Genomic DNA, 264,540 nt, shown 5'->3' on the forward strand with positions numbered 1-264,540 from the left:
ATCAGCTTTTTACATGAAGCTTGCATGGTGTGGTGTGAATATCAGCTTTTTACACCTGTGATAAAGTTTCTGGGATGATCAACTGAACCCTGTCTCTGTAGCTGCGACATAAGTCAGTGCCTCTGGGTAGGCCACCCAGGATCCCTGTGCATTAGGTTCATGGGGAATTGACTGGGAAATGGCCAAGCAGCAGTAACCTTGACCCACATGGACCATTCTGCTCCAACGTTCCCACCCACTGCTCTGGCCAGAGAAGATGTGATATATAACCCAGCCCGCAGCATCCCACCCCGACTATGACCTTGCTTTGAAGCTTCAAGCCCTATTTTTAACACTGACATCAATTTTACATTCTCTTCCATGATCCGTGCATGTTTATTTTACTATAAAGAATATTTCTCCCTCCTTTTCGGTCAAATTGCTGCTCCAGAAAGATGTTTATGTTTTCTTCAGTGACTTCCTCTCCCCCGGCCGTGACTGCAGCCTTAATTTGAAAACATGAGGATTATGAAAAAAAAATTGTATGAATGAGACAGAATTTTGACAAGAAATCTATAGTTTGTTCCCCTCTTGTGCATGCGTGTGGTGTGTGTGCACGCGTAGATACACGAGTTCTCATGTACGGGGATGGGGAAGCGTGTGCCTGTGGAGACCCGAGGTTCATGTTAGCAGTCTTCCGTCTCCACCTGGCTCCTTGAAGTAGCTTCTCTCAGCTGAACCCAGAGCTGGTCCATCAGGCAGTCTAGCCAGCAAGCTTGCTCTGGGGATCCCCAGAATTCACCTTTTGGCCACTGGAATTACAAGGTAGCCTGCAATGCCGATCCATCGTTTACAGGGGTTCTGGGTCCCAACTCTGGTCTTTACACCCGTGAGGCAAGCACTTCACCTGCTGAGCCATCTCCTCGGCCTGAGAAATGTGCATCTTTAAAAAATGTTTATTTTATTTATTTACTTTATTATTATTATTATTAGGTTTGTTTTCAAGACCAGGTTTCTCTGCATAGTCCTGACTGTACTAGAACTCGATCTATAAACCAGGCTGGCCTCGAACTCATAGAGAGTTGCCTGCCTCTGCCTCCCAAGTGCTGGGATTAAAGGCGTGTGCCTTATTTATTTTTATTTATGTGTGTCCACATGAGTTTGTCTGCATGATGCATGTGCTGGGTACTGGAGGAGGACAGAGGGCATTGTAACCCCTGAAACTGGAATGACGCGTGGTTGTGAGCAGCTTGACGTATCAGGCCCTGGAGATGAGGTGGCCCACCATGGCACATCTAATACTTGGGAAGGAGTGAGAGACCAAGCTGACTTTTACAAGTTCTAGGGCAGAAATGGCTTCAAGATATGTTCAGGGCAAGGACAAACACACATAATCCTTGCCAGGGAGACACAGGCATACATGATAAATTATGGAATGGGGTGTGCAGGGTGTGTCCCCAAGACTTTTCTTCCTTTGTCTCAGTGGATGCAGAGTTGGGCCCTCAGGAAACTGAGGAAGGAGGGGGTCAGAGTGTGGAGAGTGGGCCTCAAGGTTCACTCTAAGTGTGAGAGGAACCATCGAGTAACGGAGGCCCCTGAGAGCGGGACCTATGTCCAACACACACACACTATACCCCCCCCACAAACACACACCACACCACACCACATATACCCACCACACAATCCCCCCACATCCCATACACGCCCCATACACATCCCATACATATATCATACACACATACACACACACACATACAAAAAGAGAGAGAAATTGAGAATTCGGGGAGGGGTTGGGGGAGATTGAGAAGAGGTCTCATTATGTAGCCTCAGTTGGCCTGGAACTCTCCCTGTGGTCAGTTTAGCCTCAAACTCACAACACCAAGCCTGCCTTGAGAATTTGCAATTTTAAAAGATACTAAATACTGCAGGGATGTATAAGTTGAAGTAGCCACATTGTTTAAGAGTTACAGACTAAAATCTTCTATATTGGACATTTAGATGCTATGTATGTATGTAATATTTATACATTTATAATTATAAAGTCATCAGTGCCATTGGTACATTGCGGTATATATTTTTATTATACAGATTTTAATGCAGGTTACTTATAAAAACGTGGAAATGTACAAATGTAGATGGAAGTTTACAAAATAGGCCAGGCGGTGGTGGTGCATGCCTTTAATCCCAGCACTTGGGAAGGTGGATCTCTGTGAGTTCGAGGCTAGCCTGGTCTACAGAGTGAGTTCCAGTACAGTTTCCAAAGCTACAGAGAAACCCTGTCTCAACCTCTGCCCCCAAAAATGTAGGCTTGATTCCCAGGTGGAGACTATATTATATAAAGTGTGATTCTCACACAGAGAATGGCCCATGAGATGCCCTTGGCCATACACGGCTTTCTCTGGAAGGGGCTACCACGCTACCTGTGCACCCACTGGGGACCAGCTTGGCACTCTGTCTCCCCTTCTGTCTTGAAACCTGGGTGACTGATCCCTGTTTACAGTCAGGGAGCTGAGGATGTGGGCATATGTGGCCTTGAACCTGTTTTTGCAAACGCACCTCCTCCTGCCAGCATGGTTGTTCCTTACAGATGTCACGTATGTCTCCAGATGTCTGTGGATTTTATTCGCATTTCTTTTTTTTTTTATTCGCATTTCTAAGCCAAAGAGCCAGTTTGGACGTTGCTTTTCATTCTGGTTATCAGTGATAATGTTGTTCAGAACAGGCCTTCCCAGGGGGTATGGAAGTTGGTGGTTCCTCCTGCAGCCCTGGGTTGCTATGATATTATGAAGTGTGTGTTTGATTTCCCCCCTCCTTATGTATTGTTACACAACTTCTAAAACAAATCCTGGAAACCTGCTAATGAATAATGTCTTTTTGCATCTAATGAGTTGATTGATAGCTGCCCCGTCAGTAGATTCAGAAGTGAGGCTAGTCACTGGAAAGTCTAAGTGGGACCAGAGTTTTTCCAAAGCCTGGGCTGTGGCTGCCTCAGCAAACTAGAAGCCACCCAGCCCCGTTACACAGATTAAAAAGGAATGATGAGATGCGTTCAATGTGGCCACCCTGGGGAAAGGAATAGACTAAGGGGTTCTGGGACCCCAAGTTTCCCTTTAAGGCACCGATGTGCACTGTTTAAACAGGAAGGGTTGCCTGAAGAGACAGTGTGCATTGTAAGAAGTTGTGGCCCATGTTGCCTCAGCTCCTGTCCTGCAAGATGGTCCGAAAAGTCTTTATGGCTTGAGGGGACAAGATGGCTCTCAGGTGATGACTGCCCCTCCAGTGTCCCTCTCACGGTGACTGCCCTCATCAGGGGACTAGGCAGGGTATGAGGGGATCTGTCTGTGAGCTTTTGCTCCTCCTGGAATCCAAGGTGGCTTCAGCTTTACATTTCGCTGTCTTCAGCCAGAGTAAAAGAGGCATACAGGTAGGAAATGAGGCAGGCTAGCCAGGCTTTTCCTCCTGTCCTTAGTCAGCTCTTAAACAAAAGCATTTCAAAATGCAAGTTCCAGGCTAACTGATGATAGGTAGTAAGACCCTATGTTGAAAACCCAAAAGAACATAAACAAAAAACTAAAACCCTAAAGTTCAGTGTTTGCTTCATACAGCTGCACATGGACAGAGTCCTGGAGGGTGGCACCCAGCCCAGGTGTGACAGTCCACGTCCCTCTCACCTCTGTCCTTGCTGCAGCAAGCACTCCTCGGAGCCCTCAGCAGTGTCGCCTGCCATACGCTGAGGAACACAGGTTGTCATTTCCCCGAGCGCTGACACCACTCTAGGAGGGCTTCAAGTGAGGAAGGGTCATGGGAACCCCTCTTTACAGCATGAGTAAATCAAGCCAGGGTATTGCAATTGTCCCTGGAAGTGGAGCAGTGGTCTCGTGTGACATCTCCAGCTAGACATTGTCATAGTTGAACCAGACAGTGATCATCGGCTGCTTGGTGTGAGGGTAAACTCATCACACCTCCCAAGTCGGCTGGGTGTAGAGTGCGTGAGACGGTCTGTTCGCCCCTTCAAACTCAGTCCACCTTGAAGTGGGTTACGCCATCCAACAGAGGCTGAGAGAGCCATTGGCTTCCCTTGGGTGATCCACCTAAGACTGTCTGGAGGGGAGGCTAACATCTCACTAAAATGGACATATATCATGCTTTCAAACTAGCACTTTGGACCTTGCTGAAGCTTTGGCAGTTGAGTTTTATGTTTTGATTATTTATTATAGTTTTGATTTATTTATTTTATGTGCATGTGTGTATACCTGAGTGTATATCTGTGCACCATGTGTGTGCAGATGCCCACACAGGCCAGAAGAGGGCATTAGATCCCCTGAAACTAGGGTTACAGGCAGTTATGAGCCACTGTGTGTGAGAGGGAAGAGGGAGGAAAGAGAAGGTATTTAGATTATACCACCAGGCTAGTGACCTGGCTTTATACCCCAGGGCCTCTGTGTCTGGTATCTGGCATTTAACACAGGCCAACTTACTGCCATTACTTTGTGGCTTGGGAAACTTGCCTGCTCGCTAAGGACAACTTTGTGGCTGTGTTTAGCAAATGCTGCCAGGTTCATTGTCTTAAACTTATCTTCTCACTTAGTCCCCACAACACATCTATAAGGTAATTCTAGAAAATCAGGGCCAGAAACCCACCCGACCCCGGAACCTTTCATGAGGAACTCAGCATCCTATCTTCTCCCTCAGGAAGTATTCACAGTGGGTCTTTTCCACAAACAGAGCGTTTCTTTCCATTCACAGACAACACAAAGGACTCAGGTTCACAGGCCCTCGCCGGGAACCCGAGACTCCCAGAAACTGACAGATACTGCTCTGTGAGTACTTAGACGCTGCCAGTGTGTGCTATCTGTCTGACTGATCCTTGCTTCTGAGTCAAGGTCACCCCTGTGTGTGCTGGTTTTCCTGCCATAGACCAGGCAGTGGGTCGTTAGCAGGCCTCTCCAAAGCCAAGAATGTTCCAGAACTTTGTTCCTGGAAACACTCATGCATTTTTGGTAGACACATGAAAGATGAACAACACCAAATCAAGCATGGCTTTCTTCGGCCTACCCACCCTTTTCCATGCCCTAAGTCACAAACTCTGGGAGCTTCTGCTAAGCTAGACATGTAGTCAGAGTTTAGGGAATTGACCACAGAGGAGATGGAAGCTTCAGGTCCTAATTAACTTGGCTTTTTAACTACAGTTGAGTGACTTTTTTCATTAACTGGAGGATGAGAATTGAAAGATTAATGAAAACATGTAAAGACGGCAGGAGAGAGAGAGGGCTCTTGTAATTAGGCTCCCCAGAAAAGTATCAAAAGAACAGACCAGCAGAAGGACAAGCATGTATCTCTCTAGTCCCAGCTACCTAGGGAGCTGCGGCAGCAGGACCGCAGGCACTGAGAAGCTAGAAGCCAGCCTGGACAGTGCAGCAAAGACCCTGTTTCTGATCAAAACAGAACAGTATACCAAGGGGACAAAGCAATAGTGGACTATGTAAATAAATATGGAATCTTATCCCTTTCAGGGGATAATCCTGCATTGCCCTCCTATTTTCCAATTAGAATTTAACATCCGCATTTAATGTATTTTATTGTTGGTTGTATCTGACCCCCACCCCGACTTTAGTCTCCATTTTACTTTTTGTTCTGTGACTGTGAGAAACACCGTGACCCATGCGGTGGTTGGAATAAGAACGCCCCATAGGCTCCTAGATGTGGGTGCTTGGTCACCAGGGAGTGGCATTATTAGGAGGTGTGTTAGTCATGGTTCTTTAGATTAACAGAATTTGTAGAACAAATCTCTCTATACATAAAGGGAAATTATGAAAATGACTTACAGGCGGCAGTCCAGCTAATCCAGCAAGGGCTGGCTGTGAACGGAAAGTCCAAGCATCTGGTAGTTGCTCAGTCCGCAAGGCTTCAGTACAGGCCGGAATCCCGAAGGTGTCGATTGACTCTAATTCCAGTCATGGATGCGCTAGCAAGGTGAGGGCCACAGGCAAAGAGCAAACGCCTTCCTTCTTCCGTGTCCTTATATAGGCTGCCAGCAGCTGGTGTGGCCCAGACTAAAGATGTCTCTTCCCACCTCAGAGCTGGATTCAAGGCGTGTCTTCCTAACTCAAGAGATCCAGACTGGAAGTTGACTCTTCCTGCTTCAAATAAGAAAATAAATCCCTCACAGGTGTGCATTCCATCTTGGGGCTTTGGGTCCATAGGAGTCAAGTTGACAACCAAGGATATCCAATAGTCCATCACTGGGAGAAGTCAAGGCAGGCACTCAAGGGAACCATGGGAAATGCTGCTTGCAGGGTTTTCCTCTCCAGTTTGCTTACGGACAGGCTTGTGCTTAGCTGGTGTTCTTATGTAGCCAAGGGCCACCTGCCCAGGGAATGGTGCCAGCCAGAGTGGGCTGGGGATCTAGACAATCCATCATACACATACCTATTCCCTTCTCGGATGACCCTGAACTATACCACGTTGGCAAAGCTAGGAATGCTGGTGCCACTTGGAGAAGGAAGCCGCAAGCGGGGTTCCCGAAGGGAAGTCATTGGGGTAGGCAGGCAGCTGAACGAGGTGGGATTGCAACACAGTGGGGTGACCTGGAAGTGTCAGGACAGGAGAGAGGGGTGATGGCAGCAAATACACGTCTTGAGTGGAACAAGGGCTCCTGTGAGTGGGAGTATTTGGTTTCCTGTTCTTAGGCTAGAGTACTTAACAGAGAATTGGCTCCTTTTGGCAGCTGCAAACAGGGGCGGAAATTTCTCTATTTACTCTTGAGTTTTGACAGTAGTGAAACTCCTAAGTGTATATCTGTGTGTGTGTGTGGGGGGGGGGGGTGCGTGTGGAGGTCAGAGGTCAACAATGGGCATCTTTCTCGTCTTTCAAGTTTTACAGGCATGCACCTCCAAGCCTGGCTTCTCTCCAAATAGTTTTTAAAACTTTCTGGTATTATTACTGTTGGGGGTGGGACACATGCCATTGTGCATGTGTGGAGGACGGGGAATCGCTTTGTGTCCTTTCTCCTACTTTTACAAGGGTTCTGGGGCAAACCAGGTTGTCAGGCCTGCATGGCTAAAATTTCTACCCATTGGGCCATTTCTCTGGACTTCCCAATGTTTTAATGATTTCTATCTTTTCCGTATTTGCCAGTACAGTTCTGGCATATTTTTAAGATACAGACATGTCCCCATTTTGTGGATTTTGCCATTTCAAAGAAATCCTGTTTCTTCCACCTGGACTCCAAGAGAAATTAGTACCTGACTGTTCACTTTGCACCCCAAGCTGGGCACTGGGGTTCATTGTTTTTTTTTTTTTTTTTTTTTTTTTTTTTTTTTTTTTTTTTTGGTTTTTCGAGACAGGGTTTCTCTGTGGTTTTTTTGGAGCCTGTCCTGGAACTAGCTCTTGTAGACCAGGCTGGTCTCGAACTCACTGAGATCCGCCTGCCTCTGCCTCCCGAGTGCTGGGATTAAAGGCGTGCGCCACCACCGCCCGGCCTGGGGTTCATTGTTAATGGGGATCTTGTCTTTGAGTCTAGAATTCACTCAAACCTATGCTATCAGAAAAAAGTGAAATTGGGGGGGGAAGGGTAGCACCATGCATGGCTCCCGTGGGGCGAGGGGAGCCCCCACACATGGAGAAGTGGGTAGAGGACCTTGGAGTTTTTCTGCTTTGAAAAATCTCGTTGGTGGCTGACACTCATTAACTGTGGGACTTGCTAACCTGTGAGAGTTCTCTCTCCTCTGCACCCAGGCTGCTGTCTGAATTCCTCCCCTCTCCATCTCCTCGTTCAAGAGAGAGCCATGACTTTTTTTGGACTCTGGGGTCTGTGTAGCCTAGGAGACCCAGGCTTCACTGAGCCTTGGAGAATTTAGGTGGGCTCAGGATCTCCAGGTTGCTCACCGAGGATGGCTCTACTCCCAGACTCACTTACAAGCCTAGAGGGCTCCAAGGGGCAGGACCCTGGGGCGGTCCCCATACTATCATCAGGCTGACCACCCAGTGGCCCTGGTTCCGTCTGCTGCAGAGATCAGCTTGTGAGCGACACTTGCTCCTTGCGTCCTTGGGGCAAACACAGCAAGTGTTTACATTAATAGTACCTGGGGAGATACCTTGCTTTTATCTTGTTGTTTTGAGACAGGGTCTCATTCTGTAGCCCTGACTGACCTGGAACTCCCTTTATAGACTAGGCTGGTCTTGAACTCTCAGAGATCTGCCTGCCTCTGCCTCCTGAGTGCTAGGATTAAAGCACAATCATGGCCAGCTAGTGATGTTGTCTTTAAGACATCTAGACATGGAAGCTAAGATGTATGGGACATCCAGAAATGGTGCTGGGAATGAATTACATCCTGCCGTCTCTAGCTCTCCTCCTAGGGTGTTCCTGCACCAAGGCCTAGGCAGGGATGCTGGGGCCGTGGGAAGCTCCTGGCCTGGGCTTTTTAAGTCTTGCCTGGGGACCTCCCACATCCTGGCCATCTCAGCAGCCTAGTCCTCCCATGCTGGGCTCCGCAGTCCCTGGGAACTTCTGGCCCAACTTTTGGCTTTTAATTCTTCACTAACTCAGGGACCTTTCTAGGACTCTGTTTGTTTGTTTCTTTGAAACAGGGTTTTCCTAGGTAGCCTTGGCTGTCTTGGAACTTAGACCAGGTTGGCCTTGAACTCACAGAGATCCACTTGCCTCTGCCTCCAGAGTATTGGGATTAAAGGTATGTGCCACCACTGCCCAGCCATTCCTAGGACTCACAGTGACAACCGGTGATGAGCCTGGCCTTATCTGGGGCAGTTGTGGGCCTGGAACCCCTTTCTCCTCTGAGCTCCACTTTCCACAAAGGATGAAGTCTCAGAACATAAGAAGACAGGGTAAAACAAGAGGTTCATGGGTCCAGTGCAAAACCAAACGGGTTCCATGCTACTTCTACTGTGTGAACTGGGCCTGTAGCTGCTGAGGAAACTGAGGCTGGAGAGTTCAAGCCTGTCTGGGTGACTTAGTGAATCTGTCTCAAAACTTGGGAGGCAGTGGAAGCAGATTTCTGTGAGTTCGAGGTTAGCCTAATGAGTCCCAGGGCAGCCGGGGCTACACAGTGAGACCTTGTGGGGACATAAGGAATGATACTACTGCTGGCTCAGCACACCCACGGCTCTAAATGCAAAATCCCTGCACTAAAATGAAGCACAACAGAAAGGCTGTGAGGATGGTGTGTGCACGGGAGGGTACCCTGGGTTTCCTCATTTACTGTCCCAGGGAGAACAGTAGACCTACCATATAGGTTCCTAGATGGAACCCCAGCCCTAGGACGGCGTAGCTGTTGTAAGGAACTCAGATGTGGAGAGAAAGTCTTGGATAAATCACTTGTTTCTAATTCCATGTGGTGTGGGATTTCGCACTGACAGACACAACCAGAGTCCAGACTCACGGAATCCTGGGGGCCCAGCAACTCCAGGGCTGACACAGGTCTGAATGTTCTGCCCTTCCCGGGGATGCCCTCAGAACCAAGGGGGCAGAGTCCTGGTAGTTGGGGGGTTTTGTGGTGGTTGTTTTGTTTTGCCAACTTGATATAACCCAGAGTTATCTGGGTAGAAGGACATCAATTGAGAAAACACCTCCTACATAGTAGGTAAGGGGGGGGGCGGTATTTTCTTGACTAATGGTTGATGGGGCCCAGCTCACTGGGGGCAGTGCCACACTTGGGTAGGTGGTTCCCAGTGATCCTTAGAAAGCAGGTTGAACAAGACATAGGGAGTAAGCCTATAAGTAGCATTCCTCCATGGCTTCTGCTTCAGTTCCTGCTTCGGTTTCTCTCAGTAGACTGTGACTAGGGATATGTAAGCCAAATAAACCCTTTCCTCCCCAAGTTGCTTTTGTCACGCTGTTTTATCACAGCAATAGAAAACAAACTAAGACAGAAAGAGGCTGGGTGGATCTCACTTTATAAACAGCGCCGTCTATCCGCTAATTGTAAAAGACCCTAGGTAGGATTGCCTATGCTTGCCATCCGAGATCACTCTGTTGTTCTGGGGCTCTGTGATGGGGAGATGGGGAGAACCCTGAAGACCCCTGCTTTAGCCCCTGACCTCCTGCAAGAGTAACCAAGGAGTCTCCACTTCACCGCGCCCGGTAGCTATTTCTCCTCCCCAGACCTGGGGTATTATTGCTTGCTAACTGCACAGTGGCACAACGGGCTCTGGTCCCGCCCCATCTCCGGGATGTTCCGCCTCCGACCGCGCCCCACCCCGCCCGTCGCCCTCTCCAGCTCGTTGTTCAGCCCCGCCCCGGGCCGCGCCCCTCCGCTGATGCCCGGCTCGCTCGTTCACCGCCACCCCTGCGGGCTGCACACGGGCCAGGAGGCTGGCGCCCTCCGGTCACTCCGGGACCCTCCCGCCGTATCCCCTGGGCAACTGTCTCCAGGGAGACGGAGCCCGCCCCTGCCACCGACACCGGGTACGAAACCCACCTATGCGGGCGTCTGTGGGGTCCTTGTACTTCCCTCACCACCACTGGCCAGATGCTCTGCCCCGCCTAGCACTGGGCTTTGTTGGCCTGGGTTTGGGTGGGCAGGGTAAGAGGTCATCAGGAGTCCAGGGTGGAGGGGCTTAGGAGAGGCAGGAGCGTGGAGGCAACAGCACCCCACTGGAGAGGCCGACCCATACAGCGCCTGCCTAGGATTCCCTGGTCTGTGTGTGTGTATGTGTGTGTGTGTGTGTGTGTGTGTGTGTGTGTGTGTTGGTGGTGGTGGAGGGGAGAGTGCTGAGTTGCGCCTTTTTGTGACTCTCTGAGGATGGAATCCTGGGTGTGTCTTCAGTCGCCCTTGACGGGACAAGCCGGACCCTCAGCCGGCTTGGGCTCCCAGGACAAGGACGCGCTTGCTTAGGGCGAGCTGAGCTGTTTACTTCTCAGGAACCAAAGCAGTTTGGTGCACGCTCCCCCGTCCCCCCTCCCCCTGTCCCCGATTCCCAGCCCAGCAGTCAGCAAGCTTGGTCCCTCCCTAACTTTGCCCTTGAAACAAGAGGGGCTGACAGAAGTCATACCCAGACCTGGAGGTCCTGTCCTCCTTCCACCGTGGGACTTAACTCATTCCTAGGAACCCCCAGTGCATTTTTTCCTGGCTCCTTATCTCCCGTCCTGAATTCCTGAGGATGCAATCCTCTGAGTTCCATCATGCTTTCTGCTTTGTCTTTCCCGTTTTTCAAAGCGCCTTCTTTCCACACTTACTTCAGGTTTCCTTGGGTCTGTCTTACTACTGTTTGCTGTTTTCGGGGGTCAGCATGTAAGCTATTTCTTCTTCTAGTCTTTGGCTAAAGCCTCTGGTGGCTCTGCTCAGAGTTTCTTGGAAAGCCCAGTGGTCCTCCCTGGATGCTGAACTGGGGTATCCACACCCACCTGCCCAGGCTCACAGCAGCGTTGCTGAGCACGGGTTGTGTTGGCACGCTAGAGGACTTCAGCTCGGACCCTGGGAAATGTGTGTCTATAGAACACACTGTTTCTAGTAGACTTCCGAGGGCTTTGCTTTTGTCTTATGGAGAAGCCAGTAGTTTCTGAGTTTGTTTTGTGCCACTCTGCCTAATGGGATGGAGGCTCAGGGAGCCCCGCTGCACAGATGCTCGGGACCAGGGCGTAAGTTATCCCTCTCTTAGGGGCCAGGTTCTTAGTAGGAGTGCTCCCCTCTTCTCACAGCCCCCCTTTTTAGCCTCTAGCCCAACAGGGATAACTTTTCCTTTAGACCTGACTTTGAAAACAGATCCTCATGGGGGGTCAAGGTCTAAAGTTCAGAAACCTACTTTTTTTTCAGCCGTGAGATGAAATTCAAACTCAAACATGGCTCAGATCTATTAACTTTGCTTTCAAAAACAAAAACAAACCAACAAACAGCTCTGAAAGACAGTGGAGTTACCTGTGTGTACACTCCTGCTTCAGGCCTGGAAATGATTCTGTGCCACCGAAGGGAGCTGGGGTGGCATTGACCCAGGTAGCGAGCAAGAAAGACCCAGCCAAATGAGATTGGCTTAGGAGATGGGAAACTGAGATGGAATGGCTCCCTGCAGAGCTGGGGACTTTTGCATGTTAGCCAAGCACTCTGGCTGAGCCGTGTCCACTGCCCTGAGATATATCCCCTACCAGAATGTACTGGTTTCAGAAATTCTGTGTTTTAAATGTTCTTCCTCCTCTCATTCTTTTCAGACATATGAGGAGCTGAGCAGCCAGCAAAAGTGGGATGAAGTTCGCTGATGGCAAAGCACTTTTAATCTCCCAGGCAGAAGGGCCTTGGCTGGTCGTCCTTACTGGCCTGTCCTGGAAAGGTAGGTTGGGGGAAGGAGCTGGTTTATAGAGTATGGAAGAGATACTGTTACAGATAAGAATGTTGAAGAAAACTTGACCCTCTCTGACTTGTCCCTAAGACAAGCATTCTCAAAGGAAGAGAAGGGGGGGGAGAGGGGGGGCAGACAGATGGACGGATGGACGGACTGACGGACAGACTGGGAGTGTAGCTGGGTAACAGGATCAAGTAGGGGCCTCTGTGTCTACAGAGTCTTGGGTGGTCACAAGATCAAGGAAGGATTCTCTTTCGAGTTGACTTGGAAGAAGAATGTTGCATGTTTGAATGCTTGGTCCCCAGTGTGTGGACCTGTTGGGGAAGGATTAGGAGATGTGGCCTCGCTGGAGGAATGTGTCACTGGGAGCAGGGGTGGAAGTTTCAGGCCATTCCCAGTGTCTCTGCCTCATGGTTGTGCTTGAAGACGAGTGCCCCCCACTTCTCCAGCAGTGTGCCTGCTGCCGTGCTCCCCACCATCATGATCACGGACCCTCTGAAACCGTCAGCTCCAAATAAGCTCTCCTGTAACTCGCCTTGGTTGCGGTGTCTTGCCGCATCCCCAGAAGAGTAACTAAGACGTCCCCATCCAGTCAATAGGCAGCCGGGTGTGGGTACTGAGCTCTGTGATGGGGAAGTCTGGGGATTCCTTGTAGTCTCTTTGGGTACATGATTAGTCTTTGTGCGCAGAGAACATTCTGGCTGATTCGCTGCTGTCCTTTAGATCAGGCGGGGCCAGTGTCATTGAAGCTTCCCCCAGCCTCTACCTCATCATCTCTAGGTCTTTTCCGTGTTGTTTGTGAAACCTCTTTGTTGGTTGTAGAGCTCTTTCAAAATTAAAATATTAAGCAAAATTTTGAAGTTGGAAGTAAGCAGAAACAAAACTTAGTTTCCAAAATGCCTTGGTGGTGTGTGTACAGAGGTCAGAGGACAATTTTTCATTTTATTAATTATATATAAAGTATTCTACCTGCATGTCTGCCTGCAAGTCAGAAGAGGACACTAGATCTCATTCTAGATGGTTCTGAGCCACCATGTGGTTGCTGGGAATTGAACTCAGGACCTCTGGAAGAACAGTCAGTGCTCTTAACCTCTGAGCCATTTCTCCAGCCCCCTTTATTTTATCTTTATGTGGGTTGAGAGGAGTGAACTCAGGCGACTAACCTTGTACAGCAAATACCTTTATCCTTCATCTCCATGGCTCAGGAAATACCTTTGGTAATAATTTCAGTGGTACACGCCTTTAACCCCAGTACTTGGAAGGCAGAGGCAGGTGGATCTCTGTAAGTTCGAGGCCAGCCTGGTCTACAGAGTGAGTTCCAGGACAGCAATGGCTACACAGAGAAACCTTGTCTCAAAAAAACAAAAATAACAAAAAAAATTATTTTTACTTTATGTGTATGACTGTTCTGTTGTAAATAGGAGTGGCGGGGCTGCGTCCCCAGCACCCCGGCCACCTGGCTAGCTTATACCCCGAAATAATTACACGGACACTGTATTCTTTCAATCACTGTTTGGCCCATTTCTATCTAGCCTCTTCTAGGCTAATTCTCGCACCTGGACTAGCCCATTTCTAATAAGGTGTGTAGCATCCCAAGGTGCGCTTACCGGGAAGATTCTAGCCTACGTCCATCCTGGGTTGGAGCTTCATTGCGTGTGCCTCAGAGAGCAGAGCTATCGTATCTTCCCGGGAGAGGGGAGCATGGCGTCTCTCTGAGGCGTCTGCCCCCGAGAGGAGAGCTGTCGAGTCTGAGCTCACTTCCTCTTCCTCCCAGCATTCTGTTCTGTTTATTCCTCCCACCTATGTTTTAACCTATGAGGGCCAGCCAAGCAGTTTCTTTATTACTTAACCAATGACCTTCCTCCATCATTTCCCCTTTTTCTGTTTAAACAAAAAAAAAAAAAAAAGGAATGATCCAAAATGTAATGGCGTAAACGAATGCAGACAGATTGTAAAAATATATATACAGCTTTAATGGAGAAATAGACTTACAGAACCACCGTTCCTGCGGAGACCAGGAAAGCAGAAGCAGCGGCTGGGAGCACGCTCGCCAAATTTATAGGCAATCATTAGCCCGAGGCAAACACGCCCCCTTAGGGGCGGGACTTATCCCTACATGACTGTTTGCCTGCATGTATGTATGTGCACCATGTGCTTGCAGTGGACCTGGGGGGCAGAAGAGGGCGCTGGATTTCCTGAATCTAGAGTTACACATCTTCTGGGAACCATACTGCCATCACAGTATGAACTCTCACAGCGGTTGTGGTTACCCACAGGAATGAGGCTGTCTAGTCAGGCATGACTGGAGGGCTTTACCTATCACTGTGAACTATTTGCTACTGGTAGATCCAGGGGAAGGGGGAGTCGTTGCCTCCAGCTGTGTGTTCACTAGAGACTACCAGGTTCCAATGAGTAGTATTGTCCTAGTTAAATTAAATGGAGCAGAAAACAAAACCAAAGGTCATGAGTCAGGGAAAAGGGCTGGCAGGGAGGAAGGGAGTTGATAAAAATTGGAGGGAGATTAGAAAAAAAAAAAGTTGGGGCTGGAGAGATGGTTCAGTGGTTAAGAGCACTGACTGTTCTTCCAGAGGTCCTGAGTTCAATTCCTAGCAACCTCATGGGGGCTCACAATCATCTGTAATGAGATCTAATTCCCTCTGCTGGTGTGCATGAAGACAGGTCACTCAAATACATAAATAAATATATATAAAAAAAAGTTGAATGGCCCAGGCTCTTGACACAGGATGGTGGAAACATGGCTGCACGGCTTTTACCGAGTGGCCAGGCAGGGTCTTACAAATCCTCTCTCTGGTCTCGCAAGGCCATGACCATCACATCCTGACACTAATCGCTGGTTCGTGAAGCCCTTTGCACAGGGAACCCTATCAGTGTTCAAGTGGGGTTAGTGACTTGCGGTGGTGTGGTTCTGAGAAGTCACACTCAGCATCATGTTTCAGTTGTGTGTCCCTCACTGGTGGCCCTCTTCTGGAACATTGTGGATGCTTTCAGAAGTAAGGCATGGCTAGCAGAAATAGGTCACTAGGAATGAGAGTAGGACCTGCCCCAGGTTTTGCTGTGCTGTTTGTTTCTTGGTCTGCCATGATGTGGACAGCCTCTGCCACAGGCTCCTGCAGTCATGAACTAGCGGCTCCACCGTGCCTACCGAGCAGTGATGGACTGAGACCCCCTAGAACTGTGAGCCAACATAAGTTGTCTTCTTAAGTCATATCTGCAAGGTATTAGTAGCTGGCACAGAGCTCTTACATGTAACCTGGCAGCCCTGGATGGTCCTACTCAGCTAAGTCCTTAGCAGGGACCCAGAGAGTCAGAAAAAGGAAACCAAATGGTACCACACGGTTGTTTTAAAAGAAGAGGCAAAATGAGATTGTGGATTAAACTAAGGTAGCCGGGCTGCTGTGATGTAGCTCAGTTGGCAGAGTACCTGACCAGGATGGGATGCACAAAAACCTCCTTTAGTCCACAGACAGCATAAACGAGGTGTGGTGGGTGCGTTTGTCAGCCCAGCACTTGGGAGGCAGGGGGGGTGGTCAGAAGTTCAAGGTCATTCTTGGCTACAGAGTGAGTTCTAGGCTACCTTGTGAGTCTGTCTCAAACAAACAAACTCTTATGACATCAGAAATGATGATTTTTTTTTTTTTGGTTTTTCGAGCCAGGGTTTCTCTGTGGCTTTGGAGCCTGTCCTGGAATTAGCTCTGTAGACCAGGCTGGTCTCGAACTCACAGAGATCTGCCTGCCTCTGCCTCCCGAGTGCTGGGATTAAAGGCGTGCGCCACCATCGCCCGGCTTGATGATTGATTTAAAAAAAAAAAAAGATTATTACTTTTATCTTATTTTGAGATGGGACTCTCTATGTGATCTAAGCTGGCCTCAAACTTAAGACATTCACCTACCATTGTCTCCCCAGTGATGGGATTAAAGGTGTGAACCACTGCAGCCAGCTTTATTATTACTCTGTGTGTGTGTGTGTGTGTGTGTGTGTGTGTGTGTGTGTGTATTTGAGGGGGTGGGTGTGTATACATGAGTGTAATGCCCTTGGATCCAGGTCAGAGACTTCAGGTCACCTGTAGTTGGAGTTACAGGTGGTTGTGAGCCACCCAGTGTGAGTTCTGGGAACCAAACTCTGGTCCCCTGGAAGAGCAGCAAGTACTCTTAACCATTGAGCCATGAATTGTGTGTGTTTTTTTTTTTCAAAGAAGTTCTCACTATATAGCTTTGGCTGGTCTATGTATACCAACTGGCCACAAACTTGGGACAATCCTCCTGCCTCTGCTTCCTGAGCGCTATAATTACAGCCATGCATCTCTGTGCCTAAGTTTTGTTCATTTTAGAGATAGGGTCTCACTAAATAGCCAGGCTTGCCTTGAACTCATGACCCTCCTATTTTCTGCCTCTTTAGTGCTAGGACTATAGGTGTAGGCCATTGTGTCTGGTTCACTTAAGACAGTTTTTAAATGTAACTTTTCTAAAAAGGTCTTTTTTTTATGTCTTTTTGAGGAATTGATGGAAGAAATCTGCTACTAATGTAGGAAAAAACCAAAGACTGTGAGCCAGGTGTCTTATCTGTATTTCAGTACTTGGGAGGCTGAGACTAAAGGTCAACCTGGGCTGAAAAGCAAGAGAAACCCTGAAAGCGGATGGCAACATTGTGCAACTGTGTCTATATCTCATTTGACTTGGCTGCCCAGCGGCTTTCAGTGCTTCCAATGCTGTCTTTGAGTCTTGGGAATGCCTGGAAAACGCTGCTCTTCTGTTGAGTTTTGTTTTCAGTTACTATAACTAAATACCCGTGCCGGATACTTACAAAGAAAATATGTTTTTTAGTCTATAGTCCTGGGGGCTGACAGGGGATGGTCCAGTCCCTCAATTGTTGGTTCAGCCTCCAAACCTCGTGCTGAAGACTTTGCAGCAGGAACAAGATCTGAAGGGAGAGATCTGAGCACCACTCTGGATGCCAGAGCGAGGGGCAGGGCTAAGCTCTCCTCTCCTGGCCATTTCCCTGAGGATCTAGGACTGTCCCCTGCTTGTTCCTATCATGTCCCTAACTGCCTAGTCCCTGTTTCACCCATCATGCTGGCTCCTTCACACACTGGAGCCCTCCCTTTAATGTGCCTCCCCCAGGGATCATTCCACCCCACCCCTCCTTCCACTGGACACCTCCCTCCAAGTTCCTCTTTGTTCCAGTCCAGCTCCTTGGCTCTAGGAAATCATCCTGTTCATTCTATTTCCTTTGGATTTACTGTCTCCTCCTTCCATTAGACTAAAATTTCCCTGAGATCCTGGGTGATGCCTATAGCTGCCTGCTGGACACTTAGTGTAAATGAGCCAATGAGGGTGACTCTTCACAGTGCCTTCCTGAGGCCTCCAAGGATGGATGTTTTGGGATCTTTGGGCTTTCCTTGGCATCTACGGCAGGATAACTGTCTCAGGATTGTTCCTTCTTAGTGTCCTTGAAGACTTGCTGTGAGGTGACCCTTTGGGTGAAAGAGTCCACACTTTTGGGCTCTGCCCCGATATGCCCACCTGTACTGGTTTTCCTATAGGTTGATCGTTGCTGAGAAATGGGCACTGTGATTGAAGGGCTCCCTGAGGTTGAGGGGCTCCTGCAAATGGGCCCCTTGCCAGCGCTGCTGGGTCCAGCATCCACCACAGGTCACTGTTCCCCTACCACACAAGTCTTTGCTTGGTGCCTTCTCTATGCATGGTTGAGGCGGATGCCAGTGTTGATACTTAGCTTATGCATAGTCACATTCTAGAAGATTCTGTGGCTCAGACTCTTAGGTTAATTAAACTGTCGTTTTGACTCTGAAATCCAGGCTTTGGACAGATGGCTTATCTGTGGGCTCAGAAGATGAGTGTTCTGTCTCTCCTAGACATGTAGGGACGGCTCCCAGGGGAGCCTTTACACTCTTGTTCCAGGGTGACTCTGAATTCCCTTTGCACCAGCACTGAAAGAGCATGACATTGCTTTCCAAGGGTCCCTGCCTCTGGGAGAAAGATGGTTATCACATAGAGAAGCAGGAGCAAGTTCCCTTTTTGCCTTGTTGCCTGTCCCCAGTGTGGCCTGCCATAATGACTCATGTGTTCCTGTAGAAAGCCATTCCCCAGGATTTATGATTACAGGACCCCAAAGACTGACTTTATGACAAAACTGGGGAAAATCAGCCATATTTGCCATGGACCCTGGTAAGACATGGAGTTTACTAGTCCAGAGATTCGGACCCCTGAGAGTCCCAGGAGAGGTTCAGAAAAACTGCAGAGAGCTGAGTTCTAGGACAGCCAAGGCTGTTATGCAGAAAAACCCTGTCTTGAATCTCCCCCCAAAAGGCAAAGAATTCCCCAAGAGCCCCAAGTTTGGACCAAGACTCCAGCTAGCAGGGCTCCCAGCCCAGGGCATTCCCTGCTCCCAGGCCTCTCCGGCGTGTCCTAGGGCCCCTGAAGCATTCCTGGGTTGCCAACAGTAGCCCAGGTATATCTGCTAAAGTCTTTGGAGAAAATTCCCCCTAGGTCTATACATGTGTCCACACACATGTTCACACGTACACAGATGTGTGTGGAAGTCAGAAGACAATTTCGGGTGTTGTTCCCTAGGAAGGCTTCCACCAACAGCTTCGCCATGTAGACTTCACCAGCTGACCAGTGAGTTCCGGATCTCACATCTCACTGTCTCCTCTTCCTGTCCTATGTTGCCAGCTCTGGTATTACAAGTTTTTGCTGTGCCCAGCTTTTTTTTTTTTTTTTTTTTTTTTTTTTTAGGGGTCTGAGGAGGCCTCAGGTTCTCAGGTTTGCAAGGCAAATGCATTATTGGCTGAGCCTCTCCGCAGACCCCATCTCTGTTGGACCTTGAAGACTCAGAGGCCAGATCCTATATGTCCATCTCTCGGGCTAGAGAAAACGGATTGGGGACGTCAAGAAAAGTTGGTAGGAGACAGTGTTGTCCCACAGCTGATTCTGTGGCTCATGTGGCCCGAGTTGGAGAGGTTGAAGGAACTGAGCCAGGCCCTGTGCAGCTTTCCCAGACACTTCTTGAATGATTTATGTGTGGACAGAGAAGCCAGGGCGAATGTCTGAGGTTTGGGTGTTGCTCTTGCTCTCTTGCATTGACACTCCCCCAGTGACTGGTGACCCCCGCTGACCCTTTGCCTGAGCTGTTTCGCCTGCCCTCCTGGCTCATTACCGGATGGTAGCCCAGGGGCCAGAAATTCTCTGTCGGAGGCAACCAGCGTGCAAGGCAGGAGCTTTCTAAACAGGAAGGAGTGAAAGGGGAAGGTATCATTGCACTCGTGGGAAAAGACACTTTCTGGGGGAGGCACCAGAGAAGCCAACTGATGCGCCTCGGGGTGGTCCAGTGAGTAAGAGCGAGAGCGCTGTGCGAGCCGACAGCTTGAGTCCGGGTCCCTGGATGCCATGTGAAAAACTGCACGCAGCCGGGCGGTGGTGGCGCACGCCTTTAATCCCAGCACTCGGGAGGCAGAGGCAAGGGGATCTCGGTGAGTTTGGGACCAGCCTGGTCTACAGAGCGAGTTCCAGGACTATTACACAGAGAAACCTTGTCTCAAAACAAAACAAAACAAGTCACGTGCAGTGGAAACTGGATAGATGGGAAGGAAAAACAGAACGGGCTGCAAGCTCCGTGGCCAGATAGGCGTGGAGTAACACAGCACCACAGAAACAAGAGGCCAAGTAAATAAAGAAGCAAGTGTCGTTCACTGTTTTAAAGACAGACTTTCCCTGTGTCTACCTGGCTGGCCTAGAACTCGCTATGTAGACCAGGCTGGCTTTGACTGCTCCTTAGAGATGCCTTCTGGATAATTAAAAATAAAAGAAAAATCAAATCCAATTCAAATGCTGTAAATTAAAATAAAACCCCTGAAAGGAATAGAACTGGCTGCTTGTGTGGCTGAATACAGGGGCTCAAAGGTGTCCTGGGGTGGGGTGGGACTTGGTGCTTGGGGGGTGGGGACAGAGAGCTGACTCAGTGGTTAAGAGTAAGTAGTGTATCACAGCAGGCCAGGTTCAGTTTCCAGCACCCACTTCGGATGGTTCACAGCTGCCTGTAGCTCCCGGTCTAGGAAATCAGGTAACTCTGCCTTCTAAGGCATTGGCACTCATATGTTCATATCCACCACAGCCATCACACATACCCATACTTTAAAAATGAGAGAGAGAGAGAGAGAGAGAGAGAGAGAGAGAGAGAGAGAACCGTCAGTTCCCTCCCCGCAGTTCCAGAAACAGGGAATGATGGTGCATGTCTCCAGACCCTGGCCTCTGGAGATAGAGATGGAGGACAGATCTCCACGAGAGGACAAGCCTGGGTCATGAGAATGTCTCTTCTTTTGAGACAGTGTCGCCTGTGTCCCAAGCTGGCCTTGCACATGTGTGTATTTGTTTTCATTCCCAGCATCTATTGCTCAGCTTTCTGTTCTTGAGAGTCACTGTCCTCATTGTATCTGGAGGTTCTTCATTCATCCTCATTGTCACCTTGTCAACTGGTAGGCGACAGCTCGCATTCTGCCACGGATCTGTACTGATAAGTGTCCTGAGACTGTACAGTGACACTTTAGACTCTCTTATGTGTGCCTTTGGTAATGCCTGCACTCAAGTTCTGTTGGTGTATGCCTGGGCGTAGACTGTGATCGTCTTGGTCCCAGGGCACAGGCGCGTCCCGCTTGAGTGGAGCCTGACAGTTTGCCTCAATGACTGTACTAGTGTGTGTTCTTGGGGTAGTTCTCAAGTCCCTGCACCTGCTTCTCTTTTCTGTTGCATCCTAATGGAAAGGGAAGGTTCTAGACTCCCAGTGAATCTCATTGGGCAGAAAGCTGAGCAATCTCTATCTACCGAGTCCTGAGTGTAGAGGCATGCCCCATCCTCCCCTTTCTCCTATCTCAGTGACAGGCCACCCACAGCATGGGGTTTTCCCCATGGTCGAATGAGGTTGTTTATAGCTTAATCCTCTGCCACCGGCTGGGTCAGTGCATCTGACAAGATAAAGTGTTTGCGTTCCTTAGACCCAGACCTTTAGATAAGGTCCTCAGATATGCAGTCCGCTGTGTTCAGGTGACCAAAAGCACCCCAATTTCCCAAGCTTGGAAAGAATGCTTAGCATTATAGATGAAACCTGCCTTCCAGATTCCTAACTTCACCCCCTCCCCTGTTTTAAATAAAGAAGGAAGACTTTGGCCTCAGAAAGAGGAACCCCAAGTAGGACGTGGTGGTTTCACACTCAGAGGAAGTGGCTACCAGCGGCAGCGGGGGTGGCACAGGAGGCAGCGTGATGCTGGAAGCTGCTTACTGCTGTCCAGTGAGTTAGGCCCAGCCTCGGTGCCACCATCTAAAGGAGAGCTCTCATAAACCAAACATAGCATTAACCCCAGAAGAAAGTGATCCTGTGGTAGGCATAGAAATGTTCCAGGTTTTTGGTTGTTTTTATTGGGCTGCAGTTCATGGCCTCAAGCATGCTAAGCATGCTTTCCTTCAGCCACACGTGACTCCCAAGTCAGAAGTCTTTCTTTGTTTGTTTTGAGGTAGGGTCTCCTGTAGTCCAGGCTGGCCTTGAACTTGCAATTTATTAGTTGAACTCTGCTCTTCCTGCCTCTGTCTGCCAAGTGCTAGGATTACAGATGTGCACAACCAAACCCAAGCTGTTCATGTGCTGCTGGGAATTGAACATGGGGCTTTATGGACGCTAGGCAGGTACTCTGCCAGCTGAACCCGAACCACACCCTCAGCCTAGAATCTCTTTTTTTTTTCTGTTTTAAGAATAAAAATTGGAGCCGGGTGGTGGTGGCGCACACCTTTAATCCCAGCACTTGGGAGGCAGAGGTAGGTGGCTCTCCATGAGTTCAAGGCCAGCCTGGAATACAGAGCAAGTTCCAGGACAACTAGGGCTGTTACAAAGAGAAACCCTGTCTCGAAAAACCAAAAAGAAGAATAAAAGTTGGCTGGGAACACTAGTGCATTCCTTTAATCCCGGGACTTGGGAGGCAGAGGCAGAGGCAGAGGCAGACAGATCTCTGTGAGTTTGAAGCCAACCTGGTCTACACAGTGAGACCCTGTCTCAAAAAACAAAACAATAAAAAATATAAAGAACATAAAATGTTGACCAAAATTGATTGTATAAACATTAGTCCTTCTGCTTACTGCTCAGCCGGAAACTGGAGATGGATCACATCCCCCACCCCAACCCCGGGCTGTGGGGGGGGGGGGGGCAGAAAGAGCGTGAAAACCCGAGGGTGGTGAGGAGTTGCTGTGAGAAGATGTTTTCTTGATCTGACGTGGCTGTTGCATCCATGAACTCACAGAGGCAGCAGGTTACTTGAATAAGACCTGCACAAGACTGGGCCTGCCAGCATCCCGTGGTGCTGGGCAGCCAGAGGCCAGGCCATGAGACTCACTAGCCTGGAAGTTTAAACTCCTAGGAAGTGCTCGTGGATACACACTTGGAATAAGTGTATAGGTTGTGGTGACCTAGAACCGGAGAAAGCTGGTGGCGGTGGGGAGGGATTTGGTGACTTGGAGTGTGGGTGGCACACATATACCCTGTGTCCGTCATGTGATCTGTAGTGTTTTGTTATTACTGTGGTACTGTGGCGGGAGCAGGGGATGATGGAGGGAGGGGTTGGCATGACCAAGTAGGCTCTGAACTTACTATATAGCTGAGGCTGGCCTTGACCTCCACCTGATCAGCCCCCGTTCATCCCAAGTGTCGGAACTGTGAGCGAGTGCCACTGTGCCTGGCGAGTCAAAGCTGTTTCAAGCTGATTGGTTTCTGGCTAGAAGTTTCTAAGAACTGCAGACTTTAGTCTTCAATTCTTAGATATCAGGCCATTCTTCCTGTCTCTCTCTGGGTCATCTGTTGGTCATAATGCGAGTTCACCTGCAACGAGAGGTACCAGAGCCCAGAGGGTGGCCTAAGGTGATGGCACAAAACCACCTAGGCAGTATTGGACCTCGTGTGTGTGTGTGTGTGTGTGTGTGTGTGTGTGTGTGTGTGTGGCTTTGTGTATCCCCCTGTGGCCCAGAAGATCTGGCCAATCCCACTTGTCTGTCCAGCACGGCAGAGCCATCTCATTGTGTCTCTGCCTTTCCCTCAGGAGAACGGGCCTCGGAGCAGTAAGGCAACAGAATGCCCCCTGGGGTGGACTGCCCCATGGAGTTCTGGACCAAAGAGGAGAGTCAGAACGTGGCTGTTGACTTCCTGCTGCCCACAGGGGTCTACCTGAACTTTGCGGTGCCCCGAAATGCCAACCTCAGCTCCATCAAACAGGTACAACCTCCATCTTAAGGCCAGTTCTCACACCCTGACACTCAAACATAGAATCCCTGAGTATCCACTGTGCACGTGTGTGTCAGCCAGAGGATAGCCTGGGCTATCATTTCTTAGGGTCCGTATACCTTATTTTTGTTTCCTTTTGGTTTTTTCTTACAGGATCTTATTGGAGTAGGCTAGGCCAGCTGGCCAGCAAGTCAAAAGGATCCGCTTTTCTCAGTCTCTTGAGCATTGGGTTTATAGAAGATACGGTCATACCCAGCTGTCTGTTTTATTCTGCTTTAAGATTTATTTATTCTGCTGGGTGGTAGTGTTGCATTCCTTTAATCCCAGCCCTCAGGAGGCAGAGGCAGGCGGATCTCTGTGAATTCAAGGCCAGCCTAGTCTATGGAACAAGTTCCAGGTCAGCCTGGGCTGTTACACAGAGAAACCCTGTCTTGAAAATCAGAAAAAAAGCAAGATTTAATTATTCTTATTTCGTGTGTATGGGTATCCCTCGTGTGTGTGCCTGGTGCCCATGAGGAGCCAGAACTGGAGTTAACAGATGTTTGTGAGCCACCATGTGGATGTTGAGACTTGAACTCTGGAAGAGCAGCCAGTGTCCTAACTGCTGAGTCATCTCTCCAGCAAGCCCCACTCCCTCTGCTTGTGGGTTCTGAGGGATCGGCTAGGCCAGCACTTTGCCAACTGAGCTCTCTCCCTCAGCCCTTAGATGTGAGTTCTACCAGATAGAATTTCTAAGAATTGTTTAAAAACCTGTGGTTAAACTCCACTTATCATTCCAAAGTCAGCTTCCCCTTTGAGAGCATGCGTTTCCTTTCACTAGATTACTAGATGGCGAGCCAGTTTAGAGGCCGTCGCTGGCTGGGTTCGCATGCCACACATGACTGTGTGGTCATTTTTGGAACGACTCTCTGTACCGTGCTTAGAGCTGTCGGCACGACAGTAAACGCTGTTGTTAGAAAGGGGCTTGGGTTTTGCTGGATCCTTTTCGGGCTGATCTACTGAATCGAAGCCTTACATCCGAATGGCATTTGGTAGTTGCTGTCTGTGACTTTGAAACGGCCCGTGTGACCCACTAAGTATGGCATTTACTGGGCTAGGTTTTGAGCTACCAAAGGTTGATACCTCGCCTGTTTTGGTTTTTAGACAGGGTTTCTCTGTGTAACAGAACCCTGGCTGTCCTGGAGCTTGCTCTATAGACCAGGTTGGTCTCGAACTCACAGAAATCCGAATGACTGCCTCTGCCTCTGCCTCCTGATTGCTGGGATTAAAGGCATGCACTACCACGCCCAGATCTTACCTGAGAATTTTAAGTCATAAATAGGAAGCAGGAAAACCAACTGTAGAGTAGGAAGCGTCTCTGTGGTCCCCTGTTTTCCTGAGAGATTTGATTTAATATTGATTCTCCCCCCCCCCTATGAAAACAATAGAGACACATTAAAATTTAGGAAAATAAGAAAAAGGACATCAGGGATGTAGTTCTGTTGGTTACGGGGCTTGCCTAAAATGCACATTGTCCCGGGTTCAATTCCCATCACATTGTAAACCAGGTGCGTTCATACATGCCTGTAATCCCAGCACTGGGAGACTGGCGGTTCAGAAGTTCTGGGTTACCCCCAGCCACACAGTGAGTTCAAGGACATTCTGGCCTCCTGTCTCAACAAAGAAAAGGCAGGCAGGCTGGCTGGCTGGTGAGATAAGGCTCAGCAGGTAAGGGTGCTGGCTTCTCACATCAACACCTGGACTAGTTCCTGGTTTTGTTTTTTCATTAAAATTTTTACATTTTTGTTGTGTCTCCATCTTGCATGTGTGTGGGTGGATGTATGTCTGCCTTGCGTGGGAAGATCAGAGAACAGCTTGCAGGACTCTGCCATCTCCTTCTATCACGTGTGTTCTGGGGATCAAGCTTGTGTTGTCAGGCTTGGTGACAGAGAATCTACCTGCTGTGCCATCTTGCCAGCCCCCAACTCATTTTGTACTGTGCTCTGAGTCTTGGGACAATTCTGATGATGAACTTTTATATCTTTCTCTTTTTATTTAAAAAGTTTTTTGAATATGTATGATTTATTTTGCATGCAAACGTATGTGTACCATGTGTGTGCTTAGTGCCCGCACAGGCAAGTACATGGTTGTTGGGTTTCCCGGAACTGGAGTTACAGGGGGTTGTGAGCTGCCATGTGAGTGCTGGGAACTGAACCCAGGTCCTCTGCAGGAGCAGTGCTCTTAACCTTGGAGCCACCCCTCCAGCCCCTTGTATCTTGTTTTTTGTTTTTTTCTGAATGGACACTGTGACACCTTGATGCTGACTACAAACTTTATATAAATGCTCTCCAGTTTGACAGTTCATGCCTGTGACCCCAGCACTTGGGAAGCAGAGGCAGAGGACTGAGTTTGATGAGTAGCCAGGTCTACAGAGTGAGTGATCATAGTGATGTCCATAACAATCATCGTGTTCAAAAGTCACACCTGGTTGTCCCTCTGGGTGGTCAAAGATCATCCATGAGCCCCAGCCCCCAGTCTCAGCAAACCCTGACACCCAGCACAGAGGACAGAGACAGGAAGTTTATTAGCATGTGGCCAGTCCGCAGGGGTGTGAACTTTCGTCGTCTTGGGGTCTCCCTCTGCCCTCTGTGGGTGTCTTGTAGGGGCTGACTGTGATCCCCCCTCTCTCTCCCAGGTGCTGTGGCGCAATGCGCAGTATGAGCCGTTCTTCCACATGCTCAGTGACCCTGAGGCTTACGTGTTCACCTGCGTGAACCAGACAGCAGAGCAGCAGGAGCTGGAGGATGAGCAGCGCAGGCTGTGTGACATCCAGCCCTTCCTGCCCGTGTTGCGCCTGGTGGCGCGAGAGGGCGACCGTGTGAAGAAGCTCATCAACTCCCAGATTAGCCTCCTCATCGGCAAAGGTATTTTTTGCTGGGGGTAGGAGCTGCCCAGGCTGAGCCCACGTGGCCTGGCGTTGTGCTGACCTCCCCCCACCCCGTACCCCCAAAGGTCTCCATGAGTTTGATTCCCTGAGGGACCCAGAAGTGAACGACTTCCGCACTAAGATGCGCCAGTTCTGCGAAGAGGTCGCTGCTCGCCGCCAACAGCTGGGCTGGGAGGACTGGCTGCAGTATAGCTTCCCCCTGCAGCTGGAGCCCTCAGCAATGAGTTGGCGGGCTGGCATCCTCCGCGTCACCAGCAGAGCCCTGCTGGTCAATGTGAAGTTTGAGGGCAGTGAGGTGAGCTGTGCCTTCAAAACCCCAGGGATGCAGGCCTGAGCTCTTCATCCAACCTGCTGTGCCCATGAGGGACCTCTCTACTGTGAAATTCTCCAGCATTTCCATTCCTTCTCCCAGTAGCATGAGATGGCATTCACCGGATTCCCCACGCCTGCCAGAGGGCTCAGCTGGTTGTCTAGCCAGGAAATCTGGGGTTATTTTATTTTGCTTTATTTTATGGGTATGAATGTTTGCCTCGTGTATATAAGTGCATGCGTGTCTAGTGACTACAGGGGTCAGGAGACAGCATCAGAGTCCCCTGCAGTTAGAGATGGTTGTGAGCCACCATGTGGGTGCTGGGAATGCTGGGAACCAAACCCAGGTCTTCTGCAAGACCAACAAATGCTCATCAAGAACTGTCACATACCAAGCAGATGTGACAATGCAGTGTAGTGTTAGCCCACCCCACCCCCACCAGTGTTTCCTGGGATGCCTTGATCAGCGAACACCTAGGCTGTCTGACAGGCAGCCCTGCCTCTGCCCCAGAAGCCCCCAGGCCTGCAGAGCAGAAGGCTGACATCCTTCTCCCCACAGGAGAGCTTCACCTTCCAGGTGTCCACCAAGGACATGCCCCTGGCACTGATGGCCTGTGCCCTCCGGAAGAAGGCCACAGTGTTCCGGCAGCTTCTGGCGGAGCAGCCTGAAGACTATACCCTTCAGGTGAACGGGAGGCATGAATACCTCTATGGCAGCTACCCGCTCTGCCAGTTTCAGGTGAGCCCTCCCTGCCACCTGCGTGTGGCCCTGGGAGCATCAAGGGACTTGGATTTAGCCTCTCTTGAGTCTGATGAGGCAGACCTTTTTAGTTACCATGAGAGCATCCCCTTGCTGAACTGGTCCTCTGTAAGCACGAGGAGGGACCCCATCTTTACGGGAACCAACATGAAGGCCCCTCCTGAAGTTTGGGATAGGTAGTATCAGCTTGGCGAGTTCTTGGTAGCCAGTTGTCCAGGAAAGGAGTGGGGGACCACCCATCATCACCTCACCCTGCACCTCCATCCCAGTACATCTGCAGCTGCCTGCACAGCGGACTGACTCCCCACCTGACCATGGTCCACAAATCCTCCATCCTCGCCATGCGGGATGAGCAGAGCAACCCTGCCCCCCAAGTCCAGAAACCACGCACCAAACCTCCCCCAATCCCTGCTAAGAAGGTGAGACAATGTACTTCCTTCCCTGCATCCCCCAGTCAGCTGGGAGGCACACCAGGAGGGCCTGGGTTCAGGGGCTCTTGGTGGGTGACCCGTGTCCGGTTAGAATCTGTGTGAACCGCAGGGCAGCCTCCATTGTCCTCTTGTGGATCTTAGGGGTATTGGGGGCCCTGGTGCATTTGCACAACAGGCTTTCTGGTAAAAGACAGACGGCGTTGGGGACAGGTGTCTGGGCCTTGCCCCCAACCCTGCCTCCCTTCTTCCCCAGCCCTCCTCTGTGTCCTTGTGGTCCCTGGAGCAACCTTTCTGCATTGAGTTGATTGAGGGCAGCAAAGTGAATGCGGATGAGCGGATGAAGGTAGGGGCTCCTGGGCCAGGTGAGGGAGCCACTGTTTGCTATACAAACAAGGTGGCTGTGGCCAGGACGGGTGGCGGCGGAAGAAGAGTGGGAAGATGTCACACGAAAGCCACCTGACCACATTACCCAGCGTCCCTGACTGGAGTGGTTGTGAGCAGCTTCAAAACAGGAAGAGGGGAGTGGGGTGAGCCAGCCAGCCGGAGACTGATTCGTGGAAACCAGGCAGGGCCCATTTCTGTGTATTTGACTTCGGTGGAGGTTGTGGGGATGAAAGCGGTGTCTGGGGAGGTGTGAGGAGCAAGGAAGAGTGGCTGCATCTGGTCAGGGTACGCCTGCAGCATGGACGGGTAGCTGCCTCATCCCCTGGGGTCTGAGCTCCCTTTGGGCTGTGAAGATAGCGTAGGGGCTCTGTGCTCTTTGGTTTTTAAAAAGCACATCCACAAGCCTCACATCCTCTTTTCTCGCCGCTGCCGTCCAGGTGGAGGGATTATTATTCCATCTGTGGAATGGGAAGCCCACAGAGTCTGGGTTTCCTTCCCAGCACCGTAGTTTTACCAGCTTGGAGGGCTGGGTGCCTGTGCCTGGGATGATCAGCTGGTGGCACTCCTGGATAGGAGCCCATACGGTTCAAAAAGGCAGGCAGGCTGAGGATGTTAGAGCCAGCGAGCCCTGGAATTACCATCTCCTGTTGAAGAAGCTGAGGCCTGAAGTAGGAAGGAACATGCCTTGAGTGATGTGCATAGTCTATGTGGCCTCACATGCCCCATGACTTCTTGTCCTGCTTGGCCAGTGGCTTTCTCTCTGAGGGACAGCCCCCTCCCCATGAGGAAGTAAATTCAGACCTACTTAAGAGTGAGGACATTTGAGGAGGACATTGGTGGGAGAAGCTGGCGAGGGAAGGGATGGCCCAGGGTCCCCCTGATTCACTTGTTCTGTTTCTGGTACCCACCCTACCCCCAGCTGGTTGTACAGGCCGGGCTCTTCCATGGCAACGAGATGCTCTGCAAGACGGTGTCCAGCTCAGAGGTGAATGTGTGCTCAGAGCCCGTGTGGAAGCAGCGGCTGGAGTTCGACATCAACGTCTGTGACCTGCCGCGCATGGCTCGGCTCTGCTTCGCGCTCTATGCTGTAGTGGAGAAGGCGAAAAAGGCGCGCTCTACAAAGAAGAAGTCCAAGAAGGCGGTGGGTAACGCTGGCTGGGAGGAATCTGGACCCCTCCCTACAGTGCCCCTCAGGCAGGCAGGCTAAGGACAGGGGTCCTGGGGGGCCTGGAACCCTAAGCCTCTGCACCATCATAGGCTGGACCCCTCCGCACTCTAGGGATAGCTTGTGAACGGCCTGCTTGGGAATATCCACTGTGAACCTGTAGTCCAGGGGGCTTTTGCAGGTAGCTTCCTGGTTAAAAAGTGTCCTTGGTGGCCTGGGGTAGCTGTTGCCTTGAGTGGCTGGGCCCCCAGTCACACTTCCAGCATGTCAATTGGCCCTTGTCCTGCTGGTGTGCCCTGGAGCCCAGCCAAGTGCTGGGACAGGCTCCTATTTCTCTGGAAGCCAGGATCAGGAATACAGGCCTTGCTGGTTTGTCACTAGGACAAAGCAGTTGGTCCTCCCTTGAGTCTTCCTGGGAATCCTCCCTTTTCCCACTGGGCTTCCAGGGTTGTCCTGATCAGCAAAGGGGGCTTGGGAGCTTTGTGAGTGGCCCTAACCCACTGGCATCCCTCCATAGGACTGCCCCATCGCCTGGGCCAACCTCATGCTATTTGACTACAAAGACCAGCTCAAGACTGGGGAACGCCGTCTCTACATGTGGCCCTCTGTCCCAGGTGGGCCTAGCCCCAGGGGAGCAGCTAGCAGGGGTGGAAGTCCCAAAGCGAGTGACTTTACAAATATAACTCCATCTGTCCCCGTGTTCAGATGAGAAAGGAGAGCTGTTGAACCCAGCCGGTACAGTGCATAGTAACCCCAACACGGAGAGCGCTGCGGCCCTGGTCATCTGCCTGCCTGAGGTGGCCCCCCATCCTGTGTACTTCCCTGCTCTGGAGAAGGTCAGTGAGGACCCTGTCCTGCTAGACCAGTGCTTGTCAGCCTTCCTAACACTGCAATGTCTTAATACAGTTCCTCTATTGTGGTGGCCCCTACAACCATACATTGTTTCCTTTGCTTCTTCATGACTGTAATTTTACTGTTATGAATTGTACACAAATATTATCTGTGTTTTCTGATGGTCTTAGATGACCCCTGCAAAAGGGTCATTCGACTCCCAAAGACGTTGGAACCCATGGGTAGAAAACCATTGTTCTAGACCTTCCTTACTCCGGTTCTACAGTTCTTAAAGAGTAGATCCTGGCCGCCCTGGGATTTGCCCATTGCTAGGCTGTATGTTGTTAGGCCAATTCAGGGGTTTCCAAGAGCCATTTGGGCCGCCACTGGGTAACATCTGTGTGGGAAAGATGTTCCTGGCATGTCATAGGCACGAGCTCGGACGCCGGTCAAAACTGTGCAGCGTACAACACGGTTTCCACAAGTGAGAAGGACAAATGCTAGGTCTGAGGTGTAGATGCCCTGCTTTGGGGCCCTGCAGGGGCTGCCCCAAGCCCAGGGTGTTGAGAGCTGGACGCTTGTTGCAGATTCTGGAGCTGGGGCGTCATGGTGAGCGTGGGCGCATCACAGAGGAGGAGGTGAGTTCAGATCCTGGGAGCGGGGAGCTGGGGTCAGGTGCAGAGCTGAAGGCCTCACCCTGTCTGTGTCCTTCAGCAGCTGCAGCTGAGGGAGATCCTGGAGCGGCGGGGGTCTGGGGAGCTGTACGAACACGAGAAGGACCTGGTGTGGAAGATGCGACATGAAGTCCAGGAGCACTTCCCAGAGGCCCTGGCCCGCCTGCTACTGGTCACCAAGTGGAATAAGCATGAGGATGTGGCCCAGGTGAGTGGAGAGGGGATTCTGGGGAAGGAGCTCAGGCAGATAGACAGCTGCCACCTACCCCTCACCTGACCACCAAGCTGTCCCAGATGGTCTATCTGCTGTGCTCCTGGCCGGAACTTCCTGTGCTGAGTGCCCTGGAACTGCTGGACTTCAGCTTCCCTGACTGCTACGTGGGCTCCTTCGCCATCAAGTCCCTGAGGAAGCTGACGTGAGTTCCTGCTGGGTACTACCTCTGGGGACACAGACTCCCGTCTTTTCCAGAAGGGTCCTGGGTTGGGATGAACCTGGCCTCTGCCTCCTACAGCCCTCTTTCTCCGCAGGGATGATGAGCTTTTCCAGTACCTTCTGCAGCTTGTGCAGGTGCTCAAATACGAGTCCTACCTGGACTGCGAGTTGACCAAATTCTTGCTGGACCGAGCCCTGGCGAACCGCAAGATCGGCCACTTCCTCTTCTGGCACCTCCGGTAGTGAATGCACCCCAGCCTGAGGGCCACAGGGAAGGGGGACCTCAGGCTTGCTGACCTTAGGTTTCTAGCAGGCCCAGATGTTCTGGGTGCCCTGGGCCCCACCCAGGCTGGGGGGTGTGTGTAGTAAGGTCCTAGGCAAGACTCAGTACCATTTTTTTTTTTCAGCTCTGAGATGCATGTGCCGTCAGTGGCGCTGCGTTTTGGCCTCATCATGGAGGCCTACTGCAGAGGCAGCACCCACCACATGAAGGTGCTGATGAAGCAGGTAAGGCTTGGCCGGACTCTCCTTCCGGCTGTGTGTGCCTTTCCCCCCAACCCCACCAACTGCACTGTCCTCCCTCCTGAGGCTGGCACCCACCGCTGCCTTTCCGCTGTCACCACCAGGGGGAAGCACTGAGCAAGCTAAAGGCGCTGAATGATTTCGTGAAGGTGAGCTCGCAGAAGACCACCAAGCCCCAAACCAAGGAGATGATGCATATGTGCATGCGCCAGGAGACCTACATGGAGGCCCTGTCCCACCTGCAGTCTCCGCTCGATCCCAGCACCCTGCTGGAGGAAGTCTGGTGAGCCCCACGCCCGGCCCCACCGGGGCTCCTCCCACCCCTCGGGCCTGCGGAGGAGCACCTGTGGACCCCACTCTCTGGCCAGCAGTGTGGAGCAGTGCACCTTCATGGACTCCAAGATGAAGCCACTGTGGATCATGTACAGCAGCGAGGAGGCGGGCAGTGCTGGCACCGTGGGCATCATCTTTAAGAACGGGGATGGTGAGCAGGCGGGCTGGGAAACCCGTCTCTGGGCTATCCCGACGGGTGATCCTGGAGACATGAATTGGAAGCCTAATCCTGGGACCTAAGGGAATGCAGAGCCTAGCAGACACTGTGGTCTCCTTCCCACGCTGCAGACCTCCGCCAGGACATGCTGACTCTGCAGATGATCCAGCTCATGGATGTCCTGTGGAAGCAGGAAGGCCTGGACCTGAGGTGGGGGCCCATCCCAAAGGGCATCAAAGCTATCGTTACCACGGCGGCCGGGAAAGGGATGCTCTCAGTGCAGGGAGACAACGGAAAGCTAGGAGAGGCCAGGGAAGGCCGTCCAGGCGTCCACCTTGCTCCCTCTGCACTTCCTGGCCTCCTGCCCACCTAGAAAGCAGAAACCTTTTCCCAAGCCCTCATCATATTGCCAGAGCCTCCCGAGTCCTCCCCTCCTCAGCAACCTGAGTGTTGCATCCCCTGTGGCTGTTTTGAATGTCTCTCCAGGACAGCCTTTGGTCATGGCAGTCTCCTCCCCTTCACACAGGATGACTCCCTACGGCTGCCTCCCCACTGGAGACCGCACAGGCCTCATTGAGGTGGTCCTCCACTCGGACACGATTGCCAACATCCAGCTGAACAAGAGCAACATGGCAGCCACAGCTGCCTTCAACAAGGATGCCCTGCTTAACTGGCTCAAGTCCAAGAACCCTGGGTAGGTTTCAGGCCTTCTTCCTGGGAGGCGTGATGTGGGAAGGGTGGGCCTATCAGAGAGAGACAAAGTAAGAGGGAAGGGCTGTGACTTTCTCTGACTGTGGCCAGCCTGAGTCTGAGTCAGCAGGGCTGTTCTCACGTGCCGTGCCAGTGGCTGTGTGATGCCACTAAAGGCTTCGGGACATCCGCCATTCTGAGTGGGCTCGAGTGGGCTCACCTGGGATATTCTACATGTATTGCTTAGGACACCTCAAACCATCTGGGGCTTTTGCCAAGCCTGGAGGGTCTAAGCAGGATTCCACTGAATGCCTGGAGGCTTGGTACCTCCTGTGGGCTGCCTCTCTCCCCCTGGCCTCTGCTCAGCCCCAGCTTCTCCCCATGGTGTTCATGGACAGTGGGGAACAGGTTCAAAATCAGGGAGGCAGCCGGGCGGTGGTGGCGCACGCCTTTAATCCCAGCACTCGGGAGGCAGAGGCAGGCGGATCTCTGTGAGTTCGAGGCCAGCCTGGTCTACAAGAGCTAGTGCCAGGACAGGCTCCAAAGCTACAGAGAAACCCTGTCTCGAAAAACTAAAAAAAAAAAAAAAAAAAAAAAAAAAATCAGGGAGGCAGCCTAGGCTGTGGAACAGTGCATTCTGCATCTGTTGAGTATAGCAAGCTGAAAGGCTAGACTCTAGAGGGAGAGGCAGCTTCTACCTATGGTGTGGCCGTGACTTTCCATCTTCCCCACCCAGGGAGGCCCTGGATCGAGCTATCGAGGAATTCACCCTCTCCTGTGCGGGCTACTGTGTGGCCACGTATGTGCTGGGCATTGGTGACCGACATAGTGACAACATCATGATCCGAGAGAGTGGACAGGTAGGGAGGGGTGGTGGGCGGCCTAACCTCCAGTCTCGGCCTGTTGGCCCCCCTGGGTCCCTGAGGTTCGAATCCAGCTCACACCAGCCCAGAGCTACTCCTGAGACACACGCCCTGTCCCTCTTTTCTGACTTCCCATTCTGTACCTTTCCCTCCCCGTCAGCTCTTCCACATCGATTTTGGACACTTTCTGGGGAACTTTAAGACCAAGTTTGGAATCAACCGTGAGCGAGTTCCCTTCATTCTCACCTATGACTTCGTCCACGTGATCCAACAGGGGAAAACTAATAACAGTGAGAAATTCGAAAGGTGAGGGCATTGCCACTGCATCTGCCCTGGACCACAGGGACCCCGGGTGAAGGGCCACAGATGGAGACACTGTCTCCCAGTCCCTCCCGTGGTGGGTAGTCTGTAAGAGACAGGGTGAGGAGGTCAGCCTGAGGAACTAGGGGCTTTGGTACAGCCATCACCAGAGCAGCGGCTCAGGGAAAAGTGCAGACACTGGCCTTGGCCCAGAGTGATGGTGAGAACCCAGGACCTCACCTGCTCCCTGCTGTGCCTCCCTCACCCGCAGATTCCGCGGCTACTGTGAACGTGCCTACACCATCCTGCGGCGCCATGGGCTGCTCTTCCTCCATCTCTTCGCCCTCATGCGTGCCGCAGGTCTGCCCGAGCTTAGCTGCTCCAAAGATATCCAGTATCTCAAGGTAAGTGCTGCATGGGGTTCCTGTGGCTGTGATCAAGACCGTGACCGCAAGCAACATGGGGAGGAAAGGGGTTTACTTTGGCTTCCAGCTGTAGTTCATCAGGAGTGGGCCCCTCGAGTGAGTCCCTTCCCATGGCTTGCTCAGCCTGCCTTCTTACACAACCCAGGACTGCATGCCCAGAGGTGGTGGTACCATTCACAGTGGGCTGGGGCCTCCACATCAGTCACTGACCAAGGAAAATGCCTCCCAGGGCTACCTACAGGCAGTTCCTCAGTTCAGGGCTACCTACAGGCAGTTCCTCAGTTGAAGTCTCTCCTCCCAGATGTCTCTAGTTTGTCAGGTGGACAAAAACCTAAGCAGCAACTCAAGCCGAGGCTGAGATGGGACCTACTCCAGGGCTCTCTGCTTCCCAAGGCTGGCTGGGGCAGGCTGGGTCCTAGAAGGGCCCCATTGGTAGATGTCTTGAGAGTAGTGATGCCCGTGGGGGGGCATGCCATCCCTGACCTAGCAGTGGGGTCTGCTGGGAAGTGGCCAGATAGCTCCAGTTTGCTGGGCTTCATCATGCTGGTATGAGATGTGGTGATCTTTCTTAGTCCCCGTCTCTCACAGGCGTCTCACACACCACACACACACACTCACGTGTGAGCTAAGGTCTCTTCTACATCTTATAAACTGCTTCCGTCCCACATGCTCAGTTTGTAGTCAGTGGAGCAGAGCTGGCCAGGGCATTCCCTGAAGGCCACCTAGCACTCCAAGGCTTCTGGCTCCGGACACCTGAGCAGTGGGTGGGCTGGGTGGGCCATCTGGGCTTGCTTGCGGGTCTGAGTAAAGCGCTTTCCCTTCTAGAGGGAATTTAACCTCCCTTAGGCTTCAGGACAGATAGGGTAACAGAGAACAGGGCCCCTCAGTGTCCCCCCACTGTGTGTTTGTCTAGGACTCTCTGGCACTAGGGAAGACAGAGGAAGAGGCGCTTAAGCACTTCCGGGTGAAGTTCAATGAAGCCCTACGGGAGAGCTGGAAAACCAAAGTCAACTGGCTGGCACACAATGTGTCCAAGGATAACAGGCAATAAGGGGCCCTCCCCTGGCTGTCAGCCCCAGAGGTAAACTGTCGGACCTGGGGACTAAGCACGCTCAGTGGTCATCAAAGAGGCCACGACACCTGCCGTTCCTCAGGGGGAGGAACCACACAATCGCCTCTTGTTTACACTGGTTATTTATTTATGACTCAAATGTTTAAGGAACAGAACAGCCATAAATGGAACTGTCTTTGTGGAGGGGGGGTGATGTCCTCGTGGGACACCCCTCATCCCACCCCCGTCAGCACTGTAAGCAACGCCTTGAGGATCGCACCCCGAGTCTTCCAACCTGTGGATCTTGACCCAGCAAAGAGTTCTTGGGGCCTTCTTCAGGTTCCCCGCTAGGCTGCCTGGGGCAAGCCTGGCAGTGACCTGGTGCCTCCCATCCAGACAGACGACACCTCAATCCTCAGCTCACCTCCACCACCTTTGTGTGGCCCACCTTTGGCGACCTCCACCAACCAAGCCTCTGGCAGCTCCCGAGGAAGTCAGGGCACCCTCTAGACTCAGGCACGTTTGCTCTGCCCTGCTGAAGTGACCTCTTGGATATGGGGACACCCATACCTTTTATTTTTGGGTAAGAAAAGGATAGCCAAACTATGTACAGAACTCAACGGCTAGGAGAAGGGCCTGGCCCCCCACTATGAATAGTATGTGCCAGTCTTCAAAACACTCAAAACTGGCGATTGGTTCAGGGCAGTGTGGTCACGAATGGAGACAAAGGCAAGAACAGAGTCCACTGTGCAGAGTGTGAAAGAGTGTGAGCCACACCCAAAGGCAGCTTTAGGGACAGGCAGGCTCTCTCCCAGAGCTATCCCCTGAAAGGCAGCCGGAGAGCCAGGTTCTGAAGGGAGAACAAGAGTGAGGGCCAAATTCAAAGCAGCCTGGGCTTTCATCCTTGAAAAGGAACAGATCACAACGACTCTAGAGATGCAGGTCTGAGCCTCCTCCTGGGCTTCCCAAAGCCACTCTAGCGATGGTGCAAGGTACCTGGACTTTTAGCTCAATGATCTGGGGACACAGCTCAGTGATACAGCATGCGCTCCATGCAACGTCATGAGCACATCTCCATGTATCGGCTGCCACCTCAGGACCTGGATCTCTCGGTATCATTCTGAGACCTGCAGACCCTTCGCGGCTGTGTCGCCAGCAGCCCAGAACATGGCTCAAGGAGGCCAGGTGCCAGTGCCCCCTGTTGATGAGCTGAGGGTCCAGCAGCAGTTTGTACCTCCACGAAGAACCTGCTTAGCCCACAGTAGCTGCTGAAACCCTCAGTCTGCCCCCCACCAATGCTGAGACAGGAAATGTGCTCGTGTGTGTGTGAGAGAGAGAGAGACAGTGTGTGTGTGTGTGTGTGTGTGTGCGCGTGCGTGCGTGCCTGCCAAGTTATTTATTGAAACGAGTCTGGGTGCTCCCTGGTGTGGCGCAGACTGCACATGCTCAGCCTTTGAGCTGGTGTATGGTCTGTGCACCTGGCTGTAAGAATATTTTCTATTTTTTTTAAGTCATTTCATGTTTGTGTGTGGGAAGGGGACTTCCACTGATGTGGGCCGAGACATCTGTGCCACCTTGACATGACAGGTAAAGACAGGTGGAAAGAAATAAAAGGCTTTCTATGTTCTTACGTTCTCGGCTCCAAAAGCAGCAAGGGCGGGCTGGGGACCCGGCGCAGGGGTGGAACACGTACCTGGAATGTGCGAGGCCCGATGCCTTCCTCCATAACAACCGAAACAAATCCTGGCACGGGTGTGGTGGGCACCTGCAATCCCAGCACTGTGCACGCAGAGGCAGAAGGATTGCTCTAAGTTCGTGAGCAGCCCTGGTCTAGACAGGAAGTTCCAGGTCAGCCTGCCAGGGCTCCACAGCAGATCCTGTCTCAACCACCCCATCCCCCCCAAATAAGGAAGCAACAGAAGAGACCCCCACTCAGGCTGGAGTTAGAACCAGAACTTTATTATAATGCATACACTTCCTGACCTAGCGTCAATATACACAGATTAAAGGGGACAGACGCTGCAGCTACCAACACATGAACATGTCCCCCTCCCCATCAGCATCTGTCCACCTAATAAGACAGCTACAGGGACTGAACATGGGAGGGTGGCCTCAGACAGCACAGCCGTCGGCATCCTTAAAACTAGCAGCGAGGGCCAGAGACCCCCAGCTGGAGAAGTCTGATTGTATGTGGCGAGCTGAGTGCTGTGGGCTTAGACACTGTCTCCTACCTTGCCACCAAGCAACGAGACTCCTAGCTATGGGGGCTTGGGTCTTATCCCACACCCTGACAGCAAGGGGGCATCCCATGGGGCCTCTAGGGAGGAGAGGAAACGGACTGTTTTGGAACATTCTAGCACTTTGTCTTTGGGCCTCAGTATCTCCTTTTGGATGTTGCAGTGTAGACTTACTCAGGCCTGTTGTCTTCAGATCAAGGAGCCCGAGTGTCTTGCAGAATTAGCTGTCAGTTCTCATGAGCTACACATTTTCACCAACAGGGAGACATATTTAGTAAAGAGAAACCACGAGGCCGCAAGTGAGGTGGCTGCCGGTCACTGGAGTGTACGAGTGTACAGTAGTGGCAACTACCTGGCTGTTGCAGCCTCTAAATGTGGTTGGGGTGCTCGGGTCTGGTCCTCCAAGCAGCATTGGAAGCCTGTGGCCTCTGCCACGTGACTGTAGAAACCCCAGCAAGGGCCAAGTGACCTGGACCTTTCTAACCTGGTCTCTTGTGAGGGAGGAGAGTTCCTCCTGGGCCTGTGTCTGACTTCACTTTACACTCCTGTGCTGGGCTATACTAGCACAGGAGAACACAAAGAATCCCGGTTTATTTACAAAATATTAAAAAGCCAGTTGGTCATCTACATATTAACCCCCATTCTCCCACTTTATACATGCACTAGTTGAAAAAAAAATAAAAACTTTTAAAAATAAAGAAAAATGATGACTGGGCGGGAGCAGTGTTTTTACCCTTTGTCAGCAAGTCCAATCACTGCAGCGTCTCTGGAGGTGCGAGGTGCCGAGGCCCTCTCCCGGACCGACGGAGGAGCTGTGGGGCCACTGCACCCAGCCATGGCCAGGGAGGAAGTGCCAGCTCCTAGCAAAACTGCAAGTGTGATGGGCAGGGAGGGCGGAGGGCGGAGCCGAGGGCCTCACACACTGCGCACAGGCAGATTTCAGCGATGGGGGAGGGGTCTGCAGACCTGCTGGCCGAAATGATTTTGTACATCGTGGACCCGTGGGACGGGAGATGGCTAGAGAGTTCTGGAGAGCAGGTGTCGAGGCAGGCGTTCAGTAGCTGAGCGTGGAGTCGTCCCATTCCAGCTGCTGCTGCCGAGTAGCGTTCTGGCCATCCCCGGGGCCGCCCTCCTCCTCCTCACTGCTCTCTGACTCGGCACTGGTGATCTCCTCCTCCTCCTCCCCATCTTCGCTCTCCTCTTCCTCCTCCTCTTCCTCCTCCTCCTCGCTACTGTGCTGGTCCTCATACGTCTGGGAAAGAGAAGATGGTGGAAGGCTAGCTGGTGGCTCCTCCACCCAATGTCCACCTGCTGGAAGCCGCAGAGGGAGAAACCAACCCTACAGTGACAGGGGCTGAGCAGCACTGGTGCAAAGTGCATAGGGGCAGCAAAGCGCGCACCAGCAACCCGGTATCCGTGCCCTAGGGAGGGGGTGCTCGATGCTGAGGGATGAGATTCGTCCTGTTACACCAGAAACATCTTGGGGTAAAGAAGCAGAGAGCACCAGTTGCCTACCTATGCTAATCAGTGTGACCTTCAGCAAGGTCTCTGGGCCCGGGTTTCCTCAACTGAAGACTCCCTAAGCGCACAGACCCGATGTGCAGAGTACACGACACATACAAAGACACAAGGGGCCACGGTTGCACAGGTCTCTGGTGCTCTGAAGTCTGGGGATGCCTCTGCGCCTACCTCCATGGGGTTCACGGTGATGGTCAAGGCCGAGTCATCCCAGTCCATCTCGTTCTCCTTCCCGGTGTCCTGGTCCCGCATGGTTCGCTGATGGGCAGCTCGGATCCGAAACACCCCCAGGATAATCATGAAAACCAGGAAGCTGACACACACCACAATCACAACGGTCGCCGTGCTGGGGACAACTGCCAGGAGATTTGAAGACTGGATTCAGCTTTTGTGACACTGCTTACCCGGATAGCCGTCCCACCCTGGGCTTCCTAAACTAGCTGAAGTCAAAACGAATGTGTCACAGTGCTTACCTGATCCTCAGAGACTAGGGGGAAACACTAAGGCAGCCAGGCCTCGCTCACCTTCCACTCTGCGGCTGTGGTAAGCTGCCTTCTGTATGTGACAGTACGGGGGAACTGTGCTTATAGCCAGGTTTAGTGGGGGACCCATGTGGACCCTACTTGGATGCCATGGACTTCTCAGGAGCCCTACCTGCAAATGGGTGAGGATTGGCCAGGTTGTGACCAGACAGGTCAACAAAGGAACGATGTTCAGGGTGGACAAACTGTGGCTGGGCAGCCATGTGATTGGCGTGTTCCACAGGGTTAGCTGTGTGGATCACATTCACCTGCAGAGGACAAAGAGATCACTGAAGCCGTGTCCCACGTGTACCTGACTGGCGACCATGGAGTCCATCAGGCGAAGATGTGCTGTTCCAAGGCCTCCAGGCTGGGAACAAACAGGCTTACTCCAGTGACCAGAAAAAAAAAATCAAAAGGAAAACCTGTCAACTGATGTGTGACACTGTCACACATCCCAGAAACAGTGCTTGTCTAACATTTATTTATAGTGTAGCTTAGAAAAGAAAACATTTGCATCAGCGAAGAAAACAAGCCCAGATCACCTGGGACCTGCTCGGCACAGACCACTTTCCCCGCTACCCCGGATGTAGGAGAGGCAGACCAATCACCATTTGCCCTCTGGCTCAGGTAAAACGCTTGCCAGCATTCTAAATTGAGCCTTGGCATGCCACTTAGGTCATGGCGGAGACAGTGAACTGCTCAGAACAACTGAGTCCATTTCCCCAGACCGCAGGGGCCCTGGTCGATGAAGTCGGCTGCAGCAGAGGGTAAATGTCTGCCAGCTACTGTGACCTCAGGGTGACCACGGCCTAGTGTCGGCACACCCAGCCAGTGGTGATCCAACACAGCTGCAAGACCATTTGCTTCCCTGGGGATATTCCCATGTGGACCCCCAAGGAGCAACCTTACCCCTCCTAAAGACACTCACCCTTTACCTCTAGCCAAGGTCTCCAAGCCTGCATGTGAACCCTACCAGCAGCCCACAGTGTGAACAAAGCCACCTTGGGACCAAGAGTCAGGACACTTGAGTACCTTCTACCGTTGGCCCTTCATGGGTGGGGCTGGACTCACCTCCACCTTGAATTCGTTGCTGAGGTAGCGACCATTTAGTTCTGAGCAAATGAGCTTGAACTTCCGGTCAAGCAGGGACCTGGTGTGCCAATTCCGATAGCGCAGGAGGTGCAAGACCTCCTCATAGCTTGCCATGGTGTCCACACCTGGGGGGTGTCAAAGGCAAGTGGCTTTTAAGTCTGGAGCGTGGGTGGGCCCAGGTACCTGAAGTCACGCACTTGGGTCAGCTGAGCCAATGGCTGCACCCTTGTGGCTTTCTGAGGCAAGTAAGAGCATTTCTCCATCCAGGGGCCTGTGCTGTTATGTGCCCAGCTCACCCTGCATACGGCACTGCCTATGTCCCATTCTCCACCCTCCAAGTTCCCCCATTCACTGCCCCCCCCACCGTGTGCAGACGGGCAGCGGTGTGAAGCGAATGTGTCAGTCCACTCTGCAGGCAGCAAGAGTCTCCCTTTCCATCTTACCCTCTGCTCAGCTCCAGCCCCTCACCTGTAAAGACCACACCCAGGTCTGAGTGGCTCACTTCGATGCCCTTCTGCTGGAGGCGGGCTGCATCCACCTCCAGACTTTCCTGCTCTGGGTTCAGCTCCTCCCCTTCCACTGTGACCTCGCAGGTGTCCAGGTCATGCACAATTTCCTCTGACACGAGGGACTCTTGAACTGCAGAAATGGCCAACCAGAAATAGCAGAGGCTATGGGGCGGGCAACGCCAGTCAACCCCAATCCCCAGCCACATCTCAGGCTCACATCAGAGTCTAGGGACTGAGACTGAAGCGAGGAGGAGTCACTGTCAAGACGTGGGGCGCTGGGATTATTGGCAATGGTGGAACATAAGGCCAGCATGTTGAAGGCCCGGGTCCCAGGCCCAGAAACAGCTCAGTGGATAAACAGAACTTGGTGAGTCCCCAATAAGAATGGGGGGGACACTGTCTTCCTGTGGGCTGGCCCTCAAGCTATGTCTTAAAGTCTGATGTCCAACCAAAAAGCGATGTAAAGACTCCCTCCACCCGCAGCCAGGATTCAGAAGCAGACTCAAGTACAAAAACATTAAACCCCAGAACCGCACAGAAAAAGGACCCGTGAGGGGGCTGGCAGGCCCAGGTGCAGCTGTTACCTGTGGGGTCCTCGGCCCCATCCCCCTCAGGCTCCACTTCTCTGGTGATGGTGCTGATGATTCGGAGCTCGGGGAAGAGCGAAATGCCCTCTGGGCTCTCAAACTCCGAAGCTGCCCGGGCAAAGTGGTGGACCCCACTCAGGCTGATCTTGGGCTCCTCTGGCTGCAAAACCATCACGTAGCCTTCAACTGGGGGCACCTCGATGCAAGCCGCCTCATTAAAACACCTGCAGGGAAGCAGGGAGGGGGAGAAAGGAGGCTGAGGGCTTTGAGAGCTGTGAGGCTGTCACCCATCAAAGATTTGTGAGGCTTGGAGGAGACAGAGGATGGCCACTCCAGGAATGCACTTCCCATTGTGGTCGGGAGAAATTTAATTCCTCCAGGCTTTGCAAGATGAAGTCATGACTCCCCCTCCCTTAGAGGGGAAGGCAAGTCTAAGGGCACACACACACACTCCGCCAACAGGTCAGTGAAGTGGGAACACACTCCCTGCTTCCGGTCAGGACATACTTGACCGTGCTGGTGATTCTGAGTCTGCGGATGCCAGGCGTGGGGAACTGCCTTGAGTTCAGATAGGAAACATGCTGCAAGGCTTTATCCAGCTCGCCAACGTCGTCTCCCTCCAAGGTCAACACAGCCTGACTGGAGCTCGCGTGGATCTGAAACCATCACACTAGAGTTGGGAACAAGGTCGCAGCCGAGAGGAGCCGAAGCCGTGAGAGATGGTGGAGCGATCAGCCCGACTGAATCGCTGAGCTCTTTAGTCCCCAGAGTAAAATCCCTCACCCCCAGCCAGATGAAGGCACCCAGTAGGCAGAGGCAGGTGATCTCTGAGGCCAATCTGGTCTACAGCATGAGTTCCAGGACAGCCAAGGCTATACAGAGAAACCCTGCCTCGAATAACAAAACCAAAACTAAAAAAAATCCCTTCACCCACCTCTGCCTTACCCTGGCGGCCCCACTCCTAGCAGGCTAGGCTAAGGGTGAGTTGAGGTGACACTTACCTGCACCCCTCTGCTGCCATCCTCGGGGACCTGCAAGTCCAGCCCTTCTTTGCAGGTATACAGACAGTCAATCACTTTCTTATCCGCCAGCTTCCCAGAACGGATTGTGAGGCCGGCCAGGTTACCTCGGAAAAACTGTGTCATGTGCAGGTCGCCACCTGGGGGACAGGAGGGGCGGGATGTTAGGCTTGCAGCTCGCAGCTCCTGGTTACCGCTCAGGCTATGACCAGTGGTGGCAGCTCGATGGATGGACATGCAAGTTAGTTCAGACCAAACCGTTAGCCTTGCAATCTACATGGAAGCGCAATGAAAAAATTAAATTGTTTATGATCATGCACATGGCCTGGAGAAGAGAGAAGCTTGGGGTGGGGGCCCCTTCTTCCATATCTGGCTACTCCCTGATGATGGTGGCCAACCTAGAACTATGACCAAGGTGCACAGGGACACTGCCTCCTTAGCACTAGCTGTTCATCTAACACCGACTTGGCTGAGCACACTGCGGGATGCTTTTCCTGACTCTGAAGACACAGGAGTAGGGGTGGGGGAGGCAGGAACTCTGGGATACTCAGAGTCCACACATAAAAGCATTTAAGGCCTTCTAGGGAGATTTGTGTGTACATGCGCAAGTGTACAGTATTCACATGTATATGCATATACATGTACAGTATGCATGCTCATATATGTTTGGGTACACGTGTGTGCATATGTGTGGGGTAGACCTGAGGCTGATGCTGGCTCTTCCTTCGCTGCTCTCTACCTTTTCCTTGAGGCACAGCTCGCCTAAAGAGCGAGTCTAACTAGCTAGTTTGCTCAGGCAATCCCTTCTAATCAACAGAATTACAAGTTGGTGCCAGGCTCACGCGGCATTCACACGGGTGCTAGCACTCTGAACTCTCATCTCCATGCTTGCATAGCAAGGGCTTCACATATGGAGCCATCTTTGCCCTCAGGAAGCTCTTTTGTTGACTTCTGTCTCTGAGGACGACGGGGAAGACGTAAAGAAGAAAACTAAACCCCAGAGGAGACCTTGGCAGTCCACAACAAAGCGCCACGAACTACAGCTGGCATTTACACTAACAAAGAACAGGGCCCTGGCCTGGCAAGTCATCCCTAGGGACCGCTATTTCTGTTTAGAATTCAGTATCAATCGTGACAGACAACGGAAAAACTCTTCCTGTCCTGTGGCTTAGCCACGCGATCACCATAAAGTGCCCCCTGAAACCCAGCTTGAGGAATTGTAATAGGTGCCTCATGCAGTGGCCGTGGGGAACTGGAGGCACTAATACCCCCCCAAAGTGCAGCCATTGGGGGGGGGTGCAGGGTCGACAGGGGCAGGTAGGGAAGTCCCAGGAGCAATGAGGAAGCTCGATGCGGGCAAGCAGCTGAAATGGTGTATAGGATCAAAATGCAATTTGCTCGTCTCATGCGACAGGTGAAATGAATCAATGTCCCATCTTTAAAGGAAACACTATAATGAACGGGGGTGGGGTAGGGGTTCCAGCAACCTGTGGAGGCCATAGTCACAGGCTCAGTCTCATTGCCGCTCTCGACTCCTGCATACTCTGCAAAGGCAAGACAGAGACAGCAGACAAGACCGAGAGGTTAGGCCTTCACACGGGACCTCAGGCGCCAGCCGCCAAACACGAGCCCCAGAAAACAAAGTCCCTCTTGACATCCGGGATGTATTTCACCTGGATGACATTTCCCCAGAAGCGACCCCTCCAATGCTTAATGTGAGGCCTTTCCTTTTTTTTAAAAAAAATATTTATTTATCTATTATGTATATAATATTCTGTCTATGTGTATGTCTGCAGGCCAGAAGAGGGCACCAGACCTCATTACAGATGGTTGTGAGCCACCATGTGGTTGCTGGGAATTGAACTCAGGACCTTTGGAAGAGCAGGCGATGCTCTTAACCTCTGAGCCATCTCTCCAGCCCAGGCCTTTCCTTTTATACACCATCGCCTCTTCTCCTCGCCAGAACACAAACCAGATTCAAGTTAAGGCAAAAAAGCAGGCACACCAAATTCACTATCTGCGTAGAACAAACAATGCGTTCCCAGGAGGTCTGGCCGGCAGTGGCGCTGGCTCCTGAACCATTAGCTTCTTTCCTCCACACAGGGAAGCGGAACACACGGACAAAATGGGAGGGCTCGCACCAGGGTCAAGAGTGTAGCACATAAAAACACGTGTGTCTGTACTTTCTGGATTTTAGATGACAGAGAAAAGAGGACATTAAGAGGGAGGCTGGCTAAGGGTCTCACCCAGATAGACGACCTGCAGCAGGCCTGGGCACTCACCAGCCACAGTCTCTACAGCTGCAGATCGGGGCACAAAACCTAAAGCCCTGCTGGTGGACACACACCCATGGCTGGGCACAGAACCCACACACTCTTAAAAAAAAAAAAAGATTTATTTACTATGTATACAGTGTTTTGCCTGCATGGGTGCCTGCAGGCCAGAAGAGGGCGCCAGATCTCATTATAGATAGCTATGAGCCACCTCGTGGCTGCTGGGAATTGAACTCAGGACCTCTGGAAGGACAGCCAGTGCTCTTAACCACTGAACCATCTCTCCAGCCCCAGAACCCACACATTCTGTACTGCACTGTGGAGGAAATGCCTCCACAATGGCCACTAGAGTCTGCCTAGGTATCCTCCCATGCACCAAGTGGAGATGAGTCTTGGGGTGACGCCAGACCTGGGAAGCCATTTTGCTCCTTCATGGCCACCCACTGTGATCTCTCTATGACAGAGGTGACGCTGCTGCCGCCTATGGCCCACCCTTCCCATATTGTGTTCGCAGGGAGTGGGCTTCCACGTTCACTGAAAGGCAGAGGGGGCACCTTCCTGCGTGTGAACTGAATTTTAAACAACTTGTGTTGGTAGGGGCTAGAGTACGGTTCAGTGGTTAAGGGCACTGGCTGCTCTTCCAGAGGTCCTGAGTTCAATTCCCAGCACCCCCGCAGTGGCTCACAACCACCTGCTGCACTGATTCGAGGGGACCTGGACCTCTTCTGGCTTCCACAGGCACCAGGCACGTACCTGGCGCACAGGCATACATACAGATCAAAACATCCATGATACATAAAATGTTAAAAATTAGATGAAAGAAAAAAATGTGTTGCTTGATACAGAAATGGCTGTCAGGTTGGAAAAGCTGTGACAGTTGAAGTCAAAAGAAAGAAAAGATGAAAATCATTTGCTACTTCACAGCAGTGCCACCGTGACCAGGGGAGGCCAGACAGTGCAGGGCGGCCCATTTAACCAAAACAGTGAAACCACCAGAAGAGAAAGTTTCGTTCCGGCTTGTGCTTGTGTTTTGATTCTTACACCACATTTGAATTTAAACTTAAACCATCTGCGTGCCTTGCAACCCAGCCTTTGGCTTCACACCCCATTTTCTCCCAGGCACGTGTGTAAAGCAGCAGTAACCCTGGTAGTAACTGAAGTAACTGAAGAGGGTCACCTCAACATGCTAGCTTATTCCTCTGTGTCTGAAAGAATTTACAGAGAAACTTAAGAAATTCAAGTTCTCCTAAAATAAACAAATTTGGGAATTAGATGCACTTATACCTTTTTTTTTTTTAGCTTTATTTATTATGTACACAGTGTTCTGTCTGTCTGTATGCTTGCTGGCCAGAAGAGGGCACCAGATCTCATTACAGATGGCTGTGAGCCACCATGTGGGCACTGGGAATTGAACTCAGGACCTCTGGAAGAGTAGTCAGTGTTCTTAACCTCTGAGCCATCTCTCCAGCCCCACTTATACCTTTCTAACCAAAGTCAAAGTTCTATCTTCCCACGGGGAGAAAAATCTGTCTTAGGTCTGGTCATCTAGCACTCAGTGATGGTGCAGTACCCTGAAATGATGTGGGGTCCAAGGGTCACAGGAGGGCACACTGATGCTCCATGAACTTGGACAGCTAACGTTCATTCCCACTAACTTATTTCCTTTGGCTATAAATATAGGCTACAACCACAGCAGTGGGCAGTGACTGTGACCCTGTCACCAGCAGAATCATGGGTCTCTTCTCACCACTGCACAGCAGAGCAGGGATCCGCATACTGTCCCCAATGCCCTTTCAAATTCCGGTCTTTCTGGCCCTGCCGTTAAAGCTTTGTCTCGCCCATTAACAGGGCATCATGGGTTATCACTGCACAAGTTCGGAGTCTTCAGTGTGCTGGCCACTATTTCAACTTAACTGGATGCCTGAGATTCTGCACATACATATTGTTCAAGGCAGTGGTTTGCAACCAGGCCTCTCCAAATGCTCCCTCACTCAACCAGGTTCCTGCTGAGCTACCAAGGGCTAAGTACTATAGAAGCCTACAGCGCAGACTCTTCTGTATCCTCCACATTTCTGCGTCACTTCACAGACATCAATAATTAATGATCAGATTGATTTATAGGCTAGTTCCCTGATCATGCCTTCCCTGTCTGTCATTCAGGTTCAAGAACGGTGACATCAACCACCCCTGACAGCGGTCGTGTCCTCTAAAAGGCTGCACACAGACACAAGGACACGTGGGTAAAGAGGAGAGCTACTAAGAATCTGACCCCGACATAGTCACAACACAGCAAGGAGGTGTTAGTTCCCAGGGCCGGGGGATGGGAGGCCAGCAACTGTTACCTTGCCAGCAAGCTCCAACCACGAGCTGAGTCTCTATCCCAGTTGGATGAAGTGGGTAGTCCTCTGTGACAGAGAAAGGCTCGTGAGACACACCGTCCACATAGAGAGTCACGCTTGGGAATTCCACGTTAAGGACAAAGTGGTGCCAGTCCTCATCGCAGACCTAGCCAAGGCAAAGAAAGCGTGACATGTCAGCCAGCTGTGCGGCCGAAGACGCAACCCTGAGCAGCAGCATGATGTGGGAAATGGGTCACGTGTCAGGAACGACTTCCTGAAAGAAAAGGATTTAAAAATCTAGCAGGAAAGTGTTTAGCACACACATCCCACCAGAAAGGGGCAGGTCAACTTCATCATCACTAGGGCATTTCAAATCGCCACAGGCCAGGGACGCTAACAAGGGCTGAGCAATTCTCTACCCTTAGCGGCATCCACAAGTCTCCCTAGCAGCAAGCTGGACACTTACCTCCTAAACACTGGGTCAGGCTATCCCCCCCTTTTTGTGGCAGGGTTTCACTATGTAGCCCAGGCTGTTCTAGAACTAGACTGGGACTCGATGGCACTGCCTCTGCTCCCGAGTGCCAGCCATTCGCTTCTGAGCCAAGATAATAATCATCGGTCACAGAAAAGGGCGCACGACAGTGAGTGCATGTTCTCTGTCAACTGCTCAACCCCACAGACAGGCAGGCTGAGGGAAGGGCCACACACAGGGCCCTGGCAGAGGTAGCAATCCCCAGAACCACATACAACCACACGGTGGCGCCTGCTCACACAGTGACCAGGAAGTTAAACAGGAGGGTTTCAGTGCCATTCCCGCACTCAATACAACATAACTGTATTGTCAGCTTAAATCACATATTCTTTTTCACATTTAACTCTGGTAATGAGTATGTGCATGTACACATCAGGAGGTAACTTGTGGGAAGCAGTCCTCTCCCTCCATCGTGTACATGCGTTCTGGGAACCAAAATCAGGTGGTCAGGCCTGGTGGCAAGTCCTTTACCTAGGGAGTCATCTTCCTGGTCTACAAAGAAGATAATATTTACGCTATTATTTTGCCGTAAAATGCACACAAGGGAAAAGGTGGGCTTTGGCAGGAAGGAGTTAAGGGGATCTGATCTGCTGTCCTTTGACCCACAGATACACAAACCATGATGTCCTGCAGACGGTCACATCCCGAGAGGTTGACACCTGGCAAGGTTTCTATTTACTCACCTGGTTCAACTTCCAGTGGAACTCCGCAGGCCTGTATTTCTTCTCCTCCGACGGGTCCTGACGGAGGAGGAAAATCAGTCTGCACCCGTGGACATACAGCGAGTAATGGTGTCGGTTCATGTCTGAAAAGACAGCGTCTATAGGTGAACTGCCACCTCCAGGTCCCAGGGGGAGTAAGGACAGTTTCTTTTTTTAAAAAAAATATGTATTTATTTATTTATTAAGCATACAATATTCTGTCTGCGTGTATGCCTGCAGGCCAGAAGAGGGCACCAGATCTCATGACAGATGGTTGTTAGCCACCATGTGGTTGCTGGGAATTGAACTCAGGACCTTTGGAAGAACAGGCAGTACTCTTAACCTCTGAGCCATCTCTCAGCCCCCAGGACAGTTTCTTTTTTTTTTTTTATTTATTATGTATACAATATTCTGTCTGTATGCCTGAAGGCCAGAAGAGGACACCAGACCTCTTTACAGATGGTTGTGAGCCACCATGTGGTTGCTGGGAATTGAACTCAGGACCTTTGGAAGAGCAGGCAATGCTCTTAACCTCTGAGCCATCGCTCCAGCCCCCCAGGACAGTTTCTTGAGTAGATTTAAAGACATGGGGTTTTTTTTTTGTTTTTTGTTTTTTTTTTTTTTTTTCGAGACAGGGTTTCTCTGTGGCTTTGGAGCCTGTCCTGGAACTAGCTCTTGTAGACTAGGCTGGTCTCAAACTCACAGAGATCCGCCTGCCTCTGCCTCCCGAGTACTGGGATTAAAGGCATGCGCCACCACCGCCTGGCCTTAAAGACATGTTTTATCTGCATAAATGAACCTCTAGCTGAGCCAAGACAGGGGATAGGAACACACACAGGGTTCTACTGAGAACTCAGGATAAACCCCCAGGCTGGTGCTGTGTCTCTAAGGACAAAGTGTCCCCAGCATAAAATAGAGAGCCTCATCTGTGGAGGAACTAGTCCCTGTGAGGGAGCACGGAAGAATACCAGCCGACACAGGGATGCAACCAACCTGTTTTGTCTGAACTGCAGAGAATTGTCTCCTTCTTCCGGCCGAAAGGTCCATGCCGCATCCACACAGAAATCGTAAAGGGCTCTTTGGGGTCAAGGGACACAACGCCATCCGGGATTCTCACTGCCTGAGTGCCATTGAACTCAAAGACCTGGTCGCTGTCATGGCCGTTGTCGGTGGGAAGGCCAGCAGTCCAGTTCAAAGAGCTGCTCGGGGAAGGGAGCAGCTCTGAGGTGCCAGCTGCAGCCCCTGAAACCAAAGAGACATGAGAGTCAGTTCCATGGAGAACGGAACGCTTGAGAGTGGCTCAGGACCACACTAAGGGTGTCTCTCACCCTTAGAATGGCTGCTGGTTTGATTTTGCCTTCCCTAAAAAATAAGGATTTTTTTTTTCTTAACAAAAATGTAATATACACATCAGTAATCCTAGCACAAGGGAGGCAGAGGCAGGAGACTGCCAAATTCAAAGCCTGCCTGGGCTACAGAATAAGACAAAACAAAAACAAAAACCACAGATACAAACACAGTCTGTGGCTTTTTGTTTTAAGGATGAAGGATGAAGAAGATAAAACACAGTTAGGCATGGTGCACACGCCTCTAATCCCAGCACCAGCAGAGGCAGACCTTTGTGAGTTCAAAGTTAGCCTATTCCCATATTGAGTTTCAGGCTAGCCAGAGTTATGAGGAAAGACCCTGCCTCAAAACAAACACAATAACAATGTAACTTTTTATGTTCCCACCCAAATAGACACCATTTTGTGTATAAACACTTCTAGTCCTTTTTAAATGAACATATAAAAGTTTCTTCTTCATTGTCATGTTAGTGGTATGTGCCTTTGTGTGCATGTATGTCTGCATGTGTTTGGACAATCGTGTACAGGTGTGCACACATGTGAAGGAATCACCCTCAGTTACCTTTACCTTATTCAGTGAGGCAGGTCTCTCGATCAAACACAGAGCTACCAACATGACTGGGTGGGCCGCTCTACCTCTCTGGATTGAGTGGGTTCTGGGGATCTACACCTGATCCTCACACTGCACAGCAAGTGCCTTACCCACTGAACTCTCTCTAGCCCAGAAGATTGTTTGTTTATTTTGATTTTATGTGCACAAGTGTTTTTTCTGCATGTATGTCTATACACCTCTTGCATGCCTTATGTCCAAGGAGATCAGAAGAGGACACCAAAGCTCCTGGGACTGGAGTTACAGACTGTTGTGAGCTGCCATGTGGGTGCTGGGCCCCACACCCCGAACAGCCAGTGTTCTTAACCACTGAGTCCTTGTCTGCTCACAAAGTGCTTCTTACTTAACTGGAGGCCTGCTGAGTCTGCAATGCCACACATTCTCCTCACTCTGTAGCAGCATCTATGAGTGGCTGTGTAGCGTTTCGCTGTGCAGATACAACGGGATTCATTAGTCCTCCCACTGGTGGACACTGACTGTTACCCCAAACTCCTTTGTTACACACCTGTCCTCAACGAGCATGTATGTGTGCGGTGATTCTGCTCTTAGGATAAACATCTAGAACTGGAATTACTGAGTCAAAGAGCAGGGAGAGGGAGGCAGTAAGACAGCTCAGCACTAGCAAAGGCACCTGCCACCAAACCTGGAACCACGTAGGGGAGAGAAAAGCGATTACCTCACTACCTACCCTCTGACTTCCGCAGACCACTGTGGCACACACTCACCCACATATATAAAATAAATAAAAGTAATTTTAAAAAAAGAGTAGAGAAAAGATTTTACAGCTGTCAGGTTAAGGTTTCTACTCTTTCTTCCTGGTGCTGGGGAGCGAACTCAGAGCCTCATGCATTAGGAAAAGCATGGGCCTCTGAAACAGTGTACCCTCTATTTCCCAGGCTGGACCAGAACTCCTGGGTTCAAACGACCCCCTGCCTCAACCTCTGAATAAATGAACTCCAGAGCACATTCCGAAGCCCGGCTCCTTATTCTTACATCATCTGCACTTGGATGATTCTCAATGGGTTAAATTCTTCAAATTATGAGCTCTTCAGTGCACACACATGCAGCACTCTGGACAGAGTCTACAGGGTTTGTGCTTTCCCGAGAACCTGTCCGAATGAAAAGCAGCCAGCAAGGCAGCAAAGGCCACCTCACAACATCGTGTCTGTTCTGCTTATTTAACAGCCCAGACACAGGCTAGGGTCCGACGGGGTCCTGTCTTCCCTGAAGACTGAGGGCTCCAGACACCAGACCTCCTTACCACAGAGCCGGTGAAGGGACTTCTCAGAGTAGGTGTCTCGGTCGCAGCCTTTCCCAATGTGGCTGGTCTCCAGCTCCACTGTGACCTGCACTGAGGCGACGGGCTCGTCACAGGTCTCCAAGTGGATGCTTGGGAAGACAGCCAACGCCCCCGTGCCGGGCTCGTATTCAATCCTGTTGCTCCAGCCTGCATTGATCCATGGATGGGTGCGGGAGAGAAAAAAGAAAGCTCACGTTTATGTGGTTCTACGGCACGTACATTTTCAGAATGGGTGCAGAAGCAGAGAGATTGGAGCTCACCCTGCCACCCGGGGCTGCAGGTGGGCTTAACACTGATCTTCACCAGAACGTCTTCCGTGGCTCTTTTCTTCCCACAGTCGTAGGCCGTGACTGTGAGCTTATACTGGTGCTCTTTGCCATAGTTCAGCTTCTCTGTGTTTTTAATGTAGCCTGGCGGAGAAGGAAAGCGGCGATGAGAACCATCTTTACTTGTGCTGTGCAAGACTGACAAGACCTGAAATAAACTCAGTCCCGAGGTCACACACTCTTCCATCCCCCCTTGACCGCAGAACTCGCCGAGGCCATGCTCCAGTGTCTGAGCGCAGTGTGAGCACACAGTCAGCCCTCCTGTGTACTGAGTACTCCGCCCCATCCCTGCAGTTTCTATACTGGTTTTAAAAATTCTTTTTTATTTTTTTTTTTTTTTGAGACATGGTCTTACTATGTAACCTTGGCTGTCCTGGGACTCACATGTAGGCCAGGCTAGCCTGGAATTCAGAGAGATCTGTCTACCTCTGCCTCCCCAGTGCTGGGATTAAGGGCATGCGCCACCACGGCCAGCTTTTTAGAAACATTTTAATTGGGTGTATGTGTATGCCATGTGTATGCCTCCTCACATGTGCGGAGGTCAAAGGACATCTTTCAGGAGTGAGTTCTCTCCTCCTACCATGGCTCTGGGGACTGAAGTCAGGTCATCAGGCTATGTGATAAGTGCTTTTTCCCTGAGCCACCTCGCCTGCCCTGATTTTATATCAACATTTAGTACTTTGCATGTAAGAATAAAAAAGGGCAAATAGTTTAAATACCTTAAATGCTAACAATGAGGTCAAGCTTCATTAAATACTTATGATGAAAGATTAATTTTGTTAAAGAAAACAAAGTTGAGGGCTGGGGACACAATTCTGCTCTGATGTCCAGCACTCCTTACCAAGAGTAAGCCCAGCACGTGGGAGGTAGAGGCAGGAGGATTAAAAGTTCAGGGCTGTCCTGAGCTACATGCCAAGTTCAAAGCTAACCTGGACTGCAAGAAATTCTCTCTTCCCTCAACAAACAAACAAACCAAAATTAACTGAGGTTCGGCCGGGGTATGACTCAGTGGGACCCATAGTTACCACCTGCGAGGTGCGACTTCAGATGCTACCCTAGCACCAAAGGGAAGGGAGGAAGGGAGGGAGGGAGGGAGGGAGGGGGGAGGAAAAGAGGGAGAGGGAAGAAAATCCTCCCCCCTTCGTCCTCTTGCTTAGAAAGAGGTATCCTTTTGTTCAAATGTGAGTGAAAATGTCTTTTTTTTTTTTAAGATTCGCTTTTATTTTGTGTATATGTGTGAGTACCTGTAGTATGTATGTAAACCACTTGCATACCTGGTTCCCTTAGATGCCAGAAGAGGGTGTTGGAGCCCTTGGACCTAGAGTTATAGGCAGTTGTAAGCAGCCTGATGTGAGTGCTGAGAACTGAACAAGGGCCCTCTGCAGGAGCAGCCAGTGCTGTAACCACACCGCCATCTCTCCAGACCCTACAAAGTTTCACACAACCACAATTCCATCAAAGACTGCAGTGTGCACTAATTTACAATGTTATTACCGTGGCTGGGCAGGGGTGGTGCACGCCTTTAATCCTAGCACTAGGAAGGCAGGGACAGGGGGAATCTCTTGAGTTCGAAGCCAGCCTGGTCTATAGAGTTAGTTCCAGGACAGCCAGGGCTACACAGAGAAACCCTGTCTCTCAAAACAACAACAAAGAAGCAGTCCCAGTAGAAAGGGGTTGAGCTCTCACATTGCTTCTGTCAGCTCCTCAGGAGAAAGGTTCTGGCAGAAGCAGTGCGAATCCTCATCTTAGCTATAATCCCCACAATCAGAAGGCCAAGGCAGGAGGACAAGAGGCGAGACGCTAGCCGAGGCTGCATGGGAAGAGCCTGGCTCAGAAATAAAGGAGCGCGAGAGACAGCTCAGCAGTTAGGAGCACACACTGCTCTTCCAGGGGATCAGAACCCACAGCAAGGGGCTCACAAGCACCTGTGACTCCAGCTCCAGGGGATCCAAAACCTCTGGTTCCCGTGTGCAACTGCTTTCACGTGCACACACCCACACAGAGACACATAACCAAAAATGATTCCTTAAAGAATGAATCAATCAGTGCTCACCCTAAAGATGGGGCAGAAGGGGCCAGAAGTGTAGCCCAGTGGGAGGACATTTGCTTAACACGTACAAAGCCTGGACTGGATCCCCAGCACCACCAAAAGTGGGGAGTGATGGGGAGGGGGTGTAAAAGATTCCAATCAAATGGAGAACAAAAAATAAGTACCTAAAGGGACCACACACTCAGGTGCACACGGGTGAAAGTGAGAAGGTTCATGTCAAACAAGGCCGTCACTTGATTTGGGTAGGAAAGGGGAAAGAGAGTCCCAAAGAGTCCAAATTTCCAGAGTTAAGTCAAACATGAGTCACAGGCACGAGGCAGGGCTCCGGGCAGCCTGCAGGCTCACTGATGCTCGGCCGGCACTGGGAAGCCCAGGTCACCACCCGCCGTCACCGACTCACCAGGCTCCCCTGTTCTTACCGTCTTTGTCCACGGTGAACGGCACATCCGGGGTGAGGATCTCATAGCTGCAGATCTGGCTGAACTGCGGGGAGCAGTCTGCATCCACAGCCTCCACCCTGAGGACATTGCCCTGCTGCTTCCCCTCCACCACGGCCGCCTTGTAGGACTTCTCCTTGAACACAGGCGCATACTCGTTCACGTCATTCACCTGGATGTGGACGGTTGCCCTAGACAAGGGGGAGAAGGCTGGTGTGGGGCTCTGTTCTGTCTTTTACCCAAAAGGCAACAATTCTGCTGATTTCTACATTCTCCTTTCCTGATGCTGCTTCATGAGCTTCCTACAGTGAAGCCAAAATGTAACCAAATTCAATTTCTTTTATTTGGCATGGAGGCACGGGGAAGTTAAATTTGAACTTGGGCTGATTTTTCTGTCCCCTAAAATTGAGGCAATAGGCTTAGAAAATCCATGATGCAGCAGAGAAGACTGAATTTTCCTCTAAAGTGGGGGCAGGACGTGAGGAAGGGAGAGGAATCCAAACACTACTTAGTCTCTGGTCATAATGTCAAGACGCATTATCACAGAATTTTAAAGACTTACAGCCAAAGGAAGAGGGGTTAGAAATAGAGAAATGGTCTCACTGTGTGAGTTAAAACAAATGAGGTAGAGAGATGGCTCAGTGGATGAAGCACTTGCCACACGAGTCTGAGTGCTGAGCCCCGGCACCCACGGAAATGTGAGGCCCATGTGGTGGTTCCTCTGGGAGGCTGGACAGGAACGCAGGGCAAGCTGGCTAGCCAGACTCCCTGAGATGGGAGAGACCTGCACGTGTACATCAAGTGGAACCCAGGACATCCACACGCAGGCATACACATCTGTGAACACACACGCACGCAGTCTGTCTGCCTGCCTGCCTCTCTCTCTCTCTCTCTCTCACACACACACACACACACACACGCACACACGTGTAGAAACAAGTTCTGTCCTACTGTCACAGAGCAGGAAGAGGTCACCACGAGGACCCCTTTCATTCAGTCCTGGTTCCACAAATGAAGATGTACAGGAGGAGCACTCCTAACTGCCACTTTCCAAGTTCATAGCTGGGCGCCAGTGAGCCAGTCTCCAAATAATGACACTTATGTAGACTTCAAGGGCTACCTACTGATCAGGTTTTTTGGTCAAAATATAAACTTTTGGAAATATAGGCCTGTTGCAAAGTGTTTATCTGACATACACAAGGCCCAGGCTTCGTCCTCAGCACAAACACAATCTTCTAAATGAACAAAGGGATGTCACGTTGTGTGAAAATGAGAAGTTTTCCACTAGTTCATCATACCCTGTTTTCAGAGCATCCCGATCCAGGCTCATCCATGTGGCGCCCATGCTGCCCACACATCCCTTTTCCTTAGCAATGTACCGAGGAACTAAGGCTGAGCAACATTCAATTGGCCTGGTGTTGAGGGGATAAAAGTCTAGACTTCTACGCCCATTCTTCTACAGCCCTCTCTGTTATAGTGACCTCCGGTCATGTCAACTTCCTCCACAAGTTAGCTAGCTTACGCGTTTAGAGTTTACAAGAAAAGATAAGAATAACAAAATCAGCCAGGCAGTGATGGTGATTTAATCCCAGGACTCAGAGACAAAGGCAGGTGGATATCTCTGAGTTCGAGGCCAGCTTGGTCTACCAAGTGAGTTCCAGGACAGCCAGGGCTACACAGAGAACCCTGTCTCGAAAAAAACCAAAAAGAATAACAAAATCATTTTCCTCAGGAAAAAGTTCAATATGGGGCTGTGTGTGAGTGTGAGTATCTGTGTCTGTCTGTCTATCTCTGTCCCTGCTCCCAGCCCCCTCCAGAGACAAAGTCTTACTATGTTACCCAGGCAGTCCTTGCCTTTGTGATCCTCCTCCCTCAGCCTTCCGAGTGCCTCAGTAGCAGGCACATGTCACTCACTGTTCCTGTAAGGCTTTAGTTTCTTTACCAAGAATACTCGGTGGCATAAAACCACTCATTCCTTTTTGAAAACCTGTTACCCATCAGGCTCTTCCTAGAAGTTAAACACAAAAGAGGACACCCAGGCTGGAGTCCACCCTTAAAGACCTTTCCAACCCGTCTGTGACCCTGCAGGACTCTTCCTGCTCCATCTCACACCTCGGAGCACTGGGGACCAAGTCCCACTGCCGCTCCCCACGCATGCGCACTACTGGGCGGCTCTCCTGGCTCTCGACTTACTTGTGAGATTTCTTCACGCCAGTGCCATCAGGTCCCTTTCCGCAGTCGTAGGCCTGGATGGTGAACGTGTAGTCTTTTTGCAGCTCACAGTCCAATTTCTCCTTAGAGCGGATTAGTCCCTCCCCCGTGGACTTATCCACCACCACGGCATCAAAGGGGACATTCTGCCCGTGAATTTTAAAGCCACAAATCTCACCTGGGGAGTAAAGTAGAGCAGATTAGTGTGCCTTGCCCCATGAACCTTCTGCGCGCTGCCCCCGCCCCCAAAGAAAATAGACGACAACAACTTAGCAGCCAGGGGGGTTGTAGGGTCCGTGGACAAAGCGGGGGTGGGGGCACTGTGCTTTAACACGGGTGAGTTCTGGGACTTTAGTAGAAGCGGATTCTGGCTTTCCAAGCAACTGGTTTACTTTGCATCCATTCATGCAGGGATACAAGAGAGAGAGCATAGACAGGCATTCCACAGGAGCACTTCCAGGGCTCGAGGGTCAAGGACATCATAAGCAACAGCCAAGGCCTGAGCACACCAGGCTCCCAGGCGGTCTGAGCACTGGGCGGTTCTTTGGGTTTGCACCAGAGAGAGGATAAAATGGAGAGTTAAGCGTTGAGAGAAGAAGTGTGACATGTGGGACCAGCATCATAATTACAGAAATTCTGTCGAGGAAAAAAAAAGATCAAGTCTTCCTGTGCAATGAGCCTGGCTAAATTAGGGAATCAAAACAAACTGCTAAAGAAGAGGGGTAGAAATACCAAGTTTTCAGGCATCCATTTCAACAGCTGACATCCACTGCCACAGGGAGGGATCCGCTAGGATTCCCCAGTTCTGGCTTCCCCTGAGAGGAACACCAGCCGACAAAATCACTACGGCTAAACTCTCTGGGTTGGAAAGCTCCCTGGTTCCACGCACACCCATGGGAGGACAAGGTTAACGCTCTGATGCAATATGAAGCTGCAAAGCCATTTCTCGTAAAAAGAAGCCTGCACACTTCCACGGGTTCAGTGACTAGAAAACTGTCCCAAGCAAGTCCTGTCCACGCAGTTCAAACGGATGTCTGAGTTCTAGATATTTCTAACCAAGGGTCTGGTTACATACAATTTCCATAAATACACTTAAAAAAATGAAACAAAACTAGGAGAATAAATAAGGGGACGGCATGGCAGTTGCTCCGTTTAATGGCTGATTCCCAATTTTATAACAAGTTAGTGGGTTAATATTCATGAGAGGGAGACAAAGAACCCTTCATCACCTTCTTTGGTGACTGTCACCTCAAAACTCTCTAAAGGGAGAAAAGATAAACCCATGTCAGTAATTCAAGAAAGGATGAAGACGGAACAACAAGGATATCGTCAAAGGTGCAACACATTTCTTATAAGAACTGGACATGTCGCCAACACACTCAGTAGACAGCTGCACACCTGTTACGTCACTAACACACTCAGTAGACAGCTGCACACCTGTTACGTCACTAACACTCTCAGTAGACAGCTGCACAACTGTTACGTCACTAACACACTCAGTAGACAGCTGCACACCTGTTACGTCACTAACACACTCAGTAGACAACTGCACACCTGTTACGTCACTAACACACTCAGTAGACAGCTGCACAACTGTTACGTCACTAACACACTCAGTAGACAGCTGCACACCTGTTACGTCACTAACACACTCAGTAGACAACTGCACACCTGTTACGTCACTAACACACTCAGTAGACAGCTGCACACCTGTTACGTCACTAACACACTCAGTAGACAGCTGCACACCTGTTACGTCACTAACACACTCAGTAGACAACTGCACACCTGTTACGTCACTAACACATGCTTAGTAGACAGCTGCACAACTGTTACATCACTAACACACGCTCGGTAGACAGCTACCAGAGCTGTTAAGGAGGAAACACCCGGTCCTCACACCCACACCACTTTGAACCCTGCTTACCTAAGCTATTAGGTAACTGCACCTGAACTCACTCTGGGGTGGAATGCTGCTAGGGTTTCCCGGCACCCCACGTGTCATAGGACTTTTCTTCTGATGACAATAAGTAAACCTAAGTATTTTCATTTGTTTGGAGACATTGTCTTACTCTGTAGACCAGGCTGGCCTCAAACTCACAGAGATCCGCCTGCCTCTGCCTCCCGAGTACTGGGATTAAAATGTGCGCCACCACCACTGTCTGGCGGATCGTGTTTTTTTGTGCCTTGAATTTCACATAACCTTATAACCCAACGCTCACTTGTCTCAACTGACATATGAGACTGTGGCTTATCCGTTTTTTTGACTGACAGTAAGAATCTAGGGAGCTGAAACATGTAAGGTGCTTAAAACCTTGCTTGGCACAGCAAACACTCAGCACACATCTGCGGTCACTAAAGCCACATGGCAACTTCAGGCCATTTCCTGCCAGTGAACGTGCAGCAGGAAGCTGTCCATCCATGTCTCCTCCTCCATCATGAGGCCTGCCCAACATGGTAGAGGCTGGCCACGGGGAATGTCAAATTTAAACTAAAATCCATTTAAATGAATTAACACCAAATCTTCAGTTTCTTAGCCACACATGCCACCCAGGGCTCACAACACTGCATAGAGAACGCAGCCCAGACACCACCATAGCAGGGTCTCCTGCATGGCTACAAGGCCGGGGTGCCATGGGGCCAGACTCTGCAGACCATGGAATCAGGGCCGGATTCCGGTTGCCCCTCTTTTTGAAAGGCCCGTGTACTAAAAGAATGATTTTACCTTTTTGAAAGTACTTCATCAAGCTGAGATAGGATCTTACTATGAGCCCCAGGCTAGCCTGAAATTTACTCTGTAGCCCAGGCCAGCCCACGATCCTCCTGCTTTAGGCTCCTGGGTACTTGGATTATAGCAGCACCCCACCACACCTAGCAGACAGTTACCATTTTAAACAGTATTTCAGAGCATTAGAAAATTACACTAAAATTCACACATCTGTCTTCATCGATGTTTGCCTGGACCACAGACAGGCTCTCATTTGCGTACTGTGATGGCTAAGTTCACTGTCGATTTACACCATTGCCATAGGCTCTATGGACTACAGAACCTAAATATTCCCTGTGGAGGTCTTCAAGAAAACTTTATTGATCCCTATTACAGAGACACACCCTGAGTTAGAACCTAGGTGGCAGTGATACCAACCAGCATCCTAGGACGGGCTAATAAACTGGAGTATGAAAATGCTTTGGTTATTAGTATTATTTTATAAAGCTCTATCTTCACTACTTTTACTTATGTTTATATGCAGATGAGTAATGGTGCCCTGGGAGCCAGAGCCATCAGATCCCAGGGGAGCTGGTGTTACCAGTGACTGTGAGTCACCCAAAATAGGTCCTGGGAATTGTGTGCGCTCTTAACCGATGAGCCCTCTCTCCCGCACTAAAAGACATGTTGTGAGATGATCCCAACTGCCAATCTTTGATTCAGTGTAAATGCTCCAATTTCTGACTGGAGTTCACTTTGCTGCAGAGCACAGGGCAAATGCGGCAGGCAGCTCCGTATCATGTGAGCCTGTGTTCCCGGCAAGGCCCCTAGGCCTGCAGTCAATACAGACAGGACCCTGGCATGAAATGCTGATCGCTGACACTGAGGCGACATTCAAATAACAGGCCGAGGACACCCTATACTCAAGCAATGGGAAAAAATGGAGGCAGGGCTTTGCTCTGTTGCTCAAGCTGGTCTTGAACACCTAGGCTCAAGCTATCCTCCTGCCTCAGCCTCCACAGAAGGCTCAGAAGCATTGCTAAGCCATCCTCTCAGAGTGATGCAAGAATTTCTATCAAGAGGGAAGGAGGGGCTGGAGAGATGGCTCAGTGGTTAAGAGCACTGGCTGCTTTTCCAAAGGTCCTGAGTTCAATTCCCAGCAACCACATGGTGGCTCACAACCATCTGTAATGAGGTCTGGCGCCCTCTTCTGGCCTGCAGGCATACAGACAGAACATTGTATACATAATAAATAAATAAACAAATATTTAAAAAAAAAAGAGGGAAGGAAATGAACAGCTGCTTGGATAAATGGGTGTTGTCTGAAGTTTCTGTCCTGCCTAGTTCCCAGTCTTCATCTGGGTGATAACTGCAGACGGTAACTTCCCTCTTCCCAGAATTCTCATTATCCCGCCCATACTTCCTGCCTGACTACTGGCCAATCAGCATTTATTTAAAATACAAGTGACAGGGTACAGACCATTGTCCCACAGCAAATGGGACTTCAAGATTATGAAGGTTTGAAAGGGACCTCCCTCGGCTCTGCTAAAACAAGATTGCCCGGGCAAACATGGTACCTGGATCACTTCAGCAACAGATGCTGGGGACCAGACCTGATGGCAAGAAATGGTCAAGTTCATGTTTGGGAGGCCACTCTTGTCTTGTTGCTTGATCTTTTTATGTACATGCATATTTGCCTGCAAGAGTTTATGTGTGCCACATATGTGCAGTCCTGTGGAGGCTAGAGTGGGTGCTGGAACCCCAGAACTGGAGTTACAGGAGGTTGTGAGCCATATGGGTGCTAGGAACTTAACCCAGGTCCTCTGCAAGAACAGCCAAGTGCTCTTAACCTGAGCCATCTTCTCCAGCCCCTCTGGGGGTATTTTAGATGAGATCAGGTATATTCGAGGTGCAACAGCCCTAGATATGGGAGGAACTTTAAAGGCAGGGTCAATGGGGTCAGAGCATAACTGAGAAACTAAGCCTGATGTTGCCTCCTCCTGCCCAGGGAAAGAATACAGAAGGGAGGTCTGTCTGGAAGACTGGGAATTAGTATGTCAGTTTTAAACATGACCTTGTTCTGCAGTGTGATTGGCGGTGGGGCTAGCCTGTAAGAGTGCCTTCAAAGACACAGCTGATGAACACAGGAACATGTATGACTTGTAAGCACATTGTGCTGCCCTCCAAATGAGACCAGCAGATGTGTGTAACTCTTTCTCATTGAGCCCCACTGACTGTGAGTACTGCAGCTGGCTACTGTCGCGGGCTCTGCCAAGGGGCTTCAGAAACCCTCCAGGGCTTATTTAAAGCCCCTCTACTGGGTCCTTTGCCTACAGTGACCTGAAGCCTCAGCAGCTGGCTGGCTGCTACAGCAGGGAAGGGGTTTACCCTTGCACAAGCTGGGTTCCCAGGGGGCTTCAGCAGAGGCAGCCAGCAAACGGCCTCACGTGTTATCTGTTCATCTAGCCCATAGCTGTGATTTTAATGAGGCAGCTGGGTCCAGCTGTGGACACAAGGTGGGACAAGTGGTCAGTAAGAGATTCTGCAGCACCAGAGGGGGGAGGGAAGACGGCCTAATGAAGGCAGAGTCAGCAGGAAGTGCGGAGGGACATTCAGGGAAAAACCAACAGAGAAAAGAAGTGGAGTTAAGTCTGGGGTGAGAACCTTGGCTTTAGCTAATGGGGCTTTCTATGGCACTACGGCCTGTGTGTGTGTGTGGTGTTTCTGTCTCTGTGTCGTGTGTGTGTGTGTGTGTGTGTTGAGTGTTTGTTGTGGGTGTATGGTGTGTCTGTGTATTGTGTGTGTGTCACTCTCTGTTGTGGGTGTATGGTGTGTCTGTGTATTGTGTGTGTGTCACTCTCTGTTGTGGGTGTATGGTGTGTCTGTGTATTGTGTGTGTGTCTCTCTCTGTTGTGGGTGTATGGTGTGTCTGTGTATTGTGTGTGTGTCTCTGTGTCATGTGTCTGTATGTGTGTCACTGTTTGTGTCTGTGTCTGTGAAGTGTGTCTCTGTCTCTGTGTTGTGTGTATGTCTCTCTGTTGTGTGCGTTGTGTATATATGTCTCTCGGTATGGTGTGTCTGTGTGCGTGTCTGTTATGTTTGTGTCTGTGTAGTGTGTCTGTCTCTCTGTGTTGTGTATGTGTGTCTCTATTGTGTATATGTGTTGTGTCTGTGTGTGTCTCTGTTTGTGTGGTGTATATGTGTGTGTCTCTGTGTTGTGTACGTGTGTGTGTCTGTTGTGTCTGTGTGTGTCTCTGTGTGTGGTGTATATGTGTGTGTCTCTGTGTTGTGTACGTGTGTGTGTCTGTTGTATGTGTGTATCTCTGTGTTTGTGTGGTGTATATGTGTGTGTGCATGGTTTGGCTAACATCATTTATCCTTACCATCTTCAGGCTTGCATGGGGAATTTTTCAGCAAGTCCCAGGCATGACTCAGTTTCCCCCACAACACTTCCTATCTGTCCCTGTTTAGCACAGCAAGGAGTCTCTCACTGCCAACTGAGCGATGGGGAACCTTCCCACAGAGCTTCCTGACCCGTCCCTCCTTAACTTGTATTTATGTCACTCACGTTCCACTCTCGCAGGAGCTAAAGCTTGTTTGTTTCAGGGGTTCTCAGACTTCCTAATGCTGTGACCCCTCAATACAGCTACTCATGTTGTGGTGACCCCCAACCATAAAATTGGGGGGGTTATTGTTGTTGATGATGTTTGTTTTTAATTTTTTGAGACAGGGTTTCTCTGTGTAGCTTTGGAGCCTGTCCTGGAAACTCACTCTGTAGACCAGGCTGACCTCGAACTCACAGATCCACCTGCCTCTGCCTCCCAAGTGCTGGGATTAAAGGTGTGAGCCACTACCACTCAGCTTCATAAAATTATTTTGTTGCTACTTCATACCTATAAATATTTGTGCTTTTCAACGGTCCTTTGATCCCTAAAGGGGTGGCGACCCACAAGTTGAAAACCACTGATTTATTTGCTTATTTATTGATTGATTTATTTATTTGTCTGGTTGGCACTGACCCCCCCCCCCATTCTTCTTCCATTTTATGCACAATTCACAGACATCGCCAGCATCATATGGAGTCACATTGGCATCACGACCCTCGGCTGTCCCCTGGACCTCACACACTACAGTGAAGAACTTCTCAGAATCGCCTCCGGTGCCACTTCCTCCCGGCCCTGGCCCCTCCTATTCCATGCAGACTCCACATAACTGCACTGCAGAGGACCTCCTAAAACCCTGTCTTCCTGTGGAGAATCAGAGTCCCAGCCATGCCAGCCAGAACCCAGCAAGGCCTGTGCCCCACCATCACTCACCAATCTCTCTCTCTCTCTCCTTTTATTCCACTCTAAGATTTTCTAATATTGCCAAGGGAAATTTTCTTCCCTAAAGAATTCTTGAATGACAAGTGTCTGTGAGTTCCAGGGGATCTGATGCCCCCTTCTGACCTCTGCAGGCACCAGGCACTAAGTGGTGCTTATACACACACGTAGGCAAAACACTCATACTTGACTGTAGGCCAGAGAAAAAGACTTGAGAATAGCCAGAAGCAAACATAAAAATAATAAACCTTTAAAAAGAAAAGAAGAAGACTGGCAAAGAGAGGGAGTCACCACCGTCGTCTAAGAAGATGACGCCCACAGCAGGGTCCTCAGCAAACTGATGCATTTCCTCCTTCGAACCAACTTAGGTCACCCCAAGGAAACAACCTGGACCTGGCCGTGTATGCACACGTGTCTGATACTGACAACACATACCAGAGGTGTCAGGGATAAGATGATCCGTATCACACATGTGTCTGCTTCAGAGCGCTGTCACGTGAGCTCAGCGCTTACTTACACACACCCCAGAAGGGGCTAGGACCACAAACCAGAACGTTCTCGGAGAGCCAGCACAGCAAACCCAGGCTGTCTGGCAACTCTAATACCAGTGATGTGTAGCTTAAACTCATTTGTTCTCTCCCTACACGCATGGGGTGCCAGTGTGTCCCAAGCACTGACCTAGCGAGGGTGCTAAGGACAAAAGTGGACAAGGTCATCATCTCTGCTGTCGTGAGTGACAGACCTTGAGTCAGTTTCCCCACCCGGGAAATGGCACCTGACTTCCGGAAGCAGTAAGGACAAGTGGCCCACAAAGAGCCCCATGACAAGCTGGGAACTGTCAGTTCCCTGACAATGAGCTCACAGCCATCTCCAGTCATGTTGAGACAGCAAACTCATTGCCAAAACGATCCCAGAATAAGTCTCCATGTCTGGCCTTGCTCCAACACAAAAATAATTTGAAGGAACTGTGAGGAAATCGGACACCGAAGACTTATATAAAGAGACAGAAGCCTATTTCCCACATAATACTAAATTGGAGACTATACATTAACATCTTTAAAAATTACATTTATTGCTGGGTGTGGGAGCGCACACCTTTAATCCCAGCCCTCGGGAGGCAAAGGTAAGCAGATCTCTGTGAGTTTGAGGCCAGCTTGCTCTACAGAGTGAGTTTCAGGACAGCCAAGGCTAAGAAGTAAGACCAAAACAATACAAAATTACATTTATCTATTTCTCTCTGTGTGTGTGCACATGTGCATACATGTGTGCATGTCAGAGGACAGCATAGGAGTCCATTTTTTTCCTTCCACCACAGATGAGGGACCCAGACTGGTGGCAAGTGCCTTTACTCGCTAAACCATTTTGCTGGCCTGAAGATGTATTTTTTTGAATGTTAAATAGGATTCCACTGTTAACACGGAAGCAGCAGACGTCCCATCTCACACTCTGGACCAGGCAAGGCTCCACTGCTTTAGACAGGTTTGTTCTATTGTTATCTCTGGTGTGAGGGGGTCGGGGTCGACCTACACCATGCTACACAAGTGCTCTACCCTAGCTACCACCCAGTCCACAGCTGTGAATTTAAGCTCTCAGACACATGTACACAAACGAATATTCCCCAAGCCGAAGGGTGTTAAAATTTTGGGGGTTTTCCCTGTTTTTTTGAGACAGGGTTACCCCCTGCCCCCAGGTGTTAAACTACTCTATGTTCACAGAGGATGAAACTGTGGGGTAAGTAACTGGCTGAAGGCTGCATGGCCAGGGTTCAAGCGCTACCCGCTGGCTCATAAGCCTGTCTGCTCAGCCTCACCAGGGAGACATTCTGAGATATGATGGCCAGGCACGGCAGGTGCTCCCTTCCACATCCCATACACCTGTTCAGGCCCCAGGCAAAAGGTCAAAACCCCTGCTGCCGTCAGGAGTACACATCCACAAAACAGCCAAAGTGGAAAAATGTGAACGTCTACCTATGGATGGGGGAAAACCAGAATGTGGCCTGTCCACACAAGGGACTGCTACCCAGAAATTAAGAGGACCAAGGTCTGGCGGATGTCACCACAGAACCCTGAAATCAACAGCAGTTACTAAACACCGGAGGTAATCTTATGGGAAAGCAGCCAGAACAGGCAAACCTATGGCAGTTGCCAGGGGCTGAGAGGACACTGTGGAGGGCCGTGAACTGAGGCACTGTGGAGGGCAGTGAACTGGGGTGGGGGTTGCTTCCTGGAGTGCTCAAATGCTTTAAAGGGAGAGGGGTTGATGGGTGAACAGTCTTGTGAACACGATTTTTTTTTAAATTCAGTGGATTACAAAGGCTGACTTTTCTGGTTCATGAATTGCATATTTTAAAAAAGAAAAAGAAAAAAGATCAGGTATAGAACACACACCTTTAATCCCAGCACTCAAGAGGCAGAGGCAGGCGGATCTCTGTGAGTTAGAGGCCAGACTGGTCTACATAAAGTGAGTTCCAGGACCGATGTGGGATTCCCCTCTGTGTGCTGTGCATATTTTATTACCATTGGTTAATAAAGAAGCTGCTCTGGCCTATGGCAGGGCAGAGTAAAGCCAGGTAGAAAATCTGAACAGAGATACAGAGAGAGCAGGCGGAGTCAGAGACGCCATGTAGCTGCCCAAGGACACTGGAACTTTACCAGTAAATCTCATGGCGATACATGGATTAATAAAAATGGATTAATTTAAGATGTTAAGCGCTAACTAGAAATATGCACGAGCCACTGGTGAAACAGTGTTGTGATTAATATAGGGGCCGGGAAACGAACAAGCAGTCTGGGTTTACACAGGACAACCGGAGCTGCACAGTGAGACCCTCTCGCCCTCTCAAAACGAAAAAGGAATATGTGAGTGGTTAAGGGCGACTCGGGTCGACTGCAGGTCAGTCCAATTACACCATAGTTTGGTTCTACACTGCGTCTCTGACTAGTTTATCTCATTTATATGTCAATAAAAAAGAACTGAGGACTCCTAAAACCATGAAATATTATAGGTATTGCTTCATTCCAAATACATTTGATAAATGGTATAAAAATATTAAATTTTTTTTTTCAGGACAGGGTCTCTCTGTATAGCTCTGGCTGTCCTAGAACTCACTCTGTAGACCTGTCTCTGCCTCCCTTCTGAATGCTGGGATTAAAGGCATGCACCACCACCGCTGGGCAGCAAAATGAAATCTTATTGGGGGTGGCACACACTTATAATCCCAGCAGAGGCAGGGAGATCTCTGAGTTCGCAGCCAGCCTGGTCTACATTGAGAGTTCCAGGACATCCAGGGCTACACAAAGAAAAACAAACAAAAAGCAAACAAACACTCACCCAAACAATAATAATAAATGAAAGAAGACGTCTTACATCATCGGGGACAGAAAAGTAAACTCAGTCTCATGAGAAGAGGGAAAGTGCTCCCTCCATGGCTGTTAGGACGTGAGGTCCAGTCTGTCCCCTTCCCTTCCTGACTTCCTGCAGCTATAAAGAACACCATGACAGAGTGTCCCCTGTCCAGCCTGAGCTAGAATCTCACCTCTAAGGCCGAGTGGAAAGCTCAACAGCTCTGGGCCTCAACTCCCCCCCCTCCTTCTCTCTTTAAAAACACTTCTATATGTTTATCTTTTGTGTGTGAGTATTGTCTTTCATAGATGTCTAGGCACCACCCGTGTACCTGATACCCACAGAGAGCACCAAATCTCTGGAAACTTGAGTTACAGACAGTGGTCATGAGCCACCACGTAGGTGCTGGGAACAAACCCGGGTCCTCTGGAAGAGCAGCCTGTGCTCTTAGCCCCTGAGTCAGCTCTCCAGCCCCTGAGCTTCCTCTCTTTAAAATGAGGCTGGCAGAAAACATTCTTACTTCAAGTGGCAGAGAATTAAATACAAATTTTTATTTATAAAGCACTTGGAGAGGTGCCTGGAATCTAATTCTTGATGCTTAGGCGCAAAGGTATTCTTAGCTGTGTAGTAGGACTGAGCCCCACAAACAGGCCACACACAGCTGGCTTGGTAAATCGAGGCCGGAGGCAATGAACGCAGAACCCAGGGCTTCAGTCATTTCTTTGCTATGTTTTGAGGAAGGGTCTCATGTAGCTCAGGCTGGCCTTCCTCAAACTTACTATGTATCAGAGGATGACCCTGACAGTTTAATCCTCCTGCCTCCACCTCATGAATGATGAGGGGATTAAAAGCATGCACCACCATATGTCACATGGTTCTGGGCTCTGGCTAAGCAAGTTCATTCCCAGTTTATTTTTTTTAAACATTTTGTTTTTGTTTTACATATATTATGTTTGCCTCATGTGTCAGTGCACCTGGTGCCCTCAGAGGCCAGAAGAGGGGGTTGTATTCCCTGGACCTGGAGGTCCAGCTGTGAGCCCCTAGGTGGGTGCTAGGAATTGAACCACTCCATCAATTTAAAAGTCCCTGGGCTTTTAAATCACTTAAAATGCAGGAATGTATATAAATCCACTCAAAACACATTCTAGGCAACCACACTAGAACTGTGATATAGCTCTAAATGTCACATACAGAAGAAGCAACTGTGATTACTTAAAAAACACAGTGGAGCTGGGTACCTAGAACTCTGGCTTCAAAATCCAACACTCTCTCCTGGCCTCTGTAGGAACCTGCATTCATGTGCGAAAGGTTGTTTGGGGCTGGGGAATGGTTCAGTGGGGAAAGAGCTTGATGAAGCCTGACCACCCACACTAAAGGTTGACACAGGCTGGAGAAGATGGCTCAGTGGCTAAGAGCTCTTGTGGAGGACTTGGTTCTGATTCCTAGCACCCACATGGTGGCTCACAATCATTTCTAACTACAGTTCCAGGAGATCTGATATCCTCTTCCAGCCTAACACACCTGCACACATGTGCAGACAAAACACTCATATATATATATGGTTTTAAAAAACTGAAAAGAGGGCTGGAGAGATGGCTCAGTGGTTAAGAGCACTGGCTGCTTTTCCAGAGGTCCTGAGTTCAATTCCCAGCAACCACATGGTGGCTCACAACCATCTGTAATGAGATCTGGCGCCCTCTTCTAGCTGCAGGCACACATGCAGAGAGAATACTACATACATAACAAACACACAAACACCCTCTTCTCCTTGCTAATGTATCAAAAAAAAAAAAAAAGGAAGGAAGGAAAGAAGGAAGGAAGGAAGGAAAAAAAGAGAAAACTTTAAAACCTGACACAGCCACACATGTGCATGTGTAATCCCAGCATGGATCTGACTCTGGGACTGAGAAAGGACAGCCCTCCACCAGCCAAGGCTGACACGATGCAAGAATAGACCTGACTGGAAAATACCACTAAATGTCAGCAATGTAGGAAAATTACCACACGACCAAAACCTCTGATGTTATCCTACAAATTTTTTTCTGTGAGGACACAGGATACAGTCTTATAAAATAACTCAACTTAAACATTTATTAACTTTAGTAAGTGGGGTGTTATGCTTGCCATCTCAGCCCTCAGAAAGTTGAGGCAGGAGGACAACAAGTTTGATGCAAGCTTGCATTAATATATAGCAAAACCTGTCTCAAAATGTAATAAAAACAAGCCAGAAAGTGGGACTGGAGAGATGGCTCTTCCACAGGACCTGAGTTTGGTTCCCAGCACCCACACTGCAGCTCACTCACAACCATCTCTAACTCCAGTTCCAGAGGCTCTGATGCCCTCTTCTGGTCTCCTTGGGTACTGCATGCACATGGTGTTCAGGCAGAACATCCACACACACAAAAGTAAAAGAGAAAAAAATGAACCCACTAAGCTGGGCATGGCAGTACATGCCTGTAAAAAACAAATACTGGGGCGTGGTGGCACACACAATCCCTGCGCTCCGGAGGCAGAGGCAGGAGGAGCTCTGTGAGTTTGAAGCCAGCCTGGTCTACAGAGCGAGTTCCAGGACGACAAGGTCTGTTACACAGAGAAACCCTGTCTTGAAAACAACCAAAGCAAAAGAAACAAATAGAGAATGTGCTCAGAATGCAATGTATGTTCCTTAAATAGCACAACAGCATTCACAATTTTAAACCACAGAGAGAGGGGCTGGCGGAGGCCTCGGTGGCTAAGGGAACCTGCTGCTTCTGTAGACCTGGGTTTGATTCCCAGCATGCACAGCTCCAGTCCTAGTGGCTGTGATGCCCTCTTCTGACCACTGTGGGCACCACGCATTCACACGGTACACACACACATATGCAGGCAAAACATTCGAACACATAAATAAATCTATAGGAAATCCTTTAATTAAATAAAATTTAAAGACTGAAAAAAGAAAGTAATCTAGGCTAAAAGAATTTCCCGACAAAGATGGCTCAAAGTTCCTTAAGTCTGTGTAGACGAAAGGAACAAGACCACGTGCCGTGAAGTGACGCTGGCATTTGAGCACCCAGATGCAGGTGAAAGCCAGGGTTGCGTCCAGGTCCCCGGGCCCCCACATCGATGCTATACTGAACAGTGCTCACGTGGTCTGTGTGCTCCGTCTGGCTGTGCTTGTCTAGACGGTATCTGCCTATCTGCACAAAGCAGAGCACATAACGATGCAATTATGCTAAGTATTTCCCCCTTCGACCGGCAGAACAGCTCTGCTCAGCTACCCGACTGTTAGAGAGCATGTGTTGCCTGGAGCCACAAGCAGCTCTCAGCTACCGAAACCCTTCCTGAAAGGTCCAGTCATCCAGGCAGATGGAAGCTGCTTCCTACCCAGGACAAGCTTGCCACAGAGAACAGCTGGCCACCGTACCTGCAAAACGCAGCGGTGAATCTTTATCCAGGGCGATGAGGGGAGGGTCCAGCAGCACTGTGTTGTCGTTCTCGGTGACTATCCCGTGGTAGGTGGGCTCGAGCCATGGCTTGTGCTTATTAACTGCATCGGGAGAAAAGGAGAAATCAGGTAAGAATAGGGCCGCAGCTCTAACCCTCAGCCGCCTTTGAGGACAAATGCCGGCTGGCTACACACGCGTGTGCACACATGAGGAAAGGCCACCGGCACACAAATCAACAAGGTCAAAGGAGATGGAGCCTCTGGAAAAAACAGGATGTCATTACTGGAAGAGGCCACATGAAATCTAGCCCAGATCACAGAGACAAAAATGGACTCCTTCGCGCCACAGGCTACTCCTGGGGCAGGAGCTCTGACGACGAGGACGACTCAGACAGGTCAGCATCGCCACCCTCCTCCCCATGCAGCAGCAGGGATGGCTGCCGGCGCTGACAGAATCAGGAAAAGCTCACAATCTGCACGGGTCGGCCTTCTATCAAAGGGTTCATTAGACGGAGGGCAACTCTGCTGCGCAATGAGCTGGGCAGTTCACCCACTGGGAGACCCCAGGCTCTTCCCAGAAGCTTTTCACATAAACTGCACTGGGAAGGAAGCTGGGACACACCTGGGGGAGGTAAATGGCACTGAAAACCACTCACAAACTCCAACACTCTGTCACGTCTCAACACCCTCTAATCTTAGTGCCCCCCACTCCCCCAGGGCCATGGTATGTAGTCCAGGCTGGCCTCAAATTCAATCCTCCTACTTCTGCCTCCCAAATCGCTGGGCTCACAGCTGCACACCACCGAATCACATGCCAGTCTTTCATTCTACAATGCAAGTGGTTAGCTTGGCTTGCAGTTAATAGTAACATTTGATACAAACAAGTATTAACACTCTGTTTTACTAATAAAATTATAGGCATAATAAAAATAAAATTGAATTTTTATTCCAGTATTTGAGTCCATAAAACTCTTAGGATATCACCTTGGTTTTTTCCAACACAACATGAACATAAAATTATTAAGCAAAGCAAAATGCAGGGTGCCCGTCACATCCCAGCAGAGTGGCCTGGTGCCCATCACGTCCCAGCGGAGTAGACGGGCTGCCACCTTAATGGACAGGCTGCAGCTGAAAATGGTTAACAAGTTTCAGAGTAGAAAATAACTCTGTGGGGGGCTGGAGAGATGGCTCAGTGGTTAAGAGCATTGCCTGCTCTTCCAAAGGTCCTGAGTTCAATTCCCGGCAACCACATGGTGGCTCACAACCATCTGTAATGAGATCTGGTGCCCTCTTCTGGCCTGCAGGCATACACACGGACAGAATATTGTATACATAATAAATAAATATTTAAAAAAAAAAAAAAAAGAAAATAACTCTGTGGAGATTAATTCCACCACCATCCCAGCATTCTAGCTTGATAATTCCAAACTTCTCAATTGCTCCTTTAAGCTGGCAGTATAATGAGAGATGGCCATTTCTAGAGACTGAACTTTTCAATAATTAATGAATGATATTTTTAATATTTCATCACATTCAATTTGCATTATGAAACATTTATAGAAACAAGTGACTGATGTTTCTGTAATCACCCTCTCTCCAAAACCACCAGAAGATTATGGGCTGTAAGTCCAGAACACATCAGCCACAACGCAGTCCTATACACTATGGGCCGTACGTCCAGGAACATGTCAGCCATGACAGTCCTACACACTACAGGCTGTACGTCCAGGAACACGTCAGCCATGACAGTCCTACACACTACAGGCTGTACGTCCAAGAACACGTCAGCCATGACACAGTCCTACACACTACAGGCTATACGTCCAGGAACACGTCAGCCATGACACAGTCCTACACACTGTGGGCCGTACGTCCAGGAACACGTCAGCCATGACACAGTCCTACACACTACAGGCTGTACGTCCAGGAACACGTCAGCCATGACAGTCCTACACACTACAGGCTGTACGTCCAGGAACACGTCAGCCATGTCAATCCTACACCTCGCTCACTTCATTGCACTCCAGATCAGACCCAGCGACATCTCAAACAGCAAAACTGGCAATCAAAGCTGCAGGTGAGTGGAGGGGCTTTCTGGAGTTACTCTCAGATGAAAATGATTTGTGACTTCAGATTAAACCATTAGAAACTTGATTTAAAAGTCACTATAAGGAGGCTGGAGAGATGATTCAGTTAAGGGCACTGGCTGCTCTTCCAGAAGATCTGGGTTCAATTCCCAGCACTCACATGGCAGCTAGCAACTATCTGTAACTCCAAGATCTGACACCCTCACAGAGACAGACATGCAGGCAAAACACCAATGCACATAAAATAAAAATAAATCAATATGAGCAGTGAACCTCTAGGTTAACTTCAAGTATGAAAGTTTTGTTCCAGGCACATCCCAATTCTGTGGGCTAAAGAAGGCTGTTCTCCTGCCTCAATCGCAGAAGCAAGAGACGCTGGCAGGTTGGTTTCGGATTCATGGTGTGCTCGCTACGTCAACGACACACTGCACAGCTTTCTCGTCTACTTTCTATCCTTTATAAGTAGAAACTCTGATGTATGCTTCCTGCTTCCAAATACCTAGGCTGGTCACACTGTACACTTCAATCCAAGACAAACTGAATTATGGTCCATCAAAAGACGCCGCAACCCTGGGATACTGCCACCAGGTGGCAGCAGGTGCTTGGGTGTTATGCTTGATTTTAAAAAATAAACTTTACATGAGAAAGCCACGAAGAATAAATAAAAGTTAAAACAAATAAACACCCTCTGGCCCATCCCCTGGTCACTAAAGGAGAATCAGCAGCCCCCATGAAGACGACAGAGCTGGCAAGACCAGCAAGACTTCGAGTCCCTAAAAGCTAGTGGTACAGGCCCACTTCTGCAAACTCAGGAGGCAGGGACAGCAAGTTCAAGGTCAGTCAGCCTGGACTACACCGTGAGTTCCAGGCCAGCAAGGGCTACATAGTGAGATTTGTCAAAAATAAATAACAAATATTCATTTTTTTTTTTTTTGATTTTTCGAGACAGGGTTTCTCCGTAGCTTTTGGTTCCTGTCCTGGAACTAGCTCTTGTAGACCAGGCTGGCCTCGAACTCACAGAGATCCGCCTGCCTCTGCCTTCCGAGTGCTGGGATTAAAGGCGTGCGCCACCACCGCCCGGCAACAAATATTCATAATAAACAATGAAGTAAATTCTCTGATTCTCGTTCTCTCGAAAACACTGGGGTGGGAGAGGCTGGAGAGACCACTCAGCAGTTAGGAGAATTTCTCACTCTTGCAGAGGACATGGTGGCTCACAGCCATCCATAACTCCAGCTCCAGGGGACCGGACACCCTTTTCTGCCCCCTGTGTGGGCACCAGCACACACTTGGTGTGCAGAATACATGCAAGCGACACTCACAGAGTGTGAAATAGGATTCAGAACAGTGAACAGGTTGGTGCAGTTTGGATAGTGAGTGACCCCAAAGGTCCAGACGCTCTAACTTGCTCCCCCAGCCTGAGGTGCTATTGGAAGGTGGTGGAACCTTTAGGAGATGGGACCAGATGGAAGGAAGGTAGGTCATTTGGGAGTGTGGCCAGGATGGTGGCCCCTCCCTCTCTCCCCTGCTCACTATTTTCTCTGGTTCCCATCCACTAAGTGATCAGCCTCCACTACACACTCCATGCAGTGGTGTACAGGTCTCCACAGGCCCAGGATGAGGAGCCAACTGATCACAGGCTGCGGGCTGACCACCACCACACCCTTCTTCGTGTACGGGGATTTTCTCCTGCATTTTTCACAGCAACAGAAAGCTGACGGGAGGGCATTTGCATGGTTGCAAACTGGAAATGCAGAAGATGCATTCTCAGGGCTGGAGACTCACTATAACTCTCCAGTAAGAGCAGGGACTGCTCTTGCAGACCTGAGTTTGGCTCCCAACACTCTGTCAGGCAGCTTACAACAGACCGAATTCCAGGTCCAGGGTGATCCTCTACCAGGGGCACCTGTGCTCATATGTGCATAGCCACACACAAACACACACATACACACAATTTAAATTAATAAAAATAAGCTGGGTGGTGGTGGTGCACACATTTCCCCAGCACTCAGGAGGCAGAAGCAGGTGGATCTCTGAGTTCAAGGCCAGCCTGGTCTACAGAGTGAGTTCCAGGACAGTCAGAGCCACACAGGAAAAACCCTGTCTCAAGAAAAAAAGAAATAAAGGAAGAAAGGAAGGGAGGGAGAGAGGGAGGGAGGGAGGGAGGAAGGAAGGAAGAAATCCTCTGGTTGCCATGTTGTCCTCCGACCTCCACATGTACATTATGGTACGTGCGCGCGCACACACACACACGCCAATAATAATAAAATGTAAAAACAAAAGACACACTCTCAGACTGAGTCCTGTCTCCAATCATAATTCTGCTCAGCTCAGACCATCTGTGGTCCTTCTAACCAGCTGAATGTCACAGGCCTTCAGCTTCTCAGAGCTATGTGTTTCCAGCAGTCTTCCATCTCTGTGCAGAAGGCAGGCTGCAGGGTACTGGGCTCTTGGGACACTTGGGCAGAGCACAAACATGGAAATGCGTCTGCCTTCCAAAACTCTTCGGCCCTGCTGACAGTGCCCTCGCAGTGCTGGTGAGCCAGCGCTGGGTGAGGGCAGCTTCACAATGAGGACCACATGCCAAGGCAGCTGCCGACGCCTACTCCCCTGCCAAAGGTCAAGTGAGAGCAAGCAAGATCTTCCCCTCCCGAGATACACAAGCCATTGCTTCTCAGAACTTATGAGCCAGAACCAGTCAAGAGTCAATCAAAAGCCTGAGGAACTGTAATTCCACCATGTAAGCTAGACATATAGACATGGAGATGCACACCTTTAATCCCAGCACTCGGGAGGCAGAGGCAAAGGCAGATGGATCTCCGTGGGTTTGAGGCCAGCCTGGTCTACAGAGGGAGTTCCTGCACAGTGAACTCTGGGATTAAAGGCACGTGCCCCATGTCTGGCCAGCAGTTTAAAAAGAACAGGAGGGCAGAAAAGGCGGGAGGCCTGAACAGGAATCAGTGAGGTTACTGTGCAAATTCTGCTCTGCCTGGCAGAACTGCACGGGGTGGGGTGCGGGGCCTCACACATGCTAGGCAGGCGCTGGCAGGGGATGAATGGACCACCTCACTTAGGTAACCGCCATAAACCTCTGAAGGCTATAAGCATGATTCATGTCTCAGAAGAAGCAGTGAAGGCAGGACCAAACTTCTTAGGCCTCCTCCCAGGCTGGGGGACAAGTCCAGGACCATCCCCCGTCAAACTAGCAATTCCTCAAACTCCCATTAGCATAACTCATGCTAAAGAGAACCCCCAGATGCAAACCTTTAGTACAGTGGTTCTCAACCCCACAGTGGTCGCGACCCCACAGCAGCCTCAGATTAGATGTTTATGTTACAATTTGTAACAGCAGCAAAACTGTATACAGTTAAGAGGTGGAAAAGGAAAGAACTTTATGGTGGGGGGGGGGGGGTCCCACAACATGAGGAGCTGCATTAGAGGAAGGTTGGGAACCGCAGCTCTAGATTTATTCTTTCTACTCAACAAAGGAAGAGCGTGCCACACAGCGACGGTGCTAAGGGAAAGCTGAAGAACCTGGCACTGCTCCTCCTCAATCTACCCCCAGCTCTGGGCTCTGTAGATGCAGCCGCTCTCTTGGATTTCGTAAAATGCTTTCAAATTATTCAGTGATTCCCCCCCCCCCACTAAAACTAAACTAAAGCAGCTTGGTGCTTCCCACTCTTGGCCTCTGTGGGTGCCACACATACCTGGTGCACTTACACACACACAGGCAAAACATCCATAAAGTGAAAATAAATAAATGTGAAGGAGAAACAAGCTAGCTAATTAAATGTGCAGAGCTGGGCCTCCAGAATCTTCCCTGGGTAAGTCAGCCAGGGTTTGTCTCCAGCCAGTGTCAGAAGTCCTCTAGGGCAAATCCCAGTCCTCTTCCCTAGAGAGGCGACTTGGATCCACCTCATTAAGAAGAACAACATTTTCCACATTAAAACCACTGCACACTCTAAAACATCCAACCACGTCATTTATGTGTGTTAAGCCGGTGTGAAATATAAAAATACACAGTGTTCCATGAATTCTGAAATCACACACATCAGCACTTGGTTTTCTTAGCAAATAGCACAGAGAAAGGGCTGGGAGGCGACTCCGTGAACAAAGCACTTGTCACACAGGCATGGGGGATGGAGTTCAGGTCCCCAGCACCCACCTGCAACCCCAGCCCCAGAGGTACAGACAAGGGATCCTTGGAGACTGTAGAATCCTGAGACTAGCGATCAGCGAGCTCCAGGTTCAGCGAGAGACGCACGTTGCCTCAATATACAGAGACGTGATTAAAGCCGGCAGCTGCTGCCAACCTCCGGCGCACGCACGAACACACACAGAGGCTCCTACCACAGTAGCACCTGGAGTTAGAGGTGGAAGGATCAGGAATTCAAGGTCATTTCCAGCTCCTTGAAGCATTCAAGGGGAGGGGCGAGAAACACAGTTGTAATTTCTCAGTCTGTCTGTGAAAAGCACTAGCTTGTGACACGGCGTCGAAGAGGCCGGATTCTCTAGGAGGGTGATAGTGGATTTAAACACAGCACAGTCAGATCCGGCCCTGCAGGGGCTCATGGGCTTGAAAGCTGTCAACAGGGGTAGGATGACTATGACAGACTGGCTCGCGAGAAAGGACAAGGCAAGGGAGAGTGGGGAGCCTGGAGAGTAAGCGAGGCTAGCAGGAGAGGAGGTCCCAGGGCTTCTCCCACATAAACTGCAAAGGAGGGAGATGAGGGGAGAAGCCAGAAGCGCTCTGCCTGGCCCTGCAGGCGAGGGAAGGCAATCCGCCAGGGCTGAGGGACTTGAGACTGGAAGCAGAGACACCGAAGATGAGACACAAGGAGCTACTTAAGCTGTGATGTCAAAGTCTCGGCTTCTGCAACACACAGCAGTGAGGGGCTGGGGAGATGGCTCAGTTGCCAAAGCACTTGCCTTACAAACGTGCAGACCCAAGTCCACTATGTAGACTAGGCTAGCCTAGAACACACAGAGTTCTGCCTGCTTCTACCTCCCAGATGCTGGGGTTAAAATCTTGTGCTACCACATCCGGCTTAACAAGTTTTCTTTTAATGCTTACAGTGTGGTGAGGATGTGGCTTTGGGCAAAGCATGAATCTATCCCAGGTGGTGGCAGCAGCGGCAGCAGTAGCAGCAGCAGCAGCAGCAGCAGCAGCAGCAGCGGCTGCCCATTAGCTCAATTTTCTACCACTGGGCCCTCCATAAAAGGTTATGTTTCACTTTCCAGTGCCTTCCTATGACATTCACACTGTTCTAGAACAAAAGCCATTGCAGTGACATTAACTGAAGATGTTATGTTTCCAATTTAACTATTTTTCTCAATATTAAATTCGTCCTAAAGCAGGGCAGGCAGCCACCCAAACCATCTGATTGAAGGTCTGTGTGGCTGTCTCCTGAGCATCCTACAAGGCTTGCAGTGTCCGGAGGGCTCGTCGGTCCCATCAACGTGCTCCAGCAGGTGAGCCAGCACCCGGAGGCCAGCTGCAGCAGGCAGGGCATCTCTTCCGCTGCTCCAGCGGGAGCTGGACCCAAGCGCTGCAAACAAGACAAAGGTCCAGTGTGCTCCTCTCTAGAAGCTGCCAAAGGTAACAGGAAGGAGTGCAGGGAAGGCCAACCTGAAGTGTTGAGGAAATCAGAAATCTCCCTTTGGATTTTGCTGTAGGCTGGGAAGGTCCAGGTAAAGGCGCCCCCCTGGGGTCACAGAAGTCCTTGTGTCCTGGACTGGGGACAGACTCGAGCAGAGATGCCGATGCCACATCCTAAGCTTCAGCATTTCTGGGAACAGAACAGACTCTCACCTGAGTATGGAATACATAAAGGTATATAACTTGGCGCCTAATGTTTGCAGCTCACCTCCTAGCTGCCTGACTCAGGTGGGTGGGGCCAGTTTCCTCTGAGATTCCACAGTGACTGCTGACTTTGTCTACTGATAACTGGTTTTGGGGGACTAAGCACAAGGATAGGAAAAAGAGTCAAGGGGGTTGGGGTTGAGGCAAAAACACCCCTCTCAGGTGTTGCCTCTGGAGCCAGCAAAGGAGGGAAACTGGGAAACTCATTCCTGAAGCTGAGGGTAGAAGAGACCAAACCTCGGACAGCAAAGAGCCACACTGCTGTGAACCCCAGAGTGGCAGGAAAGGAGGCTGACTCCTGACTGCAGCTTTGGCCAGACCTGGAGGAGGCTGAGGCCCTCAGACTGACCAGCTTTGGGGTTGGCTGGGCCCTTCTCCCCAGCAGAGAACCCATCACAATTGCTATCAGAGGAAGCTCAGGATCGGAGGTTACGTAGGGGAGAGTGGAAAGGTTCCTCGGCCTGAGTGGGTGGTTGTGCCTAGAAGCTCCCTCTGAGCACCCCCACCTTGGCAGGACCAACTGCTGCTTCCTCTCCATCACTGGCAGCAGTCGGGGCCATCAGCTCCTTGTGTTGCTTTGGCCTCTCACCCTCAAGCATCTCGGGGATGACTGTTAATTCTGAGATATGATGCAGAAGCTCCCACAGGCAGAGCCATGCGGGGCTGCAGCCGTCATCACGCTGCGGCTTTCTGCGCTTGCTGCTCCTGTGTGCTTTCCAGTGCAGACTACGACCAGTCCGTGTTTCCAAATCTCCCGACTGCGTCCTCGGAACACACTTCTCTGTCCCACCTTTCCATCTCCTCCTACCTCACGCACAAGCCAGCCGGTCACATACTAATTTGACCAGATGCTAATGATGCTGATGAATTAAGGGATCTATCTGCAGAGAACTTCAAGTTCACACGAAAACACAAACCACAGCAAGGAATGTGTACTCCACAACCGGGTGGAGGAGCAGGGCCCTTCGAAAACCAGTTCATCTTGCATGTGTCTGGCCACTTTCATCAGACAGCCACACATATGAATTATTCAGACTATGTATGTCTATGCAGTTTTCTGTTGGGGACTGCAGACCACCAGACCCTGAATTTCCCGTAAACAACTTGTTTTCCTCTGCTCTGAGCATGAGACCCTGATGACAGGGGAGTGGGTGCTGATGGGTCAGCAGCTGAAAGATCCTGAGAGATGGGGCATGGCCAGAGCACTATATAAGCTGCCCCTGAACACAATAAAGGGGGCATTCTTGGGGATTCAAGGATGACCCATGACTCTGTCTCTCTCTGTATGTGTGTTTCAATATTGAGCCCCCTGCCCCGTAGTGCAGGAGGAACACCTCAGGCATTGGACACGTAGTACAGGTGCTACAGGACCATAGTACACGTAGTAGCACAGATGTTACAGTTTTCTTTTTTTCTTTTTGAGGACAGGATCTCACTATGTAGCCTGATCTGGCCTGGAACTTACTCTGTAGACCAGGCTGGCTTCAAATTCACAGAGATCCTCCTGTCTCTGCCTCCCAAATGCTGGGATCAATGTTGTATGCCACTATGAGCAGCTTTCTTTTTAAGACTTTTTTTTTTTTGTATGAGTGTCTTATCTGCACATATGTATGTGTACCATGGGCATGCCTGGTGCCCTCGAAGGTCAGAAAAGAGCATCAGCACCCCTGGAACTGGAGTTCTAGAAGATGGTGGTGAGCCACCTTGTGGGTACTGGAAACCCAATTCAGATCCTCTGCAAAAGCAGCTCGTAAGTGCTGAGCCGTCTCTCTAGCACCTACAGACGGTGTCCTACAGAACCAAATGCAGAACGCACAAGGAGCAGATTCCCAACGGTGACCACCCAGGAGCAGCTCGGTGTGCAAGGCTCTTATCAGTGAGCGCTTGCTGTGCGGACTACAAACCCAGTCATTCCAAACCTGGAGCACTGGCAAGGAGTTCCTCCAATTTCCTCTTTTTAATGCTATCAGAAAGTACAGGCCAAGCTTGCCCTTTCCCACCTCTTTTACCATCGCCACATTTGTCTTGGATTTAAATAGGGCAGGGCCCTGTCTTGAGTGGGTAACTCACAGTCCAGCGGCATTTCCAGGTCCTGTGTTTTGAGTCTCCTGACCTTCATGCACAATGGGAAACTTTATCACACGCGGTTCCAAAAAGGCCACGCGGTATTGAAAACCTGCTGACATTCATTATCAATGCAAAATCCTTCCCAGCTGCTTCGTTAAGTACTGTCAAAGGCTGGTTACAATCACCTCTAAATCCATAAATCCTGGCCAGAACACCAGGGTTCTGTGCTCGCTCCTGGTTTCTTCTCCTTTGCTATTTACGTTCCTGTGCTGCAAATGACAGCAAGACTGACGCCCTGACAATCCTGGATGATTTACAAAATAAATGCTGAGGCTCTGAAGATAAACAGAAAAGGAAGCTGCCTACTTATTCAGCCACCGGGTCTCCCAGGAAGCTTGTTTATTTTTACCCGAAAGAACAGAATGTAACAATGAGACACTTGACTCCCAGGTAGGGGACCCTGAAGAAGAAAAGAACTCGTTTTGCCTGAGTTGTTCTGGCTGTTCTAAATCCCAGGACACCAAGCTATGCCATCGCTCTCTTGAAGGGAATTACGGTGCTCACAAAGATGGATTTGTACTAGACAGAGATGGGCCTACTTGATAGGTATTGCTGCGAAGGAACCACGTCCTAGGTTGGTTTCTGCGCCTTTAGAGGAGACCAGGAACTGTAGGAGCCAGCGACATGATTCACATGCACAGGCTCTCTGGATGCTTCTCTTCTGAGGGTCTCAGGAAGTCAGGCCAGCAGCAGCAGCTACAACAGGCTTAGGACAAGCACAGCCGAGCTCGGACCTGAGCCCCTGAACGTGCAATGAGGCTGTCCCTTATATGCCAGCACTAAGAACAGGATGGGAGCTGGGGACTGGCCAAAGAGAGGCCGGTAGGACTTGCCACGAGTTAGTAGCCTCCTGGAAAGGGCACCGAATCAGGAGAATCAGACCACCTCCAGCCACCTTTCAAAGGCTCTGTCCTCACTGGGCTCTCTCTCTAACCCATTTGTCAAATGGGAGCCAGAATGAATGGATGCAATGTGCGGTGATTAATCAGCCAATCAGAGGGAGGGTCACAGGCAGCAAGATGAATGAAATGGAGGAAGGACAAAGGCTTGCACCAGAACAAAGCATCACACTGAGAAGCTGAGCCAGGCAAGGGCTAGCGGGTCACACCAGCACTGTCCTTGTGTAGGGACCTCCACTGAGCCCTCAGCCTGAAAGACAACATCTACACCACTGGAGGCAGCCAGAGAGAAAGAAACCAGGCTAGTTGATGGAAACCTGAGAATCCAAGTCACATGAAGAACAGCTGAGAGAACAGAGGATGCTTGGCTTGGAGATGTCAAAAGCTGACCTGCTGGGGAAGTGAAGGGCAAGGGCTCCCTTTGCGGCATCTGCCAGAGCTGGAGATGGCTCAGCGGCACTTGATGCTCTTGCAGAGGACCTGAGTTCAGTATCCAATAGCCACATAAGGCAGCTTACAACTGCCTGTAACTTTAGCTCTTTAGGATCCAATGCCTTCTTCTGGACTCTTCCAGCACCCTAATGTACATGGTACACACACACACAGACATTAACAAAGATTAAAAAATAAGGGTTGGACTGGGCTGGAGAGATGGCTCAGTGGTTAAGAGCATTGCCTGCTCTTCCAAAGGTCCTGAGTTCAATTCCCAGCAACCACATGGTGGCTCAAAACCATCTGGAATGAGGTCTGGTGCCCTCTTCTGGCCTTCAGGCATGCACACAGACAGAACATTGTATACATAATAAATAAATAACTATTTAAAAAAATAAGGGCTGCACTCGGGAGGCAGAGGCAGGTGGATCTCTGTGAGTTCGAGACCAGCCTGGTCTACAGAGCTAGTTCCAGGACAGGCTCCAAAACCACAGAGAAACCCTCTTTCAAAAAAAAACAAACAAACAAACAAACAAAAAGGGCTGGAGAGATGGTTCAGTGATTAAGGGCACTGACTGCTCTTCCAAAGGTCTTGAGTTCAAGTCCCAGCAACCACATAGTGACTCACAGCCACCTATAATAAGATCTGGTGCTCTCTTCTGGCTGTAGGCAGACATGCAGGTAGAACACTATAAATAACAAATAAATTACTTAATTTAAAAAAAAAACAAAGAAAACTGTTTATGTCACTGTTGGGACTTTCTCAGTAAGCCAACAGCACCGTTCCCACTGCTGAAGAACTGGAAAAGAATGGAGTCAAATAAACATGAATACTCACAGCAGCCGATGAATGGACGAGACGGGCATACTGTTTGCTATTTTAGAATGTCCCCCTTCCTATCATCTGTAGGAGCCAGTCGGCAAGCAGGACCCAAGATTGGGTCCAACCATCAGTGCTTATGAAGGGGGAAATGTAGGAGCCAGCCATGATAAGCTAGATATAAACAGATGACCCAAAGGAGGTTTTTTACTTCCAACCATTAACACCTGCCAGAGTAGGACTCAGACATTGATAAATTTCACAGAGGCCTGAGTCTCAGTGGTTTACCTGGTTGCAGGAGGAACCACAAACTGAGATTACCCGAGCACCACCCAAGAACAGACCATCCAAAGGAAATGTCTAACATTCCAACTGCTGTAGATAGGATCACCTGCAGCACACTCACCAGGACAACCCTAGACAAATGTCAATCAGGGGTCCTGAACCTCAGAAACCTCTCACCCCCATCTTTACTACTATAAAACCCTATTCTGAGCTCAGGACTCTCCGTTTATTCCAATACATTGGACATGCGGAGAGACTGAGTTTGCAAACTTGCATAAAATAAAGGATCTTTGCTTTTACATACGGGACTCGGTCTCCTTGTTGGCTTTTTGGGGGACTTTGTGGATTTGGGCATAACATCATCATTAGGTAATGTGGAAGCCAGTGTCTGCCCTAAAGGCCTAAGGAATGAGATGCAGAGATGGAAAAAACATATCAGCCATCTCAACCCTATGTAGATACAGGCTAATGTGCATTTCAGAGTCCCAGCTACTAATTAAATAAAGTTACAAAAAAAAAAAACACAACCTAAAGGTAAAAGCAGGCTTTAACACATAGTACAGGTATATGGTGGGCTGTACCATCCAGGCTCGTGTAAGCACACCCTATGCTTACAGAGCAATCCGGTCGCCCAGCACACATGGCTGGTGTAAGCACACCCTATGCTTACAGAGCAGTCCAATCACCCAGTCACACATGGCTGGTGTAAGCACACCCTATGCTTACAGAGCAGTCCAATCACCCAGTCACACATGGCTGGTGTAAGCACACCCTATGCTTACAGAGGGATCCAGTCGCCGAGCACACATTCCTCATGATATCTCTCTCAACGAAGCAACATGTGACAAGATTAGAAAAGAAAAAAATCTAAGCCAGGGCCAGTAACACAAGCCTACAGTTCCTACAGCTCAGAAGTCAGCATCTGGAGGATCACCTTAGATTAAAGAATCCAAGACCAGCCTCGTGAATACCCCAAACAAAACACAGAGGGGCCCGAAAGAAGTGGTTCTCAAACTGTGGGTCACCATCGCACAATGGTTGCCTATTAGATATTTGTATTATAGTTCATAACAGTGGCAAAATTACAGTTATAAAGTAGCAACTAAATAATTCTACAGTTGGGGTCACCACAACATGAGGAACTGTATTAAAGGGTCACAGCATTAGGAACATTGAGAACCACTGCCCTAATCAAAGCAATAATGATATAAAAGAAGTTATTAAGCAGGGTAGTAGTGGCACAAGCCTTTAATCCCCAGCATTTGGAAGGCAGAGGCAGGCAGGATCTCTGTGAGTTCAAGGCCAGCCTAGTCTACAGAGTGAGTTCTAGGACAGTCAGAGATACACAGAGAAACCCTATCTCAAAAAAAAAAAAAAGAAGAAGAAGAAGAAAAAAAAGAAAAGAAAACAAAGAAAAGAAAAAAACAAGAACAAACAAAAAGTGGTTATTTAAGAAATCAAAACAAAAGTTAGGGCTATATCAGGAAATTAATAGAAAAATCAACAAAATCAAAGTTGGTTCTTTGAAAAGATGGAAAAAGATAAACTTGTAGCTAGGCTAAGATAAAGATTCCTGATATCAGAAATGATGACTCAGTGGTTAAGAGCACTGGCTGTTCTTCCAGAAGACCCGGGTTCAATTCCGAGCACCCACATAGCAGCTCACAATTGTAATACCAGTTCCAGAAGATCCAATGCCTTCTGACCTCCATGGGCACTGCATGGATGTGGTACACAGACATGCAAAATAAATATTAAAAATAAAGCTAAAATATTTTAAGAAATGAAGAGAAGACATCACTAGAGATTTGTGGACTTTAGATAGAACAAAGGAATAATATGGGGGCTGGAGCTATGGCTCAGAGGTTAAGAGAGCACTTATTGCTCTTCCAGAGGACCTGGGTTCAATTCCCAGCACCCACACGGTAGCTCACAGCTGTCTGTAATTCCTGTTACAGATAGGATCCAACGCCCTCACACAAACATACATGCAGGCAGAACAGCAATGCACATAAAATAATTTTTAAAAAAGAATAAAGAATACAAACAATTCTATGCACACAATTTAGTAAACTAAATAAAACAGATCAATTCCTTGAAAGGCAAAGTCTGCCAAAACACACAAGGAATACACAAGCCAAACAGATGACAAAGGAGAAAAAGCCAGATGGCTCTGTACATGGCGATAAGCTGTTAAAACTCCTAATTCTGCTCTACAACAAGCCACAGGCCAGCAGAGCACATCTGTGACGGATGTGCTCCACACAAGAGACACAAAGGACTCGAGTCTCAGTGAAGAGCCAAGTGCAGTCGGCCATAGTGCACACCTTCAATCCCAGCACTTGGGAGGCAGAGGAAGGAGGATCTCTGTGAGTTTGAGGCCAGCCTGGTCTACAGAGCTAGTTCCAGGACAGCCAGAGCTACTTAGTGAGACCCTGTGTTTAGATGACTGGATGGATGGATGGATGGATGGATGGATGGATGGACGGACAGACAGACAAGCCAGGTGCACCTGTCGCCAGAGCCCCTTGAGAGACTGAGGCAAGAGGATCATCGAGCTCGTAAGAGACCAGCCTGGGTGACAGAATAAAGGCCTCGCCTCAAAGGGAAATACAGGTGAGAACATGAGGGTGAGAGGCAACTCCGCGAGAAAATGAACAATCTTACCACAGGCTAAAGACCTGACCCACCAGAATCTTCCACAGACGGCAAGGTGAGTGAGTGTGTTAACGGATGCCCGCACGCAGTCTTCAGGAAACTGCCCATCTGGATGACAGTGAGACTCCACTAAACACACCAACGATTAGAACAGTCAACACGCGGCACACTGAAAGCATCGAATGTCGGGACAGACACAAGCACACAGTCACCCAGAAAGACACGAGCAGCTTGAGACAAGAGATATCCTCCATCTACTGTTCTGGTACTTGCCCGTGTGAACTAAAAATGTAGGGCCACAACACATCTGGGCTGGCAGGTAAACACACCTGCTACCAAGCCTGAAGATCTCGGCCCAATCCCCAGAGACCCACACAATGGAAAGAGGGAACCAACGCCTCAAGCTGTCTTCTGATCTCTGCAGTTATGACATGGCTCATGTGAGTACACACACACGTAGAAGTGAACTTAAAATATTTTTAATTTTATTTTTCAATTGTGCATATTATGACATGTAATTTCACCACAATTTTAAAGAGGTAAGGGGGATTTACAGGGAATTAATAAAGCAACACACACACTCATCCAATTGGTCAGAACACAGCACGTCATTAGTTCACCCACCAACAACCCTAGCTATTGTTACTATATCATTTCACAGACAGAAAATCTGGGTCACAGAGAAAATTAAATAACCGTGCTAGAGCTCACAGAAAGGGGTAACCACACCCAGATCCACCCTGTGGGGACTCTGAGGCAGAACAGCCAAGGAAGGCTGCCTTCCTACAGCAGGGCCAGAATCAGCCTTCCAAGGCAAAGCTAGCTCCCTGGTGAGCAGGGCTCCTCCAGAGACAGGCGAGCGGAAGACAGCCCCCAGAGCAGCATTTTGTCAAGCCACAGCAATCCTTTCTAAGGTGCCTACTCGAGCGCAGTGCAAGCTTCTGAGGTGTTTACACATGTAAATGTCATACAAGGTACAAGCCTGGCGTGGTGGTGCACGCCTTTAATCCCAGCACTAGGGAGGTGGAGGAAGGCAGATCTCTGTGAGTTCGAGGCCAGCTTGGTCTACAGAGTGAGTCTACACAGGGAAACCCTGTCTTTGAAAAATATATACATAATACATAAATATAAATACAATGTAGTATTTATCAAACATATTTCGGGATTGTGCTGGGGTTTGTGGTGCACCACGCCCTTCTGCACTCTGTGTGCTGCCATACAGTTCGTGGACCCGGCTGGAGACTGAAACACACAGACACGGGTCATCCTTGAAACCAGAATGCCCCTTTACTGTGTACCAGAGCCGCTTATACAGAGATTCTTAACTGATAGCCACGCCCCAGCCAAACGCACCAGAAACCACTCTCCTGCCATCAGGAACTTCTGAGGGTCTCGTGCTCAGAGCAGCTGAAGGCTGTCTCAGAGCAGAGGAAAACAAGTTGTTTACCAGAAATTCAGGATCTGAGGAGTTCACAGCTCCCAACAGGGTTGAACCCAGGGCTTTGCATCTGAAAGCACATGCTCTAACAGGGCGCTACTACACTCCCAATTGCACCAGAACTTTCTGCTTATTTTTAAGTTTTTTTTCTATTTACATGTATGTTTATGTGTACCATATACATGCAGGAGTCAGTGGAGACCAGGTGTCAGAGCTCCTGAAATTGGAGTTACATGTAGATGGAAATTTCTGTCCCGCCTGGTCCTACAGCTGTTCAGTCCCAAAGAAACATAGAGGCTTATATTAATTATAAACTGTTTGGCCTGTTAGCTCAGGCTTATTAACTAGGTCTTTCAACTTAACTCATAATTCTTATTTTTGTTTAGCCACGTGGCTTGGTACCTTTTCTCAGTAAAGCATTCTCATCTTGCTTCCTCTGTGTCTGGCTAGCGAATGCATCCCTGCCTTTTCTCTTCCCAGAATTCTTAGTCTGGTTGTCCCACCTATACTTCCTGCCTGACTACTGGCCAATCACCATTTTATTAAACCAGTATGAGTGACAAATCTTTACAGTGTACAAGAGCATTATCCCACAGCAGTTACAGATGGCTGTGAGCCACCGTGTGGGTGTGAGAAACTGAACCCCAGGTCTACAGCAAGAGCAGTAAGTGCTCTTAACCTCTGAGCCATCCCTCCAGCCACCTCCGTGTTCATTCTTAAGTCTGCTGGTCCTGAGCTACAAAATCACTGATAAGAGGTGACTTCTGCTCTGGTAAAATGTGTGAGCAACAGGGTTTCTGAAGTTCCTTTTACTTCTAGAACTCCAGCAACCGTGAGTCAGATGCTGGGGGGGGGGGGGGGGGGGGATGGATTTTGTTATTTAGATAACAGTAACTTTTTTTTTTAATTTAAGGGTCGTAAGTCCCTAATGTCCTAATGCAATATTATCCAAGGTACCAGAGCCTGTGTAAGTGGGCAGGCAAGTGTCAGCTTTACAACCAAGGGCTGTCACACACAAAGGGTAGGACTGGAGTAGAGCACAGTGAGGCAAAGCCAGAAGCAAAAACAAGGCATTGGCCTTGTCGAGGGCAACACCAAAACAAAATGCCCAGAGCTACCAGTTCACAGCCCTTCCCATGAGCACCCAGGCAGGCTTCTGAGGGTAGATCTGTCCCGGGGGAAAACCAGATGCCGAGAAATCTCAGAGGATTTCTCAGAAAATAAAGCCAAGAGCAAACACAGACTCCATTCTTTATGAAGCACTTTACAGTGAAAGCACCCACTTAAAGGCTTGCAGGGCCTGCTGAGGCCTGATAGACAAAGGTGAGGATTTGTTATTGTTGATCCTTGTCCCACTGCCACCACCTCCCAAGAGAAAGGGAGGTGCATTGGGGAGAAGCCTGCAGTGATCAAGAACGCTGGCTGCTGTTGCAGAGGACCCAGGTTTGGTTCTCAGCACCCACATGGTGGTCACAACCTTCTGTAACTCCATTTCCAGAGGGCCCTCCAATGTCCTCTTCTGGCTTCCGTAGGCATTGCATGTATGTGCTGCACGTATATACATACAAACATACAGGCAAAACTCCTACATATATAAAATAGAAATTAATGAAATACCAGGATGGTAGTGAACATCAGTAACCGCAGTACTTGGGTGGTCATGAGTTCGAGGTCAGCACTGGCTGCATGAGATCTATAATCCAGCTCACAAGCAATGCCAGGCCTAAGGGCCAGAAAGCCACTCTCTCCTGCACTCAGGGGGCCCCTTGTGGTTAATGAGGAGCACAGTAAGAAGCAGCAAATGAACCCCTGTTCCGCAGAAAGGCCTCTGCAGACTGTGCTCTGCACTGTCACCCAGCAGTCAGAAGCAAACTACAGGTGACTTACCCCAGAGGGACAGCGGCTGGAGTACGCCCTGGGCTGGAGTACACTCTGGACGGTATGCTCCAGTCTCTTGGGGGGGGGGTGTCTTTTCAGGAGGTTTACACCTTTGCTTAGGTGGCTCCCGTCTCTTGGGGGGGCTCTTTCTGGGAAGTCTACACCTTTGCTTAGGTGGCTCCAGTCTCTTGGGGGGGCTCTTTCTGGGAAGTCTACACCTTTGCTTAGGTGGCTCCCGTCTCTTGGGGGGGGCTCTTTTTGGGAAGTCTACACCTTTGCTTAAGTGGCTCCCGTCTCTTGGGGGGGCTCTTTCTGGGAAGTCTACACCTTTGCTTAGGTGGCTCCCGTCTCTTGGGGGGGCTCTTTCTGGGAAATCTACACCTTTGCTTAGGTGGCTCCCGTCTCTTCGGGGGCTCTTTTTGGGAGGTCTACACCTTTGCCACGGTGTGAGGCTGAACTTTCCTCAGCTATTTCAAACAGAACAGACTGGATAGAGAATTCAGCTCACTTCATAATCAGAGACTAGAAAACAAATCAGGGCCACTCTTCTGACTAAATGTTAACTACTTGTTTTTTGGGGTGCTGGCATCAAACCCAAGGACACCTGCAAGTGTTTTTTTCTACAACTGAGTCACATTCCAGCTCTCTAAACTCTCTGTTTTAGGGAAAAGAAATGAATGTGTTAAATGACCATGTGGTGGCGTTATTACTACTGTCACTATTAATTTGCTCAACTGGTCTTACTTTTGATTCTTTTTATTTTGTTTGTTTCTTGGCTTTTTAGTCCTGGCTGTCTTAGAACTCACTGTTTACCAGGTTGGCTTGGAACTCACAGAGATTCTCCTTCCTCTGCCTCCAGAGTGCTGGGACTAAGGGCATGCGCCACCACCAGCCTTCTAATACAGTAAATATGCACAGAAACAAAACCATGTTAACATAAGTTCCTTAAAATCTTTAATTAAGTCCGAGAATGGCCTAGAGTGTAATCCTAGTACTCGGGAGATGGAGGACTGGGTTAATGGTCACCGTAGGCTACACTTGAGACCAATTTGTCTCAAAACAGGCACACCAAGTTCTGAGTGGAGGGGGATATGAGATCACAATACAGGAACCCGGAAAATTGGTAGTGCAGGCTCTGCTTCTCCCCCGAGTGATTATCACACATGTGGCTTGGTCTGGTCTCAAACTCCTGGGCTAAAATGATCCTCCTGCTTCGGTCTCTGGAGTGCCAGAACTATAGGTGTGTGCCACCAAACAAACAGCAAATGAGCTGCCTGCCTCTGCCTGCCTCTGCCTCCCAAGTGCTGGATTAGAGAGTGAGCCACCACGTCCGGCACTGCAGCGTGTTTTCAGTGAATGGCTTCCAGGAAAGATAACAAAGAACATGTACACCCCATTAAGAATATCTCAGCCAGGCAGTGGTGGTGCATGCCTTTAATCCCAGCACTTGGGAGGCAGAGGCAGGCAGATCTCTGTAAGTCCAAGGTCTACAAATTGAGTTCCAGGACATTCAGAGCTGTGTATCAGCTCTGTAAAAGCTTGTGCTAAAATCTAGATTATTTTTATTTTATGTCCATTGGTGTTTTGCCTGCATGTATGTCTATGTGAGGGTGAGAGATCCTCTGGAAATGGAGTTACAGACAGCTATGAGTTGCTATGTGTGCTGGGAATTGAACCTGCGTCCTCTGGAAGAGCAGCCAGTGCTCTTAACCCCTGAGCCATCTCTCCAGATCACACTTTAAATGTCTTTTGCATTTATTTATTTTTATTTACTATGCACGTGCCTTGTCTGCATGTATCTCTGTGCGTGTGGGCATGCATTGCTGCAGAGGGTGTTGGATCCTGCCTGAGTCTGGATTTATACACAGTTCTTAGTCAGTGCGGGTGCTGGGAACTGAGCTCAGGTACTTCTGCAAGAGCATCGCTCCAGCCCCCTTCCGAGATTTATTATCAGGTGTGTGTGTAAGTGTGCACGGGGTGCTGCGTCTGAGCATGGGCATGTGAGTGCCATAGCCCATGTGTGGAGCTGGAGCTGGTCTCCCCTTCCACTGTCACGTGGAAGGGCCAGGGTCGCCCAGGCCCCAGACTCCGGTCGACAGGCTTCTGCACAAGTGTTTTCACCTGCTGAGCTATCTGGCTGACTCTAAAACACACTTTTTATCTTTACGCTGGTGAAATACTTCTACAAGAGCAAATCTGATTCTTATAGATTAAATAATTTGGAAAACCCAAGAGACAGTTTCAAACAGCCACTCAAGTTGAATTCTTTAGTACAAACAATTAGGCACGTTTGATCAGTCACTAGTTTATATAATATTAATAAACAGTTCCTGAAAGACATGTGAAGTGGCCCATGCCTATGGTCCTAGCCTGGGCTATATACAGCAAGACCGAGGGTCAGAAAGGGTCAGACAGTCCCCATGGTGGACACAACACTTGCCCTGATCAAGAGCTGCAGCAGGAGGCTCGTGCACTATCTCTCGTCTCTGCCTCCATTCACACTAGCAGGCTGCTGTCCACCCTTGACCCATCCTCCATAAGCAGGACTCTCCCTCCCATCTCGTCAGCACACGTGATGCGCAAGTTTCTGGCTCCAATGAGGTGCTGCTGTGTGTGACTGAGCCGGTTTCCTACAAATCTCCACTCACGCTCACTACAGGCTGAGGAAATGTCAGTGGTCAGTTGGCAAACTCCAAGGATTTTGAAACGTTAGAAATATAAAGAAATAAAATGAAATGTGAGTTTCAAGTTGCTGTCTTCGCGGATCAACAAACGGCTGGACAAGTGACCTTCTGGGTCATCTTAGAATCACCCCTAACTGTGGTCCGCATGTGCCACCACACGGCTTAAAAGAGGTTTAAATATATCCAATTCATCTAGGAAAAGCGTTCATTCTTTCCCTAATATCTGTGTGTGCACAGGAGTTTGGGGGCATCCACCTCAGCAAGATGTGGGGTCAGGGAACAACTTTCAGAACTCGAGTCTCTCCTTCCACCACAGGAGTTTGGGGGCATCCACCTCAGCAAGATGTGGAGGTCAGGGAACAACTCTCAGAACTCGAGTCTCTCCTTCCACCACGTTTCTTTCTTCTTTTTTTGATTTCAAATAAACATTGAATGTAAAAAACAAATGTTTCTTTTTAAACTGAATTTTTTACATCTATTGCCCCATTCAAATGTTCTATCATCTTATATGACATCTTCAAAATCTGTTATCAAGGATACATATAGAAAAGTTTTTTTTAAATAAATAGAAACAAAGGTATTTTTCAGCTTTTATTATAAGTTGACATAAAAAGTTTACTCAACAGAAGTAATTTTATTACTAATTCAGGGGAGGGAAGTCACCAAATTTTTTGTGCAGACAATGCTAGCCTTCTTTTAAGCATTAAGAGCATAACTGCTTAAGAAATGACATAAGCAACAATTCTACAACTACATATTCCCTAAAATAATCTACTTTTTTCTTTTTTTACATATGTGCACAGCTTTAGCAAATTAAAGCCCAAGAGAAATGCTCAGAACCCAGACCCAGCGGCCAACCCTGCAGTGAAGTCAGGAGAGCTTCCCAGCCAGGGCACCAGCAGCCAACACTGCAGCTCCCTCTTCCCTATATTCTAAACACAAAAACCAGAAACTAAGAACTTAATACACAAATCACAGCCACACTATTTAAACAGCCTCACAGTTAAACACATCATAAAGACCGTGAGACTCCAGCTCGGCTCTCCAGGCTTGTGGGGCAGGCACCTTTACCTGCTGAGCAGTCCTGCTCGCCCAACAGTTAAGGTTTTTCTTGTTGCATTCTATCTTAATATTATTTTACATGTATGAATGTTTCGCCTGTATGAATGTATGCATACCAAGTACATGTAGTGCCCCCACAGATTCCCCTGGAACTGGAATTATGGATGGTCATGAGCTGCCTGAGCACTGGGAACCGAACCTGGGTCCTCTGCAAGAACAGTCAGTGCTCTTAGTCCCTGAGCCATCTCTTCAGCCCCCGAATTGTCTTGCTTTTGCAATACTGAGGATCTAGGACCTTACACACACAGTGTGTGCTCTAGCACAAAGCCACACTTGAGCCATAATACTTATCATTTTTTTTTAATATTTATTTATTTATTTATCATGTATACAATATTCTGTCTGTGTTTATGCCTGCAGGCCAGAAGAGGGCACCAGACCCCATTACAGATGGTTCTGAGCCACCATGTGGTTGCTGGGAATTGAACTCAGGACCTTTGGAAGAGCAGGCAATGCTCTTAACCTCTGAGCCATCTCTCCAGCCCAATACTTATCATTTTTATTTATGTGTATGTCACACGTGTGCCTGTGCCTGTGCCTGAGGGAGGTCAGGAGAGGGCACGGGATCCCCTGATATGTGTATGTATATGCCACACGTGTGCCTGTACGTGAAGGAGGTCAGGAGAGGGCATCGGATCCCCGGAAGCTAGAGTGACAGGCAGTCGTGAGCTGCCTGGCTAAGATTGCTGGGAACCAAACTCAGCAGGTTCTCTGGAGTAACAGCAGCGATGCGACTTCACTGCAGCCCGGGGTGTTTGTTTTCTGTCTGAGACTTTGAAGTACTAGTTACTCCTGGGTTAACCAAGCACAGGCACTCACACACCTGGGCACAGCCTTTTAAACCCTTGCCAAGCTTTGCTTGGGAATCACACACAGGTGTCAACAGCTATTTAGAGAATCTCAGATCAGCCCTCACCAACGCAGGGCTTATAATCCACCCTCAGGATTTGTGAGATACCCTGGGGGCTCAGGCACAAAGCCGCCAGTCCCCACTGCCAGTTCCCGCCCCACTGTTCTTCCACACACTTTACCCAGAGGAGACCAGAGAAAAATTAGAGACACGTCAGCGCACACTGTTCTATTTCTTTGATAAATGTTTGAAATGCATGGCAGGGAAAAAAAAAAAGATGAGGGATTAGCTGGGAATTTTAATTACTGTCATTCTAGGCACTAATCCTGTATGCAATTTGAAACTGGCAGGAATTAGCCAACGTACTTAAAGGTAAACACAATCTGTTTGACCCAGGGTTTTAATACCCCCAAATCACGCATCAACCCCACCTGCTCTCACTGTCTCTGGTGAACTAAGAATAACATGGCTCTGACAAGGTGCTGTGCACACAAAGAAGGGGCAGCCTGCATCCTGAGGCTACTGAGAAATAAAAGGCCAGAGTCTCCCCATGAGGCAGGAGGCGGGCATCAGCTGGGAGCATCAGCCAGGAGACTGCGCCCTGGCCAGTCCATCTGAAAGGCTGAGGCAGGAGGACTGCTAAAAGCTAAAGGCCAGCCTGAGTGAGAGTGTGAGCTCTAAGACAGTCTGGGATGCATAGCAAGACTCTGTGTCAAAAAAAAAAAAAATGTGTGCAAGCCGGGCGGTGGTGGCGCACGCCTTTAATCCCAGCACTCGGGAGGCAGAGGCAGGCGGATCTCTGTGAGTTCGAGACCAGCCTGGTCTACAAGAGCTAGTTCCAGGACAGGCTCCAAAGCCACAGAGAAACCCTGTCTCGAAAAACCAAAATAAAATAAAATAAAATAAAAAAATAAAAATAAAATAAAAAAATGTGTGCAGTATACACACACAGGTGCGGTTTGAGCTGTAGAGTACTTGCCTAGCAAGCACAAAGTCTCACTCGAGTGTGAGGGGTGTGTGTCTGTGATCCCCAACACCCTTACACTGGGCATGATTAACTAGCACGTGCCTGGTCCCAGCACATGGGGGCACAGGCAGAAGGATCAGAAGTTCAAGGGTTATTCTCAGCTTCTTCGTATGGAGCTGGAGGCTAGTCTAGGCTACCTGAGACCCTGTCTCAAAAAATTTTTAAGTACTGGGAAGAACTTAGAATATTTTTGCTTCTTTCATTTTAAAGAGGTATTAAAGATGGCATTTATTCTTACTAAGTTTCAAAGTACATTTGATTCTAAAAGCATCTCTCTAAATGTTTGTACTAGGGTTAAGATTGGGTAAATAAGGAACATTAATTAAAGAATAAAATCAACGAACCAGACAAAACAATTTTCTTTTCAAACCCAGTCTTCAATTAGCATGACAAAAATATAATGAATGAGCAATTGTCATTGTCTAAGCTACCTGTAGCCTAGGAATTCATGTGGCATTTCCAGCCCCTTCATGAAGTTCGGCCCTTCATGAAGTCTGCATGTGTCCCCAACATAAGCTGGCTCCATCTCAGATCACCAAACATGAGAACCTGGGAGATACTGGGCCACAAAATGTTGTGGGTCAGAGCGACAAGTGACAAAGAGTCTCAGGCTGAGATGACGCCAAGATAGGAAAGATAGGACTGGGTCCAAAGGAAAGCAGAGCATGAGAGAGGCTTTGTATCCCGAGTCCCATAGGTGCACACAGGCTGTCTGTCCGAGGGGGTGGGGGACCGGCTGCGCTAACAGAAGACAATGCCTTCAAAGTTCCTTCCAGCTCAGTTCAAAACCTGGGGCACAAACGTGAAGGAAGGAATTGGTTAGGTGAAATGTTTCTTTGCCCCATTAAGAAAAAAACCAGCAACCTCCAGCTGAAGAACAGACGACTGGGAATGTCTGAGCAGAAAACCGCTCCCTTGAGCCACTGTGGAGGTCACAGGACGCCGCAGCCTCTGAGAAAGTCTGAGGTTAAACAGTTAAACATAAGGAGATTAAGCAGGAGGATAAGGCTGGGCAGTGGTGGCGCACACCTATAATCCCAGCACTGGGGGTGGCAAGTGACAGCAGGATCACAACTGCAAGGTCACACACGCAGTCAGAAGCCAGCTCAGGAGACTGTGTGCCATGGCCGGGCGGCTCAGCCTGTGATTACCATGCCTGCTGCCTGCTGCACTAGCGGGAGGTTCCGAGTTCAGACCGCAAGCCCCATGGAAGAGCTAGGTGTGCTCAAGAAAGTCTGTGACCCTACTCCTGGGGTGGAGAGAAATGGAGACACTTGGATTCGCTGACTAGCCAGTCTAGCCGACTGGTGAGCTCTGGTTCAGTCAGAGCCCCTGGATGAAAGTATAAGGACAACGGAGGAGGACACCTGATGTCAGCCTCTGACACAGATAGAAACAAACACACACGCGGAGTTTATGGCACATGCATCTCCACAGCACTGTTTCAAAGGGAGTTCTGGGATGTCGCTCAGCGCACAGCACTCGCCTAGCAGGCACAAGGTTCCATCTGCAGTGTGATTACTTAGTACTTAATTAATTTTTAAATGGTTATAGGAAACAGAGGTCTTCTTTCGACCTCAACTCTGCTCAGAGGCTGAGTGGTGACCTAGCATGAGCATGCATGAGGCCCTGGGTTCGGTTCCCAGACCCAAAAGCAAAAGATGAAGAAAAGAAACGCGTTAAACAGAGAATCTGAGCACAGACTCAATGGGCGTTCTTTGGACCGAGAAGCAGCCTGATCTGAAACAGGAGACTGAGACAATGCCCACCCAACCAAAGAGGCACAGAGGCAAACACGAGCCTTCTTTTGGTACGCTGCCTGCCACCAGCTTCCTGCTGGGGTCCGGCATGGAAGAAAGTTGACCTTCAATGCATTTTTACAGGCTTTTAAGACACTTCATATCCAGTTACTTTGAAATAACTGAATCTTTGCTGAGAACCTTTAAAAAAAAAAAAAAACACTCAGCAAGGCGCCCTGTGAAATTGCCCAGTCTAATAATATCATCCTAAAGCTAAATGATCAAATGAGCGGAGCCATACCTAACACGCTGCAGACAAAGGGCCAGTGAAGTCTCTTCAGGTAACCTGTCCAGGACGGGAATGTCACAGCATGAGGCTCCCACCGAGGACCTTTTGGGAGCCTCTGTTTGTGTCTAAGGACCCCGTGGGGTCTGGGTTTTTTAACAATGAAAAACATGACTCTGCAGAAATCACCTCCGCCAGACAAGAGAGCATATTCCTCACCTACATAAGCTGTATTTTATTTTAAATTTCCATTTGCAAACATGGATTTTGTTTGAGAAACTCTGCTTCTCCCAAATCAAGAAAAGCAAGGTAGAATGTTCTGAAGCCTCAACTAGAATAGCCTGGAACTCACTACATGGCCCAGGCTTGCTTCAAACTCGTGGCAATCCTCCTGCTTCACCCTCCTGAACTTTATGATGACAGGTATAAGTCATCATGCCTGGTTTGTTTCCATTTTTAAAAAAGATTTATTTACCTTTATTTTTTATGTGTGTTTTGCATGCATGTATGTCTGTGCCCCCATGTGTGTGCAGTGCCCCTGGAGACCAGATGAGGGCACAAGATCCACTGGAACTGGAATTAGATAGTAGTGAGCCACCAGGTGGGTGCTAGGAACCAGACTTAGGTCTCTGCAAGATCAATAAGCCCTCATAACCACTGAGCCATCTCTCCAGCCCTGCTTCTATTTTTAAGGGTTTTTCTATTATATTTCTTTATTGGGTGGGAGAGCTTGTACGTGTCATGACACAAGTATGGCGATCAGAGGACTACTTGCAGGAGATCAGAGAACTACTTGCAGGAGGTCAGAGAACTACTTGCAGGAGGTCAGAGAACTACTTGCAGGAGGTCAGAGAACTACTTGCAGGAAGTCAGAGGACTACTTGCAGGAGATGGAGGACTACTTGCAGGAGGTCAGAGAACTACTTGCAGGAGGTCAGAGGACTACTTGCAGGAGGTCAGAGGACTACTTGCAGGAGGTCAGAGAACTACTTGCAGGAGGTCAGAGAACTACTTGCAGGAGGTCAGAGAACTACTTGCAGGAGGTCAGAGAACTACTTGCAGGAGGTCAGAGAACTACTTGCAGGAAGTCAGAGGACTACTTGCAGGAGATGGAGGACTACTTGCAGGAGGTCAGAGAACTACTTGCAGGAGGTCAGAGGACTACTTGCAGGAGGTCAGAGAACTACTTGCAGGAGGTCAGAGAACTACTTGCAGGAGGTCAGAGGACTACTTGCAGGAGGTCAGAGAACTACTTGCAGGAGGTCAGAGGACTACTTGCAGGAGGTCAGAGGACTACTTGCAGGAGGTCAGAGGACTACTTGCAGGAGGTCAGAGGACTACTTGCAGGAGGTCAGAGGACTACTTGCAGGAGGTCAGAGGACTACTTGCAGGAGGTCAGAGAACTACTTGCAGGAGATGGAGGAACTTTAATCAGTCTCAGTGATCTCACCAGCTCACCAGCTCTGTTTCAATTCTTTTACGTGAAATAAAATTCTATCAAAAAATCACATTTTTCTCTCTTAATAATGAAAATAATGGAATTAGTTTATCGTTTGCAACAGGGTCTCATATGGCCCAAGCTAACCTCTACCTGTCTCTGCAGCCAAGAACGCCCTCAAAGCTCTGACTCTCCTGCTTCTACCTCCAAGTGCTAGGATTATAGATGCGCATGATGGCACCTGAGTTGCAATAATTTAGTGCTGTGAAATTTCACTTATCTCAGGTATATCATTTTAAATATTCAGACTTGTTTTTAATAAGTTTACCCCATTATCGAAACATGTTACAATTATAGCATTTTCTGATTTCAATATAAAAATGCTGCATTTCACAATAATGTCATTTTAGGCCATATTCTTCATATCTAAAATACGAGTTTTTGTTTTGTTTTGTTTTTGAGACAGGGTTTCTCTGTGTAGCTCTGGCCATCCTGAAACTCACTCTGTAGACCAGGATGATCTCGAACTCACAGAGATCCACCTGCCTCTGCCTCCTGAGTGTTAGAATTAAAGGCGTGTGCCACCATGCCCAGCCTCGAAATGAACTTGTAATCATCCTATAGAAAAGCAATTTCTATGAAACTGTTTGGTTTTGTCTCTCTCCTAAAGTATATGGTCAAAGAATGAATTACCCCTAATCCAGTACTCCAATTAATCAAGCTAAAGACTGAAATATGACCCACTAAGAATTAGTAATGTTTTCTTAATTCTTCTACATCTACAGATCCAAATAAATAAACGTGTTAGATTAAGAACAATAATTCGATATTGAAATGGCTCCTTTGCTTCAAAGTTATTTCTGAAAACCTATTTAACAAGAGCTAGCAAGATGGCTAAAAGGTATGCCTCCTTCTCCCAAAATAATAAACAAATAATGTAAAAAAAATTAATGAGGTAAATGCTATGCAAAACTGAACAAGTGAAATAGAGAAAGGAAGACTCAGGGAGAGAGGGAGAGGGAGAGGGAGAGGGAGAGGGAGAGAGAGAGAGAGAGAGAGAGAGAGACAGAGAGACAGAGAGACAGAGAGACAGAGAGACAGAGAATGTATCTCAAGGGAAAATTCAGCTGTCAAACGGGACAGTGAAGAAGGGTTAGGCGTTCCTATCACATGCTTTACTCTTGGTATTTGATTTTGAAACAAAAAACAACAACAACTAATATTTCAGTTTTAGGCTGTGAGAAGTCTGTGTGAAAATTCTGCTGAGCAGTGGTGGTGCACGCCTTTAATCCCAACACTCCAGAGACAGAGGCAGGCAGATCTCTGAGACTGAGGCCAGCCTGATACACAAAACTATTTCTAGGACAGCCAGGGCTGCAGAGAGAAACCCTGCTTAAAAAAAAAAAAAAAGAAAAAAGAAAAGAGAAAGTTACTTGTTTTGTTTTGGGAGACAGTGTTTCTCTGTGCACCTTTGGAGCCTGTCCCGGATTAAAGGTGTGTGCTGCCGCCACCTGGCTACTTGATTTTTTTTAATTAAAGTGAAATTCTATAGTACTCTAAAACAAAACAACTAATTAGCTAGACAGGAGGTACAGACCTGTAACCTCAGCAGTAGGAAAGAGCCGGAGGGAAGCCCCATGAGTTCAAGGCCATCCTGGTCTACACAGCAAGCTCCAGGCTACAGAGTGAGACTACCTCAAAGATGGAAAAAGAAAAAGAATAAAAGAGTCTCAAGACAATTAATAATCCAATGCAATTTATATTAGGACAGCTATCATTTTTCCCTCTAAGTTTGCATGTGAGCTCAATTCCATTAATAATTTTTCAAGGCATATGGAATATGAATAGTAGCTTACGCCATTCTGCCTGGCAACATGAAATGAACTGGAAATGTGGTCCAGTAAGTAGCAGGGTACCAGCCCAGCCCAGGCAAGGCCCTGGGCTCTGTCTCCAACACCAGCATTGCTGGGAGGACTCAGATGTTAACTGAAATAATGAATCTACAGAAAACACTGCCACAACTTGGCTATTTACATATAAAACTCATTTGTAACATTTCGAACTGAAATTTTATTAGCATGTCATGGAATATTCATGAATGGGCAAGCGGAAAAAAATAAGAAACAACAAATGCAAAAGAAAAACTGATGTTCAAATGTTTTTATTTTGAAGACTAAGAACCCCAGTTCTTAGTAACTGCACCAGGGAAAAGCTAGAGAAATCAGATTACAAATGACTCACTCAACCCAGTGGAAGCTTCCCCTTCCTCACAGCCGGTCTGCCGTATGGCGGACAATCAGCTGAGATGATACCATAGTTCAACCAAAGCCATTAAATGGACAGAGGACGTAGGTATAGGAACAAACTTAAAAATCACGGATTCAAAAAGGCAGGGTTACTGACAACTAAACCAAATATGACTTGAACTGTTTCTAAAATACCCAACCTAAGCACTTTTTTTTTAATGTATGGCGTTTTTCCCAAAACTGACTTTTTCCCCATCATATATATATATATATATATATATATATATATATATATAAAATCAGGCTTCAAACATCATTTCAAACTTGGCTTGATGTAACTTTTAAAAAATCCAATGCAGCCTAATTAGATACTTAGTGTCGAGAGGGAGCTGACTTTGACAAGAATGGACAGAATGTTCTAAATGAAATAAAAGCAGTTTTCACAGTTTATCGCCCTCTGGGTGGCACACTGGAACAAAGGATGCCTTGGCCTCTTCTGCCCTTTAATTTGTGAACACGACTTTCCAAAGTCAGGCTAAGGAGAAAAAGCAATCTTTATTTTAAAGCTTGCAAAGTTATAATGTGACCATCTCATCCAGATTTCTATTAATCCACTTCTCCCAAAGTTCTCTTCATCACCAAAACACACACTCGAAGAAAACAGATTCGAGCATCCTATAGACTATTTACCAAGAATACTTGAAGATCAGGGCCAGTGTTTACAATTTCAAGTTCCACTCAAAAGCCTTTATCTGCAATGCGTAAGTTTCTTGGTGGCAAGTTCAGTCAATATCCGAAGGCAGGTAAAATGTTTAGCTAAGTGGATGAATAATTACAATCGGTTAACAAAGAAAGACTATTTGCCACCTACAATCCTAAGGAATTAACTAACGGTGTTTCTGGTTTCTGTGGTGGTCATACAAGCCTTGCACATTGCCGTGAGTAAAGCTCAAGCGATGAATAGTTGGCTCACACCTGGTGGGTGAGAAGTGGTCACAAACACCTTCTCGATTTCGCCTTTGGGTAAAAGGGTGGGAAGGAAGCCGAGTTTTCGCCTCTGCTACTTCGGAAATCACGTTTAAAGGACTTGGAGAGGAGGCGGAGAGGGGCGAAGTCGTGGTGTCCACCTAGCCGCAGCAGAGAACCGGGATCTTGGGAAAGGGGTGCGGAGGAGTGGATTCTTATGTAAGCACACACCAAAATCCGTGCGTGCATCCCCAGGCTGATGCACTTCTGAGCACCCAACACACGTACACTGCATCCCACCCAGGGGCGCACCCCCCAGGCTGAGTTCACTACCAGAAAGTGGGCTGACCCCCCCCCCCCCCCGTGCGTCCCCTGATTTCTCAGATCCACACCTCCACTACCCTGGGGCTGCAACCGGCACGGTCCAAGGCCCAGGTGCCGCGCCTGGGCATAAAACTGGCTTCCTCAGGCAACTGCAGCGCGCGCCTACGTTCTCCGCAGCTCAGTGGCCGGCTCTGCAAGCCTGAACCTGACCCTCCGGAGCGAGCCGGCTCCGTGCTCTGCACTCAGCCCGGAGCCCCGCACCCAAGCAGTCAGTCCCACACTCGGGCCAGAACTCTGCGCCCCAATAACACCACGTCGCTCGGCACCGATCCCTGGGCGCTGACACCATTCCCGCAGTGGGTCCTGCACCTGTGCACCTGATAACGATCTCCGCGCTGGGTCCCGAACCTTGCCGGATACGACTAGCGCATTCGAATCCGTACATCGCCTGTGCACTCGGACCTGGCACCGGACCTGGGCCCTGGCACCATTCCCATTCTCGGACCCAAATCCTGCAGCCCTACACGACTCCTGCACTCTGTCCCCACCTTGCACCCGGTCACTACTCACGAACTCGGACCCAAACCCTGCTCAATACGATTCGCGTACTCGGATCCGAACCCTGGGCCTTGGCAGCATTCCTACACTCGGACCCGAACCTTGCCTGATACACTGCGCGCACTAGGACCCGAACCCCGGGCTCTGGCACGATTCCCGCACCCGGCCCAGAACCCAGAGGCCCTGCACGACTTCAGCGCTGTACCCACCTTGCCCACAACCCAGCAGCCCCGCATGACTCCCGCCCTCGGGCCCCACCTTGAACCGGGGACACGGTTCCAGTACTCGGCCCCGACCCGAACCCCGCGGCCCTGCATGACTCCCGCGCTCCGCCCAACCGTGCACCCGGCTATGGTACCCGCACCCGGCTCACCGCGCCCCGCCGCTTACCTCGCGCGGCCCAGACCCCGCCACCGCACAGCAGCCCGGCCAGCAGCAGCCGGACGGCCGGGGCCAGCGCGGACGCAGGGCGGCGCAGCATCGCTCGGGCTCCGGGCGCCGCGGCCGGCCCGACGCGGAAGCGGCAGGGAGGCGCGCGGGACGCTAAGAGGGGAGCAGACAGCGGGGGGCCCGGCTGCTGGGCGGCGCGGCGAGCACCGGGATGGGAGCAGCAGCCGCCGTGCTGCTGGGCCGCGCGCGCCCTCCCCTAATCGGCTGCGCTGCGCTGGAGGCGGCGGCTAAGATGGCGGCGGCGCTCTCTCTCGGGTCCGGCGAGGGTACCCGGCCGGGGGCGGGGTGGCGGCGGGCGGGCGGGGCGGGGAGGGAGGGAGCGAGGAAGGGAGGGCGCGCGCGCACGCTCCCCGCTCCGCGGGAGCGCGAGCCCACAGGCTGAGCCCGCGGTGCGCGCCCGCGGGGACGCGCCTAAGAGGATGGGCCCGGGAGCAGCCCAGAGGGACCCGCGGGGACTTGCAGGACGCGCCCCCTGCCCGCGGCCGCCCCAGAGCATCCACTCCTCCTCCTCCCCGCGGCGTCTCTGGACGCTACACCTGGAAACCCCCCCTAAGGCTCCTAGCTACCCGCGCCTCGGTTCTCGAACCCAAGGACTTGCCCTTTCACCCTCTAGGTTTGCAGATACCAGGACCTCGGAACTCCAGCACCCGGTCACTTGAGCCGAGCAGTGTCTCCTCCAAACACCTCGGTGACCTCCTCTGCCGAGCGGAGGCAATGAGCGGAGCTTGTGGGGTCGGGAAAAGGTTTCAGGGACACAGCTCCCCCCGCCCCCCAGTGCATTTGGTAAACAGCCTAGGGTGACTGCTGGACTTGTTCTCCGGCTCCAGTCTGGAGGTTTGGAAAGGGGCTGTCTCCAGGGAGTCCTGATTTACCGAAAAAACCTTTTGTGGCTTATGAGCTTGTAGCGCACTGAGTACGATGTTAAGGAGCCTTTAGGAATATATTGGTCCAAAAGAAGGGCCCCTTCTGTGCGCCTCTACGGGTTCTCTGGGGTCCTCCCCCTTTCCTTGTGTCCTTATCTGCCTCCTGTAATCTGGACACACACGCACACAAACTGTCCCACAGTAAAGAACAGGGCTGACGGAGTCATAGGGGGCTTCAGTAGGCATTGTAGGCTTTGGGAGACTTAATTTGTTCCATTTTACTGACAGGAAAGTGAGATGCCTTCAGAAGAAGAGTCAGCCCTCAGCCCTCGAGGGCAGGGTGGCCTCCTTAGGGAAACACCTACAACACAAAACCCCAATAGCAGCCAAACAATTATTCAACCCAAGCTGGAAGAGTCACCAGCAATGTCAAGGGCCGGGTTTGGTAGAGGATAGGTACTGGCGAGCTGTGCAGACCAGCTTGGGGTGAGGGTGGGGAAGGAGGGCAGTGATGAGGCTGCGCAGAGTGGGTGGCCTGTGGAGAGAGAGGGCTGTTTCGGACAGTTTGGGCGAGAAGCCCATTAGGGTAGACTGAGGTGCCTGGACATGACAGGATGGGAGATGCTACAGGAAGACCTTCAACTGCTGTGGAGAGACGCACCATGACCCGAGAGAGTGTCAAAGCAAACTGTAATGGAAATTCTCCTCTCTCTCCTTTGTTTCCCCACAAAGCCTAAGATTCCATACTGGTAACGTCTGACAGGTTCCTGTGGCTGGATCCCTCCCAAGGTTCCTGCTGCCCATCCCCACCTCTAGACCACACCCAGCGCTCCTTTCTGCCAAAGATGTCATCCTCTGACCACGGCTGGCTGCGACTGTCAGCATTGTTGTTGACTCTGGGAGACTTCCTAGTTGAGATTACCACCTCAGCTGCTCTAGGACGTTCTGGGAAGGCTTCCCACCCCTCAGCCACAGCCAGACACAGCTATGACTAGGCTGTCTGTCTGTCTTCACTCAAACACAGGGTCAGCATCCCGACACAGCCTCTCTCAGTCCTGCCCAGGGTGTGTCAGAGCTGCCTCCCTCCGGAAATGCACCTAGCAGACCCTACCTCACCTGCTGTGGCCATAAAGTCCCAGTCATGATGACGGCTGCCACCAGCTCATCAGTCACTAATCCAACTGAGTCCTTTACCCACCCCACCCCCTGCCCCCGGCCCTGTAACCTAGTGGGAAAGACCAAAACAGTTTCAGCAGACAGGACTGGAATTCTGCTCTCACTCTGCAAGTGGTTGTGAGCAAATCATGAAACTTTCCAAATCTTTTTCCTCGCCCGTGAAATGCAATAGCGATACCCACATCTTTAGAGTCAGGAGATTTATGCCGGATGGTGCAATTAAAGTGTCTCGCAGGAGATTGGGGGTGCGGCTCAGTCAGCAGGGTGCTTGCCTAGCATTCCCGAGACCCTGGGTTCTCTCTCCAGCACTCTGTAAACCGGCTGGATGGCACATACTTTACTCCTAATATCCACGAGGTAGAAGCCAGGAGATCAGAAATTTAGATCATCCTCTGCTACGTAGGGAATTTGAGGCCAGCCTGGGCTACATGCGATCCTGTCTTAAACCACGGCTGGAGAGACAGCTCAGTAGACAAAGGCTGTAAAGCCTCTTGCACCAGGCCTGATGGGTCCCCAGGCCCCATATGCTAGGAGAGAACCAGCTCCTGCAACTTGTCTTCTGATCTCTGGATGTGTGTTGTGTCACACACACACACACACACACACACACACACAATAGTAAAATGTAAGTTAAATTTTTGGTTTGGGGGGGTTTGCTGTTGTTTGTTTGGGTTTTTATTGCTGTTGTTGAGTTTGGTTTTTTGTTTCATTTTGTTTTGTTTTTGTTTGTGAAACAGGGTTTTTCTGTGTAATCCTGGCTGCCTTGGAACTCACTTTGTAGACCAGGCTGACCTCAAACTCAGAGATCCAACTGCCTCTACCTCCCAAGTGCTTGGACTAAAGGTGTACCCCACCACTGCCTGGCTTCTTCTTAAACTAATTTATTAATGTACATGGGTGTTTGCCTGCATGCATTTTCATGCACCATGAGAAGGGGCCCAGGAAGGCCAGGAGGAGGCGTTGGATCCCCTGGAACTGAAATTACAGAGGGTTGTAAGCAACCATGTGGGCACTGGGAATCGAACCCAGGTCCCCCGCAAGAGCAGCCAGTGCTCTTAACCATCGATCTAGGCCCTAAAAAAATTAACATGTGTCATAGAGCCCGGCACACATGCATGTAAATAGATGATAGCATGCATTTTCCCTTGGGAGTAGGCGGCTTCTGCGCTCCTGACACACAGATGAGCACATAGTAGGTACTCAGTAAATAGCCCAGTGGTGAATTGAATGAATTTCTGTGTCCATTTTGTTATTAGTAGTGTTAATATGTAACTCAACATTCAGGTTTTTGTTTTGTTTTTTTAAAGAAATAAAAGTACTCTGTAGGTTTCTCGGGGACCTTTGAGATTTTCAGAACATGAAATCAAGGTCTCATCTCAGAACTGGTTGGTGTCGACAGACTGGTGCCACAAGGGACATTCAATGTATTCAGGTCTGTGAAAACCAGAAACAAAGCTCTTCCCTGTCTGGAATCCTGGGCCTCTTATCGCTCATCCTCACTGTCCCTTAGAGAAACAAAGAGGCTGACGGAAAAGGCCGGCACCAGGTGGTGTACGCTGGCGAGCGTGGGCAAGCTGCCCATGCTGAGACTCTGCCCATGGAAGAGTCTGTCCAGCTACAAAGGTCAATTTGAGAATCTTGGGAGCCAGTAAACTTGATTTCTAGTCTGCCTGACCAGAGCCTCAGCCACAGTGGCTCTTTCCAAAGGGACTGTTAGCTGTCCAAACAGCTCAGGAACAGGGCTCAGTCTGGATTGGGATAGCGGAGAGAGTCTGCCAACAGAGTCTGGGGTTCCGGGAGGAACTGAGGAACAGTAGGAGTGAGCCGTCTCCCAGGCCTGCCTTTAGGATCGAGAATACATAGGTGCTTTGTTAGTTGGTCAAGGAAAACTGGAACCCCATATGTGAGGCAGGGAGGGATGAGGACAGGGTTCTGGAGACACTGAGTCCTGGGAAAATGCTCTTGATAACAAGAGCCTCTGTTCCCAGCTCTCACCTGCCAATGACGCTTACGTCATGTCTCCAGTAACCCTTTCCAGAAGGTGCTCTTGTTCCTGTTTCACAGAGGAGGAAAATGTCAAATTTCCTTGAAGGTTCATTGCTACAGAGTAGGACTACTGGGAACCAATTTTATGAGTGAGCCTGAAACAGAAGCCTATATATGAACTACACACACACACACACACACACCCTCCAGGATCCCACAGTTGGCTCCATCACCTCAGAAGGTAGCTCAACAGAGATGGCACGGTGGCGCACACCTTTAATCCCAACATTTGGGAAGCAGAAGCAGAGGCAGGTGAATCTCTGGGTTTAGGCCAGCCTGGTCTACAGAGTGAGTTCCAGGACAGGAAGGGTCACACAGAGAAACTCTGTCTCAAAAAACAAAACCAAACAAACAAACAAACAAAAAAGGAAGACAGCACTTTAGAGCCAGAGGCAAGAAGATCTTTATGAGTTCAAGGCCAGAGGCCAGCCAGGTCTACAGATCAAATTCTAGGTCTGCCATAGTTACATGGTAATACCCTGTCTCGAAAAATAAGAAAGAAAGAAAGAAAGAAAGAAAGAAAGAAAGAAAGAAAGAAAGAAAGAGCCGGGCAGTGGTGGCGCACGCCTTTAATCCCAGCACTTGGGAGGCAGAGGCAGGCGGATCTCTGTGAGTTCGAGGCCAGCCTGGTCTACAAGAGCTAGTTCCAGGACAGGCTCCAAAACCACAGTGAAACCCTGTCTCGAAAAACTAAAAAAAAAAAAAAGAGAGAGAGAGAGAGAGAGAGAAGAGAAGAGAAGAGAAGAGAAGAAGGGAGGGAGGGAGGGAGGGAGGAAGGAAGGAAGGAAGGAAGGAAGGAAGGAGAGAAAAGATAAAGAGGAGAAGGGAAGCCCCTAGCTGTGGAGCCCCATCCTTTGTCTGTAGAAGGCACTGAAGGGCAGATATCTCAGAGCTTGGGCTTCCTGGCTGGGGTGGGAGCCTAAGTCCAGAATTGCAGCAAGGATGAAATGAGGTTGTCTGCAAGAAGGCCCTCGGCCAGCAACGCAGAGCCGCTCACAGGTCGGCGCGTTATTACTAGTTTGCACAGACCGTGCTTGGCTAGGGTCTGCAGCAGGGAGTCAAGGGCAGTTATTATGGGCACTCACCTAACGATATGCCGGGGAAACAACCACTCGGGCTGCAAACAGAGGTTAGAAGAGTCTCCATGCTGACTCTAACTGCCAAGAAACCACCAGCACCCCTTAGGACCTCGAGTACATAGTCTAGCCTGATCTCTTGACCAGGTCACTCTCCGGATGTTAAAAGACTCCCCCCATTTAACATAAGGTCTCTATGTGTTTCTCATGCTGGCTTTGAACTTTCTTTCTACCAGCTACATTGTATGTGTTTGTGTGTGTGTGTGTGTGTGTGTGTGTGTATGCACACACATGTGCATAAGAAGGCCAGAAGAGGGTGATGGATCCCCTGTAATTGGAGTTACAAGTGGTCGCAAGTCACATGACATGGGCGCTGGGAACTGAATCCAAGTCCTTTGGAAGGGCAGCAGCTGAACCGTCTCTCGAGCTCCTGGCCTCGAAGTATTGCCCCTCCTGTCTTATCCTCCCATGTATTAGTACTTCAGGTATATGTCAGCAAGCCCTGATGAAAAGTCTTTTGATGTTGTTTTAGCCTTTTTTTTCTCCTATTTGTTTGTTGGCAGTGCCAGGAATAGAACTCAAGGCCTTGTGCATCCTTGTCAAGCATTCTACCTCGGAGCTACAGACCCAGATACCATGTAGAATGAAGGTTTCTAGCGGGGCACACTAGGGTTGAACACACTCCTACTCACTTCTACCTGCTGTAAAAGTTCAGATCAGTTGTTCTATAATTATATTAAATATCTGCCAGGCTCTGAAGTAATACCTAGAAAGCAATTGGGGGGCGCTTTTCAAGACAGGGTTTCTCTGTGTAGCTTTGGCTGTCCTGAAACTCTGTAGACTAGGCTGGCCTCGAACTCAGCAATCTGCCCGTCTCTGCCTCCCAAGTGTGGGGATTAAAGGCGAGTGCCACCACCGCCTGGCTCACTACTGCTCCTTTCCACTTCCTCTCTCCTGTCTTTACCATTTTTGTCTACTTTTGGTTATCTTTCTACTTTGCGGATATTTGGAGGTTTCGTCTGTCTTTTGTTGTCCGAGATAGAGGTTCCTGTAGCTCTGCCTGACCTCAAACTTGCTCCACATCAGAGAGTGACCTTGAACTCCCCATCCTCCTCCTTCTCCTCAGCGCTGGGATTCCGCCCCCGCGCCCAGCCTGGTTTCTATTTTGATTTTTGGTATTTCTCTCCTCTTTCTGAGATGAAAGGCAACGGATCGCACCTGCTGCGCTGCAGTTTGCTTTTTTTTTTCCACTTAAGAAAATATCCCAGGGTGGGGTGTAGCTCAGGGAGGAGCAGTTGCACAGCGTGTGTAAGACCCCCAGGAAGGAGAGAGATGGACACACTCATTCCTTTTCACGGCTGTGTAGTACTCGCTTGGGTGACCACATGAGCAATAGGAACTTACCAGTGGTCCTTAGGGGATACCTCCCCCTGTTAGAAGATCGCGTCCAGTCTTCTGTGTTTGTGAAGGGCGTTTTGGTGACCTTGGGTATGGGCCTTAGTTAGCACCCGTACTGGGTGACACAAACAGCACCGGGCCCAATGCTGTCGTCTGCAGCTACAAGCGCGAGACAGCAATGATTGGTACTGTTGCCATTAATTAAGTGTTCATGACTTTGACTTTTGTTTTGCTTTTGAGATCAACCTGTCTCTGCCTCCTGAGTGCTGAGTGTGGGGAGTGTGGCACCACTGGCTTTTTTTTTTTTTTCTTCTGAGACAAGGTCTCAAGTTTCCTAGGCTGGCCTGCATGCAGCTCAAAACAAAAGATGAACTTGAACTTCTTTTTTTTTGGGGGGGGGGTTCTTTTTATTTATTTATTTATTATGTGTACAGCATTCCTTCCATGTGTGCCCGCATTTCCGGAAGGGGGCGCCAGGTCTCATTATAGATGGCTGTGAGCCACCATGTGGTTGCTGGGAATTGAACTCAGGACCTCTAGAAGGTCAGTGCTCTTAACCACTGAGCCATCTCTCCAGCCCCTTTTTGGGGGGGTTTTCGAGACAGGGTTTCTCTGTAGTTTTGGAACTTACCCTGGAACTAGCTCTGTAGGCCAGGCTGGCCTTGAAGTCACAGAGATCCGCCTGCCTCTGCCTCCCGAGTGCTGGGATTAAAGGCATGCGCCACCACCACCCCGTGAACTTGAACTTCTAATCTTGTGTCTGCCTCCAGAGTTCTGTTGCACCTGTCCTGAGGACTTGAACCCAGGAGGCCTCATGCACACTAGACAAGCACTCTATCACCTGGTCTACACCTTTTCTTCTTTTCTCTCCGCCCCCCACAGTCGTGCTCACCTGGGCTCAGGCTGGCCTTGGCTTTGGTGCGGTAGAGGATGACCTTGAGTCTCTGACCCTTGGAGTTTTACCTCAGCACTAGAATTACTGGCCTGTGCCACCACATCTTGCTTTATGTTTCTGACTCTTTCTAGGACTTTCTATGGCTCTGCATTTGTATGGGATAAGAAAATCTCCAGTACGGAGAAGCAGCTATCACTTCAGGGATTAAGAGTGCCAGAAAGGAAAACCTCACGTTCTTACCGTCCCTTCTCCCTCTCAACACAAACCACAGGCCATGGGCAGCAGAGCCCCCTCCCGCCCTCGGATAGACAGCTGGGGGAGGCACAGACACACTTCCTACTGGTGTAAAAGCCTTCAGATCTGGACTCAAGTTGTCAGCTTGCTCATCAAGTGCATTTTCCCACTGAGCTAAGTCCCCAGCTCCTCTTTGGTCTTTTTGTCCCTGTAATGATTCTTTTTTCTTGGCCTTGAAGCTCAACCATCAATTTCCAGGCACTGGAGGAGGAGGGGGAAAAAAAGCCAAACCCTGGCCTTTCTAAGCCTCCTGCTCACTCTGTTGCTTGGGGCTACCTCCTCCCTCCTTCCACCTCTGTGTAGAGGGGAATTAATGGCCCCTGTAGAGACCTAACCAGCTCAGCTCCCACGTTCTTTGTGATGGGCCAGCCTTTCCACAAAGGCTGCTGCTTACCTTGTCTGAGTCCATGCTGGCAGTAATCCCACACAATTAAAATAATTATAATCCCTCTCATACAGAGGAGGACACTGGCCTTCGGAGGAGCGAAGTGGTCTGCCCAAAATCACACAGTGGAGTCTGACAGCGTGCCCCTGAGGCCACAGAGCGTCAAAGCAAGTGCTGAGAGGGCCAGAGAACGAACGGAAGGACCAGAATCTGATCTATGCCTCAGACGGGGGCTTGTAGTAATACTATGTTATGCTCTTAGACCAGAATCTGATCTATGCCTCAGACGGGGGCTTGTAGTAATACTATGTTATGCTCTTAGGGCTCTTCTGGGAGACCTGCCACCCAGCTCCCAAGTAAACACACATGGAGCCATCTTCTTATTTATAAACACCTGGCCTCAGCTTGGCTTGTTTCTTGCCCACTTTTCTTAACTTATATTATCCCATCTACCCTTTGGCCTCTGTGCTTTTCACGTTCCCTTAGTTCTTTAAATCTTACTCTTACTCCGTGGATTGCTGTGTAGCTGGGTGGCTGGCTCCTGATGTCCTCCTCCTTCTGGGGCTACTACTCTGAACCTCATCTATATATTGTCTCTGCCTGCCAGCCCGGCCTCTTTTCTCCTGCCTCGCTATTGGCCGTTCAGACCTTTATTAGACCAGCAGGCGTTCGAGAGAGGCAAAGTATCACAGCTTCACAGAGTTGAACAAATGCAACATAAACAAAAGTAACACACCTTAAAATAATATTCCCAACAAGGGCTTGCCACCTCTCTTCACCAGTCAGCCACCTGTCCCTAGATGCCAACCCTAGGGCGAACATGGCTATCTCATCACGACTATGCTAGCATTGGAAGCCTGCAAGGCCATGAAGATCTGTCTGCCCCCTACAGTCCAGCTCATCGCTTCCCACACCAGCTCTGAGAGCTCACGGCGTCACGGGGTCAGGGTGGCACCAAGTGCTGGGCGAGAGCTGTAGGAGAGGTCTCCCTGTGCCCTTCCAGACTGCAGACAGCCTCCTAGTCGGCACAGGGTGCCTGACAAGTGTCCAAACACTTCCTGGGTCCCTTCGTGCAACCCTGGCTCTCCCACCTCCCTCAGTCCTGGGCTGTCCACACCCCATATTTGTCTGCACAAGGAGGGTGATAACGATGTGTGCTGTTCAAGGGATGGCGCGGAAGCGTGGCCCTTGCGAGGGCTCCATAACGGATGCTTGTCGTCCAGGCAGGGATACGATCCTTCATCTCACACCCACAGCTGTGAGCAGGCTGGGAATACCTCCACCCCCATCCTCCGGCTGACTTGATTACTGTGTAGCCTAGACTGACCTAAACTCATGATTTCCCCTTAGTCTCCTGAAGGCTGGAATCATAGACACATTTGACCATATCTTCATCTGCTGGTTTCTGAAGAGTCCCTTAAGTTCTAAGCATGGTGATACTTGGCTTTAATCTCAGCACTTAAGAAGATGCAGAGGGGGGCTGGAGAGGTGGCTCAGTGGTTAAGAGCATTGCCTGCTCTTCTAGAGGACCCGGGTTCAATTCCCAGCACCCACATGGCAGCTCACAACTGTCTGAAGATCCAGTTCCAGGGGATCTGACACTTCACACCAATGCACATAAAAAATAAAAAGTTTGGGGGGCTGGAGAGATGGCTCAGTGGTTAAGAGCATTGCCTGCTCTTCCAAAGGTTCTGAGTTCAACTCCCAGCAACCACATGGTGGCTCACAACCATCTGTAATGAGGTCTGGTGCTTTCTTCTGGCCTGCAGACATACACACAGACAGAATAATGTATACATAATAAATAAATATTTAAAAAAAATAAATAAATAAAAAAAAAATAAAAAGTTTAAGCCGGGCGGTGGTGGCGCACGCCTTTAATCCCAGCACTTGGGAGGCAGAGGCAGGCGGATCTCTGTGAGTTCGAGGCCAGCCTGGTCTACAAGAGCTAGTTCCAGGACAGGCTCCAAAACCACAGAGAAACCCTGTCTCGAAAAACCAAAAAAAAATAAATAAATAAAAAGTTTAAAAAACCATAAAAAATAAATAAATTAAAAAAAAAAAAAGATGCAGAGGCAGAGCCGGGCAGTGATGGCACACACCTTTAATCCTAGTTCTTAGGAGGCAGAGGCAGGCGAATCTCTGTGAGTTAGAGGCCAGCCTGGTCTACAGAAGGAGTTCCAGGACAGCCAGGGCGACACATCCATGCGCATGTGTGCAGACACACACACACACACACACACACACACACACACACAAAGATGCAGTGGCAGATCTCTGTGAGCTCAAGACTAGCCTGGTTAACATAGTAATTTCAGGCCAATCAAGACTAAATATATAGTGAGACGCAGTCTGAAAAAAAAATAAATCCACAAAAATGGGTGGAGTCTAAGTCAAGGCACTTGACTTAGTACTGACATCTTTGGTACCGGAGTCAGGAGTCTAGAATATCCTGGCAAGCCTTGTCCCTAGGGCCCAGCACTATGAGTAAAACCAAGGAAAGGGAGCACCTGTGGTGGCAGGAAGGATGGATGGGACTTCTCTGCTCCTGCTCCTTTGTGCTCACACCCCAGAAGGAGGGCTGCTCCTGTTCCTTTCCCCTGTCCTGCCACCCATGTTCCCTCAGGGCCTCATTCACCTCGGTCAGGTTGCAGTGCCGGGCCGCAGATGAGCAGGCTGCCTGTCTGGGGATGACAGTCGCCTCCACAGCCAGCTACAGAGCTCAAGGAATACTCAATGAGTACTGATGAGCAGGAGCCAGGAGAAGGCCAGAGAGACCTGAGAATGGACAAGGACAGCTAGCGAAACAGACCCTCACCGCCTTTAAGGATGGAGATGGAGAAAGACAAACTAGGGACCCACAAAGGAGAGGAGGGCCCCTGAGGAGTCAGTGAGGATGGATGCCTCCTGACAGCCAGCCGGCAGAGGCCCAGCTCGGAGCTGGGATGGGTGGGAGCATAAAGACTAAACCATAGGCTAGTGGCAGTTCTTCCCTGGCGTGTTTTGGTGAGGCCAGGGAGTTAGAGCAAGAGGCAGATGGGAGGCCAGAGAAGAGTTCCAGCTATGTTAAGAGAGAGGTTTGAGGCTCTGACAGGCCTCGGCACTGTGTAGCTGGTGCCTCTTGTCAAAGCTGACAAGCCTTCCAGCCTCTAGGCCTGAAGAGGGCACCTTCCTGTGTGTGTTTGGGAGGAGGAGCTAGGTGAGCAGGACTGTCTCCTGACGGTCTGTCCCTGAGGTCTTGCAGACACAAAGCACAAGGCTGTGCTGAGAGGGGAAAAGGAGTAAGAAACGGGAGTCCTGAACTGTGTCTGGGGTCGTGGGGGGTTTGGCACCCCCTTCACCAGTCAGTCACCTGCCTCTGGACTTGACCTCTACTCCAGAAGTGACCTCTACTGAGAGACTGCAGCTCCGAGCTTCAGATTTCCCAGTGCCACACAGACCTGTCTCAGGGCCCCAGCTGCCCTCACCCTGTGTGTGAATTCCTCCACTATAACAGAGACTAAAGCACACTTTCCCAACCACCTGACTCCAGCCCTCGGTGCCAGCTCCACGCCACGCCCCTGAACCCCCCCCCCCCCAACATGGGGAAAGGGGAAACAGATGTTAATTTGTTCATCTTTGCTAATCCGGAGAGGAGCATAAACAGCGGAGCTCGGCAGCAAAGCTCGGCCGAGGGTGTCGCTGAGGGCTAATTATGCACCATTAGAGCGTTTACTCTTTGTTCCACGGGCGTATTAATTGCAGACGTGGCTTTGTGGCAATTAACACGATTATGGGCTCGCTGTCTCTTCCAGCAGGCCACAAGCCATGAACTTTTGGCTAAGGTGTTGTGCACTCTCGAGGTAGAGAGCGGGGATACCCTTTGCAGAGTACGCCCACTATTGTGGGCTGAACTGTGTCTCCCCAAATGTGTCTGTTGAGCTCCTCATCTCCAGGTTGTCAGAACGTGACCTTAACTAGGTCTGTACTAAGGTCATCAAGTTAAAATGAGGCCATCAGGGTGAGACCTTACCTAGTTCAGTTATGTCCAAAGTCTAAAGAGTAAATGAGAATTCAAGGCCTAAGCAAGTGACACAGTGAGGTCAAAGCCTGCCTAAGCTTCTTAGCAAGATTCTGTTCTGTCTCTAAACTAAAAGGCAAAAAGGAAAAAAAAGAAAGAAAGGCAGCCGGCAGGCAGTGATGGCACACATCTTTAATCCCAGCCCTCAGGGAGCAGAGGCAGGCAGATCTCTGAGTTCTGAGACCAGCCTGGTCTACAAGAGCTAGTTCCAGGACAGGCTCCAAAGCTATACAGAGAAATCCTATCTCGATAAAAAAAAAAAACATAGATAGATAGATAGATAGATAGCTGGATCAATAGATAGATAGATCAATAAATAAGTAAATGAAAGGCAGAGGAGGGGTAGTGGCTGGGTTCAAACCATGCGTGGCAGTGTATACCTGTAATCACAGGTAAGACAATGACAGGAGGATCAGGGGTCCAAGGCCAGCAGCAGCTACAGAGTGAGTTTGAGGCCATCTTGGGCTACACGCAAATAAACGTGATGTGAGAAGCCCCTCTGTGTGCTGTGAATGTTTTATTACCATTGGTTAATAAAGAAGCTGCTTTGACCTATGAAAAGGCAGAATAGAGCTAGGCAGGGAAACTAAACTGAACACAGGGAGAAAGAAGACAGGGTCAGGCAGACACAATGTGACTGCCCAAGGAGAAAAACACCAGAATCTTACTGGTAAACCACAGCCTCGTGGCGATACACAGATTAATAGGAATGGATTAATTTAAGATAGAAGAGTTAGCTAGAAATATGTCTGAGCCGTTGACCAAACAGTGTTGTAAATTAATATAGTTTTGTGTGATTATTCGGATCTGGGCAGGCAGGAAACGAAAGTGCAGTCTCCTTTAAAAAAAAAACAAATAAACAAATCCGTGTTAAACAAAACAAAATAAAACAAAAACAAGAGTTCTGTGGCCAGGTAGGCAGGAAAGGCTGTCTTTACAGTTGTCTGGCTTTTGTGTCTACTTTAGATGTCTTTGCTGTGGGCTTCTCAAGGCCCTTACAGCACAGTATGTATGCATCACAGTCCCTAGTCACTCACTTGCTAGGTGCCCAGCACAGCAAGCAAGGTCACATGGTACCACAGTACCACTCCGATGGCACAAGCAGATCTACGTGTAAAAGGTGGCATTTTTTTTCTTTACGATGCTCCCTGAGCTTTGGAGGTGATAGTGTAGAGATCCTACTTAGAGCTGAGCACTCGATAATCACTGATTCTCAGCAGTTTGATGGTCAGGAGTCTGCGCTAACTGCTGCTCACCGCAGTAGAAGCCTCTCTGGGCAAGGCTGGGAGCAGCACAACCTGTGGGGAGACACATAAACCTCAGAAGACAGTTCAAAAGCATGAAGGACTTAGGTCTTACTTTCAGGGGTCCTCATCCATGTGGCAGGCTGACTGAGCCATGCGGGTTGATGTTACAGCAGAATTTCTCACCCTGAGGGTTCAGCCAGCATCAGAGATCTGTAGTAGACATCCTAATCTAAGCATGTAGCATCCTTCTTAGGAATCATCAGGGTCTCTGTGTGCCTCTCGTGGTGAGATGTCCCTTTCAATAGGATGCTACACCCGCTTCACGTAGTCAGTGGAACTATAACTAAGCCGTCTTAATGACAATCTCCAGCCATCGTGAGAGGTCCAGCAGGTTGCACACCTTGGGGTTTCTTTGGGACCTGGAGGAAACGGCTTTCTTTCCACCAGCATCGCTGGGAGTTGGCAGGGAGAGAGGTCCAATCTGTGTGAGAACAAAAGTTGAGGTCACACAGCAGCGAGAAGCAGAGAGTCCCAAAGGAGCAGAGGGTCCTAAAGGAGCATTCAGGAGGCAGCACTGAGGCTCCAGGCCCAGGCCCCAAGGCTGTGGTTCCAACAACCGTCTTAGCCCTCTGAGCTGTGTTTTGGTGAAGAGAAAGGCCCTGACCATGCTCCAACCCCTACCACTGCAGCAGACCCAAACTCATCAACAAGACAGACTCAATGTGACAGGAGGGCCTGGGGAGCCACTGCGGGCCAAGGCCAGCACGCCTAGATGTCCACACAGTAGTGATGGATCCAAGTCCCTTTCCCAGACAGCTTCCTTTCGATATGGAAGGAATAAGCAACAACAACAAAAAACTCCACAAATTTAAAAAGTCAAAGGCGTCAGTATTTGTAGACTGAAAAATCAGACAATCAGGGAACCCTAATGTGAGGGGGGAAATCACTGAAGCTGGCATCAGAAAAAAGAAATTCTGTTTTGTTTTGTTTTGTTTTTTGAGACAGATTTCTCTGGCTGTCCTAGAACTAGCTCTTTAGACCAGGCTGGCCTTGAATTTACAAAGATCCACCTGCCTCTGCCTCCCAAGTGCTGAGATTAAAGGTGTGCACCACCACCACTAGAGAGAGAGAGAGAGAGAGAGAGAGAGAGAGAGAGAGAGAGAGAACAAAAGCAAACTCTAAAATAAGAGCTGTTGGGGATATTCTTTTCAGGTGTATGATTTTTGTTTCCGCTGCATTTGTTTAACTCTGTGAAGCTATTACTGTGCCTGTCTAAAACGCCTGATGATCTAATAAAGAGATGAACAGCCAATACCGAGGCAGGAGCAAGGATAGGTGGGACTGGCCGGCAGCGAGAATAAACAGAAAGAGAGTGGAGCGGAGTGGAGAACAAGGAGAAGGGGAAGATAGGGGCCAACCAGCCAGCAAGCCACTGAGTATGAAGGAAAATAAGCCATCCAGAAGTGAGAAAGATAAAAGACCAGAAGCAAAAGGTAGTGGAGATAATTTAAGATAAAAGCTGGCAGCCGGGCGATGGTGGCGCACGCCTTTAATCCCAGCACTCGGGAGGCAGAGGCAGGCGGATCTCTGTGAGTTCGAGACCAGCCTGGTCTACAGAGCTAGTTCCAGGAGAGGCTCCAAAGCCACAGAGAAACCGTCTCGAAAAACCAAAAAAAAAAAAGAAAAAAAAAAAAAGCTGGCTAGAAACCAGCTTACTTATGGCCAGGCATTTGTTACCAAGAATAAGCCTTCGTGTGTGATTTATTTGGGAACTGGGTGGTGGGCCCCCCAAAAAGCCAAAAGAGCAAAACATCACACAACAAAGAGCAAGCTCAGGGTGTCTGGAGAACAGAGAGCAAAACCCCAGTGGCTGGAGGGAACAAGCAGGGGTCATGGGAAGAGGGTCAGAGGGCCAAGGGCATGGGACAGGAAGGGAACGCTGACTTCTAATGACTTCCAGGATGGCTCTGCATTCCTGTGCTGCCACAAGCACCAGAGAAAGCAAACGGCTGTCATGCAGCCTGGGAAATCTTAGGATTCAGAGACTAGATTACCTTTGGGTCTATCAAGATTTCAGTGGCTTGAGAGATGAGGCCACACAACCCAAATGGCCAGGAGAGGCCTTGTTGTGCCTCAGAACCAGACAAGGCCAAGACTCCCGAGCCTGAACCACCATGGCTCCTTCCTCATACATGGAGAAGAAGGCGACTCTGCCAGGACTTAGGCTGAGGGGACAGTCACCTCTGCAATGCTACAGAGTGGTTCCAAAGCTGCCACCCAGCATGACCCTTTACTGGACCGCATCCATTTCATTAACCACACTTCCAGGGAGCAAAGGAACAGAAATATGAGCATCTGGAAGGTACTTAAATGGGCATGCCTAGGAATCCATGCCCAGCAGTGGTGGCGCATGCTTTTAATCCCAGCACTTGGGAGGCAGAGGCAGCTGGGACTCAGTGAGTTCAAGATCAGCCTGGTCTACAAAGTGAGTTCCAGGACAGCCAGGGCTACACAGAGAAACCCTGTCTCAAAAAAGGGGGGAAAATGAACCAACAATGAGACCCACAGGCTCCCTGAGGCTCAGACATAAGGAACAGAGTTACCTAAGGGGGGGGCGGGTGGAGGGGAAGTGGGCAAATCCAGCCCTGGCTGCAGGTGAGTCTATTGCTCTCCTTGGTACTCTACCCTTCCCCATGTGGCCCCCTGGTGACCTCCAGACAGTAATCCCCTAAACCTCTCTGCCTCCTCAAGTCTCAGCTCCTGGAAGGTAGGGCTGGATAAATCCCCTGTGCCAGCAGGACAGCTGAGTGGGACAGCCCTTCTCCTCCTCCCCCTCCCTAGATATCCTGAGGAAGCAATACAGCTTAGAGAGGGGTGGATAAATCCAGTCAGAACTGGTGCTGGCTGCCGCTCTCCAACATATTGGGGAACCCCCACCCAGGACTGGGGTGCTGACGGAACAGAGCTGGCTCTCTAGCAAAGCTTCTGGGCTAGTCCAGACAAATCAGCCCTGGGTTTTCCATACCTGAAGCTTTCTGGATCAGGGACCGGCAGACCTGCAGGCCTCTGTACCTTCCCTGACTTTCCCATCAGCTACATGACAAAGCAGAAAGTCCCCATGGGCCTGTGCAGGAGTTCCAAAGGGACAGTATTCCTCCCTGCTGGCAAGCCTGGGTCTGCCTGTTGTGACTTGTCCTCCTCTGGGTGATGAGAATTTTTCCAAGTCCGTCTCCAGCAACCTCAGCAACTCAAGGGCAGGGCTGGGTTCCACGTCTCTGCCTGCCCGGCCTACTCCGGCCGGTCCTGACTAGTTGGGATCTAGCAGAAGCACTGTTGGCTCAGGGTGGGTTGGTGGATTGGACTAACTCTACAGGAGCCTGGAGGAGTCTTGGGGCTCACCTCGGTAGGCAGCCGTATGCTTTGGGGGATCTCTGAAAGAGCTAGAGAAAGGTTCTAGACAGATTCCAGGTTGTCCATACCAGGTGGCTGCCTCTCAGAAGAAAGCTTCAGCACTTCCGGTGGGCAGGTGGGTCAGCATGAGGAGAGTTCAAAGACCACTATGGCCAGAGTCTCCCAGGATGATGCAATGTCCTGGGAACAAACTCCTGCCTAGCTAAGAATGGAGAAAATAAAAAGCAGCCAGGCCCCACTGGGCCCCACGGACTCCAGGGCTGGGATGGGGAGCAAGGCCTTTCTAAGGGGCCACAGCAATAACCACACAAAAGGACCCAGCTATCAAGATAACATGGGAGGTTACGTGGGATCCTCTCCCACAGGGGTGGATGCTCCCAGTCCTGTCCAGCCAGGACCTTCTGCACTGGAGGCTGAACTCCTCCATCATGGTTCACCCTGCATCTTGCTGCTGTGGTTTCTGTTTCATGCAAGGACACACAAGGATGTGTGCTACGTAAACAAAGGGCTATTTTTACCACCTCATTGTTTTCTCACTCGGCTTCCTAGATCCTCAGCCAAGGTACACCCCTGGAGCACACCATATATATTCACAGATCTTCCGGCACAGCAGGCTCTGCCCTGCCAGGTTACAGCGATACCAGCCATCACCGCCAGGCGCTGCCTCCGGTTGGGGTCGACCGTGATCCACAGTGAGAGGATGAGGTCTCTGCCTGATGCCAGTTTTGAGGCTGGGAGGGGAAGACAGAGAGGTACCTGACCTTGGGGCATTGCCCACCATGGAGGGAAATTTCACCCAGTTGTCCTTAGCCCCAGCCCACCTAGACCCTTGGAGGAGCGCTGCGTGGACAGAGCCAGCAGACAGGGTTGGCTCCCTAAAGGGGAGAAGGGGAGGCAAAGGTTGAGAGACAGAGCAGCCCCTGCATGGAGGGGAGTGTGGGGCGGAGGTGTAGGGGAGAAAGAAGGAGCAGGCCTTCACTTGGTCTTACCATTTTGAAGTTCTCTCCAGTCAGCATAGGCCCCTGTCTGAGCCCCAGGCAGGCTGTTCCACACACCACACGATCCCACCCTTGGCACACCACGGCTGGTGATTGCGGGCAGTTGTCGATGAGGTAAGTGCCATTGTTCTTACATTCCAGATGAAGAAACAAGGACTCAGAGACCTCCTGTGACTCCCACAATACACGGCTAGTAACTGGCAGTCTGAATTTGAACCCTGACCTACAGTACTGGACACTCCCCACCCCAAGCTCAGGACCTGTCTTCTTGGATAAAGTGTTGGATGTCCCCTGGGGCAGCTACCCTTAGTGTGAGTTCCCAGCCCCAGTAAGGCCAGGGCAGCCCATCTAGGAACAGGGTGGCAGCCTGGGCCCTGGGTCCCCATGGGTGTTGGGCACACAGGGTGCCTCTCTCTTCTTTCTCCTCCTCCTCCTCCTCCTGCCTGCTGAGAACAGAGCTGGCGCAGTGGGAGGGAGCCTCTGGCTGCGATGGCTTATTTTAACCACTTGATCATGATCGAGGATTTAATTTTATCCCCTTCCCTGCCTGGCTGGAATTGCGTTTGGAGTTTGAACACAAGAGGCCCCCGGAAGGCAGAGATGCTGTGCCCAGGCTCTGCTTGCTTTGCCATCTGGGGGACCCCCTCTCTGCACCAGCTGGAGAAGGCCAAGGGACACCACTCCAGTTAACACCCTTCCCCCATGGGCAGCAAAGCCTCTTAAGGGAGGCAGAGGCTCTGCGGTGATGGGGAAGAAACCTCGGCCTTGGCTTGCCTAGCCTCATCAGAAAGCAATTAATAGGCAAGTAATTGGACCTGGCGCTGGGCTTCTCCCCAAGTACTGTAGATAAGACTGTCTTCTGTATGACTTCTGAGCAGGTGGGGGCAAAGGGACACCCGCCAGGGTGACCTCATGGTGACCATATGTCCTGACCACCCACGGTGCATGGGTCACACTGCTGAGCAAGTCCTACATGTTGTCATTACTCCTCTGTAGCAGCCTCGTGGGACGGGTGCTCCTCTGTCACACGGCTTTCAGGCCTGTCGGCCTCCAGAGCTCTCGCTCTAAACCATCTTTCCCCAGACCCTGGCCATGTGGACATTGTTAGGTCTCAAACCCTGGGACAAATGGAGGTGCCTATTTAACATGTTGAAGTGGACGCTGCTGCCAGCCAGCTTCTCCAGCATCCCCCAGTCCCTACCTGTTACAGGCATACCTGCCCTCTCCCCTGAACTCTCCGGCCCAGGGGCTGGGCTGCCCAGAGACTCTTCATTTTGGTTACCCTCCCCTTTTACCTTTGGCCCACTTGGTTGCTACACCTGGCTTTCCTCTCTGCCCTCCCCTTCCCTCACAGGGCTCAGGGTCATGTCCACTCTGGACTCGCCCAGATGTCTCTGCCTCTAGCTATGTTAGCTCTTTAATCTACAGCAAACTGTCTTCCACCATACCTAGGAGCAGTGATGTTCTTCCTTTTTGTATTTGTTTACTTTTCATCCAGACATAAAGATGTACTCTGTGGGAGCAAACAATGTTCTAAGTCCAAGAGTGGAAGAGAAGTTTCTAGAAAAACCAGCTTAGCTTAGCAGTGAATTGCCATGTCTGCATGGTATGGTAGGAAAGAAAGCAGAGAGAAGATGGCAGACCGGGGGCAGACCAGGAATACGATGACGTCACCCACTCCTCGGGCTGGCACTTGCAGAGCGCTATACACCGCCCATTAGCATCTAATAGTTATCAGCTGTGCTATCAAGACTGGGACGTGGGAGACGCCCGATGTCTTGGACAGTTTTCTGTTGCTGCATCAAAATGTCTGGGACTAGGCAAGCCGTAAAGAAGCTTATTTGGCTCCTGGCTTTGGAGGCTGTGAAGTACAAAGGCGTGGGCGTCTAGTGGAGGCTTTGGTGCTGCGCTGTGGCACGGTGGACAGCGGCACTTGGGGATGCAGAGTAAGCCCGCGCAGGTCTCTTCCTCCAGTAAAGGCACCAGTGTCACCACAGGGTCCCACCCTGTGACATCATCCGACCCCAATGACTTCTGCCCAGACACCATGGAAATAGGAATTTAGGGATTAAGGGCCACACTTAAATAAATTACAGCATGTGTACAAAGGAATGAACGATATTTGTAAATGTTCACCTTCTTCCGCTGGATGCAAGGTCAGGAAGTGGAAATTCTAGAAGGCCGTGGGTCTGATGTTACCTCCCAGGGCTGTGCAGGGTGGGTGGGGCTGGTGGGGCTCCCACAGGTGTGTAAACAGAAATGTCTTCCCCAGAGCCTTAGGAAGAGGCCCAGAGGCAGGAAAGGTGAAGCTGGCTTTCTGGAAAGTATCCAGGTTGTCCAGGTGGAGACAAGACCCTAGCTGATATTAAAGACACTTGTGAGGGCTGAGAATGTAGTTTAACTGGCAGAGTGGTCATCTAGCATGCATGACACTGGTTTTATAACCAGAACTGCATAAACCTGGCCCACACTTGCAAGCCCAATACTCAGGAAGTTGAGGCTGGAGGATCGGAAATTCAAGGCCATATTGTGAGGCTAGCCTGGGATATATGAAACCCTGTTTTTTTTTTGTTGTTTGTTTGTTTTTTTTTGGTTTTTGTTTTCTTGACAGGGTTTCTCTGTGTAGCTCTGGCTGTCCTAGAACTCATCTGTAGACTAGGCTGGCCTCTAACTCAGATCCACCTGCCTCTGCCTCCCAAGTACTGGGATTAAAGGTGTGCACCACTACACCCAGCTTTGTTTTTTTTCTTTTTTGAGACAGGGTTTCTCTGTGTAATAGGCTGTCCTGAAACTCATTTTGTAGACTAGGCTGGTCTCGAACTCACAGAGATCCACCTGTCTCTGCCTCCCCAGGGCTGGGATTAAAGGTGTGCGCCACCACTGCCCAGCGACTTTTTTTTAAATCTAATTTAATTTAATTAATTAATTTATTAATTAATTTATTTATTTATTTTGGTTTTTCAAGACAGGATTTCTCTGTGGTTTTGGAGCCTGTCCTGGAACTAGCTCTTGTAGACCAGGCTGGTCTCGAACTCACGGAGATCCGCCTGCCTCTGCCTCCCGAGTGCTGGGATTAAAGGCCTGCACCACCACCACCCGGCTGCCCAGCGACTTTTTTAAAGTACAATTATATCACTGGCTTCACTTCCTAACCCACCCAGCTGTCTCCCAGAATATCACATTATTTCAAAGGACCTCAGAGAGGGTAAATGGTTTCTAAATGGGGCTCCCCTGGCTAGTCTGAGCCTAGTTCATCTTGTGGGAAAGGTGTAGGGCAGTGCTGAGGTCCCTTGGGGTCCAGGAAGTTGGCTCCTGCCTCCCTCAGCTGGACCAGCTGCCACAGAAGGGAAAGATTTCTCTCAGACAAAGGATCCTGTTTAAAGGCTGAGAGGAGCCTGGATGCTACAGCTGCTTACTCACCTAAGGGAACAGAGAAACACTTCATTCTCTGCAGTCTCCTACCCTGGGAATGGGAAACACTTGCCCTCCAGCTCCCGAGCCCCGCCCCCAGGCTGTATTTGCACACCCCACTGCATCTTTATCCCAGCCCCGCCCTCCAAGCTCATTATCAGCGGCAAGCACCTGCGGCCAGGAAGGCAGATCCCTGAGGGTCCTGCTGTGTGCGGCCAGGTGGCTCCGGGGGACCCTTTCTCTTCACTGCTGAGCGTCCGTCATTTTAGTGACCTACTTCCTTCTACAGACTCAGTGTGCTCAGACAGCGCAAGTTGAATGACTCCCAGCTCCACCCCTGCTCAGCTAAGAGGCTGGACCTGAGTCAGCCAGCCCCTTCCTTGGAGCAATTAACTAGATAGAGTACAAGTTTGCCCTGGGGCTTAGAACTGCAGGGAGAGGGTAGATTCTACACGCGTCTTTCTTTTGCCTGACCCTTTGAATAGGCTTTTCGTGTAAGTTTGGCTAACTCAGTGTGCCGTACAGATAAGGAATTGTGTACAGACGTGGAATCACAGAGGACAGACCAAGTTGATGTGAGCATAACCACAAGTCCCTTCCAGAGGTTCTCCTCCACCTCCATCAGAGGCCCAAGTGCTGGGATTATGTGAGCATAACCACAAGTCACTTCCAGAGGTTCTCCTCCACCTCCATCAGAGGCCCAAGTGCTGGGATTGTGCATACGTGCTACCACACCTGCCTTACATGGTGCTGGGTGGGAATCAAACCCAGGGGTTCTATGCTGTGCTACACAAACACAGTATCAGTAGAGCTACATGTCCAGCACTCTCCTCCCACTCCCCCTTTTGAGACCGGGTTTCCCTATGTGCTTTGGCTGTCTTGAAACTGTCTCTGTAGAGCAGTCTGGCCTCAGAGACCTACCACCTGTCTCCTGAGTGCTGGGATTAAATGTGCCAGAGCACCATGCCCCATCCCTTTCTGAGGTGAGGTCTCATGCAGTCCAGACTGCCCAGGACTAACTATACAGCCACAGCTGACTGTGAACTCCTAGTTCTGCTCCCCCCTCACTAGAGCTGAGAATGAGAGTTGTGGGAATATGCCCAGCTCGGTTTTTTTCCCTTTTCTTGAGACAGAGCATCATTGTAGCCCAGGCTGAACCGGAACCCACCTCAATCCTCCTGCCTCAGCCTCATGATTCCTGGGATTACAGGTCTGTGACACACAACCCGTCTGTATGATGCTAAGGATCAACCCGGGGCTTCCCGCACGATCAGCTGTTGACTGAGTTACATTCCCAGCCCAGGCTATAAACATAGGAAACTTCACACTGCCCTCCCTCCTCCCCACGCTCCTGAGAAGCGCCCCAGCAATGGCAGCTTTGAGAGAGAAACCAGCTCATCTCACCCATCGGGCTATGAAAATCTTTATTGTTCTGTTTTTCTCCATTAGACAGACTTTCCATTGGAGTAAGAAGCCACAGGACACTTGCACTTCCTCAGCAGGGGAGCCCATCAGTGCTGGAAGAGTGAGCACACGCCACCGCCTACCACCAGGGCTCGGCTCCGAGGGAGTCGCAGGAGCCAACTGAAGGTGGCAGCACCCTACTTTACACACTCTCCTGAGTGAGTGGGACTGAAGAACCCCATCTCTGCCCAGGGGCTCAGTCGCATCTCCAGGCCGGCTGAACTGGCACAGTGTGAGTGTCTGCCTGTGCGTGAACTCTCACTGCGCCTGCGCACACGGCTCCTCTCCAGGAGCGATACCCTCAGACCTTGCTGGTCAGGCTGGCATGGGCATAGCTGATTCTCCACTGGCCTTGCTCCCTGGAACTCAATGGCCGTGGCATGCTACTGTCAGTGACAGGGACCATGTGCTGGAGGATATGGGCCTTAGCTATGACATTTGAATTCTCCTCCTGGAACTAGGCTGATCAGTGCAAACTATCCACCAACAGTGAGGTCCCCCACGGCTTTGGTCTCAAGACGTGTTGGCTCCTGTACACTCCCTGGCGCCAAGATGTCCCAGGCACTTACCATTCCTCTACTTCCCAGAAAAGGTGGGGTAGGGGTAAGGGTGGGTGGGATGATGACCCAGACCCTCCTCAGGAGCTGCTGTAAAATGTGTCCCAGAGGGCTAGCCTGTGGGGCCCACTTACTGGCGGCCTAGCTGGTCTTCCTCGTGGGCATCTCATAAACAAGCCACGTTACGATCCCTTTGAGGCTGACATGGACAGGTACTGTGCAGTGGGGGCTTGGGTCAGCCAGAGCACACCTGCTACCTCAGACCTACCTTCCACCCCTGCAAGGGACCCTGGGAAGCCGAGTTAGGTTGGTGCTTGGAGTGAAGGTCTATGGGGGTCTGAGAGTGAAACTGGGGTATCTGCTCGGGTAAAGACCCCTCTTCTTCAGGATCTGGTGATGCTAAGTCCCAAGGAAGTGAGACACAGGAGGCAGCAAAGAGGAAGGCGCTGCTGGTCAGTGTTACGTGCTTGGTTAGCATGGGCTGATGGTGGGGGGAGGTCTGCAGGATCCCCCCCCCCCCCCCCGGGAAACTGGCTGCCTGCCAGCTCTTAGAACTGAGTACATAAATCCTGCCTCCTGGTAAGCCCTGAGCTCTGGGCTTCTTCCAGCTGTGGACCCGGCTCATGGTCCCTGGAGTCCTTTTGCTAGGGGAGGCATGTGTGGTCAATAAAGCACACAATCTCCAGGTGTGCCCTCAGGCCTCCAATAACCAGCAGAGTGGAAGTAAGCCCATGGCAACGGGAGTCAGGGGTGAGCCAATGGGAAACCAAATCCACAAATTGACTGCCAATCAAATTCAAATATGGACCCAATACATGAAGGCAGCAGCAAGACCTTTGTGTAATAAACATTGCGAAGCTCATTTGGTTTCTTTCTTTTCTTTTTTCAAGTCAAATATAACATTATCCCCAAACCCTGTTTTCTGCATTCAGAAGAGAGGAAGTTGGTAATACGAGCAGAACACCTGCAGCCAATCAAAGAAAAGACCATTTCCCACAAGACAGCCAATCACAATCTTTTTCCAGTTTAAGCAGCCAATTGGGCCTCTTCACAATCCTAAAAAAATGACCTAAATAAAGCACCAGAGCTCGGAGAGCTTCCGGGGAAGCCAGATACCGAGGCGCAAATTTTTAAAAAAATAAAGAGTCAGAAATAAAAATAAAAGGTTTCCGTTGGTCAAGATTTAAAAATAAAAAGGTTTCTTCCTGCAGCCAATCACAGTCCATCCCTTCAAGCCAATCACAAACCACCGCTGGCATCTCCCTGAAGCCAGCCCTGCCGAGTGGCTAGGGTGGGGAAGGTGAGGGGTAGGGTGGGGAGGGGAGCAGAGGGATGGAAGCGGAAGGTGGTTTGCTACCACTCAACTGGGAAAGGAGCCCCACAGATCTTGTGGCCCTCGGTGGCTTTCAGGGTATCCCAAGGGGCTTTCAGCTACTGCCTCCGGTCTTCCGTCTCTGACCTGGAAAACGCCATCACCACGTCCTCCGCACCTGCAAACCAAGGAAGAAGAGTTGCCCATCGATGACTTCTGGTGTCAGGACAGGGCAGAAGGCTGTGCTCACCGTGGAGCATCCCTCCTCTATCTTCCCAGGCCTGGCAAAGCAGTGCAGAGGGCCGCAAAGCGCTGGGGACATGCTTCAGTTGGCAGGGAGCTTGTCTTGTATACAAAGCCCCTGGGTTTAGTCCCCAGCACCACATGAACTGGGTGATGTTATTGATCCCAGTACTCAGGAGGTGAAGGCAAGGGCATCAGAAGTTCACGGTCCTCCTTGGCTACACAGTTAGTTTAGGGCCAGCCTGGGGTACAAGACAACCTAAATAAAAGAGGGAAAGAGAGGAGAAGTGCTTCTAATGAAATCCAGCCCTTTCCTGTCTCCTGTAGCCAAGCTGGGGACCTGCCAGTGATCCCACCCTGCTGTGAGGCTATGGGGTGTGGTCCAGAGGCTTGTTCAAGGCCACATGGCTAAGTCAGGAGACAGGTCGTTGGCCCTGGACCATTAGGGTGGGAGGTAAGATTTTCTTGGGAAACTTTTCTACCTTTCAGGTTTAGATCTTGGAGCTGGAGAGATAGCTCCGAGGTTGAGAGCACTTGTTGCCCTTGCAGAGGACCCAAGATCAGTGGCTAGCACGTGCACCCTGGCTCACAACTATCTGTAATTCCAGTTCCAGGGGATCTAATATTCTCTTCTGACCTCCATGAGCACCATATACATATACACAGGCAAAATGCTCTTAGACATAAAACAAAATGCACACACACACACACACACACTGGTTTTCTGAGACAAGGTTTTTCTGTGTTAACAGTCCTGACTGTCCTAGAACTCACTTTGTAGACTAGACTGGCCTTGAACTCACAAAGTTCTGCCAGTCTCTGCTTCCTGAGTGCTGGGATTAAAGCTATGTACCACCACTTCCTTTGTCTTGTTTTCCCTAAGACAGGCTCTGACACTTGGCCAAAAGAGGCAAGAGGAGGAGGGAAGGAGCTGGACAAGCTAACCTGCGAGCTGCCTGTGCCTCTCTGTCCTTGCATCCCACACTACCTGTCTGCCTTTTCTAACCGGTAGTCCAGCATGTTGCTCTAAACTGTGACTGTCAGGCCGCCGGTGGTCTTTCATACTTCCCTGCTGCGATATTGGAGGCAATCTCCCTGGAAGAGGCAGATGGGAACAGCAGGGACAGGAAAGGCCTCCGAGGATTGGGTTGGATGGGGGTGGGGTGCAATAGGGTCTCTGTCACTTGGACTAGAGTCAACGTAGAGATGGCTCTCCTTGTCCACAGGACGGGGGAGTGCTTCCTGCACACATTGCTGCCGGGAGGAGCCAGGAGGCACCTCAGGTGCTGCTGCAGAAGGGCAGCCCATAAGAACACATGACATCCGGAAGGCCCGCCTTCACATCAGCAGAGGCGCTAAAGCAACTTAATCTGTCATCCACCCACCATTTCTGCCTCTGGGAGTCTGTACTTAGCAGCATTCCTGAGAAGACAAGCTCCCAGAAAGGAGCAGATATCTGGCTTCTTGGGAAGAGACACCTTTGCTTGAGATGCCCTATGAATCCTTTCTGTTTTCTCGGAAACATTCTGTTCTCGCTCCAGTCCTGGGACCACGCACTGTCACTGCAGGCAGGATTGTCCTAGCAACCACAGACTCCGGGATTACATCATACTCGGCATGGCAGCTGAGCTGGGCACCTACAGAAGCTGGTTTTTCCGAGGGCATGAGGGGGTGGGAGCAAGACTGCCAGTGTCGGCAGAAGATGCTTCTGTGGCAGTGAATGCGCTCTCTTTCTCATCTGTCTCGTAAGCTTTCTTGAAGGGACCCTGGGCCTCTGCAGTGAGCTGCAGGCACAAAACCAGCACTGGGTCCCCAGGAGGGAATGGTGGGTGTGCAGAGGGAGTGGGCCACCAGCTCCTCAGAGAAGCTCAAATCCTTATCACTGAACTCTGCAGACTGCTCGCTGGGTATACGTCCTGTGCTATGAAGACAGTAACTGTACTGGCTGTTTTATGTCCACCTGATACAAGCTGAAGTCATTGGAGAGGAAGGGACCTCAATTAAGAAAATACCTCCATAAGATATGGCTGTAAGACATTTCCTTAAAGTGATTGATGGGGAGGACATAGCCCATTGTGGGTGGGGCCATCCCTGGGCTGGTGGTCCTGGGTTCTATAAGAAAGCAGGCTGAGCAAGCCACAGGGAGCAAGTTAGCGAGCAGCACCCGTTCATGGCCTCTGCATCAGCTCTGCCCTCACTGCCTGGCAATGGGTCAACAGTGGCATGGAACTGTGAGTGAGGTCAACCCCCTTCCTCCCCGAGACGCTTTGGTTATGGTGTTTAAATGACAACAGCAGAAACTCTAGCTAGGACAATGACCTTCTTAAGGTCACATAGTCACTCTGGTGAGTATGCAAGAAGACACCCAGAGCAAGCTTTGTAAGAGTTTTACCCTCCCACATGCCAGCTGGCCATGTCCTCCCTGACTGAGAATCCACAGGCCTCATTCCGAGCCTCTGCTCTGTGGCTGGGGCTGCGGCAGCCCAGAGGTGCTGCCCATCCCACACTATCTCCTGTCTTTGAAGCACTGGCTGACCACCAGGACCTCCTTCCTCTGGAGCCAAAGAGAGGGCAGCTGAAGTTCTTCCGGAGCATCCTTCAGCCTCTCTGTTACAGTGGATCATTCAGTTTGTCATCATGGCTTGAGCCTTAAAACTCAGTTCCTGAGCCAGAAGAGGAACACAGCCCCCGGGTACCCTCTTCGCTGCCCTGTCAGTGCCATCCTCTACCCCCAGGCCAGCAATCTATTTTACTGGCATAAAAATCTTTCCCATCTTTCCCACTGATACCCAAAGTCAGAACTTGGGCTCAGACCTTCTGTTCATTGCTTCCCACCAGATACAGGTAAGCCCAGGCAGGGGGAGCTACACTCCTGAATGTCTTCTTTAACAAATTAAATAAGAATACCAAGACTGGACAGTACATCACACACACACACACACACGAACCACAGATGTGGACCTCCTATGAATATGGAAAAACTGCTTAATAAACACTAGCAAAATGTATAGAACAACACATAAAAATAGATCATATAGCCATACCAAATTATTCTAGGAAAGCAGGGCTGGTTTAACATCTGAAACTCGCGTGATGTAACATGGTCTACCAACAGACTAAAGGGCACAACCCACACCATCACCTTTACACAGAAAATGAACCTAACAGAATCCAGCATCCTTCCATGACAAAGATGCATTGAACAGGAAACATGGGACTTCTCTACCCAGATAAAGGGCACCCACAAGAACCGCAACTGTCACCATACTGCATGGCTAAAACTCACCCCAGAAAGACGGGAAGAAGAAAAAGCCTGTCTGTTCTCAAAATTTTTACTCAAATTGATTTTTATTTGTTTTGGATATTTGGGAGCAGGTCTCATATAGCCCAGACTTGCGGCTGACTGACAAGCCTCTTGCTTCAGCCTCCCCAGTGCTGACATTTCCGGCATTTGCCACCTCACCTGGCTTCTCTAGGTAGTTCTGAAGGTTCGTTCCTGGGCAGTTAGGCAAAAACAAATAACTAAATAAATAGCATACACATTAGAAAAAGGGAGGAAACTTTCTATTTGCGGATATCATAATCTTATAAGTAGAAAATGCTCTGTAAGTTCTACTTACTGAAAAGCTACAAACTAGCAGGGTGGGGCATACTTTTAATCCCAGCACTGGGGAGGCAGAGGCAGGAGGGTCTCTGTGAGTTTGAGACCAGGCTGATGTACAGAGCAAATTCCAGGACAGCCTGAGCTGCACACAAAAACCTGGTCTCAAAAAACAAAATCAAACAAACAGGTAAATTCTATTTGCATACACTAGCAATGAGTAATCTGAAAATGAAACTAAGAAAATAATTCTGGGGGTTGGAGAGGTGGCTCAGTGGTTAAGAGCACTGACTGCTCTTGCAGAGGTCCCAGGTTTAATTCCCACAGGGCAGCTCACAATTGTCTGCAACACCATTTACAGGGAACCCAGTACCCTCACGCAGATCTACATGCAAGCAAAACAACAATGCATATGAAATAAAAAATAAATAAAATTATTAAAAAAGAAAATAATTTCACTGATAGTATCATTTATCAACAATACTACAACACTTAGGGGCAATTTTTATTACATGTCCTCATTTTCTGTGTGGGTGAGGATGTGTGTGTGATATAGGGCACACGGAGGTTGGAGGACACCGCAGGAGTCTGTTCTCTCCTTCCACTATGTGGGGCCTGGGGACAGAACTGCCTTATACTCTAACTACTCAAAATTTAAAAAAAGTTGAAGTCACCTGACAGTGGTGGCACAAGCCTTTAACCCCAGCACTAGAGGCAGAGGCAGGCAGATCTCTGTCAGTTCGAGGCCAGAATAGTCTACAGACAGAATTCCGTGACAGCCAGGGCTACACAGAGAAAGCCTGTCTTGGTAAAAACAAAACAACAAGAAGTTGAAATCTATTACTTACATCACTTACCCCGCCCCTTTTCAGCGATGGATTAAACAAATCCAGGGCACAAGAAGCAGGATCATCACCGAGCTACATCTCCAGTTGAACTCAGTCTTCTAGGAGACAGGGCCTTACTAGGTAGCTAGCCCAGGCTGGCCTCAGACTGACACTAGTATCCCTTCTGAGTGCTGGGTTACAGGCATGGCCAGCAAGCTCCTGAGAGCAGCTCTGCACCACTCTGGAAACACACGCCACAGTTCCCAGGAGGTGCTGCCCCACACATGTGGACAGGATAGGCAGGATGAGAGACAGACACTAGCAAGTGATAGCAGAGGCCTTGGAGCCCCCCACACAACCTCACACCCTTTCTGAGGGCCATTCTGAAACAGTGCCCAGGGTCTTATTGCCCAGGCAGCTGTGGTCATCTTCAGCATTCTCAGCACCATAGCAGTGTGTGTGTGTGTGTGTGAGAGAGAGAGAGAGAGATGAAACATGTTCTCATGAAGCCCAGGATAACCTTGAACTCACTGTGTAGGCAAGGATAAGGTTCACCTTCTGACCCTCCTACTAGTTCCTGAGTGCTGAGATGACAGGTGATATCTCACATCCAGTTTTGTGAGGTACAGGGATCAAGACAAGGCCTCAGGAATGCTAGGCAAGCAGTCTACAACTGGGGTATGCCTCCAATGCCATTAATCTGTTCCCCATGGTGGACACACTGTATTCTTGGAGACTAGCCATGGTGTATATGCTGTGTGACCAGAGACTAGCCATGGTGTACATGCTGTGTGACCAGGGACTAGCCATGGTGGACATGCTGTGTGACCAGGGACTAGCCATGGTGGACACAGAGACTAGCTATGGTGGACACGCTGTGTGACCAGGGACTAGCCATGGTGGACATGCTGTGTGACCAGGGACTAGCCATGGTGGACATGCTGTGTGACCAGGGACTAGCTATGGTGGACACGCTGTATTCTCGGGGACTAGCCATGGTGTACATGCTGTGAACTAGCCTTGTTCTCAGTCACAGTCCGATCACCTGGGAAAGCCCCTTGTTCAGAGACATGAAGCAGCTGGGTGAATCTGAGGCCTAGGGTCTGGAGTCCTTGCCTTTTCTACACAGAGCACCTTGTTATTTCTCTAGGAGAAGCGAAACAACTGTCTCTAGTTGTCCAGAGCACTGAGGAATGCCAAGCCTCAGACAAAGCCTGGACCAATCTGTCTGTGTTACTATGAGAAGGGAACCAAGACCCAGGGTTAGAAAACACCAACAAAGCTTTAGGGGAACTCAACATGGAACTCAAGTGTCAACCATCCTCTGATGGCCTCTACTCCTGTGGCTCATCCATCTAGAAAGCAGGGCTAAGGCTCAGCTCTCTGCATAGGGTGGGGCAGGCACCCGCTGGTCCAACCCACGTCCAATGCCAGCTCTGGCCTTTTAATGGAGCTAGTCAAGTGACTGGGGAGGGAAAAATGGCAAGTATGCAGAAGCACAGAAACAGGGAAGCTGGCCCTAGTCTGGGGGCGGGGCCAGACAATGGGGTCACTGCTGTTTGTGAGCTGGGAATGAAATCACACCAGCCGTGTTGAAAGCAAGGCTCTGTCTCAAGCCAGCACTCACACCCAAAACAGATGACCACAGGGACAGTGTGGTTTGGGGAGAAGGGCTCCTGAAGGTGGACAAGCATCATCCTTGCTGTCCTTCTGTTGTAATTTAAGATCGGGTCTTGATATGTTGCCCAGGCTGACCTTGAACTTATAAGTCTCCTGCAAGCCCCAAGAACCTCACAGCCCAGGATGGGCAGGGCACTGGGAAAGGGGGACTCATACGAGCAGCACCAGCCACAGCTGGATACCATATGACCTAATCTTGAGCTCCTCAAAGCCCAACTTTCATGACAGCTTGAGCCCTGGGGATAGGGACCTTGGCTCTGCCATCTTTAAGGTCACTGAAACTACAGCACCCCTTACTGGCATAGGTGTCCCAGGACTACTCCAGCTACAGGCATCTGGGGCCAGGTACCCATTATCTCCTGTGTTTCTATGGAACCCTACACCTACCTAGCCCAAGTACAGATTAGAGACCTCGGGGCTGAGGGAGGGCATGGTTCAGTTGGATATACATAAGAATATGTATATGTATATTCTTTGTATGTATTTGTACATGTGTATATACATATACATATTCTTTTTTTTTTTTTTTTTTTTTGGTTTTTCGAGACAGGGTTTCTCTGTGGTTTTGGAGCCTGTCCTGGAACTAGCTCTTGTAGACCAGGCTGGTCTCGAACTCACAGAGATCTGCCTGCCTCTGCCTCCCGAGTGCTGGGATTAAAGGCGTGCGCCACCACCGCCCGGCTACATATACATATTCTATGCATGTCCGAAACCTTCATGCTAGGTTATACAGAGACATGAGGATCCTTGGAGCTCATTAGCCTGCAAGTCTAGCCAATTGGTAAACTCAGAGACTCTGACAAAAAAAAAAGGTGGAAACTGACAACATGCCAACTTAAATTAAATCCCTAGAGTCTTGTGAAGGCTCAGAATGTACGCTTCTGTAATCCCAGCATGCCTATGGGAGACAAGCCAGGAAAACTGCCCAGAAGCTCAGGGACCAGGCTGCCTAGAGTATGAAGCACAGCAGAAACAACCAGAGAACCCCTGCCTAAACAATGTGGAGCAGAACAACCCTGAAAGCTCTCCTCTGACCTACACGCACACACGCACACAGCCTGTTGGGGCTGGAGAGATGGCTCAGTGGTTAACACTCGCTGCCCTTGCAGAGGACTCAGGTTTGGCTCCCAGCATTTGGCGGGTCACAGCTGTTTGTAATTCTAGTTCCAGGAGATCCAATGCCCTCTTCTGACCTCTGTAGATACCACGTATCCATATGGCACACAGATATAGATGCAGGCAAAACGTTCATACATATAAAATAAAAAATCATTTTTTTAAATCAGCTGTTTGAAAACCTAAAAAATTGCAACCCTATGGCTGCAGAGACTCCAAATTCCCAAAGCTAATAGAGGGAACCCCCTTTGTGAGTCATCATCAATGTAGAGCACTTTGATGAGTACCTCTAAATTCCCAAGGAGCACCCCTGCCGAGCCTTGTGAACTCCAGGCTCAGTGAGACATTTTCAGCACACACAACACCCATTCATGACAGAGCAAGCGACCCCAGGAACATGGTGTGATTCCCGCTCTGAATGCTCTAGCCCCTTCCCTGACTGCCTGGGTTGGGTGCAACACCTCCTCAGGCCATGAGTTCATTATCTGGAATGTCAGCAAGTATCCAAGACTGCAAGGCCTCAGCTACTAGTTCTGGGGAATTGCTATCTGGAAAAACTGGCCCCAAAGGGAAGAAGTTCTGAGGGGAGCAAAGCTGGTGCTCCTCCTGCATGGGGCTTCCTCCCACATAAACCAACACCCACTGGGCAGCATGTGCTGTTTTTAGCATCCCAAGGCTATGAGCCAGGTGTTCTATACACCTCCGCTTTGATAGCCCAAAGCTCCCAGGGGAGGCTTTTTACCCAAGGTAGTGCCACACTTGGGTTGCTATGGGAACAGGGGGTTCTGATTCACCAATGGCTTAGCAGCAGGAGCAGCACTAGGCTCTGTGGTGCCTACTGGGTTCCAAAGCCAGAGATGTCATGGGTGGCTTCCTAAAACAGGCCAATAAAGAGTACAGGAGACAACAACTACAGGCCCTTTCCAGCTTCCACTGTTTCCTGGGACCTGGGCCCGACCTTAACTCTGACTACCTGTGGAGGTCAGGGAGGTCCCTGTGCAGTCAAGCTCAGTTTATTCATCTGTGAAGTAAGGTAAATGGCACCTGTGTCCTCACTAACACACCGGGAATAATGTCCAAGGACATCGGTGGTGACAAATTCCAGCTGCGTCCCCTGGGGCCCTGCACCCACAACTACCCTCCCACCCCACCGAGCCTGCAACACACACACACACACACACACACGACCTTTAAAGTTTCCAGGCGAGGTGTTTCTTCTCCCCATATAAATTTTTCCAGTATCTCCCCCAAACATAGGTTCTTCCAGACCAGAAAATGTGACTATGTCCCAGAGGTGTCCTAGTTGGCTTCAAGGTCAACCCAGAAGGGAGTCTCAAACAAGGATTGCTCAGGTCAGAGCAGCCTGTGGGCAGGCCTCTGGGAGACTTTTATTGTTAACTGATCTAGAAGAGCCCAGCCCTCTGTGTGAGGCAGCATACCCTAGGCATGAGCTGTAGAAGGAAGCGTGGCGTCTGCTGTGCCTCCGTGGCTATGAGGGAGGTCCTTGGTTAGAAGAAACGCTGTGTGCCTTGAGTTCCTGCTTGACATCCCTCAACAGTGGACTGGTCTGTAAGGTGAAATAGATCCTTTCCTCTCCTAGGATGCTTTCGGTCAGAGTGTCCACAGCAACAGAATGAAAGGACACATGGGCCTTGTCCCCAGGGCTCAGGGATGACCAGGTTCTCACTATAGAACTTGCATATTCTCAGATTAGACGCTGCAGCAGAGCGTCAGAATCACCTTGGAGCCATTTCCTTGTTGCTGCTTGCTCTGTTCCTTCAACCTCATCCTCCATCCCCAGACAGTTTTGATACTTTGCCCCAAGCTATTCTGGAATTCTTGAGTTCAGGTGACACTACTACCTCAGCTTCCATTGTAGCCAGGCAATAAATAGCCCAACTTCATCATATCTAGCTTTGTTTAAAAGGCGGCATCCAGTCAGGCGGTGGTGGCCACACCTTTAATCCCAGCACTCGGGAGGCCGAGGCAGGGGGATCTCTGTAAATTCGAGGCCAGCCTGGTCTACAGAGCAAGTTCCAGGACAGGCTTTAAAGCTAGGCACATCTAGCTGTCATACGATTCCCTGAATCTAGGGAAGGGCACAGGTTCCTTCTCTGGAGCACAGGCTGGCATCAACTCCTGAGTGCTAGGATTGCAGATATACAACACCACGCCACACTTTGCTAAAAATGCAGATTACCAGGCTCTCTGGCAAAGTACTGTGATTGACTGGGGCTGAGCCTGCGTTCTAGCTTCCTGAGTGGGCTTCCGTACTCAAAGCTCTTAGGCATTTGTACACGTACCCTATTGTCCTTCATGGGGGACAGCTGTCATCAGATACCGTGCTGAGCTTACAGTAAAGAGAGGCCCATGTGACTGGAACTGTCCAAATGCTGGACAGAGTGGCCCCCATGCCCCGCCCAAGACAGGGACCCACCGCTTAGCAGGGTGTTGGGAAGTCACGCCAGGGGTTTTAAGGCCTTTCAAGCATTTGTTCTCGGCTTTGCTAAAGGGCTGCATCGCAGCACATTCTCCACTCCTGTCTGGGGTTCCTTTTCTGTCAATACCAGTGTTACAAACCAGATCCCGGTGGATTTCTGTACAATGCATGTGACTTCTGCCTCAACCCTGTTACTGGGTTACAGGTAATTCTCACACAAGTGTTAATTAAAGTCAAGAGGCTGAGCTTCCTGTCCCAGATGAACCTTCCCTGGGCTGACTCTAATTTCAGCACTGACAGTTTTCACCTGGGGCTTCTAGAAGGCGCCTGGAAGGAGCTGGCCTGGGGGAGAGAGCCAAAAATCACAGTGGGGGGGGGGGGTCAGCACACTCAGAGCTGCTCAGCCTCCATGGGGCTTGGTCTGAATGTGTGACGTAAACTAAGCACAGACCCTCTCTCCACAGAGTCCTGCTACTGTGGGACAAAGACTGGCATGGGGAGTGGGAGCCAGAGCCGGGTACCAGCTGGGCATGGGAGGGCTGTGAGAGGGCACATGAAGGAAGAGAGAAGACAGAGGCTGAATGGTGGGGGCGGGGGATCCCAGAGAAAATTCCAGAGAAAAATGGAGATGCTCAAGCTGACATCCTTGGCCTCGGGGCACTTTAAGGGTCAAGTGCAGAGACTGCAGAACTGGGCCACTCCCAAAGTGCCTAATTCCTGCTGTTTTCCCCGTAACATTGCTATCAGAAGCTCTCAGTTTAACCATAAGACCAAGAAACTATTTTAGGCTCTCTGGTAGCATCCTGAACCAGGTGCCTCTGTTTCTGCAGGGGAAAGCCAGCAGGCCTGAAAAAGCCCACAGCCCTTTCCTGAAAATGCCTCCGAGAAAGCAGACTCAGACAGAAGCTATAACAGGCCCAGGGAGCCAATATGACAAACAATAGCTCTCAAAGGCAGACCAGGAGTGTCCCCCGGAATTCCCTTGGCAGAGAAAGAACAAGGAGGTTCCTTGTCAAAATGAGTCATGTCAGCCCTGGGACACTGGACAAGAGCCCACCCAAGGCACAGCACAAGAGTCACAATTCTGCCAGGTATGGTGGCACTCAGTGAGTTCAAGGCCAATATATTAAAAAACCAAACCAAGTCGTATAAAAACATCCCTAGGGGGCTGGAGAGATGGCTCAGTGGTTAGGCTGCTCTTCTATAGGGCCTGGGTTCAAGTCCCACACTGGCTGACTCTATGGTCTTGAGCTACCTCTCTCAGCCAGAGAGAACCCATGTGACAGGGTTCTAACGACACTCACTGGGGGAGCCCTTGTGTATTTCTTTGCAAGGAACTTGGCACGGAAAACCAGCCTAATGAATGCTTGCCATCATGATGATTAATAGCAGAAATGAGATCCAACAGGAAGAGACTGGTCAATAACTTATGATAGACAGATGCTGCATATTATGCAACGACCAAAACGTTTTCTTGGAAATTGTTGAAGAGCTCAATGAAATTGCCTGAAGTAAAAAAAAAAATCTTACAAATATACATATATGTATGTATGTATGCTCAGACGAGTATCAAAGCAGTATACTCTGAAGCCAACGCTGACAGAAGTGACTGCCTAGCTGGTAAAAGGCTATGAGAGGCTAAGAAGAACATGAAGAAAAGGAAACAGAGTCTGTGCAAAGTCTAAGCTCATCTGCATCTCCTCTCTCATTTCCACAGTGATCACGCATCCCTTCAGAGCCAGGAAAGACAATCGATGCACACTGTGTGCTAACACCGACGCCACAGGGAAGCTCAGCATTCTGTGGCTTCAAGAGTGGCAGCTCCAACCCCACATCCCCCACCCTCTACCATGTCTGCAGCTGGACCTTTGCGGAGGACCAGCTGCCTAGTGAAGCACTGATTTCCTTTGGTTCAAAGCAGAGTCATGCCTGGCTGTCACGTCTGCTAGGCCATCCTTGGGGACCAGGAGATAGTACCCACAAAATTCACTGCCTCTCTGACTCCTAGAACCTGCTCGATCACTGTGCTCAACCTTAGTTACCAAGAGCCTGGTGAGGTCGACACAGCCACACAGATGCACACTTAGAAGGAAGCCTCAATCCCAAGCTCAAGGAACTCAGCATCTGGTCAGCGGAGGGTCTGGGCCAAGCCGCAGGAGGCAGGGGTTAAGGGCTGAGTTCTTGGGCGTGCCAGTGCAGAGGCAGAGAGGTGAGCACAGCAGTCTAGGATGCCAGTCAATCACTGTGACTGTAGGTATGGGTGAGGGTACCGTGCAAGTGTAAGACTGTACCTCCTCAGTACTGTTCCTTCTAAGCCTTCAAAAGTCACTCTGGCCATAGGAATAGAGAGTGGACCAGGGGACTAAGATTAATCAAGATGCCAGTTACGAGTCAGGCAGTGGTGGTGCACGCATTTAATCCCAGTACTCAAGAGACAGAGACAGGCAGATGTCTATGAATTTGAGGCCAGCCCGATCTACAAAGTGGGTTCCAGGATAGTCAGGGCTAGTACACAGAGAAACCCTGTCTTGAAAAACCAAAAAGATGCCACTGAGAACCTCTCTAGAAGCTCAGTTGGAAAGGGGCTGGAGAAATGGCTCAGTGGCTATCATTTGCCATTTTTTTAAAGATTTATTTATTTATTATGTATGTAACATTCTGCCTCCACGTATGCCTGCCTGCCAGAAGAGGACATCAGATCTCATTATGAGATGGCTCTAAGCCACCATATGGTTGCCGGGAATTGAATTCAGGACCTCTGCAAGAGCAGCCAGTACTCTTAACCTTTGAGCCATCTCTCCAGTCCTCATTTGCCATTCTTGTAGAGGATGCCTAGATTTGATTCTCAACACTCTCATGGCAACTTACAACTATCCATAACTCCAGCTCCATATGATGTAGCATCTGCAGGCACCAAGCACACATATGCAGACAAAGAAAACATACACACAAAAGTAAATTAAGCTGGGGCTGGAAAGTTGGCTCATAGGTTAAGGGCATTAACTGTTCTTCCTGAGTTCAATTCCCAGCAACCATATGGTAGCTCACAATCATCTATAATGAGATCTGGTGCCCTCTTCTGGTCTCCAGGCATACATGCAGGCAGAACACTGTAAATGTAATAGATAAACAAATCTTCAAATAAAATAAAATAAGCTGTTGCTTAATTTAAAAATAATTGAGCTAGCAGGGATAGGAAATGGCTCAATTGGTAGGGTATTTGCCTAGCATGCATAAATCTCTGGGTTTGGTCCTCAACACAGCATGCCAATAATCCTAGCACTAAAAATGGTCAAAAGTTCAAGACAGGGTGGGCATAATGGTTCATCAGGGAAAGGCACCTGCAGTTAAGCTTGATAACCTGAGTTCAATCTCTGGATCCCACATAATAGGAGGAGAAAACTGACGCCTGAAAATTGTTTTCTGATCTCCACTTGTGTGTCATGGCAGGCACACACACACATAAATAAATGAAAAATATTTTTGAAAGTTTAAGATCATTCTCAGCAACAAAGCAAGTTCAACACCAGCCTATTCCATACAAGACCCTATCTGGAAACACACAAAAAGCCTGAGACAACTGGGGCTGGAGAGATGGCTCAGAGATTAAGAGCACGGGCTGCTCCTGCAGAAGACCTGCATTCGGTTCCCAGCATACATGGCAGCTCACAATCATCTATAACTGCAGTTCAGGGTATCCAGTGCCCTCTCTGGTCTCTATGGGTACTGCAGGCATATGGTGTGTGTGTGTGTGTGTGTGTGTGTGTGTGTGTGTGTGTGTGTAATACACACACATAAAAATAAAAATAAATTAATCTTAAAAAACCAAAACAAAACAACAGCAACAGCAACAAAAACATAAGACAAGAAGTCAAACAAGAAGGAGAGGCTGAGGCCCATCTGGGAAGCATTAAGGCAGGAGAAACAACCACAGTGCTAGAAATAAGCCAAGCCCATGTTCTGCTCCGGCACCTGGTGATAACACAGGTGGAGAAGTGGGTCTGGAAAGGAGGGCCCAGTTGGGCCTGCTGAGCATGCAGGGAAGGAGCTGTGTAAGGACAGTCAGACGACGCTCTGGGGATTTGGAGAGGGGGCTGGGCTAAGGGAATATTTGGAAGGTATTGACCTGAGGTCTGTGGAAGTCATGGGAAATAGGGTAGAGAGAGAAAGGGTTAAGGCAAAGGACTGAATCTAAAGACACCAATGCACTGGAGAGGACAGGAAGGGGGAGCATTGAGGATGAAGGAGAGGAAGGAGGCAGTCATAGTAATCTTTGCTTAATAGGGATCAGGCAGGCTGAGAACTGGGGGAGGCAGGGAGACACTGTTTAGTACTGGGAGGCCACTACTGAGACCATTTGATCAGCCCTTAGGTGCAGTCTTCTGGCTCAGGGTCTTTTCCAGCATTTGCCCGTTCTCTACAAACACAGCTAGACTGTGTGTGGTGGGTAGAGAACCAACTACTCAGGTACCAACCCCCCACCCACCACCCCAGTGGGCAAGAGTGTATGAGCCTAGATGGTAGCTGGGTTCCCAGGGGTGAGGCTGAGTGCTGTCCTTTGGGTGGGTCTGCCTCAAGACCTCGGTGTAGAGGAACAGTCCAAACGAGTTTTCTCAAGTTCAGGGAACCTTAGGGTGGAGCCCTGCCATCTGGCTGAGAAACAGAGCCACCTAGTGGACAGAAGATGCCAGACTCCTCCTAGTCCCAGGTCCAGGCTTTGGCACCCCCCAGACAAAGAGACAGCAGGACACCTTGGTGCATGAGCAGAGGTTGGCTCTGACAACGGAGAAGTAGGTAGGTTAGAATTTTACTGGAAATCCGCTCAGCCTCACAGGACTGACAAACACAAGCTCCTGACCTAGACTATAGACTAGATTGGGTTCTATTAATAGGTGTTTGTATGTGGTTTATTTATAACAGAGAAAATAAAAGAAGGCTTGAGACTTCCATGTTTGGGTTCCTCCTGATCTCCTGATATCCCTAGGGCCTCCCGGAGTAGCATTTGTTCCCGGTGAGGTGACTTGCAGAGGTAAGGGGCAGTCTACAGCGGCATCAGCAGCACAGATCCTCTACATCCTTTGTCTGATACGATTTCCCTCAATCTGAAACTCATACCATGGCAAAGAAAGGATCTACGGCTGCCACACACCCAAGAGGCCCCAGATTCCAGAGTGTCTATGGATGGTCACACCCACCTGCCTGGTGCTTATGGCCGAGTCAGCAGCTTTGCACCCAGGGCAACAGTGAGCAGTGAGCTCACTGTGATCCAAGGCCAACCTCAAACTCACTGTGTGATCAACAACTTTTAACTGATTCTTCTGCCTTTGCCTCCCAAGTGCTGGATTTACAGGGGGTGCCACTCATTTACTTGGTGCTGGGGACTGAACCTAAGGATTCATGGATGCTAGGCAAGCACTCTACCATTGGGCTAAGTCCGCAACCTTAACTGTGACCTCCTTAAACAACACAGCAGGCTGCACTGTATCCCCAACTGTTGGTTCAGCAAAGTGAGCTTTCATATATATGTATATATATGGTTTATTAAAATAGTCTCATATATCCCAGGCTGGCCTTGAACTCTGGCCAGGATTAAAGTGTACAACATGTCAGGCTAAATAATGTAACTTTAAAAAGTATTTGTCTTATTATTAATTATGTGTATGTGTGGGTCTGTGCATGTGAGTGCAGGTGCCTATGGAGGCCAGAGACATTAGATTACACTGGAGCTACAGGCAGTTGTGAGTTATCTGATATGGGTGCTGGGAATTAAACTCAGGTACTTGTTCTAACTGCTGAGCCATCTCTCTGGGCCAATGTGGCTTCTTAAGAGCAAGTGGCTAGAACTCAATAGTTTAGTCCTTATCCAGCATGTGCAAGGCCCTGGGTTTGATCCCTGGTACCACAAAATATATCCTTCACTTCTTACTACATATGGATTCATGCAAAACATACAAAAATATTTTAGAAAATTTGCTAACTTGGAAAGTGAAAATCCGTTATGAAAACCTATATCCAGTCAGTATGTTCTATCAAGTGGGTGCAGGCCAGGGGTACGGCACAGTTTAGTACGCATGAGGCCCCAGGGCTGCTCCTCAATACCATATAAACCATTTTTTCCTACTAACAGCTCAGGATGTATCCCAATGTCTTTTCCATATGCATACATGATTGGATGTGTGTGGCAGGGTACATGTGCTGGGCGCTGCCTATTCTGACACGGTCCCACAGCTTCTTTACTTTTTCGTGCCTCCACCTCTTGTCACCCAGCCCTGTCTCACCGTCCTAGTTTTCTGAGCATCTGCTTATTGTCTCTTCCCAACTAGGGACATTTGTACAGAGACTCAGAGACTCAGGAGCATATGGGAGGAAAGGAAGACCCTGGGAACTCAGACGACTGAAGTTTTCTGGGGGACCTGGTTTTGGAGCTAGGAGAGGAAAACACAGACCAGCGATGGCAAAGCAAAGGACTCCTCCAAGAGACAGTGGAAAGGTAGGACAGACTACATACACACTTGGTCTTGGTGCTGGTCAGCACGCAGCACACTTGAGCAGGCGGGCACACCTGGGCAGGCTGACTATGAGACACGCATAGTCCTACACCACTCTGAGTCAGCAGAGGTCCCCTGGAGATTTCTGGCGAGCTGACTGGGCTACATACAGCACCAGCACTAGGGAAGCAGACCCTGTATCAGGGCTGAGCCCACAACATGTAGGATAGATAGTCAGGCAGCCCAATGTGCTAGACCTGCTCCCCCTGCAAGCAGCCTCAACACAGCAAGCACACTCTGCTCTGGTGGCTGCCCCTGCCTGGACTTGCCATGGGTCACTCAGGTATCCTGTAGCCGAAATCCCAAGGAAGCGTGAGAACGACAGAGAAGGAGTGCAAGATGCTGCTCAGAACGCTATGCTACAGTCAGGCCGAGCTTTCAGACAGGGAAAGCCTCCAGAAGCAGCCAAGGGAGCTGCCCAGCAGCCTTGTCAGCGAGGAGCGGGTTTGACTCCTGGCACCTCTGTGTGGTCAATGGCAATGAGTTCTGCTTCCAAACCACTGCCTGCCAAATGGAAGTCACACGAGCAACAGCTGGCAACTGTCAAATGATGTGTACCGGTCCCTGGGCATAGCCCCTGCTGCTCAATAAACACTTGTGGGACTTTGGACCATGAGGATCCTCAGAACTCCCTTGGTTATATGAAGACATCAGGCCCCTTGAGCTATCCCTTCCTGCTAGTGCCAGGCTGGCCAGTCACTGCACAGTGGTGCCACACGGGGACAGTGCTGTCAAGAATACACAGAGCAGCTCCCTGCCCCTGAATGAGAGGACAGGGCTCAGACCCTCTGAGGTTGCACAGGCTCCCAGACATGACTATCTCCTTCCTCCACGCTTGGGAAGGGATCTACCATGATTCCCACCTGAGGATGGGGATGGGACAGAGGGGAGGCTGTCTGTGGATGAGGAAGAACAAAGGCCTCGTTTCTCTTGCCTAGACTCCCACATCACCCATTCAGCTCTGTGAAGAGCCTCTGCTGAGTGCGCTGGGGAGGGCTTGGCTGGCGCCTGGCCCTTGACTCACCCTGGTCGATGGAGTGCTGTGGCAGCCGGCTGAGCTGGCTGCTCACGACCCCCGCGTAGGTGCGCAGGAATTCTTCCTCGCTGGCGGTCAGCTGCAGGGTGAGAGTGCTGTGGTGAGGGGAGCACATACCTGGTCCCCAAAAGGCACCCTACCTGATCCCACTAGTACCTCCCTTCGTGCTTCTTACCCTCTATTCCTGGGGTGGCTGCTAGTCTCCCAGCAATCCCTCCCTGCTTCCACCCTGAAAACCAGGTCCCTGAAGTTCACATGTCCTACCACTTTGACTCTAGATCTCTCCTCTTCTGGTAGAGAGCAGGTATGAAAGCCAGGCCCTGGCCAGACACCAGCAGCCAACCAGCCATTCCAAATCCCTCCACTTCTTTTCAAAAGATGTCCCTGCGCATGTTTGTCTACTACTCTCCTCCGTGGCCACCCTGCCCAGGTGCCCCTCACTTGTTCCCAGGAGAGAAGCCTCTCAGGTCACTGAGGGTCAGAAAGGAAGATTAAAACCCCCATAGTCCCTGGCTGAAAATCAACAATGAAGTGGAAAGGTTCTCTCTTAGCAATGTCCCCCAACACTGGACATGCAGGGCTCTGTGTAGGGGGAGCCTGAATTGGCCCTGCTGCCTTGTCCCTCCTTCAGGGCGGCAGGTACCCAGATGCTTGACACCCTACAGGCACTCACATTTGACCCCATCTTCCTCAGCATGAGCAGCACGCGGACCTTCTGTTGAATGTACATCTCCTCCGGGCTCTTACCGGGTGCTCCCTCACGGTTCATCCCCCTGGTCCAGCTCTGGGGACTCCTGCAAGAAGAGGGGCAGCGTCACAGAGAAAATGCCAGGATGAGATCATTCTAATACTGACACCTTTCTTCAGTAGTCCCTCCCCAGTAGGGGCCCCATCCTGACAGCACAGAAGTCACAGAAGAGGTGGGGAGGGGGTCCAGACTACCTCCTGTCTGAGGCCCAGGAAGCACGGCTGAGGAGCACTCATTCTAGAGAATAGGCTGCAGGGGACAGCCACGGTTTCTGTTATGAGCCACAGGGGAAATGAGGCATGAAGTCCCAAGACTTCTAGGTTTTCAACACAGACAACATGAGTGAGAAGTAAAAGGAATTGGTCAGAGGTGACTAGCCGGGGCCTTTGGCACAGGAAACCGTAAGATCAGTGACAGCACCCATGGCAGCGACGGCACCCTGTGCAAAAGCCCCTACCAAACTCAAGAGGCCAACTCCTGGGCAAGGCACCGAGAACTCCCTCTACGGGGGTGGCTGGTCCAGGGCTATGGAGCAGAGGCACTGATAGGGCTGCTACTGCCACCCCACAAACCCACCCACCTGTTAGAGGGTAGCTCCTGAAGACAGCTGTAAAGGCCAACGGCTGTGTCCAGGTGTCTCTGGCCTGAGCTACAGCCAGCCCCAGAAAGAGAAGCCCGGAGCCTCCTCCTGCAGAAGGAGCTGGGGGAGAGGAGACAGGATCTAGGGGTTTGGGTTACACACTTGAACTCCTGGACAAGTCAGAAATAACGCAGCAGCTGGTGGGGTGGAGCCTCAGCAGCCCTGCTACCAAGGAGCTGCACTCGGGGAACAGGGAACCCGGCTGGCAGGCTAAGGACACTCCTTACACCATCTATTCCCAGTGGCCCATGAATCTTAGACAGGGACATGCTGGACAAGGCAATACTCCATGCCAAGGGCGCACCCGGGAATGTGCCAGAGCCTGGGCAACAGCTCCTGAGTATCTACTCATCAGCTGCTCAAAAGCCTAATGGGGCCCTCGCCCTGCAAGCCCACACAACAGGTTAAAAACCTGGCCAGCTGGGGCTGACATCATGTCTGCATATCCAACACAGCACAGGATCCTTCCAGAGTCTTTGTATCCACCCTTGGAGCCCTAGAACCCAGACTCCTTACTTCCAACTCACCCTGGGCTCAGAAAGGGGTCAAATAACAAGCAGGGATTGGGGAGAGGCACAGTGGCTTTGAGCACAGTCTCCAGGGCACACACCATCCTATGGATGGCCCTCACTTCTGGCAGAGCCCAGCAGGAAGCAAGGCTTTCCGCCCCTCTAGCTCATGCACCAGCACTGCGGCTCTGGGGATGAACTGCACAGGGCTGATCCTTGCCTGGACCTTGAGTATCAATGTTTTGGCTCCATCTGGGCTACTATGGCCTTGGCCTCATAGCCCACTGACATCTTCCATTGTCCTTTCCCCTACAGAGTCGCTGTGTGTGTGTGTGTGTGTGTGTGTGGTGTCAAGAGAAATCCGTCACGGGATTTTCTGACATGGCACCACTTCATACACGGCTTGTGGTTTACCACCACATGATACAAACCCACCTCTCTCCTCCTCATTTGCATGTTGACGCTGCCTGTTGTTTCTTTCCATTTTCCTTTTCAGTTCTCTGACTCCTGAGAAATCTTCTTAGCTCTACCTGAAAGTACATTTCCTAGCCCTGGCCAGTTGCCTGCGAGGCCAAGTGTGATCTTTGCCCCCCTGTAGCCCAGCTCTCCCTGCTCCTCTGCTGGTCAGCCTCTGCACTGGGTATCCATCCCCTGGGCCCAGAACTGTCCTCATGTTGGCTTCAAGGTAACTCTCCAGGGGTCAGTTCTGTGCCTCCACCTCTTGTCACACAGCCCTGTCTCACCGTCCTAGTTTTCTGAGCATCTTGTTGGACCATCTGTTTATTGTCTTTTCCCTTCCCTGCTGTCTGCTCTGCCTGCCCTGTCCTCCTAGAGCCTGGATCCCAGCAGGCTCTTAGTAAGTACTGCCCATCTGGCTGAATGGAACAGGGGAGCAGTCTTTAGTGTCTCAGATACCCCCTTTCTACTGTATATATACCAATTTGGAACTAATGTCATTGTATTAAGAGACTTAAGTACTAACCCAGAGTCCTGCAACCAAATTTTACTTTCCCAAAGGACTCCCCCTCCCAAAGTACATAATATGGCCTGAGCCACTGTGACCTCCAGCAAATATCATAAGTATTTTATGGAGTCTTCACACTGGGAGTCAGAGCTAGTTTTCAGAAGGCCATCCCCTATGAAGGATGCATGGCATTCAAGGAACCGGCCACAAGGTGCCGCCATACACCAAGGTTTCTGGGTGTCTTGGCAACACAGGGGAATTCCTAACAGTCACTCCGGTGGGAAGTGCTTACATACCACACTCTAGTCATGGTGGGCTGCTCCTACAGGACAGGGTCTGGCTAGTGCTGCCACGTTGGTGCTCACTGGAGGACCGCCATTGTGCAGTTGTTTCACACAGCGTCTGCCCTACAGACTCTGTCCCACAGCTTTACCCCTCCACACCCGGAGATGGGCAGATCCCATCCTCCTTGCTGCTGCAGTCCTGCTGTGAGCCTTAGGGTCTGCAGCAGCAGGGCTCAACGGGGTCTTTGGAGTCAGGTCATTCTTATTTTAACACACTTGCCTGGAACAAGCTGCTTCCTAAACTTCAGGAGAATCCGACTTAGCGTTTTGAAAATTTTTTTTTAATCTAGTATTCTGCTTATACCTACTGATTGATTGATTTGCATGTCTGTGTGCTCACCATGGCACACATGTGGAGGACAGAAGGGGTAACCTTCAGGACTCAGTTCTCTCCGAGGGACTGAACTCTGGTGCAAGGATTGGGTGACAAGGACTTCTACCCACTGGTGCTGCTAAAGCTCTGCTTTGCTGACCCTGTCCTGCTGCCTGCCAGGAAGGAACGCCCAGGGCTGGCTCTGGGATAGAAAGTGGAGCACAGGTCCCTGCCCTTCACATTCCAGGCCAAACGCTCCAGAAAGCGTCCTAACTGATGTAATTCTGTCCTAATTCCCTGTAAGGGTGTCGATGTGAGGAAAATTAATAATTGAAGAGAATAAGTCATAATCATCCCAGACAAATGGCTGCTGGTGTGCCGTAAGCGTATTACAGTGTACTTGGATTTGCTGCCTATCCAGGCGAATATGTTATTAAATTTTCATCACAAGTCTGTCAAGTACATTAATGTCACTGGAGGATTCCTTTTTCCCCTGTAGGGATCAAGAACTGGTCTCCATTAAACTGTGCTTAAATTACATAAGCTCAAACTGCAATTAATTTAGATACTAATTATTTATCCAAGCTCAGACCTAAGAATCAAAAATAACGATGCATCGTAGGAGTGGTTTCAGCTATTCCTACACATCCCAGCCCTAAAAATAGGGCAGTGCTTCCCTTGCACTAAGAAGATTTCTCAGGAGTCAGAGAACTGAAAAGGAAAATGGAAAGAAACAACAGGCAGCGTCAACATGCAAATGAGGAGGAGAGAGGTGGGTTTGTATCATGTGGTGGTAAACCACAAGCCGTGTATGAAGTGGTGCCATGTCAGAAAATCCCGTGACGGAATAAACACAAATACTAAGGGTCACCACGCACAGGCAGACACTGCACACGTGGACAGCTGGTGGTTCTGAGACTGCCCCCTGCTGCAGGAAGCATGGCTGGTTCCCAACTACTGTGCAAGACCCACACGGGGAGAAAACTGAGGTCACGAGCTGAGATGGGCACCGAGGTGTAGGAGACATCAAGGACAGTGATGTCACTTCCCACCAGATCTCTGTAGACTTACATGGACCAACTGATGGCACTTCAGAAGTAGGAGTCGGCGCAGGAGAGGCCAAGAATGTGACACGCAGCGGCAGGAGGCTGGGAGGCTAGCGCTGCCCACGTGGGTTTCTTTTTTTTTTTTTTTTTTTTTTTTTTTTTTTTTTTTTAATATTTATTTTATTTATTTATTATGTATACAATATTCTGTCTGTGTGTATGACTGCAGGCCGGAGGAGGGCACCAGACCTCTTTACAGATGGTTGTGAGCCACCATGTGGTTGCCGGAAATTGAACTCAGGACCTTTGGAAGAGCAGGCAATGCTCTTAACCACTGAGCCATCTCTCCAGCCCACCCCACGTGGGTTTCTATCAGAGCTGATAAGAGCCTGACAATTGACTTCCCTTTGACCTGCTTGAGTGGCCCTGAGTACATTTTTATTTATAAACCTGAAGCTAATGCTGTTTGCACACTCGCACTTAGAACAATGGGGGTCTCGCATCTGCTTAGAAAACTCAAACTCAAGCTGTGCCAGACCACAGCATGGGTCCTGCTGGGTCTCAAGGGTCGCTGCCCTGTGGACTGCAGTATTTGCCTTTCATTTTGTCCATGTTAAAATATCCTAGGAAAGCCAGGTGTGGTGCCTCTCACCTATAATCTCAGCATGGAAAGCAAGAGGATGTCACAGCCTAGTCTACACACTGAGTCCCAGGACGCACACACATGCATGAGAGCTGGGCATGGACACTGAGCAGGAATCCCACTACTCGGGAGGCTGAGGCATGGAGCTTGCCCTCGGGCTTAGAGCTACTTTGGGCTATGCAGTGAGTTTCAAGTCAGCCTAGGCTATAAAATGAGAACACATGTCAAAAATTGTTTTCTTTTGTTTTATTTTTTGAGACAGGGTCTCTCTCTCTCTCTCTCTCTCTCTCTCTCTCTCTCTCCATAGCTCTATCCCGGAACTCACTATTTAAACCAGGCTGGCCTTGAACTCCCAGAAATCTGCCTGCCTCTGCCTTCCAACTGCTGGAATTAAAAGCCTATGTCTGCTACTATGCCCGTGTTAAATTTTCTTTTGTTTTATTCTTTTTTGTTTTTCAAGACAGAGTTTCTCTGTACAAAGCCTGTCCTGGAACTCACTCTGTAGACCAGGCTGGCTTTGAACTTACAGAGATCCGCCTGTCTCTCCTAAGAGCTGAGATTAAAGGTATATGCCATTACTGTCCAGCCTGGGTCAAAATTTTTAAAGCATAGGAACAATTTTTTTTAAAGGAGCTATGCATAGTGGCACATGCCTACGATCCCATTGCTTGGGATGTAGAAGTTGAAGGATCAGGACTTCCAAAGTCATCCTCAGCTACTCAGTGAGTTTGAAGCCAGCCTGGGCTACAGCAAACCCTGTTTCCAAAACACAAACAGGCAACACAGACGGACACACGGAGAGGGGAGTTGGGATGCGGCTCAGTGGTAGCATGCACAAGGCCTGAGTGCCACCCACAATGTACCACAGTAAGGAAACACCTCTGCGACTTTTAAATGCATCCATGTTTTCATAGGGTTTATATCAGATAAAAAAACACAGCATGTAGCTTATAGAGTTTACAGAAAATATTAACCCAGGGCAATCAAGATAGCTCAGCAGGTAAACACACTTGCTACACAGTCTATTCCTAGAACTCATGCATAGGTGAACAGAAAACCAACCTCACATGGGCATTGGTATTGCCCTCCGCCTTTGCCCCCCATATGGGACACAATAATAAAATATTTAAATCCAGAGTCTGCTCAATCTTAGCCTGATAAATCAGCAGCATGGTGACACTGGCTGTAAGAATCCACACATCAAGTAGGGCATCTCAGCAGTGCAGCACGGTTACTATACACAAGGCCCGGGTTCAATGCCCAGCAGTGCAAGGAAAAAAAAAAACAGGAAAGAAAAAGAACCCTCATATTGGAAGAAACAAGTATCGTATAGGACCATGGAGGAAGGCAGAAGGATGGGTGAATCTGGTGTGTCAAGGCTTCCCCCATCTCCCTCCACAACAGCACTGTCCCATGGCCACACAACAGAGCCTTCCCCCCAGGTCCTTACCTGCTTCTGGAAATGAACTTCAGGCAAACTGATGCTCAACTCTAAGGGGAGGGCTGCGACTGAGAAGAAATAAGAAGGTGCCGCCCTGTGGAAACATAGAACACGGTCATGGGAGGAGCCAGAAGGGCCCAGAGGCTGCTGCAGCAGGACCTGGTGCACACCCCCACGCGGAGGGAACAGAAGTGCTGGCACGTGGCCATGGGCTCTGTCATAGTCCAGAAATACCTGTGTGTCAGGCAAGCCCAGGGAGCCTGCTCCAGCACCTAAGACAGGGTGCTGAGTGTGCACCAGGCTTGTCATTTCCGGCTCAGACCGGTCTGCCCGCTAACACAACACACACCTCCTTCTCTGGGCCAGTCACCCTGTCTAGAGACATGGGACCAGAGTGACTCACTGTGACAGTGATGGGCAAGTCCTTGCATCTGCACAAGATGACCTCCCACCCACCAAACACCTCAGACAACAAGGCCAGGTCCTCATCTTCTGCCTCCTGTGTGTTCCAGCTGTGTCCACCTGTGTGTGTAGCTGGTATCTGCAGCTGTGCACTGGTACAGATGCATGTCACATATATAAAAGGCACGACCGAGGCTTATACTCTGACTGGCCTAGCTGCAAGTCTATGCCCCAGGAACATCTCTTCCAAGAACCAAAGAACATGGCTTCTCTGGACTTTCCCCACCAATCTCATCACCTGGCTAATATGTGCTAACTAACCTGGTGGCAGTGTGGCCTACTGAAAGGACCTGTGACAACCACTTCAGGGCATTGAGGGCTTGTGAGCTTCTGTATCTCACCAAGCCTTGAGTAGCCTCCAAGTCTCAGCCCTGCTCAGCCCTGCCAAGCCTGAGGGCAATGGCTTCTGAGGCTGATGCAGGAGGGACCAAGGCAGCCTGGGAATATCTCCTTATCCCCTTTCTGTAGTCAAAGCTGCCAAGAGGCTAAGGGCGGCAAGCTTCTACAAGGGGATCTTCGCAAACACAGTGTGAGTGCATGGGTGTGTATGTGCACACACACCTCTGAACACGCATGTGGAGGTGACAGGAAGATGTAGCATGTTTCTCCCCTACTCTTGGCTTCATTCCTCTGAGACAGGGACTCAAGCTTAACCTGAAGCTTACCATGAGGCTGGCAGGCTAGCTGGCAATTTTTTAGGATCTGCCTATCTCTGCCTACCCCTACCCCCAATGGGTTACAAGCACATGGCCATTTTTTTAATATAGTGCTGGGAATTCAAACTCAGGTCCTCAAGTCTACAGTGGAACTGTTTTTACCCACTAAGTCATCTCCCCAGCCCCACACTGTGGAACTGCAAGACCGCTCAGAGTCTCTGAGTCTGCCGTGTGGGTCCCTCCATCTAGAGGACGGCTGGGATGGAAGTGCCGGTACTCTGCCAGACACCCCCACCCACCATCCGAGCAGCCCTATAGGAACAGGCCATTTATAGCAATTAATTGCTCTCTTCTTCCTCCAGATATCAAAGCTCTGAAATACCAAGGAACCCTGGGGAACTTTCCACCCAAGCCCTCACATTCCTTCAGAAAGAGATGAAAGGAGAAGAACCTCCTCCTACTTCTGAGGGGCTTTCATTTCTTCAACTGCCGAGACCACTAATTATCCCTCCTGTCCACGGGGCGCAGGACCTTCCAAGGAGGGGAGGGCAACTGTGTGGCTTTAAGTGAAGGCATCGGAGGGCAGGGCTACCCAGCCTCCCAGCCAGCTAGCCTGTTTGTCAGGCCAATGGTCCCAGACTACAAAGAGAGAAACTAAGGCTCATGGTGCCATGGCCCTGTGCAGCACCAGACACCTAGCGAGCTCCAGGAGCTGGCTTGTTTCCAGCCAGCTGTCGCTGACCAGCAGTGTAACCCAAGGCTGCTCACCACCCATGTGGTTCATTCCGCAGTATGTCAGAAGGGCTTGAGCTGTGTGCCTCACAGGGTAGCCATGGGATGCCGGCTGCTTCCTGCACTGGGGCTGCAGGGTGGCTAGGCCTTACCACTCTGCTACCACTGCTTTGGAATTCTGTCATTTTCTTTCTTTCTTCCTTCCTGTTTTTCCTTTTTTTCAATGCTGGGGATTGAACTCGTGCTTCATATATGCTAGGCAAGCACTCTAACAAGCTACATACTCCTTCTCGTCCTTATTCTTTTTTCTCCAGACAATATTTCTCTGTGTAGCCTTGGTCTTCTCTGTATAGCTGTCCTGAAACTTGCTCTGTAGACCAGGCTGGCCTCGAACTCATAGATCTACCTGCCTCTGCCTCCCAAGAGCTGGGATTAAAGGTGTGCACCACCACATTCAGCTTTCTCCTTCTTACAGATAGGTTCTCATATAGTCCAGGCTGGCTTACTTGATCTTACTGCCTAAAGTACTAGGAATACAGACACATATCACCAAGATACTTACACATGTTTGGGAGCTCTTTATGATTTTCTTGTCTGTGAGTCATCTAATGATTGACTGATTGATTGATTGATTGATTGATTGTTTGTTTTGGGATCAAACCCAAGGCCCCATGCATACTAAGCCAAAACTCTATCACTGAATTATACACCCCCAAACTTATTTTGAAATTTGTAATAATGTATTTTATGTGCATTGGTGTTTTGCCTGCATGCATGTCTGTGTAAGGATGCCAGATCCCCTGGAACTGGAGTCACAGACAGTTGTGAGGTACCCTGTGGGTGCTGGGAATTGAACCTCTGGAAGAGTAGTTAGTGCTCTTAACCACAGAGTCATCTTTCCAATCTCTGTAATATTTATTTTAAATAAAGAGTCCATTATTGAGCCTCATAAATTATATGGCTGGTCCAAAATGAAAGGGGTTTCCCAACATGCCAAGGGCCCCACAGTCTTACACAGACCACTACCTGGACTCAAGGACTTATCAAGATGTTCTAGGCACACTGTGCTCTGTTCTGGGCTCAGGCTGTGGGGATACAGAAAAGAGACATTAACATAGGGGCCTCTTTGCCAGAGATAGCCAAATGGCTGAGGAAATCACATTACACATGGCCAATAGCACAAATAAAGATACTGTGATGAGCCACAAAGATAGGTTAAAACACAAACATTTCTAGAATGCCAAAAAAAGATTACAGATTGTACCAGGGATTGCCTCCCTTACTCCAGGAGCTCAGATGCAGGAGAAGGAAAGACCCAAGGCCTTAATTCAAAGCAGTGAGTAGCAAAGCGTGTGTGTGTGTGTGTGTGTGTGTGTGTGTGTGTGTGTGTGTAAGCACAGGACCTGGGTCTTGATAGATGAATAGGACTTAGCAGGAAGAGAAAGAGGAAGGTGCAGACACAGGCACTAACAACAATTACTGGCATCTATCTTCTCGACAGCAGGCACTGAGAATATATAGGAAGATTGACCTGCGATGAGGGGAGACAGACATCATGCAAATCATACTCAGGACAATATGTGAACGGAGACTGTTCGCTTGTTTCCTGGCTGCCCAGACCTGAAATAATCACACAGAAACTATACTAATTAAAACACTGCTTGACACTTCTTATTAACTAACTCTTACATCTTAAATTAGCCCATTGCTATTATTTTGTATTTTACCTCGAGGCTAATATTCTGGAGGTAAGGTTCCGTCTGGTGTCTGTCTCCTTGGATGGCTACATGGCGTCTCCCTGACTCCGTCTTCTTTTTTCCTCAATCTCTGTTTGGAATTTTTGCCTTGCTCTATTCTGCCCTGCCATAGGCCCAAAGCAGATTCTTTATTAACCAATGGTAATAAAACATCACAGCATACACAGGGAATCCCACATCAACAACGCTTCTCTGACAGGGTGACAAAGAACACAGAAAGAAATATAAGGCATCCTGGGGACATGCTTCCTGGAGCTTGGCCTGTTTGAACGGCTGTGAGGAGACTACCTGGGCCCCAGTGACAGCCCAGAGGACAAGCTGGACAAGCAGGACTGAGAAGCCTACAGAGAGATGACGCAGACTCTTCCTTCGCGTAGAGTAAGCACACAGTGGACATTTCCAAAGATGCCTGGGACCAGAGTGGAGGCACCAGGACCTCCTATGGGGCTATGGGGGAGAAGCCTTGTGAGCCCATACAGGTGATAACACAGGAAGGCCTGGGCTGCTGCAGAACACCCAGAACAGCAGAGAAACCTGAGGCCCAAGGTGTCTGGGCCTCCCTGAACCAAACCCAGCTTGCCAGAGCATCAAGCCCTGGTCTAGGGTGACCGAGCTAAGTGGCCTAGGCGAAGCCCCAGCGTGCATGACGAGCGAGCAAGCGAGAACAGCTCTGCTGCGAGCCCTCTACCCACTTTGCCTCAGTCAGGCCCCACTGTTCACCTGTCACTAACCCAGCCATCACGGAGAAGCCCCTCCCACCCCAGCTGCGGCAGACAGGGCACAGTAAGAGCAGTTGCTAGCCAGCACCTACTGCAAGTGGGAGAGTGCTAACCTATCCTCTCCTCAGGGGCACTCCTCGGCTTCGGCTTCTTCCTGGGTTTATGGCTCTAAGCAGTCCCCCACCCCCAAACTCAGCACTGGTGCTGACAGCCACCTCTCTGCCCCACTTCAGAGCAGGGCAGAGACAGTCCTATTTGTCCTTGTGCCTGTACGGGTCCGCTCCTGCTAGGTGGCCACTGTACTATTTGCTGGAGACTGGCCTGGGTCTTGTCTGGAACTACTCTTAATCTTCCTTTTGCCTCTTGAAGGTGGGGCCAGTCAACAGTGTGTTTGGGGGTGATTCTCAGGCCACATCCACACAGTCCAAAAGAACAAGGGAGTCAGGCTTGGTGGTACAAGTCTAGAAGGCCAGAATTTGGGAGATGAAGGCAAGAGTCCAAAGTCATCCTCAGTTATTTAGGGACCTGAGACCAGACCAGTCCAGGCTACTTGAGAACTTGTCTAAAAAAAAACCAAAAAAACAACAACAACAACAACAAATATATATATATATATATATATATATATATATGTAAATGAACTGACTAAATCAAGCACGCAAAGGAAGAAGAGAGGGGTCTACACATGAGAAAGGGTACAAAGAGCACAGCACAAAGACAGAAGAAAGCAGAGCACAGAGAAACCTGGGGAGGAGGCACAGACAGGAAAAGGAGGACCACCTACAGGCATCAATCCCTTGTGCTAAGCCTGCACAGATCCCACCTACGAACACACACACATACACACAGCGCACAAGCGAGCACTGCTGGGGCTGTGGGCTAGGATGACTCCAGTGTCAGGGAGGACTTTCTAAGTGAACACAAAGGCCATTGTTTCTTGGAATCATCCCAGGCAAAGCCTGAAACAGGAAGGCAGAGGTCAGCTCCCAAGCTCAGGTTTTCTCCCAAGCAGATGCAGCCTTGGGGCTGGGGACCAGAGGAAAAGGAAATGACCACTTTGGAGTCTGCAGAATGGATATGCAGGCCCTGACTGCTACAGTACCAGCACCCTCTGCCTCCACCACAGGTCAGGAAGTAAATGGGAGACAGACTGGCTGTACAAAGCTCCTGTCCCCCCACACAACCTCCAAAGGTTGTCAGTCAAAGGTTATAAGATGGGAGGACAAGATCACTGGTTATCCAGCCCAGGTCATTGGTCATCAGTTCAGAGTCTGCTGCCAGAGGAACCCAACCCTTGTCCTCCTGCAGGTGAAAAGGAACTGAGTCACAATGGCCTCCTCCAGCCTTCTAACTATGTGATATACGGGGGCAGGGAACAGAGCAATGCCGAGGCAAAGAGGCACCCCAAATATTACCTAACCAACACCAGTGAGCCCAAACAGGCAGGGAAGGGTCCAACAAAAGCAGGAACAAGAAAACTTTGTGTCAGGCCAGTGTAGGGCTTGGTGACTGACTGCCAGGCACCAGGGCAGGACACTGGAACTTGAAGACACACCCGGTCCCTGACAACAGCGAGTGGCCTTGGGAAAATGTGTGCATTTACACCATCAATATGTGCACAGGGTGAAGGCAGAGGCGCTACAAGAGTCTTAGAGGAGGATGGTGACAGGAAGTCCCCAGGTTGGGGACCCACTGTGCTGACAGACCTCAGGACCCACATTCTGTGGGGGAAGCATGAAGGTGCACACTGGGGCTCTTACAGGGACAGCCTTCTCAGACTCCTGACCTGCGGGATGAGGATGACAGCAGCAAACAGGAAGTCAATGTCACACCACTGCTGGCCTGTAGGCCTGGGAAGGCTGAGGCATAGGACTGTAATTTCAAGGCCTGATTAGGCTACAGAGTGAGTCAAGGCCAGACTTAATGAGACTGTTCTAAGATAAAAAGTTCTCTTTAAAGAGGCTGAGGAGCGGGGCCACCACAGCAGAACACGCCTATAGTATCATACATTAAATATATATTTAAATATATTAAAATAAAAATTAAATAGAATTATATAATTTCAAAATAAATATAATAAAATATAAATATAAATTAAATACAAGTTAAATAAGTAAAATTAAACGATATATATTATATATACATATATATATATATGTAAAACTTCTATTAGTGGGAGAGAACTCTACAGGCTGTCCTCTGCTTCCACACACAGTACACACAAATAAATACACATAAAAATTTAAAAATCTACATGCTTAAAATCTCCAAGCTTCTTTCTCTCCATTCCCCTTCTGAATCTGACCACCAGGCCCCAGCTGGTTCACAGGAATGGGAAGGGTGAGGATCTAGAGGGGACTCCCTCCTACCCCCTATGCCCCAATCACTGGGGATCTTTCACAGGGGTCTCTGGGCATCACCCTGAGGACGGTTAACAGCTGGGTCCTCGTCGTAGGCTGCCCTGTGTGCTGTACGATGACCACCAGCATCCTCTACTTACCAGATGCCAGTACCTCCTCTGCAGGCGTGACAATCAAAACCATGGCCACTTGAGAACGTTATATTAAACAGGGTGCGGGCAAAGCACTTCCCCTGGCTCTGCAAATAAGCCACACCATCTCTATCACCACCAACCATGTAAACTGCACCATGATGATTTGCACAGGACTGCCCAGGTTTTTTAACCCGAATCAGGATTTAAACCCAGGTCATGTGGGCTCCTCTGTCACCCTCCTGGTAATCAGTAAAAATGTGTTCTGGGTCAGGGAGAGGGAGGAGGGCTGAGTTATGTCTTCTGCTGGAATCCCACACAGGGCAGCACCTCAGGTCCTCTAGGGATGTAATAAACATGGGCGCCACAGAAAATTCCACCTGCTCCATCCTCAGCAATTAACCTGCAACAACGTGGCTCCTGATGACGGCTCGGGCAAGTTACACAGTTTGCAGGGCGCAGTGCCATTCTTGGGAAATAAGTTTGGGATTAGGAATTTGTCCCAAGGATGCCAACCCAAATTCAAACCTGCCTCCAGTTCCTTCCTGCTGTATGAAGCCAGGCCATGCTGCAGAACAATGGTAATTACGACTGCTGCTGTGGCATTTTCCAAGTGCCAGGAATGGAACCAGTCATGGTCTACACATTGTCTTAGTTAAATTTAGTCTTCACAAGCCTGCAAGGTAGAAATTATTTCCATTTTATGGGTGAGGCAACTGAGGATCGGGAGAAGCTAAGCAATCCGCCAAGGCCACAAAGGACTCCAAAGCACAGCCTGGATTTGAGTTCCTGCTTTGAGCTGCATCCTACAAGCAGAGGGCAGAGCTACAGAGGACATTACCGGGCAACTGGAGATCATGTAACACGTGAGAATACTGTGTCAGGGCTATCCATGTGGAGTGGAATGATTATACTGTGGTTACATCGGGGTTTTATCTCTTTATTTTTATGTGTATGGATGTTTTCCCTGGGTCTACGACTGTGCACAGGAGCGTACAGTACTCTCAGAGGCCAGGACCCCTGGAACTGGAGTCAGAGACAGTTGCAAGCCATCATGTGGGTTCTAGGAACCAAACCTGGGTCCTCTAAAAGAGCAGTCTGTGCTCTTAAGCTCTGGGCCATCTCTCCAGACCCATTTGTCTGGTTCCTAAGAAGCACAAGATCCGAGGCGTCAACTAACTCTTGGTTGTTTCTGGGCAAGAGGGGAGGACGCAGTGGTTCTCCAAAGGCCCTGGCTTCAGTCGCATCCAGGATGGCCCACCTTAGTCTCAGTGCATGAGGCTTCATCAAGTAGGAAACAGCTGTGAGGCCATGCAGGGGTGATGCAGTCTCTCTGACTCTAACTACATGCTTTCCCTTCCGAGCCAAGCTGCTGCCTGTCCCAGTCACAGCAGTGCCACTCACGGGGCTTCAGGATAATCCAGGAGCACAGCCCTCATGACCGTCCTTCAGTGAAGGCTCTGACTGTACTGAATCTAACTAGTACTCCAACCTGTCACAGGAGAAACGCCACAGCACAGCAGGATGGGGAGGACGGAAAGTCCATGAGAGCCCTGGAGATGTGTGTGACTCTTCCCTTTTGGGCAGTGAGCCTGGCTCAGTGAAGGTTCCAAAGGCCACCATCACATAAAACAAAAGGGCTCCAGGACCCACCTGGAGACAGATTTCCCAAGACTAACAGGCTACAAAAGAAGCCAAAAGGGCCCCTTTCATCCTGCCCATAGCAGGGGCAGGGACAGATCCAGGCTCACCATTATTCCTTCTACATTGTGGCTCTCACGGGAGCAATTTCACTTCCCAGGAGACATTTGGCACCATCTAAAGATAATTTTTCTGGCCCTGTAACACAGATTCACACATGCACACATTCACACCTCTAAGCTACATTCTCCAACCCTACAAGACTTTCATTGTTTATATGTTTATTTGTTGTTTGTTTGTTTAGAGATAGGATTTCACTACATAGTCCTGGCTGGCTGGTTTAGAACTCACTCTGTAGACTAGGCTGGCTTCGAACTAACAAAGATGCACCTGCCTCTGCCTCCTGAGTGCTGTGATTAAAGGCGTGTACCACTGTTTCCAGCTAGGAACATTTTGTTTTTCAAAATTTTTCACTTTATTTTAATTGTGGGTGCTATATATGAGTATGTGCATATGAGTGCAGTGACCAAGGATGCTAAGGCTTCAGGTCCCCTGAGCTGGAGTTTCAGATGGCTGTGAGTTACATCATTTGGGTGCTGGGAACTGACCTTAGGTCTTCTGCAAAAGCAGTACACCCTTAAGCACTGAGCCATCATCTTTCTAGCCCCAGCATTAAAAAAAAAAGATTTATTTTTATTGATGTGTGTCTGTATGTAGGTATAAGCACATGCGTATGCAGATATATGCCTGTGGAGACCAGAAGAGTGCATCAGATGCCCTGGAGCTGGAGTTAGAGGTGGTTGTGAGCCACCTGGCTTGAATAATCAGAACCAAATTTGGGTCCTCTACAACAATAGCAATCTTTCTAAACTTCTGAGCCAGCCCATGGAAGGCTTTGGTTTTTGAGACACCGTTTCTCTGAAAGCTTTCCTGGAACTCACTTAGTAGATCAGGCCAGTTTTTTTTTTTAATTTATTTTTTTATTACGTATACAACATTCTGCCTTTATGTATGCCTGCAGGCCAGAAGAGGGCACCAGATCTCATTATAGATGGTTGTGAGCCACCATGTAGTTGCTGGGAATTGAACTCAGGTCCTCTGAAAGAACAGTCAATGCTCTTAACCACTGAGCCACCTCTCCAGCATGATCAGGCCAGTCTTAAACTCAGAAATCTATTGGCCTCTGCCTCCTGACTGCTGGGATTAAAGGCAAGTGTCACCACTGCCCACTTTATATGTAAGGTTTTTTTGAGACAGGGTCTCACTATATAGACCAGGTTGAACTCAAATTCATAGAGATCAGCCTGCCTCTTTCTCTCTTTGTGCTTGAATGTGACACCAAGCTTAGCAAATAAATAAATCAGAAAAATAAAGAATCCTGGAGGGCATGGGGTGTAGCTCAGTTCAGAGTGCTTACCTAGCCTATGGAAGACCTGAGCTGGATCCCCAACATCACACAAAACTGAGTGTGTTGTACACACTTAGTATTTATTTTTTTGGTTTTCAATACAGGGTTTCTCTGTGTAGCTTTGGAACTGTCCTAAAACTCACTCTGTAGACCATGTTGGTCTTTTTTTTTTTCTTCTAAATATTTATTTATTATGTATACAATGTTCTGTATGTGTGTATGCCCGCACACCAGAAGAGGGCACCAGATCTCATTATAGGTGGTTGTGAGCCACCATGTGGTTGCCGGGAATTGAACTCAGGACCTTTGGAAGAGCAGGCAATGCTCTTAACCACTGAGCCATCTCTCCAGCCCCCGACCATGTTGGTCTTAAACTCACAGAGATCCGCCTGAGTCTGCCTCCTGAGTTCTGGGATTAAAGGCATGAGCCACCATTGCCCAACTGTGCACACATGTATAATCCCAGAATTTAGGAGGTGAAGCCAGGAAGATCAGAAATTCAAGATCATCCTTGGGTACTAATGGAGTCTGAAGCCACTCTGAGCTATAAGACTATCTTAAAAAACAAAGTATATTTGAAGATGTGCACAAGTGGTGTGAAAACACATCATTTTACACAAGGGAGTTGAGCATCTGCAGCATAAGTGTCTGCAGGTGGTTCTAAGGACACCAGGCACAACTGAACTATATCAGAGCCAGGAATCAAGGCCAAGAAAAACTGTCTGATGGCCACATCACAGCTGCCAGTCACACCCTGCTCTACATACTCTGGGCCTTTGCATCTATTTCCTCAGCCTCAAACATTCTTCCTTCCCGCCCTGATCCATAACACCAACCCACGACTGTTCTCTGCCCGTGTCACAGTGCGTGCCTACACTTCTGCCTGCACCTCCATCCACTCAGGTCACTGAGTCCAGAGTGTGGCTGAGTGCAAGAGGGGGCAGTTTAAGGCTGGCCCAGGGCCTTGTTCTCAGAAATGCATTACAATGGACTCACACCTCCCATTAGATAGAACTCACAGAAAATCCGTAACAGAGAGACTGTATGCCACTGTCCAGAGCAAGGCATCAGGCCCTGGTATGTCAGCAGAGAACAAAGCACACAGGAAGAGGATGTTGAGCTAAGGAAGCTTCTTGACTGCTCCCAACACTCCAGCTTCTGAGCTCTGTCCCTAGGCTCCAGAGTTCTGACCGAGAACCAGAGAGGTCTCTTTTCTGCACAGGAGGAGACAGAGATGAGGGGAAGAAAGGCATAGTTCTTTTTTGTCCCCTCCCTAGAGAACAGCTGGCACACTGAAACCCGGCCAAGTCATGGTCTGAGACCTTAAGTCAGGAACCAGCTCGCCTCCAGGATCCGGCTCGGATCTTCCTCTAATCTAACCTGTCCCAGGATCATCAGCCTGTCAAGCCCCAGAGGGGCGGGTGACACGGAGTCTAGGGCCCTGGCCTATTTATAAGCAACTCCCTCAGCTCCCCAGAGTGTACAACACCCCTTGCACTGCCAGAGAACCCCAACCCAGGAGGAAACTAGGATGGTATTGTGTATTTACACGGAAAGGCCATTCCAGTTTCTTTGTGAACTGCATACGGTCTCCTCGCTGAGCCATAGACCTACTTAGTGGCCTTCATCATTATGGGCCAAGGCCACCTCAAAAGCAGGCCTGGGTAGCCAGCCCAAGCCTCACAGGACCACAGGGTCTCTCTCCCAGACTAACCTAGAGTAGCCTACTGCTTCAGGAATAACCTCCCTGGCTCAGTGGTTAAAATTACTGACTGCTCTCCCAAAGGATCTGGGTTCAATTCCCAGAATGCACAGGCAGCTCACTTCCATCTCTAACTCCAACCGAGAGGATCTGATGCCCTCTTCTGGCCTCTGTGGGCACCAGGCATGCACACGGTGCACAGACACACATTTATATACATAAAATAATCAATCGAACAAATAGAAACATCTTTCCACAGGTCTTCTGCCTTGGCCTCCCAAGCCACCTCTGATGGCCCAGGGAACCCCAAGCCTTCTACCATTGGGGCTAGAACGTAAATCAATAGGCTGGCCTGTGGCGTGAGGGCTCATTATCATTACTTGTGTCCCCCAGAGGCAGCAGGCTTGGCCTCTGAGCCACTCCATTTCTTTGCCCAGCTTTGGGAATGACAAATCTGTATTCTCAGATCCAGCTTAGAATCTCAGGGTGACGACCTGAGCTGACTCCTAGTGACCACCCTAAGTTGTAGGGTCTCTGCCTCTTTCTAATGAACGGAATCTTAGTACATAGGAACGTGGGAATTTGTGCTAAGACACAGGTACCTACTTCAGTTCTCACATTCCTAATAATGCAGCTGAAGGCCTCCGGGAAACATTTCTGCTGAGCCACAGCCAGCAAGCTTCCCTTTCCTCCGCCCCCAGCTACCTCGGAACAGAACATAATCCAAGGAAGGAGGAACCTCCCCTTCATTGGCTGCTGAGGACTTAGTTTCCTTCCTCCCCAGCTGCTGACAGGCTGTTCCCAACACAGATGTCCTCGGGATCTCCCAGGTGTTTCTTCAATAACTGGGACATGGTACCAAGAACACTGAAGAGGGGTCACAAGGCCTCGTCCATCCTCAAGGCATGGGCAGTGCTGGCCACGGCTCAGGTGAGGAGCGACCAGGCAGTGCATGCTCCAAGGAGCTAGCTCCTGTGATAGCGAAACAGGGGTAGGATGGGGCTTACACCAGGGGTTCCAAGGGAAAGCAAGCTCAGGAAAGTGATCAGAAACAAGACTGGAAGCCACAGGGACTGGCAGGAGGCTTACAAAGAACTGTCCCTACTGCCAATAGGTTGGTGGATCTACTCAGAACTGGACACACCCTGGTAATCTAGCTCAGGAGCTAAAGGCATACTTACCACTTGTAGTGACACCCCTCATTCCCCAAACCACCAAGCCTCAAAAGGGAGCAGAAGTCCCTGGGGAAAGCAGCAAACATTCCTGGTTTTAAATTAAAGTCACTCACCAAAGACTGTCACGTTTCATAACAAAAGCCTTAATTAAATCTTTAGAAGCCTGTGTGTATAGAATACCAGAGGACCTGTCTTCCTCCTGTGAGATGGCTCGGCAGATAAGAGCACTGATTGGAGGTCTCAGCCTCCAAATGACAGCTAAAAATCATCTGTAACTCCAGTTCCAGAGGATCCAGTGCCCTGCTCTGCCTTCTTGGGCACTAGGTCCACACATGGTGTACATGCATACACGGGGGGAAACACTCATACACACAGAATTAAAAAAAAAAATAGATCTTTAAAAAAAGAAAGAGGAACGACCCAGGGTCCAACGATCAAGATAAATGAGCATACTGCATCTGAGTGGGCCTGCAGGTCCCGGGCAGTGTTTGATAGCATCCATAGTACTGAGAGGCCTCAAAAGTCCTTGCTCTGCAGAGATCAAGGAGTGAGTGTAACTGGTCACTACCCAAAGTGCAATGAGAATGGACAGCCTGAGGCCTCTCAGGTGGCAGTGGCAGCATCCCCAGGAGGAGGTGATCCCAGCTCAGCATTAGCTGTCTGCACCCCAGTGAGTTCTGTCTCAAGCTGCAGCAGGTTATGCTGAGAAAAAAGTGGAAATGGGGAGGAGAGATGGAGGGATGCCTCACAGCCAGCTGTTTGCCTGAAAGCCCCACCATACCCTTCTAAGAACCACCTGCACCCCCTCTTCTGCCAGCCCCGGTGACTGGCCAGAGGAAGGCCAAGTTCCTAAGCCTGCAAGCATTGTCATCAACACTGACAGACAGGATGAGGGGCCCCTCTTCCTCAGTCTAGAAATCAAGAGAAACATAGTTAGGAAAGGATTCACACAGCCTAGCCATGACTGGCCTTTTGTGGCCTTCATAAAGAAAACGGCACCAATCAGAGGAGAGATTTACCAGGTTTTATACTAGCAGTATTCATACCTTTGTGTGTTTACATCAGCAGCCCCCACTTAACACACGAGACACATAACAATCAAAAGGGCATTAAATACTTGCCATCTGATAGAAACTAGAAGTGGGTCTTATTCCCCAGTCCTCAATGGGGCAGAGACAGGGAGATGGCTGGGACGGGTCTCTGGGAAGCTGGGCTGCCTAGGGCAGCATGCTGAGACTCAGGTATGGGCAGGGCTAACCATCTCCTTGGAAACTGGTTCACGATTGGCCTCATGATTTAGCAGGAAGAACAGGGGTGGGACCACACAGTGAGAGGTGTTTGATCCATGAAGGACCCTGATCTCCACAGGAAACCCCACTGGTGGAGTCCAAGGTTGCAGAATAACAGGCGGTAAGCTCATTTGCTTGCTCAGTTTAGGGACAAGGACCACAGGATCCAGCAGCAGGAAGCATGTGGTTAGACACTTAGGTGACTCGCAGGCCCGAGAAAGGCTTAATTGGAGCCTGTCTCAAAGCCTACGGCCCAGCTCCCTACACAGAAGAGGCAGCAGAAGTGGGTCACATTCTTCTGACTGCCACAGCATCACCACAGGCTCTAACTTCACTTGAAGAAGTACAGGGGCACTGAGTGACCTGGTGTCCTTGCTGGGCCCACCTTCTAATCAGACAGATTCTGCCCCAGTCAAAGTCTGGGGGCGGGGCAGTCCATTAGCCCAGGAGGGCTGCACAATGGCCTTCCACCTTCCTCTCTCCCTCCAAATGTGGGAAGTTACCTCTCCAGCCCTTTGCTCCCTCCACCTGGCCAAACTGGAGGGGGAAGGAACACTGTGTGCTTCCATATAACCTGCTGGATCTCCCTCACCTTGACCTCTGAGGAGATGGGCAGGCCTGGTGCTGGGCAGATTTGGGGAAGAAGAGTCTTGCCCCCACCCCATTCTGCGCATTTGACCTGAAACAGGGGAAGAACAGGGTTTCCGCATGCACAAGCTCCATGATGAACTCCGTGGGCACAGCAGAGGCCCCCACAGCTCACCCACCACCATGCGCCCTTGTCTGAAGTTGGCAGCAGAGGAACCTGACTGATAGGAAAAGAATCCTGCAGAAACAAGGAAAGGCAATGGCTACTGAAACACAACAGGTGGCCTGGCGTGGCGATACACACGACAGTCTCACACAGCGTGGCGATACACACGACAGTCTCACACAGCGTGGCGATACACACGACAGTCTCACACAGCGTGGCGATACACACGACAGTCTCACACAGCGTGGCGATACACACGACAGTCTCACACAGCGTGGCGATACACACGATAGCTCACACAGCGTGGCGATACACACGACAGTCTCACACAGCGTGGCGATACACACGATAGTCTCACACAGCGTGGCGATACACACGATAGTCTCACACAGCGTGGCGATACACACGATAGTCTCACACAGCGTGGCGATACACACGATAGTCTCACACAGCGTGGCGATACACACGATAGTCTCACACAGCGTGGCGATACACACGATAGCTCACACAGCGTGGCGATACACACGACAGTCTCACACAGCGTGGTGATACACACGATAGCTCACACAGCGTGGCGATACAATAGTCTCACACAGCATGGCGATACGATAGTCTCACACAGCGTGGCGATACACATGATAGACTCACACAGCGTGGCGATACACATGATAGCTCACACAGCGTGGCGATACGATAGTCTCACACAGCGTGGCGATACACATGATAGACTCACACAGCGTGGCGATACACATGATAGCTCACACAGCGTGGCGATACACATGACAGTCTCACACAGAAAGGCAAAGGAAGGTGGATCTCTTGTGAGTTCAGATTGCTCTACACAGTGAGTTCAAGGCCATCACCCCCTTCTTCTTTTTGAGACAGGATTTCTCTGTGGAACAGACCTGGCTGTCCTAGAACTCTCTTCATAGACTAGACTGGCCTCAAACTCACAGAGATCTGTCTGCCTCTGCCACCAACCACCAAAGTAGCCCTTTAAGGGGAAGCAACTTCCTTCTTTCCCGACAGTACCTGACAGCCGCTCAGGCTACTAGCTATGTAGCCAAGACTGTTCTTACACTCTTCTACCTTCTGCCTCAGCCTCCTAAGCGCTATGATCACAGGAACACACCAGCATGCCCACCATGGAAGCAAGGTCTGGCTAACCCTGGCCTCCAAGGTGTTCTTGTGGCTATCATTAGATACTAAATGTCACATCTGTCACCAGACACAAAGGCGCTGGGCTATTAACTCTTCCCCTTGTTCTTCTTCCAGGTGATGTGGCACCTGATCTGTTGTGCCTTTGAGAACTCTACCCCTGGTCTGTTCCCGAGAATTCAAAACACTCTTGTGTTTTTGACTCACATGACTCCATTAGACAGTTAGCTTTTTGGTGATACTTCTGCTATCTACTACATAGTCCCAGTACCTACAAGTCAGGTAAGTACTGTATTGGCTGACCTACGTTCCTAGTCCCCAACTATGTATTAACTGGAGTAACAGCTCATTAGAAGAAAGATGGACAAGTAGGAGACAACACTTCTCCATCTCTGGTCTTGGTTCGAATGACAAATGGCATCAGAACAAGATTAGGGATCAGCTTTATCTGCTCCACACATGACATCAGGGTATGACAAATGACCATCATGTATGATGCACGGTTTACACACATCTTACAGAAGCTTACACAGAACACAACTATAAAAAAAAGACTCATTGGCGACCCTCAGTCCTTCAGAAACTTACAAAGGAGGAGAACAATGTTTTAGTGCAGTTATTACAAGCACAGGAAGGCTTTGTGGAGGACCAGAGCATAACAGGCCTTTAATAACAGAGCAAGTCCGCAGCTGGTGCCCAGTCCTCTCTCATAAACCAAGTTCAAGCCTAAGTATCATTACTCCCATTTACCATCAGGGAAAGTGAGTAAAGAAAGGTTAATTAGCCCCCTCAAGAGAAAAGGGCCACAGCCAGAGAGCCAGCTCTCTGTCCAGGATGAGCTGGACCACAAACAAGCTTGCTCACCTTTCCAGACCTCCACTTCCGGTTATATAAGTAGTAACAACCACACATTTCCAAACCATAGTGAAGCTCAAATGAGACAATGGACACAAGCGTCACTGCCGCTCACTTCCTCGTCTTCTAAATAAGCACACGTCATTCTTACTCTCATAAGAAGCCCTGCTACACGAGCTAGAGGCTGCACCTACACAGACAATGTGTGACTAATCGCTGCTTCAGACTCTGTCAATGAAATGCCTCAGGACCCCGAGTGTGACTTACACAACAGGAGACTAGTTTGATCCCTGCTAACGCCTTTGGCCTCTCAAGGTTGGCAGGCATGCGGCATCACGCTCATAATGGACAATGGCATGCCTGAGGGAGGTTGGGAGCTGGCCGCTGGATCAGGCCAGATGCCAGCTCAGTTCCCAGTGAGCTGTGCCTCTGCCTGCTTCTCTCTGACTGCAATAAGTTTCCAATTCTGCTCCATTCACAGCAAAGAAGGCCAGTGCTTTCTAGACATCACTGTGTTCTCATCAGGTGACCAGACAGCAGGCGCTCATAGGCGACAGCGTGCCTGACTCCGCAGCAGGCCTGCTGATACTTGGCATGAGTGTAGAAGCAAAGAGGAGACAGGAAAGCTACCTATTCAATCATGATATATCAGAAGCTCGGGGCTGGGAGAGCACTTGCTTAACATGTGCAACACCCTGCATTAGACTTAAGCACTGCAAAATAATAATAATAATAATAAAGAGGAGAAGGAACATGGGCAGAGAAAAGGGGGAGGGAGAACTAATTTACATAGCTTAAACCAGAGCCCATGAGATATCCCCTGCTGGAGGGCAAGGAGCTAAGGGCTGCCCATGCTCACCCAGTGCCTTAGCACCAGGCAATGCTTGCTGATTTGCAGATTCCAGGAGGAAAGAAAGCTCAGTTGAGTCTCTAGGTCTTGGTCAGCCTAGCCTGTGACTCCTAGATTACCTGAGGGTTATTCAATCAGACTCTGTTGGCCAGAACAAGAGGCTCCTACTCCAACTGTTCTTGCTAGCATCCTGCTTCTTCTCCAAGGATGCATTCAGACATCTGAGAGCTCCAGGAAAAGGTCTCATGCAGCAAGTCCTTACTGTACAGAATCCATGAGAAACCCAAATTCCTACCACAGCCACCATCCAGCCCTGACTCTGCTCACCACACTCCAGCCCCCCATTACTTTGCTGCCTACACGCTGTCCCTTTGGCTCACCAGGTCATCATTCAAAAGTCACCCCTCAGAACTAGCTAGACCCTCACACTCATTTGTCTCGGCTATAACCAGGTTTATTCCCTCAACATCCCATGTTCTTTGTTTGGGACAAAGTCTCATACATAAAGCTGTGGACAGCCTTGAGCTCCTGATCTCCCTGGGATGACATCATGCCCCAGCTCAATACCCCACAGTCTTTTGCTCACTTATTATTTATTTTTTGTTTTATTCTTCATTGCTAAACATAGAACAGCGGGCTTCAGGCATACTAAGTGTGTGCGCCACCACTGAGCTACAAAGCTGACCGACTAGGAGACAGGATCAGTAGAGGAAGCACCAAGTGGGGCTGGGCAGCAGTTGAGTAGGAGAGCTCCCGCCTTGCACATCTGAGGCCTGAAGTCTAGCTTCCAACAAAACTAAAGAAATGCTAGATCTTAAAACTAACTTCATTAGACCATGAATCTTGGCTACATCTGCATCACAGTAGCGACTGGTGTCTGGTGTCAGTTATTTTAACTTCTTTTTTTTTTTTTTCTTTTTGGTTTTTCGAGACAGGGTTTCTCTGTGGCTTTGGAGCCTGTCCTGGAACTAGCTCTGTAGACCAGGCTGGCCTCGAACTCACAGAGATCCGCCTGCCTCTGCCTCCCAAGTGCTGGGATTAAAGGCGTGCACCACCATCGCCTGGCTTACTTCTTTTTTGAAAGACAGTCTCAACTATGTGGTCCTCCCTGGTTGGCCTTAGACTCAAACTCACAAAGATCCTCCTGCCTCTTCCTCCTGTGTGTTGGGATTAAAGGTGTGTGCCATCATGCCCAGCTTCAACTACACAATGATTTACCAAGCGTCTGCTGAATTGGACCATAAATAATAAACAAAGACAAACTCTGCTCTCGAAGAGCTTAAATTCTCGCAGGAAGTAAGAAATTGATTAAAGAAAACTGGAATAACAGGGCTGATGGAGGCTCGGCACATGAAAACACTTGCCTGGCAAGCCTGGTGACCTGAGTTCAAGCCCAGACCCCACAGAAAAGAGGGAGAACCAACTCTAGAGAGTGTGTTACGTGCATGCACACACACCCCACACCAAACTAATTAACTTTCCTTTTCCAGTCTCATGTATGTGGTGTGCATGTACATGCATGTTTTCCATGTGTGGAGGTTTATGTGCGTGTGCATATGCATGAGGTAACCCAAAGTTAATGCCTGGGATTATCTTTGATTGCTCATTCACTGGGGCAGGGTCTCTCAATCAAGGCCAAAGCCTCCTGCGGCTAGTCTGGCTAGCAGGCTTACTCTGGGGAGTTACAGCAGGCCACCACACCCACCCAGCATTGGTGTGGGTTCTGGGGATCCAAACTCCAGTTCTTACTCTTATATGGCAAACACTTCACCATCTGTGCCATTTCCCCAGCCCCAATCCTTTGAAAAGCGAAACAATAGCTATCAGTTCCACGAAGCGAACACTAAATACAAGGTGCCATCCTGGGCACTAAATAGGGCTCGCTAATTTAACCCTTTCAACAACTCCACAAGGGAAAAAGCACTACATTACAGACGAGGCAAGCTCAGACATGGAGAGGTTAATAATGTTCTGAAGCTCGCAGAGTCAAAGACGGCAGAACCGAGATCCAAGCCCAGAGTCTCGGTATAAAGTTCGCGCTCTAATTAAGAGCTACATCTCATATTTGTGGGGTGTTAAATAACTCCGTGGTCAGCACCCTCGGCAGCTGTTCTCTGGGGGCAGGGCTGGACAGAGAACAGCCCTATCTAGGAAGAGCTGCTGTCTCCAGTGAGCACAGTCAACGGCAGCCTGCTGGGATTCCTCAGATGATGAGAAAAGACACGGGAACGGGCGGCACCGCTGGCCGTCAACCTTTACACTCTGTGCAGGTCACCGACCTCGAACACTGTGAAAGACACAGATGAGTCCAGTGGAGACCGTGGCCTCAGACAGCTCCGAGACACATATATGTATACACGAAGCTGAAACAGACGACATGACAGGCACCAAAGGAAAGGCACAACCTGCTACGGGATTTCCAAGGAGTCCAGCCCCTAGGTCCCCACTGCCCACACGTGTCACCTCCGAAGGCCTCTGTGACATATAGAATTACAGCAGCATAGAGCAAGTTTAATTCTGTTAAATAGCTCGAGTTCATGACACTCAGGTGTTCCCTCGCTGTAATAAACCATCCTAACTTACTACTTTTCCTTTTCTTTCTCCCCTCACCTTTTTTAAAATTTTAATCTTTTGATTTTGCTTTTTGTTTAACTTCGGAGTTTCTCGATAGCTCCTGGCTGTCCTGGAACTCACTCTGTACAACAGGCTGGCCTTAAACTCACAGAAATTTGCTTGTCTTTGCCTCCCAAGGGCTGGGATTAAAGGTCACTGACCTCAAACACTGAAAGACAATTCCAATGGAGACCCTGGCCTCAGACAGCTCAGAGACAAATTTCTTAATCTGGGAGTACTGAGTACCAAACCCAGAGCCTCACACATTTCCTCTAACTGAGCTGCATTCTTAACCCCTTCAGTGTCTTTGTCCAGCACTTCACAACAGAGGCAGGGCACTAATGTCTCCATTTAAACGCTGCAGCTGGATATGGGAAGGAAGCCCAATGCGTTCTCTCTCCTCCATCTCTAATTTATAAGCCCACAAGCTCTCTTCCATCACAGGGGTAGCCTATCCCACGAGCACACTGCTGTACTATGGTGACTTCTCTCTGAGCTAAGTCATGAGTCCACCAGACTGCAAAAGGCAGGAGCGACATCATACCTGAGTGTGTCTAACACAGTGCCTGACCCACAGCGGAGCCTCAACAAGATCTGCTGAGCTCAACTTGAGCAAAGTCAGATAGGGAGACATTCCCTACGCTACATGGAACTTGTAGTTCTGTTTTTCAGAGTTTGCTTCCCAGCTCCCTGCACCAAGTAGTGTGTGTGTGTGTGTGTGTGTGTGTGTGTGTGTGTGTAGAGGGGTGGGAGGAACAAACAGGGCTGGCTCTAGTTCCATCCTTCTACTACCATCACCCAGATGCAAAATCACCACCATCTCTAGCTGGGCAATTTCAACAATCAACTAGTGTCTTTTCCTCCACCTCCACACCCCATAATTCTGTCTCTTTATGGCGGCCAGAGCAATCCTTTAAAACTTAGATCATATCTTAATACCTTTCTGTTTAACAGACTCTAATGGCTTCTAACTCTTTGGATAATATACTATAACCTACAAAATGTATTCTTTTAACATACAGGTTCTTCCTTTCTCTCCCAACACACTCCCTCTCTCTACGAGGGTCTCAAGAAGCCCAGGCTGACCTTGAGCTCCTGATCTCCTTGCCGCCACCTCCCAAATGCTGCACCGCCACATCCAGGCTGTCGTCGATTCTTAGTGCTCTGGCCCCTTCGCAGCACTTAACACTGAAATGACTTTTAGCCACCTACTTATTTACTCGTTATTATCTGTCCTCTTTCCTTCTTGGAATGTCATCTCCCAGAAGACAAGGATTGTGTAAGCCTCAGAGCATGGAGTTCGTGAATGAATTTCCATCTCACAGCAGTGACTTCTGTCCACATGGACCACACTGACTCTACCAGGAAGCCATGAATGACACACTGGCACTTAACAGTTGGCACCTTTATTTGTGATTCAAAGTCCTGCTTTGAATCCAAGGAAGTTCTGGCATCTCCGAACACTTTAATGGCAGAAGAGATCAGTTATCACAGGGTTCCAGCCAGGAACAAGAGCCTAGTGGCTGCAGCAGGGAACCAGAAGCCAACGCACTTGGGAAGTATATCTCAAGAAAAACTGACTTGCCTCCAGCTCCTATACCACATCTGTGCCTCAATTTACCCAGCAGTTATCTAGGCACACTTCCTTGACATCTGCAACAGGAGACAAAGTAATTAACAACTAGGGGCATAGTTAGATCCTCAGATAGGAAGTGCTGCAAGCCACACGTCCCATTATTTATAAAACTGTTGATTTGTGCCCAGCACAATACCCCTGGGCCTTCCCATAAACTAACTCGACAGAGATACTGCTCAGACAAGTTCCATACACAGGAACAAGCAAGGGCTGCAGGGCCTCAAGAGGCAGGGTGTCCAGAGCTCCAGGCTCAAGAGAAAGGGAAGTGCATCGTTAATGGGGTGGCAAAGAGGAGGGGTTAAAGGCAGTTTGGAGGTCCAAGTGGTTAAACCTGCAGGTTCATGTTCACAAATACCCTGCGAACATGAGCCATGTGTCTCTCACATATACCTTCTAAAAACACAAGGGAGAGGTGGTACTGGGGGAGCGGACAGTGCATTCAAACTACAGAAGGAGGAAGGGAGGCTGGGCAGCCAGAGAGACCTTGGCAGCATTTAGTAGGGGAAACAAGGAGAGTCAGGATGCTGGGAGAGGGGTGTAAAGAGGAGACAGGGCAATGGGACCCGGAGGGTGGACAGGCGATGTCAAGCACACGGGCCCAGAGGGTGAGCAACTGGGACACCTGTGGAGGGGGAACCCCAAAGGAAAGGGAAGAAGGTAGCAGGGGGGTCTGAGGCGGGAGGTAGCAGCGCCGGCCGTGGTGGGGACGGCGGGTCCAGGCCCAGGGCGTCGCGCCAGCGGGGCCAGCCCGGTGGGTCTCGGCGGGGTCGAAGGTGCCTTCCGCGGCCCCTCCCCGGGAGACAAAGGGCCAGCGGCTCCCCCGTGCCCCGGCGCCGTGCCGACCCCGTGCTGCGGTCGGGGCTCGGCCTCGCGCTTACCTGGGCCGCCCGAGCGCGCGGCGCCGGGGGCTGCGGGTCCGGAGCGCGGCGGCCTGTTCCGGGGCGCGCTCAGCCGGAGCAGCAGCCGCGGCGGCGGCAGCAGCAGCAGCAGCAGGAGCGGCCGCCTCAGCCTCCGCCTCTCCGTGAGTCACCGCGGCGGGGAAGGAGGGAGGCGCCAGGCCGCCGGAGGAGGGACCGGCGGAGGGGGCGGCATTGGGCTCCGCGCGCTCGGCGGAGGCGCGGCAAAGGCCACGCCCCTGGGGGCGGTACCCGAGAGGGGCGGGGCCTGGAGGGGCGGAGCCCGAGGGAGGGAGAGAGCCTGGTATTGGTTAGCGCTGCTTGTGGGGCTGGCTGGAGGGCGGAGTCCGGAGCCTCACTGGGAGGAAGGCAGTTCATTGGGCATCTCTGCTCGGAGGCGGGGTCTCCTGGTGGAGGGGTAGTAGATGACTCCGTAAGGAGAACCCAGGGGAGGAGCGGGCGTTGTGGGCACCGAGGGGTCACATAGGGTAGACTCTTCGCTGAGGCTAGTTGACCCAGAACCCCGAAAGAATCTGAAATGGAAGAGGTTGCAGACTATTTAGGGGCGTGGTGCCTTGAAACACTTAGGTCCGCTCTTGGATTTGTGGCCTAGCCTGGGATCTGTGTCGCCCGGAGTGCCCAGGGCCTGTGGTAAAAAATGTTGCTGTATCTAGAGAGGGTCAAAAAGGGCAATAGCACATTTCAAGTAAAACACGAATTGCTTTTGGTATTCGACATCCTTTTAAAGGGACGAGAATGTTTAAGTGTGGTCTCATTTCCAGTATTTATTTTTTGAAAGATTTATGTGTGTATCCACATGCATGTTTGTGTAATGTGTATATATCTGACCTGAAACTGGAGTTACAGATGGTTGTGAGCAGCCATGTGAGTCTGGACACTGAACTCTGGTCCTCTACAAAAGCAGCAAGTGCTCTTAACAGTTGAGCCCTCCATCTCTTCAGCCCCTGGTTTAAAATGTTTTGGCCCACCGTTTACAAAGGGTGCTGTCAGTTCAGAGGCTCTCCTTAACAGCTTCTCCACCTTCCAGTGTCTTCTGTTCTTTATTCCGCCCTCTTCTGTACATTTCCCCCTTCCTCTTGGGAGGGGCTGGAGAGATGACTCAGTGATTAAGAGTACATAGTGCCCTTGCAGAAGACCCAAGTGTGATTCCTAGTGTCCATGTCAAATGGCTCACAAACCACCTTAACTCCAGCTCCGGGGGATCCAATGCCCTCTTCTGCCTCTGTGAACACTGCATTCACATGTATAAAACCACACTCTGATATACATATAATATATCACATATACATATAATTGAAAAAATAAAAATTAGCTGTGGAAAAAATTGGTGTTTAAGAGCACTAACTGGGGCTGGAGAGATGGCTCAGAGGTTAAGAGCACTGGCTGCTCTTCCAAAGGTCCTGAGTTCAATTCCCAGCAACCACATGGTGGCTCACAACCATCTGTAATGAGATCTGGCACCCTCTTCTGGCCTGCAGGCAGACACACAGACAGAATATTGTATACATAATAAATAAATATTTAAAATAAAAAAAAAGAGCACTAACTGATCTTGCAGAGGACCTGGGTTTGGTTCCAAACACCCACATCAGATAGCCCACCTATGACTGAAATTCGAGTTCTAGGGGATTCAACACCCTCTTCTAGTGTCCATGGGCACTACACATGGTGGACATAAAACAGGTATACACCCCTGTATAAATTATTAATTAAAAGTTGTATACTAAAATTGAAATGATATAGGAATCAACATGGCCCCGGCCCAAAGAAGACATACAAATTTCTGAAGCATTTCCTATTTGAAAATAAAGTTAAGAAAGACAAAAATTAAAATACAATAAACTTTTGTGTATTGCTGTTGTATGGCACTATTCTTGGGGAGCCTTGAGCAAGCACCTCCTCCTCTCAGACAGGGTGCTAACTACAGGACAACTATCTACCTAAATCCAACTTGGTAAAACCAAATGAATCTTATTGGTATTACTTCCAGGAGCATGGGTGAAGTTACAGGCACAGAAATGACTCGAAGGCAGCTGTATCACCCACACCCACATATCCTGTGAGTATCAGCTCACAAAAGCTGGAAACCTGGGACACACTACACAATCTGCAGGCAGCTTAACAGGCTGGAGAACAGTCTTTCCCTGAAGCTCAGCAGCCCATAACCCTTCTAGGCAGCTCAGCAGGCCTTACTGCCTATATATGCTTGGGAAGAGAGGAGCCTAGTGAATCTGATCAATTTCAGGAACTTCCTGAAGCCACTGAATTATTTACCTCCTGGGCTTAATGTGGTCAGCTGTGGGATGGAATATTACACCTTCCCTTGGAACATACAGGTGCTTCAACTCCACTTTAACATCCTGTGTCTTGTTTTGTTTAGTTTTTTCGAGACAGGTTTTCTCTGTGTAGCCTTAGCTGTCCTGGATCTAGCTCTATAAAATAAACTCACAGAGATCTGCCTGCCTCTGCCTCCCAAGTGCTGGGATTAAAGGTGTGAGCCACCACCACATGGCCTGTGTCTTTTTTTGTTTGGTTGGGTTGGTTGGTTTTGTTTTTGTTTGAAACAGGGTTTCTTTATGTAGCCCTAGTTGTCCTGGAATTTACTCTGTAGACCAGGCTGGCCTTGAACTCACAGAGATCCACCTGCCTCAGTCTCCTGAGTGCTGGGATTAAAAGAATATACCCAGCACTGCCCCAGCTTAACATCCTGTATCTTAAGGAGCTTGCTACAAAGACAGGTTATAATCTTGGAGGAAACTGCTATACAACAGTTATATGTGCACATATTGTTTGTGTGTGCACATGTGTGTGGATGTCAAGTCTTGTATCTCCCCCTATTATTTTCCACCTTCTTCTATTATGGTTTTTGTTTTGTTGTGAGTCAGTCAGTGTCTCTCACAGAATGTAGAGCTGAGAAACACTTGATGAGGTTTCCTTGATTTTTTTTAATGACATTTATTTTTATTTCACGTGCATTGGAGTTTTGCCTGCATGTATGTCTGTATGAGGCTATTGGATCCCCTACAACTGGAGTTACAGGAAGTTGTAAGCTGCCATCTGGGTGCTGGGAATTGAACTCAGGTCCTCTGGAGGAACAGCCCATGTCTTAACCACTGAGCCACTGCTCCAGCCTCTTGAGTGTTCCTACCCAGCAGCCTGCACAGCACCTCATGACAATTTGCCGTCCAGGAGGGAGGAAGCTGCTGGCTCAGTTCCAGCTTGATTTGGCGGTGTGATACATTCCAGTGTGTGGTTGGTGTCTTCAGTATTGTGGGTGGGTGATCAGGAGCAATCCAATGCAATAGACTTCTATTGTTCTGGAGCCTCTGTGGCTTCCTGGCCAGCTGACAGGGAGAGGCCCATACTTGACCCTGGGATTGTTGCTTAGAGACCTATGGCTTCTGGGGTAGCATTTTCCATCCATAGAGAGCATTTCCATTCAAACTTGTTTAAAATTTTTTTTTGATTAATTAAGTCTAGATTGGCTAGACTAGACTGGCAAGCCCCAGAGCTCTGCCTACTCAGCAAGTTGATTACAAGCTTTTACGTGGGTGCTGGAGATTCAGTGACCAAGCTCCCGACTCTCAGAGTAAACATTTTAAAAACGCTCTTCTTCTATTCGGAAATGCCCACATCACTCTTTACTCTTGATTCCACAGACTGTATTGTAGTCATGACTGAGGGACATGTAGTTATGAGATTATGAATCCTCCAAGGCCAGAAATGTCTTATTCATGACTAGATCTCCAAAGAATCCTGCGTCTGGAGCAAAATTTCAACAAACTTTTGCCAATACAGCTTATCAATGGGTCCTCCAAGATTCCTGGTGAATACAGGATGGATTATGTTTTTTTAAGATATGTTTAAGGAGCAGGTGGGAAAGGAATGCAGAAGATTAAGATGTGTTAGTGTAAAATAATGGATACTTTTCTTATTCTTCCCAAATTTTTCATATGTAATTTTTAAAGATTTGTTTGTTTTGTTTTATATGTGTTTGCCTGCATGTATTACTACTTGCATGCAGTGCCCTCAGAGTCCACAAGAGGGCACTGGATCCCCTGAAACTGGAGGACAGATGTGTGTGAACTGCCTTGTGGGTGCTGGGAACCTAACTCTGGTCCTCTGCAAGAGCAGCCAGTTCTCCTAACCACTAAGCCATCTCTCCAGCCCCCTGTATTATTTTTATAGTTTAAAATTACAGTACGTTCATCAATACAGTCAGTCTCTCAACTACCCCGGGGCTCAGAGTTGAGCAATCTGCATTTCTAGGCAGCACTGTGACTTTAGATTCGCTCTGGCTCCACCCTCTGCCTAGGAAACAGGAGCATCTGTCAGTGCTGACAGCCCCCAAGCCATCTCCCCTCCCAGGGGAAGTTAGCCTGAGCCCTCTGGCGCATTCGTGAGGCTGCCCCTTACAGTATTTACCTCCCCCTGAAGTAGGGGAGACACGTGACACAACGTGGACCAATTGAAGTCTTCCTTTAAACTTTCAGAATTGGCAATGAATGGAAGACATCATGGCTCAGTGGGTAAAGGGCGCTCGTGCGCAAGCTCCATCACCTGAGTCCCGCCTCCTCCCCCTGCCCTAGAACTCACACAGAGGTGGAAGGAGAGAACAAATCCCGCAGAGTGGCCCTCTGGCTTGTGCACTCACGCTGCATGGCACACCAGCTCCCCCTCCCGTACGTGCAAAGACACACACACACACACACACACACGCACGCACGCACGCACGCACGCGCGCGCGCACTAGCAAAAATAAAACTGAGAAGAGAACGGTGACAACCATCTTTCTCTGTGAGTTTAAAGCCAACTTGGTCTTCCTGGCAAGTTAAAGGGCAACCAGAGTTGGGCAGTTGCCAAGCAAAAGCAGGAAGAACATAAGCTCAGAGCCAGGATGGGCACCAGTTACACAGCTCAGAACAGATTCAGAAACAGAAAAAAACATAAGATAATAAAGATAACCAATTTATATAAATCAACAGTGATGTTTATATTGATTGTCAATGTGACAGGGTCTCAGATCACCCTGGAGACAAGTCTGTGGGCATGTCTGCAAGGTATCATCTGGACTAGGTGGATTAAATGTGGACAGCACCATCCCATGGTGTACCTCCGTGGTGACATGCTTACCTAGCATGAACAAGGCACTGAATTTGATGGACCCAGCATTACAAAAGGAGGGGATGAACCAATTTTCAAAAAATCTAAATGTAACAACTATTAACTAACAAATAATACCAAGCCACGCATGGTAGCTCACATCTGTAACTTCAGGAAGCTGAAACAGGAGTATTGCTGTGAGACCTCACAGTTACATACTGAGCTGAAGGTTAGCCTGGGCTATGGAAATGAGATCCTGTCTCAGAAATGCTAACAAAGGCCACTGATGTGGCACAGGGGGTAAAAGTACTTGCCTCACAAGCCTGATCGCCTGCGTTTGCTATCCTACACCCGTGTAAACATGGAAAGAGAGAATCAACTCCAAAAGTTCTACTACACACACACACACACACACACACACACACACACGTACACACGCAAACACCTACACATGCACACACTCACAAGGGCTGGACAGGTGACTCACTGGGCAAAGCAATCACTATGCAAGAATTATCCGATTCCCTGAACTCATACAAGGCCAGGCATGTTGGTTTATGTTTAATTCTAGAGCCCTGGTAAGGAGGCAGAGACACGAGAATCCCTGGAAGGTCACAGCCAGCTGGTCTGGTGTACACATAGCTGAATAAAAGACCCTGCCTTGAACAAACTGGAAGCTGAAAACTGACGCTCAACAATCCTCCTCTGATGTTAATATGTGCACCAAGGAATATGTACGCACACATGCACACACACGGGTTTGTGTTTTTACCTTTCGTTCTGATCCCTATGCCTGTGATCTGCTTATATTTGGCGTGGCTCTTAACTTTTCAGAGGACAGATATTTGGAGGCCAAATGCACAAGGGACAAAGACTGGCAGTCATGTTCCATTCTCCTCAGTTGTGCCTTGGCAAAAATTCCACCAATTTTCCTTTGGAGATAATAAGGAATTATTAAAAGTAATGATGAAAGCATTTTGTAGATGAGTGCATATACATATTTCGTATTCTGAGTGCGGTAGGTGCAGCTGTGACCATCTGGCTAGCTGCCAGCCTGCTCCCAGAGCGTTCGTTGGTCTCCACAGCATCTGATAAGTACGTTCCCCACCACATCACAAAGCCCTGATATACCTGTTAGGGTCAGAGAAAAGAAATCACACCTCATTCCTGAGCCTGGTAGTTCAGTAGACCTGCATGTTTCTGAGAATGTACTGTAATGGACTGTAGGCGCAGCTTCAGACATATTAATCACGGTAAAGACAGAGCAACTGAGATCTCACCTTGGATCCATACACTCGGCCTGTTGCCTCAAAATGTAGTCTGTCTACTACCGTTTGACCCTGGTTATTGTCCAGTTAAGGGCTGAAGAAAAAGGTAATCCCTAAGAGCAAATCTCTCTGTGGGGGCTAACACAGCCATGACTCCCTCCTAGAAAACAGCTGAGTTGCAGACCTGTAGATGCTGCGGGACAGTCAGAGTATCCCGAGAGGCCGAAGGGACCACGGCCGTCAAGCAACTCCTTCCTGGCCACCGTGAGGAATACAGACCGTTCAACAGAGTGAGAAACAAGCCCAGAGCCTGTTGCTACTATCTGTAGCTTTGTTCTGCATGTTCCCCTCACAAGATGGTAGAAGTTGTCAGCCTCCTAGAGACAACACCCTCCTGCGCCACAGGCTTCTTCTGCTAGAGTCCTCTGGGATTTATACCACTGAGGTCTGACTTTGCCCTCTCACCTCACACACTGGGCAGCCAGATTTCATTCGGTCCAGCGGAGATTGTTCAATCTAAACGAAGTTTGGAATTTGTTTCTCCACAACCCAACCTCCTTGTTTCCTCATTACAATTCCCACGGAAGTTACTTCCCGTCGGCAGTACTGCCTCCCAGCTGGTTAACCAGAGGCTGCTTTTTAAAAGTTGATAATAGTCACGGCTGAGGGTGCGCCTCTATGCCCCATGTCTGCTAATGATGAGCCTCACACAAACGCGTATGCGGAAGGGACAGGCACAGGGCAGATATGCGGGGATCTGAGCTTACTCACTCTGCTCCCACGTGCTACATGACAGGCAGTAATGACTATTAATTATTTAAGCAATGAACATTAGAGCCAACACAGGCCATTTTTTTTTTTATGGAAGCCACACTCTTGGATCTTTTGTTTAAATCATTTTAATTAACAGAAGCTATAGTGCCCAGAGAAATATATCATGATACCAGCAAAAGAATATTTTTTTGTTGCTTTTTCCTTTTAAAAAATGACAAATTAAGCCGGGCGGTGGTGGCGCACGCCTTTAATCCCAGCACTCGGGAGGCAGAGGCAGGCGGATCTCTGTGAGTTCGAGACCAACCTGGTCTACAAGAGCTAGTTCCAGGACAGGCTCCAAAACCACAGAGAAACCCTGTCTTGAAAAACCAAAAAAAAAAAAAAAAAAAAAAAAAAATGACAAATTAGGTTATGCTTGGAAACATCGTGGACAAAGTACAATTTAAAAACAAAATTGCTTCAGCAGGCTTCCTTTTATGATAGCAAAGAAAGGGCATGAAATGTTGGTGAGATTTGTCTATGCATGTGCTGTATGTATGTACGAAGTGTGCACACTTATGTGTAGGGTGCACACCCGTGTGTGCCCACGTACAGGCCAAAGGAAGGCATTGGGTATCCTGCTCAATCTCCACTCTGTTTCCTTGAGGCAGGGTCTCTCACTGAATCTAGAGTGCCACATTTTTCTCATGGCCTGGCAGTTAGCAAAGCCCAGGGATCCTCAGGCATCTGCTCTGCAGAGCACTGGGGCTATGGGCTCATGTAGGCACACCCTCTTTTTGTGTGGGTGCTGTGGATTTGTGTGGTGAGATTTTATTTGTGTTTTAACAAATAAAGCTTGCTTGAAGATCAGAGTGCAGAGCTAAGCCACTAGAGGCCAGGCAGTGGTGGCACACAGCTTTAATCCCAGGACTTGGGAGATAGAGGCAAACAGATCTCTGTTAGTTCAAGGCCACCCTGGGCTACGTGAAACTGAATCTGTCTAATAGAAATAGAGCTCACACAACGGTGGCCCCAGCACTTGGGATCACATGCTTTTAATCCCAGCACTAGGGAGGTGGAGACAGCAGTGATATGGCAGGACAGAAAAAGGAATATAAGGCGGGAGGAGACAGGAGCTCAGTACAGTCTGAAGCAGTCACCTCAAGATGCAGTCTGAGGATGCAGTGAGTCTGAGGAGGCAGTCTGAGGATGCAGTATGAGGATGCAGTCTGAGGATACAGTCTGAGGATGCAGTCTGAGGATGCAGTCTGAGGAGGCAGTCTGAGAATGCAGTCTGAGGATACAGTCTGAGGATACAGTCTGAGGATGCAGTCTGAGGATGCAGTCTGAGGAGGCAGTCTGAGGATGCAGTCTGAGGATACAGTCTGAGGATGCAGTCTGAGGATGCAGTCTGAGGATGCAGTCTGAGGAGGCAGTCTGAGAATGCAGTCTGAGGATGCAGTCTGAGGGATGCAGTCTGAGGAGGCAGTCTGAGGATGCAGTCTGAGGAGGCAGTCTGAGGAGGCAGTCTGAGGATGCAGTCTGAGGAGGCAGTCTGAGGATGCAGTCTGAGGAGGCAGTCTGAGGAGGCAGTCTGAGGATGCAGTCTGAGGATACAGTCTGAGGATGCAGTCTGAGGAGGCAGTCTGAGGAGGCAGTCTGAGGATACAGTCTGAGGATGCAGTCTGAGGATGCAGTCTGAGGATACAGTCTGAGGAGGCAGTCTGAGGAGGCAGTCTGAGGATACAGTCTGAGGATACAGTCTGAGGATACAGTCTGAGGATGCAGTCTGAGGATACAGTCTGAGGATACAGTCTGAGGATGCAGTCTGAGGAGGCAGTGAGTCTGAGGATGCAGTCTGAGGAGGCAGTCTGAGGATACAGTCTGAGGAGGCAGTCTGAGGATACAGTCTGAGGATACAGTCTGAGGATACAGTCTGAGGATACAGTCTGAGGATGCAGTCTGAGGATACAGTCTGAGGATACAGTCTGAGGATGCAGTCTGAGGATGCAGTCTGAGGATGCAGTCTGAGGATACAGTCTGAGGATACAGTCTGAGGATACAGTCTGAGGATGCAGTCTGAGGATACAGTCTGAGGATACAGTCTGAGGATGCAGTCTGAGGATGCAGTCTGAGGATACAGTCTGAGGATGCAGTCTGAGGAGGCAGTGAGTCTGAGGATGCAGACTGAGGAGGCAGTCTGAGGATACAGTCTGAGGAGGCAGTCTGAGGATACAGTCTGAGGATACAGTCTGAGGATACAGTCTGAGGATGCAGTCTGAGGATACAGTCTGAGGATACAGTCTGAGGAGGCAGTCTGAGGAGGCAGTCTGAGGATACAGTCTGAGGATACAGTCTGAGGAGGCAGTCTGAGGATACAGTCTGAGGATACAGTCTGAGGATGCAGTCTGAGGAGGCAGTGAGTCTGAGGAGGCAGTCTGATGATACAGTCTAAGGATACAGTCTGAGGATGCAGTCTGAGGAGGCAGTGAGTCTGAGGATGCAGTCTGAGGATGCTGTCTAAGGATACAGTCTGAGGATGCAGTCTGAGGATGCAGTCTGAGGAGGCAGTGAGTCTGAGGAAGCAGTCTGAGGAGGCAGTCTGAGGATACAGTCTGAGGAGGCAGTGAGTCTGAGGATACAGTCTGAGGAGGCAGTCTGAGGATACAGTCTGAGGATACAGTCTGAGGAGGCAGTGAGTCTGAGGATGCAGTCTGAGGATGCAGTCTGAGGATACAGTCTGAGGAGGCAGTCCGAGGATGGGATCGCCCCTTTGGCCTGAGCACTGATAGAGGAAAAAGGTATGTCTAGTGGCTGGCTGCTCTGCTTCTCTGATCTCTCAGCTTCCACCCCTAATACCTGACTCAGGGATTGTATTATTAAGTCCAATTAGAATTCGCACTACAGATTTGAACTCTGGTCCTCATGCTTGCGCAGTAAGCAGTCCTAGCTCCTCGAGAGCCTTGAGCTCGTGAGATAGCCCTGAACTCACGATCCTCCTACTGCAGCCGCGCTATTCCTGGCTTTGTGAGATGCCTTTGAACTCCTGATCTTCCTGTTCTCACCTCCTGGTTCCAGGATCCCAGGTGCGTACCACCAGGCTCTGCTGAGAATTTCAACTCAACAATCAAATCCTATAAGGCTCTACTTGCTGTCTGTACATCCTGTGGTACTTAGAATAGCGTCTTTCAAAAGCTTTCACACTATTTTTAAAGTTAAGAACCAAAAAGGGGGCACGATTTTGATGCTATTTTCAAATTCTAGGGCTGTTGTCACTTGTCTGAAACTCACAGGCAATTCGATTATGGTCTAACCTTCGCAGGCTGCCGGCCTCCTTGCTGCTAGTGATGTTCTTCTTACTGTATTACCAAAGTGTCCACTTCTAGCTCAGTAGCACTCTGGCACCTCTCTTTTTTTTTTCTTTTTTTAAATTTATTTATTTATTATGTGTACAACATTCTGCTTCATACACACCAGAAGAGGGCACCAGATCTCATTACAGATGGTTGTGAGCCATCATGTGGTTGCTGGGAATTGAACTCATGACCTCTGGAAGAGCAGTCAGTGCTCTTAACCTCTGAGCCATCTCTCCAGCCCCCTGGCACCTCTCATTATTACTGTAACTACCCGGCCTCTGAGGCCAGCAAGACTGTCTCCTTTGCAGGTGTCTTTTCCTGAGCCTGTTTTTTTTTTCTTCATTTTTTTTTTATTTTTTATTAAAAATTTCTGCCTCCTCCCCGCCTCCGCCTCTCATTTCCCTCCCCCTCCTCCCCTGAGCCTGTTTTTGTTTGCTTGTTTTTCTTGTTTTTTTTTTTTTGTTTTGTTTTGTTTTTTGTTTTACGAGACAGGGTTTTTCTGTAACTTTAGAGCCTATCCTGGAACTAGCTCTTGTAGACCAGGCTGGCCTCGAACTCACAGAGATCCGCCTGCCTCTGCCTCCCGGGTGCTGGGGTTAAAGGTGTGCGCCACCACTGCCTGGCCCCAAGTCTCTTTTTTGATATTCATTCCACTCTATACTCAGCTCCCATGTGACCTTCTAATCACGGATTCACTTGTTGCCAATGCCACAGGCAGCCTTTACTTCAGATAAAGCACAAATTCCTTTAAAGAGTGACTTTACTGTTATTTAATTTTCATTTATTTACTTTTACTTTATGTATGAATGCTGTGCATGTACACCTCCATGCCAGAAGACAGCATTAGATCCTATTAGATGGTTGTGGGCCACCATGTGGTTGCTGGGAACTGAACTCAGGACCTCTGGAAGAGCAGTCAGCCTTCTTAACCGGGGAGGGATCTCTCTAGCCCCATATTTTATTATCTTTAATTATGTGTACAGGTATGTGTGAGCTGGCACTCAGAGGCCGGAAGCCTCAGATTCCCCTGGAGCTGGAGTTAGTTGTGTTTGTGATCCACCTGGGGAACTGAACTTGGGTCCTCTGCAAGAGCTATACACTTTTAAACACTGAGCCAGCTCTCTAGGGTCCAGATGTGAACCCGTCTCTATCAGTCACTCTAGGGACAGTCACTGAGTACCTCCCAGGTACACAGCCCCCAGGAGGCAGGGGTTAAGGCAGCAAATCTCTTAGATTTCCTTTGCCCTCCTGGTGGGTATGACACCTGTGAATGAGAAGAACAAAGAGTGATTCTTTGTAACTGTAGCTAAGGGACGGAGGCTGAACTATTGCTAGGAAGACAACCTTGTATTAGGGTCAAGGCTCTATTAGGATCCTTCATCCTTAGGAAGGTAACATTTAAGGTTACACTTGAATTGGATATGGTAGCACTACAGAAGCTGAGGCAGGAGGATGCAATTCAGGTCGCCCTCTTCACTATATAGCAAGTTTACAGGCAGCCTGGCTGAGACCCTGCCTCAAAGCAAACCAAAGCAAAGGAAAAAAAATCCCCAAATAAAAAATAATAAAAGTTTAAGTCTTTTTTGCTTGTGTTTCAAGACAGGGTTTTTGCTATGCAGCTCTTCTTGTCCTGGACCTGGCTCTATAGACCAAGCTAGCCTGGAACTCACAGAGACCCTCTTGCTTCTGCCTCCCAAGTGCTAGAATTAAAGGAATTAAAGGCGTGCGTCACCACTGCCTTGCTCGGCCAAGATGTTTTGACACAGCAATAGAGAAGTACCTAGCACAACAGCCACCTGACATTTGCTGGTTAGGAACTCTTTTTTTTCTCTCTCAAGGGCTAAAATTGTCAGGCTTCAGGCTGTGGGCTGGCCAGTCACTCTGCCTGGTTGGCTGGATTAAGAGGGTTCAGAAGCAGGATTGCTCCACGCGTCTCCACGTCTCTTTAGCCCAGGGGCTAGTCAGCCATATTCTTCAAGGATGGACGGCAGAAAAGTAAGAGCAATAGTGAAAGCTCCCTGAAGCTCCTTCCAGGAGCCAGAACCACAAACATTCCAGTGGCCAATTGTCTCTTGGCCAAGCCCAAACAAGCAACCAGGCAAGGAAGCATACTCCACCCAAGGGAGGAGGTGTGAAAAAATAATTCTCTGTGTAATACTGCAGTTTCTCAAAGCAGCTATAGTCAAGGAGCTTCCTGTTCCTCTTGTTTTCTAAGACAGAGGAGGGAGTAGGGACAGGGCATGGAGAGATAGGTAACTCAGTGATTAAAGGTACACGCCACCAAGTCTGATATCTAGTTCAATACTAGGATCCACGCAGCAGGCGGAGAGAGCCTAACCCTGAGTTATCCTCTGACCTCCCAAGAAGACGTGGCTCGAGCTCACATCCCACCTAACACACCCACATTTAAGACCTGGTCTTGTACGTCCGAGGTTGCTTTTGAACTCAGTACGTGACCAAGGGTGACCTTGAGCTCCTTCTGTTTAACCAAGGACCAACCCCCGCCTCCCAGTCCCCCTAAAGAAAAAACACTTCTGATTCTCCTGCCCCTGTTGCTCAGATGCTGGGTTGTCTGTTTTTTGAAACAGGGTTTCTCTGTGTAACTGCCCTAGTTATCCAGAAACTTGTTTTGTAGACCAGGCTAATCTTGAACTCAGAGATCTGTCTGCCTCTCTGACTCCCGAATGTTGGTTTTAAAGGTGTAAGCCACCACCACCTAGCTTCAAAAGCTGGAATTTAATCGGTATGTGTGCCACCACACCTGGTTTGGGTGGTGATATAATTGTTTGCTTGTAAAATAAAATCTCAGCCTTTTTCATGACTCTTCGTTGTTTGGAGATGAGTGTTAGGAATTTTTCCTAATGCGAGCTCTCTGCTGATGCAAAAATCCCAATCAAGCCAAATCACAAATATCCAGGTTTAATGGGATTCCTGTGTTCTCGGGTGGTCCCGAGGGGGAACCAGAAGGCCGCTAAGGCGACCACCATGGGGGTGAGGTGAGGGAGTAGGGGTGGGAGGGTGGGGATGAGGAAGAAAGAGAACACGTTTATCCTTTGGGAGCTATCTTAAATATGCTGTGTGGGTGTCAGGACCTGGCATGCTGGGATTTGGAGTCCAGACCAATACAACGTTTAGGCCTGGGGGCTGGGGGCTATGCTCCCAACTTAACAATGAGGTCTATCACACAGTCTGTGTTGGCCTGAACTTTGGAGGTAAAGGGAGTGTAGGTAGGTGCGTGACACCATGCCTGGCAGCTTGGGCTTTTAATAAGCAGCTAGTATTGTTGGATATCAATATTTCTGTTGGGGGCTGAGGCTGCTGGAGACGGGCGCCCGTGAGCTGTGAAAGTGAGCTATTTTTAACCAAATTCAAGTAGAGGTGATTCATGTAAAGAATCTAAAGGTTTCAGTAATATCTTAAATTGACTTTAATGAGTAGTTAGATTGAAATAGCTCCAGGCTCTGGGGAGGAGATCAGATCCAGAGAGGCCCTTTCCTGAGAGATAAAAGAGTTTGAAAAGTAGTCACAGCAGCAACGCCTTCTTGGCTTGTTCATGCCCCTGGCACAGTGCACAGCAGGGGAGCTTTTCTGCTCATCTGACTAATTGGCCGCTAAGTACGCACAGGACAGAAAGGGACGCTTATTTCACTAACTAGCAGAAAAGCAGTAGTAGGAATGAGGCTCGCAGGGAAGGAGGCAGGGAGTCTCTGAGCATGCAGACAAGTGACACAAACTTGTAAAAACAACTTGGAGCTGCCCTTTCGGCTCCTTTGCCTTTCAGAAGCAGCAAGCTAGAAGGGTTGCAGGGGCTGGAAGAGATAAAGGAACTAGTTTTAATTTGCCTTCCGGTTCTGCTGCCAATGGCACCCTGCTGAGACAACCCCACAAGCCCATTCATACTCTTTATCAGCTAAGGCGAGGTCTCTTAAAGCTCATTTGCATCATTAAGAGGAAATACAGAAAGTCCTTCTTCACCTCACCTCGAGGAGAGGGTACCACTGGAGGGACAGAACTGTGAGCTGTGGGCTGCACTGGCTGCTCCAGTGTCGCCCAAGACCTTCCCATCCCTCCAGACACCTAGACTCTCAACACACATGCCCCTAGTTAAGCCAGACAGTGTCATCGTTTTACCAAGTATTTTTTAATACTTTTACTGGGGTTTTTTTGTTTTGTTTTCCAAGACAGGGTTTCTCTATAGCTTTGGAGCCTGTCCTGGAACTAGCTCTTGTAGATCAGGCTGACCTTGAAATTAGAGAGATCCGCCTGCCTCTGCCTCCTGTTGGGATTAAAGGCCTGAGCCACCACTGCCCACTTTTACTGTTCTTTGAGTCTGTATATGGGGGTGGGGTGAGGGGTGGTGCACGCAACGGCACAGGCGTGGAAGGCAGGACAGTGCTCAGAGATTGGTTCTCTTCCCCGTGGGAGCCTGGAGTCAGGTTTTCACTCAGCAAGCACTCTTACTTACCCTTTGAGTCAATTCACCAGCCCCCCCCCCCCACTTTAAAGCCAGTATTCTTCTTTCTTAAATTTTTATTTATCTTTTGAGACAGGGTCTCAGTGTAACCCTAGCTGTAATGGAACGCACTGTGTAAGCCAAGCTGTCCCCAAACTCACAGCAATCCTCTTGCCACTGCCTCCTGAGTTAAGACATTAAAGGCAGACGCTACCACGCTGGTTTATTTTGCATTTATAGTTTGATGTATGTACGTGTGTGAGAGTGGACACCCATGTGGGGGTCAGCAGAGGATGTCAGGAGTCTTGTTCTATCACTCTTGAGATCGCAGTGAGCATGGAGTTAGGCTGGTGACCAGCAAGTCCCAGGGATCCTTCTATCTCTGCTCCCCACGACACTGGGGTTACAGGCTTGCACAGCCATACCCATTTGTTTTCACGGTGTGCTGGGATCCACACCTAGGTCCTCATGTGTGCACAGCAAACACCCTTTTCCACTGAGCCATCTCCCTAGCCTGCACACAATGTACACACTGCAGCTTCAAAGCAGCCTTTCGAAAAACACCTATGAGCGCATAGAGGCCCTTGAAAAGTCAGAGAACAGGAAGTAAACCTGTGACCCCAGCACCCAGGAGGCTGAAGCAAGAACACTGAGGTTAGCCTGGGCTACATAGAAATTCTGAGGTCAGTCAGGTCATGAGAAGTCTCTCATGGAGCTCAGCAGTGGTGCTCAACATCGTGGAAGGAAAGAACTGACTCTTGGAGGTTGTCCTCTGACCTCTACGTGTGGACCATGGTACGCGCGCACACACAAACTTAAAAAGCAGGTATGAAAGAAGGGTGGGACTAGGGTCAGAGGAGAATTGCAGGGCTGGAGGTAGAGCTCAAACGTGGAGCACTTGCCTAGTATGTGTGTGTGCTCTCTGAGGTTTGGTCCCTGGAACTGTTTAATAAATACACAGGGCGAGATTCCCCAAAGCCAAAGAACTCTGGCACAATGTACCTCCCATTCTGGTACAAGTCATACAGTAGGTGGTCAGAAATGCCGAGCTGGAGGGTTCTGCTGGCCGTCTGATGTCCTGAAGAGAGGTGTCCATTTTTTTTTAATATTTATTTATTTATTATATATACAATATTCTGTCTGTGTGTATGCCTGAAGGCCAGAAGAGGGCACCAGACCTCATTACAGATGGTTGTGAGCCACCATGTGGTTGCTGGGAATTGAACTCAGGACCACTGAGCCATCCCTCCAGCCCGAGAGGTGTCTATTTTGAGATGCAGAGCAGGGTCCATGTTTTGACTTCCTGAGAGCACTGTGTCTGTCTAAAAACTTCATGTGGGATCTTGCTCTTGCTATTTACTGGCACAGAACAAGCTGCTCATACTTTCGGAGATGGCCTGAGGGAGGCGCCGTGAGGCTGAGGCCAGGGACAGGGTTGGCTGTGTGTGCTCCAAGAGAACAGATGCTCAGAGTAAGCATGAGACGGTATTTCAGTAGGTCTAAAAACTTCATAAAGTAGACCTAAGGTACATTCGTCAAGAATCAGGATCAACTAGCTGTGAACTTCAGGTTCTAACAAAAGGCCACTGTTTCCAAAGATGAAACAGCAAAGCTCCAGATTTCCTACGGCCATGGACAAACCATAGACATGGCCATGATACAATCCATTTCTGGCAAACGTTTACTCTGACCTAAACTACCTGTCTCTTTATCATTGATGTTAATTGCTTTCATGTGGGTCCCCAGGACTGAACTTAGGTTGTCAGGCTTAGCAACAGGTGCCTTTATCCACTGAGCCATCTTACCAGAACCCTAAACAAACTCCTCTTATAGTATAGTCTCAAATAATATGGCAATTTGATGGTGATAAAAATAAATAAGAGCTGACTGCTTGATAGCACACTTTTACATTTTTTATTATTTTATTTAGCTTTATGTGCATTGTGTGAAGGTGTCAGATTCCCTGGAACTGAAGTTACAATTGCGAGCTGCCATGTGGGTGATGGGCATTGAACCCAGGTCCTCGGGAAGAGCAGCCAGTGCTATTGGGTGCTGAGCCACCCCTCCAGCCCCGACAGCACTCTTATGAGGCAGTGTGGAGCCTCATGCCTGCAATGCCAGCACGCTACCCAGTGTATTCTAGGATATCCTGGGCTGGAGGCTGTCTAAAAAACCCAAATGAATAAAATTTAAAAGATAACTTACATCCTTTTGTTTTTTGAGACAGAGTTTCTGTGTAGCCCTGGCTGTCCTGGAACTCTATTGTAGACTGCATCTGGCTCCTGAGTGCTGGGATTAAAGGTGTGCACCACCACCGCCCATCTGAGAATGTACATTCTTAACTCGTGTTGAAATAATGTCTGGAACACGGTTTCATCAGAGGCACTGGAGAATGTACCAGAAGTTCATGGTTACAGTTGCTAGAAATTGGGGCAGAGAATCCATGGCTGATACATGATTTTAGAAATAACCCTTTTCAGGATTGCTGTCATTCACACAATAGGGAGGGAGGGCCAGAACCTAGAGGGATGCTTCAGTAAGTACATTGGTTATCTTGAACACAGGGACCTAAATTCCAGTCTTAGAACACAGAACCCAATGTGGTGGCACATATTGGTTAATCCCAGCACTAGGGAGACAATGGTGGGTGCCTGGGGTCCCTAGCTGGTCTAGCCTAAACACTGACCTTGAGGTGAATGAGAGATCATGACTCAAAAGAGACGAAGTCTTTCCTGAGGACTGCACCGATGTTGGATGTGCTCTTTTGATACAGTAATTTTCTTTTCAAGACAGGGTTTCTCTGTGTAGTCCTGGCTGTCCTAGAACTCAGAGATCCGCCTGCTTCTGCCTCCTAAGTGTTAGTATTAAAGGTGTGCACTACCACCAACCGGCTTGATACAAAATTTTACATTCATTAAAAAACAAAACCAAACAACAACAAAACCTGACTGGCGCGAGCTCTCTCTCTCTCTCTCTCTCTCTCCCCCTTCCTCCCTCTCCAATAAAGGGGTCTGGAGCATGTATGGTAAGTGCTCTTCCACTGAGATCCACCCCCTGTTCCAGGTATCTGAGCCAGCTGACAGAGGCTGTGAGCAATGAAACCCCTATATACAAATGACAAACATTAGGGTGCTTCCAACTCAAACCTCATTAAGTGCTAGATCTGCGGGGAAGAGTGTGACCCCTCGTATTCAAGGCGCTGCCAGCAACATGGTCTCTATACTGTGAGATCAATGGAAATAGTGAGAAAAACATCAAAATGGAGGTGAGTTAGATGTCATAAGTGACATACATTTGGGGATTATCTACTAAAAGCCATACTTTCAGCTGGTTTATAGAAGCCTGAAATATTGAACACTTTTCTCCAGTTTCTAATATCTTTTTTGACTCCTAGAGCCAGACAGAATGGAAGTAATTATATGGCCCAATTTGTTCCTGGGAGTCTGTGTGTGAAATGCTGGCAGTTTTAATTTCCATACTAATGCTGGAAAAACATTTCGAGAGGCAAAGTAATAGAAAGGTCTCTGTAATAGAAAAAATACAGAGAAAAAAACCAAACACAACAAACAGCAGCCAGGAAGGTGAGTGACCGCTGTGGTGATGGCCGGATCACTTACTCCACGGTGATTCCAACTGCCCATCATGTCTGCAGGAAGACAGCCTTTCCTCGGCATGCTGCCTTCAGTGAACTCCAACCGTCAAAGCCAACAAGGTGTTTTCCCCCCACGAAGCCTTGGTTTTCTCCTTGAAAACCACCTACCTGTTTTGTAGTTCACAAGATCAAACAAAAAAAATCTGTTTTCTTGATCTCACCAACAGCTCATGCAGACACTCACTCATCGGAACTGATTTTTTTGCTTCAGCCTTAATTCATTGAGAAATGAGGACATTTATTTATCTATTTTGAGACACGGTCTTGGATTGTAGCCCTGGCTGGCCTGGAGCTGAGAGACCTGCCAACCTCTGCTTCCTCACTGCTAGGATCGAGGTGTGTGTCACCACACCTGGCTTGAATGCAGGACTTTCCCCAAAACATCTTGACATAAGAATGTTAAGAGGCTATGTGCTGGGTGACAGGACCATCCAAGTTACAGAGATTGGAAAAGTATGCAAATGAGGAGACATGGCTTACGAGCATTTAATAACTGCACTGCACAGAACTTCCTGGTGAACGTGACATCGGGGAAGCACATGTCAAACAGTGCTAAACTCAGCAGCTGACCGGTGGGTTAGCACCAATGCTAGTCTGTACTAAGGAAGGGAGATGTGAAGTAAGGTACAAGGTAGGCCTGCAGAAAGGGAGGCTCCATAGGATGAAGTAACTGAGCCGGGTGTGGTGGCGCACTGTGAGGTCGAGGCCAGCCTGGTTTACAAAGTGAGATTGTTCCGTGACAGTCGGGACTGTGACACAGAGAAACCCTGTTTCAAAAACCGAAAGAGAAAAGGATGAAGTAACTGAGGTGAGCACAGACGCCAGCGTCCTCTAATAGAGGATAGCTGTAAGTACAGGAGGTGGATCTGATGAGCAGTAAGGGCCTCACTATGCTGATCTGGTCGTCTGATTTGCTTTTTGACTTGAGATAGGTTTCACCAGGAAGCCCTGGTTGGTCTCAACTTCTTCATCCCCCAGTCTCTGCCTCCCAGTACTGGGGTTACAGGTGTGGTCTGGTGCTGTTCTTTAACAATGTTTAAAGGTCACCAAGATTAAGGGTTCCAGACTGACACGAGCCTCTTTCAGATGAAAAGTACTCTTAGATTCCTGGGTTTACTGGGGGATCATGAGGCATAAGGTCATCTTGTTAGGGCTTAAAAATAACATCACAATTCTGTGACTAGGTACTGCCCGAAGGGAACTGAAAAACTAGGCATTCAACAAGTGTCTGTGTAGACATTTCATAGTGGCACCATTCACAGGAGCTGAGGCTGTGACAAGAACACAGATGCTCATCAGACACACGCTAAACAAAATGCAGTATTTATACAGAGAAGTGTTATTCTGCCATTAAAAAGAAATGAAGTATTGAAGTGTGTTACACTGTGGGTTAGCAATAAAATATTGTATGAAGTGAAGAAGCCAGATACATACCAAAGCCACAAAGTGCATAATCACACATCCATTCATGTGAACTATCCAGAGAGATAAGGTCAGGGGACAGGAGAGCAGACCAGCGGATGCTGGAAGGCTGGGAGGAAGGCATTTTGGAGTGATTGCTTACAAGGTTCTCCTGCGGGGGGTGATGGAATAAAAGGATGACTTGGCACTAGGCTGGGAACTGCACAGCACTGTGGACGTACTGCTACTGAGTCTACGTCTTGACACAGTGACCTCCGTGTTAACATGAGCTTCATTGCTACAAAACGGTGGTGCCCTACACACAAGCCGTAGGTCACAGCGGGTGCTCAGCCTTTCTGGGTGTGCTGCCCTTCAGTGACTGATGTCAGTAGACAGCAAACGGAGACAGCCTGTTGGTGAGGCACAGTGGCACTCATCCACAGAAACGGCTTCTTGGGAGGCTGAGGCCAGAGAAGAGTCTGAGCCTAGGACTCCAACCCAGAGAGAACCCTTTACAATTTTTCTTTTACTTATTGAGTGTGTATGTGGGTACGTGTGTGTATGCGTGCACACATATGGGCCATGGCACATATGTGGAGGTCAGAAGAACTTGTAAAAGTCAGCTCTCTTCCTTTACCAGGTGGATCTGGAGATTAAACTTGGGCTACCAGGCTTGGCAGGAGGCACCTGTACCTACTGGGCCATTTGGTTGGCCCAGAGACCCACCCCTTTCAAAAAAATCCCAAAGACATTACAAGTTCCAAATAAGGCATCTACATAGCTGAGGTTCCCTAGTTTGTCCAGGTAGCACAGCACCTAGTGGAGTTAAGCTTATAAGAAGCAGTAAAAATGTTTTTAATTTGTAGAAAGTGCAAAAAACAAACCAAAACAAAAACAAAAAACCAGTGAGAAACACAGAAAGGGCTCCTGGGAAGTACATGTAAGGACATGACTGTGCGGCTGCCCGTGCAGAGTCACCGCTCTCAGGGAGAAACTAGGTTTGTGTTTCCCCCAAACTGCACAGTTTACAGTAACTTACTGTTACCACCCTCAGAGTTGGCAAGAGGTCACACTCAGAGAGCCTGCGGCTGCCGTTTCCTATTGCTTCCCCACCGAGACAAGGCAGGAGGTTAAGTTACTTCAGGAGGCTCTCAACAGGGCCTCCCATTGTTGCTTGTTAGAAATTCAGAGATACAATGGGCCCCATTCATGCTGCCCATCACAGGCTGGGAACAGCCCCTCAGTGTCCACTCAACTCTGGGTTAGGAAACGGAATTTTCATAGACGCCAACTTGCACAAATACAAGTTAATTATTAAAACAAAAAAACAAAAACAAAAAAACTGAAACAGTATAGAATAAAAAAATAAAACCAGGGGTCAAGACACCTGAGTCAGAGCCATAGCTCTGTCCCTAATGTGACTTTAGACAGATCACATGCTCCTTCTGCGTCTTGGTTTCCTTGTGGGAAAATGAAAAGGTTTCTAGAAGTCTACAGACACAGGAGGGCTAGTGACATCACCGTACCAGTCTCCTCAAGGCGTGCAGACGAGAATCAAGACAATCACTAGCTCACAGCTTTCACTATCAGCACTAAACACAAGGCGTCGTAATAGATGGAACCATCAGAAAGAGTCCAGCAGGTCCTGTGTGTCAACAAGCCCAGGGTCATTGAAGGTAGCCCCATACAGAGAAGGACAAGGACCTTCTAGGATGAAGGACCTAACAGAAGCCACACTGTTTCCGCGTCACCTGCTCTTGGGCATTGTGAGAATCTCCAAGTCCTCAGGATGAAAGCACCATGTGCAGCTACGATGGGGCTGGTGGCGCCAAGCCGCCGCAATGTCATTTCTTGGCTTTTTCAACCTCAAAACCTGCCAGAGCAAGGACTTTATCTCCAGAGCCTAAGGAAAAGACACAAAATAAAAAGGTTATTTCAAGGCATTTACAGTCCCAGGTAAGAACCACATAGACACAGAACAGAAATCAGATGCATTAACCTCAACAAAGCCGGCTGCCATCTGGATCTCCTACCCCTCCATAAACACTCCGGCCACACGAGTGGCTTCCTGGTGACGAATCCTAACTCAGTTCTAGGTTTGAAGGCAAATATGTAAAATTCTCATTTACTGTTATAATTACATGTTGCTGAAAGGTATTTGAACACAGTCAGCTGCAAAGCTGGGGATACTGGGGCTAAGAAGCCAGTGCTTGGGGATTAAGGGCACTTGCTAGAGGGCTCCGGTCTGATTCCCAGTATACACATCAGTTCACAACCATAACTCCAGTTGCAGGGGACCCAACACACTCTAATGGACCGCCAAGACATCATATGCATGGAACCAAAACACTCATACATGTAAATTTTTAAAATACATAATTCTTTAAAAAAGGAAAAACAGCTAAGAATGTTGGTGTGTTCCTACAGTCCTAGCTACATGACAGCTGAGGCAGGAGGATGACTTCAGCTGAGAGGTGAAGGCAAGGCTAGACAACACAGTAAAGGAGCATCTCAAGAAAAGGGAAGGGGAAGCCAGGCGGTGGTGGAGCACACCTTCAACCCAAGCACTCGGGAGGCAGAGGCAGGAGGATCTCTGTGAGTTTGAGGGCAGCATGATCTATAGAGTGAGTCCCAGTACAGCCAGGACTTAACAGTATAACTACAGAGAAACCCTGTCTCAAAAAACAAAAACAATTTATTTCATGTGGATGTGCACCTGTGCATGCCTGGTGCCTATAGCCAGAAAGGGCCACCAGAGCCCCTGGAACCAGAGCTACAGACGGTTATGAGTTATCATGTGGGTGCTGGGCATTCAACCAGGCCCCCTGGAAGAGCAGCCAGTACTCTGAACCATCTTTCCAACAACATGGCATGTAATTTTCTGAAAACTCATCTGCTTTATTTTATTTTTTTAGAGTACTGGGGCTAAGTGTGTGGTACATGCTCATGGTTCTGGCACTTGGGAGGTAAAGGCAGAGAGATGCTGAGTTCAAGGCCAGATGAGGGTCCCTGGTAAGAGCCTGCATAGAAAAGGAACGAAAGGAAAGGCTAGAAAGTCAGATCTGTGGTGAAGAATGGCTAGTGTGCTATCTGAGGAGCTGAACTGGATCCTAGCACCCACATCAGAAAGCTCACAGACATCTTTAACTCTAGGTTCCAGGATCGAAGGCTCCATTCTGTGGGTATCTGCATGACCGTGTGCATACACACCACACATGCATACATAAAAAAGGAATCTCTTTTTAGAACTGTAAAATATAACTAATTTAAAGGATTTTTGAAGAAAATAGTTCTGGGCTGGAAAGATAGCTCAACGGTTAAGAGTACTGGCTGCTCTTCCAGAGGATCCCGGTTCAGCTCCCAGTACCCACATGGGTAGTTCACAACCACCTGCTCACTCAAGGTCCGGGACCCAGGACTTTCATATGGCCTCTTCAGACACCAGCACTCATATGCACAAACACATGCACATACAGACACACAGAAAGAAAATCAAATATGAATAATTCTGTCACTTTAAACTCGAAGAAAGGTCATTATGTTGTCTCAAGCACAAGGTGATGGGTTTGATCACCCTTCCCTCCATCCCTCCCTCCCTCCCCCCTTCTCTCTCTCTCTCTCTCTCTCTCTCTCTCTCTCTCTCTCACACACACACACACACACACACACACACAGTATCTCTCCCTTAAGACCCTTCTACTCCTGGGAGTTCTTTTACTTTCCTTAATAAATCTATGTTTACTCTAAAAGACAGAAGAAAAGGAGTAAAATCAAGCAAGAGGAGCAGAGGGGAGGGGAGGGGAGGGAAAGAAATGGGAAGGGAGAGGGAACGAAGAGGAAACTCACTCACCTAGGTCTGTGGAGACTTTCTCAAACTGGCTGAGCGCAGCACCTGCATTGGCTGTCAGGAAGGCCTCGTCATCGTCGGTCAGCTGCACAGGTGAGACAAAGTGCAGTGGGTGAGAGCAAGGGTCAGAGCAAGTCCTGGGCCCGCAGTAAGGAAGGCTTAGGGGCTGGGGCGGGCCTAGCAGTTAAAAGCACTCACTGCTCCTGCAGTGGAGCCTGGTGCATTCCCAGTACCCACATGCAGCTCACAACCAACCCAAACTCCAGTTCCAGGGGATCCACTACTGTCTGCTGACGTTCTTGGACACCAGGCACACATGCACATAGCGTACACACATACAAGCAGACAAAACATTCACACACTTAAAATAAACCTAAAATCATTTTTCTTAATTTCTTAGATCTCTAGACCACATCGCAGCACGTTCTGTAACAAGCACAACACAAATGTTCTATCAGCCAATCACACTGCGTGCCAGGACCTTTTCTCCGAGCTTCCTGAGAGCGGTGAGAATCTCCACTTTCTGCTGCGTGTACAGGTCTCTTTCCAGCTTCCCCACCATCAGATCTCTGTCCATCTAAAGAGCAAAGGCAAGGCGTGTGCACATGAGCAAAAGGCAGTCTGTGTAGAAAACCCAGCTTTTCAGTGCTGCTTCTTAGTTTTTTTGTTCTGCTTGTGGTTTGTCGAGATAGGGTTTCTCTAACAGCCCTGGCTGTCCTGAACTCACTCTATAGACAAGGCTGGCCTCGAACTCACAGAGCCTCTGCCTCCCGAGTGCTGGGATTAAAGGTGTGCACCACCACCGCCCAGCCAGTCCTACTTCTTAAAACAAAAACAAAAGTACTTGGTTAATATAAAAAACTATAGAAATAATCTGAAACATCACGACATAAGTGCCATCAGGTAAGTTTTTGAAATTAAAAAAAAATTACCTTCATTGTTTATCTGTGTGTGCATATATGTGTGTATATGCATGTGTATGTATGTGTGCGTGTGTGCATGTGCATACATGCATGTTCTTGTGTGTGAGTGTGCATGCCTGGGCTTTTGTGTGAAATCAGAGGACAAGTTGTGGCAGGTGATTCTCTCCTACCATGTGGGTCTGGAGATGGAAATCAAATCAGGTCAGGCTGTCAGGCCTGGTGGCCTTACCCACTGAGCCATCTTGCTGGCCTAGAACAGTTTTTACTTTCCATTTTTGCTTTTTGACTCACTCTGTAGTTCAGGCTGACTTCAAAACATGTGGGTAACTCTCCTGCCTCAGACTCCTAAATGTTAAGGCCACCGACATAAGCTACCACATCAGCCCAGTTTTAATACATTTTAAGATTATTATTACTGGGGGCTGGAGAGATGGCTCAGAGGTTAAGAGCATTGTCTGCTCTTCCAAAGGTCCTGAGTTCAATTCCCAGCAACCACATGGTGGCTCACAACCATCTGTAATGGAGTCTGGTGCCCTTTTCTGGCCTGCAGGTATACACACACACAGACAGAATATTGTATTACCTTTTCTTTTTAAATTTTGTTATTGTGTGTGTTGTATGCATGTGAGCAGGCATACCACAGCATGCGTGTAGAGGTCAGAGGGCATGGAAGTGATTCTCTCACTCTACATTCCCCCATTCTTATTATTTAAATTACATTTACTTATTTACTTTGTGTTCACAGTGCATGAACACAGCTCAGAGGACAATTTTCAGGAGTCAGTTCCCCTCCACCACATGGGCCCAAGCAAACTCAGGTCATCAGGCTCGGTGGCAAGTACCTTTACCAGAAGCACCACCTTGTTGGCCCTTCTTACTCTTGAGACAGGGTCTCTTGTGTTATCCAGGCCTGCCCTACCTCAAATGATCTTCCCTTTGGCTCCCAAGGAGCTGGGACTGCAGCCAGCTTCTAAGTGTCATCAAACCCCCATGACATCCACAAGTAGAAACTGACATAGTCACCTTACAGATAAGAAAACGAGGGAGCTGGAGAGATGGCTCAGTGGTTAAGAGCATTGCCTGCTCTTCCAAAGGTCCTGAGTTCAATTCCCAGCAACCACATGGTGGCTCACAACCATCTGTAAAGAGGTCTGGTGCCCTCTTCTGGCCTTCAGGCATACACACAGAATACTGTATACATAATAAATAAATAATAAAAAAAATACCTTTAAAAAAAAAAAAGAAGAAGAAAACGAAGGTACACGATACAAGGGTGACTTCAACAACTCACCAAAGGCTGCCTGCCCTACCCAGGATGCACAGCAGGAACTTAGACCCAACTCATCTCATCTTTTATATATATATAATAGTTTATATATAATATAAATATATTTTATAATATATAAATTATATAATTTATATATATAAATATATATTTTTTCCCTTTGTTCTTATTTCATGTGCATTGGTGTTTTGTCTGGATAAGTCTACAAGAGGGTGTTGGGTACCTTGGTATAGAGTTAGTGAGGGTTGTGAGTGGCCACGTGAGTGTTGGGAATTGAACACTTGTCTTCTGGAAGAGCAGTCAGTGCTCTTAACTACCGAGCCACTGCTCCAGCCCCCAATAATCTCATCTTAATCTATGATGTTTCCCCGTGTGTGTATGTGCTCCTATGTGTATACAAGCGTGTCTGAGTCATGCTAGAGGTCAATTTCAGGGTCTCTCACTGGCAAGAGCCCCAGGGAGCCTCTGGTCTCTGTCTCCCCAGTGCCAGGACCACTGTGTGTGCTGCTCACCTGGCATACTTTACCAAGGGGGTCATCTCTCCATTCCCTAAAGTTATGCTCTTCCTATTCTACTGAATTACTTGTAGATGGAAATTACCTATTAGTCCGTAATTATATTCAAGTCCACGGAAAGATTTCTGGAAGTAAGAATTTATAAATAAAAATAAAATAAAAAATAAAAAAAATAAAAGAAAGAGGCAGAGGAGGCACACACCTTTAATATCAACACTCGTGAGGCAGAGGCAGGCAGATTTCTGAGTTCTAGGCCAATATGGCCTACAGGACAGTCAGGGCTACAGAGCTCCTCTATGCAGCACAGAGATAAAGAAACCCTGTCTCAAAGAAAAAGAAAGAAACAAAAAGATACTGGACAAGCAGAAGAAATGGCTCAGTGATTAGGAACTGTGTGCTGCTCTGAGAGGACTCGAGTTCAATTCCCAGAATCCACTTCAGGCTGTTCACAACCTCCTGTAGCTCCAGGATATTTGATGCTTCTGGCCTCTGAGGACATCTGCACAATTGTGCACATGTGCACTTACATACATCCGCAAACATCACTCAAAACAATAGAAATAAGCTGGGTGGTGGTGGTACACGCCTTTAATCCCAGCACTCGGGAGGCACAGGCCAGCCTGGTCTACAAGAGCTAGTTCCAGGACAGGCTCCAAAGCTACAGAGAAACCCTGTCTAGAAAAACCAAAAACAAATTAGAAAGAAATCTGAAGAAAAAAAAAAAAAGATTAACAGTGCATACCCAGGAACAATGCTGATGCTGAATTCCAAAGAGGATCTCGAGTTAGGGCCCCAGATATAAAGGACAAAATACTAAAGGTGGAGGCCAAGAGAAGTGGCTGGGGGAGATTTAAATAGCCACATGCTGTTAAAACATTCATTTATTATGAATTATAACTGTCCAAGGTACAAACTGTCAAAAACTTGAGGGCTGTGGCTCTAACACCAACTGAGCAAATTGTAAACAGTAGGCTACTACAATCAGTACAGTCACGGGCTTGGAAGACAAACACACACAGCAACTGGATCAACGTGAAGAAACTTTACCTCTGCTAACCTTGTCCGAAGTTGACCTGGTTGTTTCTTTGCAAACAATCTGATGACTTCCGGTGTTTTAAAGGCCTGACTGATAGCCGCCTGAATAGCCTGGAAACACAGGAACACAAAAACTAACCAAAACATTCTACACAATTACATCTGCGATACTGGACTAATGAGTCTTAGTTAATAGGTTTTAGTGTTTGAGATCAGTTTCTTTTTTTTTTTCTTTCGAGACAGGGTTTCTCTGTAGCTTTTTTGGTTCCCATCCTGGAACTAGCTCTTGTAGCCCAGGCTGGCCTCGAACTCACAGAGATCTACCTGCCTCTGCCTCCCGAGTGCTGGGACTAAAGGCGTGCGCCACCACCGCCCAGCTTGAGATCAGTTTCAATTTACAATTTCTGAGCACATTAGTGGAGCCAAGCAGACACAAAATCTAGAAGCAATCTCAGAAACACAGCACTTTTTCTTTCTTCTTTTCCTTCACTTTTTTATGTTTTATTTTGAGATGCTGGGAAATAATCTAGGGTCTTGTACTTGCTAGGCACGTACAGTACCACAGAGCTCGGTCCTTGGCTTTCGAAGTGCACATTTTCTATCTGAAATACACTCACAAAGAAGCAAACAACAAGCCATGCACAGAAGACTCGACTGGTCAGTTCCTCTTACCAGCTGCATGCCGCTGAGCTCATCGACCAAGGTCATATTTCCCGACATAATCTTCTTTAGGGAGTCACTGAATTCACGCAGCTGCTCCAGAGTTTCCCTTTTAGTTTCTTCATATTCGTCGGTGTCAAGCTCCTCTCTGAAGCACAGTTTACATCAGAGTGCAGAAAACACGTCTAAGCCTGAAAACCTCGGTACTCGATCTAGAGCAAGGCTGAAGGGGAGTACCAGCTGGAGCGGCACATGTCCAGTCCACAGAGTTGAGCTACTGGCATCTCCATTGTCTTTCACTGCGGCTGAACCCGGGGCTGAGTGTGTGTTATCTCCCCTTGCCCCAGGAGGCACACTTAGGCACACAGTACCTTCTCCTAAAGAGACCAGTTGTATAACCTCGGGCAAGGCATGAACAGGGACAAACCTCAGTTGTCTACACAACTTCAGATCACTATAGTGCCTTTTCCTAAGTGTTCATTAAGAAGGAAACGCCTGGCGTCTATAGTAACGGTAAACGGTTGCTGTTAGCTTCAGTCTCATCAATGGCGGGAAGCACCTTGTGTGCCCACTGGCGAGCAGAGCGGCACACCTGTCAGCTGAGTAAAAGGCTATTTTTATTTACCAAACAAGCTGCTTATTAAATATTTACTACAAGTAACAAGAGCTCTACACGCTCAGCTACCATTTACGGGGAACTTACTCTAGGCCAAGCACTATATTGTCTCTTTCATTTCCATATTTACAGCATCCTTGGGAGGTTATAAAAAGTACAATTAATAGCTTGTTTTCTTCTGCTTTATTGAAATGGGGTCTCATACAGTCAGGTTGGCCTGAAACTCACAATGTAGGCAAGAAGGACCTTGAGCTTCTGATTCTCCTGCATCCACCTCACATGTGCTGGGATATAGGAGTGTACAACCTCCCTCTCTTCCCTCCCTTCTTTGATGCTGGGAATTGAGTCCAAGCCTCTGGTGTATTAGGCGCCCACTCATCCGCAGAAGAACGCCCACAGCCCAATCACAGCATTTTGAGCAATTAGCTAGGAGTTCATTCTAGACAGAGCTGTTTTAAATACTAAAGACAACGTAAGCTTAGCTATTTCCAGGAATATTTTAAGTCTTCCACATCCCAGGCTTTATGAGAAGTTTACTTTTCCCACAGGCAGAGTGCTGTAGAACACTGCAGAGGAGACCAAAGTCACATCCATGGAGCTTGAACTCTCTCCATCAGAAACAGAGTAATGACACATAATTATATTATTACCTGCATTCCTCCAGATCTTGTAATTGCTGCATCAGTCTATCCAACTGTTCTTCTAAATTCTGCTTTAATTTGCTTGTCTCTGTCTTTCCTCTGGAAGCCATTTTAATCACTATAAGAATGATAAACCCACATGGAGTACATTGGATTTGGTTACTTAAGAAGACTGAACATACCAGTACAATTCAAAATTAAGAAAATATAAAATGCTGGGAGTGGCAGTGGTGGCGCACACCTTTAATCCTAGCACTTGGAAGGCAGAGGCGAGGGAACTCTGAGTTCAAGGCCAGCCTGGTCTACTGAGTGATTTCCAGGACAGCCAGTGCCACACCAAAACCCAAACCAAACCAAAAAACAAAACTGAAGAGACTATAGTATGTCTAGGATTACAGGTATACGCCAACAGGCCCAGCCTTTTTCTTTTCTTTTTTTGCAGGAGATTGAACTCAGGGTCTCATTCGTGCCTAAGCAAGCACTCTACCATTAAGAAAATCCCCTGCCCAGTAAGTTTTTACTGTTTAATAGAAAAATCTGTCTTTCTCCTTTTGGGGGAAATGGGAAGAACCAGCATACTAAGTGTGCCCCCTACCGCCAGGCCACATCCCCAAGCCGCAATTCAGTCTCAAGAAGCAAAGTTATTCTGAATAAATTTCAGGGAATACTGAGGCTTTTTAAAAAGCTTTAACCACACGCTACAGATTTATGACAGGAAGATTTAACTCACTGGCACCACCTAGTAATAAAGATAAGAGATGCATTTTCTTCAAATCTGCAGAAATGGCCCTCCAGTACTGTCAGCTGGAGAGGAAGGGAACATTCATTCATGCTGATCGGGCTTCTCGGATTGCACAAACCGCCAACTTTGGAAGCTCGGAGTGTCGTCAGTTTGAGAAAAGCGTACTTGTTCATAGGGTTTACAAGGAGGCTCGAACGTCAAACCTCCGAGGGGTGGAGTTGGCTAGACCAAGGGAAACTATTAAGTAGTTTATTTGCTATGTATGAACTTGGCCTACAGACGTCCAGATAACTTCCCCTTAAGCATAAGTAGCCTGTAACTGAAATACACTTTCCACTCCTAGGAAGACGCAACAGAGGGCGTTTAACTCCTGGACTGTGCCTCCTGTAGCTTTTTCTGAGGTTTCCTCTGATGAGGCCACAACGCCCAGGAAACGCCTTGAGGAAAACTGTCCAACTCAGAAGCACGAAAGGCAAGGGCAGAAAGCACACCTTCTCAGGGTCGGAAGTGAGCAGCGCTCGACCCAGGACCACCGAGGACAGGAATCAGGGAAAGCGGCACCCTCGGCCGCCAACCTCCTCCCTGCGGACGAACTCGTAGCTCCGGTCCGCAGGTCCCGCGGAGGCCGGGTTCCCGCCGGGGCGCGGTGCTCAGCTGCTGTGGCGTGGGGTCCGACGCCTACGAAACGCTCGGCGTGTGATCGGGAACCGGACAACCTCCTTCTGCCCTGGCGTTGCCCGCCCGCCTCCGGCCAGCAGATCCTAGGGTTTGGATCCAAGCGCCCCGCCCCTGACGGCCCGGGCCGGGCGGACCAGGCCGGAGGAGCACTTCCGCTGGACGCGCGTACTTCCGGCTGCGTGGAACCAATGAAAGCGCGGTGCGGTGTTCCCTTCGCTAGCTTCCGGGCCGAGGTTGTCTGCTGGAGGACTGGGGCGGTTTGGCCTGCGGGGCTTGGTAAGCACCCCGCACGCGGTCCTAGGATAACCCGTTTTGGGGAACGTTAGCCCAGCACCCCTTATTGTGCCAAGCAAAGGGGAAAGCGCAGTGGCTGGGCCTTTAGAGTCCTTTGTAACGGTCCCTGGAACCAGGTCTTCAGAGTCAACTCTTGCTCGTTAGTTCCCCCTCGGAACCAAAAAGTTGGTAAAATGTCCTGTGACCTTGGTGCAGGTCAGCTTTGGGATGCCCTGGGGGGTTTCCTTCTCTAGAGGTGTCCTGAGAGCAGAAGCCCGAGCGCTTAGAGGGACGTGGGTGAGAGGCAGTGGGGGAAAACCGGCGTTGTGAGGTACTCCTCCTTCCCTCCTAAATTCTTTCCAAATATGGGAAAGATCAGATCCACTTTACTGACAGCCGTTTGTCAAAGCCTTGAGAACTAGGAAAATATCTGCTGGATGGATTTTAAACGTTACCCGGAAACTGAGTGCAAAAGCTTTGGAGTGATTCCATCTTCCTGAATAGGTACTATAGTGATCCACAGGGCATTGGGTTTTGAGGTAAACTTCGTTCAAAGACAGTATTAAAATTTGTATTTCATTCCGTCAGTACGAACTCCAGACTTGAATTATCATAGCGCTCTCCTGGGTGTATTGCAGCCCCTTTGCCTCGGCTGTTTGTCATTGCTGTTTGTTGCAATGTGGAAACGGCCTTTCTAGACAGCTATTCGGCCTGCTTTGCAGAAATGCTCCCCGAGTCAAGCGTGTGCCTGTTGTGTTGATGCAGCTGTCTTTGATTTTCCATATGAGAATGTGTGCCAGCTTCTTAGGTGGAATGCCCCGAAGGGTGTAAGGAAACTTTATTCTGGTGGTACCAGACTTGAAGCCTGAAGTGTGGGAACTTTTCAGCCAGACGCTCACATTGGGAGGGGAGAGAGAAGAGGAAGAGGGCAACAGTGAGATTTGTGGGGCTGGAGAGAAAACTCAGTTGTAACTCGGCTGCATAATGCCCTGGATTTGGTCGCCAGCACCAGGCAAAACTGGGAGTGGTGCTATACTCTGAGGTAGAGGCTGGAGGCACCAAAGTGAATTCTAGAACAGCCTAGGAACATGAAAATGTGTCTTTTAGGGGGTGGGGATGCAGAGGATGACAGGGTTTCTCTGTGTAGCAGCCCTGGCTGTCCTGGAACTCACTTTGTAGACTAGGCTGGCTTCAAATTCATAGAACTCTGCCTATCTTTGCCTCCCAAATGCTGGGATTAAAGGCACCACTGCCAGCTGAAATTTTGTCTTAAAATTCAACCAAACAGCAGCAATTAAAATTGAGTGCAATAGTCCACACCTCTAAATTCAGTGTTTGGGATGCTCAGGCCAGATGACCAGGAGTTCTGGGCTAGCCCAGGCTATATGAGACCTTATCATTAAAAAAAAAAAAAGAAAAGAAAAGAAAGAAGAAAAGAGACAGATTCAGAGTCAGGCATTGTGGTATATGCCTTTAATCCCACCAGTCAGGAGGCAGAGGCAAGCAGATCTCTGAGTTCAAGGCCAACCTGGTCTACAGAGTGAATTCTAGGACATCCAGGGCTGCATGGTGAGGCCCTGGCGAGAGGGGGGTGTGCCATTTGACTAGCTCAGGAATGGAGGTATGTCACCATATGCTTCATCCTGGGTACTGTTCCCAGAACTATGGAGTGATGATGGGTGGAGAGAAATAGTCCTTTTGAACGTTACTCAAGTGGTTTGGATTTTTAAAAATTTTCTAGTAATATGAATGACAATTCTCAGAAATTTTTTTAAATGTAAACACAGGAAAGTGGCCTGTTCGGCTTGAGGTCACCACTATGCATCTGGGAGTTTTGCCCTTGCAAGAAAACAGGATAAGGAAAAAAGCCTATTCCAGACAGTTCTACCAGGAGATGGAAGAGAGAGGTTTTTTGGTTTTTCGAGACAGGGTTTCTCTGTAGCTTTGGAGCCTGTCCTGGAACTAGCTCTTGTAGACCAGGCTGGCCTCAAACTCACAGAGATCCTCCTGCCTCTGCCTCCCAGTGCTGGGATTAAAGGTGTGTGTCACCACTGCCTGGCTACTTCCGTAGATGATGATCCTTTCAGGCACTGCGTCTGGCTTGAGTGTGTGCAGTCTTGGGTGTGCTTTCTTCCGTGCCTTTGGGGTCTTGTGTTGGGTTTATGATCTTGAGGCAGGAGACTGAGAGGAAATTAGGAAGGAGGAATGATGTGTTGGGAAAGTCACTGTGGAAGACAGAACTAAAGAAATCCACTTCCGCAGTGGGAATCCTAATAGAGAAGCTAAATAAACGTGGGCTTGGCAGGAGTTTAGGGGACTTCAGCCTGGACTTAGTGTGAGAGCTGAGAGAACCAAGTAGGGACATGCTGGGACAGATGGAACCTGAGTGGTGGGAAGGACCACAATCCAAAGGTTTTCTGGACACTTGGGCCACCATTATTATTTATTTATGTGATGTTGGGGATTGAACCCAAGCCTAATGTTCTACACCTAATGCTTGTGTTGAGCTTAATTATCTCATTAATATCTGAGGCAGAGTTTTCATGCAGCCCCGCTTTGCCTTGAGCTAGAGATGTAATGACATTGAACTCCTGATTCTCCTGCTTCCACCTCCCAAAGTCACTACCTGTCCTATTCATGCAGTGCTGGGAGTTGAGCCCAGAGCCCTCTGCATACAAGGCAAGTCCTGTAGACCTCTAGTCCCGGGCCTCTTTTCTGTGTCCACTAACAGATAGCTTGTACCATTGTAAGTTTTACAATAATGGGTAAGAGCTTCTACTTTTAGAATTAGCGTGTTTCTCCAGTGGTCAAGTCCTGGGCAGGTTAATCAACCTTTCTAAGCCCCAGCGTCTTCATTTGTAGAGATGGTGGGTTTGGGGATATTCCCACCTCATTGTGTTGTCAGGTTCTATGAGTGCATAGGAGATGCTTGCCTTCTTCTGCCTTCTGAGTACTGGGATTAAAGGTGTGCACTGCACCACCATGCCTGGCTCTGTGTGATGCTTTCTATTAAGAATCTGTGGTTGCTGGTCAGCTGGGGCAAACAGCTACAGTTAATAAGAGATCAATGCCATTGATGTGAAATTTATGCTTTATTGGGACAAAGTGTTTGCTCAGGTAAAGTACATGGAGTTGTAGTCCAGAGGGGTCCAAGACTATACTCGAGCTAGCAGCTGAATGTGGCAATGTCTGAGGGTCTCTGTGAGGTCCTGTTTCCTTTTAAGACATAAAAAGCTGGGCTGGAGAGATGGCTCAGTGGTTAAGAGCATTGCCTGCTCTTCCAAAGGTCCTGAGTTCAATTCCCAGCAACCACATGGTGGCTCACAACCATCTGTAATAAGGTCTGGTGCCCTCTTCTGGACTATTGTATACATAATAAATAAATATTTTAAAAAAAAAAAAAAAAAAAAAGACATAAAAAGCTATAGGATTAGGCCTGGCGGTGGTGGCGCACGCCTTTAATCCCAGCACTCGGGAGGCAGAGGCAGGCGGATCTCTGTGAGTTCGAGGCCAGCCTGGTCTACTAGAGCTAGTTCCAGGACAGGAACCAAAAGCTACGGAGGAACCCTGTCTTGAAAATCCAAAAAAAAAAAAAAAAAAAAAAGCTATAGGATTGAGCCAGGCAGTGGTAGCACACGACTAGTCCCAAAACTGGGGAGGCAGAGGCAGGTGGATCTCTGTGAGTTCGAGGACAGCCTGTTCTACAGAGTGAGTTCGAGGACAGCCAGGGCTATACACTAAAACTTTGTCTCAAAAAACAAAAAAGACTTGAACTTTTAAAGAGACTTAGAATTTTAAAAGTATTGAAGATTTTAAAGACAGAGAATTGTGAAAGTTGGCTGATGGTTGTATTGTAATATTAACATAAGACTTTGGGGCCAAGACATCAAAAGGTCATGGTTTAATGTGTGTTTGCATATCAAGTAGAGAAGGGGTAAAGGTTCATGATCACCTGTAACTGTTAACTGCCACGGCCTGGAGCCATCTGAAAGGAACAACTTGATTGAAGAATTGCCTGGACTGGATTGGCCTGTGGGTGTGTCTGTGGGGGACTGTCCTGTAGATAGAGGAGGGCACGGTCCCCTAAGCAGCACCATTCCCTGCCAGGTGGTCCTGTGTGTACAGGAAAGCCTGCTTGGCCTAAGCCATGATTGAGCCAAGCAAGCAGCATTCCTCAGTAATTTCTGCTTCAGGCTCCTACTTGAGTTCATGCCCCAACTTCCTTCAATGATGTACTGACCTGGAAATAGGAGGCAATAAACTTCCTCCCCGAGCTGCTTTTGGTTAGAGTGTTTGTAACAGCATAGGAATGAAACTCAGACATGGCTACACAATAATTGGCTGTAATGATGTGAAAGATTGTTGTAATCCACTGTCTCTTTACCCAAAAGTTCCCACAATGTAAAGAGTCAATAAATTGATGCTGTTGAAATGAATGGTCCAAGTTGCTGTGTCCTTGTGAAGCTTCGCTCTGCGTTTCTGAGATAAGTGACTTCCCTTCTTATGTCCCTGCTACTTTCTGTGGCCATCATCCGCTCAGAGCCTAACTTCCATGGACAGGAAACGGGTTTCTCAGAAGCCAGTGCCACAATCTCCTTTGGGTATATTTGATGGTGATGGCAATCCTGTGATGTCACTTGACCAATTCATTTCCCACTTCCTCAGCGCTCATTCATGTTTAAAAGCAACTTTCTTCCACAATGGCTGGTCTTGGCATGCTTCTATTGTGGCCATGATTTGCAACCGACATTTTGTGTAGAGTGGCAGCTAAGATAGTCTTGTGAGATGGTGACAGCATTGGCAGTGCTGCTGGGACAGGCTCAGTTGACCCAGGCGTGTAACTAAGGCAGGAGACCAGCAGGACCCTCTGGCCAGCTTTAGATTGTTGGCTTTGCGTCTGGCTTTGGACAGGTCACTTTAGACAGCCAGATGAGCCCCATGCCAGAGAAAAGCACTGCGGGACAAAGCACAGGGTCTAGTCAAGGTGGAGCAGAACTTGGCGTTAAAAAAAAACATGCCTTCTCAAGGAAGCTTCTTTTGCACTGATAGCACTAATTGCAGACTTGGAGTTGAGAAGAGACACAGAGGGCTTCGTTGACAGCCCTCTCCTCCCACCCTCCCATCTCACCCCCACCCCTGAAAAAAAAGTCTAGGCAGGAAGCCATAGAGAACTCTTCAAAGTTGTGAGAGGGTGCTGAAGTGTAGCTTCCACACCTGCTGGCTTCTGGCAGGGTGGGGGTGGGGAAGGACTTGGATCTCTTTAAGGGGCTGGTGCCGGGATTTTGGCCCTGCCCAGGGAGTATAAAGGAAATGCAAATTAGACTTGGTATTTTTTTTCTTCTTCTTCTTCTTTTTTTTTTTTTTTTTTTTGAGGGGGTCATAAGGATGGAGGAGCAGACCTGGGAGGACTGGGAAGTGAGTGTGATGGGGTACGTTATGTTAAATTCACAAATATTCAATAAAAATATTATGTTGGAAAGATCTCTTCAAAAGTTCATACACATGGGGCCACATATATAAAATGCCCAACAGTATCCTCTTGTCCCCTCCCCTTCCGTCAAAACCCTCCTCCCCAGCAAGTCCCCTCACTCTCCTTTTGTTCTCTGTGGCCCAGAGGCTTTAATTAAGGTGTGTGAGAGAGGAGGAGGGAGGGAGAGAGGGACAGAGGGAGAGAGAGAGAGACAGAGAGAGAGAGAGAGAGAGAGAGAGAGAGAGAATGCAAGAGTAACTTACCAGTGGGTACACCAATGAGAATTTTGACTTTCTCTCCACCAGCAACCATTAACTGTCTATAGCTCTTTGGGGAGGGTGGAGCCTTATGGGCCCCTCCTCCGTCCGTAATGATGGAATGTTGAGAGGCTCAATCCTGCACAGCTAATGATTGCTGCTGTGAAAAGCTTACCTTAGACAGGGTTTCTCTGTTATGAAGTTCCTGGAACTCACTATGCAGACCAGGCTAGCCTCAGACTCACGGAGATCCACCTACCTCTGCTTCCTGAGTACAGGGTATCATATACCTTAGTGGTCCAGGAACTGGTTGAACTACTGTTCCCCTTGCTGCACCTCTGGAGTGTGGGTTACCAGCCTATGTGCCACCACCTGGGCATAGTGACTGAGCCCTGGACCTGTGTTGTGCTGGGTCAGCACTCTCCCCACTGAGCTACATCCCCAAGATGCTTTGTATCCCATCCCAAGCCCCCCATTCCTGTGTGGTTCTGTTGTCTCTGAGGGTCTGCAGTCAGAGGAGCCAGGGCTCCTTACCGTGTAATGATCCTAGTTAAGTGGTCTTCTCTTGAGGGTCTGCAAGTGTCTAACCCGGATGGGTCTTGGGAAGTGCTTTGACTTACCCGTGGATACCAGGCTGCCCACTGACAACAGCACAGACAGGTAGTACAGTTCAGGGCTGGTTTTCTCCTGTATGAAATGCAAAAAGCACCATCAGAAGCACCTTTGTTGTTTGGCCAGTGGTGACTGGTTTGGGTTTTGTTTGACTTTTTGTTGTTTGTATTTTCGAGACAGGATCTCACTATGTAGCTCTGGCTGTCCTGAAACTCACTCTATAGACCAGGTTACACAAAAACTCGCAGAGATCTGCCTTTCTCTGCCTCCTGAGTGCTGGGATGAAAGGTGTGTGACTCCACCGCCCGAGTTTCTTTGGGTTTTGGTTTAGTGTATCTGTGTAGGCAGTCTACCCAGAGTCTGCTGTCCTGCTGCTCTGCCTCCCAAGTTCTGAAGTCACAGGCACATGCTCTACAGGAGTCTTGTCACATTTATTGTCAATAGTTACCAAAAAGGGTTTTTAGGGCCAGCAGGAGGGCTTAATGGGTATGGTACTTTGAATGTAATTGGTCCTCGTAATCTCACAGGGAGTGGCCCTATTAGGAGGTGTGTCTTTGTTGGAGTGGGCATGGCCTTGTTGGAGGAAGTGTGTCACTGAGGGGGTGAGCTTTGAGGTTTCCTATGCTCAGATCACCACCCAGTGTCTCAGTTGACTTCCTGTTGCCTGTGAATGTAGGACTTCAGCTGCTATTCCAGCACCATGTCTGCCTGTGTGCTGCCACGCTCCCCACCATGATTATAGTGGACTCGACCTCTAAAATTGTAAATGAGCCACCCCAATTAAATGTTTTCTTTATAAAAGTTGCCATGGTCATGGTGTCTTTCCCAGCCATGGAAACTCTAACTAAGACAGTGGGTAAAGGTGATTGCTGCCAAGCCAGATGACCTGAGTTCAGTACTGCATGGTGGAAGAGGAACATCTACTCCTCAGAGTCAGCTTTGACCTCCACTTGCTTGCCATGGCTTAAGTTTCCAAGTACACATCACGAAGTACACATCACGAACACACACAATAGTGATACAGTTTTAAATTTTTAAAAGATAAAATTCTACTAAAGTAGAAATCACTCACAATAAGAAAAATCTCGGCCAAGTGTGGTGATGCAAACCTTTGATCCCAGCACTCTGGAGGTAAAGGTAGGTAGATCTCTGAGTTCTAGTCCAGCCAAGGCTACAAAGAGAGACTCTGTTTCAAAAAACAAACAACAACAAACAAAACAACAAGGCCACCATCACCACCAAAAACAACCAAAATGTCATTTGGGGATGTTTTTAGGAACATGCTGGCATAACCCCAGGTCTCACACATGCTACACATGTTCTTCACCAATGAGCTACAACCCATACTCTTTTAAAAAATAGTTTCTTCTTTCTTGTGCATGTGTGTGTATATTCATGTGTGTGTGAGGGTGTAATGTTTGTGCAAGTGTAAACCTGCATATAGAAGCAGGAGGATAGCTTCAGGTATCATCCTCAGGAATGCTGTTTGCCTCGTGTCATTAGTCTAGGCTTGCAACCCTTGACCCCCCGGGATCCGCTTGTCTTCACCTCCCCAACACTGGAATTACAGCATGTACCAGCACACCCAGCCTTTCCATCCTGTCTTCTGAGGATCAAATCCAGGCCTTGCGTGTGAGGCAAGCGCTTCACCAGCTGAGCTCTCTAGGATGTTTTTGTCTTTCCTAAAGTAGCTGCGTTGTGCATAGATGAGGAATTCCATGCCTGCATATTTCTATTTTCTGCGTAAATAGATAGTAAATATTGAAAAGTAATGATTGTTTGTAACCAAGCTTTCAGAGTATGATGAGCCTTTTAAAATTCTTAAAGCCGGGCGATGGTGGTGCACGCCTTTAATCCCAGTCCTTGTGAAGCAGAGATCTGCCTGAACAACCAGGGCTATGCAGAGAAACCCTGATTGAAAAAAACCTTAAAAAACAAAACAACAAACCAGGACCAGACCAGAGAGATGATTCCCTGGGTGAAGTGAGTGCTGCGGAGCCTGACAGCCCAAATATCCCTAGAGCCCATGGGAAAGATAGAAGAAGAGACTTGGCTCCTGTAATTGTGCTCTGGCCCCTTCAAATATTGTGGCATGCATGCATCACACACACAGATAAATTAATGTTAAAAAATAAAAAAGCATACACAATCTGATGCCAAGACTGTTAATAGCACGGTGCACGCTCCTTCACCAAAGGACCCAACAGCAAACACTGAGAACGTTGTCCTCAGAGCCTGCGGGGCCGGCTCCGTCTGAGTAAGCAGTATGATGAGGCCTGGAAGGACGGGACAGTGTGCTCAGAGACATGCGCTTCTTCCTTGTTTTGTTTTTGTATCTTGTAACACACTCTTACTATTGTAGCCCAGGCTAGCCTCAAGCTCCATCTTCTGAGTACTGGGATCACAGGTGTGCACCACTGTGCCCGACCTCAGAAACAACATCTCTTGTTCAACATGACTTATTTTTATATATTTATTAAGAAGAGAGAGATGGATCAAAATCGAGATCTGTGTGTGGGCACAAGGACCACTCACTGGCTGTATGTGGCAGGAGATCAGGAGACAGCATTGTGAAGTCTGTTGTCTCCTTCTTTTTACTTGGGATCCTGGAATAGAACTCCAGTTGCCAGGCCTGCCCAGCAAGCAGCCTTTACCTGCTGAGCCAGTGTGCTGCCCCAACACTATTACTGAATAAATAGCTAAATCCATAACTTTATTATAACTGTATAGGCTGTTGCAGGTCAGGCACGGCGGCACAGGCGTGCAATCCCAGCATTGAAGGCCGAGGGGCAGGAAGATTACCATGAGTTTGAGGCTAGTTGGAATACACGGTGAATTCAAGACCATCCATCTCAAGAAAGTAACACCCCACATCCCACCCCCAAAAATGAGGAGGGCGAAGAAAGGAGAAAAATGTGAGAATCCAGTGAAATACTAGGTTCAGCTTCAGTTCCACACTCTGATTGTAGGATAACTATAAGGGCTGCTATCCAAGGAATTTAAGAGTCTCTTCATTCAAGGTTTTGTTTCATTTTTAGTGATGGTGCCAATCAAACCCAGGGCACACATAGCAGGCGAACATTCTACCATTGGTCTGCAACCCAGCCAACCACCGGAGTTTCCAGTGTCATTTTCTTGGGTGCCAGCCTGTGAACATCCCCAGAGCAGAAACCTCCTCTTGGCTGCTTCTGTCCCCACAGCGGGTACTAGATATTGACACCTGGTGAGCACCCACAGGCAGCTGCACACCTACCCAAAGTGAAGAAGGTGAAGACGATGCTGCCAACCAGGTTCGCCAGGAGAGGCTGACTGCAGTGCCGGGAGGATCTGGGCCTGCAAAGCAATTCACAGGCTGGTACCCTTCGCCCACCACTCGTTACAGAGCCCTCCATGTCTGAGACACATCAGGAGCTCCCTCCCTGCCCTAACTACGCTGACAGTGGCTTCATCTTGGCTTGATAATGAGTCTCATTCGTCAAAGCTGGGAAATAATGCTGAGGTTTGCTAATCCTTTTTGATGGTTTGGGGAAAAGCGCTTTGTAGAAATTCTGACCTTTGGGAGTAAAGAACTGTGCTGTGTTGTGTTCAAACCTCTTGTGGTAGACTTGTGTTGAGTAATTCCACCAGCTCATGCCTTTGCCTTGCATCCCCATCAGGCCAGTGAATTCTCAGTTTTCAGATTTTTGAACAATTTTCACATTTTTAAGATTGTGACTCTTTACTTTAAGCAAATAGATTATATTTGCTTTGTTTCCTCAATGAAAGTTGTTAGTGGACGGTGTCTACCTGCTACCATTGTTAGTGGATGGTCTCTACCCACTACCATTGTTAGTAGATGGTCTCTGGCCTCCACTGTGATTAGTGGACAATCTCTGGCCTCCACTGTGATTAGTGGACGGTCTCTGGCCTCCACCATGGTTAGTGGACCATCTGTGGCCTCCACCGTGGTTAGTGGACCATCTGTGGCCTCCACCATGGTTAGTGGACGGTCTCTGGCTTCCACCGTGGTTAGTGGACGGTTTCTGGCCTCCACCGTGGTTAGTGGACGATCTCTGGCCTCCATGACTAAGCTCTAGCACTGAATTGTATCATACATCAGTTCAGAATCCAGTTGATTGATTGAGTGTGCCCGCTTTCCCCTTGGCCCTGTAGACATTAGCTAATGCTTAGGCCCTTGGGACCGGCCTCTGGGGAATCCATGAATAGAGACATTGGTGCCCTCACAGTCTCTTATACAGGAAGTCAATATGTGTTAAAGTTAAACTTGATCTGTCAAAATCTCTGCAACCTTCACCCTACTGAGATTTCAAGAATGCAGAGAGGTGGACTTGACTGCCACCAATAACAGGAGCAGAGACAATGGGACAGGCAGCGCTCAGGCGCGTGACAGGAATGTCAAGGAACACCCGCACTACCCCGCAGGTAAGGCCTGCTTGGGCTGAGACTCACCTTAGCAGCGGGCACCACCCCGCAGATAAGCCTGCCTGGGCTGACTCACCTTAGCAGCACGTAGAACTGGAGCGTCAGGGTGCCGATCCCAAACAGGAACACCACCACCTGGCTGTACAGCAAGGGGACAGGAGGTACACCTTTATGACCTTGAGGAACTAAATTCAAGTTGTTTCATGCTAATTAAACCACAGGGAGGGTTTTAAACCAGGCAAGAGTGAATTGCCAAGCATTGCAGTCTCCAGTGAGACATACCTGTTAATACCTAAGCAAAAATTCCTAACTGCCATTTTTGAACTCACTGAGAAATCCGGGGGACCTTGATTCCGTTACTGTAGTTAATGTCAGGAAGCAGCATACAAGTAGTAAGAAGTATTCATTCAAAGTAAGCATAAATAGAAAAGCAAAACTAAAAAGTTAATATTTGAATTGGATAGATATATTGAATATCTTATATGTGCTATCTTATTCAATATTCACAAAGTTCTGCAAGGTAAGGACTATGCCCACTCCCCCTTGCCTTTTTTTCTTTTTCTATTTTCTTTTTTACAAATAGGGCTCACTACATATCCTTGACTGGCCAGAAACTCCCTATATAGACCAGGCTGGCCTTGAACTCACAGAGGTCTGCCTGCTTCTGCCTTCTGAGTGCTGGGATTAAAGACAAGCACTACCACGTGAGCATGTACACATGAGTGTATATCACTTTTTTAAAGACTGAGTCTTACTATGTCCCCATGTTTGCCTTGAACTCATAGGCTAAAGCAGTCCTCTGCTTCAGCTTGCCAAGTACTGGGACTAGAGAGGAACATGTCACCAAGACTGGGACAGCCTTGCCTCCTGCTGGTGTCAGTGACTGACAGACCCAGGTAGCCTGCTTGCCACAACCTGCAGACCAGATGGGAATCAGGGCTAGCTGCTGCAAACGCTGGTTTTTACATAGTAGTCCGACCCCTCCCCCATTTCCACTGTAGCTGTAGGGCCGAATGACTTTCGGATGTTCATAGAAAACAATTATTGCACCTTCAGGTGAAGGTGCTCAGTAGATACCTTCAAAATCTACACTGCTTAAAACAGCTGCAGCAGCAGCAGCGTCAGAACGAGACATGGGATCATGCTTCAGGTTACTAGTTTGAAAGAAACAACGTCCTGTTAGAGGATGGTGTGGCTGGGCAGGTCCTTTAACAGTGGGCAAACATGGCTTCAGACTGAGCATCCGGAAGTGGGAGGAGGAGAGCCCAGCCCAGTCACGGTGCTCTTTGAAACAGCTGTAGTTGTGAGTTAATGTTTTCCAAGGTGTTACATTAACGTTTCCACCACGGTGTCTTTAAAACTCAAAAGATGGGTGAATTACAAGTAAATTTTAGTTAAACTTGAAGACGACCCCAGGAAGCAATGATCCTTTTGACGCAGTGTGCTGGGGAGGAACACTTACAGCCTGAGCCGATGCGACCTCGGCAGCCAGCAGTGCAGGTGGTAGGTTGTGTGCACCAAACAAAAGTGAATCATGGCGACCCTGGTCCGGTGGCGTTCAGAACAGTTCTGTCTGAGATTCCACACCCATCCGTCACCTCCATGTTGGGACGGGCCACAGTGTAGGAGCTCACTATGGCTTGGAGGGTCGAGAGACTCGCTGAGATGACTGAGTTGGTGAGGCCAGGATGGACATCTGAGACAGGTCACCAGTGTGACAAAGGACAAAGACTGCCTCCTGTATGCTTGAGAGATCAGCTTCCACCAGCCTCCTCATTCCCCAAGGGAAGGAACCTGAGCTCATCCCCAAAGCAGAGTGGGGCTGGGAACATTTTGTTCCGTCTCTGTTTCAGGACCCCAGCTGGCTCCTTGACTCCCCCACACCATGCTCTTAGCCTTACCTTCCTTCCACTCTGCCACCCTTGGGGCGTAATGTCTAGAGCCTGACTTGAACGTGCCCAGGGCTGGCAGACACCCCAGTTCCCTAGGCCACAGTTTTATAGAGATGCTGCCTTTTTTTGAGACAGGTTGGCTTTGAGCTTCTGATCCTTCTGTTTCTTCCAGCTCTCCTACAGGTACTTTGTATGGGAAATGGAAAGAGCTAACACTAGAAGGAGCAGGCTTTGGGGACCCTGGTTTTGTGATGAAGAGTGAGGTGGGTCTTTGAAATCCTGGGTTTTTGTTGTTGTTGTTTTTTTTCGAGACAGGGTTTCTCTGTAGCTTTGGAGCCTGTCCTGGAACTAGCTCTTGTAGACCAGGCTGGCCTCAAACTCACAGAGATCCACCTGCCTCTGCCTCCCAAGTGCTGGGATTAAAGGCATGTGCCACCACCGCCCAGCTATCCTAACTGTTTTAACTCACTCTTTTTCTTGTTTTGGAAGGTGGAGGGAACACTCCTGGGGATTGTCCCTAGGGCATCCTGCACCTGCTTGTGGGGCAAGCACTGGATTGCTGAGCTACTGTCCCAGCCCTTAACTCATTGAACAGCATACTGACCATCAGGGACTCTTCTTAATTTTCTGTCCACGCTTAACAGTTTCCCTGTGTCTTTTGTAGTTTGGTTTTATTGGTTGGTTGGTATGTGTGTGTGTGAAAGTGCACATGTATATATATGTATGTATATATGTATATATATATGTGTGTGCATGTGGGAGCCCGGGTCAGTATCTGATGTCATCCTCAATAGCTGTTCATCTTAACTTTTGAAATGGGGTCTCACACAGAAGTTAAAGCCTGTTGGTTGAACTAGACTAGCTGACTCCTCCTCTAGGACTGGGGTAGGTGCGCACCGCCAACCTAATGCCCATCTGCATGCGAGCGAGCGGAAGTGTATATGCATGCATGTAGAAGTCAGAGGTCAGTGTCAGCTTCTTCTTAATCCCTCTCCATCTTCTTCTAAGTCAGGGTCTCTTAGTGAACCTGGAATTTACTGGTTTGGAGAGACTGGCTAGCCAGAGATCCCTTGACACCCTCCTGTCTGTATCTGTCTTTTTTATGTGATTCCAGAGGTCAAATTCAGGTCCTCATGTTTGCGTGACTGACAAGCACTTTACTTACTGAGCCGTCTCCTAGCCCCTGAGTTGTGGTGTTATTTTGTCTGTTTGTTTGTTTTTGAACAGGGTGGGAGGGATTGGAAAGTTTTTTTTGAGGTGAGGTCTTGGTCTCTTGTTCAGGCTCCTCTCAGACCCCTGCCTCACCCCATCCACCCACCCAAGCAGCTGGAGCTCAGGGGCTGTTTGGTTTGAGGGCCTCGGGCATGCTCATCTGCATTCCCACCGACTACTTCATTGTTTCTCTTCTTTCTTCAAGAGCTATATAAATTACTTTTGTGTTGTTTTGTTTGTTTTGTTTTTCGAGATAGGGTTTCTCTGTGTAACAGTCCTAACTGTTCTGGAACTAGCTCTTGCAGACCAGGCTGGCATCGAACTCATAGAGATCCACCTGCCTCTGCCTCCCAGTGCTGGGATTAAAGATGTGCACCACCTCCCAGCTATAAATTACCTTTTTTGTTTGCTTGCTTGTTTGTTTGTTTGCTTGTTTGTTTGCTTGCTATGCAGGGAATTGGACACCTCCTATATGTTAGGCAAGTGTTCTGTCACTTAGCCCTGTGCATTACTTTAAGAAGATTGTCTCTCTAGCCGGGCAGTGGTGGCACACGCCTTTAATCTCAGCACTCGGGAGGCAGAGGCAGGCGGATCTCTGGGAGGTTGAGGCCAGCCTGGTCTACAGGTCTACAAGAGCTAGTTCCAGGACAGACACCAAAAAAGATACAGAGAAACCCTGTCTCGAAAAACCAAAAAAAAAAAAAAAGATTGTCTCCATTACAAAGCCTTGTGACGTCATCCATCAGTAAATATTCATTTCTTGTGACACAGGACCACCTGTGGGTTTGCTGATCACGTGCTTCTGGTGTCACCTGGGCTTGCTGTGGGAATGGTCATCTTGGCTGTGGCTTAGCTGGCCTCTGATGGCTGCAGTCACATATTGAGAGGTCAGCTGTCTTACCAGCAGGGCTGGGGGGGGCGGGCACGGCTGTCATCCCATAGCAGCCTAGCGTGGGCTAGTTTCCATGGTAGGGGCAGCTGAGGAAGACAGGGACATCTCTGCTACAGTTTAGGTGTTGTCTGACTGTTTCCTCAGAAGCCCGTGTGTGGAAATGTGGAAAGCTTAGTGTCCAGTGTGGCCGTGCTGAGGCGGTGCCGTGGTGTCCGGTGTGGCCGTGCTGAGGCGGTGCCGTGGTGTCCGGTATGGCCGTGCTGAGGTGGTGCCGTGGTGTCCGGTATGGCCGTGCTGAGGCGGTGCCATGGTGTCTATCCGGTGTGGCCGTGCTGAGGCGGTGCCTGGTGTCCGGTGTGGCCGTGCTGAGGCGGTGCCGTGGTGTCCGGTGTGGCGTGCTGAGGTGGTGCCGTGGTGTCCGGTGTGGCCGTGCTGAGGCGGTGCCGTGGTGTCCAGTGTGGCCGTGCTGAGGTGGTGCCGTGGTGTCCGGTGTGGCCGTGCTGAGGCGGTGCCTGGTGTCCGGTGTGGCCGTGCTGAGGCGGTGCCGTGGTGTCCGGTATGGCCGTGCTGAGGTGGTGCCGTGGTGTCTATCCGGTGTGGCCGTGCTGAGGCGGTGCCTTCAGGACAGGTGCCTGGTGGAAAACAAGGAGGTCGAGAGGCTGACTTGGTTCTCAGGAGAGTAGGGTTTTGTTCTTTTGTTTCTTTGTCTTTTTTGAGGCAGGGTCTCTTTGTGTAGCTGTGACTGTCCTAGAACTCACTCTATAGGCCAGGCTGGCCTCAACCTCAGAGATCCACCTGCCTCTGCCTCCTGAATGCTGGGATTAAAGGTGTGCACCTTTGTTGAATTTGGCTTGATTCAGGAAATAACCAGACCAGCTTAAAATTATATTTTTAATTGTTATAAGGGGAAACTCACACCACAAGAATGGGAAGTCAGAGTTCCTCTGTTTTCTGGCAGGAGTCACCCAAAGAGAGCACCTGGTCCGTCCCAGTTTTCTTCCTGGGCTCCAGGTAGCCACGCCTTAAGAGGCTCCACTTCTTAAAGGTGATTGGTTAACAGAGTTTCCCCATCACACTTTGTTTCACAGCATAGGCTTGGCCCTGTCTACACAGGGCTTGTCCACTTTCTCTTTCTCCACCATGTGATAGCAACCAGTACGCTGGTGCTATGTTCTTAGGCCTATGGAATCTCTTTAAAATGTACCTAACCGCCGGGCGATGGTGGCGCACACCTTTAATCCCAGCACTCGGGAGGCAGAGGCAGGGGGATCTCTGTGAGTTCGAGACCAGCCTGGTCTACAGAGCTAGTTCCAGGACAGGCTCCAAAGCCACAGAGAAACCCTGTCTCGAAAAAACCAAAAAAATAAATAAATAAATAAATAAAAATAAAATGTACCTAACCCTTAGTTATGACGCCATATTTGTGATCCCAGCACTTGGAACATGAAAGCAAGAGGATCAGGAGTTCAAAGTTATCCTCCACTACATAGCCAGTTTTAAGCCAGCCTGGGCTATGAGACTTTGTCTCTGTCTCCTCCTGTGTCCTTCTCCCACATTCTGAAATTAGGGACATGCATGTTATTATGTGTTACTCTGTGATATAATGGCCTCAGTGCTAGGCTCAGTTAACATGCCCTCTTCTGCTGTATTCTTTTGGGCAAAGTGAATTATAAGGAATAGAGTTAATCCCATTCCACTTGGTAGGAACTGCACGCTTATATAGACAGAGGTCAGAAAGTAAAGCCAGTTCTGCAGTTCATCCCCATCAGTGAAGTTGACTATTTGCCCTGTTTGCAGGGAGAACATGGCGGATGTCAAGAGATCTATAAACGAGCTTGTTTCCTTTCTCCTTTGTAGACGACAGCAATGGTGTCAGAGGTCTCCATTTAGATCGGCAGCTACAACTTGTCGCCATGGACACGTCTGAGAAGACCGATGTGGTTCTTCTGGCCTGTGGCTCTTTCAATCCCATCACCAACATGCACCTCAGGCTGTTTGAGCTGGGCAAGGACTACATGAATGCAACAGGTAGCTTATGACTAGAGACGGGGCTGGAGCGATGGCTCAGAGGTCTTCCAGAGGTCCTGAGTTCAGTTCCCTGCAACCACATGGTGGCTCACAACCATCTGTAGTGAGATCTGAGGCCCTCTTCTGGCCTGCAGACATACATGCAGGTAGAACACTGGATACATAATAAATAAATAAGTCTTTAAAATAAAATAAAATGTGAAAAAAATGAATTTAAAAATAAAAAAGACTATAGATGAAGTAGGGCGGGCTCACGCCTTTAACCCCAGAACTCGGGAGGCAGAGGCAGGTAGATCTCTGTGAGTTTGCAGCCAATCTACAGACTGAGTTTCAGCCAAGGCTACACAGAGAAACTGTCTCTTAAAAAAAAAAAAAAAAAAAAAAAGACTAGCAACGCATTTAACTATTCAGTGTGATACCTGACCCTGGACACAGTGTGTTCCTATGTTTCCTGGCGTAGAGAATTAGCCAAAAAAGTCAATGGGACTGTTATGCACAAGTTTCTGCTTCCCAAATGCATATACAGAGCCAGATTTCCGATGCAAATTACATGAGGGTTTTTAATATTATTTCAACTCAAGTTTGGACTCCACTTCCACCACATCAACACAGTGGGTGAGGGAAGTGTAGCCCCGAACCCGGGGAAGGAAAAATACCACAGTCCAGGGAGTTCAGTTCTATCGTCTTGGGATTGGGTGAGGAATACATAGGGTAAGGGTAAGAACCCATTGGTCAGTTTTGGGGCATGAAAACCTAACAAAGAGCCATAAATTACTGACAAGGTATGTTCAAGGATAGGATGCCTCCCAAGAACATCTGGATCTCGTTAAATTTTATGGCCCTGCTCCCTATCTTCTTAATTGGCCATTTTTAGGGCATCTGTTCAGATTTCTGCTATTACAGCACATTTCTGGAACTGAGATCTGCTCTCCTCCCCCCAGCTCATTATATGGCTTAAGATGAAGCCCCTTCTTTAAAATGGAGTTTGCAAGGTCAGGTCCTCACAGGGCCAGCAGAGGTAGCTCAGCAGGAAAAGTACATGTTGTAAAGTATGTATGTGAATAAGGCCAGGCCGAGCATGGTGGAGCTCTCAGCACTTGCAAGTCTGAGGCAGGTGGATCTCTGTGAGTCAGACCAGCCTGGTCTATATGTATAGCAAGTTCCAGGGCAGCCATGACTGCACAGTGAGACCTTGAAGGGTGGTGGGGCATGACTAGCATAAGAAGGGGCAGGGCTGGGCAGACACTCTCCAGAAAGTTCTTGTTAGATGTGGTCAAGCACCTAAGTGAGGAGAGACAGATCCCTGCCTCTGGTCTAGGTGAACAGGCAAATTGAGTCAGGCTTTTTAACAAGGGAGTTCAATTCTGGTTGGAATTCTGACCAACAAGAACTCTAAATATAAGTCATGTCAGCGAACCCAGAATGCGTGTGTAAGGGGTGTAGGGCTTTAGTTGGAGAAGGTGGAGGTTGTGTACAGTGTGCATGTGTGTGCTCAACACTACAGAATTGCACACTTAAAATCCTGTAAATGATAACTTTTAAAAATGTGTTTCTTTGCATGTGCAGGTGTTGTGTGAGGCATGCTACACAGGTCAGTTGGAGACGTCAGTTCTCGCCTCTCACCATGAGTGTCCTGGGGATTGAACTCAGACCATCAGTCCTGACGGCATACCCCTTGACCCATTGAGCCATCTTGCCAGAGTCTTACCACAGTTTCAGTTAGCTACTAATTTGACTCTTTGTTTAAAAAAGGGGGGATTATAACTATAAAATAACATCAATCATACTTCCTGTCCACTAAATCTGATTTGTTATCCCTAATATCAAGCCAACTCTTTATCCAGGAAAATACAGAGTTATCAAAGGTATAATTTCACCTGTTGGCGATGCGTACAGGAAGAAAGGCCTCATCCCTGCCCACCACCGAGTTATCATGGCAGAACTTGCCACCAAGAATTCCCACTGGGTGGAAGTGGACACGTGGGAAAGTCTTCAGAAGGAGTGGGTGGAGACTGTGAAGGTGCTCAGGTAACCCCGCTACAGTCCACGTCATTGGTTCTGGGGAAGGGAGAGGGGACTGGACGCTCCTGTTGCCGTGTTTGCAGTTCTGCCTGCTTCTGGTTGTCAGGTCTGTGAGGTGTCACTAAGCGTCTTAGTGTTCTGTTGCTGTGAAGAGACACCCTGACCAAGGCTGTGCTTGTAAGAGGAAGCGTTTAATTGGGGGCTGGCTTACAGTTTCAGAGGTTTGGTCCATTATCGTCCTGGCAGGGAGCACAGCAGCACATGTTGTGCCTGCCTAAGTGTAGCTGAGAGCTACATTCTAATCAGCAGGCCAAGAGAGAGTCAGGCCTTGGCATACAGGCTTTTGAAACCTCAAAGCCCACCCACAGTGTAGGCAGAGGAGACTGCACGTTCTTTTTCTGGCCACCCAGCCCTGAATAATCACACAGATATATATTAATTACAACACCATTTGGCTAATAGCTTAGACATATTCCACGCTAACTCTTATATCTTAAATTAACCCATGTCTATTATTCTGTGTGTGGCATACCAGGTAAAGTTCCAGGAGTCTGTCTCCTTCAGCAGCTACATGAAGTCTCTCTGACTGCGCCTACTCTCTCTAAATATATCTTTTCCCTCCTGGCTATATTCTGCCCTGCCATAGGCTGAAACAGCTTTATTCATTAATCAATAAAAGCAGCACATGAAACTAGGTGGTGGTGGCACATGCCTTTAATCCCAGCACTCAGGAGGCAGAGGCAGGCAGATCTCTGGGAGTTTGAGGCCAGTGTGGTCTACAGAGCTAGTTCCAGGACAGGCTCCAAAGCTTCAGAGAAACCCTGTCTCGAAGAAGAAAAAAAAAAAAAGCACATACACAGAAGGCCATCCCCCATCACCACAGTGACATACTTATACTTCCAACAAGACCCCACCTTCTAACCTTTCCAATCCTTTCAAATAGTGCCAGGCCCTAGTGACTAAGCATTTAGATGTACGAGCCTGTGGGGGCCATTCTTTTTCACCACACCAAGGCTGCAAGTTACCCCAGGCTGCAGAGCACAGCAGCAGAACATGGGCACACCTGCATGTCTTTCAGCATGGGTGAGATATTGACATGTTTGTTCCTCAGAGATATCTCTGTCAGAGAGTAAAGGAAGCCAGCCTGGCCTTCCTGCCTGAAGGGAGAAAGACAGAATTCCTCAGGGTATTGTAGTCATCTGTCTTCTTAGCTGTGGAAGAGGGAAGGAGATGGCTTAAAGGGGAGGTTGGAGCGTGGCCTACCTCTCCAAGACAGTAGTTATTTCAAAAGGCCAGGGTTCACAGCCCGAAGACATGAAGTCAAGACTCCCTCCCTGCAGCCGTCTCTGGGAGAGGGTTCACTCAGAAGCCATCTGAAACGTGACCTGACAGTTCTCCACTTAGGACACTGGCTCTTTGTGCTCGTCGTCACCATGTTCAATTAGACCAGATCAGGGAAACTTCCTGCCAGCCATCCCCAAACTTAGAAATGTATGAGCTTTGCTTTGTTCTCGGGATTTGCTCAGGGAAGTGTGCTGGATGTTCTGAAGACGCTCCTCTGCCCACATCCCTCTCACAGCAGCGCGCTCTCTCTCTCTCTTTCTCCCTCTCTCTGTTTTTGTGTTTGCTTGCTTTATGTTTGTTTTGGTTTTTTGAGACAGAGTTTCTCTGTGCAACAGCCTTAGCTGTCCTGGAATTATCTCTGTAGACCAGGCTGACCTCAAACTCACAGAAATCCGCCTGCCTCTGCCTCCTGAGTGCAGAGATTAAAGGTGTATGCCACCATGGCCTGGCTTATCATTTTTAATAAGGAGGAGTGTCGGGCATTGCTTGCCCAGGATCCAGCCCAACCTTGTGTGGTGCTTCCTGGAGCACACAGGAGGCTCTCCAGACCTCCGTGCTCAGACCTTTGAAACCAGCCCAGTGAAGGAAGTGATGTCTCTAATAGTCTTGAGAGAGAGTTAAGGGGATTTCTGGAAAACTTTTGTCTAATGCCTGTTCTTAGGATTCTCACTCCTTCAGACTGGCTGAATAAGGTCAGAGAAGGCCACAGAAACCCTTCTGGGCACTTTGGATGCAGTGTCCTTGCTCATTGAGATCCACATGTTAGAGACTGGGGGCTGCAGAGCAGGACCTCTGTGGGTCCTGGAAGATGCCGCGGTGTGACAGTGGCATCGGTCTCATCCACAGAAGCTCAGCCACACTGGAAGTTTCCATGAGGAGCATGGGCTGGTGTTAGGGTGGGGCATTGAGCCAGAAGGTAAAAGCTACCTGGATGTGTTGGGGCTTCCTTTTCAGCATTGACAGGAAAGCGGTGTTGTAAATAGGGGCGGGCGGGGCTGCATTCCCAGCACCCCAGCCGCCTGCTTGGCTTATGCCTGAAATAACAACACAGAAACTGTATTCATTTAAACACTGCTTGGCCCTTTAGCTCTAGCCCTTACTGGCTAATTCTGATATCCCAATCAACCCATCTCTAATATAATCTGTGAGCACCGGTCTTACTGGGAAGATTCTAGCCTATGTCCATCCTGGGTAGGAGCTTCATGGCATGCGTCTGCCTGGGAGAGCGGAGCATGGCATCTCTCTGAGGCGTCTGCTCCCGAGAGGAGACCTGTGGAGTCTGAGCTCACTTCCTCTTCCTCCCAGCGTTCTGTTCTGTTTACTCCTCCCACCTATCTCTAACCAATGAGAGCCAAGCAGTTTCTTTTTATTTAACCAATGACCTTCCTCCATCAAAGTGGTCTCCCTGCTAATGGTAAAACCTCTCCTTGGGGACCGTGCTCTTGTTTCAGCCCCACTCATCCCTCTCTGGCCCCGTGGTAACTGGTGTCTCTTACATGTTCAGTGTGACTGTTAGTCTGGGGCGGGGTTAAGGGCGTGGAGGGTTGCCCACTGTTGGTTCTAGAGGTGTGGGCCATACTGTGGGGATAGCTTTGCCCCTGCTGCCAGCCCTGGCTCCTGCAGTGCTGCTTCCTTTGCCGGCCTCAGGCACTTGCCCCTCCCAGTCCCTGTGCTTGCCCTGTTCTTCTTCACTACAAGATCGGGCCGTGGTCTTTAGTGGGCAAAGGTGCAGGCTCTAGTCCAGAGCGCTACACTCAAATCCCAGTTCTGCTGAGCAAAAGCTAAAAGACTGGGCAGTGTAACTAGCTCCTCTCTCAGTGGGGCTGATGGTAGCGCCTGTTCTCGGTCAGTGTCAGGAACTCTGCTCCAAGCGGACTGCACGGACTGCAGCTCTTTTTTTTTTTAATGATTTATTTTTATTTTACATGCATTGGTGTTTTACCTGCCTTGATGTCTGTGTGAGGGTGTCAAATACCCTGAAATTGAAACTATAGACAGTTGTGAGCCGCCATATGGATGCTGGGATTTGAACCCATGTCCTCTGGAAGAATAGCTAGTGCTCTTAACCACTGAGCCATCTCTGGGCTGGAGAGATGGACCTGCAACTCTTTTTGTTGTTATTGTTGTTGTTGCTGTTGCTATTGTTGCTGCTGTTTTGGGGGTTTTGGTTTTTTGAGACAGGGTTTCTCTGTGTAGCTTTGGAGCCTGTCCTGGAACTTGCTCTGTAGACCAGGCTGGCCTCGAACTCACAAAAATCCGCCTGTTTCTGTCTCCTGAGTGCTGGGATTAAAGGCGTGTGCCACCACTTCCCGGCAGACCTGCATCTCTTCAGTCTTCATCTTCCTCTCCATCACTACATGAGGAGTTGAGGAGATGGGGTCAGACGGTTGTGAAGAGGAATAACCACTAACTCTCCTGTCGCAGCACTCACACAAGAGTGCTTCAGAGAACACGCTGACTTCAAGGAATGTTTTTTTTTTATTTTTTCTTTATTTAATGTACATTGGTGTTTTGTGTACGTGTATGTTTGTATAAGGGTGTACGATCCCTTGGAACTGGACAGTTGTGAGCCACTATGTGGGTGCTGGGAATTGAACCTGGGTCCTCTGGAAGAGCAGCCAGTCCTCTTAACCACTGAGCCATCTCTCCAGCCCCCAAAGAACATTCTTTTGTTTTGTCATCTTGTAGACACCATCAGGAGAAACTGGCAACTGGCAGCTGTGGTCACCCACAAAGTTCACCTTCGCTGGACAGGCCTGGGCGGAAGAGGAAGTGGGATGAACAAAAACAGGATTCTAGTCCAAAGAAGCCCCAAGAGTCCAAACCAACAGGTTCGTGGGGTCTTATCAGGATCCAGCCATTGCTCAGACTCCACAGTAGAGTAGATAAAACTCCCTGGGTAGTTTTATTTTACTCCATAGCTGCTGGATTCTGATGGTCGGGAAGGATGGAGTAGAAGGCAGCAGATCTGCTTCTCACACGCACAGGCACGAGCACTTCAGTATGGGTGTTTATTAAGAAAACAAACCTGTCAGGTGGTGGCACTGCCTTTAACCCCAGCACTCAGGAGCAGAGGCACATAGATCTCTGGGTTGGAGGCCAGTCTGGTCTACAGAGTGAGTTCCAGGACAGCCAGGACTGTTACACAGAGAAACTCTGTCTTGGGGGAAAATAGAGAGAGAGACAAGAAACCCTGAAGCTCTGGTTTTCTCTTCAAGGTGTACCCAGGGTGAAATTGCTGTGTGGGGCAGATTTACTGGAATCCTTTAGTGTGCCCAACTTGTGGAAGATCGAGGACATCACGCAAATTGTAGCCAACTATGGGCTCATATGTATCACGCGGGCTGGCAGTGATGCTCAGAAATTCATCTATGAGTCTGATGTGCTGTGGAGATACCAGAGCAACATCCACCTGGTGGATGAATGGATCACCAATGACATCTCATCCACTAAGATCCGGAGAGCTCTCAGAAGGGGCCAGAGCATCCGCTACTTGGTGCCGGACCTTGTCCAAGAGTACATAGAAAAGCATGATCTATACAGCTCCGAGAGTGAGGACAGGAATGCCGGGGTCATTCTGGCTCCTCTGCAGAGGAACATTGCCGAGGCTAAGCACAACAGTTCCACAGCATGAAGCTCTGCTTGACGTCACATGCTCTTGTGGAGATTCAAAACAACCCAGTATTAGTAACTCAGGGAAGGAATTGCCATCCTGTTTCATAAACAGAAGTTTAAAGGTTTGATTAAAAACTAACAGGAAATTCAGATCAGTTGCTGAGATCAGTGTTTTAGATAAGGTCTCTAGAAAAAGAATAATTCCTCTTTAAAATAACAGCTGATTCACTGAAATGAAATCTCAGTCATGTTTACTCTAAGTTTACTAAGAACAGACCCCACGGCTCTACCACACAAGAGAAGCAGATGTGAAAGCAAATCCATTCACAAGCCTCCCTGTAGGGTCTGGAGAGATGGCCCAGAGGTGAAGAGCATGCCATGCTCTTCCAGGGGACCCACACGGCAGCTCCCAACTGGCTGTAACTCCAGATTCGAGAGATCTGATGTCCTCTCTGGCCTCCGTGGGCTCCAGGCACACACGTGCTGCACAGACATACATGCACGAGAACACCCACACAGAAGAAGGAAGAAAAGCTTCACTTCAGCCAGGTCAGTGATGCACACCTGAGACCCCGGCTGTTCTAGGGGCTGACATATGAGATCACTTTGAACCCAGGAGTTTGAGATGACTCTAGACAACACAGACCCTTCCTAAGAAACAAAACAGGGCTGGAGAGATGGCTCAGTGGTTAAGAGCATTGCCTGCTCTTCCAAAGGTCCTGAGTTCAATTCCCAGCAACCACATGGTGGCTCACAACCATCTGTAAAGAGGTCTGGCGCCCTCTTCTGGCCTTCAGAATATTGTATACATAATAAATAAATAAATATTAAAAAAAAAAAACCTAAGAAACAAAACAAAATCCTAGCTTTAACTATGAAGAGACCTGACATGCGGTTTGTGCTTGGTGCCAGCCATCTTAATCCAGGATAGACAGAGGAAGGGATTCTTTAAAACATACCTTGGCTGGGGCTGTAGCTCAGTTGGTAGAGCACTTGCACAGCAGGCCTGAGGCCCTGGGTTAAATTACCACATAGCTAGGCATGGCAGTGCACACCTGTGATTCAGGTGCTTGAGGACAAGCAGAAGGAGCAAATGTTCAGCATCATCCTGGACAGCCTGCAAGTTTGAGACCATCAAGGGATGCTGGAGACCCTGTCTCTATATAAATAAAATAAGTGATTCTGTAAAATGACCTGTGACCAGTGGTCCTCTAGCTCTGCAAAATGAAGGTTGTGAGTACACCCTGAAGAAGTCAGACTATACCACAGTTTTCCTTGCTCCACGGGCGAGATGGTGCAGTGGACAAAGGTACCTGCTGCCAAGTCTTTCAACCTGAGTTCAAGCCCCAGGACCCACACAGTAGCAATAGAGACCCATTCCTAAACAGTAGCTGACCTGCACGAGAGAAATAAAGCCAAGCTGGTGAAGCTTTGCCTGTGTGTAGCTGCTTGGAGGCGGGGGTGGGGACAGGCTCTGCTTCAAATGTCGTCTTAGCAAACCTTCGTTGCTGACTCTTCACCGTTCTTTTTAACTCTGGGGACAGCTTCAAAGACAATGTCTCAGTGCCTTTAAGAAAATTTCAAAGAAAAAATAAAAAAATAAATAAAAAAAAAAGAAAATCTCAAAGAGCTGGGCAGTGGTGATGCACGCCTTTAATCCCAGCACTTGGGAGGCTCCGTAGAGAAATCCTGTCCCAAAAAACAACAAATAAATGAAGGTGAAGAGCATTCATATTTTAACCAGCCGTTCTCTGTGGGTTTCTTTCTTTTTCTCCCCCAAGACAAGATTTCTCTGTGTAGCCCTGACTGTCCCGGAACTCTGTAGACCAGGCTGGCCTTGAACTCTCAGAGACCCGCCTGCCTCTACCTCCCAAGTGCTGGGATTAAAAGCATCACCACCACTGTCCTCTTCACCTTTATTTATAATTTTATAAAATGTATTTATATTTAATAGACATTGTTGTTTTGCCCACGTCTGTGTCAGTGTGAAGGTGTTGGGTCCCCTGGCACTAGAATTACAGACAGTTGTGAGCTGCTGTGTGGTTGCTGGGAATTGAACCTGGGTCCTCTGGAAGAGCAGCAGTGCTCTTAACCACTGAACCCTCTCTCCAGCCCCTATCTATAATTTTATAATTAAAAGATGAGTGAAGCTCCTAAGAACATGAGGAGTGGACTGGGTCAGCCCCAGCAGCCCTCCCTGCCTCGACCTTGGAGCCAGTGACTGCTGCTCCACCTGAAGCTGTCAGTTTCTGAAGAGCCCTGTGGTCTCTGTGCCAGCCGTGTGAATCTGCATATCCTGCACCTGCTGAGGAAGGGTCCATTGCCTCATCATTTTTCTGGAGCTGTTTCTCTGACCCAATAACTGAGATCATAGCTTTTTGTTAAAACACAAAGTTATTACATGATTTGTTACTGATTGAAATTTTACAGGAATTTGCCCCATTTTTTGTTTTTTTCAGTTAGGATTTTCTCCTGGAAAACATAGTCAGTGCCTGGTGTGGTCTTCAGGGTCAGGTTGGCCCTGAGTCATGGGCTCAACTGGGTGGGGATGATGGGCACCAAGGACTGTGGGCCATTGTCTTCTCAGGTCCTCCTTCCCTAGGATCCAGCCCTGCAGTTGGCAGGGTTCTGTGTGTACTGTGCATGGTAGCCCCCAGAAATCTGCCCCACGGGCTTCTGACATTGTTAGGGGGTTCTAGAATGAGCCCTGGAGATCTTTCCCCGCAGTCAAATCAATGTGAGAATTTAATGGAGAAGCAGCCAGTGTGGCAAACACCACATGGTAGAAAAGCCTCATCTTGGCTCCTACTGGTCCTCACTGACTTCACCCAGGGTGTCTCTGAGTCGGTGTCTCTGGGAACCTCACTAGGTATCAGGCACACATGTGATGGTCCTGTTTTTAGCAGCCACCAGAGGAGGGGGTGGTACTGGGTCAGTGTGGACTTTTATGAAAGTGGTCTTGCAATTGGTACAGGGGTAAAGTTAAACTTCTCAACTGGACATGGTGGGACACACTCATAATCCCAGCACTCACTTGATGGAGACTGGATAATCAGGAGTTCAAGTTCACCTGAGCTAGGCAGTGGTGGTGGTGCACACCTTTAATCCCAGCACTTGGGAGGCAGAGCCAGGTGGATCTCTGTAAGTTTGAGGCCAGCCTGGTCTACAAGAGCTAGTTGTAGGACAGGCCCCAAAGCTACAGGAAAAAAAAAAAAAAGATAATTTCCCCTTTTAAATTTTTTTTTATTTTTTTATTTATTTTTTTTGGTTTTTTGAGACAGGGTTTCTCTGTAGCTTTAGTGCCTGTCCCGGAACTAGCTCTTGTAGACCAGGCTGGCCTCGAACTCCCAGAGATCCATCTACCTCTCCCTCCCGAGTGCTGGGATTAAAGGCGTGCACCACCACCGCCTGGCCCCTTTTAAATTTTTGAGATGGGAAATCTCCATAAGCAGTCCAGGCTGGCCCAGGGCTCACAGAGATCTGCCTGCCTGTCTCCCAAGTAGCCTAAATTTCCCTCAAAATTCGTGTTTGATGCTCACCTCTCTTGAGGAAGATTTTGTACTTCCACAGAAGGAAAAAGTAATTGTGCAGTTGTCAGATCCAAATCTGACGTCAGGAAGGGAGAAATGTTTACTCATCTTACTAAAGCCATCCAATAGCTGTCAGAGATGAAAAGTCTGGCACCCACAGCATTAGTACCTGCTGGCTGACTGTGTGGATGGCCAGATCTCAATCGGTAGAGACAAGATAAGGATCCTAAAGAGTTGAGACAGCACTGAGCAGTAACAGTAGTCAGCAGAGCCATCAGACTTGACGCTGGCAGAGCACACACAGTTCATCTCGTGTGCCGTGAGCTGTACGGGTTACTGCTGTAACCTTACCTTAGACCTTAGTGTCTCCCGTTTGGAAGTGTTGAAACCCTACTACCTTATGATCACCTCGGACCCCATGGGCAAGGCTTGCGGGGACCCTCCCAGGGATCCCCGAATTACACTGTGAGTGAACTTCCGGCACAGAACCTGATACTTGGCTTTTGGGAATAGCTCTGCTAAAGGCAGACATGTCCTCAAGACCAGAACTTCCTCTCCGGATGATGGGAATTACAATTTTTTTTAATTTATATTTTATGTGTGTGGGTGTTTTGCCTGCATGTGTATCTGTGCACCAGTTGTGCCTGAGAAGAACAAGAAGGTATTGGATCTCCCAGAGTTACAGGTGATTGTGCGCTGCCATGTGGGTGCTGGGAATTGAACCTGGGTCCCCTGGAAGAGCGGTCATTGCTCTTAACCACGGAGCCATCTCTCCAGCTCTGGAATTTACAGTTGCTGTGCCTTCCTTTAAGGGAAAAGGGAGACCGGGTGGCGGCGCACACCTTTCATCCCAGCGCTTGGGAGGCAGAGGCAGGCGGATCTCTGTGAATTTGGGTGCAGCCTGGTCTACAGAACAAATTCCAGGACAGCCAGGACTGTCCCACAGAGAAAACCCTGTCTCAAAAACCAAAAACAAACAAATCTGAGAATGGAGAAGTGACTCGGTGGTTAGAGCACTTGCTGAGGACCTGAGTTCAGTTTCTAGCAGCACAGTGCCTGTAACTGCAGTTCCAGGAGATCTGACAAAGTCATCTAGATGCTGTCTGAGTGTGCATGTGCTCACACAAGCTCACACGCACACATACCCTTCCAACATCTTATAGTGCAATTAAAAAGATCTAGAGTCCCTGTAGAATATCGTACCTGTAGTCAACAGTAATACATTGAACACAACGTTTACAAGAAGGTAGCCAGATGTGGTGGCACATGCTTAGAAGTCCAGTACTCAGGAGGATTAGTGGTTTAAGGCCAGCCCGGGCTCTTTGACACCTTGTCTCCAATATAAGATGATTCGCTGGAGGATAGATTTCATTGAATCTGGTCTGGCCACCATAAAATGCTCCAAAATAAAAAGTGCACAAGAGAAGCCATCTATCTCTGGCCCTGTGCTGTGAGGAAGAGCCGGCTTCATGGGAACGCAGCAGATAGAAATGATCCACATGATGACTTTCCTTAGTGGTGTGGCCAAGCAAGGCTGAGGGGCTCAGTGCCCCTTGTTTTGGTCCCTAGCTGTCCATGTAGGTTTTTTAGGGTCCAAACTTTGCCACAACCAACAAACTTTACAGGGGTACCGCTCAAAGTGGCAGAGTCCCCAAAACAGAATTCATGTGTTTCCAGCCACAATACTGCTGTTGAGAGAACAGTATTTATGAAGTAGCATTTTGTTCAACACAGACACTCAAAAACGGTGGATCCACGCACTGGCATTGAATCAGAATGTCCCCCTGGTCACATAGGTGACCAAAGGCAAGAGAGTTGCTGGGGGAGAAAATACCTCGACATTATGTTCTGTCAGATTTGTCCACTGTAGGAAGCTCAACCCCCAAGTGGCCTAAACAATAAAGACCTTTGTGTTCAGAAGCGCAGATGTAGGACAGGATGCAGGGCTCGTGCGAGTGACTCACCAGAGTCATCGCGGTCCCTGCCAGTCACAGTGTCCTAGTTCTGCTCCCCTGGAGCTGGAAGGTGCGGTGCTCCTGGCCCAGAAAACAAGCCAGCTGCCTGCCCGAGCTCAGATGTGGGGAAAAGTCGTTCAAATCAGACATCTTTCCCAGCAGCCGTCACAAGTCACTGCGTACTTCAAATTTGTTGGAAGTTTCATATCCTTAAAGCCAGTCCTTGGCAAAGGAGAGAAGCTTGCGGTGATTGGGTTAACCTTAAACTAATTTGGGTCTATCCCCAGAATGGAAGACACTCCCTCGGTGGTATTATTTCCTGACAGTAGGGAGGAGAATATATAATTCCATCAAATAACAGTCCCCACTCCAAGTGTCCTCATCCATTCCCGTCCAGTTTCCATCGAGGAGGGGTCTACGCGCAGGTCCAGAGCCTCATCTTGTCCACAGTTTAGGGTTGAGCCCCCAGCCTTAAGCCCGGGGTACGGAGGCAAATACCTTCCTTCTTTGATTTTCTTCCCTTTCCAGCAATACTTTCTGGTCCTTCCTAGAGTGAATCTCCTGGAACTGAACAGGAGAAACGTGATTCTGGAACCTATGAACAGTCAAATCTCTGTCCCCTTCAGCGCAGCTCCATCCTGGGTAGAACAGGTGACCTTTGCTCAAACTGGCCCAAAGCCATAGCAACTAGCACAGAGGCTAAGAGTATTATTAGATACAACCTTAGGTCAGGCTCTGGAACAATAAAACGGTTAAGGATAGGAAGTAGGTGCTGTTCTGTTCATGTCCTGTTTCACACTCCAGAAGTCTGGGCAGAGTTCACGGTTTTGCTCAAGGTATGCCTAAGCCAACTGATGGAAGAGCGTCAACAGCCCTTTCTGGGAAAGTTGCTCCCACCCTGGAAAAGGTCACATTCATTCATGCATGCATTCATTCATTCAAGTGTTTATCGAGCAGAAGCACAAGGCCTGGGGACACTAGTTGTGAATAACGTGAACACAGTCTCTGCTTGCAAGGAAAAAGGCAGCCAGCCAACAAGGGAAACAGAGGCAAGTACTAGTCACCTTTTCATTTCTGTGGCCAAACGCCTGTGAGGAACAATTTAAAGAAGTGGGGGTTTCTTTTTGGCTGATAGTATTTGGGGTTTCAAATCAAAATGGGGAGGGCAAGGCAGAGCATGTGTCCAAATCTTGATTGCCAGGAAGCAAAGAGAGACTTCCTGTCCCGGTAGCTCCCCTCTGACTTCTTTTCATCCTGTAGCCTCCTATAACCTATGGGATCATGTCACCCACATCCAGGGCAGCTCTCTGGGAACCCTCGCCCATGCAGTGTGCTTTACTGATCTCCTAGGCACACTTCTCAGCCCAACCACGTTGATCCTCAAGATTACCCATCATGCAAAAATCTTGGAGTGGGAGACATATGAACACCTCAAGCAGGGCTGTGATGCAGGTGAAATGGATATTAAGAAGTATCTCTGTGGCCAGATATGGTGGCACATGCCTTTACTTGCAGTACTTACGAGGCAAAGGCAGGCAGACCTCTGTGAATTAAAGGCCAGGCTGCTCTGCATAGTGAATGCAAGACTGCATAGTGAGACCCTGTCTCAAAAGAAAATCCTACAGATGGATGGATGGATGGATGGATGGATGGATGGAGATAAAGCCTATCCACGGGGCTGGAGATGACTCAGAGGTTAAGATTAAGGCTGCTCTTCTAGAGGACCTGAGTTTGGTTTCCAGAATCTACATGGTGACTCACAATCACCTGTAATTCCACTTCCAGGGTCTGACACCCTCTTCTAGCCTCTGAAGGCACTGTACACACATGGTGTGCAGATATATCGTTAACCCACAAATATCCACACTAAATTATATACATGTTTTTCTGTGTGACAGCCCTGGATGTCCTGGAACTCACTCTGTGGACCAGGCTGGCCTTGAACTCACAAACCCCTCCAGTATCTGCCTCCATTAGGCATCTGCCTACACACCCAGCTAAATAATAGTTTTCAAAGACTTACAAATGTATTTGAATGTTCCACTGAGAAAGTGACTGTCAGAGGTTTTAAAGAAAGCCAAGTACTTTTCCATTAAAGTTCTTTAAAACATAAAAGCCATAAATGGAGAAACCAAAATAGCACCATTGGGAATGACAGAGACTCCATTCAAAGATAAAACCTCGGGGGTCCCAAGATGGCTCAGAGAGTGCTTGTGGCCAATCTGGTGACCTGACTTTGGTCCCTGGGACCCACACAGCAGAAGCAGAGACCTAAGTCCCACAAGGTGTCCTCTGATCTTCAAGCATATGTCATGGAGTGTGTGTGTGTGTGTGTGTGTGTGTACAGTTTGCTCGTGGAGGCCAGAAAACAACCCCGAATGTCAGTCCTCAGGCGCTTTCCCGCTTTCCACCTTTTGTTTGAGACATGATTGTCATTGGCCTGGAACCTCACCACATAGAACAGGCTTCTGCTCACACACCAAGCCCTTTACCTATGGTCTGGAATTCACTTCTTTTTTAAAAAATTTTTAAAGGTTTATTTTATATGTATGAGTGTTTTGCTTGCTTATATGTATGTGTCCCACATGAATTCCTGGCGCCCCAGAATCTAGAAGGCACAGCCTCTGATCCCCTGGAACAGGTGTTATGAATGATCTGGAGGTGCAGTTGGCTGTGAGCCACGAGGGTGCTGGGGACTTGACTCTGAAAAGCAGTAAGTGCTTTTAACCTCTCTAAACCCTCCCCCACTTTATATTTCGTCTTTGTAAATCAGGATCTCATACAATCCAGGCTGGCTTCAAACTTATTATGTAGCTGAGCATGGCCTTAGATTTGTTTCTCCTGCCCCTACCTCCAAAGTTCTGGGATTACAGGAATGAGCATGGCTCTAAGTCTTGGAGACAGTGTATATGGATGCTGACTATGGCTGATACTATTAGCTAGTCCATTCTTCTCCTCTCTCCTCCTCTGCCTCACTCTACTGTAGAGACTACATCCTGAAGACTACATTTCCCAGGCTCCATGCAGTTAGCAGTAGTAATTGACATGTTGTGCAGATGAGCAGTAACTGGAACTGTGCTAAAGAAGTTTCTGTTGAGGGAATAACAGTGTGTGACATTTCCTAGTCTTCTCCACCTGGCTGACATCTGAAATCCAAGTCATGACAGTGAAGTCAAAACCAGAAGTAAAAAGTCCCCAGGATTGCAGACGTCCATTCTGTGTCACCTAGGAATCTAGTGGTCACAGAAATACTGGGTAAGAAGCTGGGATGTGACTCAGTTGGCTTTTACCCATGAAGTTCTGTGTTAAAGCCCAAGCATATAAACCGGGTGTGTTGCACACCTGTAATCCAGCAGAGGCAGCTGAATCATGAACTCACAAGGCCATCTTTGGCCTACATAGTGAGTTAGGAGCCCACCTGAGCTACACGAATCCCTTGCTCAAAAACAAGGCAGGCACTAGATAGGCATCACATCCCCAAGAGCACTGGCTACTCTTTCAGAGGATCTGAATTTGGTCCCCAGCATCCATGGGGTGGGGTGGGGGTGGGTGAGGCTGCAGACTGCCTCTAACTCCATCTCTTGGGGATCTACCCTCTCCTGGAACCAGCACACATGTGATATACACCCACGTAGACATATGCACATAAACAAAAATAATTTTTTTAAACTCGAGCAAGGTAAAAATTTCTATTTTCTGGGAGACCTGTGAGTGGCCTTGGGCTCATGCATGTACTGTTATTTGTGGTTAGCACCGTACTTCGTGCTGAGTCTGAAGCCCTTCCTTTAGTCATTAACATCCAGGCCATGGAATAAAGGGTGACCTGGGACACTCGCTGGGGTCACAGGTGTTTAGAGTTGAATGACAGGAGGGAGTCCAAAGGAAACAGGGGTTGCCAAGGTAGTGTGTGACAGGAGCAGGGACAGAACCAGAAGCGGGTGGGGAAGGAAGCTAGGAGAGGCAGCCAGAGGCTGCTTCCAGGGCTTCCCAACCTCCACCCCAGCTTCACTGACCAGGCTTGCTGTTCCCTCTGCTCCACCCTGGCCCCCGTTCCCACCCCAATGACAATATAAGGGCAGCATTGTCCCCTGACTTTCAGGCTTTGGCTGCCGACCCCCCACCATGCCAGCGGACCTCAGCGGCACCTGGAACCTTCTCAGCAGTGACAACTTCGAGGGCTACATGCTGGCCCTGGGTAGGACCAGAGGGTTGTGCAGCAAAGGGGATAATGGAGGGGAGAAAGACTCTAGCTTTGGGTCTCGGGGTTGAGCGAAGGCCATCTGTCCTGTCTTGTCTGTTCCAGGTCCTCGTGTCTCCCGTGAGTTATGCTCTCGGTTGGGTTATGTTGCTTAGTCCTGTCCTTGTCCCTGACTCCCCGCACCCATCTTCAGCCCTCTGTCTATCCTCTTTGCTCTGTCCCCCTTGTCTTGTCTGACAGCCAATCGTCCCTGCCCACCCGAGTCTGGTTTCTGCATGCCCCTCTGCGTCTGTCGAGTCCCAGATGTGCCTGTATTCCGGTCTATCCAATTCTGTGTGGGGACTGTCGGGACCGGCCAGGGCTCTGAACCAGACAGACAGCAGCTACAATCTCCTTGGGAATTCAGTTCCCCTGCCAGAGCAGGGCCTGCAGACTCCTGCAGATGAGCAAGCCGGTAGAGTCAGCCTGGGCTGCCTATGCATGCGGTGGGAAAACTGAGTCCTGGACCCTGTTCTGTGGCCACCAGTGGGGTGCATGGGTCCACAAGAGGGGGTCTTGATGTGGGAGTGATTTCTTATTAATAAAGAAACTGCCTAGACCCATTTGATAGGCCAACCCTTAGGTAGGCAGAGTAAACAGAACGGAATGCTGGGAGAAAGAAGCTGATTCAGGGAGTCGCCATGATTCTCCCACTCCAGACAGACGCAGGTTAAGATCATTCCTGGTAAGCCAGCTCTTGGGCTACACAGATTAATAGAAATGGGTTAGATCAATATGTAAAAGCTAGCCAATAAGAAACTGAAACTAATGGGTCCGGCAGTGTTTAAAAGAATACAGTTTCCGTGTAATTATTTCGGGTAAAGCTAGCCGGGTGGCGGGACACAGCCCACCGCTCCGTATTTCAACAGAGTGGCGCCCAACGTGCTAATGAACTCCACGTAAAACCTGAGAGAGCTTAATTTTAATCAGAGACGAAAACAGAGTTTAACACAGCTTTTGGCTGTTTGTTGGTGGCGTGCTGTAGAGAGATTTCCTGATTCGGCAACAGCAGCAGAAAAAAAAAAAAAGCTGCGTCATTTTAAAGTGCGGCTTCCTAGGACTGTGCCGCCAGTGCAAACTCTGGCTTTAAAGCATTTCAACAGCTTTTATGGGACTGAATGTTTATGTTCCCGCTTGGGATAGGAAGGAGAATGTTCTGAGACCATGCCTGGGCAGACTGCCGAATCAGGCTTAGGCAGGTGGAAGGGCATGACGTGTTTTCAGACTGTGCAGTGTTCTGCGTTTCAGATTTGGCTGTAACTTAGATAAAAAGAGTTTCTGTGCTGCACGCTCAGTCTCAAAATTAAACTGCTTAATGTGGCTCCAATGTGGACTTGCTGTGTGCCTGGAACTGTGCTCAGCTCAGGGGCACCAATGGATCTGAGGCAGGAGCAGCTGCTCCATGCTGAACTGTGCTGACCTCAGGCAGGAACTGCCGTAATTACCATAATAACAGCACAGTTAAGGTTTAGACTTGGCAGTAAACAGACAGTACCGTATTACCTGTACATGGTGCAACTTAAGTTTTTAAGAACTGCTTAACATTTTAATAAATGCTCCTGGATAGTAAAAAAATGTTAGAGATTCACAATAAAACAGATTCATACATAAAATACCACACTGTTGGATGAATGTACGTAGGCTTGAGAGAGAGAAGAAAAAGAATATAAAAAATAAAGTTTAAAAAAAATATGGTTTAAAAAAAAAGGTAAAGTCTTTAAAGAGACAGAGTACAGATAGTTAAGAGATTAAAAGAAATAAAAAAAAATAAGCCACGTAAAAATGGAAAATTCACAGAGAGTCTGGATTATGTACATTGTGCTTTCTTTAAAATTTTTGACTGTAAAGGAGCTAAGTACAGAGAGACATTTCATTCTATGGGCTGCCAAGTGGAACCAAAACGGATATCGTGAGGGTATGACTTCAAAATTTGGGTCTAAGGATATGATGCTTTGGAAAGGGTCTTCTTTTGTTTTCACAGAGGACCAGACCCTATGGATTGCATCTATCCCGATATGGTATGATAGACCACGACCTCCCGAAAAGTTCCTGTGAACACCCTCAAAAAATTACTTCACTCAACTGGCAACTGAGATAAACCTGGCACACAGGTTACACCCTAAATGATCTGATTAACAGCGCCCCCATTCAGCAGGAAGCAGTTTGGAGAGAAAAAACTGCGCCCATGTTCCCAAAATATTGTTTGTAAATGTTCTTTTACATTTAAAGGGGGAAATGATATAGGTATGAGTGATTTGCATTGGTGTAGATTTTACAGTCAATTTTGTTATATGTATATGTATTTCTGATCTTGATTAAGGTATTGTGATTGTGTAGTTCATTTAAAAATGTAATGTATAATTAAGAAATATAGGTTAATGGTTAATCATCAATAATAGTCAATCTTGTAGTCATGTTAGTTAGATTTTCTAGATATATAGAGATACATTTCAGTTAGATAGACATTCTTCATATCTTTCAAAGACTGCAGAATATGGCATTTAATGTTTTAATAACTTAGGACTTTTCATGACAATGAGACATATCTGCTCCTGGTGGCACCAATCTACTTCGAGGGAAGATGGGCATCGAAGAGAATCCTTATGGAGTTGGATAGCCATTTGGACAAGAAACTGCTCTTGCCTGGACTGTTGCATAAAATGGACACAGAGAACCCGCAGAGAGAGGACTGCTGAACTTGCCTAAAGGTGAGACGGTCTTTTGGGGTTCATGACTCATGAAAAAGTCTGCGAGACATTCTGCAGAACACAGCAGATAGTGACTGAACTGTCTTTGAAATTTTCTGCTTCATGGAAATGTCTGCTGGATACTATGGGCCTGAAGGCTGAAGATGGATGCCCCAACCATACAAAAGAACTTTGGGTGACTGTCCAGGCAGCAAGATGTCTCTGTCATTTCTAGAGTTTTCTTATTTCTTGTTTACTTAGGTAGTATTATATCCTTCTGGAGTCTTTGATGGAGTTGAAGAATGAATAGATAGTTATAGTTTTCCTTAGTTATGATAAAAGATAAAATAGATATAAATATTGTAACTGTAATTCTTGCTTGATAACTGTTTTGCTATATGTAATTTTACTATGTTAAAGTTAAAGCCTTTCTTTTTTGTTTAAACAGAAAAAGGGGAAATGATGTGGGAGTGATTTCTTATTAATAAAGAAACTGCCTAGACCCATTTGATAGGCCAACCCTTAGGTAGGCAGAGTAAACAGAACGGAATGCTGGGAGAAAGAAGCTGATTCAGGGAGTCGCCATGATTCTCCCACTCCAGACAGACGCAGGTTAAGATCATTCCTGGTAAGCCAGCTCTTGGGCTACACAGATTAATAGAAATGGGTTAGATCAATATGTAAAAGCTAGCCAATAAGAAACTGAAACTAATGGGTCCGGCAGTGTTTAAAAGAATACAGTTTCCGTGTAATTATTTCGGGTAAAGCTAGCCGGGTGGCGGGACACAGCCCACCGCTCCGTATTTCAACAGGGTCTTGTCACTGTCCCTGCTTCCCAAAAGACTCTCGGTATGTTGCTGCCCTGCAAACTGAGTCTGTTCAGCTTGCTCTGATTTTTATGGATTTGGCAGCCCCTGTTATTATAAGCGGAGTACCATCGTTGCCTTGGCAGGCTTGTTCTGGGAGTTATTTGTTTGGGGTTTTGTTTATCTATATTAAGACAAGGTCTCCCTTTTAGGTCGAGCTGGTCTGGACCTCACTATGTAGACAAGGCTGGTCCAGGAAATCCTCCTGTCTCAGTCTTCCAAGTATAGGGATTACAGGTCTAAGCTACCATACCTTGGTACACTTGCTACTTGACAAACTCTTCCTTTTGCCTTCCAGTAAATAGAACAGAATTCAACACCCCAGTAAAAGCAATTTTTTAAAAAGTCCTCTTGAGGGACTAGAGAGATGGCTCAGTTAAGGGCCCTTACTAGCTGCTTTTCCAAGAGACCCAGGTTTGGTTCCCAGTTGCCCTGTTACAGGGAATCCGACACCTTCATCTGGCCTCTGTGGGTACTCCATGGTGTACAGACATGCAGGCGGGTGTCACACATACACATGAAATAAATAGATAACATTTACAAAAATGTTCTTAAGTCACTGAGTGTAGTGGCTCACACCTTTAATCCCAACACTTGAGAAGCAGAGGCAGCTGGAACTCTGTGAGTTTAAGTTCCAGGACTGCCAATGTTGTTACACAAAGAAACCCTGTCTCAAAAAAAATCCACAAGAAAAAAAAATCTCTTGAGTCAAGCATGATGGTACACACCTATAATCCAATACTTGGAGGTAGAGGTAAGAGAATCAGGAGTTCAATGTCACCTTCAACTTTGCACCAAGTTCAAAGACAGCACGGTTATGTAAGATCCTGTTTTAAAACAAATTGTCCTCTGACTTACACATACATACATAAATAAATGTAAAATATTAAGATAAAAATATAATAAGAACAATAACTTTCTAGGTATCGACTTTGCGACTCGTAAGATCGCCAAGTTATTGAAGCCACAGAAGGTGATTGAACAAAATGGGGATTCCTTTACCATCCACACATACAGCAGTCTAAGGAATTATCTTGTTAAGTTCAAAGTTGGAGAAGAATTTGAGGAAGATAACAAAGGCCTGGATAACAGAAGATGCACGGTAAGGCAGTAGGGCGTGACTAAGAGGTCGGGCTTTCACTTAGCATGCATGAAAGCCGGCTAAGATTTCAAGCACCCTATGGTGCTAGAAAAGAAAATAACATAGACGTGGGGCTGGAGAGACAGCTCAGCAGTTAAAAGAACTTGTTGCTCTTGTAAAGAACCTGGGGTCCAATTCCCAGCACCCACATAGCTGCTTACATCCTCCTACAACTCCAATTCCAGGGATGCCCTCTTCTGACATCTGTGAGCACCAGGCATGCACACAATATATATGCATACATGTAGGCAACACAGACACACACACACACACACACAAAATAAAAAATTTTGAAATGTAGCATAAGCTATCTATCAGTTTCACAAGGTTAGCTCGGCATGCATCCTACCTGATGATATTAGGGGTCCTGCCAGAACAAGGTGTTGTTTTCTCTCTTCCTTCATGCAGAGCTTGGTTACCTGGGAGAACGACAAACTCACTTGTGTGCAGACCACATTTTGTTCTTTAAAATCCATTTTTGGCGGGGAGGGGAGAGTTTTAAATCTCTATTTATTTTATTTTATTTTATTTTAATTTATTTATTGTTGATTATGTATACAATGTTCTGTACTGCATGTGTGCCTGCCCACCAGAAGAGGGCACCAGATCTCATAGATGGTTGTGAGCCACCACGTAGTTTCTGGGAATTGAACTCAGGACCTCTGAAAGAGCAGCCAGTGCGCTTAACCTCTGAGCCACCTCTCCAGCCCAAATCTCTATTTCTCTATTTTCATTCGTGTGAATGTATACCTGCACCTGTGTGTGCACCACATGCATGCAGTGTGTGCAGAGACCAAAAGAGGGCACTGGATCCCCTTGAAACTGGAGGTACTGGTGGTTGCGAGCTGCCCAGTGTGGGTTCAGGGAGCTGCACCCTGGTCCTTTGCAAGAACTGTCAGCCTCTGTGCCATTTTGCCATCCCCTTTTTCTGATTCTCAATTACATGTTTTTACTATTTTAAAAAAATTGTTGTCATAGCAGTATATTTTGATCACATTCTTTGTCCTTACCCAAATCTTCCCAGACTATCCTGTCTCCCTAACTACCTGATTCCATGTTCTTTCTCGGAAACCAAAATAAACCCAAAAGAGAAAGACAGGATGAAAGAAAGAAAGAAAGAAAGAAAAAAAGAAAGAAAGAAAGGAAGGAAGGAAGGAAGGAAGGAAGGAAGAAAGACCAAACCATAACAACAACAAAACTTAGAGTCTAGTTTGCATTGACCCACTTTCCCTGAGCATGAGGTCAGCCCCTGGAGTGTGGCCAATAATACCCAGTACCATTGGAGAAAACTGGTTTCCCTCTCTCAAGAAGGTATCAATCACAAATAGGTTCGTGGCTAGGGGAGGGACTTTGGCCATTTTTTTCTCCCTGGTTAGATTTTGTCCGGACCTATGTAGGTCCTTTGCATGCTGTCAGTCTCTGTGAGTTGTATCTGGGAGATGCTGTCTCCTTGGAGTCACCCACCACCTCCGGCTCTCACAGTCTTTCTGCCCTGTGGCATAGATCCCTGAGCCTCCAGGGACGTCCTAAGGCATCTCATTCAGTGCTGAGTGCGCTGAGGTCTCCCACTGCCTGTCTGTTGTCCCGTTGTGGGTCTCAGTCAGTTCATCACCATTTTCTGCTAGAGGAAGCCGCTCTGATAAGGGCTGAACAACACATTAGCCATGGACAGTCGCCCTACCCTTCTCGATCATTGTTTTAACTTTTACTTTTGCAAGTTACCTTCATGTCCTGCTCAGGATGGTCTGCCTTTTTATTCAATATTGCAACATTTTCTGGAGACTGGAGAGATAGCTTAGTGGTTAAGAGCACTGACTGCTCTTCCAGAGGTCCTGAGTTCAATTCCCGGCAACCACAAGTTAGCTCAAAACCATCTATAGTGGGATCTAATGCCATGTTCTGTTTGGTACCCTCTTCTGTCATGGGCATACATGCAAACTCTCATTTACATAAACAAATAATTTTTTGTTTTGTTTTTCGAGACAGGGTTTCTCAGTGTAGCGTTGGCTGTCCTGGAACTTGATCTGTCAACCAGGCTGGCCTCGAACTCACAGATATCTGCCTGCCTCTGCCTCTGCCTCCTGAGAGCTGAGATTAAAGGTGTGCCACCGTTGCCTGACTGAAGAACATTTTCTGTGACTGGAGCCATGGCTCTATGATTAAGAGCACTGAGAGCACTGGCTGCTCTTCCAGAAGACCTCCACTCAATTCCTAGCTGCCACACTGTGGGCCACCACTGTTTAGAACTTAAGTCCCAGGGGATCTAATGCCTCTTCTGTGGCCTCCTCTGGCTCTTTAGGCATGTGTGCACAGATGTAAATGCAGACAAAACACCCATGCACATAAAAATAAGAACTTATGCCAGATGGTGGTGGCATATACCTTTAATCCCAGCACTCAGGAGACAGGTGGATCTCTGTAAGTTCAAGACCAGCCTGGTGTACAGAGTGAGTTCCAGGACAGCTAGGGCTGTTACACAGAGAGACCCTGTCTTGAAAAACCAAAACCAAAAGAACCTTTTCCTGGGACTGGAGATGGCATCAGCAAACGAGAAGGTGCTGCTCTTGCAGGAACCTGGACCTGACTCCCAGCACCACTCCTTCTACCTCCAGCTCTAGGGGATCCAACCTCCCCTTCTGGTCTCTGATGGTAACAGCACTCGCGAGCAATACCCCCATACAGACACACACATAACTGAAAAATAAAAGTAAATATTAAAAAAAGAATGTTGTATAGCTTTCTAGATAGTTTTTCTCTTGAATTCACTGTGTATTTATATTTTTTACTTTATTTCTTTGTTTTGTTTTGTTTTGTTTTGAGACAGGGTCTCTCTGTGTAGCTCTGGCTATCCTGGAATTCACTATGTAGACCAGGCTGGCCTCAAACTCAGATAGATCCACCTGTCTCTGTCTCCCAAGTGCTGGGATTAAAGGTATGTGCCACTATTACCTGTCTAAAATGCACATTCTTCTAAAATGTGTAATTTTGAAATAAAAAGAGATTGTTTGTTTGTTTGTTTTTCAAGACAGGGTTTCTCAGCCAGGCGGTGGTGGCACAAGCCTTTAATCCCAGCACTCAGGAGGCAGAGGCACGTGGATCTCTGTGAGTTCAATGCCAACCTGGTCTACAAGAGCTAGTTCCGGGATAGGCCCAGGACAGGCTCCAAAGCTACAGGGAAACCCTGTCTCAAAAACAAAACAAAACAAAAAGACAGGCAAGGTTTCTTTGTTTAGCAGATCTGGCTGTCCTGGAACTCACTCTGTAGACCAGGCTGGTCACAAACTCAGCAATCCACCTGCCTCTGCCTTCCGACTGCCAGGATTAAAGGTGTCTGGTGCCACTCTCAGCTGAATTCACCATGTATTTTTTTTTTTTTTTTTTTTTTTGGTTTTTTGAGACAGGGTTTCTCTGTGGTTTTGGAGCCTGTCCTGGAACTAGCTCTGTAGACCAGGCTGGTCTCGAACTCACAGAGATCCGCTTACCTCTGCCTCCCGAGTGCTGGGATTAAAGGCGTGCGCCATTATCGCCCGGCTCACCATGTATTTTTAAAATCATATATTAAGGCGGCGAGCTGGCTGTTTCGTGGTCCATTTGACTGAGGGAGTGACATTTTAATGAAACACATCCTTGATTGAATATTAAAGAATACCGTTGCAGGTTCTGGTGGTGTAGCTCAGCTGGCGGAGTACACGCTCGGCACGTGGGAAATCCCAAATTGGAGCCCGCATCTGTAAGCGTGGCAATTGGGAGATGGCCGCAGGAGCTTCAGAAGTTCAAAGTCATCTTCAGCTACAGAACAAGTTGGAGATTAGCTTGAATGATATGAAATCCCCAAAATAATAGTGTCTCAGGGTGGTCTCTACGATGAATAAAGCTCAGGTCCCTGGTGCGTCTTGTTCCCTTGAGAGGCCCGGGCACAGCTCACTCGGTTGCTTCTTTAAGGCCTCCTCACAGAGGAAGCATTGATTTGTTTCACAATCAGAACTTCCTGACTGCAGCGTATAACTCAAACTAATCAACAGCTCTAAAACACAATCTAGAAGGTATAAAATTCTGCTTTTAGAAAGAATAAAACTGGTGTTAGATATGGCACCAAGAGCCTTGAATACCAGCACTTGGGAAGCAGAGGTCAGCAGATCTTTGTGCATTTGAGACCAGTCTGGTTTATGTAATGAGTTCCAGGACAGCCAGGGCTATATAGAGACCCTGTCTCAAAAAAAGTACAAAACTGTGCCTTTGTTTGTGGGTTTACACTAACACCAGGAGAGATCAGATTAAATTGTTGACACCCGTTTTGTGTTAGAGTGAAGAAGTTAGGGCAGAGAAGACCCTACATGTGGTGTCGGGAGGCAAAACCCCATTTGGTGTCAAACATGCTGAGAATATCCATCAACTTTCTTCTTCTTCCCCTTCCTCTCACAGGAAATGTTCTGCGAAGGCCAGGTGTGCAAACAAACGTTCCAGAGAGCCTGAACCGTCCAGCAGCAGAGCCTATTCAAGGCTGCTAAGTGCTGAATTGCCCGCAGAAGGCATGGGTGTTTATCTGTCCTGGTTTGATGAAGGGCCTTGCAATTGGAAAGATGTCATTCAGCCTGTGCTGGAAACAATTTGGCTGCAGGACAACCTCAGTTTCAATAAACCTGTCCAAGGGATGCTAATTGTTTTTTCTTTCCAAATTTAACGTGATATCTATCTATCTATCTATCTATCTATCTATCTATCTACCTACCTACCTACCTATCTGTCTATCTATACACACACACACACACACACACACACACATACACACACATTTAAGAGAGGGTCTTACTATGCAGCCCTGGCTGACCTGGAACTCACTGTGTAGACGAAGTTGGCCTTGAATCCACCTGTTGGCCTACCTCTACCTCCTGAGTGCTGGGATTGAAGGCATGGGTCACCAGGCCAGGCCCAACACAACCCACTTTTATTTTATTTTATTTTTGAGACAGGGTTTCACTGTAGCTTCGGAGCCTGTCCTGGAACTAGCTCTTGTATACCAGTCTGGCCTCAAACTCACAGAGATCCTCCTGCCTCTGCTTCCTGAGTGCTGGGATTAAAGGCGTGCACCACCACCGCCCAGATCACAACCCACTTTTTTTAAAAATATTTTTATGCTTTATTTAATTTTATTTTATGTGCATGGGTGTGAAGGTGTCAGATCCCCTGCAACTGGATCTTCAGACAGTTGTGAGCTGCCATGTGGGTGCTGGGAATTGAACCCTGGTCCTCTGGAAGAGCAGTCAGTGCTCTTAACCACTCAGCCATCTCTCCAGCCCCCCACAACCCACTTTTTAAAGGAATGTTTGAAAGCCTGCTCCATCTGTGAAGTGCATGCTAGGGAACAGGACATAACTGCTGCCTCCAAGGCTAGTGAGAAAGGTTGATGAAGTGGCTTCGGAGATGGACAAGTTGTGGCACTGGCAAGGGTGAGGTACTTAGAGGTGGCCTTTATGCGGATGCAAACAGGAAGCAATTTACCGAAAGGCCAGAGGGGAGTGTAACAGGGCTTTCTTTGGACTGCCAGCTCTTGAGTCATGAAACACAGAGCCTTCTTATTAAGTATGAATTATTGGCCTTAGCTTAGGTTTGTTCCTAACTAGCTCATAAAACTTAAATTAAGCTGCGTGGTGATGGTGGTGGTGCACCCCTGGAATCCCAGCACTTGGGAGGCAGATCTCTGTGAGTTTGGGGCCAGCCTGGTCTACAAAAGAAGTTCCAGAACAGCAAGAGCTGTTATACAGAGAAACCCTGTCTCAAAAACCCAAAACCAAACCAAAAAAAACAAAAAAACAAAACAAAACAAAACAAAAAACCCAAAAAACAAAAACCCCACATCAAAACAAAGCAAAACAAACAAAAAACAAAAAACCCATTTATATAATTTACGTTCTACTACAGGGCTCATTACCTCTCCCCAGCACAGTGTGTCCTACTTCCTCTTAGTCTGTCTGGTGAATCCTGCCTTCTTTGGTTTCTTCCCAGAGTTCCTACCTGCCTATCCTCTCCTGCCCATCTACTGGCTGCTCAGCGCTTCAGAAGGTGCCTTAGGCAGATGAGGTACAGATGAGGTAGAATTGAGGCACGTCTTCACAGAGTACCCAAAGATTATCCTACAACAGGAGAGCTCTAGGGAGCTGTTTGCTTCTCTATGGCGGCTCCTGCAGCCTTGAATGTGCAATCCTCAGCCGAGTACAGGCCACTTCACATCTGTATGCAGCCCGGGCTGAGGCAAGAGGGCTGAGCACAGGAAATGCATGGGTGGGGTGAGTAGAGACTGGACTGACAAGGGAGGTCACCAAAGAAAGACCTTAACTGACAAATTTTAAAAGTCACAGTTTGGGTAACTGCAGAGATGTCTAAGAGCCCTAACTGCTCTTCCAGAGGACCCAGATTTAATCCCCAGCACCCAAGTGGCAGCTAACAACTGTTGTAACCCCAGTTCCAGGGGATCCTTTTCTAGCCTCTTTGGGCACCAAAAATGTATGTGGCACATAAACATACATGCAAGTAAAATTCTCATACTCATAAATAAAATTTAGGGCCAACAAGATTGCTCTCCACTAGCTGGGCGGTGGTGGCGCACGCCTTTAATCCCAGCACTCGGGAGGCAGAGGCAGGCGGATCTCTGTGAGTTCGAGACCAGCCTGCTCTACAAGAGCTAGTTCCAGGACAGGCTCCAAAACCACAGAGAAACCCTGTCTCGAAAAACCAAAAAAAAAAAAAAAAAAAAAAAAAATTGCTCTCCACTTGTTCTAGAGCCTGATGTTATGGATCCAATCCCCACACTGTGGAAGGAGAGAACTGACCCTCCACAAGTTGATCTTTGACTTCCACATGTTTACCATGGCATGCACACACACACACACACACACACACACACACACACACTGTCAGATGCCCATTGTAACAGGAAGGTTACAATAAGGTATGATGATTGAACTCCAATTTGACAGAATCTAGAATAGGCAGCAACAAGCTCTAGGCATACCTGGGAGGGATTATCTGGATTTAGTTAATAGAGGTGAGAAGACCTACCCTAACTGGGAGGGCCATTGTCTGGACTGACCCCTCCCTCCCCTTAGGTGGGCTTGTAACCTGGAACTGTGAGTCACCACTAACCCTTCTGCCTTTATCTCCCTATCCTCAGGGTATTTCAACACCGCAATAGAAAGGTAACCTAAGCAGTAGGGGACCTGCTTGATCACAGAGGAGATAGGGTTGTTGGCCAGGGGAGACCCTGGAGTTGCAGATAAGAATGCGCCAGCAGGAAGACCTATTAGAGAAAGTCCTAATATCAGGCTAGGGACTCAAGTCTGGAGAGAAGCAGCCATTTTAGATGGAGAATCCAAGGCCCAAGATAACAGGTGTGTAATGGCTGGATGGAAGGTGAGCACCCTGGGAGTTTGACAGCAGCTGAAGGAGGAGGAAGGGACATGGGGGGGGAGGGGTGTTGCACAGCAGTGGGGGTAGATAAAGGGGCTGCAGAGCGAAGTGTTTGAAGCCTTGGGACCCAGGTAGATGGGAACACCTTTCCTGAGCCTGGTTGAAGTCCCAGCATCGGGAGTCTAAACACAATTAACATTCCCTGTCATGGTTGTCAACGTAAAGACAGTGTATATCAGACTTTAAGGATAGTTCATTGATATTTAATTTTTTTTTTCCTGACAGGGTTTCTCTGTGTAACAGCCCTGACTGTCCTGGAACTCACAGAGATCCATCTGCCTTTGCTGGCCATCTTCACAGAAAAATGCTAGTTGTGTTGAAAGTCTAGAGGTTGAGGCTTCAGTTAGGGACTCTTTTCATTTCCTACATCAAGATGATTTTCCCGTCTTTCTATTCTGCCTCGGAGGGACTCAGTAAAGATTTGGAGAAACATCAGATAGACTAAGACCATAGGACTCGAGCATCTGAGGCCTCAGCCCCACAGTTTATGCCTGGAAATAGCCTAATACTTTCAGAAGGCAAAGGAAGGACTTCCGTGGAGGCAATGGTGTGAAAGCTGCGCCAGGTCGTGGACGCAGCTTCCCTCCCACGGCTTTCTTTTTCCTTACTTGCAGGCTGACGCCAGCGGTCGGCGCTGATAGGGCTCAGATTGGAAGAGTGGCCCCCGCGAGTTCCAACCCGAAGCGTCCACCAGGGGGACTTCTTCGGTGTGCAGGCCTGAGAAAGGCTGCCACGTGTCCCGGTGAGGACCGCGGGGAGCCGCGGGGCGCTGCGGGGACTCGGTCAGCCCCCAGAGCGTGGGCTGCGCTGTCTGTTGGCTGAGTGCAAAGCTGCAATGACACAGAAAAATCAGCTTTTATAGAAAAAAAGAGGAAGATTCTCGCGAAAACGCTTCTGCAAGGTGTCTGAAGCGATCCAGCTTCCCTGGGAGGATAAAGAATTCCAGCTCAGCAGCCAGGACTCCAAAGGGACTGGTGAACAATGGAAAAATCTGTGATTAGGGAGTGGCCTGCAATTCTCCACCGGAACACCGAAGGAGAAGCAGAGACGGCACTTGGTCCTTGTTGTAGCTAAATTTTATTTAATTCCAGCCCAGTAGGGATACATAAACCCTGTCTTAAAACGATACATAGAAACAAGCAAACAAGCTGGGCTGTGGTGGCACGTGCCTTTAATCCCAACACTTGGGAGGTGTATCTCTGTGAGTTCAAGGCCAGCCTGGTCTACTACCAGAGCTAGTTCCAGGACAGCCAGGACTGTTTCACAGAGAACCCTGTCTTGGGGGGAAAAAATTAAAAAAAAAATAACTTTAGTTTACATACAAGTGCGCACACACCACACACACACACACACACACACACACACACGTATATATCCTTTTGGGCAGGTATAAGCTTGGAACTTTGTAGCTCTGGCTGGCCTGGAACTCACTGTAGACCAAGCTGGCCTCAAACTCACAGAGACCCACTTGCCTCTGTCTCCCTAGCACTGGTATCAAAGATGTGGGCAACCATGCCCAACTTAATTGCTTTAAATACATACACACACACACACACACACACACACACACACACACACACACACATGATATATATATATCAGGGTGCAGGAGATGACTCAGCACACAAAGTCATTAACCCTGACAACTTGATCATGACATCTGGAGTTCACATGTTGGAAGGAGAGAACTGAGTCCTGAAGGTTGTCTGCTGACCTCCACACCTATGTTCAGACATGCACACAAATAATAAATACATGTTAAAAATACACCTAGGGAAAAGACAAGATCTTCTGAGTAAATTGGGAGCATGGGGACCTTGGGCGAGGGTTGAAGGGGAGGAAAGAGGCAGGGAGAAGAGCAGAGAAAAATGTAGAGCTCAATAAAAATCAATTAAAAAAATACACCTAGGGTCTAGTAAAGACTTAGAGGTCTAATGCCAGTGTGGACAAGTGCTATCTCCATGGCAGCACACTGGGCTAGCGTGCAGAGTCCCCTGGGCTCAAGCAAGCATTGCAGACAACAAAAAGCACATAAAATTGACCGTATTGGTCACTTTAAACAACACAAATGGGTAGCATTAAGATCATGCATACTGGCCAGACGGCGGTGGTGCTAGTGGTCAGCCTGGACTATATAGTGAGTTCCAGGTCAGCAGGGCTGTTATACAGAGTAACCCTGTCTTGAAAAGCAAACCAAACAACCAACCAAATGAAAATACTTCTACTGCTGAGTATACTGTGCACACCTTTAATCCCAGCATTCAGGAGCAGAGGACTGTGAATCTCTGTGAATTTGAAGCCAGCCTGGTCTACAGAGTGAGTTCCACAACAGTTAGAGCTACATAGTGAGATCTTGTCTCAAAATTAGTAAACAAACATTCGTTCTGTCAGGTATGGAGACACATATGTAATCCCGACATTAGGAGGCGGGATGTTCAGGAGTCTAGTCTAGTAGAGAATTCAAGGCCAGTCTAGACTACGTAAGAACCCGTCTCAAGCCTGCAAATGAAAACCAAATCAAAACGAAGGATCTTCCCACACTGTGCCACCCCAGCACCTGAAGAACCCTCTCCTTATCCCACATGGATGCTCTGTCCCCACACTGTGCCACCCCAGCACCTGAAGAACCCTCTCCTCATCCCACATGGATGCTCTGTCCCCAGTAAGCATTTACGTCCCAGACTTCCACCATTTATCTGTCTTTAAGAATGTCCCCACTCTCTGGGCGATGGTGGTGCACACCTTTAACTTTAATCCCAGCACTTGGGAGGCAGAGGCAGGTGGATCTCTGTGAGTTCAAGGCCAGCCTGGTCTACAAGAGCTAGTTCCAGGACAGGCTCCAAAGCCACAGAGAAACCCTGTCTCGAAAAAACAAAAACAAAAACAAAAAAAAAATGTCCCCACTCTAGGGACCTTGGAGAAGGGAGGTATTGCAATATTTGTATTTCTAGGTATGGCATGGTATGTAGGGGGAGTCAAAAGGCAATGATGGGTATCTTCTTGTCAAAGGGCAGCAACGGGTATCTTCTTCAGTTGCTCTCCACTTTTTTTTTTTTTTTTTTTTTTTGAGACAGGGTTTCTCCTGGAACTAGCTCTGTAGACCAGGCTGGTCTCAAACTCACAGAGATCCGCCTGCTTCTGCCTCCCAAGTGCTGGGGTTAAAGGCGTGTGCCACTATCGCCCGGCTTTTTTTTTTTAAATATTTTTTATGATTTATTTAACTTTATTTTCTGTGCATTGGTGTGAAGGTGTCAGATCCCCTGTAACTGGATCTTCAGACAGTTGTGAGCTGCCATATGGGTGCTGGGAATTGAACCTGGGACCTCCAGAAGAGCAGTCAGTGCTCTCAACCACTGAGCCATCTCTCCAGCCCCGAGACAGGGTTTCTCTGTAGCTTTGGAGCCTGTCCTGGAACTCCCTTTGTAGACCAGGCTGGCCTCGAACTCACAGAGATCCGCCTGCCTCTGCCTCCCGAGTGGTGGGATTAAAGGCATGCGCCACCACCGCCCGGCTTCCACTTTTGTTTTTTGAGACAGGGTCTCTCACTGGGCCTAGAACTTGCTCATTTTTGTAGACCGTCTGGTCCGTGAGCTCCAGGGAGAGAAAACTGTCTGCCCCAGTATCCTCCTGAACACACATTGCTAGGATTACAGGCAAACACAGGCACAACCACAACACCTGACTTTTTTTCTTTTTTGAGACCAGCTTTCTCTGTAGCTTTGGAGCCTGTCCTGGAACTAGCACTTATAGACTAGGCTGGCCCCGAACTCATAGAGATCCGCCTGCCTCTGCCTCCCGAGTGATGGGATTAAAGACATGTGCCACCACTGCCCAGCAAACACCTGTTTTTTATGTGGGTGCTTGGGATCTGAACTCTGATCCTCATGCTTGCATTGAGGCATCTCCCCAGCCCCAGTGTCTGGCTTATTTCACATACTATTAATCCTTAAAGTCCATCCATGCTGGAGAGTGAGTCAGAATTCCCTTTCTTCTTAAGGCTGAATTATTTAAAGATTTTGTTTTTATTAATGTGTGCCTGTGTGAGTCAGTGTATAAGAAGATCTCCTAGAGCTCTGGTTACAGGTGGGTGTGAACCACCCAGTGTGCGCGTTTAGAACTGAACTCTGGGGTGGTGGTGGCGTACACCTCTAATCCCAGCTCTGAGGCAGAAGCAGGCAGATCTCTGAGTCTGAAGTCACTGGTCTACAAAGAGAGTTCCAAAAACAAACGAAGAGAGAGAGAGAGAGAGAAAGAGAAAGAGAGAGAGAAAAAATAATAGAAAAAAAGAAAGAACTGAATTCTGATTCTTTGCCAGAGCAGTAGATGCTCTTTTATAATTTTTCAAGGTTTATTTTTATTACTTGAAGTTTCATGTACTTGGGAATTGTATATGCATCAAGTACAGTTGCTGGTAGAGGGAGAAATATGGGATCCCACCAGAGCTGGAGTTACAAGCGCTTGTGAGATGCTTGACGTGGGACCTGCGCCTGAGCTAGTGTGTGCTCTTAACTGCTGAGTGTCTCTCCAGCTCCTAAGGCTGAGTTACCACTCATGTGGCTGGACCATGTTCGGCTCGCCCTGTCTTTCACGGCCTTCTGGCTCACTGTGTAACCTTGCCACTCTGGGCACAGGTGGTAACACACCATACCTGCAGTCCCAGCCCTTGGTTGGCTGACGCAGAAAGATGTCAGGATCCAAAGCCAGCCTGGGCTACAGAGTGAGTTTCAGTGCAGCCTGGCGGAACACTCTAAGACTCAAAAGCAAGCAAAACAGTGTAAAAAAAAAAAATCGTTTTTGAATTCCTGTCCCAATCCTTTTGGCTGGGAAGTGGAATTCCTGGGTCATGTGATAATTCTGTGGAAGAAAGGCCAAAGTCCTCCACAGTGACATCACTAATTGACCTTCTCACAACCCATGGCCAGGGCACAACATCCAACAGCTGTCAATCTCTGTCTTTTGACAGTACCCATCTCTGTGAGTGTACTTTAATAAAAAACATGGTAAAATTTGTATAGCATAAAGTTGCCCAGAGAAGCAGCCTAATGGTCTAGCGTAAATCAAGCCCTGGTTCGGTGCCCAGAACTGAAAAACAAAGTTACTTTTTTTATTTTGTTTTCTTTTTAAAATGTTTATTTTAATGCATATGTGTGGGTTTTTTGTCTGCATGCCACAGGCGTGCCTTCCAGAAGAGGGTATCAATGCCCCCGGCACTGGAGTTATAGATGGCTATGAGCTATCATGAGGGTGCTGGGAGTTGAACTTGGGCCCTCGGAAAGAACAGCAAGTACCCTGAGTCATCTCTTCAGCCCTTATCTTCTTTCTTAAAGAAGATTTGCTTATGTGTATTTGTGACCATGGTATGCAGGTGTGTGCATGTGTCCATAGAGGCTCTCTGGAAGCTGGAGATACAGGCAGTTGTGAGCAGCCTGACATGGGAGCTGAGAAGTCCACCTAAGAATCCTCTGAAATAGCAGCAAACACTCTTTTTGGTTTTGGTTTGTGTTTCGACACAAGGTTTCTGTAGCTTTGGAGCCTGTCCTAGAACTCTGTTGGGATTAAAGGTGTACACCACCACCACCCGCTGCAGCAAGCACTCTTAACTGCTGAGTCATCTCTACAACCGCCAAAGTTACCTTTGATATATATATATATATATATATATATATATATATATATATATATTTTTTTTTTTTTTTTTTTTTTTTTTTTAATTTTTATTTTTTTTTTGGTTTTTCGAGACAGGGTTTCTCTGTGGTTTTGGAGCCTGTCCTGGAACTAGCTCTTGTAGACCAGGCTGGTCTCGAACTCAGAGAGATCCACCTGCCTCTGCCTCCCGAGTGCTGGGATTAAAGGCGTGTGCCACCACCGCCCGGCTTATTTTTTTTATTTATTTTTTTTTTTTGAGGCAAGGTTTCTCTGTAACTTTGAAGCCTGTCCTGGAAATAGTTCTTATAGATCAGGATGGCCTTGAACTCACAGAGATCCACCTGCCTCTGCCTCCAGAGTGTTGGGATTAAAGACGTGTGCCACCACCGCCTGGCTCCAAAGTTACATTTTAGGCCAAATCACACAATTCAGTGCACCAGATAAATACCTATAGTGTTGTCCAATCTATCACTGCTGTCTACCCTAATAACTTCTTGAACTGAAAATTATTATTTAGCTAGATGGTGGTGTGCATGCCTTTAATCCCAGTACTCGTGAGGCAGAGGTAGGCGGGTTTCTGTAAATTCAAGAACAGCCTGGTCTACAAGAGCAAGTTCCGAGACAGCCAGGGCTACTATATAGTGAAACCTTGTCTCAAGAAAAAATAAATAAATAAATAAACAAATAAATAAAAAATCCAATTAACCAACCAAACAAAACCCCAAACCAATGAACTCTTTTTTTTTTTTTTTTGGTTTTTCGAGACAGGGTTTCTCTGTAGTTTTGGAGCCTGTCCTGGAACTAGCTCTGTAGACCAGGCTGGTCTCGAACTCACAGAGATCCGCCAGCCTCTGCCTCCCGAGTGCTGGGATTAAAGGCGTGCGCCACCACCGCCCGGCCCAATGAACTCTTGAAGATCTTCCTGCATCTGTCTTAGGAGTGTTGGCATGGGCTTCCAGGTCAGGCTACAAGAACTTTTCATTCCCTCAAATGGGAACTTCATACCCAACAGGATTCCACAGAGCTCCTGCCAACCACAACCTGCTGTCTGTCTCTGTGGATTTGCCTATTCCGGCTCCTCACATACGTGACATCATATAATAAATATGTGCTCTCTTCCACCCAGGATAACATCTTCGAGGTCCGTCTATGCTGTAGTGTGCACCAGCCATTTCTTCCCCTCTATGTCTGAGTGACATTACATTTTCCAGCAAGGCCGTGCATGACTGGCTCACATCTGTCGCTGGCCGTGTAATGACTTCCACATTTTTGCTTTTGTGAACAGTGCCGCGATGAGCGTTTATGTATTAAAATTCTGCTTGCATATCTAATTTCAGTTATTTGGGATATCTGCCCAGGAGTTAAATCTCTGGGTAACATAGTATGCGTGTAACTTGTTGAGGGGTTGTTAGCCTGTTTCCCACAATACTCAGATCATTTGTAGTCCCAAAAGCAGTTTATGAACTTTATATTTTTTCCTTTCTCCCTTTCTGTCTTTCTTTCTATTTCTTTTTTGTTTTTGTTTTTTGATACAGGGTTTCTCTGTGTTGCTTTGGAGCGTGTACTGGAACTTGCTCTTGTAGACCAGGCTGGCCTTGAACTCACAGAGATCCGCCTGCCTCTGCTCCCTGAGTGTTGGGATTAAAGGTGTGTGCCACCACCACCTGGCTTGCTTTATTTTCTTTTGAAATTATTTATTTATCATCATCATCATTTGTATAAGATGTGTGTATAGAGGTCAAAACACAACTTAGTGAAGTCATGGTTTTCTTTCCACCTTTATGTGGGTTCTGGGGATTGAACTCAGGTTGCTAAACTTACATGGTAAGAGCCTTTCCCCACTGAGTCATCCTGCTGTGGATGGTTCCTATTTTCTACATTAGAGGTGTTTCCTCTTTGTATGTCTCTGTGTGTCAACAAAGTCTGCACACATTTAAATCAAACCCAAGACCTCCTGTATACTAGGTGTGCGCTACTCAGCTACACCTCAGTCTGCAAAGGAAAAGGAAGACTGTGGAGAGAAACAGAGAGGGGTATAGACTTAGTTTTTTGCTTGAGACAGGGTTTCTCCATGTAACCCTGGCTCTCCTGGAACTTGCCCAGTAGACCAGGCTGCATTAAAAGTTTACACCACCATGCTTGGCTTCTTTTTCTTTCTTTCTTCTTTTTTTTAAACTCGATATTTTCAAGGATTGGAGAGATAGCTCGGTGATTAAGAGCACCGTCTGCTGTTCCAGAGGACCTGGGTTCAATCATCAATACCAACAAGGTGACTCACTGCCACCTGTAATTCCAGTTCCAGGTCGGACAAGTTCTTCCGGCTTCCTCAGACTCCAGGTGCGAACTCTGTGCACAGATGTACACACAGGCAAACACCCATACACAGAATAAATAAAAATGTTCATTTTCATCTTTATTTGTGTGTGTGCACGTGAGAGAGACACACGTCAGTGCCCATGGAGGTCAGAAGAGTGTCAGATCCCCGAAAGCCGCACACAGGCAGTTATGAGATACCAGACATGGGTGATGGGAAGGGAATTTGGGTCCTCTCCAAGAACTACTGAGCTATATTCCAGCCTTGTTTTTTTTTTTTCTGTTTGTTTCTGAGATAAGGTCTCAAATAGCCCAGGCTGCCCTTGAACTTGAAAAGTAGTCAAAAATGACCTTGAACTTCTGATCCTCCTTCCTCAGCCTCCAAGCACCAGAATTACAGACCTGTGCTGGCCTGCCTCCTTTGTGTGGCCTGCGTATTGTGCGCATGGCAAGGACTCTGCCAGCTCAGCTATATCCATAGCTCATGAAGCTCTTTTATCATAATTGCTTAGGTTGAATTCAACTCTGCATTTATTTGTAGAGGTTCACCATGAATCATTATTAAGACTAGAATATTATTAAGATTAGAATATGAAAGAAGAGCCATAAAAAGAATAATGAATTCAATATATATTATTCTGACATTGAAAAGGAAAATTTTTTAGGTCATACCAAAAGCATTAGTATATTATGAATAGGCACAATGAGTAGATCCTTAAAACTGTTTCATAATTTAAGTAATAAAAGAGTGTGAAACAAAAGATTTAAATTTGTGGTTAATTTGTATACAATATTAACATTGATGAGCATGAGCTGATATAATCACTACACACTATGGTGACAGCAAAGCCAAATGGGTTGATGCATACATTGATTCAGAATATTATAATTAATCAGAGTATAATCCAGCACTTGGTGGGCGGTGGAGGAGTAGAAGGCTCAAAAATCCAAGGTCATCCTGGTCTAGATAGTGAGGTCCAGACCAGTCAAGACTATAGAGTGAGACTCTTTTTTTTTTTTGGATTTTTGAGACAGGGTTTCTCCATAGCTTTTGGTTCCTGTCCTGGAACTAGCTCTTGTAGACCAGGCTGGCCTCGAACTCACAGAGATCCGCCTGCCTCTGCCTCCCAAGTGCTGGGATTAAAGGCATGCGCCACCACCGCCCAGCTAGAGTGAGACTCTTAAACAGAAATGATGTCCCCTCTAATAAACACAGGGGTTCATACTTGTGATCTCAAGGTTTGGGAGGTGGAGGCAGGAGGATCAGGAGATCAAGGTCATCCTTGACTAAATAGGGAGTTTGAGAGTGGTCTGGTCAATGCGAGCCCCTAACTACCTAAATGTTGATAAAAATCCCTTGTGCTGGGGCTCTAACTCACTGGTAAGTTGCTTGCCAAGCGTATGGGAGGCTATGGGTCTGGAGTTTAGTACTGCAAAATAAGAACAAAAAAACTAAGAATCATTATTTACAAAGTTATAGGAAAGGGGCCCGTGGGATGGCTCAGTGGGCAAATGTGCTTGTCATCAAGTCTCCCAGAGTTTAATCCTGAGAACCCAGAAGATGGAAGGAGAGTACTGACCCCAGAAAGAAGTCCTGGGACCTCCACACACATGCTATAGCAGGCACACGCCCACACATACACACTCAACACACATAATAAATAAATGTAAAAACATTTCATTCTTTATTACTTAAATACTTTTGCTTTTTGTATTTATTTTATTTTTATGTGCATTAATGCTCTCCCTGTAAGTGTGTCTGTGAGTGGGTGTCAGATCTTGGAGTTACAGACAGTTGGGAGCTGTCATGTGGGTGCTGAAAATCGAACCAGGGTCTTCTGGAAGGGCAACCAGTGCTCTTAACCGCTGAGCCATCTCTCCGGTCGCATAAAGAAGTGATAAGTTACACCACCTTTTTTCTTTTCTGCAAGGAGACCCCGAGTGCTCTCATGCCAGTGGGCACTGGGCCTTGTCAATCAATATGTAACACCTGCACTCTTGGGCGTGAGCCTGTTAGAGGAGATGTTGTTGTTTTAGCTTCTTCTTATTTTGTTCTAGCCACAAAACTGAAGCGGGATTGACCCCATGGACAGAACACTTTGACATTAAAATTTAAGCTTAATATATTAGTGGAAAAATTTTGGAGCAAGAGCTAGAATTAGCTCATTTGGCTATAAAATAAAAGCAGGGTCAAAATGTTCTCAATTCCAAGGGATTCTGAACATTAATTCCTGGCTGCATGGTGGTGGCACACACCTTTAATACCAGCACTTGGGAAGCAGGGGCAGGTGGATCTCTGTGAGTTTGATGCTAGCATCTAGCATGGTCTATAGAGTTGAGTTCCCGAACAGCCAGGGCTGTTACACAGAGAAGTCCTGTCTCAAAAAACAGAAACAAACAAAATAAATTCCCGTGTTTTGGAAATGGGAAAATATGGTTGTAAGGAAAATTGCTGCTGGGTAGATTTATGTAGTGATATTTTGTTAACAAATAAAGCTTGCCGGGCGGTGGTGGCGCACGCCTTTAATCCCAGCACTTGGGAGGCAGAGGCAGGCAGATCTCTGTGAGTTCGAGACCAGCCTGGTGTACAAGAGCTAGTTCCAGGACAGGCTCCAAAACCACAGAGAAACCCTGTCTCGAAAAACCAAAAAATAAAAATAAAATAAAATAAAATAAAGCTTGCCTGAAGATCAGAAGACCAGAGTGCGGAATGGATTGCTGTGAGGAGACATCATGACCTCTGCAATTCTTTTTTTTTTTTTTTTCAAATGTGTAGTCCAGGCTGGCCTCGAACTCTAGATCCACCTGCCTTTGCCTCCTTCAGCAAATCCTACTGGTCTGCGCCACCAGAACCGGCTTTTTTTTTTTTTTTTTTTTTTTCGAGACAGGGTTTCTCAGTAGCTTTGGAGCCTGTCCTGGAACTAGCTCTGTAGACCATGCTGGCTTCAAACTCCCAGAGATCTGCCTGCCTCTGTCTCCTGAGTGCACCACCACCACCTGGCTGACCATGGCAATTCTTATAAAGGAAAACATTTAATTGAGTCTATTATCATCATGACAGGGATCATGGTGGTGTGCAGGCAGATGTGGTGCTAGAGCTGAGAGGGCTATATCTTGCATGGAACAGGAAGTAGACTGACACACTGGGCAGGGTCCTGAGCATAGGAAATTTTAAGGCCTGCCCCCCAGTGACACACTTCCTCCAACAAGGGTATACCCACTCCAAAAAAGCCAACCTTCTAATAGTGCCATTCCCTATGCAATTATGGGGTCAATTACATTCAAACTACCACACTTGGCTACAGCTTGATCTCCACGGAACTGTGTGGCTATGCCTAACGATAGGCATGTGTGGTTGCTAAACCCAGGAAGTAAGCCAGTACTGCTGACTCAAAGAGCCTCGATTCATTCTTTTTAGGAACCCCTCATCATACAGCATTATGGGCAAATCCCTATACAGGACATGGAGGTGAGCTGGTCAATTAAGGCATACAAATCATGACCTTGCCTGTGACATACAGACAGACAAGGGGAAAAAAACAGAGAGCTAGACTACATGCTAGTTACATGTCAAAAATGTTTAAGAGAAAGCATGAGCAACATCCGAAGGCTTTTTCTTTCTTCCTTTCCTGGGGATGTGGCTCAGTGGCCTCCCCCCAGTCCTGTGCAAAGGAAAAAGATGAGTTCGTCTGGTAGAGAGCTTAGCAGGTAAAGGTACTTCCCACCAAGCCTGTTGACCTGAGTGCAATCCAGAAACCCACACAGTGGACGGAAAGAACCGATTTCTAGAAGTTGTTGTCTGACTTTGCAAGAATGAAGGCTTGAATTCAACCACTGTATGGAGGCACGTGCTTGTCAGTCCACAACTGGGGAGGTGGAAACAGGAGGATCCCAGAGCTCACTGGCTAGTGTCTAACCAACAAGAAACCCTGTTTCGAAGGAGGTGGATGGTGTTCCTGAGAGGATATCCAAGATTGTCCCCTGACCTCACACTCATGCACACACATACATAGATGTGCACATACACAAACAGGAACACATGCATGTATACTTTTTTTTTTTTTTGATTTTCGAGACAGGGTTTCTCCATAGCTTTTGGTTCCTGTCCTGGAACTAGCTCTTGTAGACCAGGCTGGCCTCGAACTCACAGAGATCCACCTGCCTCCCAAGTGCTGGGATTAAAGGCGTGCGCCACCACCGCCCGGCTCTTTTTTTTTTTTTTGTTTTTCGAGACAGGGTTTCTCTGTGGCTTTGGAGCCTGTCCTGGAACTAGCTCTGTAGACCAGGCTGGTCTCAAACCCACAGAAATCTGCCTGCCTCTGCCTCCCGAGTGCTGAGATTAAAGGCGTGTGCCACCATCGCCTGGCACTATATCTATTCTTTAACTCCATCAAAGACTTCAGACAGCTATAATATTACCTAAGTAAACAGGAAGTGCATTGTAAGCAACTTCCAAGAGAAGACAAGAGAGACAGGTAGCTCAAATGCAGCGGACCTTATGGCTCCTGCCTGAGCAGGAGCTTAGCTTTAGTTAAGTGGAGGTTAATTAGGCAGCTGTCTGTCAGTATAGCAGGTCTGCCTTGGCTAATCATCTTACAGGAGAAGAGATTCATCTGGCCTACAGTTTTGGAGGTTCCATTTTGTGATTAATTGCTCCCACTGTTTTTGGGTCCAAAGCAAGGGAGAACATCATTATGGAGGGGTGGTGAGTGAGACTTTGCATTTCATTCCCAGTACGCAGAGCAGGGATGTGTAGCATGACTTCTAATTATTCTTTTTAAATA

The 264,540-nt window shown here is 48.8% G+C and overlaps 6 protein-coding genes and 1 long non-coding RNA gene across 13 annotated transcripts; 3 read left to right on the forward strand and 4 right to left on the reverse strand.

The window, feature by feature from the left end:
• The first annotated feature begins 10,309 nt into the window (after nt 1-10,309).
• On the forward strand, nt 10,310-37,498 carry LOC121441780 (phosphatidylinositol 4,5-bisphosphate 3-kinase catalytic subunit delta isoform-like). Its single transcript, XM_041643068.1, has 24 exons — nt 10,310-10,402; nt 12,140-12,258; nt 23,382-23,554; nt 26,238-26,466; nt 26,555-26,784; nt 27,358-27,537; nt 27,828-27,977; nt 28,243-28,332; nt 29,293-29,514; nt 30,056-30,152; nt 30,244-30,374; nt 30,957-31,007; nt 31,084-31,251; nt 31,338-31,459; nt 31,572-31,715; nt 31,884-31,983; nt 32,103-32,281; nt 32,370-32,482; nt 32,620-32,698; nt 33,015-33,182; nt 33,915-34,038; nt 34,202-34,347; nt 34,613-34,745; nt 35,680-37,498. The coding sequence occupies exons 3-24, from the start codon at nt 23,414-23,416 to the stop codon at nt 35,815-35,817; spliced, it is 3,135 nt and encodes a 1,044-aa protein (XP_041499002.1). The 5' UTR covers nt 10,310-10,402; nt 12,140-12,258; nt 23,382-23,413; the 3' UTR covers nt 35,818-37,498.
• Nucleotides 37,499-37,755: 257 nt separating this feature from the next.
• LOC121441779 (calsyntenin-1) lies at nt 37,756-103,678 on the reverse strand. Of its 4 annotated transcripts, XM_041643063.1 has the most exons (19): nt 103,344-103,677; nt 71,206-71,328; nt 58,658-58,687; nt 57,411-57,606; nt 55,200-55,408; nt 52,665-52,814; nt 52,366-52,551; nt 50,142-50,390; nt 49,131-49,252; nt 47,919-48,081; nt 44,791-44,847; nt 43,286-43,443; nt 42,792-42,940; nt 42,282-42,508; nt 41,657-41,827; nt 41,168-41,313; nt 40,227-40,362; nt 39,744-39,928; nt 37,756-39,306 (listed from the first exon to the last, which is right to left on the reverse strand). In XM_041643063.1, the coding sequence occupies exons 1-19, from the start codon at nt 103,432-103,434 to the stop codon at nt 39,109-39,111; spliced, it is 2,946 nt and encodes a 981-aa protein (XP_041498997.1). In that variant the 5' UTR covers nt 103,435-103,677; the 3' UTR covers nt 37,756-39,108. The 4 variants fall into 4 exon arrangements, with proteins under 4 accessions (XP_041498997.1, XP_041499000.1, XP_041498998.1 ...); XM_041643066.1 differs by lacking the exon at nt 44,791-44,847 and having other exon boundaries at nt 103,344-103,678; XM_041643064.1 differs by lacking the exon at nt 58,658-58,687.
• Nucleotides 103,679-115,878: 12,200 nt separating this feature from the next.
• Nucleotides 115,879-120,898, reverse strand: LOC121441820. Its single transcript, XR_005973508.1, has 3 exons — nt 120,776-120,898; nt 117,027-117,324; nt 115,879-116,894 (listed from the first exon to the last, which is right to left on the reverse strand). It is a non-coding gene; the product is annotated as an uncharacterized LOC121441820 (long non-coding RNA).
• Nucleotides 120,899-127,837: 6,939 nt separating this feature from the next.
• Nucleotides 127,838-175,055, reverse strand: LOC121441722 (beta-catenin-interacting protein 1). 3 transcript variants are annotated; one of them, XM_041642964.1, is made up of 5 exons: nt 174,912-175,049; nt 152,145-152,229; nt 146,161-146,281; nt 145,476-145,566; nt 127,838-128,174 (listed from the first exon to the last, which is right to left on the reverse strand). In XM_041642964.1, exons 3-5 carry the CDS (start codon nt 146,254-146,256, stop codon nt 128,116-128,118), a joined length of 246 nt encoding a protein of 81 aa, XP_041498898.1. In that variant the 5' UTR covers nt 146,257-146,281; nt 152,145-152,229; nt 174,912-175,049; the 3' UTR covers nt 127,838-128,115. The 3 variants fall into 3 exon arrangements, with proteins under 3 accessions (XP_041498898.1, XP_041498899.1, XP_041498900.1); XM_041642965.1 differs by lacking the exon at nt 152,145-152,229 and having other exon boundaries at nt 174,912-175,055; XM_041642966.1 differs by lacking the exons at nt 152,145-152,229; nt 174,912-175,049 and adding an exon at nt 146,816-146,940.
• Nucleotides 175,056-193,758: 18,703 nt separating this feature from the next.
• LOC121441785 (protein LZIC) lies at nt 193,759-206,006 on the reverse strand. Of its 2 annotated transcripts, none has more exons than XM_041643086.1 (7): nt 205,692-206,006; nt 204,468-204,576; nt 203,214-203,349; nt 202,554-202,652; nt 199,265-199,360; nt 198,787-198,868; nt 193,759-196,839 (listed from the first exon to the last, which is right to left on the reverse strand). In XM_041643086.1, the coding sequence occupies exons 2-7, from the start codon at nt 204,566-204,568 to the stop codon at nt 196,781-196,783; spliced, it is 573 nt and encodes a 190-aa protein (XP_041499020.1). In that variant the 5' UTR covers nt 204,569-204,576; nt 205,692-206,006; the 3' UTR covers nt 193,759-196,780. The 2 variants fall into 2 exon arrangements, with proteins under 2 accessions (XP_041499020.1, XP_041499019.1); XM_041643085.1 differs by lacking the exon at nt 205,692-206,006 and adding an exon at nt 205,189-205,216.
• A 68-nt stretch (nt 206,007-206,074) lies between these two features.
• LOC121441784 (nicotinamide/nicotinic acid mononucleotide adenylyltransferase 1) lies at nt 206,075-231,632 on the forward strand. Its single transcript, XM_041643084.1, has 5 exons — nt 206,075-206,154; nt 222,766-222,936; nt 224,781-224,964; nt 228,991-229,133; nt 229,521-231,632. Exons 2-5 carry the CDS (start codon nt 222,822-222,824, stop codon nt 229,934-229,936), a joined length of 858 nt encoding a protein of 285 aa, XP_041499018.1. The 5' UTR covers nt 206,075-206,154; nt 222,766-222,821; the 3' UTR covers nt 229,937-231,632.
• Nucleotides 231,633-239,521: 7,889 nt separating this feature from the next.
• Nucleotides 239,522-248,942, forward strand: LOC121441833 (retinoid-binding protein 7-like). The gene is made up of 3 exons (XM_041643161.1): nt 239,522-239,597; nt 244,116-244,294; nt 248,756-248,942. The coding sequence occupies exons 1-3, from the start codon at nt 239,525-239,527 to the stop codon at nt 248,804-248,806; spliced, it is 303 nt and encodes a 100-aa protein (XP_041499095.1). The 5' UTR covers nt 239,522-239,524; the 3' UTR covers nt 248,807-248,942.
• Nucleotides 248,943-264,540: the final 15,598 nt, after the last annotated feature.

The sequence above is a fragment of the Microtus oregoni genome, unplaced genomic scaffold, assembly GCF_018167655.1.
Source record: "Microtus oregoni isolate MIOR12 unplaced genomic scaffold, Mior012 000081F_ref0000091, whole genome shotgun sequence".
In the NCBI taxonomy this organism is placed as follows: domain Eukaryota; kingdom Metazoa; phylum Chordata; class Mammalia; order Rodentia; family Cricetidae; genus Microtus; species Microtus oregoni.

Coding starts and splice junctions, on each gene's coding strand:
- LOC121441779 (XM_041643063.1), bottom strand. CDS start 103,434: ATGCTGCGCCGCCCTGCGTCCGCGCTGGCCCCGGCCGTCCGGCTGCTG. Junction 58,688..71,205: donor TTCACCGCTGCGTTTTGCAG/GTACGGTGGCCA, acceptor TTCTCCCTTTAG/AGAGTTTTGAGGTGACAGTC. Junction 39,929..40,226: donor CAATCCTCACCCATTTGCAG/GTAGGGCTCCTG, acceptor ATCTCCTGGCAG/TTGTCCCCAGCACGGCGACC.
- LOC121441722 (XM_041642965.1), bottom strand. CDS start 146,256: ATGAACCGTGAGGGAGCACCCGGTAAGAGCCCGGAGGAGATGTACATT. Junction 145,567..146,160: donor TGAGGAAGATGGGGTCAAAT/GTGAGTGCCTGT, acceptor CTCACCCTGCAG/CTGACCGCCAGCGAGGAAGA. Junction 128,175..145,475: donor ACAGCACTCCATCGACCAGG/GTGAGTCAAGGG, acceptor CTTGGTTTGCAG/GTGCGGAGGACGTGGTGATG.
- LOC121441833 (XM_041643161.1), top strand. CDS start 239,525: ATGCCAGCGGACCTCAGCGGCACCTGGAACCTTCTCAGCAGTGACAAC. Junction 239,598..244,115: donor GGGCTACATGCTGGCCCTGG/GTAGGACCAGAG, acceptor ATAACTTTCTAG/GTATCGACTTTGCGACTCGT. Junction 244,295..248,755: donor TGGATAACAGAAGATGCACG/GTAAGGCAGTAG, acceptor TTCCTCTCACAG/GAAATGTTCTGCGAAGGCCA.
- LOC121441785 (XM_041643085.1), bottom strand. Junction 203,350..204,467: donor CAAGATCTGGAGGAATGCAG/GTAATAATATAA, acceptor ACTGTGCTTCAG/AGAGGAGCTTGACACCGACG. Junction 198,869..199,264: donor TCAGGAAGCTCGGAGAAAAG/GTCCTGGCACGC, acceptor TCACCTGTGCAG/CTGACCGACGATGACGAGGC.
- LOC121441780 (XM_041643068.1), top strand. CDS start 23,414: ATGCCCCCTGGGGTGGACTGCCCCATGGAGTTCTGGACCAAAGAGGAG. Junction 28,333..29,292: donor ATGCGGATGAGCGGATGAAG/GTAGGGGCTCCT, acceptor CCCTACCCCCAG/CTGGTTGTACAGGCCGGGCT. Junction 32,282..32,369: donor ACCCTGCTGGAGGAAGTCTG/GTGAGCCCCACG, acceptor TCTGGCCAGCAG/TGTGGAGCAGTGCACCTTCA.
- LOC121441784 (XM_041643084.1), top strand. CDS start 222,822: ATGGACACGTCTGAGAAGACCGATGTGGTTCTTCTGGCCTGTGGCTCT. Junction 222,937..224,780: donor GGACTACATGAATGCAACAG/GTAGCTTATGAC, acceptor CTCTTTATCCAG/GAAAATACAGAGTTATCAAA. Junction 224,965..228,990: donor GAGACTGTGAAGGTGCTCAG/GTAACCCCGCTA, acceptor GTCATCTTGTAG/ACACCATCAGGAGAAACTGG.